This window comes from Perna viridis, chromosome 14 (assembly GCF_037379345.1).
Source record: "Perna viridis isolate PV_CMFRI_1.1 ecotype Kerala chromosome 14, ASM3737934v1, whole genome shotgun sequence".
Lineage (NCBI taxonomy): Eukaryota > Metazoa > Mollusca > Bivalvia > Mytilida > Mytilidae > Perna > Perna viridis.
The window spans coordinates 2,354,618-2,581,629 of record NC_142458.1 but is presented as its reverse complement, the minus strand read 5'-3'; the positions used below and the strand labels follow the sequence as shown (position 1 = coordinate 2,581,629).

The following is a 227,012-nucleotide window of genomic DNA, read 5'->3' as shown; positions in this document are numbered from 1 at the left end:
CAGATGGCTTTGTTTACAACGTAACACCACAAAACAGATGGCTTTGTTTACAACGTAACACCACAAAACAGATGGCTTTGTTTACAACGTAACACCACAAAACAGATGGCTTTGTTTACAACGTAACACCACAAAACAGATGGCTTTGTTTACAACGTAACACCACAAAACAGATGGCTTTGTTTACAACGTAACACCACAAAACAGATGGCTTTGTTTACAACGTAACACCACAAAACAGATGGCTTTGTTTACAACGTAACACCACAAAACAGATGGCTTTGTTTACAACGTAACACCACAAAACAGATGGCTTTGTTTACAACGTAACACCACAAAACAGATGGCTTTGTTTACAACGTAACACCACAAAACAGATGGCTTTGTTTACAACGTAACACCACAATACAGATGGCTTTGTTTACAACGTAACACCACAAAACAGATGGCTTTGTTTACAACGTATCACCACAAAACAGATGGCTTTGTTTACAACGTAACACCACAAAACAGATGGCTTTGTTTACAACGTAACACCACAAAACAGATGGCTTTGTTTACAACGTAACACCACAAAACAGATGGCTTTGTTTACAACGTAACACCACAAAACAGATGGCTTTGTTTACAACGTAACACCACAAAACAGATGGCTTTGTTTACAACGTAACACCACAAAACAGATGGCTTTGTTTACAACGTAACACCACAAAACAGATGGCTTTGTTTACAACGTAACACCACAAAACAGATGGCTTTGTTTACAACGTAACACCACAAAACAGATGGCTTTGTTTACAACGTAACACCACAAAACAGATGGCTTTGTTTACAACGTAACACCACAAAACAGATGGCTTTGTTTACAACGTAACACCACAAAACAGATGGCTTTGTTTACAACGTATCACCACAAAACAGATGGCTTTGTTTACAACGTAACACCACAAAACAGATGGCTTTGTTTACAACGTAACACCACAAAACAGATGGCTTTGTTTACAACGTAACACCACAAAACAGATGGCTTTGTTTACAACGTAACACCACAAAACAGATGGCTTTGTTTACAACGTAACACCACAATACAGATGGCTTTGTTTACAACGTAACACCACAAAACAGATGGCTTTGTTTACAACGTATCACCACAATACAAGTTTTATTTTTCTATTTCTCATCTCATGTTTTATATCGTAAAAACCTGGTATTATTATTTAATAATATAAATTTTCTAACTATATTTTCTTAACTATACTTTTTAAATTTCCTTGCCACTTATTAATTTATTTGCTACGGTTAAATAAAACTCATTGCGACGTTTTTCTTGAGACGAACATAAAAGGCTGTGTTCAGCAATTATCTAAATTCGCATTATCATATACTTTTTATAATTGATCAGCAACATTTTTAGATACCACAGATAATCGAATAGTAATTGTCCCGATATATCTGTTATTATTGTAATTATTAAAGTACATATTCGGTAATAAATTGTCAATACACTATTCTTTCCCTTTTGAGAGTTCCGATTCTCTTTTGCTTAAGTATTATTCCCAATTCGTCACGTGTCACAATGATTTTTGTATGATGTTTCTTTCTTCCTCAATGTGCTTCATAGTTCAGATCTTCTTCAATTGGAATAAAAAAAATATATTCACAGTACCTCTTGCGTACTGCATGTCGACTCATACCGAAACGTCAGCATCAGTATGCTTCAAATGAGTCAAAATCCCAACAAACACATGGTGTAAACGTGAACACATGAAATAAATAACATCTACATAAGCAATGTAGCGAACCGAATACAACATATAAAAACATAAAGACAAGGGAAACAATACGTAACACAAGAAAACACTTATGCTCAAGCAATATTAATTCCCACAAAAAAAACCGTAGTGACATCAGGTGCTCCGGTTACGAAAGAAAATCAAAAAATAAACTGATTACCATAACTATCTTCTGACATAAAATGATAGATAAACTGCCAATAATAAATCACAATATAGGACTAACGAGCACAATCTATTCTTTTCTTTTGGGATAAATTTTCAATAATCTATATATTACTGCATGAAAACAAAGAAATCGTCTCGTGGTCCTTCTTGAAATCCGGATGGACCTTTTATTAATAATTCGAATGAACGGAAGAACTCTGTTCAATACGTTTTAATCCATTAACTTTCAAAGGAATTTGTAACTAGCGGAATCAGAAACATTAGCATGGACATAAACATGTTCCATTAATATCGCACAAAACAAAATGATGCTTGTCTATTTTTGATTAAAAAGCATCTAAGAAATATGATATTGTCATGAAAAGTTACTTGAAATAGAACCAATTTTATTTGTCATTAATAAAATTGTCAGCGTCTTACTATAAAGATGTTTAAATTTTTTTCCCTGGTTTTAAGTACATGGAACTCAAATCTAGAACTACACTATTAGAGCCATCATTCTTATTTTTAATAAAGCATGATTATACACCTTGATGAAATTTAATCCTCAGATATTCAACTACTTTAGAATTGTTTAACAGATTATACGGCAAAAAACCTGGTTTGCAGTGGTGTACACAAATAATACGAGAATTTAATTTCCAAGGAACGATAGTTAAAATATTAAAAAAAAAAGAAAGTGGAAACTTTGACAACGTTTCAACACATATCTTTCCGTGCAGATCGACCTTCATCACCAGTAATTACATGTGTCGTTAAAAAAAAAAACTGCTGAAATTTCGTTAATAAGGCGAAAGAAAGGCTGTAATTGTTGTACAAAAGGTATACTATAGACTTCGAAATATTATTGTATTTTATGAATCGCGTCTGATGTCAGTAGAGACGTAATATCCTGTAGATTTATTCACATTACAACGGCTCCCTATACTTAATTGTAATAAAATATTCCAGTTTTCAGATTTCGAATGATTCTTACAAAGATTACTACTTAAGTTCTTAAATTAATTCTTAAAACCAATCATGGAAATAAATGACAATTTAATCTTTTTTCAAAGGTGGGACTAATATCTAATATCTCGTTGTGAAAGTCAAATATCTTACAGTCTGCTGAAAAGTTAATAAAAAGTATTGAATTATGAAAAAATTGCTTTTGATATATAGTGTTTTTTATGTTTAGTGATTAAAATGAAGTTCAAAAAAAGCAATATGTCGATATCCAACTTCGTGTTTTGGATATATATTTTATAAAATTTTACAAACGCTATTTAATAAGGTTAAGCAAAATTATAAGTATACATTTACAAAGAAAGTATAATTAGTATTTAGCCTTGAATTAACCCGATATTTATCTATACATGACAGAGGAGTGTGTGTGTGTGTGTGTGTGTGTGTGCGCGCGATGACAAAAGCAAATCTCTATGAGAAGAGTTGTGACTTGTACCAAAAACTAATTCGCGACGTAGAAAAAACATGAGTGATTTGATTTATAAATATTCGTTGATTTATGTTTTTGTCAATTGCGTAAAATGAAATATATTTAAACATTAAATACTGGTCAAAATTAAATTGAGAAATGAAGAATATCACAAATCTCAGTACTGATTTACTATTACACGTATTGTAATTGTCTCTCTTTGAATTGAAAATATCTATATAAGTACATGTATCGGTAGGCACGCACGCTCCACAGTTTTGCTCAAACTTACAATTGTGAGTATTAACGTTAGATAGTTGTAATTCAATGAAAACCTAACTCAACGAATTGACAGAAAAGTTTTTTTTACCTTAAATTACATGAGGTCTTAAACAAAATTTCAAGTTGGTTATCGCAAATGAAACAAAAATCAAAATCGGAAGAAAAAAAAAAAAAAAAAAAAAAGAATAAATTGACAGTGTATACCGTGGTTTCAGTTTAATTGATTTCAACTGCGGAGAAATATAAAATATAACACTGAGATTAGTTTAAACATATTTATTCAGTCAAATACATTTCTGTTTGAATTTTACACAGTACAATAATACACACTGGATCATGAAACAAGCAAAGCTTATATTAATCCATCTCTATATAAAGCATGACAAATATAATATCTTATAACATAGTTTAATGTTCTGTGTACAATCTTACTAAAACGATGAATTGCTAGATGTAAATGGATAGTGTTGAAATTGTATGGAATACAGAGGATACCATATTTATCAAAATAAAACGAACAAAAATTGTAGTACAAGGAAAAAAAATAGGGAGACAAAACAAAAAGTTTATAAAGAAATTGAATAATGTAATTATTCGATATTAAATATATAAACAATATTAAGTATTTTTTCTAAACAATGTGTGAAGTTCACGTGCATTTCAAGTGAACCGTTTGCTATTAATGATGTACTAGTGGACTTGTAAAAATAATAGTTTGTTTTCATTATCTGAAAGATCAGCAGAGCCAAAAAGTAGAGTGTATTCGTCGAAAGTAATCTGGAAGGGAAGAGACAAAAACGTGTCGAGTCTAAGCTGAGTATAACGGTTGCATCTGAGTAATAGAAGTAATGGGAAATGGATTTAATATTTCCACATGCAAAATTAGGTGAATCGATCAGGTTGCCTTCGAATAGGTGTTTACGGAGAGGGGAGCAATTTATATAGAGACGAGCGTGTAGAAACCGTCCTTTTTGGTCTACCGCGTAAAAATATGTCGGACGTTTCTTCGTGTTCTTAATTTCATGTTTTTTTTAAATTAGGAGACTCGATGTTAAGAATATCAGAAGGAAGATTATTCCACGATTTGGTAGTAGAAGGTAAAAAGAAATTAGCGGAGAACTGAGTTCTTACTCGAGGTTCGGATATGAGATGAGCTTGACGAGTATTATGATTGTGACGGTCGCCCACAAGATTAGGAATCATATTTTGTAAATATAACGGTGCGATACCATCACCCATTTTATGCAATAGAACTAATTCATGTCCTTCACGTCTAGCAGCTAAGCGTTCCCAACAGGTCTCTTCGTAAAGCTTCTGCGGAGACGTTAGTTTTGTGTCACCCATCACGATTCTAGCTGCATCAAGTGGAACCGATTCGATTTTATTCATAAGTCCTATATTGCTATTATCTCACACGGCATCTCCGTATTCGAGTATCAGTCGTATGTATAACATATAGATGGTTTTAGTGAGAATCTGTATTTTCTCAGGATGTTTGAACGGCGATATGCCATGTATGTGATCATGCCACGACCTGTTATTTGATATAGTGATGCCGATATGATTATGATTGACAACTTCTACGTAAAACAACGAGGCTTCATTCCTTGCATTGCACATGGTAGAACCTCTCGGTGATGAATTTGGCTTCCTCTTTCGATAGTTTTGGTTATGAGTACTTCTTGTATACAACTAATATTTTGATTATGATCTTCGTACATATTGGATTTTAATGCTGCTGATGAGAGGCTACTCCTTGAAACATGTGTACAGCATATCGAAATTAATAATATATAAAACACGTACTTGTATAGGCGCAGTGTTCATCTGGAGTGCTGGATGGATAGGTTTGATTACTTTACGTGAAATCGTCATAGCCTCTGTTTTTTTTTTATGCTTGAACGTAACTAACCAGTTTTGGGCCCAATAATGGACAGCATCTTGATCAGAGTTTACCCTTTCGGTCGACAACACTGGATTATCAACAATAAGAAAAATACAAGTGTCATCCGCAAAAAGCCTCACTTCGGCTTGGCTTGAATTTCCTCGTCGAAGTCATTTATAAATAAAATAAAGAGGAAGTGTCCTAAAATAGAACATTGCGCAACACCCATGTTTATGTCCACCCAGTTTGAATTAGACCCATTTCATACAACACGTTGACATCTGCCAGACATGTAAGTCTCTGTCCATTTTAAAACGTCCCCAGAGAAGCCATTTTTTTTTTAATTTTGAAAATAAGTCCTGTGTGCCAAACACGATAAAAAGCTTTACTGATATCACTCTGAACTCCTTTCCGTAATCAAGTGCCCTCCCAATTTCATTTGAGATATTTAATAATTGGTTAATCACCGAGTCGCCATGAGTGAAGCCAGACTGGTACAGTGTAATGACAGCGTTGTCTAACAAAAAGTTGTGCATATATTTATAAACACAAAATTCCATGCATTTTGACATGACAGGTAAAAAAGAAATAGGTCTATAGTTCTTTACATCATGTGGTGCTCCCTTCTTATAGACCGGAGCCACGTTTGCTCTTTTCCAAGAAGATGGAAAAGTTCCCAGTGTCAAAGATTACTTTACATAAAGGGTAGGTACGTTTGTGAGCAGCTTCCTTTAAAAGACGCGGATTTATCAAGTCTGGTCCGGAAGCTTTGATGCGTTTAATATAGATAGTACATTATGAACGTCGCGCTCGGTTATTATGATGTTGTCAAGTTTTCGTGGCCCGTTAAGAGGTAATTCTGGTATAGTGGCATTAGTATCGTCTAATGCAGACTGCGAAGTAAAATATTCGTTGAACATGTTCGATTTTTCGAGTTCGTCGAAAATAAGGTTATCATCTCTCACTAAAGGAGGAATACCCGAGTGGGAAGATTTCATGCCCGTTATAAGATTACATGTCTTCCATCAAGAACGAGACGAAGATTTGACCTCAGATAAGTTATAAGTAAAATTATTTGATAATCGCTCCTAGATTTACGAATAAGATCTGTTACTTCATCGCAAATTGTACGAAACTTTTCCCAGTCGCCAGGATTGTTTGTACGTCTCGCTTTTTTATGGATCCTACTTGTCTGTGGTCCTTACGAACAGTTACGATCCATCTAGGTATTGTTGCCTGAGCCGCTTCTAGGACACAATCAGTTATATCAATCGTTGTCTTGTTGATGTCATTATTGTGAAAAAAAATACATCCCAGTCAACGAGCGTTAATTTCCGGCGGTATTCTGAATAATCACCTTGATTATACAACCAAAATTTTCGCTTAGATGTTTTATGAATACTCCTCTTACAATTTAGAAATCCGACAGCAGGACAATGATGTCTGACTTGGTCCAATAGTGGTGGACCTGCAGCTGTGTAAGGAACAAAATTTACGTTGTTAGTCAAAGTAAGATCGATAGTCGAAGAAGAGTGCTCAGAAAAGTTAGTTGGCTCGTTAATTAATTTACTAAGATTATAAAGTGATAAAATATCATTGAGCTTCGGGTTGCTTGTTTTTTTATTGTCATTGAATTCACCTGTAGGTAAAACGTAGTCAGTACTTGCGTCAATACTCGGTACCTCGATAGAGTTATTTGCAAGACTCCACGTATCTTGCCCAGAGTTAGGCGGTAAATAAAAAGTACCATATAAGACCTTCTTCCCCTTAATTTTGAGCTGAACCCACACAGCTTCCAAATGTTTGGAGTCTACGTCCGGTTGTCTAGTTGAATAGATATAATAATTAACATATACAATAACGCTCCTCCACTCTTATGGGTCCTCTATCTCTACGGAATGGATTTTAAAACTTTTGAAGATTTACGGAATCGTGAGAATGGTTGGTATCTAGCCTTGTCTCAGTAAAGGAGAGTATATCAAAGTCAGCATATTCTACAGTAATAAGATCAAGTTTGAATACAGACTTTGGACGTTTGAGTGTAGAAATGACACTTGAGAAGACAATGTCTCAAACATAATTGAATCATATAATGGACTACCAGAATCAGATAACGGAGCAGGTCCCGGGTTCCTGCCAGTACTAGACTACCAGAATCAGATAACGGAGCAGGTCCCGGGTTCCTGCCAGTACTAGTATTAATTGAACTAGGACGAAACCGATACAAACCGAGGTATAGAAATCCGAGGTATAGAAATCCCAGGTATAGAAATCCGAGGTATAGAAATCCCAGGTATAGAAATCCGAGGTATAGAAATCCGAGGTATAACAAACCGAGGTATAGAAATCCGAGGTATAGAAATCCCAGGTATAGAAATCCCAGGTATAACAAACCGAGGTATAGAAATCCCAGGTATAGAAATCCGAGGTATAGAAATCCCAGGTATAGAAATCCGAGGTATAACAAACCGAGGTATAGAAATCCCAGGTATAGAAATCCCAGGTATAGAAATCCGAGGTATAGAAATCCCAGGTATAGAAATCCGAGGTATAGAAATCCGAGGTATAACAAACCGAGGTATAGAAATCCGAGGTATAGAAATCCAAGGTATAGAAATCCGAGGTATAGAAATCCCAGGTATAGAAATCCGAGGTATAGAAATCCGAGGTATAGAAATCCGAAGTTGAAAATTGATTTATACGCGCACTTGTATTTTCCGAGACGCAGCGAATACGATTTGATAGGTGCAGCATATCAAAAAGAGCGAAAAACAACACGACGACACTAACGTTCTATCTTTACAAAGCAATAACATGTAAATACAGTATAATTCAATCAGATGTAGAACATGAGTTTAGGAATTTACAGATTGTTTGCGCTCTCGTAAGATGATAAATGAAGATGAGAGTCGTAAATAATAGAGACAATTTTATCATCAACACAATTCAAAATGCAGTGTAAGATTTTGGGGAATTTTTTGTTGTTTGTATTATTTTGTTTTGTTTTTGTTTTGTTTTTTTTTTCTTGTCGTATTGAATTGTTTTTATACTATTCAAATATCCAATAGTATGTGTGAAGGCGGGGGGAAATGGAGATAGGGAATGAACATTTAAGCATAGATTTAAAATAAGGCCAAGGAAACTAACAGTTTAAAAAAAGTTGTTTGCATGAATACAATTAAAAAAAATAGTGATAGAATTTTCAAATATAGAATTTGATGCAATTGGTAAAATAGTACGTAGCATTAACTTTCCATATCAATTAGTAAAAAAATCAGTAAATATAACCAAAAAGGTAAGACTGACAATACTATCTATCGTTAATGTATTAACAATATCAATGAATCTCATTTCAATTGTCATTGTTATTGGGACATCACTCACTACACTGAAATTTAAAATGTATGGTTTTAAGATTTATATAAAGACAGACACTTTCATTTATTCTGTACAAATTTACAGTGTTAAGAGAGAGAGAGAGAGAGAGAGAGAGATAGAGAGAGAGAGAGAGAGAGAGAGAGAGATAATGTCTGTGTGTAAGCGTTTGTTATAGCTTTCAACCCGTATACAAATTAACTCGTAAGGCATATTACTTTATAATACGTGTGTTCACTGTACATAAACATACAAAGTGGTTTTGCTAATATATATTATAAAAAGTGTAAAATTTAAAATATTTCCACCCAGATAAATGAATGAAGGTGATGTGTTTCCCCTTCAATCTGTTTCTCCGATTTTACTAAATACAATCAGTTTGTAAGACTAATCATGGGTAAAATTTGTAGACTAATCATGGGAAACAAGATTCTATCGGAAATTATAAAGAGAATAGGTATGGTTAATATTTCAAAGGGACAATAACCCTATTGGGATGAAAATGTCAGCCAAAGAACACCCTTTGGTCTTTAATGAACGAACGGAATTAAAGTGCTTTTAGGCTTCAACTAATAATGTGGATAAATTATATTAGTACACAATTCAAATATTTTTACATACTTTTATTAAAGCATTAACATACTCGCAGTTATAGATGGAACCTAGTGGGACAAAGGACACTGACAACTGAAGTTTGACCCCACAACAGTAAAAGTGTCACCTTTCAAACTAGGGTCTGATAAACACTATGTAGCTATACACAAAAAGAAAGTAAAACAAAAAAGTAACACCTCACAACACTATAAATGCCGCTATCAAAAACAAATGAGCAAGGTATATTTATATACAAAGAGAACAGAAATCAATAATAAGTAAACAGGAACTATTATTTTGTCACATGGAAATAAGCACAAACTCAAAGAACAATAATATGTATAAAAAAGCAAACTCAACTGTCATTTTAAATTTACTAATTACATTGCGCCAGTAATATCAAAGAGTAATCAAGGGATTCAAGGATCAAGCGGAATTTAAACAAAGGCAAGGACTAGACAAGGTAAACAGAGAAAGGAAAAAAAACAAGAAATTACAAAATCACCACGGTAAAAAAACAAAGGTAAATTAGCAACTTGGATGGAAATCTAAACTATGGGCAATGACCAGGTGTACCGGCAGGGTACGGGCTTTTGTTTTCTTTGTTTTTCTCGACAAAAAAAAAAACAAAAAACAAAAAACGAAAAACACCGCCTTGCTCATTAAATGTCACGTTTGGTGAAGGTATCTTCTACAATGACCTGTAACTGATCCAGATTTGCTTCACAGATTGAACTAACCTATAACTCAGCTCATTTTTTTATATCACGAGACATGAGCACTACGCGGGTGTGTTAAGGAGAAATGTCATAAATTGTCATATTTTTATCTACGAAATCGAGCTACTTTTAAACTCATCTTAATACGTGAAATTTTGTCGATGTTCATATTGTTAGTATACAAGTTCATAAAATAAAACTTCCCAAACACATAAAGATCAACAAAATGTCAAAATGTGCAATAAAAATGAGTCACGTAATCGGTTAATCAAGCCTCGTTCGGACCATATAAATGTCAACAGTGCAGTGGGAAGATGACAAAATTGTACATCCAAATTTTTATAGTAGGTCAATGAATAAGTATATTTTTCAAAAAGTGCGGCGGGAAGTGTGAAAAATCTATATGAATATTAAAAAATGGCTCGTAACTTGCTCGTGATGAGATATTTTTTGCGTTTTCTTGTATTTCAGCGAATATTAAAACAAAACGCTACAGATAGATAACTACCCGCAGCAGTTTTCAGGGAAAATAAAATGTGTTTTTTAAAATGAAGTATTAATCAAGCAAATCGACATAGCGCATGCTACTGCCCTTTTGCATTTTCTAAACCATATAGTTTGTCACATAAAGACGACTTGAAACAAGCGCAACGGCGACCTCAGACACGTTGACATGTGACGGATACGTGTGAAGAACCGATTTAGTTGCGATAGCAGACTACGCTTTGAGTTTCTTATATTTTGACAAATAAAAACATTTTTTCATTGAATATTGTAGTTATTTATAATATAACTTGCAGAAAAGTCGATAACCTGTGTTTTAGATGTCTTCTTTTTCTGCTGAACAAAACATGTTTACCCCCTCCCCCATTTTGTATGTTATCTTCGAAAATATTCCATATCCAACAATTTCTTCGCAATTTTGCAATATTTCCTTTCATTCAAAATTTGGTATGACTTGACATTCTCCAAAATCTGCATAAGTGAATACAGAAGGTTTTTTAAGATAACTAAAGTATGTAGCGGCTTGGCATTTGGTGTAAATGTGATATGTTTAAGATATTGCATGGGTGTACATGTACAATTTGAACTATCTTAAGTATTTGTTTTATAAGGGCTAAGATGTATCATCTTAGATATTTGAAGTTGAAGAACAATTTGTCAACTAAGAAGAGACAAAACTGGTGCTTTTGCTCCATACAAAAATAAAATAGTTATACTAATCGATTTTCCACCTAAATTGACTTGGAAAAGTTCAAATATTCATTACCATGACTTATTTTGAAGCTAGAAAATTTTATTAATGTGATATATCACACAAAAGCTTGTTTCAATTTTTCCGATTTTGTAGTAATTGTCACCCCAAAAGAAAAATCAAAGCGCCTGGATTGATCAGATGTATTGGGTTTATCATTATATTACTTATGAATTCCTAAAATATGAGTTCTACAGTGATAGTATGTTAAGAATGAAAATTCTGTACAGTTTTCTAGGGGTAATATTTTTAACATTTTTTTTATAAATCTTTTTTCAAAATTAGTTTTTCATGATTTATTTATGTCGAAAAATACATTATCTATCGAATGATACCACATCTGAGACGTTTTAATTGAGCAATAACTAATGATAGAATTGAATTTATGTGACTTTTGACAGAAAAATCGGAAATCACATTTTTCGAATTTTTTGATAATTTCTGACTACGAAAATCGCAAAATTTCATCAAAAGATCCTCAGAAAATTGTGATTATACTAAACATAAAATACTGTATAAGTCATTTTTTACTGAAGCATTAATACTATAGGGATTTTGACATTGAAAAATATGTCAATTTAAGCGATTTTTATGGGGGAATAGAGGTACATTTTTTTTTCTTTTTACCCAAAACTCTTAAGTTTTAAACTTACCGCAATTTTATTGGTACCATTGTAAGGCTGAGACTTTAGTCTATATGATGATGCATACATATGTCAATTGACAATGTACTTCGTTTTGTAGAAAGAAAAAGTTCGTAGAATAAAAAAAATAAAAATTGAAATTTGCCTCATCGAGGTATAAAAAGTAAAATACAAAATAAAATACAAAAATGCTTCAGTTACTTTTTTTGGCGACAAAATGATTCTTAAATGGTAGATATAAGAGTAGCTGAAAATCTTACTTTAGTTGATGAATTGGGTGGGGTGTACAGCTGAGGGGGGTACCCCAGCCCACTTACTAAATCATGTCAGGCGTATTTCACTCAAACTTTTGAACAGCATATAAAGTAATCACTTTACATTTTTGTAATGTTACCATTATCACGATTTTAAGACGAGCACTCGCCACTAATGCCATTACAACACCAACAATTAGAAAAAAGGAAAATAAAATGTATGTTTTCTTTTCATCCTACGAACTTTTGACGTTAGAACTTTACTATAGCGAATGGAGGGTGACCTTTTTTTCATTTTATTTGTAAACTGTACCTACCCGTAACGCTAGGTATGGGTAGAAATTGGATGATATAAATCAGCGAAAAAAGAAATATCGGAAACATTTATGAACTTTCTTTATGTGGAATGATTGATTACTCCATGTCTTGATACATTTTAAAACATTATGTTCTGTAAAAAATGAATATTTGTGCAAAATGTTTTTGGGTACAGTGGAAAAGTGGGTATAGGTAATATAATTTTTAATTAATCTCATTCAAGTTGTACTTGATATCCGTGAAATAAAATAAATCTAGGTACGTGGAGTAGCTTGCACTAATACACTTATAGAAAACAAGTTGTCTGGAAGATTATGTAGTATATAAAAGATTAATTAGGTGACAGGAAAGATGTTTACAATGAGATAATTTGGTGTAAATATAAAATAAATCATTATTTTTATAATTTTTTGACATGCTTTGCAAATATTATCAGTAAATCTCAAAGAAAACGCTTATAGTCATTTAATCAAGAAACAGTAACCCTGGTAGCTGTCTGGGAGCATGTGCGAGAACGTACTGATACGTGGTCCAATCTATTGATAAATCGACCAAATTCTGCACATTTACCCGTTTTGTGAGACAAGGTTTATGATGTAATTCAAATAAATGAAGAAATAAAGTTACTACATAAGTCCTGAAATTTAATCTGCCAACCGCTTGTTTTGCCTTGATTTTATTATTAAATAAGATTCGGTCCCTTATCTCTACGTCCATATACGTCGAGAAATTGAAAAATCTGGTTGTTCTCTCATAGAAGGCACAAGTTGGTAAAATATAACAAAATACAATTAACATATAAATAGTATTAATAAGACGAATTTGTGTATTTTTTCAGATATGACGGCCTCTCTCAAGGGCGAATGACACCGGATTGCAAGATATGAAAACTACAGTACCCGAACCGATCCATACCACTATAACTGCGGTTTGTTATCGGTTATCAATCCGGCAAATCAAATTCAATCAGTGATTGCTACCATCTCATATCACGTAACTGCTGATCAGTTAAAATAAAGCATGAACACTTATTGGTCTGGTTTAGTTTTCCATTTCTACGCATATTTAAGAACTTCTATAAATTAAGACCTCATTTTCTCTTTTCATGTGTTTTTTAAATGTAATTTTTATATTTTAAATTCATAGTAACACATTCATATGTCACAATATTTATTTCGTTCCATTTTTTTATTTACTGAAGGTGAATAAAACCATCATCCGACATTTTAAATAGCAAATCCCCGAACATCGGTTATTGATTGGTCAGTGAACATTCAATATCGGTCTGTCAACAAATTTGACAGATGGAATAAGGTACTGTAAGATTGTCTTCGCCGAATGTTGTTATAATCACAGCAGATTTTCCCTTTTAAGGACGGTCCTTTTAACTACTTCAGATGACAAGGAAGTGTACTTAAGCAATGAGCTTAAACTTGTTACTTGTAGACTATCAGGATATTAAAATGAAAGAGGTTTTGATAGAGATTTATTAGGAAAAATATCAATATAAAGTTGACATTTGACGGTACATATAATTGGATAATATTCGTGATGCGATCAAATATGTTCGTGCAACTGTGTATCGAAACATTCAAAGATATTCAACTGGAAAAACTAATTATATTTATAAAATTAATATAAGTTATAACCAAATACATTTGAATAGATCAAGGTACTGAAATTAGAAAAAAAGTTTGATGAATTATAATCATCATCTGAGAACAGTAAATGCCAGACATAATTATGATATTATTCAAATGTCCAAATATGAGAAATAAATAGGAAAGATGATGAATTCTTAATCATGCTGGTTGAAGCAAATAAATAATATGCGTTAAGAAATCAAAGGTCGTATTAATTGGCTTCCAAAGATAAAGAAATTTACCAGTCCTTCTTCAATGACCTTTATTTAGTCACATTTTATCCGCTAATTGATTACTATATGTGCAACTTATAACCCAGTCAATCTAAATAGTATTATAAAAATGTCGCAAGACTAATCCTCGATGAAGGCTGCCTGGTGACATAAACAACGACGAAGGCTGCCTGGTGACATAAACAACGATGAAGGCTGCCTGGTGACATAAACAACGATGAAAGCTTCCTGGTCACATAAACAACGATGAAGTCTGCCTGGTCACATAAACAACGATGAAGGCTGCCTGGTGACATAAACAACGATGAAGGCTGCCTGGTGACATAAACAACGATGAAGTCTGCCTGGTGACATAAACAACGATGAAAGCTTCCTGGTCACATAAACAACGATGAAGGCTGCCTGGTTACATAAACAACGATGAAGTCTGCCTGGTGACATAAACAACGATGAAAGCTTCCTGGTCACATAAACAACGATGAAAGCTTCCTGGTCACATAAACAACGATGAAGGCTGCCTGGTTACATAAACAACGATGAAGTCTGCCTGGTGACATAAACAACGATGAAAGCTTCCTGGTCACATAAACAACGATGAAAGCTTCCTGGTCACATAACCAACGATGAAGGCTGCCTGGTTACATAAACAACGATGAAGGCTGCCTGGTGACATAAACAACGATGAAGTCTGCCTGGTGACATAAACAACGATGAAAGCTTCCTGGTCACATAAACAACGATGAAGGCTGCCTGGTTACATAAACAACGATGAAGTCTGCCTGGTGACATAAACAACGATGAAAGCTTCCTGGTCACACAAACAACGACGAAGGCTGCCTGGTGACATAAACAACGATGAAGTCTGCCTAGTGACATAAACAACGATGAAAGCTTCCTGGTCACATAAACAACGATGAAGGCTGCCTGGTTACATAAACAACGATGAAGTCTGCCTGGTGACATAAACAACGATGAAAGCTTCCTGGTCACATAAACAACGATGAAAGCTTCCTGGTCACATAAACAACGATGAAGGCTGCCTGGTTACATAAACAACGATGAAGGCTGCCTGGTGACATAAACAACGATGAAGTCTGCCTGGTGACATAAACAACGATGAAAGCTTCCTGGTCACATAAACAACGATGAAGGCTGCCTGGTTACATAAACAACGATGAAGTCTGCCTGGTGACATAAACAACGATGAAAGCTTCCTGGTCACATAAACAACGACGAAGGCTGCCTGGTGACATAAACAACGATGAAGTCTGCCTGGTGACATAAACAACGATGAAAGCTTCCTGGTCACATAAACAACGATGAAGGCTGCCTGGTGACATAAACAACGACGAAGGCTTCCTTATGACATAAACAACGATGAAGGCTTCCTGGTGACATAAACAACGACGAAGGCTGCCTGGTGACATAAACAACGATGAAGTCTTCCTGGTCACATAAACAACGATGAAGGCTGCCTGGTGACATAAACAACGATGAAGGTTGCCTGGTGACATAAATAACGATGAAGGCTGCCTGGTGACATAAACAACGATGAAGGCTGCCTGGTCACATAAACAACGATGAAGGCTTCCTGGTCTCATAAACAACGACGAAGGCTTCCTTATGACATAAACAACGATGAAGGCTGCCTGGTCACATAAACAACGATGAAGGCTGTCTGGTCTCATAAACAACAATGAAGGCTTCCTGGTCACATAAACAACGATGAAGGCTGCCTGGTCACATAAACAACGATGAAGGCTGCCTGGTCACATAAACAACGATGAAGGCTGCCTGGTCACATAAACAAGATGGAGGCTTCCTGGTGACATAAACAACGATTAAGGCTGCCTGGTCATCTAAACAACATTGAAGGCTGCCTGGTGACATAAACAACGATGAAGGCTGCCTGGTCACAAAAACAACTTAAACATCCTTTACAAACATCAAAAAAGTAATGATTAAACAAAATGAAAACAAAAATGAAAAAATGAAACCAAAAAAAAAAAAAAAAAAAAAAAAACAGAAACAAAAAAAAATACGAAGCACAGGAACCCGCTTAAACCTAACGTTGATTCGAAAGAGATGTTATACTTCAAACTAATTCTTTATATTTCCAAAACTATTGTATATTTTAAAGATTTGAAAACAATTAATTTATCTTGTATTTTTGAAGCCAAAGACAACATTTATTTTGGTCATTTCTTTTATTTTTTTCGGAAAAGAACTAATCTTGAAAATACAAACAATTATTTGAGTTTAAGTTTCGAAACAAGGAATAGAAAGCTAAAATATGCAATATATAATCAAGAGAACCAAGATTCTAGCGGAAACCAAAAGAATGTAATCCAGGGACAAAGACATACAGTAATTAAAATTATTCATACAAAGTGACAAAAGTAAATGAGCAACTCGGTCTCCACTAAAAACTAGGAGCATGGACCAGGTACACCGGTAGAGTAAACATAAGTGAATTGAACATACGTTAAAGATGGATGCAGATTTGTTCAATTTCGATACTGAAAATATCATGCGAATTATTACATATTAGAAAAAAAGCTGATTTCCAATTAGATCTAATTACGATAACAAATAAAAGAAAGCATTGAGCCCCATACGTATAAGTAATTTAATCATTTTCTATTTTCTTTCTGTAGTTTTCTATTTTTTTTGTGTGTGTGTGTTTTTTTTTATTTATTTATTTTTATTTACTTTTTTGTTCATTTTTTTTTTTGTTCATTTTATTTTATTTTATTATTTTTTTTTTGTTTACAGCGTATTCACTTTCAGACAGATATAATAACCTTTTTTACATTAGAACAAATCTTGTTTCACTACCACTCACCCTTCGAAAAGATCTTAGAGATTTCGGACTCGAAATAGGTGTCGACCCCTTTTCGATAAAAAACAGATTGTCCAGCATTATACCTAACGTGGCCAAATTCCGTATTTTTAAAGCTGTTTAATCTGAACCGCTTTACGATGAGAATCGGAAAATACATATTTCATTTTTCAACGATGGAATAGTTGATATTAACATCAGCAATATTCTTTATAGTAACGAAGTAATTTACGAAATTCCACCATATTTTAAAAAAAATAAATCAGTTCCTATCGCCTCTTACAGCTACACTAAGGCAATAAGTATTACAATTTTCGACCATAAACAGACATTGCAGAATCTAAACATTGCGGAAGTCCTCTCTGACATACAACTGTACTTCTCTCTTTAATTTCAGTCATTCTTGCATGTCATCACTGATCATGAAGATTTGAATATCATAGAGAATGAACTCCTACTTAAGGTAGTTTCTTATTGTCCAAAATTCAGAGACCCACTGTGTCTCAATTAGGAACTTTATTTCAAAACCATAAAGGATGCTGTTGAATATTATGCCGGATAATGGATAACGAGAGAAAAGACCAAGAACCTGAAATCGAGTGCTTGTCAGATTGGATATGTGCCATCCGACTATTTGTACGGAATCTTATTGACAATCTCCAGAAAAGTGTCTATAAGGATCCAAATCCGTATTCAACAATCGTGAGGTACTTACATGACTTTCCTCACTACATGAGACTATATTTTATCGTCTTTGCGGACAAAGCTTCAAACAGGCGCATTACCTCAAATGCCTTAATAATGTATTGGACATTGATAGTAACATCCAAGGTAATTCCACATACAAACGTCCTAGTTTTGACAAAGATGAAATTCTAAACAACCATTACACATTTATGTATTCTCTCAACATCGAAACAGAATTTGAGGACTTACATTACTGATATTGGATTCCTGTTTGTCATAAGAATCCATATAACGAAAGGCATATAGCAGGATCCTCATCTTGCTCCACGAAGGAGGCGACAATTCATCTTATAAAGATATTGTCCGCAGTAGGATAGATAGCAAGCATACTGCAAAACCACCAAACTCTCGTAGTAGCATTAATGTGGATACTTAAATATTCACCAGGAGTATGTTAACTTGATACAAATAATGTTTAAATAGAATTCAAGGACAGCACACTCACATTCTATTAAGTCTAAGTAAAATCAAAATAAAAATATAATATGTATATATATAATAATATAACATGTACTGCCTAAAAATAATATGGAATCATCCCATACTTCCGTTTTGGGAACAATGACGAATCAAGAAGATATTATCATGATAGTTCATCGAACTTCCAAAACGGCACATATCATGCGTTGTGCAATGTGAAGGAGTAATCAAGGGAACCAAGGTTACAGCGATAATCAAAAGAATGTAATCCAGGGACATGGAAAACAGACATACACAACAAAGAACATAAAGTAATAAAACTCATACATACAATTTAACAAAGGTAAATGAGCAACTCGGACTAAAAAAACTGGGAGCATGGACCAGGTGCACCGGTAGGTTAAGCGTCCTCTGCTTATCTAGAAACACCAGCCGAGTTGCTCATAAAAAGTCAAGTCCGGGGTAGGCAAGCGAGGAAAGGAAAACTATGACCCTTTGAATAAATCAGTTTTCATAGTGCAGATGGATACACCATAATAAAGCACATGCAATTTATGTACTAATTTTTGCAATCCATATATAAGACCCCGAATAAATTACTTTTACTCTTTATTTCTTAAAAAAAACGAAGGTCTAATATTTTATCCTACCTACAGTAACAGGTAAATTTGATAAGAACAATAAAATAATCCACGTTGATATCATTTGAAGTGTATCGCTTACATGGCTTTAAAAATATAAAAATAATAACTGTTTGAAACTTTAATATTGTTTCTTAGATCTGCACAATTCAGCTGTGCATAATTTAGTTTCACATTTTATTGTTTTCCTTTCCTCTTTCCTCTACCCCGCACCTGACTTTTTATAAATGGTTCAGTGGGTGTTTCGAGAAAAGCAGAGTTATCGTACCTACCGAGGCACCTGTTCCATGCCCCCAGTTGTTAGTGGAGCCCGAGTTGCTCTTTTACTTATGTTGCTTGGTCTAAATAATTTTGATTATTTTGTTTTCTTTCTTGTGTGTTGCTGTATTCTGGTCTTTGTCTCTGAATTACATACTTTTGATTTTCGCTAGAATCTTGGTTGCCTTGACTACTCTGGTACCAACATTATCAAGGACATTGTCCGCATCTAATCGATTAGCTAGACCAAAACAATACCATCCTTGTGGGAACAGAAGAACTACTAAATGACCCTAAGAGGCAGTATGACATTCAAATCTGAACAGGGATTGTATTTAGCTATGCTCAAGGGAAACTCCTAATAAGTTAAGTCAATTAATTCAAAGTATATAGGTTCAGTGAAATAAATCGGAAAAAAACAAAAATACGGATGTTTGAACAATTTGGCTTTTCTACATATACAATAAATTGTACAAAACATAATAGGTTTCTAAATACAAATTGAAGATAAGGAAACAAGACGTCACAAAAAAGTACTACCAACAAGAAAAAAAATCAGGTGCTCCGGAAATATAGGCATGTCTTTAAAAAAGGTTTCATTAAGAAATAATTAAGAAATAATAGTTGAAATATCTTTCAACTAAACATAGTCTCGTGATGCAAATGTAGTAAATAATGCGGCAATCGTGGGAAATTATCCAAAAGATACAAGTTTAAAAAGGTTATTAGAAAATCATTAGAGAACTTCCGACAGTATCAAATTTTATGTCAACTTTGAACGTAAATACGCTGGAACGTGATATAACAAAGCAATAAATCATTCAAAAATAATCTTGTCAAGAATTTACTTGAATTTTCAAAGGAAACCAAATGTATCTTTATTGTAAACCCAACGTCATCACATGGTAAAATCGAAAATATCATTATTTATTTGAGGATTCTAAGGATAGACCTACTTACTAAAAGTTCTACATAGGCCGATTAATAGTGAGTCAATAAGACACAATACAGATTATATTCAAAGGTATGTTTACACTTGTTGAAGACATTTTGATGATCTCTGAAAGTATTTAGTATTTTGTATATGAGTTATACGCTTGTGCATTTGATTTGTTACTGCACCGTTTTTTATAATATAACGAGAATGGATATGATGAGTCAAAGAGACAACGACCCCAGCGGGTTGAATTTTGTCAGCTCAAATGCCACCCTTGGCCCTCCTTTGCATGGCAAGGAAATGTATGCATGTTTTTTTTTAATTTTGTTTTATTATTATTATTATTATTATTATTATTTACAACATTTGATAATATCCAGCATGACAGATATAATCTTTAAAAATAGGCTTCTTCCTGAACGAGTCAGCAATGTTATATAGAATTGAATAAAGACAAGGACGGAGTTTCCAATGTTAAGTTTATTGTAGCAAGGTTTTGTAATAACAATGCTATGCATAAATTCATTTGAAACTTCACATTGAAATCTTAGATTTCAAACTGGGTTGGTATCATTTTTTTAAGTATATGCATGTTCATTGCACTTATCGAATCAAATACTGCTTGAGAAAAGTAACCGCAATGGTTGGGTTGGGTAAACTTTACTAGAATGCGACATTTTTCGCATTCGAAATTGATTGGTAAATTGACGTCAGCTTCATTTTCTTCCTAAATTTGTTTTATGATTTTCAAGGAATTGTGTAGGAATGATATCGCTAATTATAACGATTGCTTTAAAAACAGAGCAGATTTAATGATTCTCAATCATGTGCGTTCATCCTGCACCATGAGAACCGATTTGTTCGATGTAATTGATTATTTATGAGGGCATTTACCGGCTTCAGACTTCAGTGACATAAACGTCCTATTTGAAAACATTGCTTTATTTTGTTGTTCGGGATGGATACAATCATTTACAATTAATTGTTGTTTTGATAGTCAATTGACTTGCAATGTTTTGTATTTTTCGATTTATTAATATCACCTAAACTTACTAACTTATATCGTTGAGTTTAATTTTGAAGCTCAGAATCAGAATTTTGATGAGGTTAAAAATATAACTTTTTAGATATGCTTATTTCCCAAAGTGTAAATATATGACAGAATATTTACCACAATATAAGGGTTAAAATCAATTTATATTAATAATGCATTTATATCTATTATGACTGATATTATTATGATTTATAATTATCATGATTCATATTGTTATGATTTTATTTATCATAATTCATATTAGTTATGATTTATTTTTCTTCATACAGAAAGGCTTGTATTGGTTTCATTGTTGTCAATATTAAGACAGAAGCAATCCTTATACCGTGTTCATTCAGTAAATGACGCATGTTCTTAATCAGTAGTTTTCACGTTTGTTTCCTTTTTTTCTATCGAGATATGTTTCTCGACTTCATTGTTATATATTTAACTACTGAAATACTCGAATCTGCATAGTAAATAAGTTTCCGTGCTTTCCATTCATACTTATACATATGCCTTTTCACAAACTACGCCCAAGCGGCATTCGATGAAACAGCAGTTCCACGTAAGCATTAGGAATATTTCTACATCAAATCACTATTTTATTTGAAATAGTAGTAACAGTAATGATATTTGCAGTGAGGTTTAGATTAACATAGCATTCCTTTGAGACATACATGTGTCGCAAAAATCATTTAAAGGGTCTCTATCTAAGCTTATCAAGATTTAATAATAAATTGCCGATGATGAATTGCTCTTTACACGATTGTTAGTATAACAGCTCGAAGAGATATTCCACATGATATTGACAATATTAATCTATACATATCTGAAACAAAATGAACAAATCTGTCGTCAAAAATCAATAGATCTGACAATATAACATGATACAGGTTAACCATGTATGAAGAAAATGCAATGGTTAGAGAGGCCTCATTGTTAAACAAATTTTATTGTTCTGAAACAACAAATTGATTTGGCACAAGTTCAACTTAGTTAAGTCCTCTACTTTAAATACATTATATCCGATCTATGAACGCATAACAAATGTGTCATCTTATCATACGGATTATGGTATCCTAATTTGGAATGTATTCTGGTAGAGTTATTCTTTATGTAAACCTTTCACAAAACATTTTATGACAAAGTTGTAGCAATCCTTTCTATGGAAAAAAAAATCTTAGACATGAGCCATTGTTTTATTCAATGTTTCAATAATGGCAGAAGGTCATTACCCTATCGGTGCACCTGGCCCACACTCCCAGTTTTTAGTGGAGTTTGAGTTGCTCATTTGCTTTTGTTGCTTTGTATGCATGATTTTGGTTGCTTTGTGTTCTTTGTTGTGTGTGCCTGTTTTCATGTCTGGTCTTTGTCCTTAGATTGTTTTGATTACTGCTATAACTTTAGTTCCCTTGATTACTCCTACATTTAAATCATCATGGTTGTTACATGAATTATAATACAAAGTATTCATGCTAAAGCCAGGAAGGTGTACTATATATGGCATATAAGAAACAAAAAAAAAAAAGGAATTGAAAATTACATAATTATTAAAGATTATATAAGCATTATTTAGATAGCTAATTAGTATATTTAGTTCGTTCTCTTATTTGGAAATAACCGACCATTTCACTTCCACTTTAGTTCCATAGGATATAAATATCTGTCAGACTTAAATAAAGCTGTAAGTGCTACTAAGCGTATATCTTTGATCCGTATATGTGATTTGATCGGAACCACTTTGACATTTTCTAATGAAGCTTCCGGTTGTCGTGATTATAATAAAACTTTATATTATATGGTAAACCCGGAACTGTCCAACCGATAAGATGAACAAATGTTTGGAATGTCTTTTGACGGCTTCAACTGATGAAAATATTTTAATCAAACTTGGCAAAATTACATAATATCAATGTTAGTTGTTTTGCCAATCTTTGATTCTAGTGTATTTAGGAAAATAATAACTGAATGAATAGTCATGAGACTCAAGGGACAGGGAATTGTGAGCCCCAAATTTACCGCTGGGAATAAGAAATTGACATGAACAAGTTTCATGGATGTTTAGAATGTTAAATTAACAGTTTAGCATGTTTTACTACATTTATAAGCATATCATCTTTCAATGACTGAAAATATGTCCCGAATTGGTCACAAAATTTGCTAAAATTTTGCATATTTTTGGTTTTAGCAGATTTTCTGCTATCTTAAAACTGAAAATAGCTGAAACGGTGAAACTTTATGGCCCTCATGGTTCAATCTCCTTTACTCATAACTCAAATTAAGTAACGGGTAATCAAATGACAAATTAAACCTTCTTCGTTTAAATCGAAAATGTGATGATAAATCGATGCCTCATTCGCTAGTGCATTCCTTATATCATATTTGAAATCACCTATATCTGATACATTCATTGTATAAAAGAAAAAGAAAAAAAAACCATCTATCACTTTTTTTGTTTATTCCTCAATTTTGATGAAACAATTTGTCAATTTAAACTTTCAAAAATTGGGGTTATTTCATAATATTTTCACCCACTGGTTTTTACAATGACTGACACTTAAGGAGGTAGACCTACGGTAAGGGACATAACTCATGAAATCAGTGGCATGTTTGTATCATATTTAATTTCATCAAAGCCTATTAAGCTTTCATTTGAAACATAATAAAATCAGTCCAAGTTACTTTGATGCTTACATGCGATTGGTGTTAAATGCTGAATACAAAAGTTCCAATAATTTGTAAGAGTTGTGTCTCTTACCCTAGGTTTATCTTCTTAAAGTATCTAGCTGACACATCAAGGTGACGGTGATAAATCGTGTTTTGCCTGATTGTTACACAGAACTTTACAACTAAGCATCAATCAAACTCAAGCAATCTTTAGTTTCCTTTCAACAAACGAACTATTGTATAATTACTTATCACTTGTTTTATTCCAAAATAACATTTCTTCCTTATTGTGCGACATGAACAAGCAGGAATTGATTTTCAAATAAGTAAAATGTATCGACCTGTTGTCGTTTAAATCAAGAGATTTTTATCTTGCTGCATAATTTACTGGCTTTGGTACAGCAGATATAGTCATATACAAGGCATTTGGGTGCATTAGTTATGTTGTAGATATGTGCCATTTTTGGCTAATTTTACACATAAACATGAGAATTTTCTCAGTAAAAAGGGGTTGTCAACTCCCTTCACCCTTCCCCTGGATCCGCTACTGTTGCAATGTAACGGGTAGATCAGGAGGGCAGAGCTTACCAAAGGTATTTGATGTCACAACTTGAAAATTATTTTGCAAATGTTTTTGTGTGGTGCCTTGTTTTCCATTTTTTTTCTGTAATCTCCATTGCTAATTTAGATTGTTTAAATTTTTTGTTCCTTCTTATTTGATATATTCTGTCGATAGTCATAAAAGGTATATTTGGAAGTGAAAAGATCTGTGTTTTCAGGAAAAGACTAATCAAGGGAACCAAGATTCATTAAAGAGGGGTCCTAGATAGGGGGTTTTAGCGGGCTATAAAACCTGATTTAACGCACATTACTTTTAATTTGAAATCGCTGTACCAAATCAGGATTAATTGATTGATTTTCCAGTTTTCTAGTTGTTGCGCTGATATTGCCATTTGTTATACAGACTTGCCTTTATAGACTGTTCCTTTTAACTACTTCGTTGATTTTATTAGTTCGGGAATGTTGCTTTTACCCTTAATGCCAATTGATCGTGTTATTTTTGTGTAAATAAATCGTTAAGTATCAGTGTTTGTAAGAATCTTGCAAATTTAAATATATGTGATACACCTGAAAAGGCTACACATTTTTTTTATTAATTTGCTTCATAGGTCTATATGATAAATGTAAAATCATTCTTTTCAATCTGTCTGCTATTACGAAATAATTCACATGGAAAATCCAAAAGTTTCTATTGTGTTTCAATGTCATATACAGAGTTATCTTCCTTGATGGTTACAGTACATTCTTTATAATTTTTCATCTCATAAGAGCAAGGGTTATGTCAAAATTCACATGTAACCATATGTTTGCTATAACATATTAAAAAAATATATAAAATAAAAATATGTAGGGTTTCCTACTATGAATCACATTTTGCATGATTCTTATCTGGGGTGCTACTTAAATCTTTCAACCAAGTCTCAATTTACAATTTTGAAACTTTAAATTAAACAATATAGATGTACATGTGTCATTCGAAATAGACAATGCTGGTTTTGTCTATCTACATTTGTATGTAGATTCTCTCTCGTGTAATTTTATTCACATTTTATAATTTTCTCAACTGAGAATGTAAACTGTCAAATTTCCATTAAAAGATCTCAAAATACTGTTTTAATCTAATCGGATGTGGTTTGAAAGAAAGTGCTGTCTCAAAAAAGTAAGTACGCTACTTGGAATTCCATATGAATTCTGAAACTCACTACCTAACCAAGACCACACAAACAGTACTTATCATTATTTGCTGAAAATGAAAACGAAATAAATAAAACAATACAATTCATTGACACTTCGGTAGTTTTTCTCCCTTTTCTAAAAACCCTCTCAGTTGTTCTCGAATATAGATTTATTGATAGCAATAAAGTGCTAAAAACCTTTTTAAGAATCATGCAAATTCTGTGAAAAGCGATACACCAAAAAAAGGCTATATATGTTCATTTTTTTAATTAAGTTGTTTTATGGGTCTGTACTTTGAAATTTGTAATTATTCATTCAAATAGAAATATGTAGGCATTTTACTTTTGAATCTTATTTTCCATATTTCTTAGCTGGAGTGCTCCTTAAATCGTCCTGTTTGTGTATAGTGTTTCGCGACTTACACAATGTCTGAATCATGTGCTATTATCATGGGAATAATCATGACGATTGACTTATATAGATTTCTACGCCCGCCATATTAACCCCCATCCAAAAAAAATGCTCTCAAAAAATAGGTTTACTTTGAAGGAACAACTATTACTTAATTCATATTTATATCTTTTGTGTCTGTTATTGTGTTGTTATAGAACGTTTTAGCCTACATGAAGAAAAGTTTGATTTACAATTATTTATATGGGCAAAAACTAATCAGTTACATACATCAATCAATCATTGTAATCTTTAGATTAGCATTGAATACGCCCGTTGAAGCAATATTCACCAAAGGCAGCTTTTCGTAATATTTTTACACCCTAACAATACATTTTAATTAAAAATCTCTCAAAAGATGTATAACAGATATAGAATAAAAGTCAATAATGATTTTTGTTCATGAATTTAAAACTGCTTCCTAAAAGATGAAGATGTAAAAGTACTACTAAATGTACGAAGACAAGAAAACGGATTTATAAAACAATACAGGTGACCATACAAAAGGGCAGTAAAGAGAAAAAAAATGCCTGACATTCATGTTGTCATATATGGGTAAGAGTACAATTAAGGAACACAAAACAAATCAGATCCATACTCAAGTCAAGTCATAATAGATATCACACCACCGAAGTGGCTGGCACAGAATTCATCTTGACTTCGTACAGGCATTTCAAACAAAATGATGGGTTGAATCTAGATTTTATAGCACGCAAAAACTCCCTCTTATATTACGGCGTGAATATACCGATGGTGTTTAGATATATATTTTTTCAAGAATTTCATTGTTTAAAGAGAAACAAAATATCCCACAGCAATGACAATACTAATTACAAATCCGTGTTGTACTGTACTAATTTACATATTGGAACGGGGTTAAGTACTGGTTATGGCAAAGATGTTAAACTTCGAAAAAGCATCCATACCTTCTGCACAGGGGATTGCACATAACGTTGACTAATTCATGTATGTTACTTTGTAAAAAACCAATATGTTACCCAAGTTTCTAGACATTCATTAATTAAAACCTTACTGAACATAATTTACCCAGGATTTAACTTTTTTATGAGCAACTCGGCGGGTGTTTCTAGAAAAGCAGAGGACGCTTAGCCTACCGGTGCACCTGGTCCATGCTCCCAGTTTTTAGTGGAGTCCGAGTTGCTTATTTGCTTTTGTTACTTTGTATGTATGATTTTAGTTACTTTATGTTCTTTGTTGTGTATGTCTGTTTTCTATGTCTGGTCTTTGTCCCTGGATTGCATTCTTTTGATTACCGCTATTACCTTTGTTCCCTTGATTACTCTTAGAACAAATCTGAATGGCAATGTGATCACAAAAGATGCCTTTTCTGATACGTTTAAGCGAACGTGATCATAAAGCTTACTTAAGTGTAAAAGTTTGTAAGAATCAGGGAAACATGGGAAAACATCACACAAGGATACGTTCTCTTTTTGAAAAGTCCATTATTTTGTATCTGCATCACTGGCTTTGCTCAGAAATTTTCAATGGAATATTGGACAAATGGGGTTTTTGACGGAGTTATCTGCCCTTGAAATGTTCATTTACAGTGAACTCAATGGCCCAGCACGATATGGAAAATCGTGTCTGTTTCTCTTGATTCCGATGGTGCAAATAGTGAAATTAAACTATCCAAATGCAGATTTTTTTTTCATACCATGTTTCACTCACTGCCTGATTCTTACAGAGACTGACACTTAAACTTCAAGTAAGAGCATCTACGTAAATGGAGAATGAACTTGTACTTAGTTTAATTATAACTATTCTATCTTTATTGATGTTAGTTGAATCATTGCGTATTTCCTTTATGCATAAGTAAATACATTCGTAGAAGACACTCTTAATGAAATACCGCCTCATAATGTAAATTGTTACGTTTTCTTACACCTCATGATATTTATCTCTTAGATCACCTGATTGAAAAGTCATTGTTAGCATTGGAAAAAGAAGTTTTTTTATGCAGATTTTATAAACTGCTTAAGTATACAGTTGATACGACGAATAATATCATAGCCATGTAAGGAACACCTTAAAAATGAAATTTACTTGGATTGTTGGGATGCTTTTATTAATTATACCTGATAGTATTTGTAGAATAGAACACCAGAATTTCGTTGTTAAGAAAAAGAAATCTGTGGCTTTTTCTAAATCAAATATATGGAGTATAAAACGAAAATCGGCAGTTTCCTGTGCTGTATATTGTAAAACGCAAGAAATGTGCCAATCTGCAACCTATGATAAACTATCTGAAGACTGTCGTCTTGATTCTGCGTTGTTTCCCCAAATGGAAGTGTCTAGTAATGCCATTGTATTTTTAGACAGTGCAGGTATGTATATTTTCTACAGTAAACTTTCAGTTAGGGGTCATATTTTTTAACTACTTACCATTTCCGAAGCACGTACTTTTTATTTTGTTTTCGTTCATTGTTTGTTTCTGTGTGTGCGTTTTTGTTTTTGTTTTTTGTTTCCTCTCCATTCGGTGACATAGTAAGTATTTCAATAGTAAAAAATAAAAATAAAGCAATGAAGAGGGATGTATTACATAAATTCATTACCAATCTTTTCGATCGCGGACAAAAATAAAAATAAATAAAACATAAAACAAACAAAAAACAGATAATACATGAATTTAAAACTTAAAATGTCTTATTCCCTGAACAAAAAATGAAATGAACAAAAACAAAATCATAACAAAACAAAACAAAACATACAACAAAACAAAATCAAACATACATATCAATTCAAACCAAAACAAAACAAAGCTTGTTAAGTTTTGTTTTATATATTGTACTTTCTGTTTAGTAATTTTCATCTTGTCGAACATTTTACCCCTGTTTCACTGTCGATATTAAAACATTCTCTCTTAACGATGTCTTAGACGCTGTTAAGGCTAACTCGTAACGAAAAAATAACAGAATATGGTTTTAGCACACATTTTTCACGGTTTATAGTTATTATGCATCAAGCTGATTTCTGTTTTAGTACCTCGGCATGTTTTATTGACGTTGGTATGTAAACATTATTCATTATAGCAATCTAATTAGTTTTCACATCAAATATCTTCAAATCAGTGGTAACTCAATTATATGAATTTAATTGTTGGCATCACGAACATTTTTAGCATTTAATGTTAACTTTTTGTTTAAAGTTTAATAAGTGTTTTAGTAGAAATTACTTGCCTTTTAATTTCCTGATTCCCTGCGCGAAAGTTGGAGCAAAACAATTAAAATCAACGTCTGTGTAGTTAAGTGCATTCCTTCGTGAGAGAAATTTGTAATAACTTATGTGTAAATAAGAGTAAAAGTGGACAACATATCATTAATAACAAATGTACAAAACTCAAAACTGGACAACACATCATTAATAACAAATGTACACTCAAACACTCAAAATTTTTGACCCAACTGTAAATGTAACGCCTACTTTCCAAATTATTTTGGACCGCTTAGGCAGTAAATGAACAATGCTAATTCTCGTAAAGGTAAGTTGCTTTAATAAACCTGAATTTTGACCTTTAATTATTCAACACGTCAATTTCACTTCCACAGTTGAAGTTAAAAATCAGAAATTTTATATATTGCTTGTTTTCCAAGAAAGATTGATACCAGGATAAAATATATAGTATCTGCAGGTATTTTGTTCTTTTGTTAATGTGTTGTCAATGTCGGAATTTTGGATCAAATTTGGACATGTTTAACAACGGACAGTCGGTATAATTACTGTGCCTTCCTTCTCGTCAAACTCCATTTGATTTGTTAGTCTTACTTTTTAGAAGATCTGATTCAAAAATAAAAAGACAATTGTCTAGATATAAACTTCGTATCTGTTACATAGATGGCAGTTTATCATCGAATAATCCTATATTCAGTTATTTCTTTTACAACTCATCTGCTACAGACAATTTGCCACATAAATTAAATTACTATCAGAAATCAACGGAAAAAGGAGTTTCGACAAAACCAAAATGTACGACAAACATTTTCAAAAATTAAAATTATATTATTTTCATTTGCCTGGGACACAATTATTGTAACTCTTGGAATATTGAGTTTTTACAATACAGCTCAAGTATCATGTTAGATATTTGGCGGATTACTTTTGTATCATGTTAAACTCGCAAAGCCAGCTTTAAAAAAAGAAACTGGCAAACTGAGGTCATTTCTGAAGAAGTTCACAGTCCACATCATGAAGTCGTCGATAATGTTGGTATAGTTATCTCCAGCATGAGCAAAATAAGTTGGTCCCAATGTCGTGGTTTCTGTCTTTTTGATTCAGGTATGAAATATCATATGAGCAGATTGGTGGGTGATTTTAGAAAAAAAACATTTATCGCTGCATATATTTTATATTACTTGAGTATATAGGGGCAACGCTTTCGCTGTACCTATGTATAATAATGTTTCGGCGCCAGCTGCAGCCTGCCTTGTGGTATGAGGGCTTTCCTTCATTGAAGACCAATGGGTGGCCTTTGACTGACATTGTCATTCCTGTAGGGTTGTTGACTCTTTGACATATATATCATACCTATTCTCGTTAAATTGTTTAATACTGTAGCATAAAAACGACACACGAACATGTTACAACAGTTATACTTGATATTGATTTGTTTTCTGTTATGTAAAAATTGTTAATTTTTGTTTCAAACTATTTCCTGTGGGTTGAGCGTATTTCAATTTTGTTTGTTATACGTAAATCAAAATTCTGTTTTTAAAATATTGATCAGACAGGTGTGTAAAACGTGAAACAAATGAATAAAACCGCAGAGATTTTATTGCCTGATCCAAGTATTTCATCACCTCCAGAAATAACCATGAAAACGTTTGTCAAATTTTGTTGAAAAACACTATGAAAAAATGGCCTAATATTTTTCCTTATATCAGCAGTCATACAATATTTACGGCATATTTTCTTTAGGAAGTATTAAATTATCTATTCATTTTTTACTAGATGTTTTGATTTTTTCTGGCAAAAAAAAAAAAACAAAACAAAAAAACCCCAAAAAGAACAGTGTATTCAATGTAGAGTATTTCCATGCAAAAACCAGGCAGAGGTTGGCACATGACAAATTTTAATTTAACAAAGTGTCGTAAATTTTATATTACGAAAGCATCTTTCCTCACATTTGAATGTTAGTTTTTTAATAAACTGCAGCGTATAAAGAGAAAATAAAAAAAATGGATAGCATCGACATTCATTTGTAAAAGGAAGTGCAAAAATTCGTTGCATTTTCTGGAACCTAGGGTAAGGGACAGCTCTTGGAAATCATTTCAACGTTTGTATTCATCATTTTACATCAAAGTCATGAGTAATTTTAAGAGTAATGTCCCCTCATTCTACCGCCTTTTGTTCATTTTCAATAGTAACACCATGTTCATCTGGACCATGCTTGAATGATGGTACTTGTAGTATAGTGGGTTCAAATTTCAGCTGTCAATGTCCCTCAGGCTTTGGAGGAACAACATGTGATGGTAAGTACATTGCATATTAATTATGATTGCATTTGATTAACACTTGAAAGTTATAATATTCCCATTTTCACCATATACAATCCCTAACTCCAAATTGCCCCCATCGCCATTCCCCACAGAAAAGCCACCCTTTTCCATAGACAAATCTCCATCCCCAATTTAACCCTTATCTATTTTTTCTTTATCAAGTATTTTCATTATCCATTGATTTTTTTTTGATTTTTTAACATTTATACTATTATTCTGAATTAAGTTTGATATACTGATCGTATCAATAATCACTTTAATAGCTAATATTCCCTTTCTCTCCATTCAAAAAGCCCATCCCCATATACCATCCCGATTCCCATTCTCCAATACACCATCCCGATTCGAATTCCCATTTCGTCAATACACAATCCCGATTCCCAATCCGCATTCCCCATACACCTTTCTATTTCCATTTCCCTCATACACAATTCCCATTCACTATTCCCCATACACATTGTCGGTTTCCATTCCCCTATGCACCATCACATTCCCATTTCCCATTCCCCCATACACCATCCCATTCCAATTCTCTATTCCCCATACACCATCCCGATGCCAATTCTCATTTTCCAATACACAATCCCGATTCCCAATTCCCATTCCCCATACACCATCCTATTTCACTTTCCCTCATACACCATTCCCATTCCCCATTCCCCAATACACATTATCGGTTCCCATTCCCCATCCCCCATACACCATCTCGATTCCCATCCCCCATACACCATCCTGATTCCCATTCCCCATTCTCCCAAACACCATCCCGATTCCCATTCCCCCATATACCATGGAATGCGAAGTTGACCCCATTATGGTACTGTGAGAGATATAGGTGTTAATAAATGACTATTTGATATCTTGTGGTCGGCTTATAAGACTTCTCCCGACTAAAAAAAATATTTTAAGGATGCCTACCTACAGTAAGGGAAACAACTCATTGGATTTCAGCATTTAACATCAATCTCATGTAAGCATCAAAGTAACTTGGATTGATTTCATACGAATGAGACCTTGATAGGCTTTGGTGAAGTTGAATATGATACAAGAGTAATTAAGGGAACGAAGGTTATAACGGTAATCAAAAGAATGTAATCCAGGGACAAAGACCAGACATGAAAAACAGACATACACAACAAAGAACATAAAGTAACTAAAATCATACATACAAAGTTAGAAAAACAACTCGGACTCCACTAAAAACTGTGACCATGGACCTGGTGCACCGGTAGGGCAAACGGCCTCTGCTTTTCTAGAAACACCACTGATTTCGAGAGTCATGTCCTTTACCCTAAGTCTACCTTCATTAACAAGTTAATGGTTCAAATATTCTTTTTACAATATAATTTTTCTCTCAAATTTTCAAGATCAAATAATCTACAATGAAACCTGTTTAAAACCAAACCCTTAAAAATCCGAAAACCTATGTAAACCAGATGCGTTTAAAGTTCATTCTTTTCATATTAAGGAATTATACCTAAAGCAGATGAAATAACTCGTACAAATCATCGGAATGTTTGTATTTAGCATTTTACATCAATCTCATGTAAGCATCAAACTAACTTGGATTGATTTGATTCTGTTTCATTTGAAAGCTTGAAATACTTTGGTGAAATTGAATTTAAAACAAACATATCACTGATTTCAAGAGGTATATACCTTACCCTAGTCTATCACCTTTAGTCAACTTCGAAAACTGGTAAAACGAACACCTGTTTATACAGATCCAAAAGGGTTCTGTTTATGCAAGTATAAATGTATCTCTACAAAAGCGTTATCTTGTATAATTCTACCAAGCCCCTGCCTCTAGAAATCAACTAGTTTAACCCTTCGTGTGAGTCCGTACTCCGTAACGGTAAAACAAAACCATGGACAGTATTATCACTTTTTTGGAAACAATGTTAGTTTTTATAGTAAGTTAGTGCTGGATTATTTTTGCCTCAAACTGAAAACTACTATTGAACATTCGAACTTCATTATTACTATTCACACATGACTAATCAATCACAGAGTAATCAAGGGAACCAAGGTTATAGCGGTAATCAAAAGAATGTAATCCAGGGACAAAGACCAGACATGGAAAACAGACATACACAACAAAGAATATATAGTAACTATATTGTAAATCATACAAACAAAGTAACAAGAGCAAATAAGCAGCTCGGACTCCACTGAAAACTGTGACTATGGACCAGGTGCATCGGTAGGGTAAGCGTCCTCTGCTTTTCTAGAAACTCCCGCCGAGTTGCTCATAAAAAGTCAAGTCCGGGGTAGACAAACGAGGAAAGAAAAACTATGAGCCGTTGAATAAATCAGTTTTCATGGTGCAGATGGATACATCATAACGATCCACGAGTTCATGATGACGACCATTTAACTTCTGTAGTAATGACTTCAATCTTGTAGCAACATAACCCTGTTCCAGAAGCCTATTTGTTAGAGTCCAAATGCATCATTGATCACTAATTGGTCACAAATCGTATGTTAACTGATTTGTTACCTGTGTTAATCTAAAACATATAACAATCCGAAAAAAAAGTAATTAATGTCTATGACATTCCTGACTGAAATCTGATTGATAAGTTCAGTTTGACAAAACAAATGAAAGCCTATGAGATCTTCGATGAAAAGATTGAAGTGTTAAGTTTTTGAATAAAACTTCAGTTTAAGGTTTTTGAATAACAATTAGGGACATACTCTCGTTAAATTAAAGGGTCGTGTGACTAGATTTTTAGCAAAGGGGAGTAACTTTCTTTATATTTGTCATCCGACAGACTGGTATTCTGTCAAGTTGGAGCAATGGACATCAGTAGACTTCAAATTCAAATATTCAATTTATTAGAGCCACTGTAAGTGCTTGGATACTTTTGAGTAACTTATTTCAAACCATTCAGGTACTTAACGACGTGAAAAAAGTTTACGTTTCCAAGAAAAAAAAATGTTTGCTCTTTTCCCTTTCCCCAATGAGACCGCTTACCAGGTTGTCGGGTGTTGGTGGGTTATATACCTTTGAAAAATTTGCTAAAATGGCTTGAAAAACATCTATTGCATCAACCGTATATTTTTCCATGGTATATTTTCATGACAGTACATAACGTTTTGGGACCGCCCATTTCCCTTATTAAAACATCACAGCTAGAATACACATCTTCAGTTTTCCTTCTTTTAAAGAGGGAACATTTATTAATGTAATGATTGTTCGTGAAATATACTATATGATCAATACATTTCATTATTTTCAATAGTAACACCTTGTTCATCGGGACCATGCCTGAATGGTGGCATTTGTAGTGTTGTTGGTTCAACTTTCAACTGTCAGTGTACCACGGGCTATGGGGGAACAACATGTGAGGGTAAGTATATTTAATGTTATTGCATTGTGCAACATTAAATAGTAGGTGAAATGTTTTTGGACGACTATTTAAGACTGGAAAGGAAGGTTGAAACATATGTTTTGAGCCATATTTATTTTAAACATGTTATTTTGGCAGATGCATCTAATCCAATCATTTACTTTCATACATGAAAAAGCATATTATTCGGATAAGAGTGATTTGAAAGATTAAAAACTAATTTCTCCCTATTCTACAGAACAAAATATCTAACAAAATGACTATATTTCATTCAACATATTTTTTATAGTTGCATTATCGTCTTGTTCGAGGGGATGTCTTTGGATAGATCCAAGCAATGTACCTGTTACGTGTCAATGTGATGTATGGTGTGTTTACGATGGGAATTGCTGTGGAGACAGATATCTGTATTGCTAATAAAGTTGCAATGCCTGATTTGACCTTGTTTTAGACTAAGGAATACAGACATAAAGCGACATTCATAAATAGCAGCATGTACTTACAATGTGTCTAATTATATTTTTGACGACTCTGTACTTCTTCCCTGATTTCACTAATATTAGTACCACACTTGAAATTTGTACAGAGTTTTAAGAAGAAAGGAATTCAACAAATTTATGACAATTTATAAAATAAAATTATCTAACTTCATCTCTTTTTGTCGCTAACGAACCCATTATGTTTAACAAGAAATATATTTTTCTCTGTCGCAGTACCTGCGGAACTTACTACTCCTTACTCGTAAATATTTGTGAAAAAAATATGTTCACGTTCATGGCCCAATACATCGCTCATTTGACACTGATGCGGATAAAATCAACTCCTGGTGATTAATGAAATACCCACCTAGACCTTACTGCATCCGGAGGCACATAAGACTAGCAAAAGTCTAAACAAGTCGGTCTGAAAGACACTACATTGCATTGTTAATAGCTTTTCTCAGGCTTAATCCATCGCCAATTTCCAAAGGCAAATAGCTTTTCTCCAAATGCCTTTAGTTCCATTGATAACTCTTCTAAACTAGAACCCATTCGGAACAGTATAATGTGTATGGTTTAAACATAGGTTTGGTTTATCAACCTTCAAAATACATTTGAATTGAAATGAGGTGACTATGACTCTGGTTTAGACAGGTTTTCAGTTGATTAAAGAACCAGTTGAGAAAGATCCTTATGTATTTAAGTTGTGGGTCACCTGGTCCTTGCTCCCAGATTTTGAAGAAGTCCGAGTTGCTCATGTACTTCTGTTGCTTTGAACGTATTATTTTAATTTATTTTGTATTCTGTTTTAATGTGTGGTATTTGTCTCCGAATGACATCTTTTTTTAATTTACAATGGAATCTTGGTCAACATCATGCATCATAAATTGAAAACATTCTGAACAAGGACGAGACTTACATTATCCAGTAATTACGCTATGTTATAAAACACATCTATCTGTTTACTAGACAAACCAAAACAGAAAAAAAATGCACACCAAGAGGTCTTTATTGTTATGATATATTTTGTAGATCGAATTAATTGCGTTGTATTTTAAATAAAGAAAAATTATGCTCGTTCAAACACACCAAGCTACCATAGTAGTAGTTACAAGAAGTGGCATGATCGTGTTGCAATAGTTTGCAACAAAAATGGCGTCAATAAGTGGCTTTAACAAGTAAACTTTCAGGATTTACATCTATTATGTTCAGGTATCTACGTTTTCCCCGAAAAACAACTGGAGATTCCCTTTACAAGAGACTATTGTATTTCGGAGCTATAGTACTTGAAGTTCACAAACGATCGAATCTATTGATATTACCTGTATTGTGTTTTTGTATTACAGGTTGGAAACATTTGAGGAAGATATTGGTAATAAACTAAACAAGTTAAGAAATATTTCATATCAGATTCGTAATAAAAAAGCCAACACGTTAAGTTCCCAATCAACATAGTTAAAAATTGTTCTTATAGTACATGTATTGTTCATGGGTCACATGTGCAAAGACTGACCCACTGCCCCTGTTTAGTTTTTTAGCTATTTAAATATTTTTTGACAGTTTTGGTGTATTTCATTTTGCTATGACTGTAAAAGTCTAAGGAAGTTCAAGTGCTTAACTTTTGTTATTTTAGTTATGAAAGGTCAGTATCACGTCAAAATGTACGCTAATTTAGTTCGGCCGATTTATTGCTTACTTAATTTTCCCTTGAATCAATACGTTACGTGTATTGTACTGAGTTTTTATTTTATTCTTGAAAAAATGCGATCCCAGTTACCAAACAACTGTATGAAATAAGAATATTAAGGTAGTAAATATATGGTAATGGAAATTTATCTTGAAATCAGTGGTAAGGTTTTATCATTTTCAATGTCATCCAGACCTATCAAGCTTTGAAGAAGAATGAAACCAGTCAAAGTTAATTTGTTGCTTACATATAAAATGCTGAATACAAACGTTCCAATGATTTGACCAACCATTGCGGTATCAGTTGCTCCAGTTATGTTATATCTATTTTCTCAGATTTATTTTGGACTTGACTTGATTATGAATCGGATTATTTTTTGGTAATTTTGTTGTTGTCCTTATTGTAAGAAGTGTGTTCCGAAAATCAGCAACGATAAGTTCTAACAGCGTGTCAAAGAGTAATCAAGGGAACCATGGTTATAGCGGTAATCAAAAGAATGTAATCCAGGGACAAAGACCAGACATGGAAAACAGACATACACAACAAAGAACATATAGTAACTAAAATCATACAAACAAAGTAACAAGAGCAAATAAACAACTCGGACTCCACTAAAAACTGTGACCATGGACCAAGTGCATCGGTAGGATGAGCGTCCTCTGCTGTTCTAGAAACACCCGCCGAGTTGCTCATAAAAAGTCAAGTCCGGGGTAGACAAACGAGGAAAGGAAAACTATGACCCGTTGAATAAATCAGTTTTCATGGTGCTGATGGATACACCATAACGATCCACGAGTTCATGATGACGACCATTTAACTTCCGTAGTGATGACTTCAATCTTGTAGCAAGGATGTTGCCACAGATGAAAGGAAAGTTGACAATTTTAAAACTATGGCGCGCCGAACAAATCAAATCGCATGGCGTATAAAAAAGTTATTTTGTAAACGTTTAAGATATCTTTGTATTTGTTTAATGAAATACGTTAGTAAATTTTTTGTAATTTGCGTTTGTAATAAACATTTCTAATGTTGAGGTGTACAAACCAGAGTGTAAAGAGTTGTTAAATCAGGAGATCCGATATTACTTTGGTTTATAATAAAGTGTCCACGCTTTTTGGGAACCTTTGTATGTCAATGTTTTTGCCAATCTTTAAATTTAGGACTTTGTGGATTCCCCTTCACCAAATATTGCAAGTTTGGGTATGAGGCACGTGTGTTTAAAGGAGAAACTTCCTTTCAGCAAAATTATAACCATCAAAAAGGAAAGAAGAAATAAAAATATCTTACGTGCAAGAATGATTCATATTAAAAACAAATCAAAATTGACGGCAATGGTATATTTTTAATTGATTTTTTATTTGAAGTAATTGTCATTTGGCAATCAGGTAAATTCTCGTTCTATAGATAATAAAAAGTGAAACAAAAATATGGTCTCAAAAATTCGGCACGGGAATCACTTAGGATGTATGTGGCTCTGGGACTATTGGAAAAACTTTATATGTCACGATATGTTGGATTGAGATATCGTTTTTGGGGTGGTACAATATAAAAATGAGTCGAAAAGATGTCATTCGTCTACGAAAATTTAAATGGAAATATTTAAGAACATTAAATAATAAAAAGAAGTTAAATTATAGAATTCAAACACAAATTATCTTCATGAAAATAGAAAAAAATACTGCTTTATTTACATATTTTTGTTTGTTATAAAATAATAACTTACAAGACCTATCATATATATTGATATGCTGTACCACGAGTTTGAAGGAGCCACCTCTAATCACCAATTCTCAAAATACTTTCAAAAAAGGAATTTGTAGTAAAATAAAATTAAACATTCAGATAACATGCTGATGCATGATTAATTCACATACATAATGCAATTTGGTACATGAATAAATTCTACCCTTGCCTATTTAGTACTTGACGTTACTACTCCATAGCCAACTTACTAAATCTGTAGTGATCGATTCTTTAAAATGCAGGTAGTTATGATAGTACTGTCATTCTTTATTTTTTTCAGAGCTAGTTTTCTGTAACAGCAAGCATTTTATTAAGTAGATATCTATATGTGTCTATATGCTTTATGTTGAGGTATTCCATGGAGATAATTGGATGTATTCTTGAATGTGATTTATGGTCTATTTGTTTATTGTTTTAGTTCATTTTTGACCTTATATTAACGGGGTTACGGCCTTGTAAAACTAGTTAAATTCCTCACCAGATTGTATACGGCCTTTTCACAGTTCGGTAGATGTTGGTCATTGATTTGTCTTCTTGTCGTTATATTACCAATGTTTAGTTTGATTTAAAAAAAAAAACATGTTTATTACCCGGGATTTTATTTATTTGTTGTGCGGGCTTTCCAGAGATTACTTAAAGGTCTGCTTACACCCTTGAAGACTTTTTGGTGATCTCTGAAAATATTTACTATTTTGTATAATATATCATACACCGGTGCATTTGTAACGTTTTACCATATCTGTTCTTTTCCAACAAAAATAATTGCAATCTTTGAAGTCTGTGAAAAGATACCGCTGCGCTTGGTATCGCATTAAAACAAATTTCATTATAGATTTTTTTTTATTACAAAACTGAACTTTAAACTTTTTAAAACGAGGAAAATTGGATAATTTATACAAATTGACATTTAAATGCACATGAATATTCTCTTGATTGCTCTTCCACATGACCATGTTTTGATCAATAAAATAGATCATTATTTTCTGAAATTAAATAACATAACTAATACACTCATCTTGCGTATGGCATTTCCAATTGTATCGTTTATTAGTAGTTTCAAGTTCAATTATATACAATTAGTCTGTAAAGCGAAAAGAACGTAGTGAGATGCCAAGCGTGGCGATATCTGTTACTGTTTGAAAAAATCTCATTTTGTGTTGAATCTTTATTGATTAATATTTTTGTTAGATTCGTAACATTGTTCATTATCACTTTTATACATGTGCAGAGGACTAGAGTCCGTATGTTTTTGTTTTGTCTTTCTTACATATATATGTAACTTGCAGAAAACGCAATTACTTCGTCAAAAGTGTTCAACCATGTATTATAAAACTACAAATTCCGATGATTTCAATCGATTTAAACTTTAGTCAGCTTTAAGTTATAGACAAATGATATTTCTATTTGATTTTTTTAGATGCCAATGCAACGAATTTAATTCCTGAAAGCTATTTAAGCTGTTTAAGCTACTTAGCGACTCTTTCTATTCCCTGTGGTCCAATAAATTGTACGTCACGATCGTGTCACTCTTTGTTACCAATCCTATGACATCGTGCTGTGTTCGAATAAAACATTTTTTTCTCCATTTCGAATCACGACGCAATTTAGTGCTGACTAGAACAAAAAATCATCATGATGAAAGAGACTTTTAGGAGTGCAATTGTTTCTTTTTTCTATAATTATATTGAACTGCAAAATGATAGTCTTTCAGTGCATCTAATTTAAATACACCTCTGTCTTAGAATCTGGCAAAATGTGTAAAATATGTAACACATGAATTTAAAAAAAATGCTGTGCTTTTATTGCATTATCTACGGATCCATGCTTCTTAACCTTCAGAAATATCAATCAAAGTATTTGTAAAACTCTTCCCTTTAAAAAAAGATAAAATTTAATTGAAATACATTTTAAAAATTAAATAAAATAGCGAGAAACTTTTCCCATTTTCTCCTATATAAACAGTCAATTATGCATACGTCATAGACGTATTAAAATACATTTAAATAGCTTTTCTATATACATGTATATGAAACATTTTTGAATTAAAAAGAGATCAAAATGAGCAAATAATGTGTAACATATGCCTGATGTTTACACAGAATGGTACCTAAGTGTATGTGTATGTTTAGTGTCATAAGGTGCATTACTTCTATAGTTAAAAATGATACCTGATTGATGCTGTACAATGTTGCAATCGAAGCAATATATACAAATGGAATATAGGAATGAGGAAATGTTTTATACTATGATGATTAAATCTGAAAATGAGAAATAAGTTTTTCGGGAGGTGATTTAGAAATGATTGATTCATTTTTTTCAATTAGAAAACTTTGCCACCAAGCAATACGTATACTACTTATAATGGTTACTTTTGTGAAAGACTGAAGAGTGATACATGTAATGTTCAATGTAAATAAATAATGCATTTTAATGGTTCAGCAGACTTTTTGTATCGCTTAGAACTCTGAAAAATAGGCTTCTGGAACAGGGTTATGTTTGCTACAAGATTGAAGTCATCACTACAGAATTTTTATGGTTGTCATCTTGAACTCGTGGATCGTTATGGTGTATCCATCAGCACCATGAAAACTGATTTATTCAACGGATCATAGTTTTCCTTTCCTCGTTTGTCTATCCCGGACTTAGACTTTTTTATGAGCAACTCGGCGGGTGTTTCTAGAAAAGCAGAGGACGCTTATCCTACCGGTGCACCTGGTCCATGCTCACAGTTTTTAGTGGAGTCCGAGTTGCTCATTTGCTTTAGTTACTTTGAATGTATGATTTAGTTACTTCATGTTCTTTGTTTTGTATGTCTGTTTTCCATGTCTGGTCTTTGTACCTGGATTATTTTGATTACCGCTATAACCTTGGTTCCTTTGATTACACTTTCATAATAATTTATCAGCATTATGCCTTGTCTTTATCTTAGCATCATAAGTACAATATAATAAACTAAAGCTATGTATTTAAGCCTACCTCAAAACGTGCATTTATATCTCAAACTATATATCACAAATGAATAGAATCTAAACCACACACACTGTCCAGTCCGTTTGTAAACATAATGGATCAAAAAGATGCCGATTGTTTCCTGAACATAATCAACTTACAATTATAATTACAACAATAAAATACAACTGTATATCATAACAAATGATTTTGTATTATCAAACCAAAAACTGTCACAGCACAAAAATTATATTAGACCAGCCATAAAAATACTAAAACTACATGTAGGCTATTAAGAACAGATATTTACACCTGAACATGAAGATTTTACATGTATATCCATGCTCCTCCTGAACGGTATATCAAAGTACTTCATCTAATACAAGACACTTTAAATTTGCAAAACACTGAATTGCAAATCTTGCGCCGCTTTTTCTTCAACCTACCATGTCATGTGAGTAACCATTGGATGCTGATTTGCATGGGATTTAATGAAATGCATTTTATTTTACAATATTTTATAAAATAAATGATTGATTGATTGATTGATTGTTGGGGTTTAACGTCCGAGCAGCATTACTTCAGCTATATTCAGACAATGAACATGAAATGGGTAATAAAATGAACATGAATGATGATGAAATGAAAAAAAAGGGATGGGACACAAGGACAATAGGGTCCACAAATTTCGATTGTCACTGGAAAAAGGGAGGGATGGGTAAGGTCGGGCAATTTAGCCTCCTGTGGCGGAGCGCAAAGGTTCCTACTCCTATCGAATACCACAGCAGGATTCTTTAACGTAAAAGGAACGTGGCATCTTTCCCAACACGGTGCACTACTCTGGTTTGCGGTCAGTGTTTTCCCTATCATAGCCTGACAAGCCCAGCCCCGGCTAGGTTTCTGACTACAAAAAGGTTAGTCTTTTATAACATTTCATAACCATATCCGCAATCAATACAAAAGTAGCTGTATTTTGTGGCATTATTTCATTCTTACGAACATATCATTATACTGAAAAAGTATAATATGCAGTTCAATAAATTCTGTTCATTACCGCAGACACAAAAAGTGTTAAAATGCAAAATTAACTTTATCTAACACACCCCACTTTTGTGTAAAAATTGGGTTGATTTTGTGCAAAAGTTTGGCAAAAATGAGCAGATAAAAACCTGAAAACCATATACAAAACTCTTTCATAATTTCTCAGGATCTGTCCCTGATAGGAAATAGATGCCCATGCAATTTGACTGGAATTAAATATCTGAATCAAAGTACAACTTATCATTTGAACCTTATATAATGCACAAGAACCACTGGTCATAAAAAAAACCTATCCCGATCTGGCTACCATTGACATAATAAAAACACCTAATACTGTAATGAATATAAACACATGTAAAATTACTTTAACAGAAAATGAAAGCTTGATACACATTACAGCACACCAAATCATAGTAAGGTACAATAAAGTATGTTCACAGTTTTTCCTGTATCAGCAGACATTTTTACTTTCAGATGAACTAGACATTAGCATTCCTATGAGCTATAAACATTTTGTGCTGATAGAAACTAATATAAAGAAATTTTCATTTTATAATACACTTGGTTTTACAAGATAACTTCCAGTTAGTCTCCCTGCTTCTAAGGTCAAAGGTTGAATTGACTTCATCCTCTAGAAATAAGAATCAAAGAAATATAAACAATTGTATTAATGGATAAAATTGAAACAACAGGGGCAAACCAATACTGAGACAACAAAGACAAAACAATACTGAGACAACAGGGACAGAGACAGTACTGAGACAACAGGTGACAAAATGATACTGAGACAACAGGGACAGAGAAAATACTGAGACAACAGGGACAAAATAATACTGAGACAACAGAGATAAAACAATACTGAGACAACAGGGACAGAGACAATACTGAGACAATACTGAGACAAAACAATACTGAGACAACAGGGACAGAGACAATACTGAGACAACAGGGACAAAATAATTCTGAGACAACAGGGACAGAGACAATACTGAGGCAACAGGTGACAAAACGATACTGAGACAACAGGCACAGAAAATACTGAGACAACAATGACAAAATAATACTGAGACAACAGAGATAAAACAATACTGAGACAACAGGGACAGAGACAATACTGAGACAACAGGGATAGAGGCAATACTGAGACAACAGGGACAGAGATAATACTAAGGCAACAGGGACAAAATAATTCTGATACAACAGGGACAGAGACAATACTGAGAAAACAGGGGAAAATAATACTGAGAAAACAGGGGAAAATAATACTGAGACAACAGAGACAAAACAATACTGAGACACACGAGACAAAACAATACTGAGACGACAGGGACAGAGACAATACTGAGACAACAGGAACAAAACAATACTGAGACACATGAGACAAAACAATACTGAGACACCAGGGACAAAACAATACTGAGACAACAAAAACAAAGACACACTGAGACAACAGGTACAGAGACAATACTGAGACAACAGAAAAAGAGTCAATATTCAGACAAGAATATCATATGTAATAATGACATAACAAAAAGAGAGGCAATACTGAGACAACAAAAACAGACCATACTGTGACAACATGATAAGAAATGCTGAGACCAAAGTAAAACTAAATTCTAAGACAACAGGACAGAGATGACACTGCTTACAGAAACAGAGACAACTCTTAGCCATCAGAAACAGAGATAATGCTGAGATATCAAGAACAGAGACAATGCTGAGGAAACAGGGACAGAGACAATACTGATTCGACAGGAACAAACAATGCTGACACAACAGGGACAGTCGATACTGCCACAACAGGGCAAAGACAATACTGAGACAACAGGGACAGAGATGATACTGAGACAATTTGTACGGAGAAATTGAGACAACAGGAACATTAAAAATTCTTTTTTAATATTAGAAACTTAATTGAATTTTTAATATAAAAAAAATTTTTTTTAATGTTAAAGAAGGGTTTTGTAATATTAGAAAGCAAGTTTGTTATATTAAAAAATTAATTTGTAATATTAAAAAATAATTTTTTGTAATTTTAGAAAACACTTATTTTTGTCCACTTAGGCTTGCCATATTCATCCTTTCTATTCAGATTTCAACTAAAATTGTCATGTCATTCTGCTAAACATTTTATTATTTTTGATACACAAATAATTAAACATAATTTTTTTATTATAGAAAAATATCAGAGTTAGATTGAACAATGGCGGGAAGATGAAGTAACATTCACTGTTACCAGGGCAACAAAACAGGTGACCAGTTTGGTTCAAGAAAATGGTGTGGTTCTTGTTACTGGAAGTTCTGGATCAGGAAAATCCTCAATTATACATCATGTTGCACTAGAATTACAATCAAAGAAGAAATATGATGTCATCCCAATGGTATCCTCTCCTGCTGATATTGTAAAATACAGAGATTTAAAACAGAATCAAGTTTTTGTCATAGATGATTTTTGTGGAAAGAATTTTATTAATGAACAAGACTTACAAACATGGAAAGAACAGGCTGACAAAATTGAGCAATTATTTCTTTCTGAAAATAAAAACCGAAAAGATGCACAATCAGGTAAAAAAGGGGGAACTTATGGACGAATGATAATTCTTATTTCTTGCCGTTTGCAAATATCAAAGGATGAAAACTTTGAGTCTATGAAGATATTCAACAAACAATCAGTAGACTTACAATCCAAGAATTATTGCTTACTGCCTATAGAAAGACATAATACGATCAGCAAGTACACAACTCTATCAGAATATGTTTGGTGGGAAATGGATAAAATGATGGACAAGTGTTCCTTTTTTCCATTGCTGTGTAAAATGTCTAAGGGAAAACGAGTAGAGCAGTTGACTGAACTTTTCACATCTCCTGTTGATAGTATAAAGAATGATATCAAAGACATGATAAAAAAATAAACATTTTGAGTTCTGTGCCTTGGTATTATGTGTATTGTTTCCTAATGAGTTAGATGAAGCCTATATGAATCCAAGAACAACTCCACAAGATGTTAAAGTGAAAGTAACAAAAATAGTCGATAATTTTAGAATCAATCTAAAAATAGAACTGGAAAGAAAACAACTTGTTGACACCTTCAATAAACTTGATGGAACATATATCAAGAAAACAGGATCAGTCTACAGTATAGCCCATGATAAACTGTATGATATGGTTGCTGTAACTTGTGGTCAAAAACTTGTAGAACTTTTCATTGAATATTCAACTTCATCATTCATAGCAGAAAGATTCAGACTTTTTTCAGGTCAAAATCTAGAACAAGATGATTCCTTCCTGTATTTATCTGAAGATACTGAGCTTGTTTACTTTGACAGAATATTCAGAGATTTCAAAAAACGAGATGGAAGGTCCTTCTTTTATAATCAACAGTTGAAAGAAAAAAAATATAAAGACAAAGTGATGGAATATATAAAGGAACACAGATTCATGTAAACAATTATTCCTCCAGTTGGATGGTAAAGGTGTTAAATGTAATAGATATCACACTAGTACACCAATGATTGAAGCCTCAAAGATTGGTTTTTATGAATTAGTTAAATATCTCATTTCTATAAAATGTAATGTAAACAAAACAGATATTGATAGATCGTCACCTTTGTACTATTGTTATGAGAATGGTCATGTAAATATTGTAGAACTGGTAATAACAAATGGTGTAAACATTCAACATGTTTTATGTGAGGCATGTCGCCATGGTGATATTAATACTGTGAGAATGTGTCTAGAGAGAAATGTTGATGTGTCACAGTGTTATAGTGGTAGGTGGGGACAGACTCCACTGTATGGTGCATGTGTGAAGGGTCATATTGACATTGTGAGATTGTTGTTAGATAGAAATGTTGATGTGTCACAGTGTAATAGTGGTTTGGGGGGAGAGACTCCACTGTATGGTGCATGTGTGTGGGGGGGGGGGGGTCATATTGACATTGTGAGATTGTTGTTAGATAGAAATGTTGATGTGTCACAGTGTAATATTAGTTTGGGGGGAGAGACTCCACTGTATGGTGCATGTTACAGGGGTCATATTGACATTGTGAGATTGTTGTTAGATAGAAATGTTGATGTGTCACAATGTAATAGTGGTGGGTTAGGAAGGACTCCACTGTATTTTGCATGTGTGTGGGGTCATATTGACATTGTGAGATTGTTGTTAGATAGAAATGTTGATGTGTCACAGTGTAAAAGTGGTGGTGATAGAGAGACTCCACTGTATGGTGCATGTCTGGGGGGTCATATTGACATTGTGAGATTGTTGTTAGATAGAAATGTTGATGTGTCACAGTGTAATAGTGGTTTGGGGGAAGAAACTCCACTGTATGGTGCATGTGTGAGGGGTCATATTGACATTGTGAGATTGCTGTTACAGAATAATGCTGACCCCACACAGAGAACCAGGACGGGTGACACACCTTTAAATGCAGCACGGTATAATGAACCAATTAAACAACTGTTAAGGAGTTACATTAAACATTGATATTCATTCTTCATGTCAATAATTTACACATGATTTATTTTTTATGACCTTTTATTTCTTTTATTTTAAATATTAAATATAACTTGTGGGGTCTTGTTTTAATCAACTTTTTATGCTGAATCAGAAAATATAATTTTTTTCATGATTTGTGAGAAAAAAGTTGTTTTTCAAAATTTTCTGGAATGTTCTATACAATGGAGGTTTTGTATTTTGAGTTGATTTTAGTGATTTATTTTTATATTTTAAGTTTTTGACAAATGTTGTGGGGTCTTGTTTTACTCAACTCATCAATCTGCATCAGTTTAAAGTAATAATTTTTAGATTTGGTGAAAAAAAGTTGTTTTTCAACTTTTTCTCTGCTTCATCACAAAATTAATATGCAGTCATCTTTTGCGACAGTTTATTGTTTTTATATTCAATATTTGACATGACTTTTGGAGTCTTGTTTTTCATTCTGAGTCAGAAAATATTATTATTTTTATGATTGGAAGGAAAAAACTTTTTTTTTCAAAATTTCTATATTTTTTATCTCCTGGAACTGAAGTAGAAAATGTCAACTTTTTTTTCCAGATTTGTGGAAAAATGGTTGTTAGAGTGTTTTAAAGTGTTATTTCAAGATTTTACTGGGTTCCATTCAACTCATTGAACTGAAACAGAATAAAATAATATTATATGAACAAAAGGTTTTTTTTTAAATTATGTTTCTATTATGTTTTTATTGTCAACAAAAATAGTTTTAAAATCTATTGAGGTATAAAAACAATATTTTGAACTGTAAATAAATCTAGTTTATATTACTTTGTACATTCTTATTATTTGGTGTAAATAGAGATTTCTATGAGAAAATAAAAAGATTATCAGTTTGAGTGATTGTTTCTCAAAAGTGACATAGTATGGCATGGACCTTATTATTTCAGATGGGGGGATAGCCCCAATTTTTATGGCATTCATAAAAATCAGAGGCTGAAGAGAATGGTTTTGATAGGTGTTTGGTTTACCGAGGTTTAACATAAACTTACATGGAGGGACTGGTTTAGACAGGTGTTAGGTTTACCAAGGTCGAAAAAAAACTTATATGGAGAGACTGATTTAGAAAGGGTTGGGTTTACCAAGATTCGCAATAAACTTATGTAGAGACTTGTTTAGACAGGTAATCGGTTTACCAAGGTTCAAAATAAAGTGATATGGAAAGACTGGTTTAGACAAGGTTCAGGTTCAAAATAAATTGATATTAAGAGACTGGTTTAGACAGGTGTTCAGTTTACCGAGGATAAAAAAACACTTATATGGAGAGACTGGTTTAGACAGGAGTTCGATTTTCTTTTCTAAGGTTCAAAATAAACTTCTATAGAGAGACTGGTTTACACAGGTGTTCGATTTTCTAAGGTTCAAAATAAACTTAAATGAAGGGACTTGTTGAGACAGGTGTGCGGTTTACCAAGGTTCAAAATAAACTTGTATGGAGAGTCTGGTTTAGACAGGTGTTCGGTATTCTGATGTCATTTGGTTAACCTAAGTTCAAAATAAACTAATATGTAAGGACTGGTTTAGACAGGTGTTCGGTTTACCAAGGTTCAAAATAAAGTGATATGAAAAGACTGGTTTAGACAAGGTTCAGGTTCAAAATAAACTGATATGAAAAGAATGGTTAAGACAAGAGTTCGTTTTACCGATGTCTAAAATAAACTTACATACAGCGACTGGTTTAGACAGGTGTTTAGTTTTATCAAGGTTCAAAATCAACTTTTATGGAGAGACTGGTTTAGACAGGTGTTCGGTTTACCAAGGTTCAAAATAAACTATTTGGAGAGACTGGTTTAGACGTGTTCTGTTTACTGAGGTTCAATATAAACTATATGGAGAGACTGGTTTAGACAGGTGCTCGGTTACCAAGGTTCAAAATAAACTTATATGAAGAGACAGGTGTTTGATTTACCAAATTAGAAAATAAACATATGAAGACTGGTTTAGACAGATGTTCGGTTTACCGAGGTCTTAGACAAACTTAAATGGAGGTACTGGTTTAGATATGGCTCGGTTTATCAAGGTTGAAATTCAATTGATAAGGAAGGACCAGTTGAGGCAGGTGTCCAGTTTACCAAGGTATAAAATGAACTTGTACCGAGTGACTAGTTAAGACAGGTGTTTGGTTTACCAAGGTTCAAAATAAACTGATATGGAGAGACTAGTTTAGACAGGTGTTTGGTTTACCAAGGTTCAAAATAAACTTCTATGAGGAACTGGTTTAGACAGGAGTTTGATTTTTTCAGGTTCAAAATAAACTAATATTGAATGACTGGTTTAGACAGTAGTTCGGTTTACCGAGGTCTAAAACAAACTTATATGAAGAGACTGGTTTAGACAGGTGTTCGAATTACTAAATTAGAAAATAAACATATTGAAAGACTTGTTTAGACAGGTGTTCGGTATACCGAGGTCTAAGACAAACTTTTATGGAGGTACTTGTTTAGATATGGTTCAGTTTATCAAGGTTGAAATTCAATTGATATGGAGGGACTGGTTGAGGCAGGTGTTCAGTTTACCAAGGTTTAAAATAAACTTATATGGAGAGACTGTTTTACACAGATGTTCGATTTTCTAAGGTTCAAAATAAACTTAAATGAAGGGACTTGTTGAGACAGTGTGCGGTTTACCAAGGTTCAAAATAAACTTATATGGAGAGTCTGGTTTAGATAGGCGTTCGGTATTCCGATATCTAAAACAAACTTATATAGAGGGACTGGTTTAGACATTATTCGGTTTACCCAAGTTCAAAATAAACTAATATGTAAGGACTGGTTTAGACAGGTGTTCGGTTAACCAAGGTTCATAATGAACTGATATGGAGAGACTGGTTTTGACAGGTGTTCGGTTAACTAAGGTTCATAATGAACTGATATGGAGAGACTGGTTTAGACACTATAGGACAACTTACTGTATGATTCAAATCTAAAAACAGGAACCGTTGCACAGTTCTGACATTGTATACCAGGGTATAGAATACACACACACATGTAAGAATTATCAAGTGAACTATGATTCGAATGGTTCCAAAGATAAAGACAAAACAGGGAGAGAAGGGTGAATCGGTGGTTGAAAGGGTGGAGAACTGTGTTGGAAGTGACGGGGAACGGTGGTCGAAGAGGCGGCGAACGGGGGAGTGAGAAATACGGGAAGTGGGGATTATGGTTGTAAACAATAACCAGGCGTAAAATGAAAGGGTCGGGAAGCGTTAGTCGGGAGGGTGGAAGGCGGTGGTATATAGGGAGGGAAGCGTTGGTCTGGAGGGTGGGAGGCAGTGGTATATAGGGAGGAAAGCGAGGATGAAGTACCTCCCTGTCCACACCTTAAAGAGAATATGCAAATACTACAAAGCAAATAAAATAACTAGTTCGGACTTCACTGAAAATAGAGCGTGGGCCAGATGCACCGATAGGGTGCTTTGTTTTAAAATAGTGATTGTGACAAATAGAGAAAGTTGTAACGGAAAAACATATGTACAACCGTCATAGATCATCGACTACAGAAATGAATACGTATATTTTAGGGCAAACACTGAAAAAAAACTAGATGCATGTATCATTGGCATGGAATACATCTGTAGGAGGAGTCCCTATGAGAAAAAAATCTTGTACATCAGTCATGCACAACACGTTCAATTTAAGAAAATGTATCGCGCAAACCGCATTACAGCCCAGACACAACACAGTTACAATGTATGCAAAAAACAAACTCATTAATTTGACCTTGTCATTAAAATTCAAGGTCGGAAATCACTAACCATGGTTCGCGACACATCGTCTTCAGCTGTTCTATCCTAATGCCAAATATCAAAAGCTGACACTAAACGACAAAAAAGTAATAGACGAACACGATTTGTTACAGACGGATGGACGGAGTAGGATTGATTGATTTATTATAGTTTAAGGATCTAGGCCAGATATTTCATGCATTTCAGGACTAGAATAATTGACCAATCGAACAGACCTTGTCTTGTACTAGTCCGACATGCTAAGTTTTTTATTGTACTAGCTCACAGAAACAACAACCCGCATGTCACCCCACTCGGACACATTATTCTGACTGAGCCAACCAATCTCAGCCCCTAAAGAAATCTGATTCCGCGTTTGGGATTTGCTAATAACTGTATAAATATAAGCTTTGTCTTATTCATGAAATAAAATGCCAGAGTTTCTTTGATACATACATGTTTTGCTGGCTCACGTATTTTCTTTCAAAATCCAAAAGTAAATGTATTACTTCTTGACACTGTCATTTCAGATTGCATGTTCTAAGTGTCCATAAAAATTACATTTATTAGACGAAATAATAACACTTTTATGATCGTAAAGGAGGGGGCGAAGAAAATTGTAGATCGTGTATATGATCGTGAACGAATTTCAAAATATTTCCTCAGTACCAAAATAACACGTTTTACTTGTATGCATCAACTGATTACGTTTTGTACAAAAAATGTCTGTAAAACTCGTACAAAGTTTTACATGTATTGCTTCAAGTAAGTTTCACCCTGATATACTGCGTCACCTCAACTTGGATTGTCACATCGAATTTACCACAATAAACATGTCTCTCACAACAACAAAAACGAAAACAAAATTAAATTAATAAAAAAAAAATTGTCGACCTCTACGAACCTGGATTGAAGATTTCATTTTCATCTGTTTTATTTTCTTGAAAAGAGAAAAATTCTTAGTTATGCAGCTAAACAGCTTCCGATTGCATTTGAGAATTTCCATGTGCTCAAATACACATTTTTGTGACCAAAATTTGTAGAAACAGTGGTAAAGAATGAAGAATTAAGCTGTGATTTATAGCATTTATTTCATTCATACATATTCAATAAACCATTACAATTCTCCGTAAATCAGTATTAACAAAATGTGTTTAAATACCAATATAATCCCTAAAGAACAAATAAGGATATACATACAAGTAACATGATTGAAATAATTATTTGCATTTTAACAAATGTTTGTTAAACTCCTATCAAACAAGTATATACCTTATAGAAACATATTTTGATTAATTTGTTTAACAAAAGTGGAAAGCTTTGTTAAAACAATGATAAATGAACAACTTACTGTTAACAAGTAATAAAACATCAATGTATCATCATTTTTTTGTTCCAATGGTGCGCTTAATATTTGGTAGTGAGCCATACAGTAGCAATTTTAAACTAACGTTTGTTAATAACAAATGGGTGAAAAATTTGCTTCAACATGTATATGTTAGATGATATTGGCGAATAAATTTCTTAACAAATATTTGTTAAGTTCGTGTTCACGATCTTGCTTAGAAACTCTTTACCAAATATTTGTCGATGCTGATGTTGGCTTGGAACCTTCTTTACCAAACATTTGTTAAGTCAATGTTGTGAAAGAAACCCCTTACCCAATGTTTGTTAAGAAATATATATACATGCTTTTTTTCCCATAGGAAATGTGAATATCGAAGAATTATGTAAACATGTCCATATAACAAATATATGTTAAGCCAAGGCCTTTTACGTTCTTTTTCTTGGATAACTTGTTTGTCTGCAATGCATGACGGTTGAACCAATATTTGCGTAACCAACACAAGAAGTCACCTGTTTTAAGCAAGCATGTTGATGTAGCAAGTTATTTTATTTTTTTAATTATCGAAAAGTGAAATTCGTGATGAAAATGTTCCGAACATTGTCCGAACCCGAGTTTTACCAATACCAAAAGTATAAAGCAATATTTCTTCTGCCAAGAATTTGTTTTTTTTTCAATATAAAAAGAATTCAAATCTTCCAGAAAACACGAATCAGTTGGTTCATACAAATAAGAAAATGTGGTCTTGCAAAGTATCATTACTTCAAGGAAATGATCATCCTCCTAAGTCAGGGTTTTGAGTCCACCCTCGCTCCCTGAAACCTCTGACATCACTCATTCGTATTTAGCGGGTATCGTCCAGCGCCATCTAGTGAGATACTTAAATTTAACCCGGATCCAAAATCCAATTAAATCACTCGTAATAGAAACTCTTCGATATAACTTATAAAGTGGCTACACATAACGTCATTTTTTTCAGTAAAGACTCTAAACCGAATTTACAGTTACATTGTATCACTTTTGCTCATATTGCATCATTTGTGACATCATACAATTTTCAGTTACTATATCGGATCGTCCACTGCCTCGTATTATTGTTTACCTCTCCACAGACATTTTATGTTAAATCGATTTTCATTGGTGCTTATCACCAGGAGAAGCAACCAATCGGAATTAGCTGGACGATACCCGCTAAATATGAATGAGTGATGTCAAGGGCTTGAGGGAGCGAGGGTGGACTCAAAACCCTGGCTTGGGAGGATGGGAAATGATATAGTACATATACATTTACTATTTCACGTGTATCAATAATCATACATATATACAGGAAAATTACTATATTTTAAAATTATACTCACATAAATGAACGAGAAAGTCCACAAGGCGAAAAAAAATAGATATAACACAGTTAAGTTGATCATACTTACAACAAATGTATTTTGTGGAACATTTTTACTCCGATTTTGCAAATTCACAAAACCAAGTACAAGTATGTACTCTCTATTTGCTCAATGCTCTTGATATGATATATAAATTGGGTCTTCAAATCTAGAAAATGCTTGATAGAAATGTAATTCTACGTTTTTGATTAAAAAATAACACGTGGAAAAAATATGTCGATCTCCAGTAATTTTGAAAAGAGCATCATAAAAGGATACAAATTTTAACGAAACTCCACAGACTAGATTTTTATTGTACTAAAAAAAAGAATTCCCTACGTAATCGATCTAAATCTTTAGACTCAAGGATCTCAACATTAAGAAAGATATTTTGTTTTAATTCAAAAAATCAATCGTTTTCTATTTGAAAAAGTGACAAAATATAGACACAACATACTGTTTATGATCCACATTAAATACGTCTTTATTTCGTCATAGATCGTACATATCTTTTTGGACGGAGCTCATTCACTCTGTCCGATGTATATTGTACCAGATAACCTACAATAACAAAAATATTCTACACCAAATTTTATGCAGATCACCTGACCACATAGTAGCGGTCAGAAGACTTTTATCAATCGCGGTCAAGGCCTAATAAATATGAAGTATGCATTGCCTAAAAGCGAGCACAGCATTTATTTTTGACGTGTATTAGTAAGTTTTCTCTGAAAATGGAGCATGCAGAACAGAAAATGTTTGAGCAGAAATCGTTGATATCATATACAAGTAAACTATATTTGAAATTAAATGTATCATATAAATAGATTCATGCAATAAAAAAATTAAAATATGTATGTGTTGTTTCAAGCGTAAATGCATTTGTTCTAGGCTTCCAATCCTCCTTCGCTATTTAAGTTATATTTTTTTTACGTAAAAGACGCCTTTCGTGTTTTTAAATTAATTATTTAGGACACTAATTGTTTTTTTTTATTCTCTATGCGACATTTCAGTTACATGTAACTTGCAAGTGAATTATGTCGTAGAGCCCTCTGCAGTGCTCGCTATTAATTTGAAATGAATTAAAAATAATAGGTTTTACTGCGTCGGTTATCTGTTTATGCAATACCTTCGCTATAGTGATGGTTGCGCGAGTAAACTGTAGATATTGCTACTTTGGAAAATTTAGCATAAATAGAAGACTATATGTAATTTAAATTTCCCGTGTTATTGCTTGATAATTAACAAATATTTTTTAAATACTAATATTTCGGTTGCAAGTTATCAAGTGTAGTTTGCCTTCGGACTGACTATAGTAGACACGGTTAAAAATTGGAAAAGTTGGTGATATGATAGTAAACCACAACTTAGAGTGTCCTAAATATACAATATCTTGACCTACAATTAGAAATCGATGGTAAGGGAAAACTATTGACCAAACTTTACGACAAACGTGATGACTTTTCATTCAGAATTGTAATCTTTCCTTTCATCTGTGGCAACATCCCTTCAGCTCCTGCGTATCGAGTGTTCATATCACAACTCATACGTTATGCCAGAGCTTGCCGAAACTACGTAGACTTTTTGTATCGCACTAGAACTCTAACAAATAAGCTTCTGGAACAGGGTTATGCTGCTACAAGATTGAAGTCATCACTACAGAAGTTTTGTGGTCGTCATCATGAACTCGTGGATCGTTATGATGTATCCATCAGCACCATGAAAACTAATTTATTCAACGGGTCATAGTTCACCTTTCCTCGTTTATCTACCCCGACGGGTGTTTCTAGAAAAGCAGAGGACGCTTACCCTACCGGTGCACCTGGTCCATGCTCCCAGTTTTTAGTGGAGTCCGAGTTGCTCATTTTCTTTTGTTACTTTGTATGATTTTAGTTACTTTATGTTCTTTGTTGTGTGTGTGTCTGTTTTCCATGTCTGGTCTTTGTCCCTGGATTACATTCTTTTGATTACCGCTATAACCTTGGTTCCCTTGATTACTCTTTGTACACTATGAATCTATAACCTTATATGTATGAGAATGATTTATAATGTTAATTAACATATGAATAAGTAAGTCAACGTTATTTTGTCATTTTTGTCATTATTTGCTGACCTTGTGGACGTTCAACTCAAATTTTCGCCCGATATCACGTGCCCGTTTCTTCATAACAACTTTCAACTACTTCTCCAACTTCAAATTTCTCCTGCAAATATTTGAAACTGACCAGTAACAGTTGATACACAAGTACATATATCATATTATACGTGTGTTGATACACAAGTACATATATCATATTATACGTGTGTTGCATCATTGTTTAGTTTACAACACATAGCTGTAATATGACAAATGCATGACAACAAATTTTGATAGGCATGTAGTATGGACGTAGGTCAGCGACGTCCTATATATGTTGAATGTTAGACAAGGCTCCGTGATTTTTATAGAATCTTCAACTGGCAGCAATCTCAATATGTTAGCCTATTTGCCTATATGAAACTCGAAAACAAAACATTTTTCCTGTCCGCAGCACAATTGTGTGCACGTGTCTGACAGAAAGGGCTAACGACGCTTATATGTAATTGAAAGTCACCAGCTATGTGTGAAGTGCGATTGTATTATGGTAGGAATATAGATTGATAGTTAGATAAATACACGGGGGAGGGGGGTAACTAAACAGGTAAAAGGGTTCGGGTGTGCGGCCTCGAAAATTTTTTCCTACCCCATTCATTTTATGTCAATGAAAAAGTGATACCCATTCATATATATTTAATGCATTTATGTAACCCATTCATATATATGCATGGCATTTATCAGTATCTGCACGTACAGATCACAGCAGGATTTGATCAGAACAATTGACATTATATCTGAAGGCACCATTATCATGTCAGAGCTACTTGGGTCCCTTCCTGCTTATCAGTCAAGTGTTAATCTCTATTTACTTTGATAATTTTAAGGATGAATTAATTGTTGTCAAATCAATAACCATGTGTAAATATATATTCTATTTGTAAATTTTAACCCCAATCACAAATACTGCAATTAAAATACCTACCCTTTTCATATATTACCAATCATTAAAAGTAGACCGATATAGGCCGCACATCTGTACCTACCCTTTGAACTTAAGTACCCCCCCCCACCCCACCCCGGATAAATAGATACTTCACTATGATAAAAGAAAATTTCCCTAGTATGCATATGTACGCCAGGACATTTGACATTTTTTTTCTATATTCACCAGGCTTTTAATATAAAGAGTGGAAATGTACATGTCTCAGTAATGGTATTAAAAAAGTCGCATCTATGATCGTCATACAACGGACATTCAAGCAGAACATGTTCTTCCGTCTCGATGATATCGTTGCCCACAATTCAGTTGTAAACGTTGAAAGCAATCCGCTTCAATACGTAACGTGTGTATTCTGTGCATACACTGTACGCTCTGAGTTGAGCAGGAGAAACTTAGAGATAAAGTATTTAATCAGTATATTAACACGTCTTGATAATAATGGTAAGGGAAGAGTCATCGTCATTATCAAACACTCAATTATTGCCTAATTACTCAAAGATATTAAATTATGACAATACAGACATGATTTATTAGAGATACATATACCAGCGGGGTACGGCAATCCTGTCGGTAACGATCTACTCGGAGGAATTAAATACGCTCAGTTTGATAGTTTCTATTTTCATTATGTACGAACACCACTTTCAAGTGCAGTAAAATTTATTGTTTTTTGTCGATTCCGTAGTGAATATGGAATTAATATGTAACGACAAGATAAATTGCATGACTTTTATTAAGTCACATTCAATCAATAATTATAAACCGATGAATACGAGACAAATCTATTAGTCAAAAGTCATTTGATTTTCACATATATTTACTTATTCGTTATACATGTACGTTATACATGTCCGTTTGACCATCGTTTGAACATACATATACTTAAGATTATTTCATTTAAACTAAAAACAAAGCGAAAAACACAGCTGGCCCTATTTCCATATTTTCTATTTAAAATGATAAGGAAAAAAGGAAGTTGGAAGAAAATGTGATGACTGTCTTAAATAGTTGAATGCTAGGACCATTCTCGTGTTTTAAATTTTTACGGTGTATTGGGTGAATCAGAATTTTCTGCAATCTGAACGAAACAAGTTAACGGATGCACGCCGGTTTTTTTTTTGTTTTTTTTTTGTTTTTGTTTGTTTTTTTTTTTTTTGTGCAAGTTATTTTAGCACAGGTATGCATTAAATTAACCTGCTCATTTTTGCACAGTAGTAACTTACTTTTTAAAGGAAATTTATTCATTTTGATAATTGTTTTGGCAGTAGCTACATGTTGTTATCATTCTAAAGTTCAATTTAAATTTTCATTAACAGTAGGTACATGTACAAGTATACAAGAAATATTAAACTGATAATCCATTAAGTACATGTAAATAAAGTTTTGTTATATTTTGTGTAGGACATGAAATTACAGAGCAATTAAAAAGCAATTATCTCAAAAGCGCAACAACCGAATAACAAACTAAGACTGGTTCTGTGATCAGTAACTGTTTCTGAACAAAATTAAAATCTGAATTCGTTGGGTTTTTGACATGCATGAAGTATTTTCTATCCGATTTTTTTTTTAATAAAGACTGCTACTTTAGTTGAAGGGCTTTTGGATTACACATAAATACAGTTGCAAAAGCAAACGCGGCTGTCATTGATTATTTATAAAATTTCTTAGGTCACGCCATAACGAATTTCTGACAGGTACGGTAACAAGTGAAGTACTTGCTTTACCCTTTTCTTCACCGCTGGCATAAGAAGCACTTAAAATCTTATCACCTTTGACAAAATTGTCGAAATCTTGACCGTCCACTAGTAAGATAATTTCTTTTGTTTCTATCATTCTCAGGGACCACCGTTGGAATCCAAGTTTCTTCTTCACAGATAGTTATTTCTCCTCAAAATAAATAGCTGAAATCAAACAGTACAAACAATTGAATATAATAATAGAAAATAAAAAAAAATATGTTTCGTATTAAATTCGTTAAATCCCAACTACTGGTTGAATTATTAGTCACAAAAAGGTGAATTAACGATTTAAAAATGCAATACAAAAACAGATTTTCTCTAGGCTTACATTTTAACCTGTTTAAGAAGTAAATGTTTTCCTGGTGTGTGAAATAAAATGGGAGTTTTTGTGTCTTGTCTAGTTTTTTTGTTGTTGTTATTTTGTTCATTATTATGTAATTTATCCGCACCATTTTATTAATGGTTTATGAAAATAAATACCTGTAAAATGCTAGTAATATTGATTGAAATGACACACACTGGTGTGTTATACATAAATATCCCGAACAAAGACTATCCCAGTTATACTGCATGGATATTATACAAGAAGCTTTTCAGGCTACAAATGTAAGTTCCCCTTTTAAAGTTAAATAAATTCCCAGTCCACTATTAGTAGCTACAAATATAGGTACATGTATCAACACAATAGTAAAGGGTCATAACTCCCCCCCTTTTTTTTCTGTTTTTCCCCCCAGAAACAATATTTTCCGCTTAAAAATCTGGAACCTTCAACTTTTATTACTCTGATACACTTTTTATTCAATTTTGCAATTTTGCTATCAAGCCAATTTCGATTTATGAGCTGATTTATGAGAAAAAGGGGACAAAGAATGGCATGATCCCGTGTACTTGTATGAATAGGTTATTGTTCTTATAATATATATAAAATACTGACTGCACTAAAAACCAGAAAAATCATTCTTCTGCGATGTTTTACTTCTATTATTTCTTTCAAAACTTAGATAATCAATTTATTAAACCTGGTATCAAAAGGAAACAGAGACCAGACAAAAGGAAACAGAGACCAGACAAAAGGAAACAGAGACCCGACAAAAGAAACAGCAAACATAACATGATATGAACATAGAAACAAACAATAGTCTTTTTGTGTTTCGTGAGGCGAGCTTATGCATAATTTGATTGATTCGTAGAAAAGAAACTTACCAAGTTTTGTCGATTTTAATCCCTGAATTCATAAATGTCTACAGTTTCTATTTCCTGTAAGTTTAAACCCCAAACCAATCAAAACCGTTAGAGATGGGAGCGCTTTTTTGAATTTTTTTTTAAATATATGGGTCACGAAATACTGACAGAGATGCCAAAAGATGGAACAAAAAGACCTATACAGTGTTTTGTTTCTAACGGAAACTGGACGATATTTGGGGAAGTGAACACCATACAGGTACGATTAGTTTTTATCTTTATTTTGCATTTATATATTTTTTATGATCTATACGTCTATAATACTGTATGAACTCGCACGTTGTAAAATTAGTCAATATTAATATCGTTTACACTTAGGTATGAGTATTACAATTTTTGTTGCTGTATTTTAAATATAAAATCCATCTATTAAATTCAGATATTTACATTTTATATTGTCCTTTACCTTATTTTTTATTTGTCTCAGTTTATTTAACTTTTATTCAAAATTAAGATGCAAGTAAAATTCGATTGAACATTCTAAATAGGAAACATTGCTTGACTGTTGAACAACAAACAACAAGGCCACTAATCTGTTAATAAAGTAATTATATGTAATTACATTGTAATATTAATTACCGTGCTATCTTTCCATGAGCCCATTTCCGGCATATATTTTATATTCTTTTGTAAACTATGAAACTTAATGACATAAAAAAATCACAAAGACCAAGAGCCATATTAACATTTGAAAGGTTACGCGAACAATGCAGCCCCTTCTCCTGTCGGTGAAGTGTACGTGCAAAAAAATGTAATTATAGCACGGCATTATATAGGTTATTGCTAATGTAAGCATGTAAGCATTGGTATTACCGTTAATAATAAAGAAAATAAAACATCTCTCATAAATACAATGTAAAATAAAAATAAGAAAAATTTGTTAACACTGCAAAAAATAATTTAAAAAGAAGTTATTTGTATTTGCGCATGACACACTTTGTCCTATGAAAGTTTGTCTTTATACTTGAATTGACTCATAGTGATTGAGAGCACTGGTTGACTGTGTAAATCAGTGTAAAAAAAGCCATTGGAAGTATATTTGAGTTATGGTTCGAAAATGGTGCCCTTCCATTCTAATTTGCATATGAAGTCCGATAATTGAAAAAAAAACGTAAAATTAAGCTTACTAAATGGACATCAATTACTTTTAAGATTTGAAATAATAAACGATAGCAGCTTCTTTACTTTATTTCTTTTTTTATAATTGATGTAATGTGAACAACAGACAGACGGGCCGACGGGCATGCGGCCAACTATGTACCATAAAACGCCTGGTTCTATAAAGACGGTATACAAAAAGTGTGCTCAGATTGATTCAAAAGACTCGTCAATGAAATATAGACTTAAAACAAATGATTCAATAAGATATGAAAATACCTTACCATAATTCCGGCTGTAGTGTTAAGGTTTTCTTTTCCGTGTTGTACAGTATAGTTCCGAAAAACATACGGCGGGAATCGTCCGATTTTTACAGTTATGTGTAATTTGACATTTGATATTAGTATTACCAATATCACTCTGGGATCATCCAAATGGTTAGGGAAGTAGTAAAGTAACGGCAATATTTTTTTTTATTAGTATCCAAGTGCAATATAAACATCCACGTTTTGTTATTAGACGAGAACAGTCAGCTATGTATCCCGCCGATATATAAACAATTTGTTTTTGTATTACAGAAAAGATTACGTCAAGCGGAAAGGGAAGAGAGATCCCTATTTTCTCCAAAGGAAAGACAAAAGAAAAGGTAGTCTATAAACATAATACTAATTGTTGGTCTTCGTTCACCACACTGAGTTGACAAGATTGCAATCCGAATACACTTGAATTTAACTTACCCAGTTTAACCAGAAAACATTTGTTAATTTAAAACACCTGGACAATAAAAGGTTGATATCAAATTCAAGACATATGCCTCCGCGGGACCCGCCTGCACGGTCCAGCGCCCTAGACCACTCGACCAACTAATAAATATCTCAGAATGTGACGACTCTATTCGCTACACTGCTTCATTGAATTAAATTGATATAGGGAAGACAGGGTCTGAAAAAATCCCGACGATTTTAAAACTGCTCCATCTGATCAAATTGATACAGGGAAGATAATGTATGCATAAAAGGGTCTAAAAAATTCCCAATGATGTTAGAACTCTCAAATTTGCGAAGCAAATTTGTGGTCGACTCTCCGCGGGACTTGAACTCGTACCGCTGTGACATCGATGGGAACTCCGCCTGTACAAAGTCCTGCACCCTTGACCACTCGGCCAGCTATGCTATGATCAAAGTTTAGCCCTAGGCCACTCGACTTAGTGCAGACTACACCCCAAACTGTAGTACAGATGCGAAGTTTGCGATGCGCTGACTCTGCGGGATTCGAACCCCAATCTCTTCTTTGACAGCTATGGCAACACCGCCTGCACTAAAGTCCAACGCTGTAGACAATATATATATGAATAGATCTCGTGTAGGGGAAGGCTTCTATTATACAATGTAATGGGATAACAACCTTTACGTACTATAAATTATATAAGACGGCATATCTGAAACGGACATCAGACCTTATTTTCAAAACATCATGTCGAAAAGCACGGTTAATCAAATAATATATTTCTACAAGAATTAAGAAGTTCGTATAGGTTATAGATGCTCTATTTGACTATGACTTGCAAAATATATAAAATGCTGGATGATGAATCTCACTTCATTTTTGATTGCTCAAATAATTCCAAAGTAAGGAATATTTTCTGGACGTTATCAATAATCATACTCCATTCTTTAAAAATGTAGATAAAATGGAAATGTTATCAATATATATTCTTAGTCCAGTATCTGAAATTGTCAGTCATGTTGGAGCCTTCTTTAAAAAAAGTCATTAGATCTGAAGAAAGAGGATTCAAGATGGACAAGTCGAGTTTCTTTCTGTTGAATTTCGCTTTGAATTTCGTTAAGTTGTTAAGATAGCTCAGAACACTAACGAGCTCATGTCACTTTTTATAAAACCAAAACAGAACAGTGGACATGTTTAATGTCACCATACAAGTACATTTTGTAGCATCTTCATTTTATAAACATATTAACATATCGATACAGCTCAGCGTTTCCGAGAAAAATTAAGTATTTTATTCACATACAAGGTAACCATCCGTCAACTTTTTTATTACCACCTACATTTACACATGCAAGACATTTCCCCTTTTATATATATATACCTATTTGTAATGTTTTTATCTATTTTTTGCAGGAAAACGTTGATTCATCTTGTTTTTAAAGTCTCTGTTGCAATATTTGCAAGAGCTAGAGTTGATGCCTTGAATGGGGTCGTGAAAAAAATTCACAGAAAAGACAAAATGACAAGCGCAGTTAAAGGTAAGAAGTTACATGTATTAATGAAACGATTCTTTGTTGGAGATATTATTATCCCACCCCTTTGAAAATAATATCAGGGACTAAAAGTAGAAAATAGGTGATCATTTATATATTATTATCCCACCCCTTTGAAAATAATATCAGGGAATAAAAGTAGACAATAGGTGATCATTTATATATTATTATCCCACCCCTTTGAAAATAATATCAGGGAATAAAAGTAGACAATAGGTGATCATTTATATATTATTATCCCACCCCTTTGAAAATAATATCAGGGAATAAAAGTAGACAATAGGTGATCATTTATATATTATTATCCCACCCCTTTGAAAATAATATCAGGGAATAAAAGTAGACAATAGGTGACCATTTATATATTATTATCCCATACCTTTGAAAATAATATCAGGGAATAAAAGTAGACAATAGGTGACCATTTATATATTATTATCCCACCCCTTTGAAAATAATATCAGGGAATAAAAGTAGACAATAGGTGATCATTTATATATTATTATCCCACCCCTTTGAAAATAATATCAGGGAATAAAAGTAGAAAATAGGTGATCATTTATATATTATTATCCCACCCCTTTGAAAATAATATCAGGGAACAAAAGTAGACAATAGGTGATAATTTATATATTGTTAGATATATTTGATAGATTATGTTCTCGTCCCTACCACGATAATAATTAAAGCGGAGACAATAACTTAAATTCTCTTTCTAATCAGAATAAAGATACGCGATCTCTCATAGTTTTCGAGTAATGTCCCAAATTGGCCAAAAAATCAACCATTTAAAATATGTCCTATTTATTTTTTTTCATGAGATTCCTCATGAAAATTCCTGTCTGAGTTTTTTAGTCTGATTTCAGATATCTCTGACGGATTTCAAATTATAGCGATCGAAGGCAAAAGTGTTTGGAGCATCCCTTAAGCAAAATTCTTTTCTACTTCAATTAAATTTCATGTTTTGTGCATTATGATGTCCAAATCATGCAGTTGTCGTGTTCATAATGAACTGCACATTTTATGTTTAAATGTGTCAAAATATTAGTATGGTGTCCATGCACATTTACCCCTAAATGAACAAAATACAAAATTGAAAATGTAGTTTTTCAATGGGCGGCACAGATTAACCCCCCTTCCCATCGGGCATTTATTTATTCCAATGTAATGCTAATCTTTTATATAAAAGAGAAAGATGCATGAGTTTCTGGATTGATTGCGGATGACACAGAATATTTGTTCAAAGTTCCTTTACAAATCAGCTAAAAATTGGCAATACAATACTACGTAGCCCTGTAAGTGCCATGCAAAAAAAAAATCAATCAATCAATCAATAAAATAATAACTAAGTCGTGCGGACGAAATAGCACGCAATAATAAATTGTGCGCACGCAGTACAAAATTGTACGCACAAAATAGTAAGTCTTGCGCACGAAATATTATATCGTGCGCACAATATACCATATTAAAAATGTTAAGGCCTGCGCACGAAATATAAAATCGTGCGGGCGAAATACTAAGTCATGGGCACGAAATGCTATATCGCGAAATCTATGGAGTCCTTGAAGTGCCATTCAATAAAAATTAAGTCTTTCGCAGGAAATATTAAAATGTGTTCACAAAATAATAAATTGTGCGCACGAAAGACTATATCGTGCGCACAATATACCATTTTAAAAATGTTAAGTCGTGCGCGTGAATTACTATAACGTGCGCACGAAATATTAGATAATGCCCACAAAATATTTAAATGTGCGCACGAAATAATAAATTGTGCGCATGGAGGACTATATCGTGCGCACAATATACTACTTCAAAAATGTTTAAGTCGAGCGCGTGAAATACTAAAACGTGCGCACAAAATGCTAAATCATAGAAAATTGTAATTCGATTTGAGGAACAATCATGGATTCAACACCTCATGAAATGCCAAAATGTTGTGTATTGAAAACAGGGTTAGAATTTCCTGGTTTTCAGTAGCCAATTTTTAACCAACATGTAACATTACAGGCTATAACAACAAATACTTCAAATGAATTATTCTCGGTTTAATACAAACATTTATACATATATGCTTTAGAAGCAAAAACAGAAAATTATATATATAACGTAAATACCTCTGTAATACCAACCAACATTTATCCACATTTAACAATAACAAAATATAATCAATTTCTATAATTATGTTAGGCCAAACCAAACGATTTCTATAATGTGTAAGGCCAAACCAAACGATTTCTATGTGTAAGGCCAAACCGAACAATTTCTATATTTTTAAGGCCAAACCAAACAATTTCTATATTTTTAAGGCCAAACCTTAGTAATAAAGTAGTAATCATGGCTAGTTCAATTTATTTTTAGATTATCACCAATGAATTATGGCTGCACAATTGGGTAAGTCTTAAGCAATCCGCTTTCAGTCTAAGATAGGAATTATTTCGTTGGCAATACTAAAAAAATGCCATCAAGAAGAAAGTGAATAGAACCAATAAACTGTAAACAATGAAAATTTCAGGGTTTTTTTTGTAACACCTGCAACAAGATATAAAACAGATGCAAACAATTTTTCATTTTAATACAAGGATCACGAATTCGAAACTGCATAAATGTAATCAGGTTACAGAAACCACAAAAAAGACATCACATTTCTTGTTTTACAGTAACAAAAGCAACCTTGGTTTCAAATACATTGGTTAAAATTATATTGTTCTTGACAGCGTTTTTTAATTTATTTGTAAAATCCCTGAATTGTTGCTGGTTACATGTAGCTGTAATCAGTTCAGAACCAAACAAAAATATATCAGATTGACAAAAAGAATGACTTCTGTAGATGGTTTCTGCAGCTAACATGACATTAAGTTAATAATGGAATACAAAATCTGGAACCAAAGCTGGGTAAACCTGAATCTGGTCACCCTTTTAAATTTTATATTCTATAATAATTTAATTTCAGAAGTAACACACTATATGATTGGATAAGAAATATTGTCTATTACCACACAGCAAAATTTGGTTATTTGACTATGACATCTTCATCCAGTTTTAGATTATTTACTCCTTAAATTTTGAAATTAACTACATTAAGAATGACTGTCATCTGTTTTTTTCTGTTTGTTCTAAATCAACTCATTGTTCATACTGGGCACACTTGAAAATATCTGGCTATGCAAGTTATTAAGTACCAGTCCCTATAAATATACAATATTAGTGTATTACATAAGAATATAGAAAGTAGGTTTTGTGTTGTTAAGAGTACCTAATTCAAAATTAGGAACCTGTCATGGGATCCCAAGCATTTGCCGTTCATTGAAAACCCGCAACAAAATGTAGTTCTGCGAGACGGACATTATTTGACGAAATATTGTAAATTGTAACTTTTAATTTTAAACGAGTCATAAACATAACATAAATATTCAAAATTAAACAACAATTTCCTTCATTTAACATGTTTTTCTGATGTGAAATAAATTCTTCTGTGATCTACTTTCACTTCTGACAAAGTTATTGATTTGAAATAAAACTGAGTTTTATGGATGTTTGACATGCACGAATCACCTCCTGTCTGATCTTTATAAAGACTGCTACTTAAGTGTGTACCAAATGATACAGGTTATTTTTCATATACAGAAAATTATATGACAGTTGTTTTTAAATAGAAAATGGTTAAAAGATATTTTCACTGCATATATAGAGAAAAGTGTGGGAAAAATTTCCCTCCATTTTTCATAGAATTTTTCAACTGAATGTGAGCTATCAATATAAGCAAACTTTACAAACACTTTGATGGTAATACAAAAAAAGTATCTGAACCTTTTTTTTTTTTTTTCGTGTGTGCCACACCTTGTACACATTTTGCTGGATTCTTAGACAGAGAAGTACTTAAATCTGTAAGTTATATTAAATGAAAATAATGTAATATTGTAAAAATAATTTTTATTTCAGTCTGTCAAGACACAAAGGGTATAATCGTTAATACATGTACCAACTTTTCTTGCTGTTCTAAATTTAGTGAATTGAAAGTTCAGCTGACCCGTTAAAAAAGACTAATTGGTATATTTCTGAGTAAAAAAAAATGCTTGATGTCACCAATGGATCTTCAATGAACAACGAGGAAACCTTCATACCAGGAGGCAGACTGTAGCTACCTCCAAAATAACATTATACACAGCCTTGGATCTTCAATGAACGGTGAGGAAACCTTCATACCAGGAGGCAGACTGTAGCTACCTCCAAAATAACATTATACACAGCCTTGGACCTTCAATGAAGGACGAGGAAACCTTCATACCAGGAGGCAGACTGCAGCTACATTATACACAGGTACAGTGAATTAGTTGCCCTTATATAAATTAACATAAAAGTAAAGTGAAAACGAAACAATACATTAAGAGGCCAGAAATTGCTGACTTGGGACAGGTTAAAAATATGCCAGTGCATGTGGGCAAAGTCTCTTGCAAAAAAAAAAAGATTAATGAAATCAAGTGTTTGCCTGAGCTCCATTTTTGATAAATTTACACAATGTGCATTGAGGTTTCCTTGTATTCTACAGTTTTGCTGTAAAAAAAAGCACAAATTTTACTAAAGTAGACTTAACTTTGACTGAGTTAATTTCCAGTGCTAAATTTAATATAACCAAAAATACCCCTTTATCAATATACAATGTATAAATAAACGTAAGCATTTGAGCAGTACATTTACATGTGCAAAGTTTTAGATTAGTACATAAAAAAATACCTAAAGATACATGTAACAACGACTGCCATAACAGATCAAAAAACAAAATCTAAATAAGATAACTAAGGCCAGATAATAATATTTTTGTTTTCATACCAAACTGTATGACTACAAAGATGAATGTTGGAAGGCAAAACAGTTTTGTTTCTCTTTAAAGAGAACTTCATACACACATTTTGTGACACATTACATGTATGTAGGGGTGTAATGATTCCACTTGGATACAATCCCATGCATATCAATTATCATGATCATTGGCTGATAATCCAATTCATATCTTTTTTTTAAATATTGGTCATATTTGTGTTTTTTTCTATTATAACTTCAAAGAATTTTTTTTTTTAAATGACACATAACCACATTCTTACATTGTAAGTAGCAAGTAGCCTTTCTTCCATCAAATTCTCATAAATCTCAAATGTTTTCAAACTGCATATTAAACTGTTTCAGATTGGGAAGAGAAATTTCTAAAGCTCATTACTTTTTTGTCTCCATTTTAGCTAATTGAAGAATCGGATTGAAATTGACATTGATTTCCAGATCATAACTTAAAAGATCAGGATGCATTAATACACAGGTTGATCAATACCACTTAAAAGTATGTTAAACTGACAATTTGTACTATTAATTATTTTTGGCAAAATGTGACTTAAATAACTGTGCCCAATCTCCATACAGAGACAAATAAACTTCGAGTAATAGTTCATATTATATTCTGGTAAATCGAGCCTTAACGTGAAATTCACATGAATTGTTCACATGAAATTCGTGTTAGTTAATTTCATGTGAAAATCATGTTAATTTCATGTGAAGTTCAGATGAATTTCAAGTGAAGCTGGATTAACATGAATTTCACATGAAAAATATTTGCCTGTGTATTTTAGATTGTTGAAAATGCAAATTCTCGAGAAAAAATTGGTTGTGAGATTTAAGGCCAATTGGTCAGGTATGAGAAACAAAGGTATTTTATGTGGCCTAGTTTTCTTTTCTGCATACAGGTAAAATATCACATTATAAATGACTGTCAGGTGAGATTCGGCCATTTTCCATGGCTAACTCACAACTTCTGTGACGCACCCTCTTTGTTTTCTCTGACAAGGCACAATCTTCCTGGCTTTTACTTTTACAAAGGTTTTTATTGTTATGACCATTGTTATAGTGTGATAGAGGCAAGGCCGAGGTTGATACAGCCTTTCTAGAATTATCCCTTTCTTTTAATGAAGGTCTGTCAACCTCAACCTCTGGTAGAGACGATGCATTAGAATCTTGGAATCTAGACTGACAGGGAGGAATACCTGACTTAAGCTCAGAACATCTTGAAGTAAAACATTTTCCTTCGGCAGATTCTGAATTCAGGGGCACATAACCCAAATAGGCATCAGAATCCTCTATAATGCTGTTATTTACAATATCACTCGATGTGTAATTCTGTAAACTAACTTGATCAGCAAAATGAACACTTGACTGTTCGTATGATTTCTCACTACTTCCATGACGTTTGCACAGTTTGCGACACTTTACCAATCGACCTTCTTCTGATCCCGAGACATATGCACTACAGCCTGAGGTTGGAGAACCAGAGACATTACGTTGTTTATCCTTTGGTGTTGTACTCTCAACACTGTTGTTCCGACCCCGTGAAGTTTGAGACAATAGATCCACTTGGACATCATAAGGAGCTGTCATGGAATTGTTATCTCTACAAAGAAAATATGGCATGAAGTTCCTGAGAAAAGTGTATCAAAATTGTTCTCCTAAATTATAAAAGCTTGAAAATATGTACAAAGTCGTTTAACAGGAAGAAGGTTTGTAAAAGACCTGATTTTGGTAAGTGCAGTACAGTACCCCAAGCTCAAGTAGTACAGCAAGTATCAAGTACAGTCCCTGGTCCCGATCCACGCAACAATTTGACGGATTGTTGACCACTGACTGATTGTTCACTGATGGAACGATAAAGGGTGACTGATCTGATCACAATTTTATTATGTAAAATAATGAATGATCTGATAAAAATAAAACAATGTAAAATAAAAGTATTAATTTTTGTTTCACCTACCGCATTATGTTCATATGTGTAAAATTGACAAATAAAACAACATATTCTGTAAAATATATTGACCGCCCTGTGGTGCGATCACCATTTAAACAGACTGATCAAAAACTGTTCGGTGATCAATGACCAAATGCAATTTTTGTCGCAAAGACCAGGTATACATGGTACTGTAGCTGTTACTTGTAACTGCTGAGAAAAATATGTTACCAACAGAAAGACACACAAAGGTACAGTAAAACAGTATGAACCCTGGAGCATGGGTACGGGTATACATTACTAAATGTTATTCAACCATTATGGATATCAATGTGGATAACAAGTTGCTGTCAAACAGACAAGAAATAGGATTGTTATGCATTGAGATTAGAGATTTCATTAAAAAAAAATAATAGCTGCCGCTCAGAAAGGTCAATAGCCATTGTAAAAATTGAAGTTGACTTTCATTTTTGTGGCAAGTAATCACATATCCAACATGTCCGAACTTGAACAGAACTAATATATTATTTTCAACTTATAAAATGGACAATGTGGACCCTAAACAAAAACACATGTATTTAAATTAGAAGATATTGTTTAAAACTATGTATGTACATGTACATGTACATGTACAATGTATGTCTATCAAACTTCTAACAGAAGTAGCATTGACACTTTTTGAGTATTGATCTTTATTAAATGGAGATAAAACTAAAGGGAATTTGGTCCATGAAGTGTAATAACAAAATCTAAGCAGTAGTCAAAGGAAAGTCTGTATAAAAAAACTACATCTGATTTCCAAACTTAAAAGGTCTTACTCAAAAGGAAGGGGAGATTACTCAAGCTGTGAAGTGTTAAACTGACTTCTATAAGAGGAAAATGATCAATAATACGATAGCAATACTTACTTATGGCTTAAAATGGATGCTGCTTAGTGCCTTTGTAATAGCATAATCACCAAATGATACCATAGCAATAATTACTTATAGCCTAAAATGGACAGTACTTAGCAGTCTTCCAAATTCAGCCAGGGGCCCAGTGGCCCTTGGCCCCTAAAACTATTTTCCTAGGAAGCCAGACAGATTTTCAAAAATTTTGGGGTGTTGTAGTGTTCTGTTTATTTTCGGGTTCTTAGACATAACTAAATAGGTTGAATCGAATGAGCATTTGTTGTTTTGTAATTTCATTATAACAGGATATATACAGGGTATACAAGACATTGATTCAGATGATTTAGGTAACTTGAGAAGTCCGATTGGCTCTGTCTGAAAAAGTTAACTGTGAAGACTGGCTTAATGCCCTTATACTAGCATCATCACAAAATGATACCATAGCAATACTTACTTATAGCCTAAAATGGACGCTGCTAGTGCCTTTGAGTTAGCGTCAACATCAAATGATATCACAGCAATGCTTACTTGTTTCTTAAAATGGACCTTGCTTGTGTTTTGTGCTAGCATCATCACCAAATGATACCATAGCAATACTTACTTATAGCCTAAAATGGACGCTGCTAGTGCCTTTGAGTTAGCGTCAACATCAAATGATATCACAGCAATGCTTACTTGTTTCTTAAAATGGACCTTGCTTGTGTTTTGTGCTAGCATCATCACCAAATGATACCATAGCAATACTTACTTATAGCCTAAAATGGACGCTGCTGGTGCCTTTGAGTTAGCGTCAACATCAAATGATATCACAGCAATGCTTACTTGTTTCTTAAAATGGACCTTGCTTGTGTTTTGTGCTAGGGTCATCACCAAATGATACCATGCAATGCTTACTTATAGCCTAAAATGGATCCTGCTAGTGCCTTTGTGCTAGCATCATCACCAAATGATACTGTAGCTGACTTATCTCCTATACTGAGGTTAGCAGACTCACTGCTGAAGCTTGAACGTTTCACCATTGTTGCACCATTAGATGCAACATCTGCTTGCACTTCCAATCTATTGATAAACAAATGATGTATAATGCAAGTAGAATAAATTTAAGCCCAGTTTGAATATGTGGTATTATTTCAAAGAGAAATACATTCTGTACTATTGTAATATGCAGAATTATTAATTAATGTTTGAATATTAACCTAAATATCATCAAAACTGCCAATACAACACAAAATACAAAAATGTGCCAACGAAAGATTTAGCCGTCCAATATGGGATTTAGTCTTCCAATATGCCTTTCACTCATACAATATGAGCAATAACTAAGCCAATATGGAAAACCTTGTGCAATAACATTAAAGTATTGCCTTTAAGCAAGCACAGCATTACCAGAAATTTTCTTTTCACTGTAAATTTTATAAGGGATAGTTGTAAATGTAAACCGTAGTCAGCAGAGATCTATAAATATTCCTTTCTTTTTTTTGTGTAAATTCATAAATGTACTTGTAAGTAATGATTATAAAAATTAATCTGAAATATAAATATTTTGAACAACAAATGAATGTATTTTTTTTTTACCATCAAAATTCTGAACTGTGCTTGGGGCAAAATTAAAAGACATGCCATTGACTGTGATGTGTCATTCTCACAAGTTAAATATTATATGTACACTGTAATTTAAACTTGTTATAATGCTATTTATGTCAGACTTTAAGACATTCATGACACCTATCAGAGAATTTTATTATTGTTATTTTACATTCTGTGTATGACATATCACTTCAGGATGATGTATTTTAGTTCTCTTCATTCTGAACCCTGCTAACTTGCATGTGCATTCTTCCATAGATCTCTTCTGCTCATTTAAAAATTTTCAATACATATACTTGTATTTCAATTTCATAAAATGTGGGTCTTTTGCACCTTTAAAATCATAATACAAAGCTTCACTGAGTGCAGCACGATACAACCCCAATGATCAAACTCTGAACAGTTGGGGAAAATGTGTACATAATATTACCGGTAACTTGAGGACTTAAGCATTGAGACTTACAATTCATTATGGAAAAGTAATCAAGGGAACCAAGGTTATAGCGTTAATCAAAAGAATGTAATCCAGGTACAGCGACCAGACATGGAAAACAGACATACACAACAAAGAACATAAAGTAACTAAAATCATACATACAAAGAAACAAAAGCAAATGAGCAACTTGGACTCCACTGATAACTGGGAGCCTGGTGCACCGGTAGAATAAGCGTCCTCTGCTTTTCTAGAAACACCCACTATTTGCTCATAAAAAGTCAAGTCCAGGTTAGACAAAGGAGGAAAGGAAAACTAGGACCTGTTGAATAAATCAGTTTTCATGGTGCAGATGGATACACCATAACGATCCACGAGCTGATGATGACGATCATAAAACTTCTGTAGTTATGACTTCAATCTTGTAGCAACATAACCCTGTTCCAGAAGCCTATTTGTTAGAGTTCTAGCGCGATACAAAAAATCTGTGTAGTTTCGGCAAGCTCTGGCATAATGTATGAGTTGTGATATGAACACTCCATACGCAGGTGCTGAAGGGATGTTGCCACAGATGAAAGGAATGTTGACAATTTTGAATGAAAAGTCATCATGTTTGTCATAAAGTTTGGTCAATAGTTTTCCTTTACCATCGATTTCTAAGTGTAGATCAAGATATGAGGCCGACTTCACAGTGTCTGTAGTATCCTTTATCTCAAGTTCTTTTGGGTAGATGCGATGTATCAAATCCCCATAATTAGGATTGTTTAAAGATAATACGTCATCTACATAGCGGAAACTGAGATTGAAGGATCTAGCCAAATGATATTCTTTCTTTCTGATCCGGTCAGATATAAAGTCAGCCTCAAAAGAGTGAAGGAATAGGTCAGAAAGGAGCACAATTTGTTCCCACTGGAATGCCGACCGTTTGTTGAAAAACACGTCCACCAAACAGTACAAATGTGTTGATTAAAAATTCCAGCATTTTGTAAACATCTTCCTCTGTATATTTAGAAGATGATTTGGAATTATTTCTTACAAAGTATGAGGAATCTCTACATATATATTTGTATCTAGGTGTACCATCTTTTTTGGAAAAACAACGATGTATAATGTTTTTAAGTCAGGATTTTAACTGAGTACGGGGAATAGAAGTATACAGTGTTGAAAAATCATAGGTTTTAATGCCATTATATTCAGATAATAGATATTCAGATATTCAGACACAACAAATGGTTCAGACACTATATTGCGCACAATTTTAAATTTAATCAAAATTTTTTTTAAATCAGACCAAAAATTTGGGGTGTGGCCCCTTTGACCCCCTAATAAACAAAAACTGTAAGAGATATCTGAAATCTTATTGAAAATTGCAGCATGGATTTAAATGACAAATGTTTAATTGAAACAAATTTTGAAATCAGACCAAATAAAAAAAAAAAAAAGAAAGTTCATTTTTCTGGTCCGGCCCCGTACCCCTTATACATTGGAACTGGAAGCAGAGTTGGAAATTATAGCCTGCCTGAGACTGCGTTTTACGATCGGGCTGCCAAATATTTAATTTCAATGGCCCGGTGGTCAGGCTATTTTTACAGGTGATTGGGATTACCCTTTTCTATTTTTGTAACAAGTTCTCGGTATTACCTCATTCATAATTGAACTTAAGAATCAAACCGATCAAGTAACGTTACATTATCACATGTTTTGACTCGATATCTGCAGGGAGCGTGATAAACCCTTTTTTGAGTCAAATCAAATCCCATTGGCTGAGTTTTATTGAATCAACCAATAGCAATCATGCTTATAAAAGAAAAAAATAGACAGAAAGGGAAAAAATTAATTTGTTGTTGTTAATTAAATTAGAAAAGTTGTGTCTTTACAACAATATTTTGGACTTCCCTCCCCAAAAAAGCGAATTTGATTCCAAGGGAAAGAATAAATTGTATGATCAATCTAAACCAAAATGATTAATTGTTTCAAGTTTAAAAAGGATTTTAGGTTAATTTGGGATGTTATATTGCCAACTATGCCATTCAGCTGTCTGGAGACGAGTCTGAGGATATTTACAGTAACTGAGTTTTTCAATTTGTTTAAAAGTAAATTAACAATAAATGAAATCAAAATTTAATTCAAAGCCAAAATTTTCAGATTGCATGATGAATTGATTGTAGACCAGAAATCTACCTGCTAAAAATGAAATGCTCTTTAAAGTCACCAGTAGTGTCTGAATTACATATGGACTTGTTACAGTGTGTTTTCATCAAGTGACGAATCATAGTTTAGTTAGGTTTACAACAATTTTATTTGTTAACTCTACAAAAGGGACAGGACACAAGTTTTACCAACTTATGAAGTCTTCTCCCATCAATAATATACAATGCATAAAATCATTATGAATATCAAAAGGACAATTTTGAATTAAATTTTACAACACTATGAAGAACAAAAAAGAAAAGAAAAATAACAGTACAATGGGAGAGAGAGAGAAAAAGAAAAAAAACAACAGTACAATGAAAAATAAAAACACAACAGTACAATAAAAAAAAAATAATAAAAAAGACACCAAAGTTTTAGAAATATATGTACATAACTGAAGAGAAACATAAAGTGGATGGGTGGATGCACTGTTCTTGTCTGACACTGATTTTACATCCATAATATTAGATCAGAAATCTTTTTGACCTTTTAATAAATATGAAGACACTATTAAAAATAAATATATTTTCTACATACGTTAGATCAGTACTGCCCCTGATAAGCAGTGAAACATCCATTCTTAAAGGAATTAAGCGTAAACTCTCCAATAGCATATACAGTTTTCTGTATATTTTTTGCATTCGAAAAAAAAAAAAAAAGGTAGACACTTTCAATGGGAGCATCGCAACTACACGCAGGATCAGCGACAATATGGACTCTGTGTAAATTGTAGTTCAGGAAAGACGCAGAGCATAGTAGCTGGGTCAAACAGGTATTTAATTTACAAATCATAAGTCATACATCTTACAGAACATCTTTTAGTTTATCAAATTATAATTTTTGTCATGCTAACATTTTAAACATCAAAATACATAAGAATCTGAAAAGAAAATTGATTGGCATTTTATTGTATAAATTTTCAGGGCTGGTAAATTTTAATCAGGGCAAGTAACTTTTTCATGTAGCCAGCCTGGTGTGGTCTGGAAGATATTTTCTATGAGTTTCCTACCCTGCTGGAAGCAGGGATTTCTAAGAGGAATTCATTTAAAAAAATTTCAAAACTGGACACATATAAAAAAGTTGGAATTATTTGAGCATTGCCAAACTTTGACCCCTATAAACAGTTCAAAACTCATAAAACCTGCCAATTCATTTGTTTACCAGGTGTAAAAGAGGAACAATATTAAAACAAAAATAAGAATAATTCAAATCAGACAAAAAACAATTCTACATGGGTTTTAACACATATTTTCACCCTTTATTGGCTCCTTTTTTCTAAAACGATAGGGATCACCAAATCAAAATTAAATAGGAATCTTCCTATTGTGGTTTGTAAAATCATTTAACTATTTCAGAACAATTGGCAAATCACAACTTAAGTTACAGCACAGAAACGAAGTATCAGAAGACAATGATGACAACAACTGCACCATAACATTAATGAACCACGAACGCAAAGTTATCATGGTTATGTACCATTATCCCAAATTTAAATGAAGAGCTTTGCCAATTGCAGGACCATTTGACTGCAGTGGTCAAAACCAGAAAGGTTGGGGCAAGTGTGGACACAATGAAAATGTTTGACACACTTAACCATAGGGACTTACAATTAATTAATGACAAAACAACTGGTTTGGGCATTATATAGCGCAAAATTTGAAATTCACTTAAAAATTATTAAAATCAGATTCAAATTTGAAATGTCAGTTATGTCAGATAAAGCCTTTTGATCCCTTGTAACTCAAAAAATATTCGAGTTATCTAAATAAAAAAGCTGATTTTTCAGGTGTGGCCCCTTTGACCCCTTGGAACACTAAAATAGTACTTAAGAGATATCTAAAATCTGATTGAAGATGCAGGCTGGAATTTTCGGATGGAATCCCATAGAAAAAAATGCTAAATTCAGACCAAAAATAAATAACTTATTATCTTGACTTCAGAAAAAGATTTCTGGCCCTCTTTTTGACCCCAAATTTACTAAAAAGTCTTTACTCCCAAAATCAATCCAAGTCTGACCACAACGGTATCGAATACGGTGAAACAAAATCATTGACATTCCTATGATTTTACTGGAGTTTATGGTTAAATTCTATGAAATGCCTGGTTTAGGCCCTTTATGGCCCCTAATTCTAAAATGGTTGGACTACAACCCCAAAAATCAATACCAACCTACATGCAAAAGGTGACCAGTGCCCCCCTTTTGACAGTAAAAAAGGGGGTCATTTTCGACCCCCTTGGGGATGATTACACCTACATGTAGGTGGTCATTTTCTCCTATTGTTTTCAAGCATCTCATAGCCATATGTCCCCCACCACCACAAAAAAAAAATAAAGTGCATGAGTCAAATAACTGCTGTAAAAATTGGCAACACAATATGATCAACTACACATGACAGATAACCCTACAAAATCTGTCAAGGGGTTTCTGAGGAGTTGCGTACAAAAGTGTGATTGAATGGAACCAATGTATAAAAGGACACTGGTACTTAAATGATGGCAGGGGATAAATATACTCATCAGTCATTTTGGTATTTGCATAACTGCCCCTACCTTTATTTTTGTGAAAATACACTTCATTTTTGGAAATTAGGAAACTTTGAGATGTGTGATAACAGTTCTGTACCAATTCATTACTGAGTTGGTAAAATATTTAAGTAATATAAGGCTAAATATATCACTACAGATGCTCCGTATGAATAACTAGTTCATGCAATTTACAAGACTAGCTGACGTGCTTACTGCATAGTACTAAATGTCAATAGTCAAATATGAAGTGGCCTAACCTATAATAATATCTTACTTAGTTGAATAATATGTTCCTCCACACAAACTCCCATTTAAACTGAAGCCACCTACAGCTCTGTTACTTGCAGAGTCTCGATCACTGATCTCATCTCGGATGATTCCAACTCTGTCAATGTGACTACCGCTAGCACTAAGACTATTTGTCATTCCTAGAGAAGCGTCACCAATGCTGGGAGCAATGCTGGGGTTGGCTACATTGTGACCAGTTCCAACACTTTGTGTGTCTAAATTTTAAATAAAAATTATAAAGTTGTTTGTGTCATTAAGCAAATAAATAAATTCTATGCTTCCGGTAACATCTCCTTCACGCTCGACAGGGAAAAAATAGGGTCATTCAGGTTACCGAAAACACACAATTTTTTTAGGCCTTATTTTACAATAGTTTAAGGAACAATTGCACTATCCTCCTCCATGCAAAGGTTATGAAAGCATTTTCCTGCAAGTGATATTACACACGAATATCTGACTTCTCATTGCATTAATATTTATAATTATGGAATTTGAATTTCTTGTGCCTATGGGCGCTACCATGGTCCTTTGAGCTGTGACATCACAAAGTCAGTTTGTAAAGTGAAAGTAAATAGGTAATAGATTACGACGTCCCAAGAAAGCCAAATAATAAGGGACTTTCCTCCTTTTAACTTTTATTTTTTGCAGATCAGTTCAGTAATTTCGTTATTACCCTCTATGAAAAAGACACCATAAACTCCCAACTAACCTGACCATTTTATTGATCAAGCGACCTTCATCACCTCAACATTATGACCAAATGCAGATTCATGAAATTTTGCATGAATTTCAGTGCAACATGTCTAAACCAAATCCACTTCAAACTGTAGAATTTGTTTGGTTTAGACAGGTGTTTCCATGTTAAAAAAAAAAAAAAGACAAGTATTTTACCTCCATAATGATACAAAGGGATTTCAAAGACTGTCTGATTCAGACATGAGTTTATAAAGGATTTGGTTAAGACAGGTTTAACTGCTTTGATAATCATTATGTCCTGAACCTTGACCTTTTTCATTATTGCTTTGTTGAAGGCTTTTTGGCCTCCCTCAAGCTGACCATTGAAGTAAAAGGGTTTGAAATTAGCATGGGCCCACTTGCCAACCGCCCCTACAATTTGGTATAGGCTATCAAAATTTCGACAGTTAATTGTAAATAACTACACATATTGGCTATCATACTAAAAATTAAGCTGTGGGCTAAGCCAATTTGAGATTAAAACCCTGAAATACCTGGACCGGCTGGTCCAACCGTCTCGTTTTCTTCATCAAACTCAAATCTAACACCCCCTTTATTTGTGGCTGTTACACCACATCCTCCACTACGACACAGAGAGATTGGTACAACACCATACACATAGGCCAATAAAATAGGAACTCCAATGCCTGTTGAAAAAAAAAAAGAAATTATAAACTTAAGGAACAGAAATTCCTTTGTTTCACAATAAACCAATTGACCATCCTATTCAATATATAGATTTTCTTAATAATTCTTTGATATTTTAAGGAGGTAGACCTTGGTTAAAGGACATTTCTCTTGAAATATGTGATATGTTTGCATCAAATTCAATTTCACCAAAGCCTATCAAGCATGTATTTGAAACAGAATGAAATAAATCTAAGTTACTTTGATGCTTACATTAGATTGATGTAAAATTCTGAATATAAGCATTCCAATGATTTGTAAGAGTTGTTTCCCTTACCATTGGTCTACGTCCTTAAAATAAATTAAAAATTTTGAGACCAGAAACATTCTACATGTAAATGATCAGTGCTGTCAAATAAAGTAAATGTCACAAGAGAAAAGAGTTGGGAAGAAAGCCCATGAGAGAACCTACAGAATTTATTTCACATGTAATTTTATCAAAATTTATTACACAGGGATAAGAGTTTGCCGAAACTACGCAGACTTTTTGTATTGTACTAGAACTCTGACAAATAGGCTTCTGGAACAGGGTTATGTTGCTACAAGATTGAAGTCATAACTACATTAGTTTTATGGTCATCATCATGAACTCCTGGATCGTTATGGTGTATCCATCTGAAAACCATGAAAACTGATTTATTCAACAGGTCCTAGTTTTCCTTTCCTTGTTTGTCTACCCCAGACTTAGCTTTTTATGAGCAACTTGGCGGGTGTTTCTAGAAAAGCAGAGGACGCTTACCTTACCGGTGTACCTGGTCCATGCTCCCAGTTTTCAGTGGAGTCCAAGTTGCTCATTTGCTTTTGTTACTTTGTATGTATGATTTTAGTTATTTCGTGTTCTTTGTTGTGTATGTTTGTTTTCCATGTCTGGTCTTTGTCCCTGGATTACATTCTTTTGATTACCGCTATAACCTTGGTTCCCTTGATTACTCTTTGATTACAGCAATAACCTTGGTTCCCTTGGTTACTCTTTGATTACCGCTATAACCTTGGTTCCCTTGGTTACTCTTTGATTACCGCTATAACCTTGGTTCCCTTGGTTACTCTTTGATTACCACTATAACCTTGGTTCCCTTGGTTACTCTTTGATAATACACTACTTTCAATATAAAGCTTGTAAGTTTCTTTCTGACTACATTTTTCATCTGAGATTTCTACAGTTGATAGAAAACAGAAGACAAACATTTACATGTACATGTAGTTTGTTACTTCTAGGTACATGTACAGGATAGCTCACAGATAAATTCATACCTGGCATGCTAGGTACTGGAGGTACATTGTATACCAGGTATTTTCCAGGCTATGCTGCACACCGTACTGTACATCAATATGATGCTTATTTATCAGAATTTTCTATAACAAAACTTATTAAAGTGTAGAAATAGTTAAGAACCTTGCATTGATTTCACAAAAAGTCGTAAGCGTAAAGTTGAACGTAAGTAATGACATCACAACCTAAAATAGCATTGTGATGTCATAGTTTATGATCAATTTCATACTTATGACTTTTTGAGAAATCAACCAGATCTTTATCACCCTATTTACAAAGAGGTTTCTAATCATAATATTTTGATCTTTACTAGGAATAAATTAAGTAAAAAAACTCCCATTGCTTCCAATGCAAACCCATATTTATAATGTAATAAATACTGAATAAACCTTCTGTATGTATCACTCTTTAAGGTTCATATACTTCATATACTAAGTTATCTTTTGCAACTTCTAAAACGAAGGGACATGTGACATTTTTTGGCCACTTCCATGGCTTGTTTACATACTATGTGAAAATGTGTTAAATTTTGACCATAGCCCCCACCACTATTTCAAGTGTCGCTGATAGATTTGAGTTATCTCTCTTTGGAGGGGTTTCTTGTTCAGGGCATAATCTAGGCAGCGAAATGGAGATTTGAGTTGCCAAGAATTTTTAAAAATAGTAAATACATTGTAGTGACCAGCTCATGTTCTTTTAAAAGAAGTGAAGTTGCTGTGAAATTTCACCAAAGAGAGATAACTCTAGCCCTTCCAGGTAATACACAACCAAAATGCGGAATTTTTGTAACGAAGAGAAAACTTGAACTGGAAGTAGTTCACTTAATTTTCATCAGTTCCAAGCAATCCAGAGAATCACAAGGTTGTAATACAAGGCTTACAAGCCCTATAACATAATTTCACTCACCAACAGCAAGCCCAGCAACAACTGGGGCCACAAGTACAGAAGTGGCCACACCTCCTGTGATGGCTAAATTCCTCCTGTGCTTAGATCCTATCTTATACTTGGAATGAATCTGCAAGAAAAAAAAGAGATCTTGCATATCAGTGTTCTAGGATTTTTCAGAAATTGAGGTTTCCTCGGGAAAAATCCATATAAAATCAACTTTCCCACAGTCAATGACTGCTTTCCTAACAAAACAAATCCTTACAGCATATGAAGTTTTCAACTTGCCACAGGAAAGTGTAACTAAGTACCTAACTTTCCAAGACCCAAATTTCACATTCCCAAGGTAACGGGAAATAGGAATCCTAGAACACTGCATATATTGAAGAACAATGTAAAACACTTTTATTTGTAGATATTACAGGTAATTTTGCAGTTTGTCAAAATTTCATTAAGTATGTCGAGTTTTAAAGAAGCAGCTTTTAGTCGAACATTTTTTTTCTTAGACCTTTTTTATTTCATTGGGAACTTGCATAGTTTGTGATTTAAAGGAACCACAGAAACTGTACAAATCTGTATTCCACAAATAATATGTCTTTTACCGTTGGAATGACAGTAACAGTTCATAGCAATGTTTAAATGTTATAAATTAAAAACAACAGTTAATGTTAACAAAGATTTTTCTCCATTGTTTTGTTTACTAGGGAGGTAGACCTAGGGTAAGGGACACAACTCCTAAAAATCATTGGAATGTTTGTATTCAGCATTTTACATCAATCTCGTGTAAGCATCAAAGTAACTTGGATTGATTTCCTTCTGTTTTAAATGAAAACTTGATATGCTTGGTGAATTGAATATGATACAAACATATCACTGATTTCAAGAGTTGTGTCCCTTACCATAGGTCTACCTCCTTAAACAGTTGTTCAAGAAACCATCAGAAGACTTGCCAGAAATAAAAAGAAAATTCAAAGTTTGAAATCACTCTCTCTTTACAATGTTATGTTCTGTATTTTCCATAAGACTTAAATCTGACTACCAAGTCTACGGTACGATTAGACTAAAGGATCAAACTCACAAACTCACACACTCGAGGCGAGCATGGTACTACAGAACAACTAATGAAAGTGGTATATTTTTACTGTGGAAATGAATACTGAAATTTCTTGTTTACCTTACGTCCAACCCAGACAGGTATACCAATTATCATGGCTGGAACAGCTATTCCTGCTATCAATGTAATTCCCACTGGAGCACCGACAAGAGTCCCAAGTTGCCACAGAATCTTCTTCTTTCTGCTCCATGGCTTCTTACCCCAAAATGTACAACCTGATGGGCTGCAAAAAGAATTTCAAGATAAATTTTACTCAGGGTTTAAATTAGTCATGTTAGTGGAGGCCAAAGGGAGGTAACTGTATCTGCTATATACAGCATATTCTTGGACGATAAAATTGAGAAAGGAAAAAATACGGTGAAATGCAACAAATGCACCATCATATAACCTTTATACATACATGTAGTAAAAAGTTACCATCATATAACCTACATACATACATAGTAAAAAGTTATAAGAGATCACCAAAAGTCTTCAATAAGTGTAAACACACCTTCTGATAGGCCCAGACAACATAAGTCATAAAATCCATGGTAACAGAACAATGACACTTCTTCAAAACAAACTGAAAAGTTAAATAATGACACAAAGACCAACAATGGCAACACTGACATTACACAATTTATTTCTAACCAAGTATCATGCTGCAAGTGCAGCCGACAACTTGGAAATAAACTGATACTAAATGTACAATACCAACATTTGTTTAGTAGTAACCATCTCCAATAAAGCAAATACAAGTACAATACCAATCAGACAGTATCACCAACCCATTGCCATACTATGTTTCAAAACGTTTTAAAAATGTTTTTGAAGTTTCTGATATGGCTCAGTCTGGTTCAAACTTACATTAACCTCCTGCACCCAAGAGGACAAGCAGCCAGTCAAACTTCCAAGGTAGTATTTATTTCATCAAACCTGACAATTTGTTTTTCCAGTTTTTTTCCAAACATTACCTCAAATAATGTAAATCTGAAATCTCTTTCATACACAGCCAACAGAATTCGGCACCACAGACTGGACAGGCCATGTGATTACAAGAGCCATCATTCATCTTCATAATAAAGGCACCACATCTTGGACAAGGCTTAATGTCATCTTCTGAAATATTAAATTTGAAAGTTTTGTACATTTGTAAGAGCCAAAATGAAAAAAAAATATGTATTTTTAGGTTCTTCAGTGTCATTTAAAATTAAAACTGACAAAGTGTTCTGATCCAGATTTGTGATAATCGATTCCGAAAAAAAAATTGATCATCGGCAGAAATTGAAAAATTGATTGATTTTCAACTATAATCAATCACAGGAACATCACTGAAACACACAATTTAATCTATGTTGGCCTTAATAACAAATGTATTATCACAAATAAAAATAACACATGTCATCCTAATAATAGTGGATTGTGCATTACAAAATACAGTGAATCAATAGAAATAACACATGTCATCCTAATAATAGTGGATTGTGCATTACAAAATACAGTGAATCAATTCCTAGTACCATGCACAACTACATTGAATTTCTTACCTACCACCTTGTACAAAGTTTTATGAAATTTAGTTTATAAGGCTCCAAGGAGTTAAACTTAACAGGGGCTGATAAACAGACAGGGCAAAGGCCATCCTTAAAAAATGTTGGTTTGCTGATTATCAACTTTAGATGAGATTACAAACAATGAAAAATGCCAAAAAGTAAAGCCAATGTGCTAAAAATAGCACAAAAAAATTGAGTAGGTTGATAAAAAGCAAATCAACAGAAACAGACATGACATGACTGAGCACTAACATACAATAAGAGACATGATGTGACTGAACACCAACATACAGAAAGAAACATGACGTGACTGAACACCAATATACAGAAAGAGAAGTGAAGTGACTGAACACCAACATACAGAAACAGACATGATGTGACTGAACACCAACATACAGAAAGAAACATGACGTGACTGAACACCAATATACAGAAAGAGAAGTGAAGTGACTGAACACCAACATACAGAAACAGACATGATGTGACTGAACACCAACATACAGAAAGAAACATGACGTTACTGAACACCAATATACAGAAAGAGAAGTGAAGTGACTGAACACCAACATACAGAAACAGACATGATGTGACTGAACACCAACATACAGAAAGAAACATGACGCGACTGAACACCAACATACAGAAACAGACATGATGTGACTGAACACCAACATACAGAAAGAAACATGACGCGACTGAACACCAATATACAGAAAGAGACATGTCTGAACACTAACATACAGAAAGAGACGTGAAGTGACTGAACACCAATATACAGAAAGAGAAGTGAAGTGACTGAACACCAACATACAGAAACAGACATGATGTGACTGAACACCAACATACAGAAAGAAACATGACGTTACTGAACACCAATATACAGAAAGAGAAGTGAAGTGACTGAACACCAACATACAGAAACAGACATGATGTGACTGAACACCAACATACAGAAAGAAACATGACGCGACTGAACACCAACATACAGAAACAGACATGATGTGACTGAACACCAACATACAGAAAGAAACATGACGCGACTGAACACCAATATACAGAAAGAGACATGTCTGAACACTAACATACAGAAAGAGACGTGAAGTGACTGAACACCAACATACAGAAACAGAAATGATGTGACTGAACACCAACATACAGAAACAGACATGACATGACTGAATACCAACATACAGAAACAGACATGACATGACTGAACACAAACATACAGAAAGAGACGTGAAGTGATTTAACACCAACACACTGAAAAAGACATGACATGACTGAACACCAACATACCGAAAGAGACATGACGTGACTGAATACCAACATAGTGGTGCACCACTTTCCAAGTGGCAGAGGCTGGGATCGAATTTCAGACTAGACATGACATTACTGAACACCAACATACAGAAAGAGTTGTGAAGTGACTGAACACCAACATACAGAAACAGACATGATGTGACTGGACACCACAATACAGAAAGAGACATAACGTGACTGAACACCAATATACAGAAACAGACATGACGTGACTGAACACCAACATATAGAAAGAGACGTGAAGTGACTGAACACCAACATACCAAATGAGACATGACATGACTGAACACCAACATACCGAAAGAGACATGACGTGACTGAATAACATCATAGTGGTGTACCACTTTCCGAGTGGCAGAGGCTGAGATCGAATTTGAGAATTTTTTCCACTAGCTAAATTAAGCAAGTACCGAAAATTTACACTTGCTAAATTTAAGTTTTTTGGGTGATATCTTGACTTTACCTATATGACATACAGGTTTCCACTAGCAAACTTTAGCAAGTGGAAATAATTTCTACTAGGAAAATTGAATTCCATTGAATAGCAAGTACATCTCATTAAATTTGATCACTAAGAGGTTCGGAGAAGAATTTTGAGAAGGGGCCATTTTCAGGTTTTTGGTAAGATATATTCTAAATTTCAAGGGGCCATTTCAAGGCATTTGTTAACAAACCATATAAATTTACTTAATTTAGGTGCCATTTTCTGTTAGAAAGGGCAAATGGCCCATCCCTCCTTGCCTTCCCAACCCTAGTGTGGTTCTCAAATATCTTTTTTTTAAGAGATTTTTTAGCACTTTCTTTTTGCATTATGTGAAGTAACCTCTACTACTTTAAATATCAAAATATCTTCATAGACCAAAAAGTATTTATTGCCACTTTAAGTGGTACACCACCATGTCAGTGATCAGTCACAGTATTTCTCTTTCGTACTTTACTACATGTACTAAGTGGGGGACATATAATTAACTAATATAATGAGAATGGGTATAGTGCACATGTGTATACATGTACATGTACATGTACATGTATGGCAAAGAGACAAAAACCCCAATTGGATGAAAATGTCAGCCCAAGGCTACCCATTGGTCTTCAATGAACGACAAGGAAATCCTCATACCACAGTGCAGGCTGCAGCTAGCCCCAAAACTTACTTTGAGAATCTGCGTCATAACTAACTGATGGAGATCGCATATTACTTGACAGCCTTTCGGCACGGGCCGTATCACATGTCTTGTTTGGGTGCCAGTGCTGTTTACAGTGGTAACAAAAATCGGTATCACAGCCAGGACGCTCACATCTGATCCTCGGACATCCTGCACACTCCTTAGCTATCACAGCATAACTGAAATATAATTAACTGTTAGAACATATTCATTAAATGAATAAAATAAACATGTACTAAAATGTATAAATTTTATTTTTACATTTATTACCAGGTATGTATTTCTCCTGAAAACTAGATAATGCATAATATGTACACTGTATACGTATTATACTGTGAAAGTACTATTGTTCATGGGGAACCAATTTTCTTCCTTTTTGAGGGGTAATCCAACCACGAAATTTTGTTTCTAACAAAAAGGAGATTCCCATTGATGTGTATGCAGAAAACTTCAAAACCATTAATTTAAAAATCCATAAACTTGTATCCATGAACTAAAGAACTTTCACAGAACATGATAAGGTATCGAACAAAATAGTGTTGGGAGAAAAGTTAAAAATTTCTTTAATCAAGGAATCATATTGTTTCATGAATATAAAATTCATGGATCAATCATGTAGAACATACATAACGTATATCAGCAATGTTGGTTTAGTAAAAATTTGACTTTCTACTTACATGTTCATACATGTACATGCATATACACGTATAGAAGAAATCAGTCAAATTTTGTGTACACTCAGGAATCATATTGATGGTTGACCTGTAGACAGTGAAATCATTGGCCCTTTTCAAAATGACCTCATCTCTTTTAAAAAGATATGCATCATTTTCTTTTAAATTGGGAAATTTGGAAAAATTGTACAAAACATTGAATTTGTAGTTAATGTGATCCGTAATCTTATAGAGAATGTCAAGAAAATGAAAAGTGTGGTAGATTTAGTACATGTACATGTTATTTTGAACAGAAACTCCATATCCATGATATCCTATCCTTTACCTACCAAATGGGAAATAATTTACCTTATTTGGGATTATTATTGAGCCATTTTCTGGACAAACTTGGAAGGGATGGGGCTGATTACTTTGAAATGGTAATCAATTACATTACAATTACAGCCCATTTTCAAATATAATGATTACTTATGATCACTCATGTTTTTAAGACCCTTAGATCATGTTTTCCATGGTTGTTGTTTCTGTCACATATTCCCTATTATCATTTTTTCATAGTTTTCAATATGAAGCCAAACTTAATTAAGATATCATTTCTATAATACCAAATGTACATCATAGAAACACATAATGCATGCAAAAAGAATGTAAACAAAATATTCTATATTTTAGTTTTTATTAAATTGTTATACTTGTAATTAATGTTACAGATAAATCATGTTACATAATGCAATATGGGTCTGTTTATCTAAATGACACCTAATTTGAAAGATGTTTTAATTGTAATTTTAAACAGCTTGTCATTTTTATAGCCTAGAGATAAGTAAAAGATTATCCTTTGTTCTTTTATCACCATTTATATCATTCATAATATTTAAATAAAACAAACAAACTGAATATAATTATACATGAGCATATCCATATTTTGGGACAAATATACTCCTCCGTATTATACACTCCCTGTGATGTTTAGGTTTCCTGCATGCAGGATACCCAAATGCACGCTAAACGAATGCTTCTATGTTGCGTTTATCGTGCCATTAAACAAACGATGTGTAAACGATGCATGAATGCTAAAATGGCAAACGTAAACGTTTCAAGAAGTGTACAAGGTACCCTAATATTTATAAATTGTGTGAGATTGAAATGAATCTTGAATCTTGAAAATATCCATTTGTTGCAAATGTTTTGGTTGTTTTCTCATTGAAATTATCATATTGTTCACTATTATGAATAAATTTTAAATTTTATATAAATTTTACTTGTAGTTTTCATGTTAAAATAACGACATACCCACAATCGGGAGCTGGACACCATCTGGCATCAGGGTCAGCAACTAGGACACGACGTACCATGAAATCTTCATACTTCTTCAATAGAATGTCATTTTGGAGTATTGCTTCTATATCATTAGGATGGTACTTCTCCGTACATTCTGGACAAGAAATGTTTATTCTACTTTCAGTAATTTCAATTTGTAAATATGTTTGCAAGCATGTTACGCACGAGCGATGGGGACAGGTCATGATTTCAGGGAAATCTTCAACAGGCTTGATATTCAGACAGAGAGGACACTCTCGACTTGTTGAGCTTTCACTTTTTTGTGACTCTAGTTGTGGGGTTTCAATAGTACTGGAAAGTCTAGGTAAATTTTCTCGATCGGGGGGTGCTAAAACGCTTGCATCAGACCTTCCAGAATCTGAATCGAGGCTAACATGAGACTTTGTTCTTCTGTGAGGAGTGGTCCCCTGTGTTACATAGAAAAGTCTTCGAAGAGAAAATCTATTTTTTCTCCTCTCAGAACCTCTTGAATTTCCAGATGACACAGAGGTCACCTCTGAGTCTCTTTTTCTCATCTTTGGAATGTTGTTTTGTCGAGATTTTGTGGACATCCGTATAGATTCACCAATCAAATCATTGTAGAAAATTCATAATTAAAACTGAAAAGGAAAGAAAAGCATTTTATCAGAAACCGCTAAAAATGTCAATGTACTGTCACAACTTGGAATAATAGGTAGGTTCTGTGGTAATGTGTAAATTGAGCTCTAAGCACTGGTCTTGTAAAAAATAGAATAAGTATCAAATGAGAGCCGAAAATACAAATATACATATATGTATAAATAAAAATAAAACTACTTATTCAGATCAATGTATACCGTAAGGCAAAAAGATGTGAAATCCGCCTTAAAATCTACTAAAAACAGTGCTTTGCCCACATGAGATTAAGCTATGGTGCAGGAAAAACACCATAGTCGTAGTCAATACCAAGGTCAGGTCTATAATTAGGTTTCTTTAAACAAATATGTAGGGTGCACTAATAGGTATATGTATATTCTGCTGGAACTGGTTTCAGTCGGTTGATAAGGTTTTAAGGCTCAATGTATCAATTTATCCTCTTTCTTACGTAAATCAGTATTTTCTTAAACTTTTTCTCTGCAGACAACTCATTTGTTCATCTATGGATTCCCACATCCCATGGTACATGTAACTATGGAATCTGTGGGCCCAATAGGATTATTGATTGGAACCGCAAGGGTTAATTTTTTGTTTCCTGCGACACATGCACAATAAATGTAGACAATGGGTAGGGAGGGAAAAATACAAAAATGCATTGCCGTAAATATGTGGCAACCAGGACCAAATTTAGCATAATCTTCACATAAGAAAGCCACTGGCATAATAAATCAATCTACTAATAACAAGGTGTAAAATCCTGGAGAACTTAGGCGGACCACAGACCTCCAGGTCAAACAATGGGTGGCTAACTCTGTAACTACTAAGGGTTTTTTTTACGTCCTTGACTACTCTTACGAGTCTCGCACGGACGGCTTTAACTCTATAACTACTTCCCATAAATATCAATAAGTTCATACAATATAAAATAGAATAAACAACAGGAATCTGACATATACATTTTTTTGTATCAAATTGTCTGTGCATTCATATAATGCTACTCAGCCAAAAAACACAAGAAGTTGCTACATGTATAAATAGAAAAGAAAGATAAAAGTGAAAGTAAAGACTGTATGACTTATTTATTTACAAAATTACTAATATACAACAATAATTCCTTACACCATAACGTGACAGTACATCCAGCGAGCTGTCTTTCAAACAATTTTCATGTAATAACATGTCGGCAAAAATACAAAATAGTTCAAGACTTAAATGTAAATCAACAGGAAATTCACTCAAATTCACACTCCCAGCATGCATTTAAACGACCGCTTCTATCGTGCATTTAAATGAACACAAAAACAATGTGTAAATGCACAATAAACATTGCACGAATGCTTAAATGGGAAACGTGAACGTCTCAAGGAGTGTAGGAGCTCGGGTACTAACGTCCATATAGTCGGCAACCAGTGAGATCAGTGTGGGAAACCACCACTCGCCAGCTCGCCAAATTCAATAGATGCGTAATTTGGAGAGTCCTCATTAACTTACACTCGTCAGTTTGGGGGTTTCCAAGGAAAGTTAACCAGCCAACAGGTTATTTAGTAAAACATCCCTTAACATCATACATTAAAAATATTTTCCCTACATTTTAATAAGTTTAGCTAGAATATGTCAAGTGAAGTTTGGCATGATATGCACACTTAATTGACTTGTAAAGCATTGTTTACGATCTGCCATTTTAATTTCTGGTAAACGGGATGTGCCAAAACCTATGTGACGGTCCCAATCTCAAATTATTATTCAAACGAAATTATCTTGGTAGTTTAAGATATGTTACCTTGCAAATTAGTTGTTTATTGTCAAAATAAAAATGAACAAGAAGCAAATAATAAACGTTTTCTTGTTTCATTATGATGAATCTGTTGAAATATAATTTTATTTTTAAAACACGAGTCTAGAAATTGAGTACTTATTTTGCTACTGTAAAGCACATGAAATATACTTCAATGGGAGGGTATACTCAAAAATGGAAAACTTTTTGATAAATTTAAAAACAAAAGATTCCTTGATGAGATGGAAGCTGCCATTAATAATGGGCAGCTATTATTATTTAAATGACTTTTAAAAGTGTCATGGTGTTACAGGACCATGTAGAAAACATGTATTCATAACTCATTGAATAAAATTTTATCCTCAATATTAATGTTATTTTTGTTTTATTTCCGGCAAGTAACTTCCAAAACTTACTTGCTAAATTTGGCTAGTTGAATTTCTATTTGGCTAACAAGATCAACATTCCACTAGCCAGAATGGCAAGTTGGGAAAAAAATGGTTTCCCACACAGTGAGATTATCCATGCTGAGTGAATTTCACACCCAGATCAGTGATTCTCCTTTTACAATTACATGTAACAACTAGAATATACAATGGAGATTTAAGCCGCTAAGATTTTTTAAAAATAGTTAAAAGTCGCCAGCTCATGTTCTTTCCAGAGAAGTGAAGACACTGTGAAATTTGACCAAAGAGAGACAACTCTAGCCCTTCCAGATAATAAACAACCAAAATGGCGGCAACTTTTATAACGAGGAGAAAACTTAAATTGGAAGAAGTACACTTTATTTTCATCAGTTCCAAGCAATCCAGGGAATATTTCACACGTTTTAGCGATTTGGATAATGGATAAAACCAGCAGAACTTATTTGAATGAAACATATTCAACTTATTGAGTTCAAAATCACAGGAAACAATCACAAAAGGTAAGGTCCATGTATATTTTGTGTTTCTTGATTTAATATGTAATTTGATGACAACAATTAATTTATTTACTCAATGAGAAACTCTTACAGGGATTTTAATGGTTTTAAAAGACAATAATTGGTAGGTTCAGCTTGGATCACAGTTATCACAGTTATGTGTATGAGTGCATGTGGGTCTGAAGTGATACTTTGTTTTGATAAGGCCAAAATAAAAATAATTAAGCTAACTATTAGCATAATAAAAAAATCAGGGAAATGTGTTGGATAATAGACTGCCATTATGGCATATCAAGATGCAGTCATTCATTTATCAATCTAAATTACAATTATCGATTATTTGAAAATAATCCCATTTAACAATGTACATGTACATCTGTACAGGTTGGTTTGTGCTTTGCAACAATTACAATACACTTGTACTCATCATAATGTCAGAACCCAGATGATTTACATGAATTATCTTTTTCTTTTTCAAGAAGAGACCACATGGAGGCACAAAACATTATTATAAGAAACAAGTTCTCAATGACAATCTGATCACTTACTATATTCAATTAAAGTTACTTATTATACATGTACTTATTCATTTGCAAGTATAGAAAATGGAATTACAGTATTAAATTTGTTTCATTTGTTTATTATTTATAAGAATACATGTCCTTTAAATACAACTTCATATCAATGCGATAAAATATTCTAGCGGTGAAGTATGATTTCTCCCAATTCCAGACTCACTTCTCCTTATCACTACTGGAAGGGAGAAGTCACTTCTCTTTTTCACTGAATCCTAGATTATGCCTTGATTACACCATGAAATATCCGACTGACACGTCTTGAGTGTAAGAGAAACAAAAGTTTCTGAGTGCAGTGTATAATATTCAACCTTTCTACAAAATTTCATCAAAATCCCTAGTCACAGAGCTTTAGAAAGAGTTGCACTTTTTTAAAATTTGAGCACACTGGTTGATTCCTGTATAAACTATGTTTGCGAGGGGTATTATCATTTCCACTCCCTAAACTTTGCTTGTGGAATTCTAAAGGAATTTCACTTTAGAATGTTATTACTAAAAGATAGATCAAGTTTCATGACAGTAATAAAATCATATAAATGATTTTAAGGTAAACAGGGTTTCAGATAGGTAGCCCATAGGACCATGTGATAGATAATTAGGTAGTCTTCAAAATTATTTTGTGGTCCTGTTTTCAGGACTAATGAAATTTTAAGAACTAATTGAGGTAGCCCAATGGACTACCCATTGATATTTCAAGGTAGTCCTCCTAGAAACTAGGTAGGCACTGTACTACTGTTAGTGTCAAACCCTGGTAAAGGGTAAGTTGAAATGTGTAACACTTGATTGTAATGGGTGGCTGTAGCATAATGAAATTAGTATACAAAAACATTCAATAAAACTTACTGTACGACAAACTTTCATGATTTTGTATACTAAATATAGACCAAGCCAATTTACTTCCTACAATCATGAGTTGGTCATTCGTGTAAGTTTTAAATTCATGAATTCTCAGAAATCAATTTTCCCTTTTGAGTTTGGAAAACCCACAACCCACATGTTTGTATAATTATCTTAAATTTCAAACTTCATGGATTGAAGAGACTTACAGTTAGCACTATATTGTATTGAGTAAAAGATATGAAGTACCCATTTCGACGCAAAGGGTCGGAAAATGGAAAATCTGCATTTTGTTTTGACGCCTTTTGATTGACAGGAAAATGGCAACTCAACCGGATGTGACAAAAGTAGCTGTGACGCATTTAAAATATAAAGATGAAGTTTATTAAGGTATAAATATGTAATTTTCGCAAAAATAAAAAATATATCGAAATTCGACATACTGGCAAATTAAATTAAAATCTCTAAAACGCAAATTTATTAATTTGGAAGTTAGTCACGTGATTTAAACATGGCGGCGTCCATGTAATCTTCCTGGAGACAGCTTAGGTGACGTGTAAATTATTGCTTAATTTCACTTTGATGCTTTTCTTCAAGCCACAAATTCAAATCAAGACATTTTAAATTCACGCGTTTTGTCTTTTCGTCATAGTGTGCAAATTGCATCATTTGACCGTGACTAGTGACAGTACTCGTCAGTAGTGTGACTGTGAGCAGTCAATCATTTGTCACGTCAAGACTCAAGCTTGAAGTGGCCATGTGGTAGAGACTCCTGAAATAACATAAATTCAAACACATTTCATAATTTGTGTCAGCCCTGTTATTATTAAGGTAACAAAAATGGTAAACTATGTTTTAATGTCTTTTGGTTGAATTGACCAGTATTTATAATATGATACCTTTTACGCTTCCAGACACATTAATCAAAAACAATTTTGATATTTTTTGTCATCTCTGATTTGATATATTATACCTGTAACTTTCAAATATGGTAAATTTTGTTATAATATATGTCCTAAAACGTTTTACTAATTGTCATGGTCTGATATGTCTATTGGCCGAGATGTCCGGCATTCATAAGGAATTATTGGTTGTCAAAGTCTGAAATGTCTTTGGTTCAAATTCTACAGCAATGGAAAACATTATGGTTCTTATAATTTGTGAAATATGTCAAAAGATTTCGTTTATACAATTTAATTTCACTTCATTCTGTTTCAATTTGTATAGTTTAATTATGTTATTGTAATGATTTGATTCATTTTTTCGAATTGTTTTGTTTTGATTCTTTCATTTATCAAGTATTATAATTTTGTTTTCGTTTCGCAATTTTTATGACACAAGAATTAGGGATGATATTGATTACATAATTTTCGTAAACATCTGGATGCCATTCTGCAGACTATTATGGCCAACCCTATCTTGGAAAAGCTATGATTTGATTTGTATTTAATTATAGAAACTAGTGAATATTTTCTTGAGAATGGTTTGGCTCTCAATCGCATATATGCAAGTATACGCAAATGAAGCTGCCATTATGCTGTTTTTCAGCTCCTGAAAATGAAGGTTCAAACCGGATATTGATGCTTTTTCTTGCCATAAGTATATCCTTCGGGAGCGTATTAAGCTGATTTCATGTTGTACTGCTTAAGTACAATTTTTGTATGACACTGGCACAAGGCTTGAAGCTAGCAAATTAGTAATTGTAGTTCTTATTACTTTTAAGGTTCCACTTTTTAAAGTCAAAATCTAGGACATTCCTTATTTATGCAGTATTGATAATGCATTAAAAGGTTTCTTGACTTGAAATGTTCTACATTTTAACTTAAGTAGAACCTTTAGAAAGAAACTTAAATTCCAACTTTGTCATATTCAGTGGCAGTTTGACATTGATATTGGTCAATATACAAAAAATGTACATGTAATATATCACTGAATAAGTATGTTAGATTTGAAAACTACCTCAATCTTGACTTAAGTTTTGCTTGTCAAATGCTTCTATGCATAGGTGTCATGTTTAGAAAGATGTTTCCTTGTTTTCTGTGTGAAACAACTTATGAATTAACAAGAATAGTCTGGTTGTTTTATTATCACATTTACTTAAAGTTTTCTCCTTTGGAGAAGAGATTAAAAAAATGGTGAGGGAATTAATTTTTGTTAGCTTTTAATTCAATTAATGACATTCAAGACTTGTACATTCTTTTTTACAGGAAACTGTTGTGTGTTTGGTATGACGATGTGGCAGAAAACACTTTCAGAATGCCTCGCTACATGCGCAACTCAAGATACAATAAGATCTTTCTCTTGATAGGGATAGGAGCTGTTGTTTTTATTTCATTTCAACTTTTGTCACTGAAGGTGTTGAGTAAATCGGCACGACATAAGTCAAGTCAACTAATTGAAGAATTTGAGGAAGATAATCATGATGGTAAATTTACAGATCATTTTAGAGGGGTCATGAGATGATCATGTCAGTGTTTCAGGATTTTCCATAGGAAAACTCCTAATGAAGATCAATCCCTATTTAATAATGCTATTGCACATCATGACATGTACTTTGTAATTGAGAACAATATGAAGTTTAAAAGGGGGGCAAAAACATTCTCTTGTACTTTAAGTACCAGTTCATCATCTTCATATTGATATAAAACTTAGACTCTTGCCAATTGTAGATGTGATTAATGGTGCAGAAAAACCAACCACACAAACTATGCTTTGTAGGTCTACACATGTTATATTTTTACATTACAACAGTCTTTTCTGTTTTCAGATCTGTATTTTTGAGAAAACCCTATATTCACCTCAAACTGATAAATCAAGAACAGTTCTTGTATCTCTTGCGAAGTGCCAACTACTTATACTATAACCGGCCATGTACTTTAACCCCACCCCCCTCCCCCCCATTTTTTTGCACCTGTCCCAATTTAGGCTTTTGTGGCCTCTGTATGTCTTGTTTCCTTTTCTACTGTAGTGTATTTTTATGTTACTTGAGTATATAGGGGCAACTCTTTCATTGTACCAGTGTATAATGATTTATTGGGGCCTGTGGCAGACTGTCCTGTGGTGTAAGGATTTTCCTTGTCGCATTGGACTGACATTTTCTTCCAGGTGGGGTTGTTGTCTCTTTGACATACATGTATTTACCAATGACTTACCTATTGTCTTTATATCTATATAATTTTTTTTATCTTGAAAGCACAACACACAAATGACAAACTAAAACTGTTTATGAACTACTAATGAAAGTGAAATCTGAAGGTTTTTGACATGAATAACATCCAGTCTAATTATTAGAAAGTTTGCTACTTAAATCATTGTAGATGCCATACAACAGAAAGAATTGGATACAGAGGAAGGAACCAAGAAGCCTCTTATTATTCCAAAATATGATTTCCCTGGTGTAGGTCCAGAAGATGTTGACCTTTATGTACCAGACAAGGATAACATGTTTACATGTATACATTCAAAGGTATTCTGGGTTGCCTTTTAAAAAATGAGATAAATAATCAAAAAATTGATCAAATTGCCTTGAAATTACCTGTGACTAAAGAGTCACTGAAGGCCAGACTAAGGTATTGTTTTTTCTGGTGTCAGCCACAGCATCGACAACCATATTAAGATTTTTATGTGAAGTTTTCTGATGAGGTAAAGTTTTAATATGAACCTTAGTGTGAGATCAATAACATCAGTATCACTACACCACAGATCCATATCAGTTCCATGCAAATACACCTGCAGTCATTAGGTCCATTGACTCAGCAATTTCTTGTTATTTTTCTGATTTGGTCAGTTTAGCATGAATAACTCATGAATTTGTTGCATTTCACCATATCCATTATTTTTTCAACAGCATTTTAATCAACAGTCACTAGCAAATTTTCAATAACAGTGACATGCAACAGGCAAAATATGTATTTGTGATAATTTATTAGATTTACTGTTTTCCATTCATAGCCTTCCACTAAACATTATATGATATCAAGCATCAGACTATTTTTGTAAATTGAGTTATAATTTCATTGAAATAGACTGAAAATGAACATTTCAAGGGCAGATAAACTCCGTCAAAAACATCATCTTTCTAAAATTCTAAAAGAAAAATTTGAGCTAATCCAGTGAGTGATGTAGAGATCAAGTAATGGTCTTTTAAAATAGAGAGAGCAACCTTGAGTGAAATTATATGGTCAGATCAGTGGGTTTTTTCATGCATGTTTCTAATTTCTCCCATTTTGCCTGATTCTTGACAGAACTTATCCTTGAATGGCCTAATGATACAGTTCACGAGTTGGAAATGCCAGTGAAAGAAGAGCATAGCCATGAATCTTTTACAATCAGTAAACCATTATTATGAGTTTAGCAATTTAAGCATGTTTTATGTTTATAAATTCTATACTCAATTAAAAGTTTAGAACTATGTTAAAGTTAAGCATTTTCAGAAACAAACTTTCCTAAAAGCAGTCGTATATAAACCCCGGCAAAAAAAAAATGAAAATTGAATGGTTTCTGCCTTACAACCAGCATGTGTTTAGGTGTTTCAAGTAAAGTAGAGTATGCTTACCATACCAGTGCACCTGGTCCATTCTCTCAGTTTTTAGTGAGGTTGAAGTTCCTTACATTATTTTGGTTATTTTATGTTCTTCGTAGTGTGTGTGTCATTTCCATGTCTTGTTATTGTCCCTGGAGTACATTCTTTAGATTTTTCCTAGAATCTTAGTTCCCTTGATTTCTCTTACAATGCATATAATTTAGAAAATTTACAGACTCTTTTGTGAAAAGGACTGTAGTTGTGGATTTTACAACACTGTCAGTGCAAAAAGGCATTCTGGTAGCAAATAGCTTTGTTACATTATTACTCAAGATCAAATTTACATCATTTAGGTTTAGACCATTTTTTATACTGGGGGAGGAGGGGTGGGATTATTTTGAAAAAAAAAAGAATTATTCCAAATTTGAGCAATATTACTCTGAGCCATGGACAGATAAAATCATTGCGCTGAGGCACTGAGTCAAGGAAGACCTCAAAGTAGTCAAAAATATTCATGTAACCAAATTGTAAGCTACATAAATGGATCAAAACTTAGTCCTTTTAAAGAATAACCATTTGTTTTAATGCAGTGTATATTCATACAGTCCATTTATCAATATATATTTTTGGAACTTCTTCTGTTCTTTTGTATTATTGCTTTTGGTATTCCTGGCGGTATGCGTACGTTGATGTCCTCAAATTTCCAAACACTTGAATCACCATTTCTTACAAAATATGAATTTCACTGAGAATCACTGACTATCAAAATTCGATGAATTTTCAAAGTAAGAATGGATCCACACCTTGAAATTTCGGTTTGGAGATGCATGTAGTAGAAATGAATCCTGCAGACTGGAGGAAGTTGAACAAAGGCTTAATAACAAGGGAGAAATGAGCAAAAAACTTTTCCTTGTTTGTGCTCACTTTGATTGGGAAATTTTTTGTAATAAATTTAAACTAAAATTTGTCCTTGTCATTGTTGTCTAGATTAGGTTTAACTCGTCGAAACTGTGCATGTATTTACAATAAATGATTACCTTTCTCTAGGAATTTTTCAGTACAAACAAGGATAAAATTCTTCTTGTAAAAATTACTATTTGAGCAATTTGAGATTCCAATTAAGTTGGAAAGTCAATGGTATAGAGATGTGGTAAATACAGGGAATATGATGCTCTTTGAATGTAAATCCGTCTTTTTTTCTCTCCAAAACAAAAAAGTTACTAGTGAACTCATATCCCATGAGTACCACTTTTATATAATAAATCACTATTGCTGTGTGTTTTATACCTGTCTGCCTTCAGTAATGTATGTGCATTTCTTTCACTTTTTTCTGCATGATTGTTTCACAAATATGTATAAGATTATAATACAAGTACAAGTAACTCTTATGTTTTGCAAATATATAGGTGCTAAGAAATCAGGCTTCATGTTTTTTATAGTTTTTTTTATTAAGAGATGTTGACATATACACTTACAGCTGCTTCATGCTACACATACATGTACCAGCACTTGAGAATCATGAACTTTGTTTCATGCTTAAATAGTGTCCCAGCACAGAAATGGTCTGTTTTACTTTTGCTTTCTTCTCACTTCATCTAGTGAAACTTATAAATGATAACCACTGAAAAGAAATGGAGGAAAAAATCACAACAGTGTCTGATACATGTATATGCAAAATATTACAATGTAAATTCATGAAAATATACATGTATTTAACCATATCATATGATATGGGGAAACCTCCTCTTGTTGGGAAATATTGTAATATGTACTTATAATTTCGTGCAAATCAGGCATTAATAAAGGTTGGGTGGTTATAACAGTCTCAGGTATTTACTGGTTTTTAAACCACCTGGTCAATATTTCCACAGTGATCAATACTGGTCGACTGAAAATTTACAAACAATATTTCTGTCATTATTCATAGTTTTTGTCCTACATTAAAAAACATGAATATAGTATTTATCTACTATATTTCAGTGTTCTTAGGTTTTATTCTTTTAATATCTCTATCAGCTGTATTAATTAAGAAAAAATAAACATTTCTTGCTCTTAAATAATTCAAATTTTTATCTGAAATAACACAACAAACTTTACAAAAATATACAGTGTATTTCATGAGCACATTTTTGTTTCAATAACTATTAATAACAGGTAACATACATGTTAGTAAGAGTAGAACAGGTTACTTTTCACCTGTCATTTCGTTTACCAGACAAAAACCTCCTAAATACAAAAAATGGAAAGCTTGCTTAGGATATTGCTTTAGGGCTTCTTCCATGTATGATTTTAGCTATCTGCTGATTTATAATGATGTTTGGACCCCCATTTTAAAATCTCTGAATCAATCCCTGAATGTTGATTTATCTATGAGCAATTAATGTCACATTGTGAAGTAGAAAACAAATTAGATGCATGTATTACTATATTACAAATATCATAATTTCATGTATGAAATCTTTAATTGATATTGTACTGCATATGCCAGTAACCATAGTTAGAGTACATGCACATGCGGTTTTGTAGTTTTCAGTGTAAATTTCTTGTTCACAGACATACAAATGTAAATTGCAAATTTTGCTAAGAAATATGACTACACTGTTCTACACTAGCAATAAAAACAGTATTCCTATTACCAGTTTTGATAATGTTAAATAACTGTGTACATACAAAGTATATGAATAAATAATGTATACCTTCAACACTTACCTTATACATTGTACATGTAAGAATGTCCATAAAAATCAGCTCTTAGAAAATGTCTACTTTTGGTAGTCTTGATAAATCCAACACATTTTCAATACACTTTGTGGACACAGAATTTCTAACATAACTGTGTCTTTCTTGTGTCATGAAAATCCTGTTTCTTACTTGATGATCTGCTTTCTAAATAAATGTATCTGGTATACCTTGACAAGAAATAGACTCCCTTGACAAAAATGATTCAATATTTCCACCATTACTTAACAATGTAGATTTAGCATGCCCTGTGAAGGTTTCCTCGTTGTTCAGTAAATACCAATGGGCGGCTTTGGGCATTTTCATCCTGGTTGTTGTTTTAAAATAAAATAATAAAATAAAATGTTTTAACTCCAGCTGCTATTGCAAAAAAAATATTTCCATGTGAAATGAATTTTCTACTTTAACAGAATCCCCTCGAGAAAAAAAAGGTTTCTGCCTTACCATACTGGTATATTTATAAGGACTTTTGTGCCTGTGATAATGCAGTGTAATAAAGGTCTTTAATTTTAGTTTCTTTCAGAAGAATGTACCATTCTGGTGTATAAATGTCTTTTGTACCTGTGACAACACTGTGTAATAAAGGTCTTTAATTCAAATTCTTTTTCAGAAAAAGGTGCCATTCAGGTCTATAAATGATGACTACTGTGATTGTGATGACAGTACAGATGAACCAGGAACCTCAGCCTGTGATTTTAAGTAGGTACTGAGAGTGCAACTGCACAACAGTGTTAAATCCCTTCTCATAATTTTTTTTTGAGGCAGTGATAGATTTAGGGGGTTTAGGGGTTGGAATCCCCCTTTTGCAGTAATTTTTTTTTGATTTCATGCAAAATATGGATGAAAATGTGCAAATAAAAGCCTGGAACCCATATCCCTATTTTTAAAAATTTCAGGATCCATCGCTGTGGCTGTGTGTGCCCTGGTTTTTTTATGGGTTCTATCAGCACCCTGCCCTTTTCTGTCAATTCTCCCTTTATTGATGTTATTGTTTTCATGATATACATTCAAATTTGCCTCCAACATTTTTAGTCCTATATTGAACTGGATTACCCTGCCTTTTCCAAAATCTGTAGGGAAAACTAGGGGCAGATCCAGACCCTTTGAAGAGGAGAGATGCCGGCCATGATTCCTCATAAACGAGGGGTGCTAGGACATTATTGGCCATTTTTTGTCAAGTTTACATATGAAAATGTCAAATGTTCCAATAAAAAGGGGGTGCACACCCCCTGCACCCTCCCCTGGGTTCTGCCATAGGAACACCATGGTATATTTAGTAAACTGCCTATGTGTCTGACTGTCTCTTTAATATGTTTAATATTTTGTTTGCTTGTGAACTAAACCCCTCCTAATTTGGGTACTCAATTGGTTTTGTAGAAATTTTGTAGGAATGTTAGGCATGTATATATATATGTAGATGTGGATAAAGGAATATAAGCAATGTCTAATGCCATTAATCTAGAAATTCATCATTTTAATTTTGTAGATTTTACTGTAAGCAACAGTTTCCCAATCAGCCATTGATTGTGTTACCTAGCAACAGAGTGAATGATGGGATATGTGATTGTTGTGATGGTAGTGATGAATGGAAGAAGACAGGACCACCAGAGGGTGTTATTCCAGGTAAGGTTAAAAAGTCTGCAAATAGTTCATGATGCTGAAGGTCATGTGGTAATATATGGAACGGTTGGTTGCCCAAATGATGCTGAGGTTATGTGATAATATATGGACCAGTTGGTTGCCCAAATGATGCTGAGGTCATGTGGTAATATATGGAACGGTTGGTTGGCCCATACACGGCATAAAAAATTCAATATTTAATTATTGATGCTTGATCTTGATTCACACTACAAGAAGTTAGCCGATGCATTGCATTATGGGTAATTTCCTGTATGAAAAACAAACTAATACATACATATGGACCAAAGTATAGCTGAAGTTTATTTTATGTTTTTGAGTGATCAACTGGTCAAAAAACATGTATTGCAATCTTACCCAATGAATTGTGTATCTCTCCATGATACCAATGTTAAACTGACACAAATTTCAAGATTGTATGACACATTTTCATGAAATATGACTAAAACTATGCATTGTCTTAAAGCTGCATGAACAGGTCTGCTAATGGAAAAACCTGGTATATACCGGTAAATTATAAGAGATTTAAAACACAAGAATTGTCCAATTCTTCAGCAATTAATATCAGGTAATTTTGGTGGGTGCATAATTTCACGACTTTTAATGTGATTGCTGTGTTTTTTTATCAACATTTAGTCTTTGTTTTAATCTACATTTTTATAAAATATTCTAAGATGTGTTATGTATTCCAGAAAACAGAGAATCCCTGATAGTTAAATATGCTCCATGTGATGACACCTGCGCCAGAATTATTCAGGAAAACAATGAAGATGCAAAGATACACAGTATGGGAAAAAGATTAAAACAGTCCTATATTATGGCTGCTAAACATGTCAGGGATAAAGAAGTTAGTTTTTTTTTTTAATATTTAGACTGATAACACTTTTCTCATTTAGGGAACCCATATGATTTTTATTGGGTGGGTGTGTGTGTGTGTGTCCAAAACTGCATTTTCCATTTTGCTGAAAATTGAGCATTGTGGTATGGTCAGACAGACATGTAACTTTTATGTAGGGTATCGCATATTACCTCACCACTTTGTGTGGTGGGGTACTAGAGACTCCAAAGAGATGAATTTCACTTGGTTCAATAAGCAACATTCTATTTTTGAGGTGAGCTAATTAAACAGCAGGAACTGTTATTGTTCTTATTCTTTTGTTTACAATCTTCAGTGGTAAGCAACTTTAAGATGTCATTTGTCCTTGGAATTCATATTGAAATTTTGAAAATTACTTTTTCAACATGTAAAGTAATTGAAACATTAGAAGTGTTTACAGTTATTTTTATTTTTTCTACAGAACTATGGCCCAAGTGGAGTATTCTATAAACTTAGCCAGACATGCTACACATACAAGACAAAAGAGTATGAATACAAGGTCTGTCCATTCAAGCGTGTCACGCAGGACCACTGGCCGGGGCAGGATTTTAACCTTGGGAAAGTTGCTAATTGGGTACACAAGAAAAATGGCCGGTATATTTTAAGAATGGATGGAGGTGACACTCATTTATGCCCTGATTTAGGGAGAAGATCTGTGGTATGTTATTAAAACTTAAGTAGCTATCCAGCTAAGAATCATGCAAAATATGATTCATGGGTTAAAAGCCTTCATATTTTTATTTTTGATATTTTGTTTCAATTGCCATAGTAAACAGAAATTAACATTCAGTTTTTCATATGACCCGTGTTCTTAGGAGATTAAAATAATATAGAATGCGCTGTAGATTTAAAAATAATTTTTAAACAACTTAATTACAAAAATAAAAATTTGTCACCTTTGTTGGGGTGTATCACATTTTTCAAATTTTGCATGATTCTTACAATGACAGCTACTTAACAAAAGAGAAAATTTCATAGATTTTGTAATTACAACTATTACAATTTTCCTAACATACAAAATACAAGAACAAAATGTATGGACAACCATCTGTTAAATGAAGTATTTCATCCAAACTGCAAAGAAATAATACTAACAAATATACTTAGCTATATTATAAGTGGATCTAATTTATTTTCAAGAATGGAAGGTCCAGGAATATTTCAAGATTAAAATCAATGATCTACTTGAAGAAATTAAAAATCCATAATCATGATATTGAAGCATTCATTCAAAGGTTTGTAGGTCTTGAAACCAGGTAAATGATATTTCATTGGTCCTAGGTCAGAAAATGGGGTCCCAGAGGCATAATCGTGGATTTAGGATTGGGAGGGTGTGCTGACTGAATAGTCTTTGAAGTCGCTAATCATCAAATATTCTCTGTCAGTGATTTTGGCTTACTATTGACATCTGAAATAGCACAAATTTGATGTTTTCTAAAATGGGGTGACTGCTGTTAAAATCTTGGTTCCCTTGATATGATTGTGTACTCTTTCATAACCGTGATGACCCAAATGGTTTCAATTACGGGAACCAGATTAAACAACTGGCAATGGCTATATATAGATATTGAGGTCCTGATAATATGTATGGCCTAGACAATATATAAAGTCAATTGTAACGAGTCTTTGTCTTTGAATCGGTAATTTTACATAAATTCAATACTAACTGATCATTTGATCTTTAATTTAATCTTTCTGTTCTCATAAAAGCAAAAAAAAGACACATAGGCATGTGTATGCTATTTTTTAATAGAGTTATGTTGTATGATATTGACCAGAGAACCAGACTAGGAACCAGATTAAACAACTGGCAATGTATATTCATTGATTTTAGGGTCGTTCTACTGTATATGACCTACATGTATATAGTCTTGTAACAAGCACCTGTGCCTGAATCGGAAACTGGGTAATGATCAGTGCTAACCAATCATTAAAAAGGGATCACACTGTAATGCTTCACAGTTTTTCATTTCAATTTAACTAATTTTTTTTCCCAAAAATACGAGAGGACGTTTGCCATGCCTGGATCCACCTTTGTTCCCAGAACTTGGGCCACCACTTATTTGAACCCCTAAGTATGCAGGCCTTATGGATGTCACGAATTTATTAGGTACTTTCATATGTCTTTTTCAAAAATAAAATATTTTCTTGCTCAAGAATAACTCTTTTTTACCATGCTTTTTATAAGGTAAAAAAGATGGTGGGGTGTAATGATTTTTTAAAATCATATTTTTTATTTAAAACATTATGACAACAGGGATTAATCAAACATATGATTTTCTTGAGAATAAATATTAGGTACAGGTTTGCCCCCAATTTCTGAAACTGAATCAGCTACTGGCTGCCATATTGAATTTCTTTACACACAGCATCATGGATTTTATTTTTTTTTCAGATAACATTCCTTTGTGGGTTACAAGACCGAGTGATTACCATACAAGAGGATGAAAAATGCTCCTATGCAATAAGATTTTCCACTCCAGCTGCCTGCTAATCAAGAAAAGGGGGAATGTGATCATTCAATTAAGGGACTGAATTTATGAATGGGCCTTGCGAATTAGAACTATCCTGGATCAGAAATTTAAACCAAAAAATTTCAATTGTTTGGACAGAAAACATCAAATTTATTGTCCAGGATAAAATAAATGACTCAAGCTACCCCATCAAAAAGTTTCCCCCATCAGAGAAGCAAAAACATGATTATTTACATATACAATACACTGAAAATCATCATTGACATTGATGTTATTATCATCGTCAATTTTATCCTCATTATCCATGTCATGGTCATTTTTTGGTTTTCATCACTGTCACAGTTTTTGTCAACGATGTCTTTGTTATCAATATCATTCATCATCTTTAATTTCATCCTCATCTTTTTCACTGTATTGGTCATCATTCAGTCATTGTAATTACCATTATCATCATCATTGACAATGTCATCATTATCATCATCATCATCATCATCATTAATATTATCGTAGTCATCACAATCATTGACAATATTATTATCATCAACAAATTCATCATCATCGTCATCATCGTCATCATCTTTTATGATTATAATGACCAACAGGGCATTAAAATATAATGCAATGATTCTGATCAAGATGTTAGTTCCCATGTTGTATACCTTTAATCAAACTGGAGATTTTCTGTTATATTTAAGTAAAATTTATATTCTAGGAATATGTGTATTGAGGAAGATTTTTAAAATAAAATATACTGATTATCATGAATGTATGAAAATTTCATTAATTGGTCAATATATGTCAGATTTGTTTTCTTTGGTCATTCATTCTTTTTGTTGCTTAGGAACTGAAAAAAAGATTGTTTAAAATCTTATTTACCACCAACCCTGGGAAATTCTACTACTTGTAAATGTGCAAAAAATAACACAGTTCTGGTGTGTGCTTTTCCAAGATCAAAATGCCTTTTATCGTGAGATTTTTTTGGATTTAATTTCTGGTTCAAGAAATGATATTGATATATGTCATTTTTTTCTTTCTTCAATTCTTTTTTTTTTTTATTTTGCATATTCAATTAAAAAAGAACTGTTAAAATGGTAATCCAAATATCACTTTCTGTCAACCACATTTTTTGTGTGTTTCAGTTCATCCTTTTGTAAGACACATAAGCACAAGAAATATCATTCATATTGTGTGTGTGTGTGTGTGTATTTGTAGAAAAATGGTATTTATTGTGAGTTTTTTTTTTATTTTGTCAAATCTGACACATTTCTGGTGAAGAATCAAGTCTGTATCAGCTTTTTTTTATTTCACTGTTACAACTAACCCAAAAAATTTGAAAGGGGGATGTCAGAGGGGCTATGGGCTATTTTTTGCTTTTTTCCCATAAGTTTGCTTTTACTTTAAAGAAAAACATTCCAACAAATAGTGTGTTTCTAGGCTCCTAGCACCTGAATTCCCCTTTTTTAAATCCACCACTGACTAAAAACTACTTACACAATGAATCACTGGACCCACCAGTTTGATTTTGTCTTTGAAATGCTGTGCTATCTTACACTATATGAAAATTACATGAAGATATGAAATTAACGTCAATTTCACCTGAGAGTTGAAGATCACATGAAATTCACGTTAAATATATGATGATAATTTGCCTTTGTTTTCATGAAGTGTTAGATTGTAACATTTTACAATAACCGTGAATGTTTATGGTATTTTTTTGAGTGGATCCAGAAATCATTAAAGGGGGTGTTAAAATGCAGAAATTTATGAAAGGGGGCTATCGTTTGATCATTTGCGCAATGTTGCCGTTATATTTCAGGAAATTTTCCTACGAAAAGGAGGAGGGGTTCCAACCCCCAGATTCCTTCCCTAGGATCTGTCACTGAAATGTTTGTAGAAAAAAATAATAATGAATTTCTAGCAGGCTACACGCTGGTACATCAAAATTGAATTTCTAGCAGGCTAAACACTGGCACATCGAACTGTATTTCTAGCAGGCTACACGCTGGCACATCACACTGAATTTCTAACAAAGTACACGCTGGCACATCACACTGAATTTCTAGCAGGCTACACACTGGCACATCACACTGAATTTCTAGCAAGCTACACGCTGGCACATCACACTGAATTTCTACCAGGCTACACGCTGGCACATCACACTGAATTTCTAGCAAGCTACACGCTGGTACATCAAACGAATTTCTAGCAAGCTACACGCTGGCACATCACACTGAATTTCTAGCAGGCTACACGCTGGCACATCACACTGAATTTCTAGCAGGCTACACGCTGGCACATCACACTGAATTTCTACCAGGCTACACGCTGGCACATCACACTGAATTTCTAGCAAGCTACACGCTGGTACATCAAACGAATTTCTAGCAAGCTACACGCTGGCACATCACACTGAATTTCTAGCAGGCTACACGCTGGCACATCACACTGAATTTCTAGCAGGCTACACGCTGGCACATCACACTGAATTATTTTGTATTTGATTCTTGTATATGTGTTTTGTATAATAGAAGTTGTGTTATTATGTTAAAACTTTATTGCTGATGTTATGCAATAAAATTTACCACTTTAACCTTTCCTTATCAATTTTAAAATCTTGAATTATGATTTAAATTATTGAGGATGGATTCGGAAATTAAGGAGTTCCAGGTTTTACACTGATTTAGTTCTTTACTAAATGAACACAAAGTTTCAACAAAATGGTTGGACAAACCACTTATTGTCTTACCCTAGGAACACTCCGTGAAATCACCATTGGTTAAATATTCAAACACAGGGTCCAATCGGTACACCCGACCAGTTCATCGTGATTGACCGAGGAGTTGAGTATGATTGATTGTAAAGTTAATGTCATATTAGATGCCCCCTTTTTTGCGTGCTTAATTATTGTTTCTTTTTTGTTGTGTCTTAATTTGTTTATTTTGCTAATGGGACTAAGAACAGTATATTTGTTTTCGTTGTTTTTGGTTTGGTTTTGTTTTGTCTTTTGTTTGTGTGTTTTGTTTTGCTGTTTTGTTTTGGTTTTGGATTTTGTTTGTTTTTTTCTCATTCTATGTGATGTTGCAACAACAGGCTTAATTCCCGTCATTTCAATTAAATTTAAATCTTTGCCAACCAACATAAACCCAATTGTTGCTTAAGAAAGAACGATGCATCTTCATACAATAAATTTCTTTACTGATTTAAACAATAACGCACTGACATTGCCCGTCCAGACAGTGCCATTCTTTATGGTCGTGGTGCCCATGACCGTGTTCCTCGCATCTTTGGCCTACATTGCAGCTGTCACATGCTGAAAGAATAATCAAGGGAACCAAGGTTATAATGGTAATCACAAAAATGTAATCCAGGGACAAAGACCAGACATACACAACAAAGAACATAAAGTAACTAAAATCATACACACAAAGTGACAAAAGCAAATGAGCAACTCGGACTCCACTAAACACTGGGAGCATGGACTAGGTGCACCGGTAGGGTAAGCGTCCTCTACTTTTCTAGAAACACCCGCCGAGCTGCTAATAAAAAGTCAAGTCCGGGGTAGATGAAAGAGGAAAGGAAAACTATGACACGTTGAACAAATCAGTTTTCATGGCGCAGATGGATACACCGTAACGATCCACGAGTTCATGATGACAACCATAAAACGTCTGTAGTGATGACTTCAATCTTGTAGCAATATAACCCTGTTCCAGAGGTCTATTTGTTAGAATTCTAGTGCGAAACAAAACTGCGTAGTTTCGGCAAGCTCTGGCATAACATATGAGTTGATATATGAACACTCCATACGCAGGTGCTGAACGGATGTTGCCACATATGAAAGGAAAGTTGACAATTCTGAATGAAAAGTCATCACGTTTGTCGTAAAGTTTGGTCAATAGTTTTCCTTTACCATCGATTTCTAGCGATGTTGCAACAACAGGCTTAATTCCCGTCATTTTCTTTAAATTTAAACCTTTTCCAACCAAACCTTTACCAACTGTTACTACAGTAACAATCTCCTAAGAAGGGGGATTGTTACTGTAGTAAAGTCTAGTAACTATAAACACCTGCAGGGACAGACCCTGTTTTTGAAAGAAATACTTGTATAGTGTTATGCCTACAAGTGTTATTATTATAATTACCAGTATTTTTTATTTATATATTTATTTATTGTCTTATTGGGTAAAATGGAATGCCGAGACTGTGAAAGTACTTTAATTCGTAAAATAGAGAAGAAACACAAGTTCGTGGATTCTTGAATTCGTGGTTGTGATATTTTTCAGTATACACTTCATTTAAAATTTCTTTTTCGTTTGGAACTAAATTTAGTGCTTTGGCCTTCCCAAGAAAACCACGAAAATTGGTACCCAGCGAACAATAATACTCTCACAGTAAAGAATGTCAAGATGCCAAGGTACTCTTATTCTTAGATACGAATTTTTAGGCCAACCAAATTTAATTGGTTGATTTTCACTCCCTCCCACCCTAAACAATTGAAACAAAATGGATTGAACTTTTAAAATCAGGATTTTTTTCGCGCCAGTGTCTAGTGTTATATAAGATACTACATGTATGATACACAAATCTTTCATTTCTTAATGATTAAAACGATGTTTCTTTTCTGATGATGACGTGCTACGGATTTAGAACATATCTTTACTTAAAATAGCTAAAATATATGGTAAGAAACTTAAATAATAAAATAAAATCCTGCCACCCGCCCTATATTTTCTGTGAAGGTTGGATTAAAATCTACCATGAAAGTTTACCTGGCCTTCTATACACTGTGTCTAACCCCTAACGCAAACTTTACTGTTCTAGAGCCGTATAACGGGTTTTGTAACACCTGGTTTTGTTAAGTTACGGTCAATTCCTGGGAAAAAGTGGGTAGCGTAAGTAAATTATTCGGATATGAATGACAATTCATAAAATCTATATAGCGCTAAAATTATCAACTTTTAACTTTTAACCTGCGTCAGGTGTTAGACACATGTACATTATCAACCGTTAATCTCGTCCATGAAACTTTTAGTGTGGATTCTGTTTCTGCTTTTTTTTTAATTTCAAACTTAACATTAGCCTCTAGTCCATCCCCTCGACCCCCCATCAAATCATTGACCCCTTACCACTTGGACCGCTTCCTCCGGCGCAGGTACATGTATGATGAGCGTCGCAGACTACACCACCACTAGCACAAGTCTCCAAAACACAATCGTCAGCCACCATACATTTCTCTCCACTTACATACACTGAAAATAAACATATAAATTTATATTAAATAGCAGTCTTTGTAAGAATCGTGCAGCCTCTGTAAAACGTGATTCACAAAAGGCTATACGTTTTTATTTTTGTCATTAAGTTGCTTTATAGGTCTATATGATGATGCTTATAGAAGTTAATTCACATTAAAATCCAATAGTTAGTGTCATTTACAGAAATATCTCCCATAATTTTAAATTTTTCAGTGTTTTTTATATATGATTTTTATCTCTGAAGAACAAGGGTTCTATGAAAAGCCGCAGGTAATTTTCTGTTTACTTAAGCATTTTAAACAAAATATTAGGTAAAAAACTTATGTATGTTCACATGTAGGCATTCCAACCATGCATCACATTTTGCATGACACTTCGCTGGAGTGTTACTTAAATCTCGGGTGTATAAATGATTTAAAACATTTATCCCATAAAGTGTGGCAGACCGAAGGATGAGGGGTTAGAAAATATGAGCAATTAAATGCTTGGAGTCCCCGTTTTCAAAATATCTGGACCTGTCCCTGACCAGTATACATTGTATCCTCCAGTTTATAGTTTGTCTATCGACATGTCTTATATAGATGGAAGTCGACTGAAAAATAATTTAACAAATTGATTATATATTCTTCCCAGATGCAATTATTGCTCTAGAGTTTTTAAATATCAGTTTTAGCAGTACACATGTCCGTGTATCTACCTGCATGAGAATCTTTTTTCCTGGAGCTGTCTTTATAGTGGTTTAGAAAGAAGTTTTAACAAAATATTTGACAGAAAAATATGGACGCCATGACTATCTTCTGGTGATGATTGTTTGATATGTTCAGTGCTTTATGCATTTTGTTCAGTAGTATTAATATTATGTTCAGTAGTTTTTACATTATATTTGGTGCTTTGGTTTTTATGTTCAGTATACTTTCATTATTATATGCAGTGGTATATGAATTATGTTCGGTACTTCTGACGTTATATTCAGTGCAGTTTTACGTATACGCCAGTCTAAGACGGGACGTATTATGGTATACCGTTGTCCGTCCGTCCGTCCGTCCGTCCGTTGTCCACACTTCGGACAATAACTCAAAAACGCTTTCACCAACTTTAATGAAACTTTTTTTAATTGTTCATATCTATTGACGTAAGCTCCTTTTCGATTTTTATAAATTTCAGATTTTTCGTTTCCGTGTTATGAAAAAAAGCCAGAAACGGCCAATGCAATTTTATTCGTTGAAAAATTGTTTAAAACGGACCATTTGTTATGATGATCGACTAATAAATATAAAAGGTACTTGGTAATATTGTCAGAAAAGTGTATTTTAAACAAGATAGAAATATATGGGTGAAAAATAAAGACAACAAACTTACTTAAACTTGAGGTAGCCTTGATAGTACCAATTTTTTTTGTGCATTTTCATTTATTTTTTTTTTTTGCGGGGGGGGTATTTGACAGGGCTCACAGTATTTCTAGTTGATCATATAAATTCATTAAAAGCATAAGGACAAGTTAAAACAGGCATATCATGCGCTTAAAGCGCAGCTCTTTATTCATTATGTTATCAAAACTACTGAACATAATATTACATGTAATATTACAGAACATAACATTACATGTAATACTACAGAACATAACATTACATGTAATACTACTGAACATAACATTACATGTAAAACTACAGAACATAACATTACATGTAATACTACTGAACATAACATTACATGTAAAACTACTGAACATAACAATACATGTAAAACTACTGAACATAACATTACATGTAAAACTACTGAACATAACATTACATGTAAAACTACTGAACATAATATTACATGTAAAACTACTGAACATAATGTAAAAGAACTGAACATATAACAATCAATGCCCCGTGCAGGTCCGGGTGTTAAAAGAATAGGCATGCAGCAGTGCTAAGCTTGTCGTAAAAGTCGACTAAATAGTGCTCAGAACCTTAGCCGGGGGCTAGGGCGCTCTGCCCACAGAGCAACTGGTTAGTGTGCCCCAGGTGCTGGAATGGGGTACCCCTGGCGTGTTAAATGCTGGGGTTGTCCGGCTATAATGCGGAAAACCTGACCGCAAACCATAGTGGTGCACCGTGTTGGGAAAGATGTCACGTTACTCGCACGTTAAAGAACCTTACTGTGGTATTATCCCGGAGTAGGAACCATAGGGCTCCGCCACAGGAGGCTAAATTGCCCGACCCTACGCACCTCTCCCTATTTCCTGTGGCAACCAAAATTTGTCGACCCTACTGACCTTGTGTCCCATCCCATTTTCATTTCATCATCATTTCATGTTCATTTTGTCATCAATTTCATGTTCATCGTCTGAATATAGCTGAAATATTGCTGCTCGGACGTTAAACCCCAACAAACAAACAAACAAATCATAACAATCAACATCAGAAGACAGTCATGGCGTTCCATAGAAAATATCCTTAACAGACCGAACATTATAACTATAGCAGATATATTTGAGTACTAAAAGTTTTTGACTTTATAAATATTATAAATCTGAAAGATTGATAGTCTACTATATAGAAGTTAAAAAACAAGTCTCATTAAAATTTGAAAGTTTAATCGTGTCACAATTATAGGTCAATTTCAAAAGGTTTCTTGTAAAAGGAGGTTGCAGTCCCTCCTTCTTTTTGGAAAATATGAGCAACTAAATGGTTCAAAATATCTGATCTTTATCCTTTATTACAAATACTTTACAAATCCGACCGTAAAGCAAGGGAATAGGGATCATAATTCAAAAAAAAAAAAAATAAATAAATAAAAATAAAATAAATAAATAAAATAAAATAAAATAAAATAAAACAATTTACCTGTTATAACAGCCAAAACAAACAAAGCAGCTAGACACTTCATGTTTCTTTCAGTATCACTATTGTAGAGTAACTGTTCTACTTTCAGGAGTTCTATATTCTTAATATTATCAGCCTTAATGATAAGACAAAGGTCGTGACTACTTAGTGCGCAATATTTCATAACAAAGGATAGGTACAGTAAAACCTACATGAATGACACCGTCATCCCTCCCAATCTACCAAGCGCAGAAAGGGATCGTAAACATTAAAAACGAATGAAAAATATGACAGCTTAGTCGTGAACAGAGGAAGATTAGGATCGTGAACAGATCGACAATGGATATTACGCACAAAATATTGCAACTTCATCGTGACGAATGTCGATGTCGAGGATTGTTAGCAGGTCGATAAGGAATGGCAGGTTCAGTACTGCGATCAAGACAGAAGATGAAGAAAATCGTCAGATAGATAAGGGGTGGCAGGTGTTGCAGCTTGATCGTGGACAGAGGACGTTGAGTCTCGTGAGCAAATCGATATTAATGGCAGATGCTGCAACTTCATCGTGACGGAATATTTTCGTGACCCTCAAAAGACACAGTTACATTTCAACAGTCGACCTCAATCTGCAATCGATATTAATTTTTTCACCTTCTGTGATAGAAAAACACGCAGGGTGAACTTAGCGTATAACTATACGCTTTAATTACTTTTTTCGAGATACGTAGAAAAGTAGTTGTTTTGAAATAGATTTTACTGTCGGAACAAAATTTTAAACACTACGAGAGTCGTGCTCTAATACCGTACGAAACATGTCGATTGACCTTTCGTGACCTATAGATTTAAAGCAACTGTTTTTAGTTGTACGCAAAATTACGGCGAGGGGTCTTGAGGGGGGGGGGGGGGTCGCTCAAGGCCCCCAAGTGAGTCCGGCAAGGCAAAGCCCTGATGGAAACTCCTGAATTTTAACGATTTCGGAGCCAGTTTTTCAGAGCCTATACTACGTTCATGGTATGCATATGTGATAAATAACCTTTATTTCATCTTTAAAATGTGTGTTTTTATTTTTGTTACTTTTTCCGAAAGTACGCAACTGCGTATTTGCGAATAGGTAGCTACGCCCCTGATCTATCCTCGTTAGCAGGCTACCATTATAACAAACGTAATATAATCAAAGTACTCAGGTACTGAATTAATGTTTACATATTGTTTAAATTTGAATAGAAGGAACGATCCGGGATAGATTTCAAAAGTATCTACACGCGAGCTTGTTGTTAAGATTGAATTATTTCATTGATTTAAATTCACCATATTGATTACAAATGATATTAAATTCAAACCTAAAATATCACACACAAATGCACGTGGTATCATAGCAGTGTGCTATAGTTTGCGTAATATGCAGGTCCGTAGTCGGTTTACATGTAACGCCAAGATGAATGAATACATAATTTTTCGATATCCTGCATAATTAAACTAATTTTTTTCAGCTCCTAATTTAAAAAAAATGAAATTCATTTAAGCGAACTGCAGGTTAAAACTGTCCGTAAACATGGCTACATCTAGTTTTGAAATACAGTCGTAGCATATAGATTCCTAACGCATGATTAAACAGCCAAATAGAATGATAACATCAGGCCACAGACTGACATCAGTTCATTATATTTCCAACCTTTGTTGTTCGTGTAAATGTATTAGTGAAAGAATAATCAAAGTAACCAAGCTTAAGGTTACAGGATATCCAGGGACAAAGACAATACATGGAAAACAGACATACACAACAAAGGACATGAAGTAACTAAAACATGCACACAAAGTAGTGAAATGTAGATATACATGTACGAGCGAATCACTATCAAGATTTGAATTTTTAAAACGCCTAGCACACACGTACTTTATATGATATATAATTTCAATGATTAAGAAGGCACTCACGCCAAATTATAGGCAGTGGGTGGTACATAACCAGTTTTGTTTTTAAAAAATGTCACCCATTTCATATCACAAATACATTATATCTCAAAGTGGTATGTTGGTTTCTGATTAACTGCAATGGTTAAAGAAAAATAAATTACATAGAAAGCTTTGAAATGCATTGAAAAGGGAGATAACTCTTTCTTTTTGTACATCTCAGTGAAATGTTCTCAAATAAAAAAAAGCAGAATAGAAAGTGTGACCCTAGCCCCCATACAAATCAAATGGCTGCTCCCTAAGCAGTCGAAGAAATGGTGTCTGATTTTCCATTCGTGAAAATGAAAAGTAATTACAGGTCTATGTCCGAATAGACATATTCATGTTAACTGTGGGATAGTCATGTTTCAAATACACTTTCATTAAGAAAATTCTTTGATTCTATCAAAGCCCTACCACAATCTCATGCACAGAGGATGTATTTTACTCATTGCAAAACGGAAACAACTTTGCGATATTTTTACGGTCTATAAGGTAGCGGAGTGATGTAAATCAGGAAGCGGTTATAGGTCTGCGGAGGGTACTTGGAATATATGCAATGCATGCTCGTCGACTTGACCCGAAAGGGTTTATTAAAGTACTGAACCAAGCGAACAATATGTTACATAACGTGCACTCAAAATATATATGGAAGCTATTAAAGTGACATCACAAATAGTGTAATATACAAACTCTAATTTATTCTAAGAGCCAAAAAAGGCGCGTAAATTTCGTGAAAATGGTCCATACAAATGTATCTAGGCGTAGTTTTTTTTCATAACGATAACAATTTAGTTTAGTTTTCTTTTTAAAATATGATAATAACGCCAGACTTCCGTCTAATTGACAATTTTTAACAGAAATTTTATTATATACAGAATACTATTGTTCGATGATATATTTTGATACAAATTGCCGACATTAAGATTCAATTATCGTGATGAAATCAGATTCGAAATATGTTACACTCCTCGAGACGTTCACTTTCCCATTTTAGCGTTCGTGCATCGTTTATCGTGTGTTAACACATGGTTTTGTGTTCGTTTAACACAATAAACCCACGATAAACGCACAATAGAAGCGTTCATTTATTTTTTTTTACTTATTTCCTTGTTTTAACTGTTATTTTTATATTTTTTTTCTATTATTAATCTTTATATTTTCATTAATTTCATTTTCTATTTTTTTCTTTCGTCATTATTTCTTATTATTTTATCATTTATAATTTTTCATTGTTCGTCTATCGTGCGTTTAAACGCACGATAGATGCGTTCGTTTATCGTGCGTTTAACCGCACGCTTGGAGCGTTCGTTTATCGTGCGTTTGGTGGGCGTTTTGCGTTCGTTTAGGTATCGTGCGTGCGGGAAACCTATACGTCTTAAGGAGTGTATGTCGTACCCTGTTTATTTGGGGGTAGGGAGTAAGGATTCGATATTTGATGTTGGATAAAAAAAAAATTGGCGTAAGCGCAAGATTTTTATTTATAATTCAGCAGCAATTGAAATATATATAAAAAAAAAATATTCAAATTTTTGGAGCTTTTTTTTAAAAAAAGACTCCACCTCCTCGCTAATAATAAAATGATCGATTCCTTATGAAAACTATCGTAGTGTTTATAGCGAGCACCGCGAAGCGGTATGAGCTCTACGGTTATTACGTGTACTTTCTAAATTCCCCTTAAGGTTCCCCAATATACTAACGAAGAAAAATCATGTCCCGGAAGTAACAAAAAGTGACTGTCCTTACGGAGAAAACTCGTCACTTCCTTCAACAGTGTGGGAAACCACCACTCGCCAAATACGAATATATGTGTAATTTGGCGAGTTCTCATTAGCTTACACTCGTCAATTTGGCGACAGTGCCGACAGTCATTTTATTGGCGAGTTCCGAGGAAAGTTAACCAGCCAACAGGTTATTTCGTTAAACATCCCTTAACAACATACATTAAAAACATGTTCCTTACATTTTCAGAAGTTTAGGTTTAGATCTAATATGTCAAGTGAATTTTGGCATGATATGCACAATTTTATTGATGTAAAGCATTGTTTACGATCTGTCATTATAATTTCCGGTTAACGGGATGTGCGAAAACCTATGCGACGGTCTCGATCTCGAATTAGTATTCTAAAGAAATTATCTAGGTAATTTATGATGTGTTACCTTAAATTATTTGTTTATTGTCGAAATAAAATTGTAATAAAATTTTATTGTATTTCACTGTCATTGTTAGGAACTCCAGTAATTCCACTAGTTGAGTAATTACAAAAATAAACGCAAAAAACCGCAAACAATCTGAGGTGACTTGGAGTATAGTATCAAACTCCAAAGCAGCTCCAGTTCCGTACCGTTCACTTTCCTCCACTAATTCTGGAATGGCAAAAGTAGTGCAGGCATGGAAGAGACTAATGCTCTGGAGTTTGCCCTTAGTATATAAGACGGCTCTCCCGTCCCGAGCGGAGACCCGGATTTTAACTGAACATTTTAGCAGACGACATTACGTATGGTAAGGATCGGTACTTGACCAGTACCGTTTATTTCACTCCCGTTAGGATTATAATAAATGATATATGCTTGATGTATTTGGCTAATATTAAATATGTAAACTGAACAAGGATCGCTAATTTACGCCAAAATATAAAGAACCTGGGAAACGTCACTGAGACAACCATAGCAAAACAAAGAATATTATATTGTTACATTGGGGGCTCGTCCGGGATTTTGTGTTGTAAAGCGAAAAAAAAAAAACAAACAAACAAACAAACAAGAACAAACTTCAGGAATGCAAAATGTCAGCTATGTTTAACAACATCAGCAACGGGTTAAGCAGATTAAAACAAATATTAACGCCGAGTTTTGTCCGTACCAACATGATTGTGCCGTCACCAGGAGCACTAGTTTCTGATGAAATACAATCCAAGCCTGTCCTATGAGGGAGGGATTACCAAACCATTATTCCGGTTGTAGCCAAAACGTAGGAAACTCTCTGCAAGGGTTTAGTCAAGCATTCACAAACTTTCACATGAGAGACAATGAATACAATCCAGGTTCACCTTACCAAAACAATAAATTCTCTCGGGAACATACTATGGTTAAACGCGGGTGGAAGAGCAAGGATCCAGACATATGACGGGGTAACGACAGAATGGACTGACTATATTTGCCACTTTGAGCAAGTTAGTGCTTGGAATGAACGGTCAGACTTGGAAAAAGCTGCACAGTTATCTATGAGTGTCCCGGGTGTGGCTCAGCGTGTTCTTAGTGAACTTAACCCTAGCGCGCTGCAAAACTATGAGGTACTGAAATATATACTAATGCAGAGATTTTGCCCACCGGAACGCGAAATATCCAATTGCTGTGAATTCAGGAACCGACGTCGGTACCAACAGGAAACCATAACTGATTATGGTTACGCTTTTAAAAGACTAGGTTCAAAAGCATTTCCTTCCATCTGATCGTCTGATCTTCGAACAATTCGTTTCCGGACTAAACTCGGCTGAACTGAAAAGACACGTGCAATTCTCACGCCCACAAACATTGGATGGGGCAATATCGCTCGCGGTCGAATTCGAGGCTTTTTCGGGCAGTCATGTCACCGTCAGGAAACCACGAGAATACGAACAATTACACGTGCTGTCGGTTACACCTGATGAAACGCAATCAAGACTTGGCGAGACGGAATATTCGTGTGTAAGCGAACTTGAAAAATCGTTGAAGGAAAGAAGAAGTCCCTCGAAGAAATTTTGAAACAAACGACCGCGGCGGGTAAAAGTGATGGTACGCAGATGAAAGGACGTACACAGGGTCCCGAGACTGAATCGAGGCGAAGCACGGAATGCTACCACTGTAAACGGGAGGGACACATCCGTCGGCATTGTCCCGACGGACTCGGAGAAAATAATAGAGCAACCCGAGATGTACAGAACGCATTACGTTTGATAATCAGTAACGATCGACAGTCGCCACGTTTAATCTAGGTGGGGCTGATCTTGCGGCCAAAAGTTCAACCATTGAAATGGAAAACGTGAAAAGAAATTGCAATTTAAGGCCAAATTTTGTACTTGCAGCGATCAAAAGACGCTGTTTATTTGCTAATATTTATATCAATTCATCCGGAATATGCCGTGACGCTGATTTCAGAGAAAATTTTAACAATTTCGGACTAGGAAACTCAGACTTATCGGAGTTAAGCTCGATCCTTACTACGGCGGATGGAGAAACTATGTCAGTATTAGGGCAAATTACTGTCAATGTAACAATGGGCGGGAAAACTTACAAGCATCCGGTTGTCGTTTCAGAATTAGGTGACGTCTCCGGAATTTTAGGATTAGATTTTATTTCTAAAAATGAGAACGTTATCGACACCAGCAAAGGAACATTGAGATCGCCCGAATTTTTAGTTCAGTTACGCAGCCGCACAGATAACCAGACTTCATGTGCTAGGGTGCATATTAGCGAAACGGTTCACGTTCCGGCCAGATCAGAAATGGTGATTCGCGGAAAAATAGATGGCGCCGGGATATCGTGTGACGAAGGTATACTAGTATTAGAACCATTAAACGGATTTAACGGAGACAAAGATGTCTATATACCGAATTCTAGTGTAAGGAAAACGGAATCCGGAATAACATTCTCGGTACTCAACCCGACAATGAACACTGTAATTCTAAAGAAAAATGCAGCCGTGGCGCGACTACAGTCATTTCAGGAGGTCCAGCAGTCAAATGTCGCGCGAATTTCCCGCGTAATAGATAATAGATAGTTTTTACTTAAGGATGTGTCAGATAAACTGTCAACAGACGAAAAGTCGAAGTTGGAGGGCAAACTCATGGAGTTTTCCGACGTTTTGGTAGGACCTGACGGTAAAGTGGGACAGACCGACCTTGTAGAACACGCCATCGACATCGGCGACGCAAAACCAATTAAGCTGTCGGCAAGACGACTTCCACAATGTCAGCGCGAAATTGCGAGCGCGGAGATAACTAAAATGCTCGACCAAGGGATAATTGAACCTAGCAACTCCCCCTTCGCAGCGCCAATAGTGCTTGTAAAGAAGAAGGATAACACAACGCGCTACTGCGTCGACTATCGTCGTCTGAATGGGCAAACGATAAAAGACAGTTATCGACGGAATTAGGTGCGATCCAGAGAAAATAAGCGTAATTGAACACTGGCCAACACCAGAAAGCGTGTCCGACGTTAGATCCTTCTTAGGGATCGTCTCATATTACCGGAAGTTCTCACCTTCGATATCGACAACAGCATATCCGCTCAAGAAAAACCGTCGCTTCGTATGGACTCAGGAATGCGAAAACTCATTCCTGACTCTCAAATCTGCATTGGTTAAGGCTCCAATTTTGGCGTACCCCACACACACTGACCGATATATTTTGGACACCGACACGAGTAATACGGGTATTGGAGGCATACTCAGTCAGATGAGAACGGTGAGAAGGTTATCGCGTATGGGAGAAAAACACTAACAAAATCACAGAGAGGATATTGTACTACATACCGAGAGCTCTTGGCGGTGGTCTACTTTGTGAAACACTTCAAACATTATGTATACGGGCGTAATTTCCTCTTGAGAACCGACCATTCTTCCATAGTTTGGTTGAAGAACTTCAAGGAACCAGAAGGGATGGTAGCCCGTTGGCTCGCTACGCTCGAGACATACAACTTTGACATACAACATCGACGAGGAGCTCTACATGGTAATGCGGACGCATTATCAAGAAAGCCACGGAGACGCTGTAACCGTGTCGAATGTGCACAGTGTATGGCTATACAAGACCAAGCCATCCGGGTGATTCATAACTGCGCAGAAAACATCAATGACCAAGAAACCAAGGTCAATGCTCTTTGCCCTAATTGGCTCCCACCTTTTGATGATAAAAGAATTCGCTAATGCACAACTAAATGATGCAGTGATTAAATGGGTCTTTGATTTAAAAGCTTCACAAGAAAATAAACCAGAAATAAAAAGTCCAATACAAGAGGGGAACATTTTATTGAAACAATGGGATCTTTTGAAAATAAAAAATGGCGTTTTACACAGGGAATACATACAGGAAAAGGGCAACACTTACCTTCAATTAGTTACACCAAAGTCTTTACGCACAAAAATCATGGAACAATTACACAATGCAAGGATCGCAGGCCATCTTGGTCGCGAGAAAACATTACAGAAAGTAAAACAAATGTTTTACTGGTCCGGCATGTCCGAGGATGTCATACGATGGTGTCAGTCCTGCTTGCAATGTCAACGTCGAAAGCCAGGTCCTGGGGTAGGGAAATCCCCTATGCAACATCGCACGGCTAACGGGGTACTTGATGCTATAGCCATTGATATCCTAGGCCAACTCACAGTAACAGAGGGCGGTAACCAATACATAATGGTTGTAGGGGACTATTTTTCAAAATGGCATGAATCATACCCTCTTCAAGATCATACTGCATATACTGTGGCAGATAAATTAGTTACTGAGTTCATTTGCCGCTTTGGGGCGCTAAACCGTATACAACAGATCAGGGTCGTGAATTCGAGTCAAATTTATTTGCTCGAATTTGTGAACTATTAGGAATAGAAAAATCTAGAACAGCACCATATCGGCCACAATCAGATGGCATGGTTGTACGGTTTAACCGTACCCTATTACAAATGCTAGCGATGTTTGTTAATGAAAATAAGTCCGACTGAGATGATCACCTGCCTTTTCTCACTATGGCATACCGTTCATTAGTTCACGAAAGCACACACTGTACCCCAAACCTTGTTATGTTAGGAAGGGAAGTAAAACCTCCCATAGATTTGATGACACCCCTGATTCACACGGAAGAAACTTTATGTCCCATAAAATATGTTGAATGGATAAGGGATGTCACTCGCTCGTCTTACGAATATGTCCATGATAATTTACACAAAAGTTTTCGTAGACAAAAGACGTATTACGATACAAAAGTACAGGACCACCAAACTGGGGATTTAATCTTGCGATGGTACCCACCTGAAGCTAACCAAAAGCTTGGTTTAGGGTGGACGGGGCCTTATGAAATACTCCGGAAAATTTCGGACATCACAGTTGAAATAGCAAGATGTGCTGATAGAAAACGATGCATTGTGCGCATTGATCATTTAAAAACATATAAACAAATAGACAATACAGGATCTTTTACCCCAAACTCCGGTCCTGATAGCAATGTAGATAGCGACGGCATGTTCTACGACTCGCATCCGTATAATACAGCCGTAAACGAAGCTGATGTTGTTAATCAAACTGACAATATTGTTACAAATACTTACGTTCCTATGTTGAGCTCTCCGAAACATACATGGCGTGGCAGATTAGTGAAGCCACCGGTCAAATTTTCACCATAAATTTTTGCTTTTAAGAGGGAGGGAGAGAAGGTAACAGAGCTGACCTTTTGCTTTTAAGAGGGAGGGAGAGAAGGTTACAGAGCTGACCTATTCCTGTTATACATATTTGCACAAACATAATACCGTATTCATAAACAATAGACAACAATAATAAAAATATAACAGTTTCAAAATACAATGCATTTTCGTTAATATGTATTTGCTGGAATGAACTCACACACTTAGGAAGCAATAAACCATGCTATAGGAGTATTGCAGAGGACACAACACGTTTACATGTAAAAGTACTCCATTGACTTTGTGTCCGGTTTTGTTTAACGTATAGATGTACCTGATTTATGTAACTCCACATTTTGTCGGATTGCATGTACATGCATGGTGGTTGCATGTAGAAGCATATACCTTCCTTAGGATATGACTTGTTACTATATCGAGGACTGCAGCCTTGATATGGATAGTTTATTTTCATTGCTGGTCCTGTAGAACTTCTATGCTTGCTGTGTGTGTCAATTATTAATAAATACATAACCTTTATTGTTTCGTTACAGAACCATGTCAGAGTCTTCTGACACTACTGAATTTCAAATCCATGCTGAGCAAGACAATTTCCAGTTTGAGAATCCACATCTGCCTGTCCGTTTTACATCTGGGATGAAGTGCCCGATCGATGGGTGTACTGCTGCTGAGAGCAAATTCGTAATCAAATCAAAATTCGTCCGACACTGGGAGGAAAAGCATGAGCCATTTTCTTCAAAGTTTGAGTGTGCTGTAAAGGGATGTAAGAGTCTGGTCCGTAGGAAGGAGGACATGAGACTTCACGTCACGTTGAAACACAGGGAAACAGACCCACATATGATCAACAGTGTTTTATCTAAGTGTCTGGTTATAAAGGTCCAGAACAAAGGTTTTATTGATCCTGGATTCTTTAAACTTCACAATGAAGACAAGACTGACTGAATAAAGCCAAGGTCAAAATCTAAAAAGCAGAAGGATGCCTCACAACCAGAGGCACAGTCGACCACCCCGGCCCCTGATGAGATCAGTTGTTCAGAAACCTGATGTGACGAACCGTAGGGAGAACTCCGCTGCACGGAAAAGAGTTGCCACTGACCTCAAGTCATTGGTCCACTCTGTGCCTGATGATGATAACGTTGAATTCATGTCAAGCTACCAGCAGATTCTAAGGTCCCGAAATTGTTTAAAATAACCCCGCAAGAAGTAAAGCCAAAAACTGACTTTGCTACCCAGACTTCAATTGTCGATATAAGTAACTTATACATTCCACCCATACCTGATAATAGCACAGAAGAATTGGAGGAATACATCAGAAATTTGTGCAATACAATGGACATGATTGGGAGATTAAGAGAATCTGCACAGGTGAAACTGCTGGAAAGGAGAAAGAGTCAGCCACGCATGGAGAAGGAGAGGAAGCTCGAGGCTGAGAATAGAGCCCTCAAGAAGGAAATAGCTGAAATGAAATGGAGGGATGAGATTTTCAGCAGGAAATTCGTAGAACAGTAATTGTAATATATATCTTGTATGATCCCGTCCGCTTGACACAATCAGTACTTCCATATACATATGTATTTCACCTTTATTATTGAAGAACTGTTAAATTATCGTGTCTGATATATTTTTCATTATTTTGATAGATTTTAAAGGTTAAAATTTACTGTGATTATATTTTTTCACTTTTATATAACATTTTTCACCTATTTCTCTTTTGGACTAATTGGTTGTATCTTTATGATATCCCCAATTAGGTCTTAAGAGAGGGGCAGTATAGTGGAATTACTCTTTCACTTTAGGGATTTATTGTATTTCACTGTCATTGTTAGGAACTTCAGTAATTCCACTAGTTTAGTGAGCTAGACGTCATATATTCTACTTCTAGTGTTCATACAGCTCTAGCTTCAGCTCACCGGATCACTTCCGGTTCCCGATCCCGGCCGGGATAGTCCTTAGTATACAAAACTGCTCTCCCGTCCTGAGGGAGACCCGGGTTTTAACTGAACATTTTAGCAGACGACATTACGTTTGGAAAGGATCGGTACTTGACCAGTACCGTTTATTTTACCCCCCGTTAGGATTATAATAAATGATATATGCTTGATGTATTTGGCCAATATTAAATATGTAAACTGAACAAGGATCGCTAATTTACGCCAAAATATAAAGAACCTGGGAAACGTCACTGAGTCAACCATAGCAAAACTAACAATATTATATTGTTACACTAGCAAGATCAATATTACACTACGGCACTAGCCAGAATGGCTAGTTGCCTTAGTTGGGTAAAACATGGTTTCCCACACTGTTCAATTAAACAAATAAAAAAATCTAGGTTAAGATTACGTTTCAGTAAAAATGAATTCTTCTTTTCTGATACTTTTTAAGTCTCTTTCCATTTTTTTTTACATATTTAAAGAAGTGAATGTGATGTTTTTTTTAAAAAAAACTTCGGGAAACACGTGGATGTACGTACGTGTATCTCTGCTGTTCCACTGTTGCTGTGTCAAGAACCTAACCCGCCTTGGAAAAAATATAACTCCGTTTGTATTATCCAATCGAAGCATAGCTTTTCTAAGATAGGAAAGGCAATCATTTTCTTTGCAGCTGTCATCTGCTTCTGAATTTTGTTTACGTCACATGATATGTGTAAAATACTCCCACCATTTTTTGCTTTTGCATATAGTGAAGAAAATTGTAAAACCGCAGAATCCCCACTGTACTAAATATGACGAAAAAATATTTTTCACAATTTATTTACTTTTCTTTTTGAGTTTAGATGCATCGACATTTGCCATCGAGACAATGCCAGTCGTTGTGATGGCCATGACCATGTTCGTGGCAGGGGCCGTTGTGTTCACAATCTGCCTTGTTAGTGCATGCTAAAATGGAATATGGGATAATATAGGAAATATTACACGAGCGCGTAAAACGAGTTAAATATCACATCCATTCGCTATTTGCGATACAATACATTTAACTGATGATCACATCTTTCATAATGTTTTATACATAATTTTGAAATAATTTGATGGATAATTTTGTCTTTTCGATTTCTGTATCCCAGCGCTCAAGGCAGATACATGCAATACCCTTTTACACGGAGCATTCTTTTCTGTCATCTTGCAAGATCACACAGACACACAGACATACATGTTTTCAATTTACTAGGAAAATCTATATGTACTAGAAATATTATGTTTGATCGCGCATGAGAACAAACAGTGTATACACGCGTGTACAAATCATAAATTGCACATGTACATTACTGTGGTACACTAGCTTTGATTCACAATTTCTTGGTACACCACCAAAGATGCGGTATAAATCTATGCATTTGTTGTTCACTTTCTCACAAAAAAATTAAATACATGTATAAAATTTCGAGAGTTAAACAGTTATCGTTTTTGATGTAAAGACGGATGCATGGTTTTCTCCAAAACATAGACCAGTTTATGGAAGGGACTGTGATATATAGTTTCGTAAAATTGTATGTTCTATGTAGATCCAAAACGGTTTGTTCTGTGGGTGTATCATGAATCGTGCTTTGGCAATGTGTAAATTTACTCACAAGTTTCTACGTTACCACATGTACAAACGTCATGTTGGCATAACACCGGTGTGCCGTCTCCACAAGATTCAAGTGTACAGTCTGCGTCGGTATGACAGTTTTCACTGCTTACACAAACTGAATAAAAGTGGTATACTATTATGCAAACCACGTGACTATCTATAGAACACAATCGATCTGTTTTTGTCAACCGCTGGGTAGTCAAATAGCATATGCGTGATATACATGTATATACTTTCAGGTAGGGCTGGAGGTACGATGTAGAACAAAGTAATTGTTCTCGCCGGTCCCGTTAACTACTCTGCAGTGAATTTGAAAAAAAAAACTTACATAGAGTCAATCATGGACGCTTTTGTATACTCTCTAGTCCAAAAAAAAATTACAAGTCTGCCAAGTATGTTATTAGATACAGTGAGAAGGCCCGATACGTCCAAGTTTAATCCTAATATCAAATGAATCCAACTTTTAGACTGCAATGGATTCAACCAGTATTGTCGTATAATGATTCAAGTGGAGTTGTCCCCCTGGAGGGTAGATGGGATGCATGTGGTGGGTACAGGAGACTAACATTTAAACTGATTGCTTGGCATCTTATTAAAATGAATGGAAATGAAACAACCATTGTTACATACATGTAACAATTGTTCATTGCACATTTAATATCATTGAAGTCGTACGCTTTCTTATGCCAGGATACATCGAGTCTGTTTCATTATGAAAGAAAGCATTTTGACAAAGCGCAGTGTGCATAAGATCCTAAATAAACCTACAAACGGGTGGATTTAGAAATTACAATGGGGTGGCTATCGTTTACTCATTCACTTCCAACATTTCCAAAAGCAAATAACGTATTTTCATATATTCCAACAAAAGCCGGGCTTCTGATCTGCAGAACACAATGAATCCTCTCGAATGGATGTGTTTAGATTCCAACAGCCCTTATAGCCAGCGTGCTAAATGTTCGCATATCTTTCCTTGAAATGAATCTTTTTTGCTTTCTTTTTTGTATATGAATATGTACGCAACAAACATCTGTTTGATAATTCAAAATTAATGCTTACCTGACGATTCAAGACAGGAGCGGACCCGGGCTTCGGGTTTAGGCGGTATATGAAATTTAGTTAAAGGAAAAGCATGGCAAAAATAGTTTTGGGTATAGAATTTGTGAAAAATCAAATTCCATGCAAATGTTTTGTTTTCTCCACATTCAGGAGGTGTGGCGTTCGCTGGGTCCGCGCCTGCATAATGTTTAGTTCTGGAAGACGTCTTCGCAATTAATATATTATTTACCTGCAACACACGCAACCAGAGCTAAGATCACTATAACTTTCATCTTCATTGTTAATGTTGAAATCGTCCAAGTACAGAGAAACGATTGCGTAGAAATACTTATCTTTATCACATCACTGCCGAACTTCGTGACAGGAGTTGATCAAGGTTGAGAAAAAGTTATTTTTATCTATCGTTACAGCAAAAACGCAGGGATACAATGTATTAAGCTCACGATATTCGTTGAAAGATAGTCATTAGTGGATTATAGGGGGGTTTGTTTACTTCGTGCAAAATTCCTGGAAAAATGAGCAAAAAAATGGATTCCCCCTTTTTTCTAGAATCTCTGTATTATCGTCTTGAAGGTTATTATGGAGATAGTGTACACGACCAGTTGTCTCAGAGTCATTTACATGTACATTCATGTATTTACATATCGATACGTTAAATGTAAAATACCGGTACTCAGTCGGTTTTTAAATTCTTTTCTCGCAATACAGAAAAAAGTATATTTTTTTCCGCTATGGAACGGATATATCCGAGTAGTTCAAATTTTACCAGTGCATACATACATGTACTTTACTTTTGTAATGGTAAGTAACAAAATAGATGTCTGTTTTTTAACGTTACTTTATCATGGGAATTTTGTAAATGCCATTTGTATCAGAATACAAGTACGTCTATATTTTCAGTTACTTCAAAATTCAAAACAGATAAGAAAAGCTTGATAAAATCATTCGACAATAATCGGACAATTCCGTTTCAGACCAAGAGGAGCGAGTATAGCCGAAACGTTACGATCGATATTTCATTGTAATGAAATGTTGAACTTGCTTTTATTAAATGATTGAATTGTTTTTTTTTAAACAAAAGAATACAATCAACATTTTATTATCTGTTGAATTTAAAGTTTTCTCTTGAATGCCTTCAAACAGGGATAAATTTCATTCACATTGTGTAAGTAATCGCCATTGTCTATAGAAGCAGGTTTGAAGTGAAATGTACGCCTCATTTAAAATAATGAAATTGAATATACTATGACGAAGGTTTGACATTATTAATTTTGATTGGCGTTTTAAAAAGGGTACCAAAAACAGAAAATGAAAACTATCGATGTGAAATGAAATTGTCAATAAAAACGAAGGATCTTTATGTATTTCTCTCATGTTTTCTTGAGATTATTTTGCTCTCATCTGAATATACATGTGAGTATCTGATATGCTATTTTAGTTTTGTACACTTCCATGACCTCAAAATAATTAAAAATGTTTACCTGAGTCTCAACCATATGATATTTTTAAAGTATTGGTCGAACGTTTGTTGATTTTCTGTTATTCACATCCTGATATTTTTTTTGTATTTCTCGCTTTTAGATTTCTTTGGAATAGACGAGGAGCATTTTCTTAACAATTTGATTCTTTTGTTTAATTTGTCAAACTGAGGCGATGTAAGATTCAGGCGCATATCTAGTCTTTCGTATTTAGATTAAAATAAATAAATAAATAAATAAATAAATGAATAGTAAGATACAGTACGAAATTCCGTCAAGTTATATAACACTTAGTGCACTAAAGTTTTTTTTTTTAGACGAAGGCTATGGCTGCAGCGGAGTAACAAGTTATGTAGGTGTAAACTCTCCCTCCAGTTATAATGCGGGAGTTCACTCATCTGGAACAGGTTATATAGCAGTATATATGTTATATGAACATTGTAAAACAGTGACTCCATATGCTTTAACTTCGGTTCACTAAATTTTTCTACAACTAAACTAAATCAAAGTACTCATGAACTGAATCAATTTATATAGATCGTTTGAATTTTTACGCCTCAAATAATCGTCAAATAGCAAAAAAATATTGGATAAAAGAAAGGTACGGGATCGAATTCAAACTTATCTTACATGTAACACAATCTTATTGTTGTAAATGAATAATATGGAAACTTTTTGGTTCATTTTTTGAATTTCACCATTCTGATTACGAAAGACATATACATGTAATAAATACACAACAAAATTATTGATGCATCGTAGCATGCAGTGCGCCAATACATCCAACATACTGCATAATTGAATTACAAACTACTAATTGGCCTTTTCCAGTTTCTAAATTTTAAAATCGAAATTCAATTTACAGATCTCCAGGTCGAAACTGTCTGTCAAATCATTAAAACTTAAGCCACATCAATTGAAATAAAGCATGTCTTTAGATACATGTCCCTCTCAACTAGCTATATAGCTCAAGTCCCACTAATTATCACATAGACATCTATGCGTCATGTAAAAGCGCTTAGTTTCTGGGCATCTAATTCCAGAGAACCGTACAATAACATAAACGCCAAAGTCTTAGAATACAATTTCAACAATTATGTCTGGTACAGGAAGCACTCGCCATGTACTTTAAGGAAGCACCTACAGCTCTAGCTATAATTATAACACATGGTCAAATAGCCTAATAGAATGATTATTGCAATTAAATAGCAATATCACTAGACCACAGACTGACACCATTCCTGAGAAATGCATTATCGAAATTCCTCTGCCATCGTCTATCAGCAAAGTTTCATTTTTATTTATCATCTCCGGGCTTCCGATCATTTACGAGGCGGTAACTGAAATAAAAATACACGATACGGTGGGTGATAAATCAGGATGGTTTCGAGGAGTATGCTAATTGACCAATTAAAGAAAGAATCATAGAAAATGTGTGCAATCTCGATTTAACAAAATGAACTAGGGGTAATTTTTTAACCTGGTAAAATGACAAAAACTGCAGAAAATACACATAAAATTCAAAGTACAAACCTTCCACCAAAATCAAAACAGTTGCTCCACTATTTACCAAGAATACTGAAATTTATATATTTACCAGGTCGGTTATACTTCGTAGAGGAATCTCGTTATATGAGTTTATGTTGTGGCATAATAACTAGCTGGCAGTTTTATGCCAGGTCGACTGGTACCCTTGAGCTTTTGGTCTGGAGAAAAGTAATAGGAACCCAGTGGATGGTAACAGGAAAGAATCGAGTGGTGGTGACATGTGAGTAATGTAAAGTGACGTATGAACGAAAACTGACATCAAAATCAGAATTACTAATCAATTGGAACTACTGGGCCATTTCCGCTACGCTAACAATTTCTTCAGTGTAATTAAGAAAAGCTGAGGAGTTCCAATTATCGAAGAAATGTAATTTCGTTACGATGAAAGTGTGTACAAATAAAATTTCGTAAACTTATTACTATGAAAGTACGTTTTATTGAGTAACGAATTGTAATTACTACAAAAGTATGTATTAATCAAATTACGATCACCTTACTATCATGTATAAGCATTCTGACTATCATGTATAAAAATTGCGACTATCATGTATAAAAAGTCTGCCTTTTATGTATAAAAAGAGTGATTATGATGTATAAAAATTCTGACTATCATGTCTAAAAGTCTTACAATCATGTATAAAAAGTCTTACAATCATGTATAAAAAGTCTTACTATCATGTCCATTTAAAAATTCTGACTATCATGTCTAAAATTCTTAGTATCAAGTCTAAAAAGTTCTTCTTTCATGTATAAAAAGTCTTACTTTGGTGTATAAAAAAGTCTTAACCTTCATGTGTAAAATTTCTTACTATCATGTATAAAAAGTCTGACAATCATGTATAAAAAGCCTGACAATCATGTATAAAAAGCCTGACAATCATGTATACAATGTCTGATTGTCTTGTATAAAAAAGTCTGACTATCATGTATAAAAGTTTTACTATCATGTGTAAAAAGTCTGACTACCACTTGTAACAAAATATGATAATCATATGTAAAAAGTCTACTATCTTGTATAAATTGAATCGAGAAGAATGGTTGAAGTTAAAATCATAGAGAATCCTCGAACACATATTGATAAAAAAAATAACAGATTCGGATAGTTAAGGAAATAAATGCTAATAATCTTCAATGATGTATTTAAAAGAGTCCTTTAGTTAAATATAAATTCATTTCGCATGTATCTTCGTTGATTTTATACCGGAAACAATTGGACATGCGCATATGTAGAACATAGTTACATGTATTATTTTCATCTTTCAGCCACAGGATTGAAAACATATGACCCTTCAACTTCAACATTGGGTGATTACAGATTATCTTTACAGCCAGGGGATCACATTGGATGGTAAGTATAATCAGTAATCATTACTAGCGTGTATTATATGTTTTTTATGCATTGTACATGTACATGTACAAACGCGAATGTGCACATGTACATACGATATATCATATGTACATGTATGGGCTCGTATACATGTCATTGTGTCTTTATTTTACTAAAGCATTGTACATGTACAAACGCGAATGTGCACATGCACATACTGTGTATAATACTATGTACATGTATGTGCTCGTGTGCATACGTATATTTAGTTTCTTTACAGAATGTCCTAGGAAGACTTAGATGCTCGTACAAATCTTGGCATTTTGTTTCAGTTGAATACAAATATAGGCTTAAACTGAAAAAAGAACCCGAGAATATTCTTAGGCGACATATTGATTCGGTCATGGGAAGTGCAAATATAGCTGAATATTTTCATGAAATTGATAAGTGGGGGGAGAGGGGGGCAGGGTACATGATGTACCTTTCCAGCCCATGGACTATATGTTCCAATGACAGAATTTGCGAAAATTAATTCGTTTACAGTATTTTTCTTGTGCATTGTCATTGTTTCATGACGTTTGATTCACATTTATTTTATGGTTTCTCTTTTCAAAGTTTATGAGTTGTGCGTTTTTAAAGAATGACAAATGCGAAAATACTAAATGAATGAAATATGTTGACAAATTTAGGTTTTCACTCGGAGAAGATATTATATCCTACGGAAGCTCCGACTCTTTGCTGACGCGTGTCCGCGGAGACGTTCACAGCGTCAGTATCGGTGACATCACAGATTGGTCAAACTATGGCATGGATAGCGTCGACAGGGATTATGCAATAAAGGCATTTGTTTCGGATGGTATGTCAAGTCACGAATTAAATTGAAATGGCAATATAACGAACTTAAACCGAAAAAATGAAGGAAAAAGAAAGTATCGAAAAACCAAGTTCACGATGATAAATGAAGACTTGTCATAAGTTTTGTATAGTACTGCCATGAATAGAATAATAGTACCAAGAAGTAATCAAGGGATCCAAGGTTATAGCGGTAATCCAAAGAATGCAATCCAGGGACAAAGACCAGACATGGAAAACAGACATACACAACAAACAACATAAAGTAACTAAATCATACACACAAAGCAACAAAAGCAAATGAGCAACTCGGAATCCCCTAAAAACTGTGAACATGGACCAGGTGAACCGGTACGGTGAGCGTTCTCTGCTTTTCTAGAAACACCCGCCGAGTTGCTCATAAAAAGTCATTGACAAGTTCGGGGTAGACGAAAGAGGAAATGAAAACTATGACACTTTAAACAAAACAATTTTCATGGCGCAGATACTTTGCGCAGTACTAGAACCCTACTTAATGACAAACCGCAAAGCACGCGTTTCCATCTTGTATTAAGAAAATAAAGAGGCAGGGTACCCAGTATAACAATTGTGTAACAGATTTGATATAGACAATAAACTTCTACAAACGAGGGTCATTAATTATTACCTCGCTTCACTAGGCCTTAAATTTTATATCTGCCTCTAACCTGAATGCCTTGATTTGCCATTGAATGATAATGTGAACTGGGAAGATTTATTAAATTCACAAATGCACGGAATGTGAGATTATTAAAATTTGACACCACACCATGCACGTAAATTTAAACCCTTAAACTCAGTATTATAGTCTATTAAGCTAAAGCTTTTGTCGTTTGAACAGGGTCGTCGCCGTCTATTGGATCTGTTGGAATTATAACCATGATGGATTCGACGCCAGTAGGAACTGTGCTACACACCGTTACCATTAGCAACAACGACCAGAACGATGACTTGTTCATTCTTTTAAAGTCAGCAAGTTCGGCATATTTTGATTTTGACACGTCAACTTGTATGTATTGTTACACTTAAGGAGGTAGACCTAGGGTAAAGGACATAACTTTTAAAAATCATTTGAGCGTTTATATTCACCACTTTACATCATATTCATGAAAGCACTAAAGAAACATGGATTGATTTCATTCTGATTCAAATGAAAGCTTGATATGCTTTGATGAATTGAATAAGATACAAACATATCAGTGATTTAAAAAGTGGTGTCCTTACCTTTTATCTACCTCCTTAATTTAATAAGTCAAATATAATGTATTCTCTTTGCATTTTTTTTCTGGAAACGAAGAGGACGCCTTACCTACCGGTGCACCCCATGTAGTAGTAGTACATGCTTCCATTATTTTAGTGGAGTCCGGATCGATAATTTACTTTTGTTTCTTTTTACCTGTTATTTTGGCTAGTTCATTTTCTTTGTTGATTGTGTCTATTTTCTCTCTGTAACCGTTACGTTATCTTTGGAAAGTTTTTATAGTGGCCCTACCCAGGGGTGGGTGCAGGGGGTTGGCACTCTCCTTATTTTAGGAAAACTTTTTTGTTAAAAAAATGTTCAAAATTTTGCAGAAAATCTTTTTTTTTTCGTCCATTGAAAAAAGTTTCAATATTTTCCTTATTACTTAAACAGGCAGTTTTTCAAATGGAAGCAATGAATTTGGTTCCGGCTAATAAACAATTAAAAATTGGCGCTTGCGACGAAAAAAAGATCATACATAAAATTCCAACACCCCCACCTCTTCATACTAAAAATGGTCTGTGCACTATCTCTCTTTATATCACTGGAAATAATGAGTGCACACTTTACTTGTACATGTTTTCCTTAAGGAAGTAGAACTGGGACAAAGGACATGACTCTTGAAATAATTTCCTTTGTAAGAAATAATTCCAAATCATCTTCCAAATATACAGAGGAAGATGTTTACAAAATGCTGGAATTTTTAATCGACAACATATTTGTCCAGTGTGGTGGACGTGTTTTTCAACAAACGGTCGGCAATCCAATGGGAACAAATTGTGCTCCTTTACTTGCTGACCTATTTCTTCACTCTTTTGAGGCTGACTTTATAGCTGATTTGATCATAAAGAAAGAATATCGTTTGGCTAGATCCTTCAATCTCAGTTTCCGCTATGTAGATAAATAATCCTAATTTCGGGAATTTGATATATCGCATCTACCCAAAAGAACTTGAGATAAAAGATACTACAGACACTGTGAAGTCAGCCTCATATCTTGACCTACATTTAGAAATCGATGGTAAAGGAAAACTATTGACCAAACTTTACGACAAACGTGATGACATTTCATTCAGAATTGTCAACTTTCCTTTCACCTGTGGCAACATCCCTTCGGCTCCTGCGTATGGAGTGTTCATATCACAACTCATACGTTATGCCAGAGCTTGCCGAAACTACGCAGACTTTTTGTATCGCGCTAGAAGTCTAACAAATAGGCTTCTGGAACAGGGTTATGTTGCTACAAGATTGAAGTCATCACTACAGAAGTTTTATGGTCGTCATCATGAACTCGTGGATCGTTATGATGTATCCATCAGCACCATGAAAACTGATTTATTCAACGGGTCATAGTTTGTCTTTCCTCGTTTGTCTACCCAAGACTTGGCTTTTTATGAGTAACTCGGCGGGTGTTTCTAGAAAAGCAGAGGACGCTTACCCTACCGGTGCACCTGGTCCATGCTCCCAGTTTTTAGTGGAGTCCGAGTTGCTCATTTACTTTTGTTACTTTGTATGTATGATTTTATTTACTTTCGTTACTTTGTTGTGTGTGTGTCTGTTTTCCATGTCTGGTCTTTGTCCCTGGATTACATTCTTTTGATTGCCGCTATAACCTTGGTTCCCTTGATTACTGTTTGAAACATAATAAAATCAGTCTAAGTTACTCTGATGGCTTCATGAGATTGATGTAAGAGTAATCAAGGGAACCAAGGTTATAGCGGTAATCAAAAGAATGGTGAATACCAACGTTCCAATGATTTGTAAGAGTTTCATCCCTTACCCCAGGTCTACCTACTTAAGTTAGTCATTGAATCATCATCAGATGCATCTTTGATGATTTTGATTTGCTATATTTGGTAGTAATATGAGGATGGTGTACACTTTATGAGGATGAAGTTGAAAGTATTGATAAAGAAAAAAAGCAGGCCTTTAACAGTTTTACATTAAGTGGAATTAATTTTTCACCAAAATCTTACTGAACTTTACGATGTGGACTATCAACAGATTTGAAAATTTTGTTTTTGTTAAAGATACGAAACTAATAAAGACCCTTACACGGTATTACAGGTTAACTTCCTGTCTGACTGAAATCGGGCTCCCGGTGCTTCTACGGTCTAATTCTTTCTCTATTATTTCAGTTTGCACTGTGATTTTCATCTTTACTTTATTGCTTACCTTTTTTTTCTGTTGAATATTTACTAAATTCAAAAACTCAAATCAAAACTTTGTCATCGATTCTTAATTTATCGTCAATCCCATGAATTTCTACGTCAACACATATATCACTCTGCTTACACATAGGCTCCGCTATACAAGATGTGAATAAAAATTTCTACTAATTACATGTACGATGTACTATACTTATTCGCATATAGAGGTGGGATTAAAAATACTGCCTTTAACAAAGGTGTAAAAACCTTGGTATTATATGAATAACATATACATGATATAGATTGAAAGTGTTTTATGTTTCTAGACTATTTCGTCGATTTTGAATCTGTAAAATACAAGAGGTCATCGTCCTCATTGATATCGGCAACACTTTGCAAATTTTGCTTCTGTTGTTTGACCATTGTTATTCTAGTCATTTAAGGAGGTAGACCTAGGGTAAGGGAAATAACTCTTGAAATCAGTGATATGCTTGTATCATATTGAATTTTACCGAAGCCTACAAAGCTTTTATTTGAAACAGAATGAAATCAGTCAAGTTACAGTGTACTCTCATGCTTACATGAGATTGATCCAAAATGCTGAATAGAAACGTTCCCTTACCCTGGTCTACCCTCTTAACTGGACGATTCTCATATCTATAACTAACACCCGCTGAGACATGTAATAGAGCAGAATATCACTCTCGTATTGTACCAATCAAAATACAGCAAATTCACATCACGTATAATAAAGCGAATATGCCCTCTGTGCACAGAAGATTGCCATATATCATTTACTTAGTAATTCCAATGCTTGAATTGCATCCTTGCCATTCATTATATTCATATCACTCTCATTTATTTGTTTTCAAGATGAAATATCGCCTTTGTACTCTTACATTCCGGAAGCAGACTATACATTGACCGTAGGGATTCAGGATCCATGTGGTAATAAAGCCTCGACAACGTTTACAATCCGGGTTACGAATGAGGTATATAGTTTATATTAATGCCGACCATGCATAAACACTTAAATGTAACGGTTCGTCTTGTACATGTATATATACTTTTATACATTTTCAGTATCATTTGCAGCTTTTTCGATTATACATTTACAACGTCAGTGTTCGTAACAGTATGAATATAACCGTTTTATTGTCAACGGTTGCGCTTTCAACTCCGAACTCGGGAACTCGTTTCAATCACGACAATAGTGAATGTATCTCATGGGAATGGTCGGAACTATATCGAATATTGTGCATGTAATTTAGTAAAATAAATATGTGTAGGAAATTTGTACGAGACGTCCAACCAAAGTCAGGCGTGGATCTTAGGAAGACAACAAAAACAAAACAGGAACAAACAAAAAAACAAAAAAAATGACAGAATAAAACAAAACAAATCAAAACAAAACAGACAGACAGACAGACGAAGAAATTCATTTTGACTAACTTAACTAGACACATGTTAAAAATAACATTTTAGTCTGTTTAGACGCATCCTGTCAATTCTATTCTTGCGGTGCTTAGCCTTTTGTTACACAAGAGAGTGAACTATTTATATAAATTTGCGGATGCGGATGTTTTAAATCTGACTGAAGCTATGTTAAAATAAAGGATCTGGGTTTATTCATAGTTATACATAATCTATGAGAGAAGTTTTAACATATTCAACTGAAATATTTGTTGGGTAAGTAAATGTAATTTATTATTTTCGCATCACAGTTTTTTTTTTTTTTTTTGTTCACACAAAAACAAACTTCAGGGAATTAATACTTTTTATGAAATAAAAGGTTTTTAAAAACATAATTTAATCTACGTAATGTTAAACTGGTTAAAGGAACAGATATTATGAAATGCAAAATTATTTAGATTGTACATGTAATTGGAAATTCACTGGTCTTTGTCCCTGGATTGCATTCTTTTGATTACCGCTATAACCTTGGTTCCCTTGATTACTCTTTCACAAGAGTTTTCGTTCTTTATATTAGATTTGGTTGATTTTAGTGGGAGATAAATGTAAGATTTTCTCAAAAGTGCAGATCTGAATACATAAATGATTATCGTTAAGTTAAAATACAGCATAGTTACGTAAACTAAAAAATAGTGTTTGTTCGATGGCTTTTTCTACACTACGAATCACTTAACCACTGGCAGTGTCTAAATTTATGCGGACTGGTACTTAACCATATAGGTCACGCCCACAATTAAGTGGACTTCTTTTATTGGTCAATTTGTTTTGCCTTTATTCTATGTTCATCTACTATATTGTAGTAATTAAATTAGAGAAACATATGAAATGTTGTCTTAAGAATAGGATGTTTCATTTTTGATGTTTCATGGGCGCGTAAAAGCGTTGGCAGGTCTCACATTTTGGACATGAAACGGTAGCACGCTTCATTGAAAATACTTCGGGGTATATATGCTATTCTGATTTAACCCAATTTTAACAAAGCGTGCATGCAGAAATACAAGGTATTTAATAAAATCAATACATTGTACAATTGCTGTGGAAGCATAGCAAAGGGAATAGTTCATATAAATATTGCAAACAGAGGTCAGAGAGACTCCATTTTGTAATCTATGATTCAAATAAATTAAAAAAAAATATTGCTATTTTGATTGTTGTTTCTTGTTCATGATATTGTTAAATTCTAAAACATAACGAAAATATTAGTGTTTTCTTATTGATAAAACTTTTCTATCTTGTCGTCGACTTCCATACAAATATATCAAGGGGTATTTGCCAAAATTACTGGTTGAGATGAGTCAATTTTTCGAACCAAAGTCGAGAAAAATTTGGCTTCCTCGAATCCTGTATTTTTGACAAATATCCCTCCAAGCATGATATATTTGTTTAATACCACCAAATATCATCTATTATATCTCTGATGGTCCACATGGGGGTATTCAGTAAAAAAATATTCATTAAATTTTGGCTTTTTAATCAGGTTTTCAGTTTACAAATATATCATGCTGGCTAGCGGTATTTGCCAAAAATACTGGTTTTGAGGGAATCAAATTTCATCCATTTCTTCCTCGGTGGCATCATCAAACCGATTTTCTACCTTGTCGGCCATCTTAACCTTTTTTTTTGTAGTTTTCGTTCGACGGATGAAATGTCTAGATGCGTTTGGAAGCACGCTATTCTTAGCGCGGGGGATTGATAAATACCCCGGGCAAATACCCCGGTACTTGAAGCACTAGGGAAATACGTGAAAAATACCTTGGCTCTTAACCAATCAAAATAGAGCATTTTTATATAAGGTTAAATTATACATTCTACTATGTCACATTATTTCACATTATCTTTTTTAGATAGTTTTGAAGTTGAGCGGGTGATTCTGCGAGAATTACCGTATCATCTGTGTAAGGAATTATACATTGTTTCAAAAATTGTCCTTGTCTTCCTTTTATATCTTGAGTAATTGAACTTAGACCTGTTGCACTTTTGTTAATCAGATCATTTAGGTATAAAACGAATAAAATAGATTTTCTCCTTGTCTAACGCCAGCTTTATATGCAAACGGTTCAGATATTTGTCCATTACAGGTTAGTCCTTATTTAATATTCTGGTACATAATGAATATAGTAGTGAACATTTTGTCATGAATAATATTATGAACTTTATACCATAAGGAACTGCAAACATTTGTATCGAATGCTTTTTCAAAGTCCACAAAAACACAGTTAATTTCTTTTTTGAGTGTTGGAGAACTTTAATTAAAGTGTAAAATTAAATTGCATTCAGTAGTTGAGTACTTTTCTCGGAATCCATGTTGATTTTCTTTAAGTAGAGATGTTTCCTCTGAGAATATTTGTTCGTTCAAAACCGCTGTAAAGAACTTTCCAAAACAGCATGCAATTGTTATTGGACGGTAATTTATGGGATCGAATTTATCGCCTTTATTCTTGTGAATAGGCTTGTCTGCAAGAATTCATAAATAGGGTAGATAAAATGTGTGATATTATTCAGGGTCAGACAAGTCTGACTACTGGGTTGGTGAATACCCTCGGGGACCTCAGGTCCACCAGCAGTGGTATTGACCCAGTGGTTCTTAAATACAAAAAATACCAGTTTTATATATTGTAAATTTCGATATGCTGTACATGTGTTTCAAGGAGTAACCTCTCATCAGCAGCATTAAAATCAAATATTGAAGGAGTTTTCATAAATATCTATAAAAAAAAACATGAGCGGGTGTTTTCAAATATTCATTAATAAGTTCATCTTCCGTACAGGCTTTGTTATTTTTGAGGTTGTAATAGCTTTAAGAATTTTAAAGTTTTGTGGTACTTCTATTTTATTCATCGTTTAGATCTTCGCTGGCTACGTTGATTTCTTGATATATGACACTAGCTTCTTGAAGTCTATCTTCGGTTGTTTTTTTCTTTCTCTTTTTTTCCATCAAGAAAATCTTTTGAATCGTTTTTTTAAGGCGTCAATTTGCTTCCTAAACGTAATTCCAGCTTGTTGATGTGCCTTATCTATTGTCTTTTTGTATTTCTTCTCAGCATCTCTAGCTTGTGCTTTGTGAAAGTAGGACATATGTTTGTCACTTTTCAACTTACTGAATGTAGACCTGGAAACTTTACAGTTACGGTCAAACCATGGTTTATCTTTGCAATGGTTATTTATTGTAAATTCTTTTATTCCAAAAGTTTTTCCTGCTGTGTTTACAGGCATTCTGCCGATTCTATCTATAAATGTGTTTATTGATTCTTGAGTCACTTATAATGTTTAATCTATTTTATGATTCATATTTTCTATTTCTGTAACAGTTTAGGATTTCAGGGACTCGTGTTATTAGTCATCGATTCCAGGAACTCGTGTGATTGTCGTTTGTCCATTTTTTTATGTTGCACCTTTCCTGGTCATCTGGCTTAAGCCAAAAATAAAGCGGGGAATGTTCATTTGAAAATAGGCAAAAACACCAAGAACTTAGAAATAAGAAAATATTTGGATAAGTTCTTAGCTGCAAATGCAATTATCAACAACGCTCGAGTTTTAGCATGTAAACTGTCCTTCTATATCACCTAAAGTCCTCCAATTCATAATGGAAAAGTAATTCTCCTTACAAAATGTTATCAGTTGATTTAGGAATCTCTTCTTGATTTTGTTCATACTTATTGGATTGTGGGTAAATCTGATAACCTTTGCTTTATTACGCCATAAAACGAATTTACTTTCTGTTATGATATATTCAATATTATCTTCGAGATTGTTTTTGAATGCTATGGCTAGACCGCCTGAACTTTTACTAACTTTACTTCTGGGTTTGAAGAAGAAACTGTATCCGTTCAACATTATATCATCATTTTGTTTCAACACTGGCTGCAGTGTCTGATTTAGATAGAAGTTCGGTAAATTCCGGACATTTGAGTTTTGATTTAATGCCACAATTTATACAAGCTATTTTGAGATAATTTAAATGCTTATTTTGATTTTTTAATGACTCTCTCGACCTGTCCTACATACGTGTTGTGATAGTTGCTTCGTTTATTGCTTCGTTGTTTCCGAATGATTGACTAGACCCTTTGGCGCTCAGTCATAGATTTGCTTTTAATACTAGAGTTCTGTTTAACTTTGCGTTGGAGAATATCCCTGTATTCAGGCCCCTTTGCTTTCACTGGTTCCCTTAATATAAAGTGTATTTTTTACCACTTTTACGTTTTTACTTTCACTTTAAGCTTTCATTATGACATGTTAAAGTTCTTCCCGTTTTCTTTCGATTGGAAACTAATCGCTGATTCAATCGATTACCGCTTTAACACTCCGATGAAACATCAAAAGTAAAACATTAATTCAATTTTTAAATATTCTAATCGTTTGAAATTTATTTGGTCTTGAATATGTTAACGAAACACACGTTTGTAGACTAGTTCTGGATTGTCTAGTAGTTATTCACTTAATGACGATATATATATTGCCACTTTTGATAGCAGCTCAATTTAATTTTCAAATATATTTACAGGATCTTACTTCTTTTCTTCTTGTGGTCAAAGACGTTATTAAAGATTCTTTGCAGCCATAACAATGGTGGTAGGTATTAAAAGACAAGGCGGTCTTGAAACATAAATATACATGCGTATAATTTCTTCAAATTTGGTATAAGTCATAAGATTATTTCTGTATCTGGTTTTAAATATGGAGGATAAATGATATATTGTTCCAGTCTGGACACAAATAACAATCCATATAATATACTGATTTATCGAAACTAAATTAGGCCTTTTGAACCAAATGTAATTGGATAGTTTATTGACTGTGGGGAAACCAAAAAACTTGTTATTACCCAAATATACATTCAGTAAGTGTTTCATTACACCAAAAGTGACATTGGCACAAATTTATACCAAAGACTGAAAGAGACAACATACTAGATCTCAGGAAATTAGGAACTCCATATACTTATTCTAGTACTAACATACACAGTCAATATATTATCATTAGGAGACCAAAAAAAAAAAAATGTTTCTGTTGTCTGACTGAAATTGGAAATCTCTGGTCTCCACCCAGTGAACGACAGGAATTTTGAATGAAGTGTTAAAAACGCAGCCGATCCCGCAACAGCAATGCAAAATCCGCAAATCATAATTATGCTTGCGGTCAAATAGTTTCAGAGAGGGCAAATAGTTAGGAAACTATTGACCGGTCAATATTATTTTGGCGCGCAACTCATTATAGTAGTAGAACTATTCACATACATTTTGTAAAAATTAGAAACATTATACTGAGATATGATAACAGTAGCTTATCACGTTCATACCGGTGCGGCTAATGCACGAAATATTATATGAGTAAATGCATTCAATGGAACTGGTGCATTAAGACATATTGTAAATAGTTAGCAATCAGTATAAATTTTATTGCCTCAATAAAATATTTTTTCTATGACATGATATTTTTTAAACCTTTAAATACCTGTAATTTTGAAAATAGTTGCATTCATGCCATTGTATGAATGAAATCTCAGTTGCAGTTCTGAGGAAACCCACATAACGATGATGATAAAATTGACATATGATGTGAGTTACAACATTTGGTTGCAATATGACACCAATGACATTATTTTATGAAATGAAAAAAAAAATGATAAGAAAAACCAACATTACATATAATTCTGAATTTTCAGTACATAGTTTTGCTCATGCTAACCATTTTGCAAAAGCAAAATGTTCATGTTCAATTTTTATTATAATCGTTTCTCTTTGCAGTCGAACACAGTTCTTTTCTGCGTTACGATCCTCTTAGTAGCAGATTTGTGTTACGCCAGAAGGGCTAGAGGTGGTCGTGGTAATGATGTAGATAACATTGGTGTCCTTGACTGAACCGATGGTGGGGACAGAGGCAATGATGGCGGTCCAGACCGACGTGGTCCTCCAGTTGGTAGACGTTCTGGCCAGAGACGTGGTGATGGCAATGATGAAAATGGACCATTAGGTGGAAGCGATGGTGAAGACGGTGGTGTTGATGGCGGTCCTGACAATGGATGAGGTATTCCTGCTGGTAGACATGGGCTTCCAGGTGGTAGAAGTGGAAAGGAAAATGCAGATGGAAATGAAGTCGACAATGAGAAAGGTGATGATGCTGACAGAAGACGGGGAACCCCTAATGGAAGGCATGGTCCTCCTGATGGTAGTCGTTCTGACCAGAGACGTGGAGATGGCGACGTTGAAAATGGACCAGTAGACAGAAACGATGGTGAAGACGGTGGCATTGATGGCGGGTCTGATAATGGGCGAGGTCCCCCTGTTGGTAGCCGTGGTCCTCCTGTTGGTAGACGCAGTGGCAGAAACGGAAACGAAAAAACAGATGGAAATGAAGTCGGCAGTGAGAACGGTGATGATGCTGACAGAAGACGAGGACCCCCTAACGGAAAGCGTGGTCCTCCTAGTGGGAGACGAGGACCTCCTGGCTCAAGGCGCGGTACCAGAGATGACAACGATGAAGTAAACGATGAAGTTGGGGATGATACCGTCGACAGAGATGGCCGCAGATATAGGATCGGGCAGTGGAAGAGGTAGAGGAAATGATACTAATCTATGACGGAATGATAAAAGGCAGCATTATTGACCCCAAGAGGATATTGGCTTGTAGAAAATATCACAGATTTTAACATAAAGGAGACAAGATCGATCCCTTAATATATGTTTTCACTTTAGTAAAGTAATGAGAAAAAATGTTCATTTCATACATGTACCTACTTTTTATGTTTTATGCTTTTCCCCCTCAATATAACAATACATCAGTTAAATAAATATTTTATTAATTGTTTGTTGTTACATTTCCTCTATCCATAAAGTTACACTATGAAGTCAGGGTGTCTTCAAGCAATGGCAACATTTTGAAAATCACGGAATGCCAACATACACATACTACATGTAATTGATGTTTTAATAATAATAATTTCCTTGATTACATTAAATCAAAGATTTACAGTAAAATTTTACATTAGTAATTGCAACATTATTGCAATAAAAGTACTGCATGATTTTTGTCTGAAAGAAATAGATCTATGCTTGCAAATACTTGATTGCCGCAATCAATGATTTTTATAAAAGTTTGCTATAGAAATCGTAACGTAAAATACGGCTTGTAATGTAATATAAAGTATACAGATAGCAAATATTTTACTGGGTACTAAAATGAATAAAAGATTATGAAGAATGCACCCATGTCTTCTTTTGTTGTAAAAAACACTAGAAATATCTTAACAAACTCTCCAATGTTTCTAGATGACTTAAATTGTATTAGTCTGTTAAGTAGGATAGTTTATGCACTGGTACTTCATTTATTAACATCTGTTATCGCATAGTCTTTCTGTACAATTACACCGAATACTACATGTGTACTGTGCAGTATGGGAGCAATTGCACAAACTAAGTTTTACCTATGAATTCGTTAATTCGGATTTATCTCTCTTTGGAGACACAATACACATCTGCATTTGGTGTCTTAATATATAAAGTCACATAAAATATTACTACAATCAATTATGTTTACATCAACAGAATTAACCGTCTTTAATTATGATAATAATTGTCCTTTGTAGATTCTTGTTGTAATTTCATTACTTTAAACGTATTAATTTTTGCGGTTGCTAATTTCGCGGATTCTGTCTAGTGAACATATTCGCGGTTATCATCTTTCGCGGTTTCGAAATATGATACGCGTTTTATTGTGTTAAAAATCAATTTCGCAGGTACTAACTTTCGCGCTTATCTGTCCACCGCGGACATAGCGAAAATTAAAACACTGCGAAAAGTTATACGTTTATAGTATATCCTAAACCAATATACAAATTTACTACAGATGACAGTTCTTGAAAAGAATCATCTCATAGTAAAATTCTTCTTTTTTTTGGTTTGATTATGAGTACATTTTGCTGCACTTGTCTTGAATTCCGTTATGCAAAGGGACCATTATCACTCATTGCTCGAACTCAACCATATTAATAAAATGAAACACGAGACTTCTTTTATTTGATAGTTCATAAAATTTAAATACATACATGTTTTAATTTAAAAAAAAAATGGAACAGTTTTGAAGTTACATTTTTTCCAGTAAGGCTAGAGAGCCTTATGTGTCCTCATCCCTTGAATAAATATATTGAAATTATAGGGAAAGGTGAAGTTAAATTAGATTTTGTTTTTATAACTAATATATTTATAAAGGATTGCATATCCACCAGGAAATGGAATCTACCTTTTTATTGCTTATTATCAAACTGTTTGCATAGGTTGAATAAACCGCAGTCAGAAAGTACGTGATGATTACAAAATTGTGTAGTTGGATTAAGAGCAAATACTGTTTGTATTAAAGAATAAAGTTTTTTGTATACATGCATAAATTACCATTTTATTCCAATCCGATTCAACATATGAGTAAACGTGTAAGTTTTCTCTCAGGAAATAATTATTTAGATTGCAAATTAAATCTCGAATATAGATAAAATCATGTAAAAAAACGCTGTAGATGCTGAAATTCCTAGATATCACTCCACTCTAAGTTTATATTGTCTGCAAGTATAAGATGAACAAAATAAGTACATTAAAAAAAAATAAATAAATAAAATAATAATAATAATAATAATAATAATAAAATAACAATAAATAAAAACAATCAAACAAACAAACAAACAAAAACAAAAACAAAACATAACCAACAAACCAAACAAACCAAAAAAGAAGAAAAAAATAAAATGACAAATGAATAAAAAAAACCCAAAAGCAAACCGGTAGTTATTCTGCCTTTATTTAGCCCGTTTGTGTTCGTCACACGATATTCCAGTCGACTTTCCGTCTTACCTAACATACGGCAAAAAGGTAGAACTAATACACAACCTTAGTAGCAGTCTTTTTAAAATTCAAATACAAGGTGAATCACGCATGTGGAAGTCCCACCAAATTCACTTTTTTCCCTAATTCAGTAACAGTTACAGACCACAAAACCAGTTTTAGTTAGTCATCCGTTTATTGCACTTTGATATAAGAAATACGCATAGATTGTGTATGAAATTAGTACTTTGCAAGAGATATCCTTTTCGATTTAGTTTGGTTAGGTTGATTTTAATTAGAGATGCATATGTGGTGTTTTAAAAAAATACATATCTGAATACACGAAGGACTCTTGTTATTTAATATATAGCATATGTAGACCAAAGCATCGTTTATTCAGTTGGTTTTCTACACTATGTATCACCTCTACTAAAGAGAGTGTCGGCATTTAATATGTACTTGTACTTCAGTAATCTTAAGGGGGTAGACCTAGCGTAAGGGAAGTAACTCACCAAATCAGTGATATGTTTGATTGAAATTAATTTTACCAAAGCCCATCAACCATTCAATTGAAACAGAATTAAATCAATCCAAGTTACTTAGATGTTTACATATTATTATGTAAAATTGTTTATACAAACGTAAAAGTGATTTGTAAGAGTAATGCCCTTTACCCTAGGTCTACCTCCTCAAAGAGTAATCAAGGGAACCAAGGTTCTAACGGAAATCAAAAGAAAATAATCCAAGACCAAACATGGAAAACAGACATACACAACAAAGAATTAAAATAATACATTCAAAGTAACAAAAGCAACTAAGCAACTCAGACTCTACTAAAAACGTAAAGAAAGGTGTTAGATATTCACATAACTACTATCCAATTAGTGATATACATAAACATGTAAAAATAAGCATGTGGGCATCGTGTACCTATCTGTTTTCCATATCTGGTCTTTGTCCCTGGATTACCGCTATAACTTTGGTTCCCTTGATTACTCTTTCAATACAAAGTACGATTGTAAGCTCTATTTTAATTATTGTGGTGATTAAGAAAGGCAAGTAGCATGAGTCAAAGCTCATTGAAGCTAAAAATGACCCATTAAATTAATTGATTTTATTTGGAATGTTAGAAAACGTAAATATTTGAAAAAAAATCGTTACCAACTACCGTTAACGCCTCCAATTAACGGGATACTACAAACTAACATTAATGAGTAAGAAAACATAGTAACATAATGAAATATAAAATTAATACATTTATATGTAAACCATGGTACATTGTCCGTACGTGAGACAAGTGTAACAGTTACATTTAAAAAAACAAAAAACAAAAAAACAAAAAACAAAAAACAAAACAAAACAAAACAAAACCAAAAAAAAAAAACAAAACAAAGCAAACAAAGTAAACAAACAAACAAAACAACAAAAACCAAAAAATAGGAAAACCAAAATAAATAAAGAATAGTTAGGAAAAGGTACCTTGAAAGTTATATGTACACATTGTCATTGATCATAGTAATAATGCTATGGTGGTATTTTCTTACATTTGTGAAAAACAAACAAACAAAACAAAAATCCAAACAAAAACTGATTCGTTCGACTTTACATTCTAGAACTTACAAGCAATTGTCGTATGATTTTTTAAGATATCTAAAACTCGTCTGTCTAGGTCATGTTAACATTAATGTCGAATTTATTTAAAGCTATTTTGACAAATGCATTATAGAAAGCAGTCCAAAATGTCGCATGATTCACTTTAATATACTATAGTGTGGCGTATTTTACACGACAGATGTCGGTCTACTATTTCCGTCACTGTATTCATATTACGCGAGCGAATGCTATGAAGGCTAATGTCCACCGGGTTTTCAACTTTGATGTTAATTATCTTTTCTTATTTCATCTTTTGACAAGGTTTTTCGTCAGAGAGCTACAATCCTATATGATTAGCAAACAAAAATGTACGATTTTCATTTAGGATGTTGTCTTTTAATTCCGAAACTTGTACCACACAGTCGTAAATAAGGACTGGTGTTTCACTCACCATTTTATGGGTTTGTGTATACAAATGCATTATTATAATGTACTAATCAAATTTCGACAAAATTTGAAAGAATCGACTTAACAGTTGTAAATATAATCATTTCGTTTTGCGTCATATTCCACATTCGTTGCAAAAATGTGCAAAAAATGTTAATTCGAAGTTATATTTTACGGTTATCACTTTTTTCTTTTTTTCTTAGCTAGTAACAATCGACAATGTTCCAACTGGGACCGGTGTAACTATTGCCGAGTCAACAGTGACACAAGCCAAATTGTACGAGATTGTGACGTCAGATGCCTCAAATGAAGATTTTACCTTTTGTTACATTGGAAACTCCAATGTTGGACCCTTTGTTGTTGAGCAAAATGATGCTTCTGGTGAAAGTAGGGAGTATGAATTTTACAACACGCACACGTTTAAAAAAACATGGCAATTACTTGTACAAACGCACAAAAACATTTTTGTTACTTCTGAAATTAGTCTGTCTTAATTTTAGATGCATGTATCAATATAGATACTGGTAAATGTGCCTTGAGACAAAAAAGATCCACAAGAAGCCATTAATACATTTAAAATGAAATATAGTTTGAAAAGCTCTACCCAAACAAGTAATTGTATTTTGAAATTTGATATTAGGGAATATTAAGAATCCCATGTAGTCCCATAAACCACGAATAGTTTTACGTAGTACATTGTAGCATATGACATCAATGTCCAGGACCATCCCCAGTTTGATTACGATACTACGTCAGAATACCTGTTGACGATAAAATGTGAAGATGGACACGATACAGCAACCGCTACCTTCACTGTGAATATTGAAAGAGACAATGTACCATACTTCACAAATAACGTTTGTATGTAATATGTATACTTTTCATTAAAAGAAGAGGCAAAATTACTGATATGTCAACAAAAAGGGTTGGGATTATCTGACTTGAAAACACATAATCTGACACACACGAAAATACCGTTGGAAATAATTCCGATCTTTCAGAAGAGTGAGCTTCCTAGTTCTTGGGAGACCCTTGTGAAATTGCCCGATAAAGGTCATGTTTAGTGAAGATATTTACAATATATGACAAATGTGAATCATTAGTCATTCCGGAAAGTGATGGGCCAAGAACTATCTTGGTCATGGTAATATTTTCTGTCTTGAAATATTTCGTTGTTTTAGTAATGTTTGAACAATGTCTGTGCCAGCCAGAGTAGCTGGACTGCAATAGTCCTGACTTTGTACATGCATTTCCAGGAAAAGATGGGTTAATCTTGAACAGCTTGATTATTACTATATAAAAATGGGTAATTGACAATGGGAAAATCAAAGTCGTCATTCACATTTTACGATGTTTTGATAAAGTGCCCGTATGTTTATTTTGATATTACACATTATTATATTTGCTTTTCTGGTAGGAATTGGATTATGTCGGTAATTCGGATCTTTACTCGTTTCCAGGTTTATCGTTACATCCCGAGGTTGCTTTTGGAAAATTAATAAGGCATTGGTTACAATAAAAACTACAGAAACGCTGTCGACATAACATGTTATGACATTAAAAAAATCGTCATTAAAAAGCACACACAACACAAAAATATTAAATAAAATTCGACAAAGAAATTATATAATTATATTTTTTTCAGGGACAACAGAGGTTGATGCAGAAACGACTGGCATCGGGACATCTATTTTCCAATTAACATCCATGGATGTCGAGGGCGACAATATATATTTTTCAATCAGCTGCAACCCCAGCAACTGTCCTTTTGTTTTGTTAGATTGTAAGATCTTTATCATTTGTACATGCACTTACTCAGTTAATGTTTTCCTTACGTTTAAGGTGGATGGTTGTATAAGTAGCTTAACCCCAGATTTTATTTGCCAGTCCATAGTCAGGGGAGGTTGTTCATCAATGTGTCTTTGTGACGTTTCACTAATTTTTAAGTTTGATTTTCAAGAATAGTTATCCTTCCTTCAATAATATTGTTTGTTATGTTGCCAGAGCCTTTCAGATATCATTAAAAGGCTTGTTTACCCTTACTGAATACTGGTTGTATTTACTTCTGAAGGAGGTAAACACAACTCTTACAAATCATTGGAACGTTTGTATTTACTATTTTACATCAATCTCGAAATTGTTTCGATTGTATCCAGTCCCAGTATTTGCAGTACTAAATCATCACAATAGTTTTATAGTGTGTACAATATTTTTTGGACTAATGGGTATATTAAAAGTGTCCGCACACATACACGTTGCAAAAAATGTCATTTTGAAGGTTTTGGACAGAAATTTGAGGGTCTCAAACTCCAACAGGATACTAGACAATATCTGCAGTTATAAAACATCACAATAGTTTAATAATATCTTCTGAATTAACAGTGATTGAACATGTTTATTTTGATTTAGCCGGTGTTATTGTAACCAGCGATGTTCTCATCCACGACTATGAAGCTGAATACACACTGGCTGTGACGGTAACTGATGGACGTCGAACATCGGTAGAAAGTTTTGTAGACGTCAAAATCAAAAGTAGGTATAAGCTAAAACACAGAACATTATTTGATCAACAGCGTATTTGAACTGATATGCATATTCTTTCGAAGACCGGATTTGAATAAATGAATAAATTTCATGGTTGCTTGTTTTTGTAGGTTCTTCCAAGTGAACATGTTCACAGGTTAAGTTGGCGCGTCTTCAAAAATGTTTTTGCATTTAATTGTGTAAAAATTAATTTCGCTGATGCTATTTTCCGCGCTTATTTGCCCATTATGAAAACAAACGAAAATTAGTACTGTGGGTAAATAAATACATTTACTAATATTTCGGTTTTTACACTTAATGATTTAGTCAGTATAACTCTGCTCATGTTATCATATTGTTATTGATGTCAAAAGGTTCTTTTAAACAATTGTTTAACAAACTGGCACGTTCCTTTTAGTGCCACTGTATTTATTTACATAAGGAACAGGTTGATACTTAGTGCATGACAACCAAGCTTTGGCAAATTTTGTACCAAGATGATAGGCAAAAGACAAAAGACGTATATATCAACGAAGGAAAGTCTGTATTAAACATCGCAATATCAAGGCAAATACCGGAAATTTGAAAACAATCGAAATAAACTTGACTTGGTGAGGCTTTTACAATGGAAATGATTGGTTGTTTCCGGTTGTGTCCTGTATATTGCGATATAAACAAACGAACAGCTTAACATTTCCTCAGGAAAAAATTGTTAATCAGGAGTGAAAACAGTACAGAAGATATACCGCCGATGTTAAAGACATCATGTATAATCATTTTGTCATAAAAAAAACTAAGTGAAATGAGTTCCAAAATAAAAATCATATATAAATATTCCATTTTTAATGACTTTTGACTCATGACTTTTGTTATTTTAATGGAACGTTTCCAGAAATAAACGCAAAACCTGTGTTTGGTCACGTGCCTACTCAACTCACTGTATCAGAAAATTCTGCCCTGGACTCTACAATGTACACATTTACAGCCTCAGACTTAAATCTGGACGATACTTTGCATATGGCTATATACTTCAACCAAGGAGAAGCAAGCAGCAGGTTTTCATTTCAACCATCAAGTAAGTATTTTCTTCGTACACAAACCTCAAAAAAATCAAAAACCATAAATCTGTTCTATCCTCTTTTGGTCTCTCTACCAAGGGCAATGATTGTGATTTACCGTCTATGTACTGGATTCCTAAACTTCACAAGAATCCATACAAACAACGTTTCATCGTTGGATCTGCAAAATGTACCACCAAACCTCTTTCAAAACTTTTGCCGCTATTACCTAGGTTCCTTGATTACTCTTGTCTAATAATTCTATTGTATATTTTCTGTGTAAAAGTACATGATTAAATCTCAGACAAAGACAAAGTGTCAGCCTCTGGAAGAATCAAGCAGTTGGTTAAACATGTTATGAAAAAAGCCAATATTTTGAAAGTTAAATTTGACTTCTTTTGCACCATCAGAATCAAGGATAAAAGATTTTCCATATCACTTTTGTTTTATGAATGAGTAATCAAAGGAACCAAGGTTATAGCGGTAATCAAAAGAATGCAAACCAGGGACAAAGACCAGACATGGAAAACAGACACACACAACAAAGAACATAAAGTAACTAAAATCATACATACAAAGTAACAAAAGTAAACGAGCAACTCGGCAATGAAATGCACTGAAAATGAAAATTTCAAGGGCAGATAATTGTGTCAAATATAGAAAGCATCCTCGAGTGAAATTACATTGTCAGATCGGTAGGGGTCTGATATTTATATTTCCGATTATTTCCGACGTTGCCTGATTCTTACACTTAAATACATTTATATATTTATGTTGATATTGTGACAAGGTGCATAGTAGCAAGCTCATAGCAGAATACATCTTTATGACACGAATATCATATATACAATGTATGACCATTTCTTATTTTTAAAGTAAACATCAAAGCTGTCATAAACAAATTAAATTGACAGTTAGAGTGTACGGTCAAGTTTGTAAAGCTTATCTTTTATGAATACACAGGCAAACATTGTCCAAGTGAAATTCATGTTAATCGAGCTTCACATAAATTCATATGCACAGTAATATTCGAGTGAATTTCGCGTGAAGGCTCCATTCACCCGAATTTCACGTTAACTCTGTCACAAAGTTTATTTGCTCAATTTGAACGCAAATATGTGGAATTCGTGTTAAAATTCAGTGATATGATTTTGCCTGTGTAGCGTTCACCCATATCCAGATGTTCCCGTAGTAGTTACATTATTAAATACCAAAAAAGGACATGTGGGTAAGCACCAAACAAGTTCCGGGCTCGGAATTGGTACAGTGAAACCAATGGTAGTACAATACAGTTAGGTCGTTTCTGAAAATTTGGTCCCATTTTGTTGAGATAAAGCTGTTTTGAGGCAGTCGGCATAGACATTTCTAGTGTTTTGCCATAAAAATGCATATTTTTGAAATCCTTGGTGTGCGGAGGTTCAAGTCATTTATAAGTAATTTAGCGATTATTGTTATAGAATCCAGTAGCCATGGTAACATACTGAACAACATTATTACTGAGTTTTGGAAAAATCAGGGGTGCCTTTCCAAAACTAACAGCCAATTACTATGTTTTATAAAATATCAGGCACTTAAACATTACCACAGGATGAAACATGCATGGAGTAGGTGGGAAAAGGGTAAAAATAATAAGACCCTTTTCGATTCATTCTCTCACAATTATAGTTCCAAAAGTTCGTGCGAAATAAGGTATTTTGAAAATCAGCCATCTGATGCTGAGGAGAGAAACTAATACGGCATGGAACTGAAACGGATACCATTCTTCCTTTAAATCACACTTGTGTACCATTACATATATTACATTTGTCAATATATAAATGCTTAACTACATTTAAACAATATATACACCAAATTTCAACTTTTAATTTTAAGTATTACAAAATTTGACGGGGATAATTTGGTGTGCGAAACAGTGCGCCTTAATGTAACTGTATAGTGTACCCTATATTTATCGAAGCCAGAACAATCTGGAAACCAATCGAAACCAGACATTCCTTAATATCCCTTCCCATCACGGTTTTTGAACTTTGGTGGACCAAAAACCTGTCTAAACCGGGCAAATGTAAAATTTTGACAGGGGTTAAATAGGTTCCACTGTATAAACAAGAGGTAGACGTGTTACTTTGGTACATTCATGGATAGTTACAAAAGTGAACAAATTTTCGGACTTAATACGAAACACGACAAAGAGCAAATCACAGTGAAATCAAACAGCTTTTGAACTTTAGATTGACTTCGGTTCACACAAGTGTTTAACAAGTTTTAAAATGATTTGAAGAATATTGTTTGGTTAAGACAGGTGTACGGTTGATTCAGGGTTCGGTTTCAACAGATTTCGCTGTATTCGATACAGGATTACTAAAACGTACACAACGATAAACGAACAACCAGAAACTACTATGAAAGTACTTTTATACGTTGGTACCAATTTTCGTGGATTAGTGGAAATGATCAATTCGTGGAGTCTTGAATTGGTTAATTTGATAACTTTATCACACAAACGAATGGAACATTTCCTTTTCGGCGGGAACCAAATTTCATGGTTTACCAAACCCACGAGATCCACGAAAATTGGTACCCCACGAACAATAATACTTTCACAGTATTTGTTTTTCCTTTTGAATGCTTAGATTACTTATTGGCCTTCCAAAATAGTTTCTGGGGAAGAAAGTAGGGATTTCACCACGAGGGATTGGTCACAGTTTTTTTTCAGTTTAAATCAGTATCTTTATTAAATGTCTTTCGTCCTTTACAAGCTGGGGTATTGTCTACATCAACATGGAACAATATTGACTACGAAGAGTTGCGTTATAAATCGTATACTGCTACTGTTTTTGTCGGTGATGGGAAGTTCTACAAAGCAGAAACATTAACTGTTACTGTCCAAAACCAGAACGAGGCTCCGTTTTTCTTACAGAAATATTATTCTGCATATCAATATGAAGGTGCTGTAAGTATCGCTGTAATTTATAAATTGATAATAAAATTAAGTCTTAATTTACACCCTCAACAGTTCGTCCTCGGGACATTTTGTGAAGATATCTAGTTTTACAATATCAAACCACGTCACATCCACCATATTTAAACAATTTATTGTACACACACGAGTAAAGTTCCTGTATCGGCTAAGCTTCCTATTACACAGGGTATGGGACAAGTAAAGGGGTCTTTAAGAGTTGGATATCGGGCAATGGGTAAAGGGACACGAGCAATGGAACGTAGGAAATGAGGAATAATTATTGGGCAATATGTAAACATGTTAAAGGAACACGGGGAATAAGGGAACACTTAATGATAAACAAATTATTTTATTGATTATAAAAGAATAATTTTTTTGTCATATAATTATTTAGAATTAACTAAATTTAGTAATAATTATGATCTGTATTTATTATGTATGGGGTGGTGTTAATCGGGATTGAGACCTAGGGAATGCGGCATGGTAAATTTGGGAAGAGTAATGGGGCTATGGAGAATGGGAGAAAGTGAAAGAGTAATCCAGGAAACGAAGGTTATAGCGGCAATCAAAATGCTGTTATCCAGTGACAAAGACCAGACATGGAAAACAGATATACACAACAAAAAACATAAAGTAACTAAAATTATACCTACACAGTAACAAAAGAAAATGAGCAACTCGGACTCAACTGAAAACTTGGAGCATGGACCAGGTGCACCGGTAGTGTAAGCGTACTCTGCTTTGTTAAAAACATCCGCTGAGATTTTCCCCATAAACGAGTTGTAATAATAATATATAGAAAGTTTTTCTCTACATTAAAGATGACACAACCCTTACAAATCATTGGAACGATTGTATTCAAAATTTGACATCAATCTCATGTAAGCGTCAATGTAACTAAGACTAATTTTATTCTGCTTTCAAGGAAAGTTTGAAAGGATTTGGTGGAAAGTGAATAGGATTCAAACATATTACTGATTTCAAGACTTATGTACATTACCCTAGGTCTACCTTATTAAATCACATAATTATGACTATCAGAAATTATATCATGTTGTACTGATCCATGGTATTTACAACCATAATATTTATTATCACCTAGTACATTTACTTTGGTTGTCATAACACGTCTATCATAGCACTGGATTCTGTTCATCCCTTGAACTTCACACATTTAAGAGCACAACAATGTCAAATCTCTCCCATTCTTTTCAGAGTCAGACAAGATTATCGCTTCCAGATTACAATTATGTTGAACCAGATGGAGATTCCGTGACATTCACTTTTAATTGTGGCGCAAACTCTGGGAGGTTTATAATTGATAGCAGTATCGGGGAACTACGTTACAATCAAGAGTTTGATCTCGACTCATCCAACACGGTACCGACGGAAATTGATTGCACCGTTACAATTACTGATCCAGAAGGGTTATATGATACGGCGGAACTTGCCATAAACGTCGATCATTCGAACGAACACGATCCTCGATTCACGGCAAATTATTTCTATTTCTACGTTGATAGCAAAGAGTTTATAGGGGAGATAATAGGTCAAGTGTATGCTTCAGAAAATGATGGATCAAATACGGATCATGGCCTATTCTTCTTCACTCTTGATCAGTCAGCGTTGGCGAAGGAATATTTTGGCATCATGAATAACGGACAGATTTACGTTAAACAAAGTCTATCTGACCTATATTTAGGCCAAAGGCTGGTACTACAAGTTACTGCTACTGATTATGATGGGCGTAACCAAACGATTCCTGTCAATATAGAGGTACCAGCTTTTATAACTCCCCCAACGACGTCTGTTGATCAGCCACTGCGGAAATATGCAACGTCACCCGAAAACATGCCGGTTCTAATTGTAGGATGTACACTTGGAGGTATTCTTGGATTGCTTTTGATATGGATCCTTGTAAAATATTGTCAATGTCCTTCTGTTTTAAACGCATGCCGAAAACCTCTAGAAAAGTAAGTATTTCTGGTAACACGATATGTGTAATCATTGAATACTTTATAATGTTATAGACTTATTTTGCATTGTCGCATTTCATGATGAAACTAACTAAAAAGCAGCATTATTGTGTTTAAAGAAGTGGTAGGGTAGTAAATATATGAGACGTTTATAGATGAAAATATAAGACGGATGCTTTTGACACATCGTATGTAGATAAATATAAAAAAAACTGGTGCATTTAACGCTTCGTTTATAGATGAATATATGAGATTTTATCTGATTTTATTTAAAGCTATTAATATATACTATAAACGTTTTCAACTCTTAAGTTGATTAAACATTTTGGGGAAGCTGCTTAAAATTCATTTTATGTATATTCACTGGTGGTAAAAGTGCGTAACCCTTGCCAATAATTTCGTATTCATGAATGTCATCACAAATTATTTCAGGGAATCTTTACTGAAGAAAGAGGAACCACCATCTGGTAAAACACTGACTCTTTCTTAATATGTAAACGTCTTTTTAATGGCTCCATTACCGATTTCACTATGCAAATTTTCCCGAGTTTACTATGAATAATTAAAATACACAACTGAAAACAATTCACTTTCAGTATAATCCTTTGTTTAAACTAAACGTTTAGATAAAACTAGTTTCTTATTAGTAATCGTGATCACCACAATTGTTGACTTAATTTGTCAAAAGAAGCTCTTGAATTCAAAGAACATTTAACTCATAATGGCTTCAATATATTTTAGATGACCCAAAAATTGTAAAGAAGACGAAGGACAAGAAAACCCTTGACGAAATGTTCGGAATTGTGACTCCACAAACAGCTGCTACAGGTATCCATAGTAACAAATCATAAACAAAGCAAATACAAAATAAAATAAAACTAACATTTCACCGAGTCAACATTAATTATTTCAATGATTTACACGTCTACGTCCGCTTACACATTTACTGGAGTTTGTAAGATAGCGAAGGTCATAAATCTCACATCTTAAAAGTTCAAATCGCAAATGCCGATTAAAAAAATACTACAATTTAACATGAATATAAGGTATGGCACATGAAGGACAAAACCCATAAATTTTATTTCATTAACCAATTAGTTATACTTGATAAACACCGAAATAACCATCAAAATGTTTGTAAAACTGGCCTTTTTAAGATATTTATAGGTGAAATTTAGTTGAAATGCACCATGGAAAAATAGTGGGAAAATGTGCCCGCACTCTTTCCTCATATACTACCAATTTTTTACCAATAACAACGTTAAACTAACACATTTCTATTTTGTACTGAAACTGTACTTTTGTAATGACTACTGAAACAGTATTATATTTTACAGTGACGTCACCGTACTGTCTTTTATTGTTGATTACAGTACTGTTTCATTACTGAATTGTAAAGTACTTTTCCATTACTGTCATTTACAGTACTGTTCTATTACTGAATTTTACAGTACATTTTCAGTACTGTGTGTGTAACAGAATCGTTTCAGTAAGTTGCGTTTTTAAGGTTTTTAAGTACAATTACGGTAATACATTGCACTAAGTTGTAGGTCTACCTATGCACTGTGTATTTATCAGACCTATCATACCTGACATAGTATATTTGAAGGTCGCATAGAAATTTTGAGAAATACATTATGTTTGAAATGTGACGTCACAATGTTTGTAACATCATCAACTCCTTGACGTAAACCATGAAAAGAGTTCAAGAAAGAAATAGAAATATTTTTTTTTTGTGAAACAGGACCCTGCTGAGATGGTTTTACTAACTGTATCAAAACGAAAAATCAATAGACATTATATTGCTATGATGAGGAAAACAGGGAAAAGAAAAATAACTATCTTTTTTTAGCTTATCATAAGATATCTGTTGATATTTATATGCCAAACAAAATATGTGTTGTACACACGGTCCAAGAATTTAAAGGTATTTGCAGAAGTGGTGTGTACATAATTCAGTCATTTTTCTTATAAACAAAAGTACATTGTTTGGTGTTTTACTAATAACATGATTACAAGAGTATCCACTTTGCATATAGGGGATCAATAGACATGCATTCTTACTATCGTCCTATTTCAGTTTGTTCATTGTACAAAGTCCATTTTTTTAGGGATATGTCTGTTCGTATCTCTATGCATACATAAGTGTTTAAATGATAAAAAAAAGCGAATACAGGGAGATCAGTCTGATTTAAGACAAGTCCATTCATATTGAACATACAAAACTCACGAAGTTTCTGGTAATTGATGAATCGTTGAAATATATAAAAGATATTTCCGCAAGGTTTTGATCTCGTAAAACATTTTATACTTGTTGGCTAAGGTGGAATTCTATGGTATAGAGTAACCTGTGGCCCAAGTGAGTTAAAAAGGGGTTACCCAACCCGCAGAACATCCTCAATATTTGGAGATTATCCAACTGCACGAATATTATTGCGTTTTATAAACTGGAAACGGCTTGTCAAGCTTTCCTAAAAATGATGTTGGAACTGTAATGTCGGCCTAGATTTCATGAATTTATTGTCAATGAGATGCTTACACTCCAATAAAGAGTTCCCCCTCCCCCCCCAAAAAAAAAAAAAAAAAAAACGTGTTCCTTTTTCACATTTAGTGGTCGTTTTTATGTAACATTTCATTTTCAAATTTGATGCTTTTAACAGTTGGTTGTCCATAACTTGAAGAATTGCGTGAAACATATTATTGCAGCGATTGGTCAGACCATTACACTCGCAAAAAAGAAGTAAAAATACAGGACTGCCATAAATGATGATTATAGAAATGGTTATCCAAAGTATTTTTATTCTTAAAAAGAAAATATTTATATATGGCTATCATTGAAACCAGATGCAGTTCTAGGATTATATCAAGGGGTGTAGTAGCAACAACATGTCAGGAGTCCCAAATGCGTCAAGGGCAAGGCCATGTTGGGGAAACTCCTCCGTTTTACCGGCTTAAGCATTGGAATAGACATACCTGGTCTGGAAATGCGATATAAAACAAGAAAATATTAAAGCTACAACATGCTGGGTATCATAACACAACAAACCAGAGCAGAAAATTGATTATAGCGCCGTCAGAAAAACAGCTCAAAATTATGTGTGTTATGATACTCAGCATGTACAAGTACTTTCATAAAACTAAATACTGGTAGGGCATAATGTAAAATATATGTATATGAAAATCCAAGTCTCTTTTAGACAACATTGTTTATGTCTGCAAAACGCTTTACATCAAATGTTTGTTATCAGAGGTAGACGTAGAAAATAATTGCAGTGATAAGACCTGCACTGTTACCACACCCTCCAAAGAAAAGATTGTGGAAAACCATAAATCTGTGTTATCCTCTTTTGGTCTCTCTACCAAGGACGATCATTGTGGTGTACCGTCTATGTACTGGATTCCTAAACTCCAGAAGGATCCATACAAACAACGTTTCATAGCTGGATCTGCAAAATGTACCATCAAACCTCTTTCCAAACTTTTAACTTATATACTCACAACTGTCAAAGAGGGTCTGCAGTCCTACCACAGCACTTGTTTCTCACGTAGTGGTATTAATTCAATGTGGATTCTGAAAAATTCGAAATATCTTTTGGAGACAATCAGTTCAAGACTATTATCTGAATATAATATTGTATACTTCTGTTCCCCATAGTCAGTTAAAATCCCCACTTTAAACATTATACATTGTTGTTTTTCAAAAAATGATGGTACACCTAGATACAAATATATAGTTCCTGGTAGAGATTCCTCATACTTAAGACATGATTCCAAATCGTCTTCCAAATATACAAAGGAAGATGTTTATAAAATGCTGGTATTTTTTATCGACAACATATTTGTCCAGTGTGGTGGACGTGTTTTTCAACAAACGGTCGGCATTCCAATGGGAGCAAATTGTGCTCCTTTACTTGCTGACCATTCCTTCACTCTTATGAGGCTGACCTTATAACTGATTTAATCCGAAAGAAATAATATCGTTTGGCTAGATCCTTTAATCTCAGTTTCCGCTATATAGATGACGTATTATCTTTAAACAATCCTAATTTCGGGGATTTGATACATTGCATCTACCCCAAAGAATTTGAGACAAAGGATACTACAGGATTGACCAAACTTTACGACAAACATGATGACTTTTCATTCAAAAGTGTCAATTTTCCTTTCATCTGTGGCAACATCCCTTCAGCCCCTGCGTATCACAACTCATGCGTTATGCCAGAGTTTGCCGAAACTACGCAGACTTTTTGTATCGCACTAAAAATCCAACAAATAGGCTTCTGGAACAAGGTTATGTTGCTACAAGATTGAAGTCATCACTGCAGAAGTTTTATGGTCGTCATCATGAACTCATGGATCGTTACGGTGTATTCATCTGCACCATGAAAACTGATTTATTCAACGGGTCCCAGTTTTCCTTGACTTGACTGTTTATGAGCAACTCGGCAGGTGTTTTCAGAAAAGCAGAGGACGATTACACCACCTGGTCAATGCTCCTTTTTTTAGTGGAGTCCGAGTTACTTATTTGCTTTTGTTACTTTGTATGTATGATTTTAGTTACTTTATGTTTTTGTTGTGTATGTCTGTAATATTCCGAATCCTGAACCAGAGTATAGCATGGATATCTTCGAATGAAAAATGGCTGCATGATATTTTAAGTTTAGCTGTAGGTACAGACCATTTTATTCGTGGGCTGGGATTTTATGTTTATATAGAAATATATTCGCGCAAGCGTAAAAATAATAATTTTTTTTGCGACAGTTGCCGGATTCAAACATTTCTTATTTGATAACTTACATTGTCAAGTAATGGGGGAATAATTGATATTTTTTTCTGGCCATGGCTGAGTAAAAAAAATAGCTCAAATTTGGAATTTTTTTTCCAATCATGTTTTATATCAACCTTTATGAATATTCGCGTTTAGAAAGGAAAATCATACACAACGTGAAAGAAGAAAGTTAATAAATACTATTGTTAGTTAAAGCCATACATGTATCAGCAACGTCACAGCAGCATAAAATGAGGTAGAACGGGGGGACACTGAAATAGCTGTTTTTCACTGTTTTTGATATCTTTTTTAATGATTTATTTATTCTTTGCAGTATAGACATTTATCAAACCGGCAGATGTTTTGCATTTCGGGACGAACATATTCATAAAAATTGAATAGCTTTATTCTACCCGGATTTTGTATGAGAATGCTAGCTCACAGAATATTACTCCGTTACGACTTCGACATATTATTCCTCATTTCCACTTTACTTTATAGAATTAGAGCTACAGCAACTTGAAGTTGTAAAATAGTTGTCACTCCAACAGATAGTTGTCATTAATTTTAAATTGAATGATTGTGGTATAATGTCCTATGGCAGATATTTCATGCAGGGTGCAGGGCGAGATGATCATTGACCAATCAAACAGACCCTGCTTCGGATCTTAAGCTTGATCCCGTCAGCTCACGTAAGCAGCAGTCAGCAGGTAGGTATGTCACTCCACTCGGTCACATTACCCTGAATCTGAGCCAACCAGAAGTCACTCTATATCCTTAAGTATTGCCTGCTTGATGCAGCAGTGACTACCAATTTGAAAGTCTTTGATTTGACCCGGTTAGGAATTATTTTTAGAATTAAGTGTTTGCAATGGTTATGTGTCACATATTGTTGGTTTTTGAAACTAGGTGGTTAACATCTAGGTGTTTCGGCAATTGTACAAGAGAAAAATGTATTACCTAGGCAATGATCATGATTTAGACCCATTGAGAGGTACTTGTAGCTAGGCAAAGACAGGTGTTATATATTAGCGGATTAAATGGGCGAAAGGAAGGTTCACACCCCTCGGGAAATCAGTAACACATACTTTATTCATGTGTTTTTTCCAAAAGTTTTACCCCCACCGAAAAATTCCAAGTCACGATCCGCTTACCAAAACATAATGTGAACATACAGAAAAAAAAAATAGCGTTTAAGTACAAATAAGAGGATGTCTTTCCAAAACTAACACTAAGCCAAATACGAAATACCAGCATCTTCAAAACTCGCACAGAATGAGAGCTGCATGGGGGAAGTGGGAAAATGGTAAAACTAATAATACTCTTTTCGATTCTTTTTCACGCAATTTTAGTTCCTAAAATTCGTGCAAAATAAGGCCGTGTTTTGACAATAAGCCAGCTGATGATGAGGAGAGAACCACAGGGGACTGAAATGTTCCGGATACCTTTCTTCATTTAAATTAGACTTGTTTACTATTACAAATATCAGAGCTGTCTATGCATAAATGCTATGCTATATTTAAACAGTATATCTGCTGTATACATGTACCAAATTCCGTACACGTTATAACTTCTACAAACCAAGTTAAAAAACGTACAATGTTTGCCTATACATTTCATATCATGTACAAAAACTTTCCCAGAACAACAAATTATTTCAACTTGCACAATATTGAAATGAATCTGTTCAAGTATTGTTAAATGAAATAGAAAGTCACACAAATTCGACTGTACAAGTTATTACCCAACTAAAACGTCTTAAGTTTTGTATCACTTAATAGATAATTTAAATTCTTACAGAAATAAACCACGAAATACTAATTTTCAAGAAAGGTTTTTTTTTTTTAAATGTTGAAAATATTACCCCTACCCTTAGAAAACTGGTCTCAGTATCAAACATAATTCTTATTCACAGCATAATGACACCGTAAAACTCATATATTAGGTATTCATAAATAATATAATGATGTTCCAAATATATCTGATCAATTGAGGCGTTTAGATTTTCTTTTTTTTTTGGGTTACAATAAGTATAAAATCGTAAAAATAGGAATTTTCCGAATTTCAGAATTTTTCTATATCACCCGTTATTTTCCTTTTATCAGAATACCGCAGTTTAATCAAGCATTTGTGTGATATTGTATAATAATATAGTATCTTAGCGTCGAAATGAGCCCAAGTAATAAATATTTGAACTTTATTAAGTCAAGTGAGGTGAAAAATTGCCATCCCTACCCATGATAAATGATCGCAAACTGATCGATAATACATGTCAAGTCCTGCAGCTTGATCGAGAATGAAGCAAGTTACGGATCGTGAGCACATTTATTTTACTTTTTCGACAATTTGAGCAAAAATATAAAAATGTGTACCAAATGTATTACTATTTCGATAGGATATAGAGTAAGGCGTCTTTTATTCTAATAAACCATTTTTCAGAAAATTATGCCAAAAGCAACATCTAAGCCTTCAGCATGTTTATAGATGCATCATGCATATCAAAATTTCGATTTTCTCTTTTTTTACTGGTTAAAGAATCGCTATCTAGTTTATGTTATCCTATATATAAGGTTGGATGTGTTGTATTTTTCATTATTGACATACATGTTATTGTACACAAACTTGCTACAACACATACGTCGAAATGTTGCTCTTCGTATTTCTGAAAAATGGGTTATCAAAACTACATATCCTTTGCAAAAGGTAATCATTTTGACAGACATCTTTGATTTTATGTGAATTTCGCAGTTTTTCTGAAATTGTCGAAAACGTAATACAATTTGTGTTCACGATCCTAAACTTGCTTCATTAACAATCATGCAAGCTGCAATACGTAACATACATCATCGATCGATCTGTTTCCGATCATTTCTCTTAGTCGACAGTGTGACGGGGATGATGTAGCGTTTTTTTAATATATTTTACTATATCATTCATATTCAAAATAACCACTTAACCCCTTGAGTGCCATGATATTTTGCCTATACTCCCTTTGAGGGTCAAGATCGGCCAAGATGCTATTCACAGGAACACGGAACGTAGTACTTGTATTGTTTTTCATTTCATCTACAACTGTGTTACATGCATGTTTATTCGAAAACACTGCAACCATTTCTTTTCCAACTGAATTCCATTTTTTTAACCTGATTTAGCGGTGAGTCGAGAAAAAAAATGCAACGGTTGCGAAACATGACTGAAGAAAGAGGCCGGAAATTCAGTGATTTTCTATAAAAAAAACTTTGAATTTTGAGCATTTTAACAGCACACCATCCCCAGTTGGGTCAGCCTATATAGTTTAGAATATATCATTCCTAATGTTTGCCAAATTGAAAATAATGAAAATGTGGTGACGTCAAGGAGCTGATGACGTTACAAATATTGCAACGTCGCACAAGACAACAAAGCCAATGTGTATTTTTGAAAATGCGATCTTCATAGGTAGACCAGCTGTTCATAATAAACATTACTGTAATTATACTGAAAAAAAATGTAGAACTGAAACAATTCTGTAAACCACAATACTGAAAACTTACTGAAACATACTGTACTGAAAATGTACTGTTTAACATAGTACTGAAAATGCGTTGTAAAAGACAGTACTGAAAACGTATTGAAAACTTCAGTAAAGAAACTGTACTGTGAAATTCAGCAATGAAACCGTACTGTGAAATTCAGCAATGAAACAGTACTGTAAATGACAGTATAGAACAGTACTGTAAAATTCAGCAATGAAACAGAACTGTAAAATTCAGCAATGAAACAGTACTGTAAAATTCAGCAATGAAACAGTACTGGAAATGAGAGTACTGTAACATTACTGTAAATGACACTACTGTAATATTACTGTAAATGACAAAACTGTAACATAAATGTAAAAGACAGTACTGTAACGTCTCTGCAAAAGACAGTACTGTTTCAATAGTCATTACAACAATACAGTTTCCGTGCAAAATAGAAATGTGTTAGTTTAACCTTGGTAAATTATTGGTTGTGTCAAAAAAAATCTACGTCACAGATGCTTCAGGAAAAAAAATAAATAGCTGTTGTTTTCTAGATGTACTTAATGCATTTTAGGCAAAAATGACAATTTGGCAAATTTGGGACAATGATGTGCAACCCATTACCTGATTCTTACACAGAATGGTACTGTCAGTAATTTGAATGTATATAACAAGTATATACATCCCTGATTTCTTGTAGTTAAAAAAAGGTTATACAAATATTGCAACATCTTACTCGTTTTTTTTTCAGATTTTTAATGGAACATATGTCGGCTGATAGAGCATTTCTGTTACTTCGTATTTGAACTGTTGATTTATAACTGTGTGTCTTCTAAGGCAATGATCGAAACTGAGTGTGACGTTTTAAACAACGGACAATAAATAATTTTCCAAAAGTGATTCCCCATCATTTTTGATTTACATGTTTTCTACAGATTTTGTTTGAGAAACCGATTCTAATTCAGTATATTCTTAATTTAAGGGGGTAGACTACGATAAGGGACATAACTGTTTATTCAGTGACATGTTTGTATCATATTCAATTTCGTAAAAGCCTATCAAGCCATCTCAACCCAAGTTTGATGTTTACATGAGACTGGTGTAAAATGCCGAATACATGGGTTCTATTGATTTGTAAGAGTTATGTCCCTTACCCAGGGTCCTTAAACTATGTTAGCAAACTTTCTGATAAAACTACTACATGGAAAATATTATTAATACCATGGAAGGTCCCAGTATAATAATGTTTTTTTTATGAATCCCTGGTATATATACCTGTTTAACAATTGGAAACACTGTTAGTAAATGTTGAATTATCAGCTGTGTAGAATTCGTATTTAAGGGGGAGATGTCGTAACTCAGCTTATTTTGAGGTTTTAAATATTGTTATTCATGTTTATTTTTATTTGTTTAAAATATAAAATGAAATCAGCAATAAAACAATTAGATTCAAATTCAGGGATTTCTAGTCTTCATTGCATTATATCGCTTGTGTTGATGCTTCTATTGAAGTGTGTCATGGTGGTGGACCTGAATGAAATTGACAAAGCGGTAATAGTTATAGAATTAAAACCACGTGATGTGTTATTTTGTTTAATTCTAATTTACCGATTGTGACATATGTTTCTTAAGTTGAGAGTTAGAATGGTTTAGGTAACTGCAAACTTTAATCAATATTAAAGTAGTAGTATGGGTCACACTTGCAATAGCTTTGACAAAGCGAATGTCACTTACAAAACGAATACGTTAATTGTATTGTTTTGTAAAAGTGAAGAGTACTATATAAGTGTTTCAATAACAAAGAATATATTATGGTAAAAATTATTGTAGAAATCACGTGACGTTTATTTGTTGCTACAGCATGTTGGTGCTTAATCATTGCAACACACATTTAACAAGTCTTACAACAACTGCATTCCAAAAATTGGACATATATAATTAAGAATGTTTTTTTTTACACATTGGTTGTTCATCAAGAATACAATAAATTTTTATATGAACTGAGAAAATAAAATTTTGTTACTGAGTTAATGTGAATCCAGCCTTCATGTGTGTATCATCTTAGTTTTTTCAACCGGAGTTCATGTTGTATGAATCTTTCGGGAAACAACTTTAATTTCATGTGATGTTCGTGTAAATGTCACACGAAGCTCGAATTCGTGAAATTTACATGCACAATATTTGTCCGTGTGTGTATAATAACGCACAATATGTCTGAAAATATACGACAAATAAAAACAAAACTATCGATGATGAAGTGATTAATTTTGCCAACATTGTTCTCCTTACTGGAATATTTACTCATATTTGTCCTTTTTGCATCTAAAAAAATGTTGTTGGAAAAAGAAGGCGTCACTAACAAGACTTTATCCTATAGTCTTAGCTGTTTGTTTTCTTAAAAAAGTTTTTCACATTCAATTTTAATTAATATTTTAGTTCTTTACTACGGAAATATATTAGAGCCAATGTTTTTAGTTGTTTTTTCCCCAATTTTCACCTTTAAAGTGGAAATTATTGACTTTAATGTTAGAACTATCCAGTTAAATGTTAGAACTATTGACTTTAATATTGGAACTATAGACTTTAATTTTAGAACTATAGACTTAATGTTAAAACTATAGACTTAATGTTAAAACTGTAGACTGTAATGTTAGAGCTATAGACTTTAATGGTAGAGCTATAGACTTAATGTTAAAACTGTAGACTTTAATGTTAGAGCTATAGACTTTAATATTGGAACTATAAACTTTAATATTGGAACTATCGACTTTTTATGTAAGAATTGTCATCTTTGAAGTTAGAATAATGGACTTTTTATATTGGAATTATCTACTTTTAAAATGGAACCATTAACTTTAAAAATGAAATTATCGACTCTTTCATCGGAATTGAAACCATTTTATGTACATAGTATACAACATAAAGAATAAAAACAATTAAAAGTAATACAGGAAAAGACGTAAAATATTATAGCATGGAGTGATGTCTTACATATAAGCAGTTACCTTTCTAAAAAAATGTTCTAGATATGCTTTGTGACACTCTCAGTTGTTGTTCAACTTCTAATATTTTTTTGCATATTGTTCTATAATAAACTAACTGAAATAATGGATGGTCGTTTAAAATAGTTCATTCGGTCTCTTGGCACAAATAACATATTGCTTTCCCCTTTTGTGGTATTTCTAAAACTTTTTGATGAACAATATAATAATATATGATTGATGAAAACATATAAGTACTCAGGTGTTAATTGATTCAAAGAGTTTAACATTTGTATAACTTTTCTATATACAAAATAATCAGGCATTGGCATCCATCTCAATTTGTCAATAATATATGTGATGGTGTCATAACATTATGCACATTCAAAATGGTACGTGCAGCCTTTTTTGAAATTCAAATAATTTATTTTTACTGTTTACAATTTTTTGAATTGGTTCATACAGTGCAAAAATAATTACAATGTGGGTAAATAATAGAGTTGTATACTTAAGGTTCGGCTTCAGGAAAAAATGAAACTTGTAAGACGCTTTTACACACAATGGTAAGGCTAAGCTAAATTACAATAAATATTAAAAGTTTAGAACTTTTTTCAACGGTTTCTAGCACAATATCATATACAATTCTACAATTAAAATAAGTGCTGCTTAGTGTCAATAAGCATGCACTGAGTCTTCTTAAGATTAATTGTAAGTTACACTTCATCCTTTAAACAGATCTCACAATATATTTGTTTATAATTGTCTTTCAACATCTTGTGATGTATCATCAGCATAAAAAGTTGCATGTTAATGAACTGCACAATCTGTATAGTCATTGACCAACAATATAAAACAAGAGTCCTTAGATAGATCCTTGAAGAACACCTATAGTAATACTTCTTGGTTCTGATAAAACACTGTTCCACCCGACGCATTGCTCTCTGTTTTAATGTGAATTAAACCATTTCAAAATATGTTCACAAACGCCAAACATATTAATTTTTACAATATGAACGCTTAACTCAGATCTATAAATAAAACACCTTAACTTGCCTTCATCTATATTTTAAGACAAAGATCAATTAAACTGTTTAATACAGTTTCACATGAGTGCTTTGGTCTGAAACAAGACTGATAGTGTGTTATTTATTTATCAGTTGATAGATATTCATAAAAAAGTATTGAGTGCATGTCTTTCTATTATTTGACTGACAATAATTAATACCGAGACTGGTTGAAAGAATAATCAAGAAAACAATGTTATATCGGTAATCAAAGAATGTAATCCAGGGAAGTTATTTTCAATGTGTTTATCTCCGGATTTAAAAGTAAGAGTTATTCTTGCTACCTTCCAACTTTGTATAGAAAAATTCAAAATATGAGTAAAAAAATTAGCAATATCATCAGATGTCATTTGACTAAAATTGTCTAAACCAGCAGCTTTTGCCGTAGACATACTATGTGTTTCTTTTTCACAAAAGTTTCAGTTATATTTGGAATAACAAATGAGTTTGGATTCATAAGTTGCTTTAAATCAATCAGAGATTTATTGAGTTTCAAATTGTACACCCAAGGTGCACACAACAAAGAACATAAAATAAAAAAAAATATAAAATACGTACGAAGTAACAAAAGTTAATAAGCAACTCGGATTAAAGAAAAAATGTGGAAGCATGGAACAGATGTACCGGTAGGGTAAGCATCTTCTGCTTTTCTAGAAACTCCCGTCGTACTCCTCATAAAAAGTCAAGTCCGGGGTAGTTGAAAGAGGAAAGGAAAACTATGAAACGTTGAACAAATCAGTTCTCATGGTGCAGATGGATATACCGTAACAATCTGCAAGTTAATGATGACAACCACAAAATTTCTGTTGTAATGACTTCAATCTTGTAGCAACATAACCTTTTTCCAGAAGCATACTTGTAAGATGTCTGATCTTCGAAAAAAAAGTATTCAACTATACTGCAAGTAGTTCAATTACTTCTTAATCAAGGGAACCAAGGTTATAGCGGTAATCAAACTAATGTAATCCAGGGACAAAGACCAGACATGGAAAACAGACATATACAACAAAGAACATAAAATAAATAAATTCATACATACAAAGTAACAATGAGCGACTCGGACTCCACTAAAAATTGGGAGCATGGACCATGTGCATCGGTAGGGTAAGCGTCTTCTGTTTTTCTAGAGACACCTGTCGTATTCTTCATAAAAAGTCAAGTCCGGGGTAGACAAAAGAGGAAAGGAAAACTAGGACCGTTGAATAAATCAGTTTTCATGGTGCAGATGGATACACCATAACGATCCACGAGTTCATGATGACGACCATAAAACTTCTGTAGTGATGACTTCAATCTTGTAGCAACTTAACCCTGTTCCAGAAGCCTATTTGTTAGAGTTCTAGCGATACAAAAAGTCTGCGTAGTGTCGGCAAGCTCTGGCATAATACATGAGTTGTGATATGAACATTCCATACGCAGGAGCCGAAGAGATATTGCCACAGATGAAAGGAAAGTTGACAATTCTGAATAAATAATCACGTTTGTCGTAAAGTTTGGTCAATAGTTTTCCTTTACCATCGATTTCTAAGTGTAGATCAAGATATGAGGCTGACTTCACAGTGTCTGTAGTATCCTTTATCTCAAGTTCTTTTGGGTAGATGTGATGTATCAAATCCTCGAAATTAGGATTGTTTAAAGATAGTACGTTATCTATATAGCGGACGGAAAATGAGATTGAAGGATCTAGCCAAATGATATTCTTTCTTTCTGATCAGATCAGCTATAAAGTCAGCCTCATAAGAGTGAAGGAATAGGTCAGTAAGTAATGGAACACAATTTGTTCCCATTGGAATGCCGACCTTTTGTTGAAAAACACGTCTACCACACTGGACAAATATGTTGTCGATTAAAAATTCAAGCATTTTGTAAACATCTTCCTCTGTATACTGTAGTTTCGGCTATTATATACAAGGGACAAAAAAAAACCCAAAACGAACCATGAAATTGTGGAGAACGGTAAAATTACTCAATACAGATTGTGTACCTACAGTCCTAATAAATCAAATTCGGTTTTTGAATTAGAGATAACTATGTGATGTATTCTAATTAAGACCTACTGTTAATCTTATCCGGGAAATCCACGCTAGTTAGAAGATATCAATGATGTAAGAAACACAATAAGTCATCTTGGAGATGAATGCACGGTTTTGAAAAAGAAAAGATATTTACCAAACTCGAAGGAGCAATTATTGATATATCAGGTACCATTGGACACGTATATAAGAAACGAGTGAAAAAAAAAAAAAAACAAAACAAACAAAAAAAAAAAAAAAAAACAACAAATCTTAAGTTCAAGAACGAGTACAGTAATTTGCAAGCGTTAATGGAGGCTAGTGTACTGTGACAGTTTCTTACCTTTCATCCAATAATGATAAAGAACTATCACATGTCTTTAAAATTAAAAATGTGGTTATTTCATTTCCTTTGCGTGTTAAAATAGCAACCAAGGGAACCAAGACTCTAGCTGAAACAACAACAACAACAACAACAAAAACCAAACAAAAACAAAAAAAAACACAATCCATGGACAAAGACCAATTAAGAAAAACACACAAACACATAACAAAAAAAAATACAAACCAGTGATTACAGATAACGAAAAGAAGTATACGATCGACTCGAAGTCAGGGCATTGACAAGTTGAACCGGTAAGGTAAGCGACTATACCAGTCGAGTAGCTTATATAAAGTCAAGCCCGAGGTAGACGAAAGAGAGGAAAACTATGTTATGTTGGACAAATCGGTTCCCATGTTGCAGAAGGATACACAGCAACGATCCACGAGTTCATGATGTTCATGTGTCTTTGAAACTTATATATTATTTGTATTTTTAAGTTTTCTTTCCAGTTCCAATGCTATGTGTATCTGTCGTCTTGGTGTAATTGGATTTTTACCATATTAAATTATGTTCAGTTTAGTTCTATCGCTTCGATTGTTCGTATTGTCCATGAAAACTGCCATGCCGCGTTATAATACGTGATAAATCAATATTGGTATACCTTCAGCATGCTTCTTACACCGTGTTTCCTGTACCACAAACTTGCATATTTCAATATATTTGTGCATGATTTTAATGCGCATTGGTCAATTCTATGAAATTTTGTCATTATTTTTTCAAACGTCTATATTCTAAAGAAGAAGCGTTTTGCAACTATCTTGTCGTTTGTTTTCTATACTTAGATGAACCTGCATAATTTTAAGGTGCCACGATTCCGGTTTCAGACAACATGTGTTTTTAAGTGTCAAAGAAAAAAGAAATACAGTTTGATAATGTAAAGCTTTGTGGGGCAGTCCAAGGAATGGATCGTTCCTCACGCCGAAGAGAAAAGAAATCAATTAGGGTAAAAGAATAAGCAATATTAATTACGTCATTTAAACGATATACAATCAAAGCATGTTTTCTTTCTTCTCCGGATTCAATTATTTACTGTTGTAATTATTTAAAGTTTTGCAAAAGTGGATTTTGTTTTTGTGTAAATTATGAATCGTAGAAAGAAAAAAATAAAGGACAAGCTGAATGGTGATTTCCGTTGCTTGTATTTTTGGTAATTTGCATAGTTCTGGGTTTCTTGTTCATAGCAACTGATAACTTATTAAGCGCAACACTGTATTTCTCCTTGTACTCAACATTCTGCAACAACAGTCAAATCAGTTTTAGATACCACTCGTTTTCAGCAATAACATGTATTAAGAATCAATGGTAACAATTCCCACTGTAGAATGAACCTGTAATAAGAACACATGCCCTAAATATATTAATAGTTTGGCTCTCTTTTGGAAAGTCACTTAAGGTAGATAATTCATGTCACAAGGAGCATTCTTTTATGTCATCTTGCAAAATCATACAGACATATATTTCCTATCAACAAAAAGTGTTTGAAATGATGCAAAATTAAGTTATTCAAATTATTTCAAATGATTATTAGAATAGTAAAAGTAAAGACGTTATTTTTTTTAAAAAGAATCTTTAAAGGGGAGATAATAGTAGGGAAAAGTTTTGTAAATGCGAGGTGTTTGATTCATCATAATTTTGTATTAACATTTATTTTTCAATCTGTTGGACTAAACAAGTATTGTACACTCCTTCAGTGTTGTCGGTTATTGACGTAATGATTGTCTTACTGTTGTTTAAATACTGAGATCATCGTTTCGGTCGCAACAATAACTTTTTTGTAAGTATATATTTGTTGCCATGATAGATTGTCTTCCTCTTGACCGGACACGGCTAGCACGGTGGGTTTCTTGCAAGAAACAGGAACTGCCCACCTCCCCGGACTACCTAATTTTATCCTGGTTTTGAAGGCCGGTATTTTTTTTTTTGCGATTCCGTGGCACTTCGGATTTTTTGGGCAATTTTATGCTGCCAATTTGTGTTGAGTATTTCATAAATAATATACCGTAATGGTCAAATCTAGGAAAATTGTTTACCTCTGTTCTTAATTCGAGACTTAATGAATTGTCAGATGAGATTGGGATTATTATTGATGCCCAGGGTGGATTTCGAAAGGGTTTTTCTGTTCAGGATAGTATGTTCGTCATGCATGCTTTAATTTCATTATATTTGAATTCGGGTAAAAAATTATTGTGTGCCTTCGTAGATTTTAGAAAGGCATTTGACACTGTGTGGAGGGTGGGACTTTGGCGAAAACTTGTAAAAATATTATTGGTGGGAAAATGTTTAATGATATATTGAATATGTACACTGATATTAAGTCTTGTGTTAAGAGTGTGGAATTAATAACTGAATTCTTTCCTTGTGAAATTGGTGTCAGGCAGGGAGAAAAGTTATCTCCCTTTCTCTTTGTCTTATACCTTAATGACTTGGAAGAATATTTGTCTGAAAACTCTGTGGATGGTTTAAAAATGTTGAGTGAAAAGGTTATGGACAACCTTAATATGTATATAAAGTTGTTTAGGCTTTTATACGCCGACGATACTGTTATTTTTGCAGAGTCGGCACCAGAGTTACAAAAGGCACTTTCTGTCTTTGAAAAATATTGTACTGATTGGAAATTGAGTGTAAATGTAGCAAAAACAAAGGTTGTTATCTTCTCTAAAAGGAAATCACAACAACATGTTTATTTTAAATTGTTTAATCAAAATATAGAAATAACAGACTCCTATGTTTACTTGGGTTTTTATTTAATTACAATGGAAATTTTGTCCAGGCACGGAAAAAATTGGTTGATCAAGCTCAGAAAGCTCTTTATGCACTATATAAAAAGATTCAAAATATTTCCATTCCGATTGATCTGCAATTAAAATTGTTTGATGTATTGGTTGTTCTTATTTTGACATACTTTTCGGAAATTTGGGGGTTTGAAAATACGGCTAATGTTGAAAAATTACATCTTCAGTTCTGCAAACGTATACTGGGTATACCAAGATCATCTACACCAAACTTTATGGTTTATGGGGAACTTGGGAGATTTCCACTTGAACTGCAGATCAAACTGAAAATGGTTGGATTTTGGCATAAATTAGCTTCTAGTGAAAATAAACTGTCTGGCAAATTTTACAAATTATTATTCTACATGTGTGAACATGGTGAATATAATTTTAAGTGGATTAACTATTTAAAATCTATATTTGATAACTGTGGACTCAGTGAAATATGGAATATCCAAGAGAATGTTGATGGTAATCTTATGAAAATTAACGTTAAGCAGCGTCTTCAAGACCAGTTTATTCAAAAATGGTTTACTGATATGAACAACTCGTCTAGAGGTGAATATTATTCTAATTTTAAACATGAATTTCAATTGGAGCCTTATTTTTTAAAATTAAAGTTGAGTTACCGGATAAATTTTTGTAGATTAAGGGTATGTAAGTTTCCCATTGAAACGGGGAGATGGAGGAATATCCCAAGAGATGATAGAATATGTAGAATTTGTGGAACTGGTCTTGGGGACGAATATCATTATTTTTGTGAGTGTAATAATAATGTAGTTTTAGACTTAAGAAGAAAGTTTATACCATCATATTATACGAGGTATCCAAGTAGAGAAAAAATGTATGGCATGATAAAATTTTGCAATATAAAGGTATTAGTAAATGTGTCGATATTCATGCAAAAACTGCAAAAGATGTTTAATTAGATATGCTATTTGTATGCAATAATATTGTGAAAATATTGTCTTGATAACTTTATGTGTGATATTTTGTGTTTATATGTATGTACTTTATATTTATATATACATTTATATACTCCTGTTACGCAGTACTCTGCGGCTGAGTTTTTTTTCTAATAAACAGTAAACAGCTAAGGAGATTTATTGCGCTATAAACATAGTTTAACTCAGTGACAGATTTACTGGAGCAGCTAAGGGGACTTTAACCCTCCCCAACCCTTCGTCTCTTAAAGTAATAATCAATTACAAATGTCATTTGAATTAGAATTATCTCGTACAACTATGGGTGAAACCAGTTTCTTATCAAATATCAATATTTATCAGTCGAATTATTTTGCGTCATACCTAATCTCCCCTAAAGTGTTTACGACATTTAGATTTCTGTACTGAAGCCAATGTTTCGATATAAGTACATGTACCTTAAACCAGATGAATGTCCAGTTGTGAAGTAAAGCATAATTGATAGATTAATAGCAGAAAACTAACAAAACTGTTAAGCAACTCATAGGTAATGTAACTTAATATCACCGGCATTATCTATAGTGATACAATGTATGAAAATGAAAAATGTCTTGACTAGAATTAATGTGATTATGAAAATAAAGCTGATTTTACATCAAGGATATTAATTTGAATAACTTCTTGGAGGTTGGCATTGCGAGACCTACAATTTATGGTGCTACTATACATTTCGAGTTTGTAAACGAGTCGACATCGGGCACTTGTATATTATAATTCACAACATTCGTTCAGTGCTATGTACTGTCTTTCAAGTTACGCAGTGCCATATTCAGAAGGGGCAGAGGGGATGTTCGCAACCCTGGTTTATAGGAATAAATGTAAAAGTTGGGTTAAAGTTAAAGTTATTTTGACATGTAAAATGTGATTCATGTCAGTCCATTACATGGAAAATTTTGATATGAATCAATAACTTTATCACAACTAGATACTTTTGACTGGTGTGTTGAGTGAAATTCAATTATGAACTTACGCGTATGACCGACGTGCTTTCAAACAAAGCCAAACATTTTTAAATTAAAAAAAAATCCTTATATCAAAAATGAAAATCAAATAAGGAAAGAAAAGGGTGCATCAGTCTTCATTGGCGACATGTTGTAATGTAATATGGCCTAACGTTTCATGAAACTGAAAACAGTAAGCCCAAATGTGACACATCTGAACATCTTTACAACTAAATAACTCCACTCCAATTGTGTATTCAAAACCACAATTTTTGAAAGAGTACGGTCATCAGTAATCCGTAAAATATTGAAATTGAAAACCATGCCACGTTGTTAGTTGAATGCTCACATTTGCAATGTAAATTTAGGGTGTCAATTGAACATACAAGAAAAAATATTAATATATATAGGATAGTAAGAGATTGGAATTATAAGAATTAAACACTGTTTTTTTCATAATTTATGGACGTGTAAAATCGAAACATTCCCTTACAAAGCTGGCATAAAGTCCTTCGGACTGTTACTTTTTCTTAGTGAATGGTCCTGTTTTACATAAATTCTGGAAATTTATTGTTTAATCCTGTAGTAATATAAAACTTCTGATATAAACACAAGACTCTAATATACTCATGTTCTGAGAGTAAATCAAATTTAAACAATCGCAATTTTCAAAGCATCATTTAAATCTAAATCCCGAGGACACCTGATTGGAAAGTTGAACTGAGTCTTGCAAAATGCTTTACGCAATGACGACAAGAAATATATTGATCAAGTCTGAATTAGAATTTACCATGTTTAGAGAAGAATTGAAGGAAAATGGCCATGAAAAACAAAGAGGAATTTTCAAATAATACTTGCACATACAACAAAAAGAATCATTATGACAAACGACAAAAAACATGCCCGACAATAAAAGAAGTATAAAAACAACACTATTTGTCTCGTGCCAATAATTTTATATGCATATGATAAAGATGTTGTAATTAAGAATTTTCGTAATCAATACAATGAGATAAATGCACCGGCATAGTTTCTTTCAATACCGAAGCGTATGAAATTATTTCAAATCAATTCCTATATGTGCAGGATTTCCAGAATTCAATTTCGTACAACAGAATGACGAAATTCTTGTTATCACTTACAAAAAGGCACACTTAAAGATTCCAAACCCTTGTGCTGTCTGCTATCTAGAGAATACGATAATGATCGGTGAAATTTATCACATTACATGTAAAGCTGACATTAATGGAAGTGTGAATATAGCTTTGTCCATAGAGGAACCGCGACTCATAATGTCAAAACAATGTGGATATTTCGATTTAACAATGCTTAACATCAAATATCCAGTTCTCGGTCTTGAGCCGTTGAAAATGTTAGATTTAGGTTTACAGACTGTGCTGTCATTTCAGTTAGAAATAGATAAACATTTTGCTTTTGTTCGAATACAAAACCAGTTACGATCATTAGGCACAGACCATTTTCTTCTCTAATGGGGGAGAGGGGGTAGGATTCATAGAATAAAAAAATATCTAAACTTTGGAATAATGTTATTTTTTTTGTTAAAAAAATAAAGTATAAAAATTGTCGGTGACTTATTGAGAGTTTTACAAAATGACTGCCTGTCGGACTGTGTCTTTTGCTTGTCATGTGCTGAATTTGTGAGAACAAAGTATGTAACATCCCAAGTTGTCAGTATGAATCATTCAAGTAGGAATTCTTGTTCAGAGTTTGAGACACTAAGGATAGCAACACTCAATTCAGTCTTGAGATTTAAACTTGAAATGAAGGAAAATTGTTTATTTGCAGTTTAGCTACTTCCACTGGAGACTTTGGAAATTGTTACAGGTATGTACTTTAAGGTGTGGGATTCTTTTTTTTTCTACGTAAAATGCGTTTAAAGATATTCTTTTTCTTTAGAAAAAGCCAAGTCTGAAAAAGTCTGAAAAGGTGCCGAAAGGAAGACATTTTATATAGAGAAAGTAATTTTTTTGGTCAAAATAATTCAAAATTCGAAATTGTGACATTTTGAACTTTTCTGTAAAACGTAAATGAAGTTGGTTCAGTATTGTATTTGTTAGCATTGGCTTCTGGTTCTCTTTCGAGTCTATTTTCTGTTATCCGATATTCAAAGTAGTTGTTGTGAAAGCCGGACCAGTAACAGCTCCACTCTGTGTGTGTCCCTCTGTCCGTCGCATCTATGGGTACTCATTTTGTGTAATCCGAAACTCAAAAAAAAAAATTGTTCCAACATTACACAGTAATTATTTACATTTTGTCGTTAGGGGGAAACTTGAATCTGTTTCCCTACATGTGTAACATGTTGCACGTAGTAACTGTTGTCAGTCTATGTTATTTAATCTGTAACTCAATAAGTGTTGAACTGATGCTATGCAAACTTCGTACACTGGTTACGTACATATCTAAGTTGTGCATCTTCTACAAGGGAGGAATTTGATAAATTTGTGCCCACGGTTTTTAGCATTGTGACTAAGTCATTTAATTAGTAGTACATGCATATAGGCTGCAATTAAAACATTACACATTGAGATTTGTGACCTACACTGACAAATACAAAGACGCATATGAGGTGACGAAGGACCAGACATGTATTTGTCTAGGACTGACTTTTCCATTTACATGTACATATCTAAGTCAATACACAAATGTCTAGTAGAACCTCAAGTCTTTGGTCTCGCGAGGCACAGCTCCCTGTCAGATTAATCATTGTTTTCTCTGTATATATTGTCGCTGCATAAAAGCTTTCATTGTCCTATGAAATTAATATTTGTAATCCTTACCAGAACAACAAACATTCGTAACTCAAACCTCTCTTTGAAAATTATAAACTAGCTTTCAATTTGAGTTAATTGCCAAGTGTTTGTTTAGGTCTGAGAATTAATACATATTTGAATCACATTAACATGTATTCAGAAGGAATCGATAATTGCTTTAAGGGAATAATGTTTTAGGAGCTGCCAAAACTGGACCCAGGAGAACATTGGTATTTTATGGTTCTTGAAAATGTATACCCCCCCCTACTTATTAAATAAAATACTAACTTAAAATAGACTTTTTAGAGGTAAAATTTGTTTTCAGTTTGGTTATACATAAGGGTGGTTGGACTGACGAAACTTGTTTAAGTTGTTTTTTTTTTGTCATTTTGGTGGAATCTTTAAAATATTTATGTGAAACCTTAGAAAATTTGTTTGGGTTTTGCCCCGTGCAGGTCTGGGTGTCAAAAGAATTGGCCTGCAGCAGCGCTAAGCTTATCGTAAAAGGCGGCTAAGTAGTGCTCAGAAACCTAGCCCAGGGCTAGGCGCTTTGCCCACAGAGCAACTGGGATGTGTGCCCTAGGTGGTTGAATAGGGTACCCCTGGCGTGTTACATGCTGGGGTTGTCAGGCTATAATACGGAAAACCTGACCGCAAACCATAGTGGTGCACCGTGTTGGGAAATTTGCCACGTTCCTCGCACGTTAAAGAACCCTGCTGTCGTATTCGATAGGAGCAGACAGAAAGCTAAATTGCTCGACCCCACCCATCCCTCCCTTTTGACTTGTGGCAATCAAAAACTGTCGACCCTATCATCCTAGTGTCCCATCCCATTTTTCATTTCATGTACATTGTATCATCCATTTCATGTTCATCGTCTGAATATAGCTAACATATTGCTGCTTGAACGTTAAACCCCAACAATCAATCAAACAATCAACCAACCAATCAATCAATCAATCAATCAATCAATCAATCCATTGTTTTGGATTTCATATTTTTGCTATGAATGTTTTTGAAATCTGAATAAAATAACAACACACCTCTCTCATCGTTTATTATCAATGAATATTAAAAAAAAAATTGCATTTAAGAGAATCAGGCAGAGGTTGAAACATGAAAAAAAAATGCCGTTTTGAAAGTGTAATTTGACTCTAATGTGAATCATGGAAATAGGAGAATAATTTCAATTTGATTTTGATGAAGTGCGTTATAATGTCACTGAAATAAATTGTAAATGAACATTACAAGGGCAGATAACTCTGTAAAGATATCATTTCTTTTTAAAATTGTATTCAATTCTTCCTTTCTATTGAAGTGAGCTCCCTTTCAATATTTATAATTTCCACTTTTATTATTTGACTGAAGAGTTTTTTGTTCCTGTAAAAATTGGAAAAGGAGGGAGTAAATATTTTCTGACTCTAAGTCTATAATCAATCCAACATCTGTCAATAGAACTGCAGAGTTGTTTATTACATCTTTGTATATAGTTGTTAGCTCCCTTTCAATTTTTATGAATTTTCCATTTTGCGATTTAGAGTTAAGGGAAATTGTCTATAAAAAAGGGTTATACCTATTTTCATGTTATTTCGAAAATAATTTAATATATATTGATTATAAACTGCTTATTTTCTTTTTTTCCCTGGTTTTTGGCCTTGTTTTTCTTTTGTTTTGTTTTTTGTTTTTTGTTTTTATTTTTGTTTTGTTTTTGTTTTATTTTTTGTTTCTGTTTTTCTGTTTTCCAATTATTTTTATGTGTTTTGTGTTAACTATTTAATTGCAATCAAAGTCAGATCCTTTTGGAAAAAACCAAGTCCTAGATAAAGTGTCATTGTTAAGGAGCAAAGGATCAAGATCTAGATAAATGACATGTCAACAGTGTTCAGGATTCTTGACCTCAAAGCATCACTAATTTGAATCAATTTATACAAATACATGTACATGTGGATGTAAATAACTGTTTTTTTTTCTTTCTCTGGTCTTTAACATTACAATGATGTTCTTCTAGATTTGTAACAGAATAAAATACAGCTGGTTAAAACATACAATGATGCTGATGATAAAGCACTGTCAAAGTATGTGTCTATTCGTGTTTTGGTGTAGACTTGATTCTCTTTAAGTATTCAAATTATCGCATTTAATCAGAGAGGTTAAACAAGAACAAGATTGTAATATGTACTCCAGGAAGGTTGTTACAGCACATGTGAAGGAAATTTTCAACTTAACTGCAGAGACATGAACAGATTCTACGTAATTGCTACAGTAAACACTGAGAGTTCTGTATTTCTTCAAAGGCAAAAATACAGCCAATTGTACATTTCTTCAGTATAGGCAGGTGGTTGGATTAACACGGTTTAAGATTTAAGACAATTCAAATACATTTTGATGGACTTGGCAAATGGTACCACAAAGCCGCTTTCGAAACTTTTAATTTCTATACACACAGCTGTGAAAGATAATGTCTAGTCCTACCACGACATTTGTGTCACGTAGGGGTATTTATTCTATGTGGATACTGCAAAATTCGAAAGGCCTCTAGAAACCCCCGAAAAAATAACAACAAAAAACAAAAAAAAAACAAAAAAAAAAACGGAACACCTAGATACAGTTATATGGATCTTGATAGAAATTCCTCATAATTTGTAAAAAGGGAGGTTTGCCATGTGAAAATGCTGGAAATTTTTTATCGCCAACATATTTGTACAGTCTGGTGGACGCGTTTTCACAAACGGTCGATGACCTTATCCTTCACTCTTATGAGGTTGACTTTATAGCTGATCTAATCCAAAGATGGAACATCGTTTAGCCAGATATTTTCATATTAATTTCCGCTATAACAATTTATGAAATCGAATCTATCTCAAATAACTTGAGAAAAAGGATACTACAGACACTGTGAAGTCAGCTTAATATCTTGACCTACACTTAAAGACCGATAGTAAAGGAAAACTATTGACCAAACGATACGACAAACGCAATGAATTTTGTCATCTTTCCTTTCATCTATGACAACATTCCTTAAGCACCTGCGTATTGACTTTTCAAATCTCAACTGATACGAAAGGCCAGGCTTGCCTTTACAAGGCAGACACTTTGTAATGCGCTATACTTCTTACAGTGTTCTTTGTTGTGTGTGTTTGTTTCCTTTTCTGGTTTTCGTCCCTTGGTATCATTCTTTTGATTTCCACTAGAATCGCTTCCATTCAGTTTAGACAGGATTCCCAGTAAAATGTCATTTTCTTTATTCTTCATCATTTATTAATATTTTATTATCCAATTTTAAAAACTGAAAAAAGAGGTGGCATTTAATATGTTTCAATGGAACTGTTTTTATACCCTGCCAACAGAAGTGGCGGGGTATTATGTGATACTCTCTAAAAGTGGCGTCTCTGTCCATTGATTTCGTCTGACCCTACTGGCGGTTTATAAGGCTTTGAATGATCCCTTTCAAACTTTGTAAAGTTTATCAGTATGATAAAATACAGATTACATTTGAATATCAGTTTGATGGTATTATTTACACAAACGTTTTGGATATTTCAAGTTGTTTTACCCCATTTTTTGCAACCAGACAGAGTGTAATTAAATGTTCTGTCCCGTTAGATGAACCTTTAATTTATATTTGGTAACCGCCTCTGTGGTAGGATGCTCACCTCGAGCACAGGAGTGCAAGAGGTCGAGGGTTTGATATCCGGTCGAGTCGCACCAAAAACTTTAAAATCGGTATTCACTGTTTCCCCACAAAATACGCTGTATTTAGGGGTTAGAGTGACTACCTACGAGCTGCTGCTTCTGTGAGCTAGCAAAATAAAGATCCGGTTCAGTGTGTCGAACAAGTATGTACAATGGCCGTCTGTTCGATTGTCCTTAATTAAACACATGGGGCGACAAGACGTTTACAGTAATCACTCAATCATTTTTTTTTTTTTTTTTTTTTTTTTTTTTTGTACAATCATGCTGACGTTAATGGGGAAATATAGCAATAGATAACACATACTAAGTAAGTTGCCACTATATAACCACCCATCTGTCTGTCTGTCTGTCTGCCTACAATTCTGTCATTTTGTCAACTCAACACATGCTATGATGTATTCTAGTGATGTTTTGGAAGCTTGTAACTCTTGATAAAATAAGCTGTCCTCTGATTTTCATTGTTTCAGTGTTTTTATTTTGGCTTTATTTTTTGGGTATTTTTTTGTTTTTTTGAATGAAAAGCCATCACGTTTGTCGTAAAGTTCGGTCAGTAGTTTTCCTTTACCGCCGATTTCTAAGTGTAGTTCAAGATATTAGGCTGACTTCACAGTAAAGAAAAAAAAAATTAGGAACATGTTGGCTTAATTATACTAGAATCTTATTTATTCATTTCTTTGCAGAAACTCGAGAGTACAATTTCTTAGGTCAAGACGGTTGAAACCTTGTCGTCTATGACAAATTTACAAACCCATGCGCTGTTTGTTTTCTGGAGAGTCCGTTACACCTCAATGAATGTTTTAATTCTGCATATAATATTGAAAGGAATGGCTACATTAGCATAACATTTTGCAATGGAGACCTACGTATGGTGATGTGTAAACAAAAGGGATATTACAACTTGGCAATGCTTGATATAGTTATGCAAGTTTTTGACCTTCATGTTGGACAAAACTAAAGGACATTTCAGTCATTGCTATGAACGATGGGACAGTTCGTATATCAGAGGAAAAAATACAATATTCCAGGGAGAATTACACATTTCCAAAATTTATTGCATGTTTGAGCTTTTAAACGCCAACATTACATGTCAATCACAAAAAAAAATAAAAAAAAATATAGGATTAAACAAGTGGACAATTTCACACAAAATTGTTGGCTGAAAGACAATTGGATTGTTTTTGTTTTTTGTTGTTGTTTGTTTTAGCTTTTTTGTTTTTGCGAACAATAATAATTCAAACGTATTCTAATATTCTTTACATCAGTAGGACTTTTTAGCTCACCTTGGTGAAGGCCATGCGAGCTATTGCCATCATATTTTGCATAGAACTGATGTAGAAATTTTTTATCCGTTGAAAACATGGCCGCCGTTACTAAAAATAGAACATAGGGGTTAGACAGTAGTTTTTCTCATATATCTCCAAAACCATTAGGATAAGCCAAATTCTCATATGGTTAAAAGTGTTTAGCATGATAAGGTCAAATTTTCATTTTAATTTATTAAGCCATGTTGGAGTTATTACCCTTTTTCAACGTTTGTTTGCTATTTTTAATGTTATTTCTTTAAAAAAATCTTCTCCATTGACACTATTTTACCAATTGAAACAAAACCTAGTTTGAATGTTCCTTGAGGTATCTTGCATAGAACTGTTATGGGGATTTTTGATCCGTCGAAAAACATGCAGCTGTTACTAAAAATAGAACAAAGGGGTCAGACAGTAGTTTTTCGCATATATCTCCAAAACCGTTAGGTTTAGCCAAAGTCTTTCAATAGCTGAAACGATACTTATTTTAGAACTACAAAAGTCTTCAGGCATAAAAGTTGTCATACGCTTCCTTATATGAGTTATTGCTCTTGACAAGGGAAAATGATATTTTTACAGTTTTCAGCCAATGTCGTGAAAACTATGAAAGATTTAAACTTTCATTTGCTGAAATGATCCTTATGATAAGTCCTATCAAAATTGTCTTGAGTCAAATTGTTGGACAACTTCTTGTTTGATTTATAACCTTAGAAAAGCAAAATTCAACCAGGTGAGCGATTCAGGATCCGAAGAGCCTCTTGTTTCAAGGTGTTGTATATGTTTTACTATTATAAGAAAAACGAAATCATATGAATAAAACGTAAAAAAATTATTAAATTTGAGCCCAATTGTGGGCCGTCGTCATGGGCAAATAGTATTGAGGAGAAAATTGTCAATCCCTACAGTTTTTTGCACTGATCTATACTCGTTCTGAATATTTTGGGTAATATAAACAAAGCACAAATATAATAGATTACATGTAATGATAACCATCATTGTTATTAAAAATAATTTGTATTCGTTTATTTTTTTCTACCATGTTCTTCTGGGTTTCTTTGATTGTTATAATAATAGTAATTTTTATTATTTATTATTATTCTTTAAAAGCATTATTACACAAGACGATATAGCAAAAAGACAAAAACTAACAGCTCGGTTTTTAATATACATTTTTTAAAAAGGAATCTAGCCAGCATATTAAAGTAAGAGTAATGAAGGGAACCAAGGTTATAGCAGGTTGAAGTAACGAATGACAATCACCTAATCACAGTAATATGCTTTACATTGTTCACCAGATAATTAAAAAATATATAAGACGAGGTCATGTGTGAAAACAATATTACATTTTATCGCTATTTTGTTTTAGATCCCTTTAATCTTGTTATACGATAATTTCCGATCTCACGCCAGTCGAGTGAGAATGAAAAATATCGGCAGTTTCTATGTCCTCATGTGACATACAAGCAACAGCATAGGAATATTTGATGACCCAAATAACTGTCTGTTTGTTTAATGCGTATGAAATAATTGATAGTTTTGTGGCAATATTTTCTAGTCTACAATGGAAAATGATTAAATACAGTAACTTACACAAAATACGTGACGTCACGTAGCACGTCGCCGAAAAATAGTCCCGAAAAGAAATTTGCAGCGCTTATAAAACTTACATATTTAGGTCAGGAAAACTGAAAATAAAAAAAGACTAATACCTTACAGTTCAGCAAATCAGCGATAAACAGATTATTAAATATTTAATTTCAACTCGCGGGAGTTTCTCATGCTCATCTTTTCTCGCGGCAATGCCTCCTGACGAGATCAGCACGAGAACCTCTCTCACCTTGAACAAAATATCAAATAATCTAATAATACTACCATTACTGATTACGCCTGTATATTATAAAACATTTGATATGAAATGTTTGCAATATATGAATTGAACCTTTACTCACGTACCTTTATACCGACAAAGCTTTACAGGTACACATATTTTACGTCATAACAAATATTTCAATCTAAAACGTGTTGAAAAGTAAAAAAAATAAAGAAAGGAAGTGCCTTTAAAACCCGGTTATATCATTTCTTTAATGCCTTTTTCAATAATATTCTGTTCAAAACTGTTGAAACTGTTGTTCTAATTTATCAACAGATTTCGTTTGTTTTTTTTTTTTATTTATAACAAGTGAAAACACAGGCTATTGTTATCCGAGGGGAAAATGCGGACTCTGACTGGTGTAGCCAGTGGAGCAAACGTCGACCCAGACTGGAATTACCAGAGGAGGATGTTAGACTTAGAACAGTTTGTCTTGAAAACATCCATTTTCTTTCAAAATCAATTTTGACCTTTCCGTTATTGTATTGGACACGGTACAGTTTCATAAGGATAATTCATTTGTACATTTATAGTCATGGCTAATATTCAAAGAAATTCAATCACTTATAGTCCAGTTAATGTCCAGGTAACATGTAAATGCTTGTTGCCGGCCCCCTAATTCTTAAATGGTGACAAAACTACCCCCCCCCCCGAAAAAAAAGAAAGAAAGAAAAGAGAAAACTATTCAAAACCTTCTCTTCGATGTATCACAACAAAAACACCCATACATATTGTACATTTCCTTTCAAGTTCAAGTTATTGTCTAAAAAAATCGTCTGAGGACACCAACAGCATGTTCCCATTATAACATAATTTTTTTTGGGTTGGCTCTACCATATCAAATAGAAAACTTCTTCTATCAGCAAGAAACAATATATCAACTATTTTATGACATTGGTTTAACAACCGGTAAGTATACAAATGCTACTACACCTCTGTATACTACACTAAAAGAGTATGCAGGCTACATAACGGTTCCTTCCCCTCCCTATACTACATCAGATACAGTACCCGTGTTACATAAAGATTACTTCACCTCCGAATACTACAACAAACACAGTACCTGTGTTATATAAGGGTTACTACACCGGTATTCTACACCAAACACAATGCCTGTACTACATAAATGTGCCTCAACACCAACACCGTATAATACACCAAACACAGTGACCGTGGTATATATAGGTTACTACATGTCCATCTCTGTATACTATACCAGACACAGCACCCGTGGTAAATAAAGGTTACTACACCTCCAGCCGATCCGTATACTGCATAAAACATAGTACCCGTGCTATACTAAAGGAATAGGAACCCTTTTTAACATGTTGGATGTTGGTTAAATCAAAAGTTCTAACATAACAAATTAATAATCAATAGTTTATTTATCACTTAATCAAATAATCACCCCAAATCGATGATTACAGGAGGCTGTCTGGAGTTTAAATATTTTCATGAACAATTTTCGGATCATGATTTTGGTTGTGTAACTGAAAATCCTGGCTTTTCCTTTGTTTGTCTTAACAGAGCTGTACTGGAAACTGCGTATGTTGCTTTTTACGCTATAAAAACACACTTGTCGAGCTCAAGATGTCCTTAGCCACGTAAGTATCTTACATGAACTGATTAATGTAAATGGTTATAAATAAGCTTTAGAATAAAATTAAATAAATCAATATGTAAAATACTTCTGTGATTTTTTTCTATTGTTTTATAAGCACATTTTAAATATTAAAGTAATTTGATTTAAAATGTTGTAATTACTATATAAAATTGCAATTTTCTTTGTTTTATTTTTCAGGCAAAGCAGATTAATAACATTTGATTAATGACAGGCAATTTGTCATTTGGGTTGGACGAGAAGAATCCCTTGGGAAAAAAAGAAAAGAATTGTCTTTCCCTCCTGTGTAGTTAGGAAAATTAGAAAAAAAAATTTCCAGATCCAGAAGATGATTATGAAGGATTTAAATATGCACCTAATTCTGATACTGACTCTGACTGATATTGATACTGACTCAGATTCGGGCAGTTTGCACTGAACCTAGGAGTTCCATCAGAGTCACATGCCTGGTCCCTTTGTATATTAAAGTTATGGTCCAGTGCAGCCAATGAGTTCTTGATACCATTTGAGAATTTTTGGTATATACTTTAGCATCATAGAATGATAGCGTTCTGGATCACCTGTATGACAAAATAAATTAAGATGCCGAACAGTTGTCAATAGCAACCAAGGGCTTTATATCCACGGCTGCGTTTTTTTAATCTTCATTTAGAGCTGGGTGGCCACAGGATGTGAATTTTTTACGTCAAACTCATGAATGATCAAGATATGGTACACAATTGATGTCCAAATCTCTACTTACACATCAGTATCACCTTCACAATGATTTGAACAGGACCATAAATGGTTTGAAACACTTTTAACGCATGGCATAAGGTCTTCAGTCCCTTTCTTTTTAGCTGCACTAAGAAGTTTTTTTTGGACGGACTTAGCCATATGCCATGCGTCAAATTGGTGAGATACATCTGGTAACCCATCTTTTATGTATTTCTTAATTAGAACATGTCTATCGGTGGCAATAGTATTTAGCCCAATACCGAATGTCTCTCACAGTTTGTTTAAAACCTTCTAGCTCCATCCGTGTAGAGGTATTATCTGTTTCTATCACCTGAATGACATTAAATCCCTGTATAGCTGATGTTATTGCCTCCTTTATTGTATACGTACAATATTGTGCACTAAAACCTAGGGTATCATATCGACCATCTCCTGATACAACCAACTCTTGTCCACACACATTTCTTGTAATTATGTCTTAATGAATGTTCCAAAAGGTATTTATAGCAGGGATAACAAGATCATTTCAACTTTATTTTTTGTTTTTAGACTAATAAATTGTAAATTTAAAGTTTTTGAAAAAAAATCTGACTTATTAGTGGAGCATTGGGATAAAAGAAACACAATTTTATTCCCAACTATAATAGTACTCCCAGTTCAGATTTAATCATTTTGGGGTTCCTATTCCCTTTAAGGCTACCACACCTCCGTACACAATAACAAACACAGTAAACTATTTTTGCTATATACAAATTGATGTATCATTAAAATGCAAGCATTCCAAGTTTTTGAAAAAAAAATATTTTAAAACTTGTATACTCCACAAGCATCAACAATGTGAACAACATAATTTTTAATAAATCTACAGCTTTCAAAACTTCATATTTAAAGATTTAAATGACGATATTCCTGCTCAATATGTATTTTTCATGGGAAGTTGACATGATTTGCATGAAACAATCTTGATAAGTTATGATATTTATGCTATGATCTGAACAAAGTGATAGTATATTCTTGTATAAAACGACCAGTTATGTGATTTTACACTGTCTGACTTTTCAACAACATGAACAAGGGAAACGTCGATACTTTGTCAATCTGCAGTGGGCATAATTAAAACTTTTTCTCATGTCACTATAATTTGGAATTCGTGTCATACTTATCTGAACTAAAAGTGCGTGCCAATATTGTAGACTTTATAAATGAAATATAATTTTAAATTGATATATATGTGTGTGTGTACGCACTCACAGGTAAATTGGAAATAAATATTTATTAGTCATGTTTGACATGATTAACTTTGTCCACGGAAAAAAAATAAAAAGCGAGTCTGAAACAACGTATTTTTAATTTCAAAAAGCACAATCAAACAAAACAAACAAACTGACAAAAATACAAACAAATGACACATAAATAAACAAAAATAAAATAAAGAAAGAAAGTTTTCAATATTAACATTAGAACAATTTTTAAGCTTTCCATCAGTCTATTGGACGCTTTTTACACAAAAGAGTTTTTGAATTGATGTAATGTTTTCTTACGTTTACATCTTGTTTACAGTATTTGATCCCATGCTATGTTGAGTATTGTATGCGTGGTTGTCGAGTCCGGCTCTTGTTTTTACTTTACCGCAAGAGTTTTTTGCTGATAAAAAGGGAAGTTTATCACGCGTATTGCATTATAAATAGTAGCTTTATTTTCAGAAAGTAGACAAGACAAAATTCATACATGTCACAAATCAACAAAACTTACTTAATTTATTATTCAATAACAATTACTGATTCCATAACCATTCATACTTTCTTATTCGACTGTTTCACTTTTGAATTTAAACATATATTGAGTGTGTACGAAGTTGGAATTTGCAATAGTTTTGTGTTCTTGACTTCATTGCGATAAGTTGGAGATGCAGATCAGTACACACAAAATTCTCATAAATAATCTTGTCAGTGCAACTCCTCGTTAGCTATTGAACAAAATTCTACGAAATGTGGTATGCAGCAAGAACATCATGTGTTTTTGTGCATAACCAGGAAATTTTGACTCCCTAATTTTTGAAGGAGTTATGTCCCTTTTAACTTAAAAATTTGTGTGTCCTTTGAAATTTGTCAAACATCCTCATTGCTTTGTTCTCTGGAACTACTAAACATTTAGGGCACTTTCTCTGCAGCCAATCAACACAACTTTATGAAGCTGTTCTCTTGACGTGGTGATACTGCAAGGACTTGCAAGACCGGAAGAGATATATGTTTTTTTTTTCTGCAAAAACAAGCGTTAATTCAACCTTACGTCTATTATACTTTCTTTTGCAATCGAATTTCTGCTTGAAAGGATAGGCACCACGATGTAAATTTGTCCAACCAAAGAGTGAGCCATGTGTTCATTTAGATCCATGGCGATCCCAGACACAGCTTTATGGTATAAACTTCCCACTTATACCATATACCATCCCCCATTCCCCATTCCCAGTAGAAAAATTCCCATCCCTCACACAGAACAAGACAATGGGGAGCCGCATTACAAAGTAATCATTATCAGAAAATACAATTACATATAAATATTGCGAAGAAGAAAATCAATGCAACATGTAAGCACTGTCGCTTGCAATGTGAACTTTCACAATCAAAACAAGAAATATATCAGGCCCCCGGAAGGGTAAGCCTGACAGTTGTGCCTATCTAATTGCAAGTGCATCCTGTAAGAGTCAGGATGAGTTGTCAATCCAATAAGACGTTTATCTAGCTGAAAGTATAAGTCTTACAAAATTTGTTCTATTGCATGAATCTTGATATACTTTAAGATATATTTGACTTAATAATCCTTACTTCGAAAATTATATTCAAGATACCTATCCAAAAGATCTCCAGTTGACCAAGACACATGTATTACTACGCCTTTACCTGAATTAGATATAACACTACAAATAGCAGTCTTCATTTTAAAATTGAATACAAAGAAAATAAGTTTGATATATCTATTGTTAATGTTTTATATTAGAAGAATATTTGTGAAAATTGTTAAAATTCGAGGCAGCGTATTGAAAAACGTCAGTACGTGATTAAAGTTTAAATATTGTGAGGAAACCAAGCCCTGTACTATCTATAGCATCTGTCACACTATGAAATCTAGCAATTTCTGTTGTTGTTATTTGTATCGCATGCCATAACTTATCAACAACGTTTTATATTTTGTCTACAGTCATGTGTTATCATTTTACATCTTGGTTAAGCATGTTGTGTAAATAATAAATGTTTCATGCAATTGATATACATATGTATCATCTGCCATATCAACCTAAGGGCCACAGACCCGAGAGAGACATAGGTCGAAGGTTGATACGGCATGTGATGTACTAGGGGACAATCTTGTTATGGTTACTAATGTGCGTTACATATATTTTCGGATTTTGTTTAGAAAACACACAAACAATGAAAAAAATTCACCTATGTAATTCTACTAAAAACTATAGACTTTTTTTATAAATAGTCATTTTCGTGTTGATCTCATCAAACCAATGGAACATTTTCATGTTATACAGTTAAATCTCTTATCAAAAAGTGTTTTGATAAACCATTAGTTTGTTCAGAGACAGAAATCGCCCTTATTCGATAAAGTTCATGTTTTGACGTACACCACTTCAGGGATATGAAATGCAAGATTTTTATCTATTATATCATATATTTTCAGTTTCCTTTAAGTGAGTTCCGAGTAGGAGTGCGATATAGCGTATCTGATATAAGTGTAGGGTGTGATATAGTATATATGATTTCTCTTTGCAGACTGTATATTTATAAGGTTGATATAGAAAAAAAAAGCCATGCAAATCATAATGTTATAAAATGAAATGATATAAGAAGTGCAGTTGCGTACTTAACTCTGAGCTAATTGTTTGTTTTCAATTTTTCTTTTCATCTAAACATTCAAACAGTTAGATAAATCGTCAATAAAACAACATAGGAATATGTTGTAACAGACTTGCATAAAGGGATACTGTTAAAGGATTTTACTGATCTTTTGCATTCTTGATTTAATATACAATTAACAAGAATATAAATGAACAACAGTATTAATGTATTTTACTATATTCAAATGTTAGTTCTTCAGTACTTAAAATACTTGTATTGACATAAATATCAATTAAATAATTTTAATTTGAAAACAACTTTTAGAATAAAGGGTATTGCTTTCTCGGGCGCATAGTTTATTACTTTTACCAATAAGTTGTTAAATTCAGCTCTTTATTTCATTTTAAAGCTAATCACAAACCAAGATATCCTTATGCTTTTCGGAGAAACTTAATCTGATTGCACAAGTGAACTGTTTAAAGTCTTTCATACTACTTTCGAAGCAGGATTTTTAATACATTTGTTTCAAAGACTGTTTTCAACTATAAGGTTGAGATTATATCGTTTAGGTTTTGTCATATCTAGTTAAAGTCGCCAAATTCCGTTTACGTTTTGATTAGAACAAGTTGATTTGATTTTTGCTTGAATAATTCCATATGTATCATGAGAGCAATTTAATCTATTTTTCACATGGAGACAAACTTATACAGAATTCGATGGGGGAAATGAGAAATTGCAATGGATTCGGAATCGATATTGACAAGGAACACATTGATCATAAACATAATCATAAGTAAAGGGAATGGGTAATAAAGCAAGGATCTTCGACATGACCAAAGATGCAATGAAGCCAATGGAATAGGTTATGACGCTTGGAAATCGGGAGAGAGTGGGACGTTTACCTAAATAAAAAACTTGCATCTAACATAAGGTCAGATTAATTTTTGTTGTACTTATATAAGGAAATAAATCTTTTTTTTATATTAACTCACTATTAAGATTGAAGGATGATGTTACTTTTTCTAGGTTAAGTTTATTTATAGCCTGAATAAAGCTGAAATATTGTTGATCGGGCATTAAACCCCAATAATCAATCAGTCAATTCCTTGGTGTTATCTTGATTATTTTGTTTTTGTGTTACTGTATTCGGAGTTCAATTAAACTGTTTGTATGCGTTACTGATGTTTTTAGTACGAATTTAAGAAGCAAACTCCAGAGCTGCTCACAAATTCCGTACTGTTGACATTACTTCGCTGTCATGTCATGGCGAAGTAGCGTGAGCATTGAAAAATTTAATGATTTGGAGTATTCATAACGATGAGTAATCAACAATCATTTTCTTACATAACAAATATATCACAGAAGAAGTAATGTAACAAACTAGCGCCTTCTTAATTGTTTTAACGTACGTACTACTTTAGATTATTCACGGTAAAGTGTGTCGTAAATTGTACATGAATTTGTTTCGTAATGAGAATGAAATATATTGACAACCCGTGCTGTGATCAGGTGCATGATTCATAAATGAGCATTAACTTAAAGCATTATTTCTAATTTTAATATTTATTTATTTCATTTTAATCCACACAAAGTTATGTTATATAATCAATACTTGTTCATATTCAATTGTATTCCTGGTCATCATCTTGAAAGAGTAATCAAGGGAACCAAGGTTATAGGGTAATCAAAAGAATGTAATCCAGGGAAAAAGACCAGACATGGAAAACAGACATACACAACAAAGAACATAAAGTAACTAAAATCATACATACAAAGTAACAAAAGCAATTGAAGAAAAGAATAGAAACAAATCACTCGATTATAATTAAGCATGATAATTAAATAGACATTTACTTTTAATTTTCAAATCTTTTTTAAACCAAAAGTTATTTACCGTCATAGTACACCACGTACTTGACTGTTTTTTCTTCCTTACACGACATAAAAAAATAAGATAAAATGTACAACATGAATGTTGAATGAAACAAATTCGTCAATATTTGTAAAGGTTTTATTAGAATTTTGAATATCCATCAGCGCATCTATTTCGCCATATCATTGGTAACAATATCGTTTCGTGGGTATTGATGTTCTAAAGTAAAAGTAACAAGATCCACATCCGGGGTAGTTCGTGTTACAGTGTACTTCTCTTCTTCCAGTATGTGTTTCATTAACAGCATTACACAAGTCAGTATGATGATACCGATACCCCGAAACGAATATCCTTTCTTTTTCGACGCTATATTAAAAGCATTTTCAAGGATCTACGGATTAATATTGGTTTAATGACATTTTGCGGGATATTTAGCGAGTCCGAGAGTGAATTAACCGAATTTATTTCATATATGTATATGAATAGTCGAATTTATTATTCAAGGAACATTTTAGAAATTACTGCTACCTATATAATAAAAACAAGTACTATATTTAATACAAAGATAGCAGACGCCGTAACATTTTGTTCTTTTTATTTATATTGTTTTACATTTCATTCAGGAAATAAAACATGGCACGCAATTTTCGATACAATTTCTTCGAGGGTTATTAAGTTATCAGTATTTGGCCAATCAAGAAACAGAACTGCGATCATGTGACTTGCGTTTCGATAGAAGAGCGGCCCCGTGCAGGTCCGGGTGTCAAAAGAATAGACCTGCAGCAGCGCTAAGCTTGTCGTAAAAGGAGATTAAATGGTGCTCGGAAACCTGGCTGGGGGCTGGGCGCTCTGCCCATAGAGCAAATGGGATATGTTTCCCAGGTGGCGGAATGGGGTATCCCTGGCGTGTTACACGCTGGGGTTGTCAGGCTATAATACGGAAAACCTGACCGCAAACCATAGTGGTGCACCGTGTTGGGAAAGATGCCACGTTCCTCGCACGTTAAAGAACCCTGCTTTGGTATTCGATAGGAGTAGGAATCTTTGCGCTCCGCCACAGGAGGCTAAATTGACCGACTCTACCCAACATCCCTTTTTCTAGTGGCAACCAAAATTTGAAGACCCCATTATCATTGTGTCCCATCCCATTTTTCATTTCATAATTTCATGTTCATTTTATCATCCACTTCATGTTCATCGCGTGAATGTAGCTGAAATATTGCTGCTCGGGCGTTAAACCCCAACAAATAAACATACAAACATAGAAGAGCGTCTTTAATGTCAAAGGGTAAAAAGCGAAATTATATCGACTGCGTCGGAATAAAAGACATTAAATAACTGTGAAAAGCTAGATAAACATATCGTAAGTCACACTTCATTCGAAAAAAGGGTAACAACCCAGGTGCATGTAGCACGAATCTTTTTCGAAATATTTTATTTACAGTTTGTTGGTAGTTTGCTAAAACATTTTCAACAGAACATTTTAAAATCGTTTTTAAAACATTTTAGTATTTTTTTTTCAAAATGTTTTGATAACGTTTTCAAAACATTTGACCGTTAAAATTTGAAAAAGGTTTTCAGAACTGTTTATTGAATTTTTTTTAAATGCTTAAATAACATGTCACCGTAATGTGTTTGGACCTATTTTTTAAGCATTATTTGGATATGTTATAAAAAAAATTTTCGTATATGTTACGAAAAAAAATATTTTCTGATAATGATTTCATTACATTTCTTTGAAACAGGTTAAAAGCATGTTCAGATATGGTTTTAATACGTTTTCGGAAATGTTAAAAATAGTTGTAGAAATGTATGAAAAATATTTTAATATAGAACGAATTTAGAAAATGTTTCTTAACTATTTTAAATCACATGTCTAAAAAACAATTTTCTCATGAATATCAAAAAAATATATAGGCCATGAAATTAAATTCTGATAATCTAAACTATCAGACAGTAGATGCTATATATAATTATATCATTATTTAAACATTTTATAAATTAAAAAAAAATAATAAAAATGACCGAACAAGGATATATGTATTATACACATGTATTATACATGTACATGTAATACTAGTCTTCTTAATTTGTCCTGCATATTTGATTTACAATAAATTCATCCCAGTTTACTTTTCCTTGTCTTTTAATGAACCAACATCGATGATATATAGACAATGGCATCTCCATAGGAATAATAATATTATAGTGTAAATGGTGTACCACAAACTGCTATTGAAATAGGTTAGAGCAAATCTTCATTATTATCCTACACACGTGTGCAAGGAGCACACACTATTTTGAAGACGATTTAAAGATATAGATCTGTCCAACAAGATGTAAGTACAATTCTTTGTATTTAGATAGTTAAAAACTGTATGCCAAAGTACTTTGAATAAATACTAGTCTGTGTAACCTTGTTTTATAAACATCTGGTCAATTAGTCGTTTTATAATTACCCAGTCACTAGACAACATCACGCTGTGAAGACAAACACTCATGTGATTTTTGATTTTGTTTTAATTTTGTTTTTGTAATGCACGAATGTGTACTCTTACGGAAAATTTACGTGCTTCTCTGTTTCCGGTTTTGTATAATATTATTTCAATTGTATGTGCGGAATGACATGGAATGGAAGTTCACATGTCAAAATTTTTTCAAACAATTGGGTGTTGACCCCGCACGGAGTAAGTTTTTTTTTACTTTTGATTATTTTCTTATGATAGATAAGTGTCTCAGTGAATCAATTGAAATGTTAATATTGCCGAACTTTGTGTAAATAGGTGTATTTGAAGCGTCACAACGAACTTCCTATATCCTGGTGCCATCGGTTCTCGATAACGTATCAATGCTGTTTACCTGTTTGTTGAACAACGTATTAAATGGCTACAATTTAAAAGTCATTATAACAACTGATCTTTGTTCTTATCTTCTCAGAAGATTGACCAATTTGCATGTTTGCATTGTGAGAAAAACACATTTCAATTAGGTGACCTACACTGTATTAATGACTTTATGGGTACCACGTCATCAGTTCTCGATAGGGATATGACTTTCTGTATGGAGGGCATGAGAGATATAATTGTAAAATGAAATAAATAATACAATATATTTTTATCCATATTTCATATTTTCAGGGTCCATATATTACTTCCAGTGAATGTTATAATTGATTAATTTTGATATGACTAAAAACGTTTAATCACATCTTATATTTTTTTTCAAATTGCTGTGATATGGTATTCCAAGCATAGAAGCAAAGATATAAAAGGTTATTTGTATAATAATTCGCCGAAAATTAATACACTTTTCATATTTATTGCTTTTCTTAATCTCTTAAAACATTGATAACTTCATGATGTTTTAACGTACGAAATATTAGGATATGACCAGTACTGCGCACCATACCTTTTTTACTGACATAGCCATGCCTATATCCTGACTGCGCATGACCACTGAATAAATGACCTACCACTTTCCAGAAAATTTGTTCACATTCAAAATGTGTGTTGGGAGAGGTGGGCGTTTACAATATCAGCTTGTTGGGGTTTAAGAGAAAGGTATTATAAAGGGGTACTAAAGTTTATTTTTATTGGTGAATAGACCACACATGCAATATCGCGTTTTATGTAATATTGCCTATGCGCATCGCTATCGAAAACTCATGACTATCAAAAACAGATGAATGTACGATATAGAAAATAGTATAAATGATTTGACACTTGCTGCCATTGAAATATGTCAGAGCAGATCTTTATCGGTGTGCGTATTATCTTACAAAAGAACGTCCTAGATATTTACCTAGTCACAAGTTTTCCCAATGTTTACATTCAAACTTTAATTCCTGACCAAACTTGGTACTTTTAAGGTGTGTGTCTAAGAGAACAACTATCTTCTGAATGAATATAGACATTTGTCGTCAACAATTTTCAATCATTTTGAAATGTGTATTTTCCAACAGTTTTGCATTAAATGTATGTCTAAACCATTTTTCATCGTCATGATAGTTGTATGATTTTGGTGATTATGTTTATGAGAACTTAGGCTAATATTTTGCAATGAATCTAACCAAGACGTTTATTTTGAAACTTTGTAAGTTATTTTAGAATTTATAGCATTACTTCATGTCCTGCATGTATGGAAAGCCAAACTGACTGTAATTTTGAAAAATTTACACTACACATATTGTCAAAGTTGAGGTCATAATATTGAACATGTTCTGTAAGTTTTGAATATTATGATTTTTTTTTACATATCTAAGTTTGTAAAATTGTTTTTTTGTTTTGTTTTGTTTTGTTTTGTTTCGTTTGTTTGTTTGTTTGGTTTTTTTTTTTGGTTTATTGTGGACTTTTACCCTCTCCGGGGGTTTAGATCGAGTTTATAAAGTTCACAGTTTTGATTGAATAAAGCTTATCATTTTTTAAATAAGAAATACACATGATCACTCTCTTTTGCAGGGAATATGGATTACGAAAGAAGCTAATACCTAATGATTTAATGTTCCCAATAAAGTTTTATATAGTGATGAGAATCTGCTTGGACTATGACAAGTGATCATGGCATTTGTTGGTGTTTTAGTGTATCTGTTCATTATTTGAATTTTTTTTTGCAATCACTGTTTTACATAAATCAGTAGAAGATCCAGACACTCCGCGAAAATGGGGAAATACGGCCATTCGTGGGCCTGACTATTGGTAGTATCATTAATTATCCTGGGCCTCTCTTGGATCCACCTCTGCTTTGCTTAACTTCAATAAAGTTTTGATTATAGAACACATGTATTAAGTTTGGTTCCATAGATATTCACTATCTGTTTGAGGAGGACATACATTTTTTTAGATGTGCATAGCTCTGCCCACCACAATTTCAGCTTAAAAACACGATTATTGTTTTTTCAAAGTGCGAATAAAATCTTGATACAAAACAGCATGTTTAAATCTAACAGACAATGGTATTTCCATGATTTACACATACCCCTGTTGCAAAAAAAAATCAAGTAATATGTAATTGATAGTATGTATAATCTTTTTCCTTTAGTTTTAATTATAACTACTGTAGGTATATATATATCATGACTACACAATTTATCATGTATCTTTTTTTCTTTTCTTTTTTTTCAGGAAACCAAATAACGGAAATGGTGGCTGCTTGACATGCCTGAAGATGAATAACAGAACTGACAAAACCTATCTTTGAAATTTCGTTTAGTTTGTTGCTACATTTACAAAATATAGAGAACTCTACACATTTCTTATATCATGTTAAACCTGTTGTATATGTATACAATGTTTGCATTAGAATATTCATAATTTAGATTGTTTTGAAAAAAAATGTTATTGAAATACTTTATAATAACATTATAGTGAAATGTTATTAAAAACGTTATTATAACATTTCTGCAACCATACATTTTTACGTTTTAAAAACATTTCTAAAATATGTTTTCAGTCTTTTTAAGGACACGTTATGAGCATTATAGTGAATGGTTATTTAAAACGGTATTATAATTTTTCTCCAATCATACATTTTTACGTTTTAAAAACATTTCTAAAAAAATTATCGATATATTTCAACTTTGGACAGAGGGTAGTGTTCTACTAAATTATAACTCATATAAGATCAAACATGAACTGAACAAACCATCAATCACACATTTAAGCCATGCTTTGAAATGTTTTTCATGATGTTGCCGGAAGTGTTGTGTTTGCTTCGTTTGGTATACCAGCCTATAGCCTACAATTTATGCAACACATTACCATAGCATGAGCTAAACACACTAAAATATAATTCGAGGTGAAGCGTTCCAAAAAGTATCACTATTCAAATAATCTGTTTAAATCGCCCCTATACTGAGTAGTAGACATATTACCGTTTCCAGTCGTAGTTAATTGCCGTATTAAAACATCGGGATATGAAATATTATGTTTGGTCTATGTTCCGCCTTCAAAATAGTACTTTGACTCGTTTTCTATTGTTAGCGAAGGTGACATGTCTAGAGTAAATTGTTTTAAAATGTTTTTAATGACTAAACGAAAACACAGGCAAATGGCAATTTGATGAAAGTAAATTAGCAATACATACAAAGGTGAAAATGTTGAAACATCGAGTATACGCATGATGCATCAATGTAACATATATATGGCCTCTATGGATGATGGTATAAATCCTAGTCAGATTTTGCTTACTTTTAACAATAAATTACAGCTAATACACCTAAAAAATGATTTCATCGAACATATGACACATGAACTAAATATATAAATAGAAATCTGTATAATAATTTCTTTGAATAAATTGAAAAAAAAAAAAAAAACAGACAACTTCCTTACCTTCGGAATTCACAGACGATGGAAGAAATCGTAGAATTAAACCTGCAATCCGTACGTGTTAAATTCCGAGAAATTCGTTTATATGTTTACAGTAATCACATTTAACATTTTTTGTGGTTGAAAGAATATTTGCGTACCAACTACATATACTTACTTTTCAAAATTGTTATGTAATGTGTTTCATTTTTAAGACTCAAATTTAAATTTAATTTATGACATGTTCTTATCAGATATTCAGGTTAAAATGAAAAACGAAATAAATGTTTCTTACTGTTGTTTTATCTTATTTTGTGTGTACCAATTTTCATGGGAAGGGGGAAATCATTTCGTTCGATACTTGAATTGGTGGCTATTATTCAATACTTTGTATAATTTTGTTTTTAAAATCGACGATTCCTGTGCATGTCAGATAAAAATTATTACCAATTAAAAGCGTTCAGCTGGATATTTGATACATACATTTTTTTCATTATTAGATCTTTAAAGACACGTGTTAACCAACACTGACAATTGAGACAAAAGTTATTTCTATAACAAACGGAACTTACGTATCTGACACATCCGTAGGGAAATTTGGTACCCGTTTTCATTTCCTGAATACAAATAAAAGTTCCCGAAAATCAAAATTCCTTCGAATGAAGAATTTAGGCGTCATGTTTGGTTTTTCGTCTAACGAAGATAGTAAAACCTCGAGTTTACTAAATACCACTTTTACGACAGCGGTACGAGTTCGAGTCCCGCAGAGGAGAGGACCAAAAATTTGCTTCGCAAGTTTGACAGTTCTAACATCGTTGGTAATTTTTCAGACCCATCTATAAGTTCCAATAGGGCAGTGTAGCGAAGAGAGTCGTCACATTCTAAGACGTTGTAAAATATTGATTTGTTCTGACATGCATCATTAGTTTGATCCTCTATCCTACACAATAACACTTAGATGAACTGTCCCGTCCTACCATACATCGTGTACAAGTTACAGCCCTAGATTAATCCTACGAGGAGGAATGACCCGGCCAGCGAAAGCTATGTTTTATAGCCTACCTGGCTGACTGGTCTAGGGCGCTGGACTTAGTGCAAGCTGTGTTGCCATAGATGTCCCAGCGGTACGAGTTCGAGTCCCGCGGAGGGAACGACCAAACATTTGCTTCATAAATTTGACAGTTCTAATATCGTTGGGAATTTTTTAGACCTTTCTATAAGTATCAATTTGATCTGATATATATATATATATATATATATATATATATATATATGTCTCAGAATGTGACGACTCTATTCGCTACAGTGCTCCATCGGATCATTTTGATACAGGGAAGATATGTAAACGTATAGAAAGGTCTGAGAAATTCCAAACGATGTTAGAACTGTCAAATTTGCGATGCAGATTTTTGGTCGTTCCCTCCGCGGGACTCGAACTCGTACCGCTGTGACATCTATGGCAACACCGCCTGCACTAAGTCCAGCGCCCTAGACCACTTGGCCAGCTAGGCTATATTAAAATATAGCTTTCGCTGGCCAGGTCATTCCTCCTTGTAGGATTAATCTAGGGCTGTAATTTAATACACGATGTATGGAAGTACGGGACAGTTCATTTAGATGTTCATCTAAATATGTTCATATATATATGTGTGTGTGTGTGTGTGTGTGTGTGTGTGTGTGTGTGTGTGTGTGTGCATTGATTCGCCTAATAATTAGTCCCTATTTTTGCTACTGAAAGTCAAAGATAAATGTAAATCTCCCGAAGTTCTAAATCTATTAAAGATTAGTTCTTTTGACAGTCGTAGGACAGTTTAGTGATAGATTAGAATAGGTCTCATTTACTTGTTTAAAGTTTATTGGTAATGATTTCAATAGTAGAAATACTGTTAACGTATTAATTTAGCGCATCCTGTCAAGTGAAAATATTTGCAGGTATCAATTTCCGCCGCTTCAAATACTGATTAGCGTAACAAAGTGTTAAAAATCAATTTTGCGGGTACCATTTTTCGTGGTTTTCTGTCCATCGCGAAAATGTCTGTTTTCCATGACTGGTCTTTGTCCCTGGATTACATTCTTTTGTTTACCGCCATAACCTTGGTTCCCTTGATTACTCTTTCACGTTTGGTATGGTTTCCGGTGATCATTTTAAGTATACGTCTTTGATAAAGGTTTTAAGATGGTTCACCATCTCTGTTTCGTTTTCTATTGTACCAATGACGGGCCGAAATGTTTGGCTGAAAAGGAAGAAACTGATTATCCATTTCAACCATTAGCCTCATTAAGACATAAAATTTGGTCTGAATAAACAGATGATACGTGAATAATATATATCTTAACATGTGGCTTGCCTTTGCCTTTGATAATGCTGTTTTTGTTTTGGATATATTATGAAATTCATCGAATCATCTAGTCAGCCTACAGCACAGCTAAAAAGAATGATTGAACAGGCATATGTCTATTAAAATACGAGAAGACCCAGCATACGCCCCGACGACGTCCTTTTATTTTTTTTGCTTGAATCATGATTTTTAACTTTTTCTGCTTCCGAAATTTTCATGCCATAACTGTGCTCGGCCTTTTAGATTCCAAGCTATCACTTGCTCATTTTCGTAGAAATTGTACACAAAAGCAATACAAGTCTCCAACAACCCATTCATGAAACCAAAACATTAATATGTCTCAATTCAAATAAGCATCCGTTTGTAAAGTTATCATTTAATTTCACAGAGGAAAAAGCAGTTATCGCTGCATTCCTCATCATTATACTTAAATATTTCTTTTTGTCTAAAATCACTCAATACCAGGCAATCTTGGTCACCAAGGTAATTGTTGGGCTGTCCACTATTCCAATAATTCAAATTTGTTGAAACTTGTGCAGATGATCCGTCCCACACAAAGACACCTTCGTCGTGTAAATCCGTACCTCCAATCCAAACACAAACGGACTGTAGGTTGTGATCTTTTAATAAAGAATACAGAAGCATGATTCAATAATACACATGATTCAACAATAAAAAGAGAAAAAAAGGCACAGTTAAACCGTTTATGTTCATCTACATTTCCGTCCAAAATATTCATAAACACTACTCAGATAATCACGGTTCAACGCTATCGGCAGGATAAATCGTAACCTAATCAAACAATTGTAAAAAAATCATACTTATCCACTGGATATTTTTCCAAACAGATAAATATTTGAAACAACCGGATATTCTGCAGTAAAGGCAAAGCAATCCGTCAAAATTATATTTTTTTAATCAAAATTTGGTGCATATTTTTAATTGGTATCTTAATATATCAGAATACTGTTAAACTGTTAAATATATTGGTTTAATTCGTAATGTTATAGTATACACTAAGCATTCTTGTCCGATAATTTTGACCAGACGTTTATAGGAGTTTAATCGCTCATCTGGTATATTTTCTCCTTCAGGTACAACAACTCTTGTCAGGAGTTGACTTTTCTTCAATAAAGTTCACCAATTAAAAGTTTTCTTTCGCTTATAGTTTTCAAGATAAAAAAAACAAAGAAAAGAAAGAAAAGAAACTTCCGGCTATATTAATGGAGAATAATATATGCTTGATTTACCTTCAATAATTCCCACTGCCATTTCAAATTCATGAGAATTTTCAATTGTTGCTAAACGCCCTTCTTCTGAGTTACAATATATCTATAATGAAGACATTGTAATTGTCACGTCAAATTAACGCCTAAATACAAACCTGTTGCGTTTTCGAGTTAAGTAAAGCTCCAACTACAAATGATGTTACAGATATAAATGCTTGATTTATTTATAACAAGCCATACCCATAGGCCTACAGTGTTTTTAAAATAGTGACAGTGAAACTTGATTTTATTAGTTATTTCATGGAACAATCTGTAAGTCATGTACGTAATGTAAAACATTATTTCTAACCTTTGTAAACCAAACACCCGTGTAACTTAACGAAAATTTAAAAAAAATAGCTTGATTTAGACAGGTTGTGTTGTATAATTGGCAACCATGAATATCATCTATGCGTAATACATGTTTCATCTTACACGTGTATAATAAGCCACCAACTAAAGTGCTACGTTACATAATATTTTGTGAAGTTTGAAGTCGCGTTACAAGAACTCGTACATGTAGAAGTCTACTTGTGATAAAATGATAACAACAATATACAAAATTACTTTACTTTTGCATCCGTCCAATTCTTCTCTATTTTGTACAGTTTTAGAGGCCTACAATATGAAAATAAAGATTTACTATTTACAGATTTCTCTGAATTTAATTATATTCACTAAATGTTATACCACGACAAAAAAAAATAATCAAAGCCTTTAGGGTACTAGTAATATATGCAAATTTGCTTATGAAAATGACAAAAAAGCAGCCTTATTCTGATTGCGGATTTTTCACGAATTTGTTCCTGACCAACTCGATGTGTATTTTTGATATTCTGTGGCATTCAGTTCAAAAAGAAAAGTTCTTATATATGAATAAAGGCGTAAAATATTCGAGCCACGCTGACGCAGCCAAATATAAACAACTGGTAGTCATATATTAAAGTTTTGTTTCATGTATATATCTTTCCAATATTTTTTCTCGGAGACGATGTTTGATAAGAAATCTTTAGAATTGCGATGAAAAGATAGATAACCAAGTCAGGTCTCACGACACGTTGTAAATTTGTAAACATATTATACACTTTAAAGTGAGTATTTATATATAAAGTTGTCAAAGAACTTAAAACGGATTATTGAAAAAAAAATTGGGACGTATTTCTTTATAAAGAAAGGTGTCTTGGCCTGTTTTTCCTCTTGTCATTTACACAGGATCACAAGTTTTTGGGAAATATTTTAAAAATAAAACTTAAAACTTACAAGTAATTGTAAAAAAAGATACTTTTGTGACATACTTCACAATTAAAAAAGAAAAAATGTAACCAGTCCCCTTTTCTTGTTATATATGTGCCCATATTAGATTGTATGTGTTGTTTTTATTAAATTTAATAAAAACAACACATAAAATCTATTACACATTTTTTCTCTTCCAAACATTTTAAAGCCAATGAATTATCTTCGCCAATTACAAAAAGCATAAAAAATATGTTTAGTATTATTACCATATTTATTTTATTTTAAACATTTTACAATCATAAAATGACAATTGCTATATCTAACACTTTTTCACCCTTGAAAATATTTTTACATATGAATGTGCAAGATGACTGAAACAGATGTATATCAAGTACTAGTTGCTCATTGAAGTTTTATCTTCACACATGAGTATCAAGTTTGTCCAATAAGATGCTCTATTTCATAGTTACTATCAACCGATATGTTACTATACATATATGTACAATTTTATGAACTTACATGTACCTCCTGATGAAACTCCAACCACCTGAATTCGATACAATTGATCCATTAAAACATTGTTCATCTGGTGTCAGTATACAGAGTTTGTCTGTTTCCGAAAAACTTGCTGAGCAACAGTTTTCTTTTTCACGAAAAATAGCGCATTCGATTTTTGACCGACATGATATACCTTCTGAAATATCTCCTGAGGTATGTTTGCCCTTTTCCACTTGGTACCTTTTTGTGAAATGCAAAACAGAAATCGCGTTATCCACCAACACAACAAGAAATGACGCAAGAAAGCATTCAATTGAAATTCCAACCATTTTCACATAGTATACAGCTAATTAAAGACTTTTCCTCTAAGTTTTCCTGTGTATTATGATTTACTTTAAAGGAAACACGGGATGATACTATAAATACTCTTGATTTGATCGATGATTATTTATATATTGTTTTATTTCAATGATTTTATTCAGGTAAATAGTTGTAATAGTTTGTTTAAATTCGACATTTATCAATCGTTTGAGAAAGTTTAACACAATCTTTAATGCTTGTTGGGTTTAGTATTCACAGCTGCATTGCTACTATGAACAGGTATGGAGAAAATCCCCCAAAATAAAGTATATATACAAAGTTTTTCATTGTAACTTGTCAACAATTACCACTTACTGATAATGTATAATATACATCTCAGGTTACACAGAGCAGAACTGGGACTTTGTCATATATAAATATGGAGACAAGGGACCTACCTCATATATGTTACTCATTCTAAATCATAGAGTTCAATTGACTGAAAGTCTAACAAATTTGTGTACTATATGTTCAAATTTAGAACCTACCATTTTGTATTTTTAATTTTGATCCAAATCAATATTGTTCTAGTTTCAGTTTTCTGATTTTCAGATGTTAATTGATAATATGCATTTTTCTTTGATTCTATTTCACTTAGTGTAAATGGTATTTCAGTGTAGAAAGGTTAAACAGTATGTCAAAATATTTAGTCTCCGATAAAAATTCAAAACAATAAGTACCTTTTCTATATACGTAACCTAATTTTTTTAATGTCGAAAAAAAATATCAAAGTACATAAAGAATCAATGCAGGACAAAGGCAATCGGTCACCGTCATTGTTTTGTTTTCTTTTGCAAAACTGAAATTTATGGTCATGCATGCATTTTATTATCGTTGGATTTTATTAAGGGATGTCTCCTTTAGCAATTTATAAGTTCTGTAAATTTGATTGTAGGCTGAAAATCAATTTTTGAATATGAATCTAATTATGAAAGCATTAGCAGATTTGTTTGGGGTGTACAGTAAATCACAATGGCAAACTTATGAAAAGAATAATATACCATATATGAGCTGATTTGATTATGTTAGTAAACACCACTTGACCTGACTTTGAATTTCACAAAACAGGAAATATGTACTGACATGATATGAATCACAGGGCAAATCGGCAATGTCTGTTTAATTTATGCTGTGGACATCAGGTAAAGTTCTTTATTTCTTTATTCTTTATAATGGTATGGAATATTTAAAGGAATGATATCTATTGATTTTTGTAACGGATCACAAACGTTGAGGGATGGCTTAAATATCAATTTAGAGACTTTTAATATGGAATTAGTCAATAATGATACCAGCCAAAATAACGTTTCAGTCAAGTAATAAAAAACTAAAACTGCCTTTTTATAAAGACCCATATCAATTGTTTCGTCATCAAATTACCAGTGATGCAGCTTCTTTATAGTGAAGCAAAAATGCTAACATAGACTACTACAAGAAAGCATTCATATCTTAGCTACTAAAACAACAGTTAAGACGCTTATCCTTGCCATGCTCCCAGTTTTATTTATTTTTGTTACTTTGTAAGTATTATTTTGGTTATTTTATGTTCTGTTTTGTGTGTGTCTGTTTTCCATGTCTGGTCTTTGTCCCTGGATTACATTCTTTTGATAACCGATATAATCTTGGTTCCCTTCTATACTCTTCTATACTCTTCTATACTCTTGTACTAATGTAGAGCAAAGTATGTCGTAATTTGAATTATATACTGTAACAAAAATTATAAACAATATTTTTTTAAAACAAAAATTGCATATCGTTTTACAAGCGTGATAAAGGGAACATTCTGTGATTAAATGTCAGAAAAATAATTGGATTGAAAACACTGTTGAGAGGTGACAAAGCGTTCAATATATCAAACCATCCTCCAAATCCTATCCGCGTATAGTGATTTAATAGCCCAGTCATTATATATGGCATCCAGCAAATGATGAAAGCTGCAAAATGAAAAGAAACATGCATTAATTTCAGAAATGTAGCATGTTTAAAGACGTCTATATATCAATAATAAAATACGAAAGAGTAATCAAGGGAGCCAAGGTTATAGCGGTAATCAAAAGAATGTAATCCAGGGACAAAGACCAGACATGGAAAACAGACATATACAAGAAAGAACATAAAGTAACTAAAATCATACATACAAAGTAACAAAAGCAAAAGAGCAACTCGAACGTCACTAAAAACTGGCAGCATGAACCAGATGCACCTGTACGGTTATATTGAAAAATATAATAGTGAAGAATCAAATAGGACTAATATTTTCATTGAAAACATTCATGTCACATTCTAACGAGATGTAAGTAAAATTCCAATGAACATAAATAATTTCATCTCCACGAACGTAATATAACGAGAATGGATATAGTGAATATTTCAAAGAGAAAAAACCCACCGGGAAGACAAATGTCAGCTCTCTTTTAATAAAAATGAAAATTTTAGAAATACGTGATTAGTCTACTTCATTTGAGGTCTCACTAACCACTTCCGAGTCAAATGCCCCCCCCCCCCCCCCTATGGAGTACCAAAAACACACTGAACCTAGACATATGCATTGTACGTGCATTATTTGTGTGTAGTATGATTAAAAGTAGTCAAAATAAAGCTGAGAATATGTACTTTAAAATCATATATGTAATTAACTACAAAAGTGTATGAATATTGTTTACATGTGCGAGTAATTTGCCTCTATGCTGTCAGTTAGCAGAGCAGGTAAAAATGTGGATTTTCAGTATTATTTATTCAAGTAAATTTTGTGAAGAATTTCTACTATCATCGTACCATTAGCATAATGATTTTTGAAGCCTTATTTTCCAAGCTTCGCAACGGTATGCAGCTTTAAGATGTCATTTGTCCTGGGAATTCACAGTGAGACTTTGAAAATTACTTCTTTAACATGTAAAGTAATGGAAACGTTAGAAGTAGTTAGTGAGACCTGAATTGCATACAATGTTGTATTGTTCCAAAAATATATTTAGAATTGATCAAAAGTTTGTTCGTGCATGATATTTCAATTATTAATTTAACTCATTTTGAACGATCATATAAACCTTTATATATGGTTTCTTGTAATGTTCGTGTGACGGATACAAAAATCATATCATCGAATTGTTTGTAGCCTTCTACTGAATAAAATAGTGAAAAAATATTCCTTTTACATTATTATTACGTTTTGTATTTAAATTGCATCAAATGTTCGATGCCTAAAATACAGTTAATTAAAAAACAACATATTTAATGATTTAATTATATTAATCACTAATTTATTTGAAATATCATTTTCCACTTGTGTAGTGCTTTGGTGAAATTGCGTACATAAGACGGAATTATAACAATATAACATTAACTAAAATGACTATATCATTCAACAAAATTCCTTAAATGGAAAGAAAAATCTAAAAAGTTTAAATACAAACGAAAGTTTTTAATTACAACCTTAACATGAAAAAACGAATTTCTTTAACTGCTGTGTTTGTGACAAGCCGATCAATGATTAACTACACACATCTATATCATAACAACTGTGATGTGTATAATCTTGATAACCAAATTTTTCAAAAAAGAATTGTTAATTGATAGTGAAAAAAATATATGAAAATTCGTTTTGTGATGTAAACATAATATTGCTTAAAATGGTAGGGTATCCCAACTAGCAGAATAGGTATACTTCAACACACTTTGAAGAAGTATAGCAATTATTTCAACCATGCTGAAGTTTGCCATGAAACGCTACACTAATGCCATGAAAATGCATTTAAAGTTTCCAATCAGAATATTTAATATACAGAATGAAAATCATCAAAACCCACAAAATTAATTAGGACATAAGTCATAAAAATTGAATATCCTCCCCCCCCTCTGCATTTGTTTACTATAATTATGCATCCCAAATGAACAATATGTATCATGTTTTTTTTTTAGTGTTATATTATATTTTGAGTTATTAATGTTGATTTATTTCTTTGTATGCGTTTTTCCATTTATTTTATGTTCCTTGTTGTGTATGTCTTATTAGTCAGTGTCCTTATTTTTTTCATTTGATTTCTTTTTCAAAGGTGTTTTCTTTTTTTTTTTTTTTTTTTTGCTTTTTTCTTATCAATTTGTACAAATGATTGTTTTCTTTTTATTTTGTTGTCTTCATTGTATAAGTCTGTCCTCCTCCATTCGTTCTGTTTTACGCTTTGCTCATGTATCATTAGAATCTGATGTTTCTGAATAATCCTTCTATTTCAATACATTTGCATTTTATGCCAATATATATCATCAAATGAGTTGTATCGATATATATGTTCTAAATAAACAGACATCAGATATACTACATTACTTTTAGCCTCAATATAATATCTTAAGAAGCGTAACACATTTGCCATATACTTCCTCAAATACAACAATTTATTACACAAATTTTATTACTAAAACTCTTTTTTGGTACATGGCAGGATGGTAGGATGGATATACCGCCAGTAGTGGGGTAATTCAAACATAACAAATATGGCCTGAACATGATTATAGATAACAAAGACAATTTGCATACACAATTAAGCGAACTGAATAGAAAAAAATGTTTACATATACAACCTGAAGATTGGGAAAATAAGCTGTTAAACAGAAAAATTCAAAATATTAGCAAAATAAACTAAAAAAAAACCAAAAAACTAACAAACAAACCAACAAAACAAACCAAACAAACAAACAGGAGTGACGCCAAGTGCTCTGAAAGTGTAAGCTTAGCCTGCTTCGACTTGTGGAACCATTAAAATATGAACAAGTCTCTGACACAAAAAATCGAAGTTTTCTTTGACACATTTAAAAAATACTTCCCATGTCCTAACACAAGCAATTTATTTACTTAAATCAAGTAATAGAATTTGTCAAATTCACTGATCTAAATGAGGAAGTGTTCATAATGACGAAAACTTTCAAGTAATTAAACTCTTAGTAGGTAATTCAAGTCAGTTACCCAAAGTAATTTCATTCAACATTTTTTCATCGTTTGTTTCTCACCTGCCGTGGTATTCGTCTTATTTTGACATGATAAGTTCCCAGATTTGCAACAACAGTATGTAATTTGCAATGTAAACCATGATTTGTATTTATGGACTTTGTTTCTTTGTTTTCAAATCCGTTATGTTTCGTATATTCAGTTTGGTGCAACGTTTCTTTTTTATCAAATATTTTGTCATCATAGTTTAAGTTTTACCATTTGCAACAAACACTATAAAAGAATGCGTTAAGATTTTTTCCGACTTCTTTTGTACTGGTTTGTACTGGTTTGGAATATTTTTGGGTTATATAAGAACAAGACATAGATATAATAGATTGCGTACAATGATAATTATTATTGTTATTACAAATAATCTGTATTCCTTTATTTTTTCTATTATTTTCTTTTTGTTTTTTTTATTGTTATAATCATTATTATCATTTTATTATTATCTAAATTCATGATAATTACACAAGACGAAATAACAAAAAGAAAAGAACTAATAGTCCGTATTTCAATTAGACATTCTTTAAAAGGAATCTTGCCAGCTGATTGAAGTAACAAAAGCAAATGAGCAACTCGTTCTCCACTAAAAATTGGCATTGACCAAGTGCACCGGTAGGGTAAGCGTCCATTGCCTTGCTAGAAACATTACTTATCATCAGATTTCCAAAAATGACCTATGGCAACAGTTCCTTGCTTTGTTTTGTATTTTTTATATGTAACAAGTGTGAAAACAGGCCGCTGTTTCCTGATGAGAAAATGTGGACACTGACTGGTGTCGCCGGAAGAGCATGCGTGAAGCAAGCTAGGTCCCAGTCTGGTATTATCAGAGGAGAATTTTAGACTTAGAACAGTTTGTCTTGAAAGCAGCCATTTTCCGTCAAAGTCAATCCCAACCTTCCCGTTATTGTATTGGACAGAGCACAGTTTCATAAGGATAAATTCATCTGTTCATTTATAGTCATTGTTAATATTCAAATAGGTTAATTCACTCATAGTCCAGTTAATGTCCAGGTTACATGAAAATGCTTGTTGCTTGCCCCCAATTTTTTTTAATGGATCAAGTGACAACCCCCTCCCCCCAGAAAAAAAACGAGAAGAAAAAAAGAAAATCTATCACAACTTTCCTTTTGTGGTATTGCAACATGTGTTTCAATTTGTAAATTACGCATTTTGTACATCAAGTTATTGTCTAAGGACGCCAAAAGCATCTTAACGTTATAAGACAGAAATCTTGATTGGATCAGTTATGCCATTTTAGATGGTAAGCGCCTTTTAGCAGCAAGAAACAACCATCACGATTTTTTGACATTACATGTAACTTACTACAGGAAAGTATACAAATATAACTACACCTCCGTATACTACACCAGAAACAGTGCCCCGGCTACTTAAAGGTTATTACACCTCCGGTAAGTACACCATGCATACTACATGTGCTACATATAGGTTATTACACATCCATTAACTACACCAAAACACAGTACATGTGCTACATAATGGTTATTACACCTCCGTTAAGTACACCACACACAGTATATGTGCTACATATAGGTTATTACACCTCCGTTAACTACACCAAACACAGAACATGTTCTACAATAAGGTTATTACACCTTCGTTAACTACACCAAACACAGAACGTGTGTTATATAAAAGATATTACACCTCCGTTAACGACAGTAAACACAGTACATGTTCTACATAAAGGATATTAAACCTTCGTTTTCTATATCAAATACAGTATCCATGAAATATTAAGCTACCTTACCTCCGTATAGTACATCAAACACAGTACCCGTGCTATATTAGGCTACCTTACCTCCGTATACTACATCAAACACAGTACCCGTGCTATATTAAACTACCTTACCTCCGTATACTACATCAAATACAGTACCCGTGCCATATTAGGCTACCTTACCTCCGTATACTACACAAACACAGTACCCGTGTTATATTAGGCTACCTTACCTCCGTATACTACATAAACACAGTACCCGTGTTATATTAGGCTACCTTACCTCCATATACTACACCAAACACAGTACCCGTGTTATATTAGGCTACCTTACCTCCGTATACTACACCAAACACAGTACCCGTGCTATATTAGGCTACCTTACCTCCGTAACTACATCAAACACAGTACCCGTGCTATATTAGGCTACCTTACCTCCGTAACTACATCAAACACAGTACCCGTGCTATATTAGGCTACCTTACCTCCGTATACTACATCAAACACAGTACCCGTGCTATATTAGGCTACCTTACCTCCGTATACTACATCAAACACAGTACCCATGCTATATTAGGCTACCTTACCTCCGTATACTACACCAAACACAGTACCCGTGCTATATTAGGTTACCTTACCTGGGTATACTACACAAAACACAGTACCCGTGCTATATTAGGCTACCTTACCTCCGTATACTACACCAAACACAGTACCCGTGCTATATAAAGTTTTCACACCTCAGTTCACAATATCAAACATAGTAAACATTTTTTGCTTCATACACTTGATGTGTCATTAAACATAAAAACATTCTAAGTTTTTTTATAAATATCTTTAAATATATATATAATTCACAAGTATTAAAATTGTTAACATCATATTTTTCAATAAATCTACAGATTTCAAAACTGCAGATTTAAAGACTTAAGTTGAGATATTTCTGCTCAATATACATTTTGCATAGCAAGTTGACAGTGATTTGCATAAAATAATTTTGATCAATTATGATATTTCATGCTTAAATCTGAGCAAAATGATGTTATATTCATTTATAAAATATTGCAAACATTTTGTCTTAGTTTGAAATCATTGGTAGAGAAATGTCAATTTCACATACAAAAGTTATACCTGATCGTCAATCTCTCTTTCCAATGTGACAACATGGAAAAATCAAATAACTAGAGATGGAAAATATTGCATTGGATGCAGACATAGAATCTATATATTATTAAGCTTGCAAAAAATATTTCAAAGTTTATATGGATTCAGTCATTCTTTTTTTGCAGTAACTGTATTACGGTTGACCAGATATTACAAAACAGTAGCTAAAATACCTAAAATCAAAAACATTGACTGCACTGTTGCACTATCTGATTTGCATTTAAAATCTGAACTACTAACTTGAGCAATATTAGACAATCAATTATGGCGGCTCAGTGCATGCGATATCAAGTTAAATTGAATACTGAAAAGTGATATTGACCGAGGCACATGGCCAATTCCGTTTAAGACAGTTTCTTTACCAAATACGGACGGATCACAATAAGTATTAGTTCAAGTTTGCAGAACAGAACTCAAAAGGAACATAAACACCATAAAATACGTATCCCGGGGTCGTTATGACGTCACATCATTTGGTAATTCATTTGGGGTAATTTTGGAGTTACCGAGGTACATATGTATGCGATTCTAGGTTTGTTTTCCGTTTTTAATTTTAGGTTGTTTTCTTTTTTTGTAAGTTTTTTTTTCTCTTTTTAAGATGGCAAATCGTAAACATATTACAGTAGCACAGATATTGATACAAACAATGTATATCCTTGATGGACTCACGGCAAACGGTATGAAAAGGGAACATGCCAGATTTTCAACTGTTTTGGAAAAAGTTTAAAAAATTGAATTAACTGATCTTTGTGGTATAGTTTTTACCGGGATAATTTGCAAAATAAGTCATAATTAATAAAAATGTTTAAATTACCACAAACTTCAATTTGTCGGCTATTTTATTTTCCTAGTTACAAAACAATTAGAAGAGAATTGCTTATTCACAGGAAAGTTATACTTACATGTATTTACTTTTTTTATGTCACATATTTTGAAGCGATTTAAATCTACATGTATGTTTTAGGTGATAAAGCACAAACACAGTAAACCAAAAACTACTAGACCATTCCTGATTTTTTCTCAGAGAACAGATAACAAAGAACAGATAACAAAGAACAGATAACAAAGAACAATAAATGTGATACATCGTTGTCATTGTCTTTGAACCAAGAAAAGGCGATTCGTCAATTGTATAAGATATGGAAAACTGTTACTAACTACTTTTGGTTTAAGAAAATGAACTGCAGCTGTCAATTCACATTATGATATATTGAAGCTGATGTTAGATTGCGTTTTGTCCTATCTTCTTTGTTTCAAAAAACGTATGATCATGCAGCTGACAAAAATATTTTAAGCTCCTCACGAACGTCGTTTCCGACATAAGTTCAAAAGTTCCAACACGACAAATGATATGTGCCTTTTCAATGACTTCCGCTTAAAAGAACATCGACAAAAGTATCCTTAAAGCCATATATTTGAATTAAAAATGGATTAATCTCCTTTCTTTTATGGAAACTCGATAGTTTATTTTCTTCACTTGTCTATTAACATGTTTAGATGTCAAAAGGTTTCATGTCAATTAATAATTGTATAATAATTCTGTATGTACATATTTGCTTTACAAAGCTTGATTCTTAGGTATTGTTATTTTTATATAAAGAATTTGCTTATGCAAATTTTGCAACAAAAATAGGTTTGTCGCCAAGTTCATTTTAATCTGCAACGATAAAGTAGCACGAAATTCGTAAGCAAATAACCCTTAAATAGCGCTTTATATTGTCAATTGGATCAATGTTAATTTGTTCGTCAGTACAAAGCTGGTGTCATGCATAGGAAGATATGAACCATTAATAATTACTTAAATCGGAATATTGCTGTTTAATATAGTACTTTATTAACTGATGACTTAAAATACAATGTAAATTGCCCCTTTAATACAACAGGAGGTTTTAGCAACCATAATTTATACAGGGCACATGCCCTGTATTAATTCTGGCCCTGTATAAAAGTTAAACTTGTCGTGGGAAAAGCTAAAGAATGCATTAAAAACCTAATTTGAGAAGGTATCAGCAAACTTGGTATATTAATATAGATCTATATAGAAAAGAACAGTTGGGGTGAATAAATGCATCAAGAAATCTGGAGTGTTACAGTCTTCACTAGGAAATATGCCATACTGAGCTGTATTTAAAGGTTTGTACAGATAACTCCTGTTATTTTAAGTCATCAGTTAATAAAGGGATCATAAAATGGTTATTTTCATATTAATCCTGTATTATGTCCAAGTACAGTCGTATTGGGTTGAGATCACTTGTATTGGCCCGAGGCGAATATAAAAATTACCATTTAATAACCCTATAAAACATGATATATTTTCTTATAAATTAATTAGTACTTCAATATATATTCATAGATTCGCCCATTAATTGGTCATACGTCAAAGCAGTCCAAATTCATCAAGCAAAGATAACGGAAATATTAACACTCTAATTATAATATTTAATAGAAGTAAGATTCTAGAACCTAATAAGAAATTTTCAGAATATTTTATTAGAAAACCATAATATGAGTTGGGCATAGCCTACAACCCAGCTTCACACTTGTACCCCTTCCTTACATTTGTTAAGTCATTGAAAAAAAAAGAGACTATAGCAGTCCAGGCAATTACTGATTTCTGTAATATTACCTTAAAATGTAATATTACATGAATTGGTAATATTACAGAAACCTGTAATTTAGTTTTTATATTATGTAAAATTGTAATATTGCAGTATTATAAAAACCTGTAATACAACCACAATATTACTGAAAACTGTAATATTATTGAAACTTGCTATATTATTCAAACATGTAATATAATATTAATCCCCTTTATCTCATGGAATGTATCTTCCAAATAGCATAATGATGTCAATAACATGGCTTATAGATAGTACTGTGGGATAAGTTTAATCATTTGCACGAGAGACAATAGAGGTACAAGAAGGGATAGAAAATGTCATGGCAATGGGTGCCGAAGAAACGTAGCTGAAAGTTCATTTGCTTTTTTTTTATTGGATGAAACAGTTTTTCAATGCATCGTAGTATTTTTTTATCTAATAATGATATTTAAACTTGAATTATAAAATTTGTTTTCTGGTGAAACGTCCAGGAAAATAGTGAAATGCTGTTGAAGTGATGCACCTAAACTTTGACAAAAGGATATAATGGGAAGTAACTCTGTTATAACAAGATCGTTAGCAGTTAAAGCTGATACATTAGACAATTTTACTTAGAATACAAAATAAATTTATTGAACTTGAAAAAAAAAAGATGACACATTGGCAAATGTACCGGTATTTAAAATGCAATTTCTGAAGTTATCAACTCCGACATGTTATTACTCTATGTGGTTGTATGTTCTATGTTTTTCCCCTTTTAATTGTCTTTTGGCCCATGTAAAATGTCACTTATCAAATAACTCGATGTTAAAATGAGAAATAAAACAATAAAAGCTTCAAAAGTAAACTTTACCAAAACAATTGATAACTACATTCCTACACTTCTATAAATCAAATACAACATGTACAATGTATTTACAAAGATAAAAAATGTACATAAAATTGTCAGCTATATGTAGAATTATTTTCTAGTCTTTTATTTACTAAAGCTTGAAAGGATAGGTAAACGGTTGTCCGTTAAAAAAATAATTAAATTTACTTTAACCATGAATTCACATCCCTGACCCATTTCCGTGGATCTATTTGATACCTTTCCCGTTAGCTGGACATATATCGCTTGCCTAGTATGCAATGCTCGCTATCACCATAGATTAAATTATAACACTTGTTTTTTTTTTATTAGGCAAACATACATTTATATGCTAATTCGGATTGTCTGTTCGTTTTCACTGCGTTATGTTCTCTTTTATTTATTTCAGTTTGAATCCTTTTTCCAATTATTTCTATTTCATACAGTAAATATTCAAGTTTTTTTTTCTATTGTACCAATGACGGACCAAAATATTTGGCTGAAAAGGGAGAAAATGTGCGAGCATAAGGAAGAAGCCAATTATCCATATTAAACAGATGATACGTGAAAAAAGACATTTAAAAAATACAAATTTATGCAAAATTTAATTCTATTGTAGAAACGCAGGGTAGTTAAGGTACTTTCGTTGAGGTTTCTACCAGGGGAGATAACTCTGTCGTGACGTCATTTCGTAGCTATAGAAACGTCGACGCCATTGCCTTCGCTTCGATCATAGCGAGGTGTTTCTTCAATATTTCCCGGTCTTTGTTACTCAGATTATGCTTGTATAAGGACGAAATAAATGTTTTTTCTCAAAATTTTATTGCAAGACGATAGAACACAATATTTAAAAGAGGAAATATACCATTTTGTGAATGTGCATATCATTAGTGGTCGGCGGAGCTTTTTAACTTATATGGAAAACGACGTTACTGAGAAGCTTGAGATATTATTTCTGTCAGATGATCGCACATTCTTTCAACTAGCGAGAAGAAAATTACGTTACAGGACGTAATGTTACGGCTTTTTCAATATACCAACGTATGAAGTGATATCTACAGGTAATGTTTATTAACTCTATCAATCGATATTCTATCATTTTATATCATACACATAAAATTTTGCCTTTCCTTGTCCAAAAACGATGACCCGACTTTGTACACAATCTTGACATGTTTATCATTTTCAATTTCAAGGTTTGCCACTAGAGTCGAGATTGATTATAACCATGCATAACTTTGTAGTGTTTGGCCAAAGTTATTTCCATACTCGAAATTATCACAGAAATATGGTATCAAGGACAACATGTATGACACACATACATGTATATGCTTGTGTCATGCTGCATTCTGATCTGTTCTCTGTGACATTACTTGTGTACAATTCAGCACTAGTCTAAAATAGTAATCTTTGACATTGGTGTCTGCTAGTGATCTGATACATAAATGGAAACATGCAGACTAAAAACTCTTTAGTAAGAAAACTCTTAATCATAATAACAGGATATTGCCTGTGAAATTGAAATTTCTGTACCAATGGTTTTGAAACTGTGGGAAAATTCCTACAATATTTTGCATCTAAAATGAATATAATTTCATTCTGCACTGAACAGCAGTATAGATTAAATGGGGAATTTAGCAGTACATTTATGTGTATGAATTCAGGAATAAATGCACTATGAGATTTCATAACATTTTTTTCAGAATCAGGAGTGTATTTTATTTTTAACTGATTTCTTATAATTACAAAGGCATTAACAATTTCGAAAGAGCAATATGTTTGCATGATTTTCACCAAAATATAACTGTTGTGAACACAAGATAATACTATGACAACCCATTTCATACATGTTTGTTATTTATCAGCAAATTGTATAATCAGTTCACAAATATGAAATTTAAAGAAACACATGGGACTCAATTTGCATTCATAATTTTAGGAATCTCTCTTCTTACTACCTGAACGGTTTGAACAAGGATTATATACATACACATAAATGTATGTATGTATGTATTATCCATGTGATGTAGAAGATGACCAAATATGAAAGGCATTTGCCAGTACAACCAGGTGATTTAATACATTTCATACTTCAAAGTGCATTTTAAATGTACACTGACACACACAAGTGCATATGGGTGATGATGAATTGTCTATTAATATTTCAATGTTGACATCTTGTTAATACATGTATCTAAATACCAGTAGTAAATGAGACTACAACTGTGCCTTCAATTGTTTCATTTTTAATTTTAGCAAATCTGTAAATAATGTGATGTACTGGCTACCACATTAATAAGGCGTATGCCCTTCTTACAAATATACAAGCACAATCACAATCATCTTTTCTGACTAGTAATAGTGTTGCTTGCAATTTTCTTAGCTTGATCTATTGTTACATATTTGGTCCATGTTATAACATGATGTGCTTAATATTTTTTTTCCATTTTCTTATTATGGTGGACATGGTTTAATGAAGTGAAAATAGTATATATCTTTATATAAAGATTGTAATGACCTATTGGGGACCCTGATACTAGGTGTCTTGTAATAAGCTGTATATTAGATGACATGCCAATCATAACATATAATCCAATACAGTAAAAGTATGGTTTAGATGTTTAACTATATTGTATATATTTCAGGATGCACCAAAGTAAATTGTTGAGTTCAAGCAGATACCTCCAACCATTTATTATGTTATGCCATGATGTTGAATATGACAATAAAATAATAACTTGCTTATATTGAATCTGGAGAACTGTCTTGGCCATATGGAATAACATGGTATTAGGAATATATATGCAAGAGTAACCAAGGGAACCAAGGTTATAACGGTAATCAAAAGAATGTAATCCAGGGACAAAGACCAGACATGGAAAACAGACATACACAACAAAGAACATAAAGTAACTAAAATCATACATACAAAGTAACAAAAGTAAATGAGCAACTCGGACTCCACTAAAAACTGGGAGCATGGACCAGGTACACCGGTAGGGTAAGCGTCCTCTGCTTTTCTAGAAACACCCGCCGAGTTGCTCATAAAAAGTCATGTCCGGGTAGACAAACGAGGAATGGAGAACTATGACCAGTTGAATAAATCAGTTTTCATGGTGCAGATGGATACACCATAACGATCCACGAGTTCATGATGACGACCATAAAACTTCTGTAGTGACGATTTCAATCTTGTAGCAACATAACCCTGTCCCTGTCTATCTGACCAGATCAGCTATAAAGTCAGCCTCATAAGAGTGAAGGAATAGATCAACAAGTAAAGGAGCTCAATTTGTTTCCATTGGAATGCCGACCGTTTGTTGAAATACACGTCCACCACAGTGGACAAATATGTTGTCGATTAAAACTTCCAACATTTTGTAAACATCTTCCTCTGTAACAAAAGATGCTAGATATTTTCCAAAGTGTTGTTTGTTGATGAACAGGAACTGAAATTTTCATGTTTTGATAACAGAACAAAGTATGAGGAGGAATAAAGCTTAAAGAGACAATTTTAGAGAAGACGCTTGTACTTGTTTATAGACAACAACACATTTATGTCTAATTCACTGCATGTATTTACAAAAAAAAAAACAAACAAACAGAATGTGTGTCTTACAATTGGGCAAAAGAAAGATTTACTAGAGGTCAAACAAATACAGGAAAGATTTTCAGAAGTAATATCATTATTGCATACTCATTTATCATAAACATATTCATGCATTTTAGTGCTGGCTTTAAAAAAAAGTACTTTTTTATATTACTTTGTACTTCTTGAATAAGTTCAGATGTATATGTATGATTCCTTTGTGTACATGTATAACTAAGCTATAATGATGAACTGATTTATTTCAATGTTCTATGTACATGATGTGTGACCTTTTTTTCATTTGTTTACTTGTTCAATCACTATTACCACTACAAATTAATAAATCAGTTTTCTTCAAAAGTTGCAGTTTTCTCTCCATATAATTGTCAAATGCTCAAGGACGGCATTTAATGGTCACTAGTTGGTTTAATAGTTACATGCATGTATGTAAATGTAAAAGGGAACATTAGTTACAAATTATACATGTTACTAGGTAAGCATGCTATCAATGCCCTGCAAAAATGGAATATACAAGTCCATAATACTACGTGAATGTTTCTAATTAACTAAAGATATGGTTCATACAGAATCTGAAGAAATCAAACTTAGTCTTGTTGTTCTTTGTTCCTGTGTTTTCTGTTGACTTTTTCGCCCAGCTTTTAAAGCTCTTTGTATTGGGACTTCAGTGTGAGTCATGTTTTATGTTGATGACTATATAGTGTTCCATAGGAACTCTCTGTTTTGTTGTTTCAATGAAATTTCATATACATCTTAGATTAAATAAAAGGTTTGTTCTATATGTATGTGTTGCATGAGCATGTACTAGCAAACTAGTTTGCTGTTTGCAGTATATGATCATGTACAGTATACATGTAACTCGTAATAGAAATATTTTAACAAATATGTAAATATGAATGTGAATACATTTGTAATTTTCGTAGATTAAAATTCAACTATTTAGAAAAACATCGAACCCATGAAACATATCTCTTGGAGTTACTTTTTTCATGAATTCTTGTAGTGGTGAGTAGTTGTCAGATCTAGTGCCCAACCCTTATCATAATGTTTGATTACAAAAAAAATATATGTCGTTTTACGACAAAGCTCATCTATAACCATAGACTGTCTTGAGTTTCTTTAGAGAGAAAAACGTCATCAATACACCAGCTTTATTCACAGTTAGATTTTCCTACATGTGTCACATAATTCGAGGCATGTTTAAGTGACACAAGTTTATCATTTTATCAATTTATATTGAAAATCAGAATTCATAAAGCAGTTGCCAGAACCTGAAGATATGTAAAACATGTTAGCACATGAAATTATCTACTACACCGGTGCAAGAAAATAGATCCATATATTTAAAAAATATCAAATTAGTTTCCGCATTTTTACCCAAATAAACAAAAAACCAAAAATAAAATTGTTAATCTGAATAGCACTGGGGCGGTTTCAGGCGGGGGCGTGGCGGGCGTGCCCCCTAAAATTTGCAAAGCATGGATTGTCAAAGGTAGATTTAGGCGGTTTTAGATTGAAACTTTAATTTCTCGCTAGTTTTACTACAAAAGATATCTATATTGGACCCACTCTAAAAGAAAATTTCAGAAATGTAACTGTGCGCCACCCCCTAATATAAAAACCTGGATCCAACCCTGGAATAGCATATTATTTGGTTTGAATTAATAAGATTTCAATTAAAAGCGCTTGATGTCGTACCTCTTATCGGTACCAGTTGTTCATTTCTACCAACATGTATTACATGACTACACCAGTCGTTTACTTTCGATATTCAAGTTGTCTACAAATGTTGGACGCATAAAAAGCCATTTGATGTTTCGCTAGGCAAAGAATCCCTATTAGATTGCACAGTTTCACTAGTCCTAAAGGGGCAAATGGTGACTGTAATCCGACAAAGAAAGAGGTTTCATTTGATCTTTTTGACAAAACTCTACACAAGCGTATAAATGTAAAAGTGTGACCCAACACCCGAAGCCATCACAGTTTCTTAAATTTAAGAGCAGTGCTCAGCACTGATAAAAATTCGGAGAATTTCTTTGTGTTGAACCGTTATGATGAAATGGTTTGTTCCCTATTATTTTTACTCACATAAGCCGCAGAACACATTCTTATATCATACAGGGTCGGGTCCTGACGCTTTGAAAAGGAAGGGTGCCAGCCGGGCTTGCTCAGGAAAGGGAAGTGCATTGACAGTACTTACCATTTTTTCTCAATTTTATACATTGAAATGACAAAAAAAAACACAAAACAAAACAAACAAACAAACAAAGAAACAAAACAAAAAAAAAAAAAAAAACAGAAGGGGTCCGCACGCCCTGCCCCCGATCTGCCAGTGCCATATCCCTATATCCCTCAGAACGAAAAAAAGAACAAAACAAACAAAAAAGCAACAACAAAAACACGACAGTTTAAACAAACTAAAAGCTGACAGCTAGGTTGAAACGGATCTCAATTTTAACCAATTTGAGGGCAGTTATCGATCCATGACATCGGGAGCCGGGAGACAAATAACAATAAAACAAGTGGCTTGGTTATTTTAATAATGTATTTTTCCCACGAATTGTGTAAGTCTGCGGTCTTGTGTTATTGTAATTTGTAACTATTATTCTATTTCGTTATTTGGCCACAATTTTTATTTCAAAACTAGATGTAACTTGGATTATATGTGATAATAGAGCTGTACCCAAGTGTAAAGGGATTTAAAATGTATAACTTGTGTTTTCTTCATCTGACACCGTTGTTGAAATCATATTGTAAAACTTCGGGTATGTTGTGCCAATTTGTAGCATTTGAGCTCTGTATGTATGTATTATCAACTGAGAGATGACATATAAATATTATGTGGTAAATGTATCTAAGGCTAGGGTTGATTTCAAAAATTGCTGCTCAAGTTTGATTGCATTGACAGATAATTCTGACCAGAGCACAGGATTTTTCTAAGGGGGGACAATTAAATCTAATCCGCCGGAGGTCTGGGGGACTTTGATAATCACACTTAAATCAAAGTGACGAGTTATATAGTCTCGTGCTTGTTTGTTTTCATTGGGCTGCATGTACCTGCAGTCTCGACTTGTTGTTTGCGAAACTGAATTTCAAATTGCAAAAAAAAAAATACTCGCGAAATTGAAGAAAACACAAACTTGTGCACTATTTCGATGCCACCTGAACTTTTTACGTACTATTTTAAAGACTAAATTAGTGTCATATATGCTGAGCATCATGGTGAAATTTAATTAGTGGGTTTAATGTTAATAAATTAATACAACAAATTTGTGTTTTGATTTGTTGATCCCAGCTTTTTATGTATATCCTATCCCCTTTTTATTCTAAATTAAATTTCCAAACAAGCGACATCAGTTGATTCAGTACATGAGTACTTTGATTTCAGTAAGAACTTAATTATTACCCATTTCTGCCTTCGTGTTTTAATGAGTTTGTATTAAAAATTAGGTATTTAAAAAAGTGAACATTTATTTCAACATATTTAAGAAATACACCGGATAAGCTACTATGTCATTCATCGTAGTTATTCCATAACGAGATCAGATATTAGAAGCTGACCACCTGTGCGCTTGGCAAAATATGGAAGGACGAATTCTTGTCACCTTGATGCATAAAAGTAAAAAGTCCTGGGTAATAAGCCATACAGCTTAACTCCTTCCTCATGTTTCAATAATCCTCGATACTATGGCAATTAAAAAACTGCTATGCCTCCGGATATTAACCAAGTATAAAGTTTGCAGAGCGAATTGAACAGCGGAAAAGTCAAAATTTTCGATTTTTTGACTGAATTTTATCAAAAATAAATATAAAAGCTTGTTAATAATCGTAGGCATAGCATTTTTCTAAAACTACTTTTAACGCCACATTTTTAAGGTATTGGTTATATGGATCTGTTGGGATTATCACGCAGGACTTTTCGGTTTTATGTGAAGTTCGTCCATATGTCTGTAAGTGTCATTTTACATGCTTAATTTCGATTCTAAATATAGAAATAATAAATACAGTATTTTTCATCGCTTGTTTTCTTATCTCATAACTTTTATTGAAACATATTTATCATGTGGAATAAATAAGAGAGGTTTAAAGTGATCCGTAAATTCCATCATATTTTTGTCCGGAATTTTCCCGAAAGTACCTTAACTACCTTGCGAATAAAAATAAAATTATTACATTTTAATATGATCAATAATATCATGTTTTGAATAAATCGACGCAGGTTCGTTCGGAGCAGACCCTGCATACGCTCTGCCATAAAATTGAGATTTTTGTTTTTTTTTTTGGCTGAAACATGATTCATATGGTCTGCTTCGAAATTATCTTTGCTCGGCTCATGTTCCAAGCTATTACTTGCTCATTTTTGCAAAAAATATGTACACAAAAGCAACAAAAAAGTTATCAACAAGCCCTTCCAGGCTTCGAGACATGAAAAAAAACATGGCCTCAATTCAAATAAACATCCGTTTGTAAAGTTATCAATGGAATTTACAGAGGAAAAAAAAAACAGAGCTGCAATTCTCATCGTTCCACTTGAATATACCTTTTTGTCTAAAATCACGTAATCCCAGGCAGTCTTCGTCACCCAGGCAATTGTTGGGTTGTCCACTATTCAAATAATTCAAATTGTTGAAACTTGTGCAGATGATCCGTCCTACACAAAGACACCTTCATCATGTAAATCCGAACCTCCGATCTAAACACAGACAGACTGTAGATTGTGGTCTTTTAATAAAGAATACAGAAGAATGATTCAACAATAAACCTGATTCAACAATAAAAAACTATTAAAAAAAGCACATAGATAAACCGCTTTGTCTGTCTACATATCTGTTCCCAATATGGATAAACAGTATTCAGATAATCACGGTTCAACGCTATCGGCCGGATAAAAATTAACCCAATCGAACACCTGTAAATCAGCATTATACTTATTCACTGGATAACATTCTCCATTGGCTAAAGCTTAAGAACAACCAGATATACTGCAGTAAAGGCAAAACAACCTGTAAAAATCATATTTCTTTAATCAAAAAATTGGTGCATATTTTTAAATGGTATCTTAATATATCAGGATACAGTTAAACTGTTAAATAATATTGGTTTAGTTCGTATTGTTGCAGTTTAATGGACAGGATTTTCAAAGCACTCTGAAAGAGTAATCAAGAGAACCAAGGTTATAGTGGTAATCAAAAGAGTGTAATCCAGGGACAAAGACCAGATATGGAAAACAGACATATACAACAAAGAATATAAAGTAACTAAGATCATACATGCAAAGTAACAAAAGCAAATGAGCAACTCGGACTCCTATAAAAACTAGGAGCATGGACCAGGTGCACATATTCGTTGGGTATAATTTTCATGGTTAAGGAAGGGAAAAGTTATCGTTTTGAAGATTGTTGAATTCTTTGAATAGACAACTCTATCATACAACACTTTGGCAGTTTTTGTTCGTGGGGAACCGAATTTTGTGATTAACCTAACCCACGAAAACAATGAATATTGGTACCCCATGTTTACAGTAGTTTGATAATAATCCACTGCGTGTTTCGCTAAGTGATGGCAAAAACAACCAATTCAGATTTTCAACTTTAGACGAATTAAAACGAAACCAAAACATTCCCATTAACAATAT

General features: G+C 33.5%; 8 protein-coding genes, 3 long non-coding RNA genes and 2 pseudogenes across 18 annotated transcripts; 7 read left to right on the top strand and 6 right to left on the bottom strand.

Moving 5' to 3' along the window:
- Positions 1–28,248: 28,248 nt before the first annotated feature.
- Positions 28,249–35,755, top strand: LOC148597734 (uncharacterized). The gene is made up of 4 exons (XM_088561490.1): positions 28,249–28,657; positions 31,691–31,798; positions 35,071–35,178; positions 35,468–35,755. The coding sequence occupies exons 1-4, from the start codon at positions 28,366–28,368 to the stop codon at positions 35,593–35,595; spliced, it is 636 nt and encodes a 211-aa protein (XP_088417616.1). The 5' UTR covers positions 28,249–28,365; the 3' UTR covers positions 35,596–35,755.
- A 9,086-nt stretch (positions 35,756–44,841) lies between these two features.
- Positions 44,842–48,395, top strand: LOC148597733 (uncharacterized; annotated as a pseudogene).
- Positions 48,396–54,495: 6,100 nt separating this feature from the next.
- Positions 54,496–60,184, bottom strand: LOC148597732 (uncharacterized). Its single transcript, XR_015918655.1, has 4 exons — positions 60,058–60,184; positions 58,885–59,016; positions 56,152–56,242; positions 54,496–54,599 (listed from the first exon to the last, which is right to left on the bottom strand). It is a non-coding gene; the product is annotated as an uncharacterized LOC148597732 (long non-coding RNA).
- Positions 60,185–67,389: 7,205 nt separating this feature from the next.
- LOC148597731 (E3 ubiquitin-protein ligase RNF19A-like) lies at positions 67,390–93,951 on the bottom strand. Of its 2 annotated transcripts, none has more exons than XM_088561794.1 (10): positions 93,813–93,951; positions 88,833–89,479; positions 86,854–87,044; positions 83,801–83,945; positions 82,905–83,067; positions 81,752–81,860; positions 79,383–79,535; positions 78,140–78,368; positions 72,021–72,185; positions 67,390–69,906 (listed from the first exon to the last, which is right to left on the bottom strand). In XM_088561794.1, exons 2-10 carry the CDS (start codon positions 89,429–89,431, stop codon positions 69,219–69,221), a joined length of 2,442 nt encoding a protein of 813 aa, XP_088417920.1. In that variant the 5' UTR covers positions 89,432–89,479; positions 93,813–93,951; the 3' UTR covers positions 67,390–69,218. The 2 variants fall into 2 exon arrangements, with proteins under 2 accessions (XP_088417920.1, XP_088417921.1); XM_088561795.1 differs by lacking the exon at positions 93,813–93,951 and adding an exon at positions 93,610–93,743.
- On the top strand, positions 93,861–108,443 carry LOC148597730 (uncharacterized). 5 transcript variants are annotated; one of them, XR_015918654.1, is made up of 8 exons: positions 93,861–93,993; positions 95,811–96,028; positions 96,921–97,069; positions 101,475–101,563; positions 102,351–102,487; positions 103,195–103,349; positions 103,801–105,489; positions 105,775–106,618. XR_015918654.1 is itself a non-coding variant. In XM_088561798.1 (8 exons), the coding sequence occupies exons 2-8, from the start codon at positions 95,860–95,862 to the stop codon at positions 105,871–105,873; spliced, it is 1,035 nt and encodes a 344-aa protein (XP_088417924.1). In that variant the 5' UTR covers positions 93,861–93,993; positions 95,811–95,859; the 3' UTR covers positions 105,874–106,019. The 5 variants fall into 5 exon arrangements, 4 of the variants coding, with proteins under 4 accessions (XP_088417924.1, XP_088417922.1, XP_088417925.1 ...); XM_088561798.1 differs by having other exon boundaries at positions 103,801–104,037; positions 105,775–106,019; XM_088561796.1 differs by lacking the exon at positions 93,861–93,993 and adding an exon at positions 94,028–94,152 and having other exon boundaries at positions 103,801–104,037; positions 105,775–108,443.
- A 584-nt stretch (positions 108,444–109,027) lies between these two features.
- Positions 109,028–114,114, bottom strand: LOC148597729 (uncharacterized). Its single transcript, XM_088561744.1, has 3 exons — positions 113,937–114,114; positions 110,980–111,102; positions 109,028–109,163 (listed from the first exon to the last, which is right to left on the bottom strand). The coding sequence occupies exons 1-3, from the start codon at positions 114,097–114,099 to the stop codon at positions 109,054–109,056; spliced, it is 396 nt and encodes a 131-aa protein (XP_088417870.1). The 5' UTR covers positions 114,100–114,114; the 3' UTR covers positions 109,028–109,053.
- Positions 114,115–123,792: 9,678 nt separating this feature from the next.
- Positions 123,793–124,788, top strand: LOC148597728 (uncharacterized). The gene is made up of 2 exons (XM_088562066.1): positions 123,793–124,195; positions 124,403–124,788. The coding sequence occupies exons 1-2, from the start codon at positions 123,793–123,795 to the stop codon at positions 124,762–124,764; spliced, it is 765 nt and encodes a 254-aa protein (XP_088418192.1). The 3' UTR covers positions 124,765–124,788.
- Positions 124,789–125,992: 1,204 nt separating this feature from the next.
- LOC148597727 (serine protease inhibitor Cvsi-2-like) lies at positions 125,993–128,255 on the bottom strand. Its single transcript, XM_088562154.1, has 3 exons — positions 128,114–128,255; positions 126,824–126,940; positions 125,993–126,134 (listed from the first exon to the last, which is right to left on the bottom strand). Exons 1-3 carry the CDS (start codon positions 128,160–128,162, stop codon positions 126,028–126,030), a joined length of 273 nt encoding a protein of 90 aa, XP_088418280.1. The 5' UTR covers positions 128,163–128,255; the 3' UTR covers positions 125,993–126,027.
- Positions 128,256–129,142: 887 nt separating this feature from the next.
- LOC148597725 (cadherin EGF LAG seven-pass G-type receptor 2-like) lies at positions 129,143–167,054 on the top strand. Of its 3 annotated transcripts, none has more exons than XM_088560960.1 (17): positions 129,143–129,297; positions 129,680–129,769; positions 130,963–131,130; positions 132,174–132,258; positions 132,927–133,093; positions 133,949–134,116; positions 137,370–137,488; positions 149,020–149,203; positions 149,519–149,677; positions 150,462–150,599; positions 151,226–151,348; positions 152,232–152,414; positions 155,154–155,347; positions 156,572–157,329; positions 157,765–157,799; positions 158,074–158,160; positions 166,352–167,054. In XM_088560960.1, the coding sequence occupies exons 1-17, from the start codon at positions 129,213–129,215 to the stop codon at positions 166,357–166,359; spliced, it is 2,751 nt and encodes a 916-aa protein (XP_088417086.1). In that variant the 5' UTR covers positions 129,143–129,212; the 3' UTR covers positions 166,360–167,054. The 3 variants fall into 3 exon arrangements, with proteins under 3 accessions (XP_088417086.1, XP_088417085.1, XP_088417087.1); XM_088560959.1 differs by lacking the exon at positions 166,352–167,054 and adding an exon at positions 159,077–159,858; XM_088560961.1 differs by lacking the exons at positions 129,143–129,297; positions 166,352–167,054 and adding an exon at positions 159,077–159,859 and having other exon boundaries at positions 129,680–129,780.
- LOC148597726 (uncharacterized) lies at positions 137,988–149,007 on the top strand. The gene is made up of 3 exons (XR_015918442.1): positions 137,988–138,185; positions 142,471–142,538; positions 143,714–149,007. It is a non-coding gene; the product is annotated as an uncharacterized LOC148597726 (long non-coding RNA).
- A 21,148-nt stretch (positions 167,055–188,202) lies between the features above and the next one.
- LOC148597724 (uncharacterized) lies at positions 188,203–191,104 on the bottom strand (annotated as a pseudogene).
- Positions 191,105–197,030: 5,926 nt separating this feature from the next.
- LOC148597723 (uncharacterized) lies at positions 197,031–200,748 on the top strand. Its single transcript, XR_015918694.1, has 2 exons — positions 197,031–197,115; positions 199,549–200,748. It is a non-coding gene; the product is annotated as an uncharacterized LOC148597723 (long non-coding RNA).
- Positions 200,749–203,101: 2,353 nt separating this feature from the next.
- LOC148597722 (C-type lectin mosGCTL-1-like) lies at positions 203,102–204,961 on the bottom strand. The gene is made up of 3 exons (XM_088561688.1): positions 204,913–204,961; positions 204,323–204,404; positions 203,102–203,692 (listed from the first exon to the last, which is right to left on the bottom strand). The coding sequence occupies exons 2-3, from the start codon at positions 204,342–204,344 to the stop codon at positions 203,445–203,447; spliced, it is 270 nt and encodes an 89-aa protein (XP_088417814.1). The 5' UTR covers positions 204,345–204,404; positions 204,913–204,961; the 3' UTR covers positions 203,102–203,444.
- Between the last annotated feature and the right edge of the window lie 22,051 nt (positions 204,962–227,012).

What these genes read in the sequence shown, in the direction of transcription:
- LOC148597734 (XM_088561490.1), top strand. Translation starts at nt 28,366, where the DNA reads ATGAAATTTACTTGGATTGTTGGGATGCTTTTATTAATTATACCTGAT. An exon ending in TGTATTTTTAGACAGTGCAG is followed by an intron (nt 28,658 to 31,690) that starts GTATGTATATTT and finishes CATTTTCAATAG; the next exon opens with TAACACCATGTTCATCTGGA. An exon ending in TGGGGGAACAACATGTGAGG is followed by an intron (nt 35,179 to 35,467) that starts GTAAGTATATTT and finishes TATTTTTTATAG; the next exon opens with TTGCATTATCGTCTTGTTCG.
- LOC148597731 (XM_088561794.1), bottom strand. Translation starts at nt 89,431, where the DNA reads ATGTCCACAAAATCTCGACAAAACAACATTCCAAAGATGAGAAAAAGA. An exon ending in TGTCCAGCTCCCGATTGTGG is followed by an intron (nt 87,045 to 88,832) that starts GTATGTCGTTAT and finishes ATTATATTTCAG; the next exon opens with TTATGCTGTGATAGCTAAGG. An exon ending in TCAGATTTACATTATTTGAG is followed by an intron (nt 83,068 to 83,800) that starts GTAATGTTTGGA and finishes TTCTTTTTGCAG; the next exon opens with CCCATCAGGTTGTACATTTT.
- LOC148597730 (XM_088561796.1), top strand. Translation starts at nt 95,860, where the DNA reads ATGCCTCGCTACATGCGCAACTCAAGATACAATAAGATCTTTCTCTTG. An exon ending in ACCAGAGGGTGTTATTCCAG is followed by an intron (nt 102,488 to 103,194) that starts GTAAGGTTAAAA and finishes TATGTATTCCAG; the next exon opens with AAAACAGAGAATCCCTGATA. An exon ending in ATTTAGGGAGAAGATCTGTG is followed by an intron (nt 104,038 to 105,774) that starts GTATGTTATTAA and finishes TTTTTTTTTCAG; the next exon opens with ATAACATTCCTTTGTGGGTT.
- LOC148597729 (XM_088561744.1), bottom strand. Translation starts at nt 114,099, where the DNA reads ATGAAATATTGCGCACTAAGTAGTCACGACCTTTGTCTTATCATTAAG. An exon ending in TGTTTTGGCTGTTATAACAG is followed by an intron (nt 111,103 to 113,936) that starts GTAAATTGTTTT and finishes GTTTATTTTCAG; the next exon opens with TGTATGTAAGTGGAGAGAAA. An exon ending in CGGAGGAAGCGGTCCAAGTG is followed by an intron (nt 109,164 to 110,979) that starts GTAAGGGGTCAA and finishes TTATTCTTTCAG; the next exon opens with CATGTGACAGCTGCAATGTA.
- LOC148597728 (XM_088562066.1), top strand. Translation starts at nt 123,793, where the DNA reads ATGTCAGAGTCTTCTGACACTACTGAATTTCAAATCCATGCTGAGCAA. An exon ending in CAATGAAGACAAGACTGACT is followed by an intron (nt 124,196 to 124,402) that starts GAATAAAGCCAA and finishes GTTGAATTCATG; the next exon opens with TCAAGCTACCAGCAGATTCT.
- LOC148597727 (XM_088562154.1), bottom strand. Translation starts at nt 128,162, where the DNA reads ATGAAGATGAAAGTTATAGTGATCTTAGCTCTGGTTGCGTGTGTTGCA. An exon ending in TCTGGTTGCGTGTGTTGCAG is followed by an intron (nt 126,941 to 128,113) that starts GTAAATAATATA and finishes ACTTTTATTCAG; the next exon opens with TTTGTGTAAGCAGTGAAAAC. An exon ending in ATGTGGTAACGTAGAAACTT is followed by an intron (nt 126,135 to 126,823) that starts GTGAGTAAATTT and finishes ATTCCATTTTAG; the next exon opens with CATGCACTAACAAGGCAGAT.
- LOC148597725 (XM_088560959.1), top strand. Translation starts at nt 129,213, where the DNA reads ATGAAATTGTCAATAAAAACGAAGGATCTTTATGTATTTCTCTCATGT. An exon ending in AGTTCACTCATCTGGAACAG is followed by an intron (nt 129,770 to 130,962) that starts GTTATATAGCAG and finishes TATATTTACCAG; the next exon opens with GTCGGTTATACTTCGTAGAG. An exon ending in CCAGGGGATCACATTGGATG is followed by an intron (nt 132,259 to 132,926) that starts GTAAGTATAATC and finishes TGACAAATTTAG; the next exon opens with GTTTTCACTCGGAGAAGATA.
- LOC148597722 (XM_088561688.1), bottom strand. Translation starts at nt 204,344, where the DNA reads ATGGCAGTGGGAATTATTGAAG. An exon ending in GGCAGTGGGAATTATTGAAG is followed by an intron (nt 203,693 to 204,322) that starts GTAAATCAAGCA and finishes CTTTATTAAAAG; the next exon opens with ATCACAACCTACAGTCCGTT.